Below are 288,358 nucleotides of genomic sequence, written 5' to 3' on the forward strand. Positions count from 1 at the left end.
CTCCAAAACACCATTATAGATGGTTCTTAAATCCTTTGTTTATGAATTTCAACCCTGCATTAAGCTTAAAATTTTGCTTGTTTGTTCTCAAGATTTTTTTATGCTGCTGTCTTAGTTTTTAAATTTCATTTTGTTGAAATTTATATTTTTGTATTTTCCCATTAGTCCCTTCAGGAACCAGGTATAAAGAGACGATAGTACTATGGAAATACTATGATTTACCAGGAATACAAAGAAATCACCTTAGTGAAAAAATAGGGTGTTTTACTCGTAAAGTGCCTTACAGTGATTTCCATTTTGGAGTTTTTGTTTCTAACGGAATTCGTAACGAATTTTTAATTTAATTCTTTTTAATTGAAGATTCAAATCTTTGCAATTTAAATAAGGTAGTAAAGCAATCTTCAGAGTTTGGTGAGCGTTAGCCCTAGTACTGTAAATATAAATAAAACTTCGATGTGTAAATGCAAAAAAAAAAAAAAAAATCCTACATTTGAGAATGCTGAAAAATGAAATTAATTTTTGTTCTCCATCAAATTGGTGTATTTACAAGTTTCAAGTTGATTTAAGAGCGTCTTCAGCAAATATTTCCTTGGTTGTAGGCAACTATAGAGTTTCAATTTCTTCGCATGGTAATTTAGAAGATCAATTGGGTATTTTGCCAGATGGTAAAAAGATGCATTAAGGGTTCAGTTCAGAAGCCTTTTCTTATCACCTTTAGCGAACCTTAAGGAAGTCGTTCGCCAAATTTCTGAATTCTTTTCCAGATTTTCTGTTTTAGTGTTTTTTATTCCTCCAGGTTCCAACTAAGAAGAAAATAATTACTTAAAAAAGAGATTTTGTTATAGAAATTTATGTCAATGTTCTCAGTTAAGTACAGTTTCCCCTCGTTATATCGCTTATTTAAATATATATCGCTCTTTTCTTCTGTCTCATAAAATATTTAAGCCTTAAAAAAAAAAAAAAATTAAAACCTTGCTTTATGTTTTAAACTACTTTGCTTGTGAAAACATCTGGTTTTACTCAGTAAAGGTCTCTTTCTTTATTTTGTCAAAGAACAAAACTTCTATTCTTCTAGAATTTGCTGGAAAAGCAGTGGCAATTAAATATAGACGTTAAATCCCGGTTATCACAAATTTGCCATTTCAACTGCGCTTGCGCGCAGACTTAGCTGATCCCAACAAATTTTTGAATGCAATTAGAATATTTTCACAGCGATTTGGTGATTATTATACGAAACTACGGATATGAATAACTGATAATCTTTATAATGTAAGGAGAAAATGACACTTCAATATTTATTGGTTTGGAAATATTTATTTAACATAAACGTAAAACATGTAGTGTACTTCAAAAACGATTGTAATATGAGTACAGATATCCGTCTTTTGCGGATATTTTACGCTCGGCGGAAACAGCTTAGTATTCTACATTTTTTACTTACTTTGATGGTTTGGCTTTGTATTAGAAGTGATGCTGAAATTCTAGTGCGCTCTTCTGAGGTTAAAAATTTGGCTCTGAAAAGGGCCTTTGTTCGATAGAAAAATCAGACTCCGAATCCATTAATAATTAAGACTTACAAGTTCAATCTTTACCGATGCCTAAAAACTAAATCAGAGAAAGCTTTGTAATTTCTAATTTTTATCTGTTGCTAGCTCATATTTATCAACAAATTAAAAATGTTTGTAATTAATTTTAGCAAGATTTTTGAAATCAGCTTATGTCCGCGTGCAAGCGTAGTTGAAATGGCAAATTTGTGATAACCGGGATTTAACGTCGAGTCAATTCAATTCCTCTTATCCAAATGTACATAACCGCAGAATATTTCAGTTTAAGTAGTATGAAAACTATACTTGACATTTTCTTTTGTATTAATACTAAGGCCTTTACAATGATTGGGAGACAGCAGGGAAGTGTTCAAACACCCTTCTCTGACTGCCTTTTAATGCACAAAAGATACAGTGGCTCCCAAAAGTGTTCGTACACCTACGACTTTCAATGAAATAGGCCCTTATCCATTGGTTAGAATTAATATTTCGGAATAGATATTTTATTATAAGATCTATGATCTATTTTTAACAAAACTACATGAAAATTTTTAATGAAACATCAAAACTTAATTTTTTAAAAATCAAAAACCAAAAAGTGCCGGAAATTTTATCTCACAAAAGTCTTCGTACATTTTGAAAAAAAATGTCAAAAAATAAGTAAATAATCTAACTTTTTAATAAGTAATTATTTAGTAGGATATCATGCAGTAACAAAAACAGTTTTTAAACGTCTGAGAATAGATTTCATTGTTTTTTCTTTCTTTTTTTGTGCAATTTCTGAGTAAGTATTCAGCCGCACTAACGAGTCTTACTGTTTCTTGTTCGCTTTTCGTTTCAATGGTGTATTTTCGTAATCTAGCCACCAGACATCACCAAATATGTTCCATTAAGTTTAAATCTGGCGATTGAGGAGATATTTCTAAGTTTAAGGACAATTTTTGAGGCACCAAACCCAAACGTGTACTTCTTATCGTTATTTTGATAAAAAACAATTGTTTCCGATTGCCAAATTTTGGGCTACTAGTTTAAAATTGTTTTTTGAAATATTTAAGTGAACAGCATGATTCATTATTTCATCAAAAAATTCCAAATTTCCAAGCCCTGATGCTGTTATGCACCCTCACACAAGAACACCTTCACCGTCCTGATTAACTGATCCAGCTAAGTTCTTAAGATTAAATTCCTCACTTTTTTTTCTATTGACAATTATACAACAATTTAACCCAAAAAATTGAATTTATTTTCATCTATAAATAAGACGTCGTTCCAAAACGTTTTGGGCTTATTTATCATTGATTTTACGACGGAAAGCGTAAGTTGACTGTTTTTTGCACGAACAAGAAAAATTCTGCTGTATTAGATCCCCTTTAATCCAGCTAATCAGAGAACTTGACGAGCAATTTTAGGTGAAATTGAAACGTAAAATGTTTCATTCAATTCTGCAGAAACTTTTTCAGCTCTCAAATGTGTATTTTTCATAATTTTTTTTTTTGCTGTAAACCTCCGATCACGCTTTCTTAACTTTGCCAGTTGACCTTTTTTCACCTTGTTTTCGATCCGATTCTTGTCCTTAAAGCATTTTAGCAAGCACTTCACTATAGAATGGTATAAATTAACTAATTTGGAGACATTTCAAACCAATTTATGGCTACTGTGAGGGGAAAAAATCTAATTTCGAATCGTGTTTGTTGTTTTCTACGCATACCTGCCATTTAAAAATAATAAGCAGAATATTAGGGAATAAATAAACAAAAAAATTAAAGGCAAATGACTTAACAGTGTCATTACACTGCAAAAATAATTAAAAAAAAAAACACATATGACAATTTTTAATCATGAATTTATTCAAAAATATTTCAGTGTACGATGACTTTTGAGGCGTATTTTTTCTGTCTCATCGTTTTTTGCCAAATTTCAAAAATAAAATTTGGCAATATTTAAAAAAAAAACTACTGGGTTTTATTCAGAATGGTGTGGAAAAAAAATTGGACTTCATATTCGAATTCAGTTTTGCGTTATTTTGGTTTTACTACGAAATTTCAAGGTGTACGAACACTTTTGGGAGCCACTGTATGTGCTTGGTTGCACGAATCGGGATCTGCATCAAAGAAATGAAAAATGACTTTGACGGCCGAAAAAAGTTTTCTGGAAACAATTCGCAACTCCAATAAACTATAGGGCGCGCAGCTGCCACTGTCTTATGGCGGATGGAAAAGGTAAAACAAACAAATGCCGTAACTTATAACTTGCTTTGACGCTTAGTGAATAACAGTAAATTTTCATCGTGTTTGTGTGAAGCTTTTTTTTTTTTTTCTATTCTTCTGAAATTACATTACACCACAAACTGTCTGAAGCCTGTTATTTACCCCAAATAAAGCACGTGGAATGGAATATTTTACCCTTTTCTTTAGTATTACTTCCTTTTACAAAAAAAAAGGAAGTATTGTATTCGCGAAAAAAGTTTCACTCAAAAATCGGCCTTAATTTCCATTTTGCTCACCCCCGAATGAATGTTGAGTTTTTTTTTCGACCCTACCACACGTGGATATATAGGAACATACAGACACCCGAATTATCCATTTTGACGATCCCCGAGTTAATTACGAGTTTTCCCGTGACGTCCGTATGTATCTCGCGTAACTCAAAAACAGTATATCCTAGAAAGGTGAAATTAGGTACGTAGACTCCTAGTGGGGTCTAGTTGTGCACCTTCCCTTTTGGTTGCATTCGGATGTTCCTAAGGGGGTATTTTAGATCTTTTTGGGGGAAAATCATTGTTAATTTCAATGCTAACTCAAGTGGTGTTATAATTTGTCAAACATTTGGCAATATATTGCCCAGCTTTTGGCCGCCAAGTTTAGTCGCCAACTTGGTGAACAATTTGGCGATTTTTTTTTTTTTTTTTTTTTTTTTAAGTCTGGTTTTAATTTGGCCGATGTCGTGATATTTAAAGAGTTAACCACTGAATCACTTTAAAATTGCCAATAATGGGGAAATAAATCTGTGTAAAACATGTTTTTGCTTCGGTTCACAAGAAACTAGGGGTGAAATTATTTAGTGTTTCCTTGCTTACTCCAAGGCGCTATTTTCGTTAAATTGGAGTAAAAGGAAGTCATGCGATGCACACACACATCAGCTCGTTATTAATCATCGCAAGGTAGCGTATTCGAGCTCTGGAGTTGCGAATGTGGTTACTCTTACTTTTCACGTCCTTTCTACACAAAATATTAAAATTATTGGAAATCAGAGGGTATTGGATTGCTCACTCTTGTCTCGCGATATTGAAGAAACATCATCTTCATTCGCCACTTGATGTTTGTACTTTCTGACGCTGAAAATTAACTTCAACTTCAATCTTGTTTTATTTACCCTAGTGTATTCAATATCAAAATATGATGTCTTAAATTCTGCAAAAACTAAGCACTGAAAAACATATATTTGGATGCATAAATTATTTACCCTCGTGTCCCTGATATCTAATATAATGCCTCGAATTCTATCGAAACTAAGTATAGAAAACATGTTTTTGGCCCATTAATTATTTGCCCTCGTGTCCCCGTCGTTGTTGGATGATGTTTTAAATTCTAGCAACATTAAGCACAGGCAAACAAGGTTTTCGAAGCATAAAATATTTGCCCTCGCGTTCCCGATATCCAAATATAATGCCTTTAATTTTGTCGAAATATGACGTTTTAAATTGTACCGAAATCGAGCATAGAAAAACACGTTTTTTGACCCAAATTCAATGCCCCGATGTCAATAAATGTTGTTTTAAACTCTTTCAAAAAAAAAAAAAAAAAATATTTTTTGACTTATAAATTATTTGACCTCCTTACTCGATGTCAATGTATGAGGTTTTAAATTCTGGCAAAATTAAGCATAGGAAAAAATGTTTTTGGACTCATAAATTATTTGCCCTCGTGTTCCCGATATCAAAATATAATGTCTTGAATTCAGCAGAAATTGTGCAAAAAAAAAAAAAAAAAAAATGTTTTTTGAGGAATACATTTCTTGCCCTCGTGTCCCCGATATCAAAATATGATGTTTTGAACTCTGCCGAAATTAAGGGTAGAAAGACATAATTTTTGACTCATAATTTTTTTTGCCCTCGTGTCCCCGACGTCAAAATATGATGCCTTTTCTGCCGCAATTAAGCACAAAAAAAAAAAAAAAAAAACTTTTTGGATGCATAAATTATTTGCACTCGTGTTCCCGATATCAAAATATGATGTCTTGATTTCTGTGGAAATGAAGCACAGAAAAACATGTTTTTGGTTGCATAAATTATTTATCCTTGTGTCCCCAATAACAAAATATGATGTCCGAAATTCTGCAGAAATTAAGCATAGAAACACACGTTTTTTGATTCATAAATTATTTGCCCTCGTGTCCCCGATGTCAATATCTGTTGTTTTAAATTCTTTTAAAATTAAACATAGAACAACATGTTTTCTCAGGAATAAATTATTTACCCTCGTGTCCACGACATCAAAAGATGATGTCTTGAAATCTGCCAAAATTTAGCGTAGAAAAACATGTCTTTTCACTCAGAATTATTTGCCCTCGTGTCCTCGATGTTAAAATATGATGCCTTAAATTTTGCTGCATTTAAATACAAAAAAAAAAAAAAAAAAAAAAAAAAAAAAACATGTTTTTGGATGCAAAAAAAAAATTTGCCCTTGCGTTCCCGATGTAAGAAATTAATTCTTTATTTTGATATCGGTCTTAAATTCTGCCGAAATTAAGCTCAGGTAAACAAGTTTTTTTGACTTATACATTATTTTACCTGGTGTCTCCGATGTCAATATATGAGGTTTTAAATTCTGGCAAAATTAAGTCAATAAAATCATGTTTTTGGACGTATAAATATTTTTCCCTCTTGTCCCCGATATCAAAATATGATGTCTTTAATTCTGCCGAAATAAACCATAGTAAAACACGTTTTTTGACTCATAAATTAATCGTCCTCAATGGTCAATAAATGTTGTTTAAAATTATTTCAAAATTAAACATAGAAAAACATGAGATAAATAAATACCTTTGTGCTGAACAGTAAAGTAAGACAAAACAACGTTAGACGAAGCACAAATTTGCAAATTACAGCAGACACGTGTTTCGGCGTTACAAGGGAACACCTTTTTCAATGCAGAAAATAATGAGTTTATGGATGAAAAGGACATTCTTTTCATCCATAAGCTCATTATTTTCTGCATTGAAAAAGTCGTTCCCTGTAACGCCGAAACACGTGTCTGCTGTAATTTGCAAATTTGTGCTTCGTCTAACGTTGTCTTGTCTTACTTTATAGAAAAACATGTTTTTGAACTCATAATCTTTTTGCCCTCGTGTCCTCGATATCAAATATATCATGTTTTGAATACTGCCGGAATTTAGCATAGAAAAACATGTTTTTGGCTTAGAAATTGTCTGCCCTCGTGTCCCTGTTGTCATTGTATGATGTTTTAAATTCTGGCAACCTTGAGCCCTGAAAAACATGTTTTTGGATGCATAAATTATTTGCCCTCGTGTCCCCGAAATTAAAATATGATGCCTTAAATTCTCCCGAATGAAAGCACAGAAAAACATGTTTTTGGATGCATAAATTATTTGTCCTCGTGTCCCCATCATCAAAATATCAGTTTGCCAAAATTCTAATTAAAATCACGAAATTCAGCAAGTTTAGTTGAAAACTGAAGACATCTTTCACACGCTTTGCTGATGGATGTCCTGTCACATGCAGACAGTGAAATCGCGTAGTACCTGCAACGTCTAGCCAAATCTGTATGTCTAGCACTTTTCTTAAAATTTTGACTAAATTAAGATTTTATATCTCGATAACTGGGGGAGGAGAGCAAATAATTTTTGTTTCAAAAAAAGAAAAAAAAAATGTCTCAATATACTCTTTCGATTGCGACTCTTTTATTTATTACTATTATTATTATTACAGTAAAACCTTTCCTAACGGACACCCCTCAAAGGCGGTGACCCCTCTTATGCGGCCAATTTTTAATTCCCCAGTTCCAATGCAAATAACATTATTAAATCCCCCGTCCTGTGGACACCTCTCTATTGCGGACAAAAAAAAGTGTCCCGTTAGTGCCCGTATTAGAGGGATTTTACTGGATTATTATTTTCATTTCTTTCTTTCTTTCACACACAGCAGATTGAGGTTACTGCTATTCCACTAGGGAAGCTTATACCTCTATTAATCCGCAATGTTTCCAGAATTTTGTTTTCCAGGACAGTACACAGACAACACAATAGATGGTGGTGCCATCTTTGAACAGTTCGAGAGAGAATTTAGAACCAGGCCAGGAGCCGAATAGCTTCCTAGTCTGGCACCCCCAGAGGTATCGTTTCACTTGGAGGACATTGTGACCACGAGCATATTTAACGTCGCCCAGTCACCATTAATGACGACGGTGGGTCTTCGACCAGTGACCGAGAACCTCCGGTCCCGAGTACCCCCGGTCCCCGCTACCACGGCCCTATTTTCATTATTATGCTATTCGTTTGGTTTTCTGGTTAGTATTATAGCTCAATGCAGCTGCCACATGTGATAAATAATACTGTTTTCTGTGATTGGCAACCGCTGTATGTACGCAGATCCTGAAACTTTTCAATGGCGGTTGATTGTGATACCGCCCCAAGTGTTTTTAATTCAATATATGATACGAAAGGGAGGTAAAGCGCTCTGTACGCAGCCCTCAACATTATTTTCTCCCGGGAATTCTCAGGAAGAAGAAGATTGTGATACCGAGTGTTTGGTTGCAGTGTTGTCAATGTTTAGTTTGAAAGTTGTCAAGTATTTTAAATGGAGATACAATGGTTGAAGAATGACATATCAAAAACTCTTGCTCGTCTTTATATGGAAAGAAATATTTCGCTGTATTTACGAGAAGAATGCGCAAAATAAGAGGGAGTGCCGTACTTCGGTGAGTCAATTCTGAATGATAGCAATTTAAATTAAAAATAAATTAGAAATGTTTATATATGCTTTTATTCTGCAGAATGCAAACGAATTTTATGAAAAAAAAAAATGATACTTCGCTCACTTCTTTCAAAAAAGTCATATCTTCAAAATTGGATATTCTCGGTTATGCCCCCCCCTTTTTTTTTGAACTGCCATGACTGAGTAGCATATTTCTGCAAGACCTGCATTTCTATTGCTTAATATTTCACCGTTAGTGAGCTAAAGGGTCGTATTTGCATTTTCAAGTATTTTCGGAATGTTCTTTTCAAGAATGTCACATCTAGGGTTGTGCTTGGTCCATTATGGGGGGGGGGGGCATATTAATTTGTAGGCCCCCTGAAGACTATGCAGTGTTTAATTTGCAGGCTTAAAGCATGTCAGAATGCACTTTTGGGGGCCTTTTTGTCTAATCACAGAAGTATATGTATAAATTATTTATCATGTGCATTTATGAATCCCCTTCGGGGCCCCTTATAATTGTGACAAAGTAAATTCGTGACTGGCAGAATGATTAAAAATTCTCCTTTAAGGAAGTTTTTTCCAATTAATAAGTCATATTTTTTTATCATTTTGAAAATACGTGTATTTTTCATATAGTTGCAATACTATGCATAATTCTTTAAGAAATTTGGGGCCTCTTAAGAAGATGGGGGCCCCAGACCTAGGCCTAGTCCGCCTGTGAGGTAATCAGGCCCTTTTAACGGGGGGGGGGGGTTTGTAGTTTCAAAAAGTTGATTTTTTTCTTTCTTGTTTCGACTTGTAGTTAAACATTTCAAAAATATATTCCCAAAATTTCAAGTCGTTTCGAGAAAAAATCTCAAAGCTATTAAGTATTCAGTCTCCGCGCCTGCAAGCTGTTGCTCCGACAGCTGCCGAAGAATGCAACAGTTCTGACAGCTGCAGACGCTCAGAGTGTCAATGCTGCTTGTTTGGGGTTTGTTAAATGCACAGTGAAGCACCGTTTATACGTTTTTGAAGGAACTGTATGAAAAAGTGTACAAACGAAAAAACGTATAATAGGTATAGGTTAATGTGTATTAGATTTTGCAGGGATCAATTTCATAAACGTATAATTGATAAAAACGTATAAAAGAGAAACGTATAAACGGTGCTTCACTGTACTATAATTTACTAATGAAAAAAGAAGAGGCTGGGGAGATCGAATCTGCTGCAGGGACTGTACTCTGTCTATGGAGCTGGAATTGATGCTTTTTAGCTTCTTAAACTTGAAACGCGTTTATCTCAAAACCGCTTTTTCAAAGTCAGTGTTCACTCCCGTTTTAAATCCAATTGACCGATTCATTTCAAATTTAGTACACACATTCTGCAAAAAAAAAAAAAAAAAAAAGAAAGAAAAAAGAAAAAAAAACTCTCCCCCCCCCCAGTTGTTTTTTTTTTTTTTTTGTTATGGGTTTTTACTAACAAAATAGCGGAAATTTTTGTGAAAAATATCACTTTTAACTTCAAATAGCAGACAAAAATTTTAAAGTCAATCAAAAAAGGATCTGAGAACGTAGGGGGGAAGAATTAATTAGTACTTTGACTAAATTCAAATAGAATTTGATTTCAGATAAATGTCAGCTGAGGTACAGTAAACACCGCAAATCATCTTTCTCCAAAGGTGCTCTTTGAAAAAAAAAAAAAAAAAGAGAGATTTGTATTATCGTTTGCATACACGGCATTAATTTGTGCAATTTTATTTAAATTGCAGAAAAACCAATTTAAATGCTTTTAATTTTTTGACGTTTAAGTTTATAGCATGGTTTTTATTTTGTTCCTTTCTTTTCTTTTGCGTGATTTTTAAGTCATCCCTCAATCCAGTTCTAGTTGCCAATAGAGGTATTTCGCACTGTATCCGATCTATCGATTACATTTTTATTGCTTTCCTGTGCGCTGCTGAAGAAATTCTGCGATTGCGGGAAGGTCTCGTATTTAAACTTTCTTACGAAATCTTTCTTTAATTGATAATGCATATAAAATTTTATGAAAGTACAAACTGTCATTAAAGTTTGAATTGAAATACATCATAAATATGATTTTTACGCTGCGTTAATAATTATTATACTTAATTCTATTATTGTGCTGGTAATATACACTTCTTGGAACTTAAACTCTAAGTTTTGATTTGCTTTATTTTTTCAGTTTCTGAGTACAGTTAAGTATCCCTTTTAGGGAATCATAAGGTTTCTAAGCGTGATTAATAGTGCGTAATTGTTTAATGGATAGGAATCATATGAAAAATACATAGCAATGTGTAGTTTTCTTTGAATTTTGCTTGAAATATTTTCCCCAATTGGACTGTAAAGGTGAAAAAAATTATAGTTAGTTTTATTGTGCTATACAATTTATTATGAAATTTTTTTAACAAAAATGTCGTGAATTTTTCAATAAAATTTCAGTACAAAGAGTGAGTTTCTGTTAAGGATTTTTTCTTTTTTTGTAAAGCAACGATGCACATTGCACATACTATATCGATTTGATAATTTTTTTTCAGCGTTCTAGTTTAAGTAAATTGCGTTTAATATCTATCATATCTTGGCAATGAAAGTGACACAACTCAAACAATTAGCACGGGAGAAAATCAAGGTTTTACGTAATAGTTTTAAACCATTTATTATTTTGGCACATTCTGAACATTGCAATACACTCAAAAAATGTATAATGTGATGTTTACTGGTTAGTTTTTGATGTCTAAATTGTTGATGCATACTTAAAATTCGAAAATATTTCTTTTAAGTTATGAAATTTTAATGATGCATTTTATTGATTATATCGCATTTACGCCACCTCGCACCAAGGGCGCCCATATAGGGGGCAAGGGGGGCTCGAGCCTCCCCCCCCTTTGAAATTAGAACTTTCTTGCTTTTAGTATTTTTTCTTTGCAAAAATGTAAAAACATTTGATCCCCAGCCATTAATGAATAAATAATTAAAAATGTCAAATTTTAATGACTCTAATCTATCCTGAAATCTGTTTCCATGGGGAAAATATCCTGCTAAACCATGGTTAAAATATCTGAGCCCCCCCCCCTTTACAATTTTGCATATGGGCGCCCATGCCTCGCACTAGTTATGTAAGCTGATTTAGTGCGAGTTTTGTGGTGAATTGGAGCATTAAACTTAGATTTTAAATACTTAGCTAGTACGCTTTTCCAAAATTTTGAGTTTTGCCACTTTTCTTGACGTTGTGCGATGTGCTCTTTTTTGTCATTCTCTATGAAAAACTGATAAGGTTATAATTAAATACAACAATCGCAAATTTTGAAATGGAGAAAACATTTCTTTTAGCTGTGAAACGGTTAAATACGCTAAAGATTATACCTTTCCTTGTTAGGTTGACAATAAATAAAAGCATACAATCAGATGGTTTGCTACAGTACTGAAATGAATGTGCTGGGGAACTTTTTCCGGATTTTACGTGTTAAAATTAATTTATCAGGTTTATCGCGCAGAACTCAGTCTTTAAAAACCATTTAATCACAATTTATTGTTAAAGAAAAAAATTGTTAGAAGCATTAAAACTCAAGCTAAATAACTGCGTTGTCATTGCCGAATGATTTGTATAAATATTTTACTTTAAGGGGGCACAGTACCTTTCAAACAATTTTTTTTTAAATTAAGTAAATTTTATATTTCTTTGGAACCATACATGCATAATTATTTCTTAATCAATTATTTATTTCCAAAATTTAAAAATATTGCCTACTTTTTTTGAAAATTCAAAAAATTGAAGATAATTTGAATTTTTGAAATCTCTAAGGCTTTTTTATTTTTTGACTAATTAAAAAAATTTTTTTGCTAAACGATCACTATAATCATCTCTAAAAATCTGTGCATGCATTTGCTTATGAGTTTATTAGAAAATTTTCTGTGACTAATTATGTAAAAAATCAGTTTTTAAAAAAAAGAATTGGTTTTTATAGGTTTAATATGCTCTAAACATTTGAGTAATTTATAAAATGCTTATCCAATGCAGTTTTATCAAATAGGTTATCCCAATTGCAAAAAGTATTACTTTAAAGCTGTATCTTTATTAGAAAAAAATCCTTAGAGATTCAAATGACATGAAAACACAAAAATACTATCATCGAGAAAAAGTAATTTAAAGTTTTTCTTTTGCATAAGAACACATAGCGAGCATTGCCTAAAACCATTCATAACTTTTTAAATATTTGAACTAAAGCAATGAAACTTTTCCCCTGTGTTCAGAATAGTTTTAGTTTTGAAATAAGCAATAAAACTTTTTTTGGTCATTTCATCATTTTTGAGGTACTGTAAGCCCTTAACATTTTAATTTGAAAGCACAGTAGAACTCCAAGCATCCGAACTAATTGGGACCGTATTCCATTTGGATGCTCAAAAATTTGGATAATTGGGTATTTTTCGGCAAAAGTGTCTGTTTATCAATTTTTGTATTGTGTGTTGAAAATAGGAGAAACAAAAAATATTTCAGAAAAAAAAATCTTCAAATAATTCAAATGAAAACGCAACTTTTGCATGTTATGTGTGCTCACACGTGCTGTACATTAATTAGTACAGTTTGAAATCAAAGTGTTTGCTTGATGAATAGCTTAAGCAAAGGGTAAACTGTTTGACTAGCTTCGCGGAGGGAAGCCGTAGGCAGAGAATCAATATTTTGCAACTCGCAGTACGTTTCCATCTTATTGTCCTTATGCATGTAATACTTTACTGATCGAGTAACGCCCCTGACGTCCATAATAATGAAACTTGCGTCATGCCATGATAATTTGATATTTTTATTTTGGTAATGTTTGACATGGGCAGGGAAAGGCTTTATTGTGACAATGCTGAACTGAATCCGGTAACTTAACTGTTTTATTGGTAATACTGTCATTTCGGGGGAATGAAGAAGCAAGAAAGGAGTCAACAAGGAACGCTATCTTTCGAGTTTAGGATTAATCCACTGGAGTTAGAGTTAAAATGTCAACTTTCAAAATATTACCAAACAGGCTATTGCTTCGTTCAAGTGTAGAAACAATTTTAATTCGTCATATCTTGACTGGTGATTTTCTAGCTATTATTGTTTTGCGGTTTGGATAGCTGGAGTTCTTCTGAACAAAATGTTGCAGATATTTACTTTGTGGGAAAGGTAAACGAACACTCATTCTATTTGCATGGGTGTGACATTTTTACGTGTACATTTGCACTTTATGGCGGAATTTTAAACCTTGGCTATAAATTTTAATATATTTGTGCGTAAGGTTCTAAAAAGCATTTTTCTACTTGAAAAATGTTTTGTACGTGTGACTGTACAGTCACGTCCGCAACGCTAGTCGCACACTATTTTATAAATTCAAAAAAAGAAAAAAAAGAAAGTGAATACTTTGTATAGTATTGTAAAACCCCGTAACAACGATCTTCATGGGACCACATCTTCTTTTCTTTTTTTTTTTCTTTTTTCTTTTTTTTTTTTCTTTTTCTTTTTTCTTTTTTTTTTTTTTTTTTTTTTTTTTGTAACAGGTATTTCGTTGTGTTTAAGTTCAACCATTGCAATGGAAATTAAATCAAGACTGAAAATTTAGGGGGATTACAAATCGTGGGAGTACAAATTTTGTTTGTTGAAACGGGGATTTCGTTGTAATTGAGTTCAACCATCCTAATGGGAATTTAATCGGGGCTGAAAGTATTCCGTTAAAACGGATCTTAGTTGCATTGACATTCGTTATAACGGGATATCCCTAGTGAAATCCCGTTACAACGAGTGTCATGGGACAGCAAATTTTATTTCTTGTAATGGGAAGTTTTTTTTGAAATTGAATTCAACCTTGTAATGGAAATTAAATCTGGACTGAAAATCCATTTCGTTGAAACGGATATTTCGTTGTATTGGTGTTCGTTGCAACGGGATTTCATTGTAATACATGATGATTCCTTACATTCAAATATATAAAACTTAAAATAACGAGATTTCAAAACCCGGGACAAATATATGCTCAAAAGTACCTACCTTATCAAGCCTAATGTGTGAAACATTACTAAGACAAATAAGTTTCTAGATAACAGATCTATGCCAAAGAATGAAAACTGTTCCGGTATTATATTCACAATGTCTTTAGGATCAAATCTGACTTTCAAACTTGTTTCAACTCTTCCTTTACGGAATAAAATTTGTTATTTAACGATATTTCTCTCAGTATCTTTACTGGGGGGGGGGGAGGGGGGCGATGCATAAGACATAGCATTTTAAAATCTTTGCAGAACGTATCGTTCGTGGAATATTAAATCAATCTGAATATTGTAAGTCAAAGAATTCCAGTTGTAAATACGGTATTGGTGTGTTATTCGTACTTGGATTTTTTATCTTTTAAGTTTCAAACGTTTTGTCACTATTTTAAGCATTTTTTTTTTTTTTTTTTGACTGATTATACAGTTTACTTGAATACGCTGTTAAATTCAGCAATTATAAGCGATCTTTTTTTTTTTTTTTGAAGCTTGGTTTCTGCGTCTGAATTATTTCTTATGTAAGAAATTCAGCTATACACTGATTCTACTTATTTTTTTATGAAATTAAAACTACATGGAATTAAAAATAAATTTTTGACATTTAAGTTGATTTTCCTACGCAATCTAGAATTTTTCCATGTAAGTATGTGAGAACGTTTTTGCGGCAGTACTTTTTTGGAGCACTTTTGTGAAACGATCAGGCAATAGTATTCCCATTAAACTTGGTCCCTTGTGGGTAGTTAGATGGTCCCTTGTTAGATGTTAGGACTCACATAGACCTTACATGTTAGGACCTTTGTGGGTCCTTCTTTTGGTTGAGACCAATGAACAATACTTGTGATGTGTCATGATCAATGTGAGTTTCGTTGTGATCCATGTGGGTCTTATTAGTATCAACTTAAGGTGGCTCTTATGTAAGGGATCAATGAGGGTTTTACTCGTTCCGACTGATATGAACCTTACTATTGTGGGCCTTATATGTTGGGACGCGTGTGCATTTTATGAGCTTTGACCCATATAATGTCTCATTAGTTGTAATTCATTTACGTTTCATCAGGGGCGGATTTACAGTCTATTCACGGGGGTGGCGGTTGAAAACCGTAAAAGCCATTCTCTCCCCCCCCCAACTCGTCATATAGGGGGCAGGGAGTCAATTGCCCCCTTCTTTTATCCTGTCTTTTAAATACTAATCGCCGCGTATCACCCCTCACGAACTTATCGTCCCTTTGAAGTGTCGAATCTCCCCTTTGGAAGCTATGACCCCCAGGGTTGGGAACCACTGTTCTAAGTCATAGCAGTGTATTATCATACCAGTATAGTGTAATCCATGGAAGAAAAATGTTGGAAGACACTTATTAAAGTTCATAAAAAGGGGGAGGGGCGAGCTTAGGTTCAAACAAAAAAGTGGGTAACGCTGTCCCTCCTTGACTACAATAACTGTCTAAACTTAATTTAAAGCAAATTTGTGGAATATACTTGATTGAAATTAGTAGCGATTGTTAGTAATTCCTTCAGTTCTGTATTATTGGTTTTAGAAAATGACGGTCACGAAGGGGGCGGTCGCCCCCATCACCCCCTAGTAAATCCGCAACTGCGTTTCATTAGATTTAAGCCAAATGCGTTTCAAATGAGGAATTCCTGTGTGTTTTGTACATTGGGTCACATCTGAGCCTCACTTGTTCGGGCCCTTGTCGCTCCTGTGAATTGGAACACAAATACATGTGCTGTGGTCCATGCAGGTCATATCATAGTTGGGGCAACCTAACTTGGCAGCACTGTGAAGACTACGCAGATCACAATTACTCTGTTACGACGCTGCCAGTTTAGGTTTGCCCAACTAGTTATAACTGATACGATCATGATTAACTTGATGCGACGTAATTATGTGTTCCTTACGTGTTGGGACCCTTTTGTGCCGTGCACTCGATCCATGTGTGAATCGCAGCCGTGGTGATTTAGAATCTGGATAATGCAAAAAGTATTTTATTCTGCATATGGTTAATTGAAATACTACCAGTTAGTGCCGTACCCCCCCCCCCCCCGCCAAAAAAAACGGCAGTGTTTGGAGTCGTGCCTCGCAAACGCAGACAGCGTTTAATGCTCTAGTTGAGGTATTTTCCCCGACATTTCGTTGACTACCTTTTCTGTATAAAACATATAAGATAAAAATAAGCTAAAGTTGTGAAGAAGAAGTTGTCTCTCGCCGAAGTAAGTAAATTATCAAAAATAAAGAGCAAGTCAAGGATTAAAACGAAATTATATCCATGTGCCAGGACCGGATTTGGAAGTGTGGAGGCCCTGGGGCAAAGAAGGAGTGGAGGCCCCTAATCAGGGTTCCAAAAGATCATCATATTTTCGAAAATATTCGATGCTTTGATATACATTCGAATATTTTGATATATATGTACATATCCGATATTTTCGCCCCTGAAAGTTAGGATATTTTGTAAAAATTTTATTGTGGGGGCCCCTTTGTTGTGGAGGCCCCGGGGCAGTAGCCCCTCCTGCCCTCCCCTAAATCCGGCCTTGCCATGTGCAATCACAATCATAATGTAAGCTAATAATACTACTTTGGTAATCTGAAATTACTTTAAAGGTTCTATATTTTACCCATAGACGGCAGCATCATAGAATTGGTAAGAACTTGAAATTGTCTCTGCAAAGAAGACAGTCGTCCGTCTCTACTTCGCTCATCAACTTACGCGGCTTCACTACATCGCGGTTTTTCGTTTTTTTTTTTCAAATATAGTAATTAGCATTTTTTATGCACTCGTATAAAATTTTTCCTACAAAAGAATAACAAAGTATGTCTTTCAAGTAATGTAAGCTCTTCTGAGGGGCTGTAGTTGTACTAGTTGAGGGAGTGGAGGTATAAAATCGCCGAAGAAAGTGTAGCGAATCACTACTTCATTTTAACCGTTAAACAATATAACTGGAAAGTATAAATCACTAGAGGATAAATAAATATGTAAATGGTGTTCAACAGTGTACTAGTTTTTTAAGTTGTATGAGCAATACCTTTAATGAGGATAAATGTAGAAGAACAGGGGCACATACGGTCACTAATTGGCAATTAATTCTTCATCGAACAAGTTAAGCTATTTTCATAGATTAATAGTAGTGTGTAAGAAATGCATGTGTATATGTAGTTTTATTTCCAATAATATAACTATGTGATATCTATTACGTCTAATATCTCATTTTCTCATATTTTCCGTAATATATTAAGTAATGCAAATGTAATGGTGGCTAAGGGCTCTAACTATGTTAAAAACCTATTTAAATTGCCCTAAGTAAGTTAATGCGCTCTAGTTAGGAAAATATTCGGTTTATAAATACAGAATCCTACTTCGCGGAAATTCAGTTATCGCGGTAAAGCCTGGAACGAATTAACCGCTATAAACGAGGGTTGACTGTAGCATTAAAATAGCTTCTAGTGCTATTTCGATGTTTTTTTTTTTTTTTTTTTTTTCAGATATGTTGTTTCACGGTTTTAAGTTGGATTTAGTCTCTTTTTGAAAAATTTTAACAAGAAGTAAACTTTCTTGAATCAGCTATGTGATTCGTGGGCGTCACGTACGGGCGGAAGGGAAAAGGGTAGTTGCCCCTTCTCTTCCAAAGAAAAGGGGCTTTTCCCCGCTACTTTTCTTAGCTCAGAATTAAATATCGAAAAAATATAAATTTATCTATTCTTGTGCTTCAAGAAAGAAGAATTGACAATATTTTTCTCTAGTTGTTATTTCATACGACCCGCATAGAGACTCTAGCGGCCCAGATGAAAACTCTTTACTAAATAGTATAGAAAGTTGTATATACGTTAAAAAGAATAATTTCTTGTTCTGTTACACAGTTTAAGTAGCACAACGTAGTTAATAGCAGTCAAATAAAAATCGATATAAAATAATGATATCAAAATATTAAATAGTTCAAAGAGTATTTCTTCGACCGTCCAATAAACGACCGCCACGTGCTGCGACAGTTTGCCACCTAGTGGTGGTGGTAGAGAAGGTATCAATCAATCAAGCTCTTGGAACTGTGAGGGTTGCATGGAAAAATTCTGTATTTAGCAAGTCGGGGAAACAGGAAGCAGAATTTTTATTTTTCAACTTTAGATCCTTCTCTTTCTTCTGGATAAGTTGAGGAATAAAATTTTGTGTATTGTGTTCAAGAGTAACACTTGTGAGAGTTTGGATATGAAAAATTCGATTTTATGACTGCTTGTTTGCAGAGTAAATGAGTTTCCTTTATCCCAGAAACTTGAAGGTTGGGAAATTAAATGACAATACCCCACTTTCCCACGAGGCTGACGTAGTGAAATAACCGCATCATTACACAATCATTTTCGACGTTGATAAAGTTTTGCACCTACAATATTCGAACTGTGGCCCTTAGATCGCATGCGACCCGCGAAATCGTTAAAATCTATTGCACTTAAAAGGAATAATTATACACAAAATAAATAAATTATGCACAGAATTCATGCAAATACACAAAGTGATTCAATTCAAAAATTTAAGCGTAAAAAAATAAAAAAAAATCTGAAAGAGTGAAAAACTTATTTTTTTCCGTTTGCCCTAGAGTATAGAATTTGTGAGATAAATAGAAACAACAGAATCGAGCATCAAAAAAACAGCTGTGAAGGTGAAATTCATAAATAATTGATCTTAGTAACCTTTCATAAATCAAGTAAAACAAGTTAAAGTGAGTTGCTCTGCATTTCTATACCTATTGGAGAGAAAAATGCCAGATCGCTCTACAAAGCAGCTTCTTTTCTTAGCGTCATCTTTCAAGAATGATGACGCATGTACAATAGGGAAGTTTTCGATTTTTCAATTTTATTTTTATATGATAGAGTAACATGTATGAACATCATAGGTTAAAAAAATTTTGCGATACGATAAGTAGTTATTTTTAAATTGATTTTTAAAGTTCAAGCTCTTGTGACGTCAAATGGCATAGGAAGTGACGTCATCCCCTCTTCCGATAGGGGAGAAGCGAAGGTCACGCATTCGACTTCGAAGACGAAATGTAAAAGGCTTTCTCCTCGCATTTAACTCCTCGCGTTTCTGGAACATTAAACCTCTCATCCTCTCGAAAATATTCGAATATCTCATTGGCGTTACTTGAGGAAGATTATTTAGATTGTGCTTTAACGAATCCGGCCTCCATTGTGTGTTCAAAAGGATTATTGAATTTCTAAAAAATAAAAATATCAGCGCGCTCAAAATGTTCCTAGCGAAAACAAGGAATCTTCGGCGGAAGGCTGCCCATTCGCGCCCTGTGACGTAGGCTCGTGACGTTTCAGAAGCGCGCACTTTTGCGCGTGGATTTTTAAAAATTCATTAAAAATCAACCACGGTGTTTTAAAATTCGGCGATGGTGAATTTTTTAGTTTTGAGGGTTAGTTAACAATATCCAATAGCCAAAATATGAACATTTAATAGGTTGCAACTTCCCTATTGATTGAAAACAAGTAGAACTGTCAGAATATTTTCTTTATGCTACGCTATCTTCACTCACCAACATAGTTCAGCTTTACACAATACCTCAGGTGTGGTAAAAGAATTTGTTTCAATTTTTCCCACGTTTTTTTTTTTTTTTTTTTAAAACTCGAATTGACCTTGCTGCACAAATATATAAATATTAAGTTTAAAATAAGTTAACTATTTATAGCTAATATAACGTTCCCGCACTGACATCCTCAAATCTACAGTGTAACTAATGCAGTAATTTACTAATCCGCTTTCAGTTCGCATTATGTCCATCAAATTGTACTACGACTTCCGAAGTCAAAAGCTTTGCATGCGTAATAGTTAAATAGACCGAGTTCACGGGATCGGTGTATGCTCTCACAGTATACAGTCAATTCGCGATAACGCGAATCTAAAAGGGACCGACGAAAAACTTCGACTTATCGGAAGTTTGACTAACCGCTCGTTTCGGTTTTTGACATTTTAAATGAAAAACCATCGAATATTTTAATTAATACGTACATATAACAGACAAAATTACAGAACTTTAAAGATTTTAAGCACAATATGCACAGTTTAATCAAAAATATTGAGAGAAAAAAAATCAAAAGCATGGTTTTGATTTCGATACTAATGGAATCACTTGAATGGAGCTGATTCTGCTTCAGGAAAGGTGCCCATCTTCATTCGTTTCCATTTAGGATTCATGGGTTCTACCGCTTTAGAAGTTTCACTTTTTCTTTTAATATTTAGAAGAGTACTTGCTTAGACATCTTTAATAGTAACGAACACTAACTCTGTCTCTCAGGAACTTACCAGCAAATGATCGAACTAAGGAATGAAGGGGAATGCTTAGGTCAGCCTTTGAATAAAGGTACAATCAGTTGACTTGATAGCTTTAAAAGCAAATTCGTAGTCCAACAACATGGCCAAGTATACAAAAGTACAGTACAGTACAACAAAAGAAAACAAGCTATCTCATTTCCGCACGTGTGACTCCTTGATCGCACATTCGCTCAAAAGTTGCTCTTCTTGCTTTAGAGGTCTATTGTGCAGGAATGGCAAGTGAAGGTAAATTAATTTTTCTTTCATAGTCACTTGTTTTTTTTTTTTTTTTTTTTTTCGTTCTTTCGAAATAAATTTCAAGTCATCTTTGAAAAAACTTCGAGTTAAAGGAAGTTAACTTGGAGATATTCAGAATAATTAGCATGGAATTAAAGACAAAAAAAAACTTCGAGTTATAGTAATATTCGAGGTATCCGACTACGAGTTATCTCGAATTGACTGTAGATTTTAGTGATATGGCTTTTGATGCATCTGATATGAACTCATTAACAAATCCAGCGTTCTTCGGCTGAAACATACCATAAAAATTGAGTACCATCATTTGCGATAATTTTGACCTTTTCGGGCAGGGGCGTGCGCAGAGCTTTAGTAGTGCGGGTACCACTATGCCCGCGAACCTGGGAGTTTAGATAACCAACTAAAAAGGGGGGGGGACAGGGCCGTAGAGATGCCAATAAATAAGGTGAGTATATGAAATTGGTGGCATCTGAATTTTTTCAAAAGCATCTTAAATAATCAGGGTGTTCTGTTTTAACCTGCAAGACCTTTATTTTCGCAACCGTTAGTTCTATATGAATACTTCCAATTGCAAAAATGCTCAAAATCAGATGCAAATTTAAAATATTAAAAGTTTGAAGCAAAAACAAAAATGAGTCAAAAAATGCAAAAGTTAACTTTTTATACGAGCTCCAGGTACCCTAATTAATATTTAGAGAAATCATCTCCATTAAAAACTAATACTGACACAAAAAAAAAATTGACATTTATGCGATCAAAACTCAAGGAGACATTCCAGTACAAAGTTTTACGGGACCATACAGAATATGAGATTGGAACTAATCGCACTTTCAGAAGAATGACAGATCGTCAAAGTAAGAAAATCGAAGTATTTATATTTTACATAGATATTCAAAAATGCAAATGTTTTCCCGTGATATGCAGAAACATCCTACAAAACCTCGAACAATTTGAAAAACCACACTCTAATACAAACAATATAGTTTCCAAAACACTTGTTAACCACTATATTTTCCTTCAAAAGGTGTTATTGACGGCGAGTGAAAAGTCGTTTAAGTCACAAAACGCTGCGTTTCATGTCTCGGGGTACATGGGACTATTCGGCGCGGCCTTTTCGGCGCTGCCGTTTTGGCGCGGCCGTTTCGGCGCGAAACCCATTTCGGCGCGACTCATTTTAAAACGATCTGTTCAAAAATCGAAATTGTCTGCATACAAATATGCCAAATATTGCTTCAAAATTCTAGATGTCTTTTGTTTTTAAGTTTTGTAAAAAGTTTTTTATGAAGTAATATTTTTAAAGATGCATTTTGTTTTCTTTTTTATTGTTAGTTGATAAAATAAAAGTTTAAAAACATCTTCATAAGTTTTCGAAGTAGATAAGTTAGGAGACAGTATTAAAATTTTTCAATGCAATTTAAATTTAAAACTCAATAAATTAAAATTGAGTTTTTTTTTCGTTGCTAATCATTAATATGTGCACTTATTTAAATATCTTTTCTTTATATAAAAATTAAAAACTGTCAACAAATAATAAGGTGAATTTTTTATATTAGTAATTGGCAAAAGTTAACGTGTTGAGAAAATCACCTGTGACCCTGCTCTCTGTAAAGTTTTAAGTTGTGTAGCGTGCTTTGAACACAGGGTAGACAAGAAAAGAATTATAAAACCACAAGGTACAAATAATATTTATTATGTAATGTAAAGATTATTATTATATATTGCTTTTATGTTTCATAAAGACTAATATAATGAATAAAAAATATTTTAAAATTATTTTTTGTATTAAAATAAAATATTTTGCCTCTTTTTATTTCCTGTAACTGCTCTACTCCACTAAATTGTCGACTAACTGTTTAGTTAAAAAAAAGCAACAACAATAATAATAATAGTAATAATAAAACTTTTTTAGAGAAAAAAAATTGCGAAAAAGAAAAAAAAATGTTAAAGAAAAAGTAGTAAATTTATAAATTGATTACAGAAAAATAATAGTCTTTAGAACTAACTTTCAAAAATAAATATTTTTTAGTTAATAAAAAAATCAAACATTGCCCTAAATTTACCTTGATGTCCTTACATGGGTTTGCAATAGTTAAGTCGAGCTTTTTGGTTAGTTTGAAAAGTGTTTTCACGTGAAGAAGACTGATGAAATTATTTCCAATAGCTGATACAAAAAAGAAGAAATCACCACAAAAACACAAAACAGCTCAGCATTAGTAAAAAAAATTGACTAAGAGGTCGGACTGGTACTGCATTATTTACCAATTTTTCAAGATTCTTTCCTTTATGTTATCGCAGTAAAACATACGTGGATCACAAATGCCCCCTCTTTCCCCACAGTCTTTTAAAATAAACTTTAATTAGCTTCTAGAGCGCCAAATTCTCATAATTCTTCCAGAAATCTTTTTTCTTCTTTGAACTAATATTTCTGAAATTCATAAAGTTCAGAATGCAAAAGTCTGGTGCCGAAACGGCCAGCGCCGAATCGGCCAGCGCCAAAACGGTCGCGCCGAAACAGCCGCGCCGAAACGGTCGTGCCGAATCGTAACAAACCCGTAAATATTGGTCATAATAGCAGTAAACTTTTTGTGTTGGAAAAATGTTTCAATGGAGATTATTTCCCTAAACATAAGTTAATGGAGCTGAGGCTCGTATAAAAAGTTAAATTTTGTATTTTATGACTTTTTATTTTCACTTCAAATTTTCAGTATCTTAACTTTGCATCTGATTTTGAACATTTTTGAAATTGAAAGTATACATCTTGGACTAACGGTTGCGAAAATGATGGTCTTGCAGGTTAAAACGAAACACCCTGTATAGGGAGAATTAAGCTTTCTGGTTTCAAATAGAGTCAGGTAGTGAAAAAAAGATCTGAGTATTCGAAATACAAACCTAATCGTAATTATAATATTCACACAGAAATGGGGGTCCAGGGGTTTCTCCCCCGAGAATTTTTCGAATTCGTAGTCTTAAAAATGCACTTTAGACTATCTTTGGTAATGTTAAGAGAAAAAGTTTCAGGGACGCTTTCCCCAAGAATTTTTTGAAATTGTAGTCTTAAAAATACATTTCAGACCATCTATTGGTAATGCTAGGGGTGAAAGGTTTAGTATCGCTTCCCCTGGGCTCCATTCTTCACACTTGAAACTTTTAAAAACGCGGTTATTATCTCCGATTCTGCTGATAAGTGGAAGTTAAGGGGTTCTTCCCCAGAAGTTGCGCAAAACTGCAGGTCTTAAAATGCAATTTTAACCGATCTTTGATGTGGGGGAGGATAGATTCGGGAGCTCTTCTTCAGAAAGATTTTGAAGTCGATCAAAGAACTTAAAAACGAAGTTTATGAGATCTGGACAAAAGGATGGGGTTTGGGAACTCTTCCTCAGAATTCTTTGAAAATCAAAGTTTCAAAAGTGCTCTTCTGGGCTACCTTTAATAACGTGAAAAGAAGGGATGAGTTTCGGGGACTTCCTTCCTTCCTTCTTTCTTTGCTATGTGCATAATCTTCTTTTTTTTTTTTTTTCTCGATAAAATATTGTGGAAACACATGCCCGAGATTTTGTTTTCCTAAACCATTTGAGTGCTTTGGTTTTAACTAGTGAAATTTTCAATATCCAGCGTAATATTTTTATTTGTTAAAAATACGAGCTTTTGCGATCTCAGTAAAAATACTTTTAACATTTCAGACGGATGAGGTACCTTTCAGCGGTACAGGAGTAGCTCTAACCAAATGTGCAACAGAAAAAGAGTCCGTAATTTGCCAAGATTATTTCAAAAAAATATTATGAGCTCAAAACTAATTATTTTCATGATTTGTTTTGAAGAAAATTAGTTACATTATAGCTAGAAGGAAAAACGAGGCAATCCCTAACTCACCCCCAACTTCCTCCCCCCCCCAAAAAAAGAAAAAAGAAAGACATGTACGGTGCATCTGGGTGCGCTGAATACTCTTGCACTGCAACGGCGTGCCGGGGAGAGAGAGCAGTTCCTTATTATTGGCCATCCGTCCCGCCACGTAAAGTGGACAGGCTTACGTTTTCCGAAAAGGGAGAAGCATTCATACATTGCGAATGCTAGAAAAGCACATGTCAGTACTCTCACCCAATAAAGAGAGAGAGAGCGCGCCCACATCGTAGAGACCAATGAAATGCGACTCTCAACTCGACGGACGTTAGATATCTAGCTTCTTGTCCCGTCGACGGGTCCCGTGCAATACGGCTTGCTGTCATGACAACGCCGACCGAAAATTGGTTTTTGGGAGAAAAGTACGTCAGTGATAGGATGTGCGGACGCAGTGTGAATGTTAGGATGTTATCTTTAAACACGTTTTACTCAAAACTGGAAAAATGTCCACTTACATCTCTTTGCTTCTCACTGCCTCAAATGAAAATGAATATCACTTATTCCTATAAAAACTCTTTGAAGGGTCTAGCCGAGGTAGCATTGGCTTGACTTAGTCATTATTGGAAGTACTTTTCTCCACTTCACCCCATCTCTTTGCATGGAACCTTATTTTGCAATACACGAGGGATCCACGAACGGGCCCCTGTATGGCGGAGTTCGGACGCCGATAGCAGACGTGGAACATTGCGCCGGGGAAGGTCCCGCACTGGGCGTCAACCCAGCTCGAAGTTGACCCTTTAATGTGTGAACCTGGAGCAACGTTAAGTATGATATGAAACGTACCTCTGGTGTGTTGTGGTTCCCTATCACTGGTAGTACTCTTCTCCACCTCACCCAATCTTTTATTATGTAGTCTTAGGATGTACCACATGTGGGGACAGCGAAGCGTATCCATCGTATGGCTGGGTTTAGAGGTGGACAGTGTATTACTGGTAGTATTACTGGACAGTGTATTACTGATTGACTTTTCGTTTGTCGTGCCAATGTTAAACGAAAAAAGTCCAAACTTACCGTTCGGTTGGCAGCAGATGAGAGGTGCTCAATATAAATGCTATATTAAAACTGTACCTAAAGGATCTGATACCGAATGCGAAACGCATCTAAATCCTTATTCCAGAAAAGAAAATTGCTAGCAATCCGCTTCAGATTGACATCTTAATTTTCCCTGAAACTGTCTTCTCCACCTCACCCAATCTTTTATCATGTAGTCTTAGGATGTACCACATGTGGGGACAGCGAAGCGTATCCATCGTATGGCTGGGTTTAGAGGTGGACAGTGTATTACTGGTAGTATTACTGGACAGTGTATTACTGATTGACTTTTCGTTTGTCGTGCCAATGTTAAACGAAAAAAGTCCAAACTTACCGTTCGGTTGGCAGCAGATGAGAGGTGCTCAATATAAATGCTATATTAAAACTGTACCTAAAGGATCTGATACCGAATGCGAAACGCATCTAAATCCTTATTCCAGAAAAGAAAATTGCTAGCAATCCGCTTCAGATTGACATCTTAATTTTCCCTGAAACTGTCTTCTCCACCTCACCCAATCTTTTATCATGTAGTCTTAGGATGTACCACATGTGGGGACAGCGAAGCGTATCCATCGTATGGCTGGGTTTAGAGGTCGACAGTGTATTACTGGTAACATTACTGGACAGTGTATTACTGATTGAATTTTCGTTTGTTGTGCCAATGTTAAACGAAAAAATTCCAAACTTACCGCCCGGTTGGCAGCAGATGAGAGGTGCTCAATATAAAAGCTATATTAAAACTGTACCTAAAGGATCTGATACCGAATGCGAAACGCATCTAAATCCCTATTCCAGAAAAGAAAATTGCTAGCAATCCGCTTCAGATTGAAATCTTTATTGTTCCCTGAAACTGTCTTGTAGACATTGTGCAAACGGCGACGGTTAGGAGGAGTAGTTACGACGTGAATACGTTCATCGTGCTGCACTGTTAGAAATCATCTGTTTAGAAATGAAAACATTAATGTTCTCATTTTTTCCAAGCAGTTTTGACTAAGAAATAGGTAAATGTTAAATTTAAGTCAGCAGACCATCTGAAAAATAACGCATGCGCAGAAAGGAAAGCAGTAGTTGAAATTCTCAGTTTCACCCTGCAGACTTCTCACTGCTGTGAAAAATATTTTTAGCTCCCAGTTTAAAGATTAATTGAGCGTTTTTATAAAGTGTATCGGATTCAGTTCGATAACGGCCCATCCAGACTGTTTGAGCTCCCAAAGGGAGCGAATAATTAGATGGCCTACTTAGCTTTTAAGAATGACAGGCGAGCAATTCACGAATGGTACAACATGTGCTTATTTTTGAGACATACCTATACTCAAGCGAATTCGACATGCTCTTACTTTTGGAATAGCCCTATTCTCAGAAATAATACCGTCTCTACTTATTTTGAAGTAGAGCGGTATTTCAAAAATGAGAATATGGAGAATTTTTTTTGAAAAGAGGGTATATTTCAAAAGTAAGAGCTCTTGCTTTTCAATTCTAAGCTAAATTGTCTCGGAGTCATTATGAGTAAGTGATATTCTCAAAAATAAGCGATTCTGTCTCAATTTTAAGAAATATGTTCTAACAGCGTATAAATTGGTATCCTTCCGATTCTGATCGCCGTCATAACTCCTCTTTCAAACCGTCTCCTCATAGAAATTCAAACGGAGACGGTTTGAAGGAAGTGTAATGTAATGGTACGTAATTACATACGTTGTATAAAAGCTTCGAATTGACTCCTTAACTCCTTTCTCAAGTCATTTCAATGATTGCTTCAGTCTGGGTCATAATTGTGACACAAAGTCACCTCAGAGCAACAGTACTCCTCAGACATCTTAGAAATAACAACAAAATATCCTACTGTTGCTCTGAGGCGACTATATGTGATCGTTGGAGGAAGTGAAGACTTTCTTACGTGAACCAAAGACCCCCAAGTAACGTGATAGGTTTTAAAGCAAAGCATTGGAAGATATCAGGTTTCTTCCGCTAGTTTCACCCCAAAACGTGTTAACCATTCGTCGTTGTTGAGTCACGTAACTTGGAATCGTAGATTCAGCTTTTGCTAAGCCAATGATCGAACTAGCTCCCTCCATTTTAATTCCTGCTGTAAGATAAATACTGCATCTCAGTGACTCTTCTCTCTTTCATTCTCCTTTCCTCTTAGTGAATGACAGTTGACAATGATTGAATCAATGGACACATATTGATTCGTCACATAATTGATTCACTGATTAAATCAAATATGTGAATAAATCACACCAGAATCATTTTACAACAATGCCCTTCCAGTTTCAATCATTGTTTAGGACTAAGTAATTACTGGGGTACATGAGGCAGTGATGGGATCTAAGCAGAGTTGGGCAAATTTTAATTGCATTGACAATTAAAGATTAACAATTGATGAATTGGTAAACGTAACCACAACAACTAACAATTGATCAATTGTAATTGCGGAAAATTACAATTACAATTGTTAATAGTAGTTTACTACAGTTAACAATTAACTGTTAGTTGCAGTTCACTACAGTTAACAACTGTCAGTTGTTTTGTGAATTTTAATTAAAGTTAACTCTTAAAAAGTTACTGGTTTTGTATAATATACTGTATCGGCGACAGGTCTGCCTGTGACTCGGACTCTGGACGGGTACCATATTACTATCTAACTACTTTAAGTACACATGTTAGCAACAAATAAAAGATCAATGCACAACAGTATCTTTATTAGTAGGAGCAATAAATTATTTACTGCAGCATATGATGCTTCTCAAAAAATCTTATGGCTCAAGCAACATTTCCTCAGAAAAGGCATACTTCAATTAAAAATTCAAAAATATTTTTTTCCGTACTAATAAAACATCTGAGGAATTACAGAAAGGTATCTTAATTACACGATTTAAATAAATAAATAAATAAATAAATTAAACAGAGAGGTCTCTGAGGCCTCACGCCCCCTGTTATATCCTTCTTTCTCACTTCTCCTGTTACGGGTTAAACTAAGTCAATGATTTACTCAAACTTAAAACACTTAATTAAAACACAAACATTTACGTGTGAGAAAAGCTTGCCAAGACGAGACTAGTTCACGCGGCGAGCGGGCTAGTCACTGAACGAAAATACGAAATTGAATAATACTATGAACGCTGTACCTATTGACACATAAAGTTAATTGTTAGTTTTAATTGTTACATAAAACAATAAAAAAAATTAATTGCAATTATTTTAATTGTGAAAAATAATTGACGTACATTAGCCCAATTAAATTAATTGCAAAGTGCAGTTAATAGTTTTAATGCTATTAATTTAATTACAATTAATTTAATTGCAATTACTTTTTTAGTAAATTAACAAGGCAATTGAAAAAATTATTAATGCTCAACACTAGATGTAAGGCAGTGATAGCAAAAGGATGTAATTGGCAAAATTAAAAATTTTGAGATAACCAGTACAAATGGCGGGACGGGTGAATCTCTCATCTGTCCCGGGGCAAAAGATAGTAGTACTAGTAGCCTCGATAGGTTCTGCTATACAGCATTATTTAGAAACAAATTTTCAGTGTAAGTCGACCTATAGGACCTTATCTTTAAACGCTTTACTTAAAACTTCAAAAAACCCACTTACACCCCTTTGCTTCTCACTGCCTCACATGTTCCCGATTAAAACATACAGTAACCCTTCATTACATCGCGCCTCGTTATATCGCTGATTCGGATATATCACGCTTTTTCTTTATCTCCTAAAAAGAGTATACATTTGATTGAAAAAATGTTGCTTTTTATTTAAACTCACAGCATTCTTTAAAAAACTATTTCTCATTAAATATATTTTCTTTGTTTAATCAATGAACAAAACTTGCATGCTTTCCATGTGCAGTACATCTTCGATTTAACGATTATCAAGGGACTGGAAAAAGGTATCGTTATATCGAGAAGAATCGACATTTAATGCAATCAAACCCGAACCAGTGAAATGTACAGTTGGAAATCGTTAAATCGGGTATCGTTAAATCGAAGTTATACTGTACTTAGTTTGTTACAGCTTCAGCTTTAACTTTCAATTCGAGGGCTCAAGGCAAGAATGATGATATGCCACGTGATGTGAATTTTTCAGTTGGCCAATTTTCCAATTCATAAAAAAATATTTGTAGAATTTTTCAAAGGTTCTATACATTCTATATTCTGCAATAAGAAAACCAGATATGTTTTTCTCCAAATGACATAATCCATTGTCATGTTTATTTCAACTTTATTTATGAGAAACAAAAGTTTTGATCGAAAAGTCAATCCTTGTGGCTTGTCGCATTTCTGCCCAGAGCCCTTCAATTCATTTTCCACCATGAACCGAATAAAATGTTTTTGTTTATTTTTTAATGAAAAATTGGTCGACTGATTTCTTTTGATTTTACTAAGAAAATCGTTCCAGTTCGATACTAAAATTAATATTTTTTTAGGGCACGTGCCATTAATTTTTACGTTAGTTAAATCGTTACTTTTTATAACCTCGGATATATCGCGTTTTCGTATATATCGCTCTTTTTTGTTGTCTCTCGACAAGCGCCATCTAACGAGGGATTACCGTATTAAAAGGTGTGACACATCCCAATGATCTCTCACTTCCGCAGTGTCATTTCATCCCAGTAGCAGAAGTTCTTTTCCAAACAGTCTCATCATTGTTTCAGACTAGGTCATTGCTGAAACACATGAGTTTCACTGAAGTATATAAGACACGTGTCATGAAACACATGTAAACCAATCAACTTCCGTTCCCGTTGGTGGTTTACTTTTTAAAATTGTTACTGATGAAAGCGACAAGATATAATAAATGTTTAAAAGGGGAAGTGTTCTAAAGTTAAGCTAGGTTTATATTCTAAACGGTTTCGTTTTGCCTTTTATTCCTAGTACTTCAAGGAGAATTGCAAACATCATTTTCTTGAAAAATCTAACTAAAATAACTTTAAATAGTAAAATATAAAAACTTATTTAGCATGATGTATTTAGTTTAAAAAAAAAAATCCAATTCCTTCTAATTTGAAAAAAAAAAAAAAAAAAAAAGAAAAGCAAAAATATAACCTATTCAATTTTATTTACTGCTCAGGCAAATGCAAAGGAGAAAAAAAACCGTAATTACTTTCTAAGATATGCGTCTTGAAAATAACTGATTGCTTTGAAAAATATTTAACATTTCTAATAACGTATTTTATGGTTATATCTCTTATCGCCTGTCATTAAATTATAATTAGTTTTCCTAAAATAGAGACTCGACTTGTATGCTGCACTGAAGAGTGTAATGATTACTTATTCCGTGCTTTAAAATATCTTTCTAATGCGTAGATGAGTTTTAAAGTGTATATATTCATATGAAAATTATATACTTAGCTTTAGATTTCATAGAGCAGCTCGTGTATTGTTGAATATTTTTTCCCTTTAAGCAATACGTACACTGTAAAAAAAAAAAATCCGGAAACGTTTCTGAGTATATCGTGCAGCTGTGGTTCATGAAAGTTTCGAAAACGTTTCCGAGTATTTCGGAATTCTCGAAACAATTTTCAAAAGCGTTTCCGAGAATTTCGGAATCCTTTTTCCGTGATTTTTTTCTAAAACATAATTCTTTACTATAGTATTGCATACCATATCAGTTTCAATTCTTTCATATTTAAGAGCAATAATACAAGCAATTTTGGAATCATTCGTGGATTTTTCTTCTTGAATTTCTAATGACAAATAGCATGGTTAACAACATAACATATGCACAGCTATAAATTTTTGAAAATTTATGAAAATATATAGTAGTTTCAATCCTAATCACAAAATCGTCGGGGGATTGGAGGGGGGTACTTTCTGAAAAGTGGGGATTGTTTGTTAAACAATCTTAAACTTCAATTTTTCTCTCAATATTTTCAAGACAAAACTATCAACATATTGCACTTTTAATGCAGAACTTAAAAACATATCTTGTATCAAACTTGATAGCTTTTATCTTCGGATAAAATTTGACAGGACTTACCTACCCTTCACGTTCAGGAATTCGTTCACCTCAAGTCAACCTCAAGTAATTTCTCTGACGAACACAGTGTACCAAAAAGTACCAACAGAGAACTTGATGAATTCAAATATGACACCAAGTCCCCCTGCTGGAACCATTCGGGTTGATTCTTCTGTTCTTGCCCTTTTCCAGTTCATTAAAAATATAAATACTTAATCAAAATAGGTTACTGATTTTATTTTTACAGTGTGCACAAAATGCATTATATATTTAATTTATTAAAACATTGAACTCTATTACATGATTATTCCATTTCATATATACGAGAATCCCCCCCCCACACCATAAGAGTGATGGTGCACCCATAAAATGCTATAAAGCTCCACCCCCCCCCAAAAAAAAGCAACCCCCTGAAAATGTCAATGGCACAGTCTGCGTGGTGAACGCCCCTCGTCTTCTCCCTATGTGCACATTAATAACATAGTTTTTTAATAACATAGTTTATTATTAACATAGTTTTTTAAAAAATGATCACTTTTAAAACAATGACATGAAATAATACTACTTTTTATTTTGGCATGTAAATGCAGCTGTTCCATTCTTGCCACTGATTCATTCCTCCTGACTGTCCTACATTAAACTAGTTTATCCACGAAGGAAATGTTATTTACGGAATTTTTTTATCGTTAACCACATTTAACAAAATGAATAAGCAGATGAATTAATTGCATAACTATGTTGCTTACTAATAGATAACTGGGTCATTTCCTAATGGTATAAATATTTTTAAATGAATGAATAAATTATAATGAAAAAAGATGAATAATACTGGCGCATTTTTTGTGAAACGTATTACAATACTAGAAAACATTTGCATTACCATATTTTTAATCAATTAAACAATTGATTTTTTTTGAACCAATGTAGTATATCCTAGTGATGGGCATAATCGAGATCTTTTGATAATCGAGATCTCGGGAATCGAGTACTTCTGATAATCGAGTGATTGGTAATCGAGATCTTTTTAAGTCGATCACTCGAGTGATTGATAATCGAGATCTTTTGAAATCGAGAACTCGAGCGATTGACTTCTCGAGATCTTCCGAATCGAGTACTCGAGCGATTGACTTCTCGAGATCTTCCGAATCGAGTACTCGAGCGATTGACTTCTCGAGATCTTCCGAATCGAGAACTCGAGCGATTGACTTCTCGAGATCTTCCGAATCGAGTACTCGAGCGATTGACTTCTCGAGATCTTCCGAATCGAGTACTCGAGCGATTGACTTCTCGAGATCTTCCGAATCGAGTACTCGAGCGATTGACTTCTCGAGATCTTTTGAATCGAGTACTCGAGCGATTGACTTCTCGAGATCTTTTGAATCGAGGTCTCGAGATGTTTTAAATCGAGATCTCGAGATGTTTCAAATCGAGATCTCGAGACGTTTGAATCGAGTACTCGAGTAGTTCATTTTCTGAGCTTTTCCAAAATTGAGTTGACTGCTACGGGGGTGCCCACGGGTAAAAGGGGGTGGAGCATGGCGCAGCCTGTGCAGCTAAAATTTTTAGAGCCGGTTTTTTGAGAGGGTTTTTTAAATCTCATTTTCGAAAGGGGGGAGGGGGTCCATGGCGCAGCCTGCGAAACCGAATTTTTTAGAAGCGGTTTTTTTAGAGTTTTTTTTTTTTTAATCTCATTTCGGGAGGGGGGGGGGGAGAGCTCTTTCTAGACGGATGCTCCGTAACATTTGAGAGGGTGCGCCATCGCCCTGCGAAAGGGGGGAGGTGGACTCCCTTGACTTCAGTTGAATTCCCGAGTTGTTTTGGCAGGGGTGCGCTCGAGATAGGAATGTGACATTTAGCCTACAATTTAGGGGTATAATAAGGGGTGAACCCTCCTGGCTTTTAGAAGTTTTAGGTTAAGTTGGGGGGGGGGGTATTGACACCCCCCTTTTAGAAGGGGAATCAATACCACTCCCCCCAAATTCCATGAAAAATTCTAGTTTTTACATTTAAGTGGGTCTAGTTTTTTGTTGTTTTCCGATAAAATTAGCAGATACACCTTTTGTTCCCTTACCCTACGGTGAAGTTCGAAATGTAAGCTTGTTTTAGGGGGTCGATTCGATAGATTTTTGTCTTCATTTTGGGGTCGCAATCCTTGGGGGATGCAGGTTTGACTTGATTCCCTGTTAGCTTGTCAGAAACTAGGAGCTCGGCATTTGGGCGACGGAGTGATTTATTCGATCGGTTATGCATTTAAACTAATGATTTTCATTTATCACGTGATTATTTCGAATGGTTTCGGACTCTCAAACACGAAGTTAATAATGTAAACAAGTAGGGGAATAGTTGCTCTGCGCAAAAGTACTCATTCTTTCCTAGTTTATAGCTTTGCTTTTTTTTTTTTTTTTTTTGATGTTCTTGTTGAGAGTAGTTGAGTATATTTATCTGATTAATAAATGAGGAGGGAGGGTAAAATATTTCTGATTGCATTTTCCAGAGGATTGGGATTCCCGGCGCATTGAAAAGGGTACAAGTGTGGCTTGAAGTGCATTGAAGTTCATGATTATTTTTTTTCTTTCTTGATCCGCTCTTTTTTATTTTTCTTTTTCATTCGTCGACTTTAGGAATATGCAATAACAGTAAAAGTGTTGGGAGTGAAGTTGAAATGTTTTTGAGTGCATTAAAAAGAAATATTGAAGTTTGTCGTGTGGGATTAATTTTAGCTTCCACTCTTCGGCCCAATTTTTAAATAAAAATTACATTTTATACTGATTGTTTTTTTTTTTTGAAATTCCATACGCAAGATATTTGTGACTTCTTGTGTGCGTAGCATTTTTTTTCGCGTGGGTAGTTAAATTTAAGTATTTTGTTTGTTTTACTCGCTTCTCTTTATGTCATAGTCCTTATAGTTTCGTACATGTTGATTAGTATATTATTTACTCAACTTAAAAATTTTCAGTCAATTAATGTGCTGATTTTATGGGGTTTTTTTTTTTTTTGTAAAGTTGAGGCAAAACTGCTGAAAATGCTTAGGCTCGCAACGGTACATTTCGGAACTTAAGGTTCCGTAGCTACGTTTCATTTTCCGTGCGCTGGTCCTCAAAAAGGTTAAAATTGATTGTCAAGTTTCTCTGAAAAGCAGATTACGTATTCGGTTTTCAAATCATCCGAGATGCTCGATAACCGAGCATTCCACAACAAACAATATATTATACAAGAGAGAGCGCGGGGGAGGGGGGTAAATGGCGCAGACCGCGCCATTGAAGTTTTGAAGAGGAGAGGGTAACTTAAGCGGGCTTTTATTTATTTTAGTGGGTTCAACGTCGCATTTAAGGGATGAGTGTCATCGTCATGGGGGGGCGGGGGAGGGCACCACTGAATTATAAACACCTTGCGTTTAAACATTTCATAAACGTTTTAACATGGTTGTCACAGCGATAACAATCTCTTTAAAACGTTTACTCAACGAAGTGTGCTCTCTGAGTAACCCCATTAGAAAAAAAGCAGAAGCAAATATTTGATTCAATAACTTTATAGAATGACAGGGGTGACACATTTGAGAAGCAATTATTTGATTCTAAAACCTTATAGAATGACAGGGGTGTCCGTCCGTCCCCTGTGCGAGCTTTTTATGACAATCCCCCCTCCCCCAAGAAACGATAATCCGAAAAAGGGCTAAGACTACATTAAATTTTCAATTACATGGTTTTTACCATACCGGTCAAGGGCGCCCATATGCAAAATTTTAAGGGGGGGGGCTCAGATATTCTCCCCATGGTTTAATAGGATATTTTCCCCATAGAAACCGATTTCAGTACAGATTAGAGTTATTAAAATTTGACATTTTTAATAAATTATTGATTAATTGCTGGAGAAGAAATGATTTTACATTTTTGCAAAAAAAAAAAAAAAAGTACTAAAAGCAAGGATGTCCTAATTTCAAAGAAGGGGGAGGGGGCTTGAGCCCCCACTTGCCCCCCCCCCTATATGGAAGCCCTTGATACCGGTTTAACATATTTTTAAGTTTAACAACTCTCAAGTTTAAACCTGCTAGTGTCGCCCAACGACTTGCCCATATTATCATTATCCCTCACTTTTTAATAAAAATTGTACATGCGTACGTATTTAATCTTAATAACTGTCAAGTTCAAAACAATATGGAAAACGTTTCTCTATCCTTTGCTTCAAGATTTCACCACCGAATCACACCAGGGGTGGATACCGAAAACCATTTGAAGGGGGGTGGGGGTCATGCTGAAGAAAGCCCTCCCCCATGAACGAAATTCCCGTTTTAAGTACGAAAAAATTCTGAAACTTTTTGGGGGTCAATAAAAAGCCCCAAATCGGTCAGGAATAAGGCACATAATTGGGGATAAACGTTGCAAATTAATTTCATAAGCAATAAAACAAAGTAGTAGTTCAAATATTTTCTTTGAAAAATAATTAATGTATTGAAAAGATAAGATACTGTCATCGTTTGCATTTTATGCATAAATTATTTGAACACAATGTGTACGGATACTATTCTCGAGAGTTCGGGGGGGGGGGGGGTCATGACCCCCACGACCATCCATTGTATCCGCCACTCACACAACACATGCCCCTCCATAAATCTGCTCATATGATAATTAACAATTTTCGTTCTAAAAATATCGTTCGATTATTAAGGAATCTCTCAATTATCGAAAATTCGAAGCCAAACATTCAACTGTTACCCCATTCGAATAAAGCAAGAGAAAAGCAATCATTCGATTTTAAAAATCATTCCAAATCTATCCATTTCAAGAGCAAATAGCACCACCTATGAAGCTCTTCCCCTCAGAGCAATACCCCTAAAAGAGACAAAATCCCCTAAAAATTACAATCCCGCAGTTTACGTCAAAACTCCCCCCCCCCTCCCCTCTTATTTGCACCCATAGGAATGAATTACACGAGAAGTTAACCACTTGTTTTATTAAGAAATAACTAAGTACCTTTGTGCCGAGAAGTAACATGAAATAACAAACGTTTTGTATCCCAAATATACAGAGTACTGCAGAAACGTGTTTTGGAGTTTTAAGGTACCCTTTTTTCAACAAAATAGTAAGCTTTTACATATAAGAGGCCATTCCTTTGTTACATATGAATGATTTTGGCCATTTTTGACCCCTTCCCCCCATGTAAGGGTACGTAAGGTTTTTCAAACCCTTCCCCCTATTCTTACGTAAGATTCCATTTCGTTTTTAGAAGTAATGAAATAACTAATCTAATATCACTGGAATCGAAATTTAATTCACTATTATTAAATTAAACCTTTTTGCGTGAAGAAATATTTACTAAAAAGTTGGAATCTAGACTGAATGTGTTTTCGACCTTTTTTTGTATATGATGCGATAGTAGTTTAAAATAAAACATGCCATACATAGTGCAATTCTTTTATTATGTTTTACATTATTACTTCTTCGTAAAACAAATAAAAAAGTCATCCTAATACGTTTTTATTTTCCAGACGCAAATGAAACATCGGCTTGGAAAATACTGCTTAAGAATGCGTTTGAACCCCTCTCCCCCCCCAAAGTATGCAGACATTTTTCCATCCCCAACCCCACGAGACCCTTACGTAATTAATGAATGGTTCGTAAAGACATCCAGTAATGTCCTTACATCCACAATCTCACTGTTTTGCGTTGAAAAAAGGGTTCCTTGAAACCCCGAAACACGTGTCTGCAGTGATCTGTATATTTGGGCTCTAAAACGTTTGTTATTGCCTATTACACTTGTATCATTACCCAATCGTATAGTCGAAGGTGAACGTAAGGGGGAAGACGTCCCCTCAGGTTTTCAACTTAAGTATTCCCCCTTTTTACCTGAACTATAATTTTAATGCCTCTCAAGTTAGAACCTTATATAAGCGCCTCCAACCTTTACTTCCACCACCGGGAGACACAACACATGTCTCCCACAGACCCGTCCATGTGTTTATTCATTAACACCTTTCGCTCAAAACATATCATTAGACTACCAAGCATCCCCAAAGAATCATTTGATAATCAAGCATTTAACAGTATACATTCGATTATAACACTATTCGAATGAAACATTCGAAAGGCAATTATTTGATTGTAATACCATTTAGATCGCAAGGGGATCTATTCCTCAAGTGTGCTGGCACACTTTTTAAAATTAGGGATCCTCTCTCCCCCTCAAGAAGGACACTCCCTAAAAAAGTCGAACGTCCATTAGAAATTTCAATGGCTTAGTCTGCGCAATGACCCACCTCCCCTGTGGGTTCCTCAGCGCAGCCCGTCTTTCTGGGGGAAGGATTAAAAGGTTTCAATGCAAATTTTTGCGGAAGACAGAAAAAAACCATGCTCATTCATAAGTAAAATCATTAACTTTTCAAAGCCAGCCCTTTGACCGCCTAAATGACGAATCCGCCCCTGCAACTAAAACACTTCAGAAGCAAGGGTGCTCACTCGCCCTGAGGTCAAGCCCCCTCCCCCACCCTCAATATCGCAGAGACCTCCCCCCAACAAATGAGAAAAATACCCCTTAAAACACCCCCCTAAAAATGTCAAAAGCACAGTCTGCGCCATGACCCCCCCCCCCTCCATAGGTGGGCACCCTTGTCAGAAGTCAACTATATTGAGAGGTTCATTCGATTATCAAATCGATCGAAGAATAACACTGCTCGAGTGATTGACATCTCGAGAACTCAAGATCTCGAGAACTCAACATTTCGAGAACTCAACATTTCGAGAACTCAACATCTCGAGAACTCAACATCTCGAGAACTCAACATCTCGAGAACTCAACATCTCGAGAACTCAACATCTCGAGAACTCAACATCTCGAGAAGTTCAAAGCGAGAACTCGAGCAGTTGATCGCTCGAGAACTCGGAAAGTGACAATCGAGAACTCGAGCAGTTGATCGCTCGAGTTCTCAGAAAGTGATAATCGAGAACTCGAGAAGTTCATCGCTCGAGAACTCGAAAAGTGATAATCGAGTACTCGAGAAGTTCATCGCTCGAGAACTCGAGAAGTGATAATCGAGTTCTCGAATGATCTTGAATAATCGAGTGATTCGATTATGAGAACTCGATTATGCCCATCACTAGTATATCCAAACAGTTTTCGAGTATTTCGGAATAACTTTTCTGTGATTGCTTTTCAAATATAAATCTTCTTTCTTTTGCGTATTTTTTCAGTTTCAATTGGTTACAACAAATAGTGCACTGCGCACATAGGTATATGTAGGATAACTTTAAATTAATTCGATAAACCCAAAAACAGTTACAATTGGAACCTCATCAAATGCAAATCAACAAAAATATAAATGTATATAACAACATGTTTTAAAATATTCATTGATACTTAAAAGTGAACCAGCAGAATAAAATCTAAGTACCTCTATTACAACTGGATAAGTAATCCAAAGGTTTTCGTTTCATAAAGTATAAACGCGGGTGTTGAAACTATTGACACTTGAACACACAATATATGTCTAATAATGGTCGCACAGGAAATTGTAAAGAAGCAAATCGTTATTAACTAACTTAATAGCTGCGTACATCGTCTGAAAAATCAAGGGCAGTCCAAAATGCAAAGGCGTAAAATTAGTTTCCACACATTTTACCACTCTCTAGACATGAAATAACAAGCAATCCAATGCTAAACAGTTGCTGACTGCAGCAACCATAGATAAAGAAAAAATAAGTTCTCGTTATTTCCGACTCACTGGCGCCCATGTTGGGAAGGATAAAATACGTTTCGAAGCATTGCGTCTGCACTTCCGCTTCTAGGTTTTTTGAAATAAAAAAAAAGGTTTCTGAATAATGAGGAGTTCGCTATTGGATGAAGGATTCTTACTATTTCGGAAACGTTTCCGATATATTAAGAAACGTTTCCGAAAATTGTTACAGTGTATTTTATATGAATTTTTCTAAATCTTGACGTTGAGTACTTGTTTTTGGCGAAAAAATAGTTTCATAGGATGATAATTTGACCATCTGCAGCAGTGGCTCCTAATCTAAGCGCCCATCGCCCTCTCTAACGCCCCTTTCCTCCTTCTTGAAAAAAAAAAAAAAAGAAAGTTGACATTGTTGAATATCGATGCTATTAAAAATATAAATGACAAGTTTTAATTTGAAGTAAAGTGCACGTAAAAAAGAAATTTAATCCAAACACAACTTTTTTCCACTGTATGTTATGACAATGTAACGTGTTCTGTTTCTTTATTGCGTTTTGTTATGCATTTCATGTAAATTCACAATCAAGAAGCACCACGAGCAAAAAGTAAAACAAGCTAGTTCATCATAGCAGACAGGAAGAAATAGGCGTTTAACCCCCTAAAGCCTTGGTTTCCTGGGAGCGAACTCGCCGAGTCCAAAACGTGAATCTTCTGCGCATGCGTGCCTGAGCTAAATCGACCTCATGAATGGAAGGTCCGGAATCCACTTGACTTAGATTTCAGCTTTACGGGCGAGGAGCGACGTCGAAGATCGGCGATTTACTCCTAGGGAACCAGGGCTTAACTGGCGGACGCGTCACTACTTACACTGAAAAAAAATATAGTTTTTAAAAATGAGTATATTCATGCCTTCAAATTTTCTCGAAACCACATATATTTCAAATATGAGTTACAATGTTTCTCAAACAGTGTGAATTATTTTATACTCAAAAGTGAGTACATGCCTCAGTTAATACTAAATTTTAAAATTATTACATACTCAAAAATGAGCACAAATGTCTCAAAAATGAGCACATATTGTTTCATTTCTGAGTTAGTGCAAGGTATCAAAAATGAATTTTTGATTGCCTCAAATTTGAAAACCACATCGTCGGAGCCATATCGGCTCGGCGATATGTTTAAATTTGAGGACTCTTTCGTTGTTTTTGAAATTGTTGCTTTTAGAGTGTAAGCTGCGATGTAGTGTTTTAGTCCCAGTTATTTCGGTCGAATGAAATTCAACTGTATCAAAGGTTACCCTCATTTTTGCCGACATTTAAAATTTCCTCCGCCCCATAAATGTATTAAAAGGTATGGTTGAAACTGAAAGAACAGGAAGCAAAGAACTTTCGAGTAAAAATCTTGAAATAGAGACCGAGACGGTAAGTGGATATGTTTAAATTTGAGGGCTTTTTCGTTGTTTATGAAAATGTTTTTAGCGCGTACGCTGCGATGTCGAGTTTTAGTACCAGTTAGTCCGGTCGAATGCAATTCAACTGTATCAACGGTTACCTTCATTTTCGCACTCATTTAAAATTTCCCCTTAATATATTAAAAGGTACGGTTGAAACTGAAAAAAACAGGAAGAAAAGAACTTTCGTGTCAAAATCTTGAAATTGAGGCCGAGACGGTGAGGCGACTTCGCGCGGTTTCCGGTAAAAATGCAGTACCCAACAAGCCAACAGTTCTTCGGCTAATGCCTAGGTTATAAATTAGTAACAACTGGTTCTGGCGCTACTGTGAAGTCACACTCGACGCAATGCTCAACAAATCTTTGTTGTGCAACAAAGTGTAACAGACGTCTAGAGAAATCAGTTCGCCGATTCAGTGGAGGTGGTCGTATGCCAGGCATTGTTTTCCTCTCTTAAAGCTTCATATTTTCGAATGTATAAATATAAAAGAAGGTATAAATGTTCCTTGTAACTAACTGTTTTATTAATGTTTCTAAAGCTGCTCAATTTATTTGGTTCATATTCACTAGATCTAAATATATCGTCGCTAAAATGACGAATAGACGTATCTCAAAAAAAAAAAAAAAAAAAATCGAAAAATGAGTTACGACCACCACAGAAATGTCCAAAGTCGAATTTATAATGTGACTAATGGGCGTATCTCTACAATAAATAGTAAAAAAGTTACGGTCCCTTACACTGGTGCCAGTTCCCAGGCGATACAATAAAATGCAAATCTTTAAATCGGTTTTCTGTAAAATGCTTACAAGTGAGATACGCCAATTCTTCTTTTTAACGACTATATGTTGATGTTATTTAGGAACCAATAGTTCATTCTATTGTTGTTTTTATAACATACTAGCAGTACCTGCACTGCGATGCCTGTGCTAAAAATTTAAACAAGATCCGTTGAATTAAAGAAAAACAAATTACATCAAAATTACTTTTGCAGTAGCTTTCAAATGTAAAAAACTCCATAATTCATCGCCAAATTCGCCAAACGACTTTTTAATTAAAAAGAAAATCAATTAAATTCGCGCAATGAATTTAAAATCAAGTAATAAGAGTAAAATATTCATAAGCAACAAAGGCAACTTCCTCCAAAATGTTTTAAAAGAAAGTAATTGAAAAATAGTCTGGAAAATGGACCTAGTATTATAGTTGAAAATTGTTTGGAAAGTAAATCTAGTGTTATAGCAATTTCTCGAAAGAGAAGCCTTAAAAATTGACTGAATTAGAATCGCTTATAACTCCTGTTCTAATTAATTGAGAAAAATGGAACAAACATCATCTTGTTCGGGAAGAAAAACCCTTTCCAACGACATATAATGTTCAGGGGGGGGGGGGGTACCCCCTAATTAGCCAAAATTTAGCTTAATTAGTTAATTAGAAAAACTAATCCGAAATTTGATATTTCGGCTTCGAGATGCCCGTAGTACGTTCGAATTTTTGTGCCAAATTTCAGGGCTGTAGGTGCTATGGGGTCTTCTGGCCATCGGGTACAAACAAAAAAAGAAACAAAGAAACTTCGTCACCTTTATTTATATATATAATATATTTCACAACCTAAACTGAAATTTTCATGAACAATATTTAAAAGATTACAGTTCGAAGAAGAAGAATTAATAATTGCTTTAATTTTATGATAAATCCCCTCGCATCTAGTTGACCGTAAAATTTTCATTAATGCCTCTTCGCTTTTAGCACACGTCCGGAACACTTGCTTGGAGCTTCGTCACTGATATCTTTGTTCGTTAATAACTCATTCCCCCGTTTCGTAGTTGTTAATGCTCGCCGGTCAAGGTCCCTTGCGCCTTCAATTTATCAAACTCCTCGGCCATCTTGAACGAAGATGAGTTTAACGAGCTGATGTGTGCATCGCATGAGTTCCTTTTACTCCAATTTAATGTCATTTTGTAATTATTGGCAGTTTTAATGTGATTCAATAGTTTACTCTCTAAATATCACCAACAGTGGCCAAACTGAAACCTGATTTTAAAAAAAAAAAAAACCGCCAAATTTGTCGCCAAGTTGGTTGCAACTCTAGTAATAACTAGCTATAGTTCTTTTGAACGGCCTACCAGTTTATCATTTTCATCTTCTACATCACCAAAACAAACTTATTAGGTCAAAAAATTGTATTTTGGGAGATACTACTTGGATATTAAGGCAAAAATACTCAAAAAAGTCATATTTTTCCCTTTAAATTCTACATTTACAGTGCTGGTAAAAAAAATTGCATCACCTTCGCATTTTCGCAACAATGGGATTATGTGAGAAGTTTTGGTCGATCGATTAACGATGAATGTATGTGAAATTCTGCAAAACTTCTGAAATAAACATTTAACAACAGGAATCCGATAATTGTTTACGTAGATCAGGGCTTTTTCCCGGCCAAGGCAAACTGCTGACCCCATGCTCATTTTTACATTTCTGAACCTGCGTGTGAGCTTAGAGAGAGAGAAAAAAAACTTAACCCCATGTCAATTTAAGTCTAATGGCAGGATAAAGGTTTTTAAATTGTTACTTACAAGTTTTGCCCTATGGGACGGAGCAGAATCATCCTGGAAAATGACGTTTGGAACTGAAGTAAAGTGACCCCGGATAGTAGGAAGCAATTTCTCCTCCAAAATGCCAATATACACCTGAGCGTTTACTGTTTCTTGCACGAAGTGAGGCCCACCAACTCCTTGATCAGAAATACATCCCCAAATTATCTGGGTTACGGGATGCTTGACTGTGTGTTGAATGCAGTCGGGATGATATTCCTCTCCTTTGCGGCGCGGGTGATGCAATTTTTTTACCACCACTGTAAAGTAAAATATTTGCTCATGTATATGTTAGATGTATCTGAAAATATAATTAAATATATGCTTATGGCTTTTTTATATTCTTTGTGAATTGCTTTTCTGTAAAGTTAGGGTTAATTAGTCAAGACCGTTCAATTGATTTTAGTTACTAGAAAGAGTAAAAGGTTAGGAAACTTAGTTGCATTGTTTACGCTTTATGCACTTTAACTAGGAGCATAATCGTTTAATACTTAGTGAATGTTAAAATTCGAATGAAAGCAACTTCATTTGGAAGACTGAAATTCGTTACCAGTCCCATAGTGACGGACTTGATTGCTCACGGATACACCAAAATCCTTAAAAAAAAAAATAAATAAATAAATAAATAAAAAATGAATTTTGACATCTGGAATTTAAATTATGTTTTTCGCAATCACGAGTGTGTGTGTGTTTGTTTGTGTCTGTGTGCAGGCATGAGTGTGTGTATGTGTGTGCAAGTGTGTAGTTGTCTGTGTAGGCGTGTATTTGTGTGTATGTGTGTGTAGGTGTGTGCGTGTGTAGTTGTGTATGTATGCACGTGTGTGTAGGATATGGATGCAACCTGGAGACGATTTTCGCTATAGGAGCAGCATCGGGAGGACGGTCGACAGTGGTGCTGCAGAGGGTGGCGGGGGCGGGGGTGGGGTTAAATAAAATCATAGGAATTCACAATAGTCAAATGAGAACAATAAGCAATGTGATTGCTCAAAAAAAACCACCCAATAAATTCATATTTATGGAAAAGAAAACATTAAAACTGTATTTTTAAAATTAAAAGTTAGGTAACGTACTTGATTATTGAACACAAACACATGCCTTCAAAAAAATTGTAATACTAACGCTGTTTCTTTTGATCTTCAAAAGGTAAAGACTGCAGGTAGATACTAGCCTAATTGCTTTTATGTACAAAATGTTTTCCCATCTCTTGACAAAATTGCAATATTCTTCATTACATAATTTCAAGGTGACGGATTCGTAAAAATAATAGGAACGAAATGTTTTGCAAGATGTCTTGGCAAAAAAAAAAAAAAAAAAAAAAAAAAAAAAAAAAAAAAATATTTTTCAGTAATAATCTCGGGAATTTTGTGACGGGTTACCCTTTGAAATATCTCCATTATTTTCCATTCATAATGAAAATTACCGTTACAAAATACTGAATTCTAAATACGGATGAAGGACAGCTATTTTTTCATTTTTCCATGAATAATGAATAAAACATTTCACTGAAATTTTCTTCAAATAACCGCCTTTAGCATGCAGATGATTCCCCCCTTCCCTGATTCACTTTTTATACGTTCACTCTTTGGCACCGAGACTTCCCCCTTCGGGCGGTGAAGTATCATCATCCAGGACCCGAATGATTGTGCAAGGTCTTCTCAGTTTGGATTGTCCTGAATGACATACATGTATTTTCTTTTAAAGAAAAAAACAGCTCTTGGTTACATAAAAATAGTTACATTTTTGTTATGATACAGACTACAATAGAAATCATTTGAATCAAGTAGCATAATATGAGCATATGTCATTGTTAGAAGATAAGTATGCGCTGTACAAAGTAGGAAAATAAAATAATTATAACAATAATAATAATTAAAAAAGGTGCATCGATGGGAGTGAAAACGCCATAAGTGCTCCAGCTTTATGGTAAGGCGACATAAAATAATGGTTTATTCTTGAAAAGAAAATTGATGGGAAATAAGCAAGAGGGGAAGCTTAAATGAATTTGACGGAAGTTGAAAAACTACTTAAATCAACATCGATATCTCTCTGCTTATCTATCTTACTTATCTCTATAGCTACCAATCACTGCATCTATCCTTGTACTGTCAATCTGTATTTTTCCATCTTTCTATATTTATCAATATATATCTCCTGTGATTTTCCAAAAAAAACATTTTCTAGATCTATCCATCCAGGCATCTCTGCATCCATGCACCTCCATGTTGTATCAATTTTTTTTTGTTTGAGTCGGTATCTTAAAAAAACGTTATATGTTTCACCTTTGAAGCACCCCTAAATGTATAGTATAACTCAACAATGTGTTTTATTTCCGATCCTTAACTAAAATTTTAGAGAATTTTTTTGGCTTAGATTCTAAACAATAGGCTATTTCAATTAAATTCTGCTATTTACTCCTATGTATTTACTAAAAACTAGTTTAGACTCTACAGGAAAAAAATGCTGAAAATCATACTAAATATTAAAAAATATATATATATATATATATATATATATATATATATCAAAAATTGAAGTTACAAGGTGCACATCATTGGAAAAAATTGCATCGGCATACTAAATTTTATGTTTCTAGATCTTGCCACTCTCAAATTAAATGCACAACACACACAGATGGATTATTTTACTTATAAGAATCAGCATCTTAATGTTTATCATAAGTATCATCATTATCATCATCATCTTTACTACTATCATTGTCATGATTATTACCATCAGCATCGTCACCTTCATTATTATTATGATTATCAATTTTGTTATCATAATCAATATTGTCATCTTTGTTATTTTCACTAGTATTATTTATAATCTTATAAAACATCTTATTTTTTATATCTATATAGATCAACATCCTAATTTTTATAACGCTCATCAATTTAATAATTATCATATCATCATCATTATTACTATTGTCATCATTACTATCATTGTTTTTACTATCATTTTCATTACCATTTTTATTTTTATTACTATTATCATCAGTACCTTCACCTTTGTAATTATTTTCATCATTATTACAATAATAACATCATCATCACTATCATCTTCATAATCATTATAATAATCATCATTACTATCACTACTATTACTACGATCATTGTCATCATTATTAGCATGATAATCATCATTATCATTCGCTGTTTTCTTATTATCGGGAGTATTATTAGTTATTGTCTTTATTATCATTAGTATAGTTATCCTCATTACCTTTATTATTATAACTAATATTATTGGACGTCCTATTTTATTATAGGTATATATATCATCATCTTAATTTTTGTTAGAATCATCGTCACATTATCATTACTATCAATCAAAATTGTCGTTATCATCACCATTACTTATTATCAGCGTAATCATCATTATTATGAAGACCATCATCAATAATATCCTTATCCTATTCATTATCGTCATCATTTTCTTATTATTACAAATAATTTTTTATGTATACTATTATTATGATCATTGTCATCATTATGCTCATCATTATCATTCGTTTTCTTTTTTTCATCTGGTGTATTATTAATTATAATCTTCATAATCATAATATTTGCATAATCGTTATTATTATCACTAATATGATTCAACATCTTATTAAACATGATATTTTAATATACATCATAATCCAAATTTGAATCATAATCATCATTGGAATAATAATCTGATTATTTTACGCACCATCATCATTAATGTCATCATCTTAATCATTATCGTCATCTTCTTTATTAATGTATACTATTATTATTGTGATCATTGTTCTCATTATCTTCATCATAATCATCATTATCATCAAAGCAACATTATCATAATTTCAAAAATTTCACCGTCACAATCAACTTCATTATCATGTTTGTTGACTTCTTTTTTGAATTGTTTCCTTTTAATTATCGAAAGTATTAATAATTACCTTTTTCATCATCATTGTGATCATCATGATCAATATCGTCATCATCGTGATTATTATGACTCATATTATTTAACATCTTATTAAATATCATATTTCAACATACATCATCATCCTATTTTTTTTCTTAATCATCATTATAATAATAAATTTTTGTCATCAACATTTAATTCATCATTAGTATCATAATAATAATTTTAATCATCATCAGTGCGATTTTTCTTTTTACTTTACGAATCTCCTATATTGTTATTATTAGTATTATCACCAAAACCATCATCATCACTATCATCATCTCATCTTTATTACTACTACAAACATTATTTAATTTCTGATATTGTTATTATTACGATCATTATCATTCGGTTTCTTTTTAGTATCGGGAGTTGTATTAAATATTATCTTTATCATCAAATTGAATATCATCATCATCTTTATTATTTCCAACAGTGCTTAACATCTATTTAAGCATTATATTTTCAATCATATCATAATTTGGATCATATTCATAATTAATACAATAACCATGTTATCTTCATCATTATTACCATTATCGTTATTATTATAATCATTGTCATCATCATTGATAGTTTTTGTTACTCATGTCAGCATATCAAATTTATTATTATTAGTAACATCATGCTTATCTTTATAGTTATCATCTTTAATACTATTACTAATATTTAATTTGGAGTATGATTATTTTGATAGTTATCATTATCGTAACCATCCATTTGTTCGCTTGCTTTTTATTATCGTGTGTATTATTGATATTTTTCTTTATCATCATCATCGTTATTATCATAATCAATATCGTCATCATCATTGCCATTACTAGCATTATTTAATATCTTATTATATCTTATTAAACATCCAGATTAATATCCTTTTTTTGTCATAGTCATTATCATCATCATAACAGCTGTCATTATTATCATCCTTACTATTTTTATGTTTATTACTGTTATCACCATCATCATCACCATTTATATTAATATCATTATCACTACTTATTATTAACATCATCATCATTAAAATCGTCATCCTAATCACTTTCGTAATCACCTTTATTATTATTACTAATACTATTTAATGTGTAATATTTTTTGATCATTATCATTATCAGAATCATCATTATTATTTGCTTTCTTTTTATTATCGGAAGTATTATTAACTATTATCTTTATACCCATCATTATCGTCACTAATATTATAATAAATATCATCTTTTACATTATTATTACTAATATTATATAACCTCTTATAAAACATATTTCAATACATATAAATCATCATCCTAATTTTCATCAAAATCATCATTATCATCGTTACTACCATCATTAGTGTTGTAATATCATCATTATTACAATTTTTATTTTTATTACTATTATTATCACCTTTATTCTTCACCTTTATTTTTATCAATATACTGACATCATCCATATAATTATCGTCATCATCTTTTTTTTTCTATTCATATTATTATTTATTTTTGGACAGTTAATATTTGCATAGTTACTATCATCATCCTTTTCGTTATCGTCTTCATTTTACTTACTAATATTATTTATATGCGAAGTATTAATATTATAATTATTGTCATCATTTCACCATCGTAATCACCAATATCATTTGCGTATTATTATTCTCTTCATCTTTAGCTTCATTATTACAAGCAACTTCAATATCGTTATCTTCATATTTTCATTGCTATCATTAGTATTATTATCCTTGTTATCATTAGAGGCCATCATCATTATAAATATTATCATTGAAATTTCTCTTATTGTCATCATCATTTTCATCATTCTCATTTTCTTTGTTACCATCAGAACAATTAGCTTTAATAAGACCCATCATCATTAACATATTAATCTCATCATTATCAACATTAATGTCATCATAATTATCATTATTATCATCATTTGTAGGACCATTGTATAGGAACAACTTTGATATCATTATCATCTTAACCATAATTACCATTATTCTCTTCATTTGTAGCATCTTTATCATAAGCAACTTTAATATCATTATCATCATTGTTATCATTATATTAACATCATCTTTATGACGATTAGCACCATTATCATTATGACTTATCTTCATTGATATTTCTGTCATTATCATCATTACGATTATCATTGTCATCATCACCTGAATTATTCTTATCACACCGTTATCAACATTTTTATCACTATCATCATCATTATTTATCTTTATTTCCAACATCCTCAGTATCACTGTTTTGAAGAACTTTGATAGCATTACCATCAGTTTTAATTGCTGTCATTACTTTGCGAAAACGTAATCAAAAGGGAATTAAATTGGAATTACCCTGCTAACGACAAAGCCTTAATGAATTAAAAATTGATTGCAAGAAATTTCATTTCTAGATACTCAAGCAAGAAATAGCAAAAAGTAATAATTTTCAGTTTTTATTTAAGCTTAAATTATCATCATCACAACCATAACTATCATGAATAACTTCCTATGAAGTATCATTATGAGAAACTTATCCTATTTTCATAGTTATCATTAGCATCACCATCCTTATTCATCATCATCAGTATAATGGATATTATTATCGTTGCTATATCCATCATTATCATCATCATATACAGTGGCTCCCAAAAGTGTTCGTACATTTTGAAATTTTTTAGTAAAACCAAAATAACTCGAAATTGAATTCGAATATGAAGTCCAATATTTTTTCACATTATTCCTATGTCATTCTAAATACAACACATTGGTTTTTTCAAAATATTGACGGATCTTCTTTTTGAAATGGGTCAGAAAACGAAGAAACAGAGAAATAACACGCCACAAAAGTCATCGTACACTCAAATATTTTCGAATAAATTCATGATTAAAATTATCATATGCCCTTTTATTCATATTTTTGCATTGTTTTGACCCTTAAGAGTCATTTGGCTTTAATGTTTTGTTTATTTATTCCTTAATATTGTGCTTATTACTGTAAAATGGCTGGTATTCGTAAAAAACCGCAAATACCACTCAAAATTTGAATTTTTTTTTCCACAGTAGTGGTAAATTGGTTTGAAATGTATCTAAATTAGTTAATTTATTTGTTTGTATAGTAAAGTGCTTGATAAAATACTTTGAAGAAAGGAATCGGACCGAAAACAAGGTAAGAAAAGGTCAACCGGCAAAGTTGACAAAACGTGATCGGAGATTTAAAGTTAAAAAATTTATGAAAGATACAAATTTGAGTGCTGTAAAAGTTTCTGCAGAGTTAAAAGAAATATTTTACATTTAAGTTTTCACCTAAAATTGTTCGCCAAGTTCTCTGATTAGCTGGATTAAATGGGACCTCTTCCCGCAGAAATTTTCTTGTTCGCGCGAAAAACAGTAAGTTTACGCTTTCAGTCGAAAAATCAATGATAAATAAACTCAAAACGTTTTTGTACAACGTCCTACTTATAGATGAAAATAAATTCAACATTTTGGGTTAAATTGCTGTATAATTGTAAATGGAAGAAAAAAAATGAGGAATTTAATCTTAAGAACTTATAGTTGGATCAGTTAATCAGGACTTTGAAGGTGTTCTTGTGTGAGGGTGCATCCCAGCATCAGGACTTGGAAATTTGGAATTTTTTGGTGAAATAATGGATTATGCTGGTCCTTTAAATATTCTAAAAACCAATTTTGAACTCTTAGCCAAAAATTTGGTTATTGGAAACAACTTTGTTTTTTATCAAGATAATGATAAGAAGCACACGGTTTTCAACGTTTGCGTCTAGTGCCTCGAAAATTGTCCTAAAGTTGAGAAATACCCCCTCAATCTTCAGATTTTGAATTATTGTAACGTATTTAGAGATATCTGGAGGCTAGATTACGAAAATAGGACTTTAAAACGGAAATAGAGCTAAAAACAGTAAGACTCGAAGTGCGGTTGAACACTTACTCAGAAATTACGCAAAAAAAAAGAAAGAAAAAGAATGAAATTTATTCCCAGATGTTTAAAAGTTGTTATGAATACTGTATGATATTCTACTAATTAATAACTTAATCAATAGTTACATTATTCAATAATATACAGACATTTTATAAAGTGTACGAAGACTTTTGTGAGATAAAATTTCCGGCACTTTTTGGTTTTTGATTTTTAAAAAATTAAGTTTTAATATTATTTAAAAACTTTTCATGTAGTTTTGTTAAAAACTGATCATAGATCTTATAATTAATTACCTATTCCGAAAAATTAATTCTAACCAATGGATTGGGGCCTATTTCGTTGAAAGTCGTAGGTGTACGAAGACTTTTGGGAGCCACTGTACATTAATATTATCATCGATCTTATTCTCACCATTTGTATTATTGTTACAATATTCAGCTTTAATGACATTGTCATCATTATTATCATCACTATTATCATTATCATAAACGTTTTTTACTCTTCATCTTAAGTATCATTAAGTTTAGTATCATTATCATCATATTTTTAAAATTATCATTAACAATATATACCTTATTTTCATTTACACCATAATCATCATTATGAATATTATCATCATCGCTAGTTCCATCATTATCATCATCAATATTTTTATCATCATTATCATCATTTTCACAACCTTTATTAACATTATAATAATGAGCTTTAATAACATTGTCATTATCATTATCATAATTATTCTCGTAATTATAATAATTTGTCTCACAATTATTTTCTGAATTATTATCATTATCGTGAATCATCCCTATGAATATTTTGATCATTGGCGTTTTTATCATAATCATCATATTATCATTATTTTGATTATTCTCATCATTTTACTATCATAATTTTTTCATCATAATTATCAGTATTCTCTTCGTCTTTAGCATTATTGTTATAAGCAACAATATCATCATATTGTCAAAATTATCACCATTAGCATCATAATCATCCAGATCATTATCATCATTGCTATTTTCATCATTATCATTGCCATCAATATTATATTATCATCGTCATAAATTTATTATCATCATTATCACCGTCATAAAAACTATTATCATCATTATCATTGTTATTAATTTAATCTTTATTATCATGACTTGTCTCAACTTTATTTTCCTCATTATTGTAATCATCGCCATCATCATAATTATCATTATCCTTTTTATCTTTAGTATCATCATTATATGCAACTTTAATATCCTTACGATCATATTTTCACAATTATCACCATTAGCATCATAATCATCAAGAACATTATCATTGCTATTTTCAACATTATCATCGCCATCAATATTATCATCATTATCACCGTCATAAATATTATCATAATTATCATTGTTATTAATTTAATCTTTATCATCATGATTTATCTCAACATTTTTTTCCTCATTATTATTATCATCGTCATCATAATTATCAAGAACATTATCATTGCTATTTTCAACATTATCATCGCCATCAATATTATCATCATTGTCACCGTCATAAATATTATCATTATCACCATCATAAATATTAACATCATTATCATTGTTATTAATCTTTATCATCATGATTTATCTCAACATTATTTTCCTCATTATTATTATTATCGTCATCATAATCATCAAGAACATTATCATTGCTATTTTCAACATTATCATCGCCATCAATATTATCATCATTATCACCTTCATAAATATTATCATTATCACTATCATAAATATTATCATAATTATCATTGTTATTAATTTAATCTTTATCATCATGATTTATCTCAACATTATTTTCCTCATTATTATTATCATCGTCATCATAATTATCAAGAACATTATCATTGCTATTTTCAACATTATCATCGCCATCAATATTATCATCATTGTCACCGTCATAAATATTATCATTATCACCATCATAAATATTAACATCATTATCGTTGTTATTAATTTAATCTTTATCATCATGATTTATCTCAACATTATTTTCCTCATTATTATTATTATCGTCATCATAATCATCAAGAACATTATCATTGCTATTTTCAACATTATCATCGCCATCAATATTATCATCATTATCACCGTCATAAATATTATCATTATCGCCGTCATAAATATTATCATCATTATCATTGTTATTAATTTAATCTTTATCATCATGATTTATCTCAACATTATTTTCCTCATTATTATTATCATCGTCATCATAATTATCATCTTTTTTATCTTTAGTATCATCACTATATGCAACTTTAATATCTTACTATCATATTTTCACAATTATCATCAACACTATTCCCCTTATGAATATTTTCACCATTTCAATTTCTTGCTTCATTATTTTCTTAATTGTTCTCATCATTATTAATATTATCATCACCATCTTCATTATCAATCACTTGCATTTATCAATAATCTATCGTTACAACTTCTATTATTGGCATAATTACATATTATTATCAATATCATCGCTATTCTAATGATCATCGTTCTAACATCATCAGCATTATTAATATTGTTATTATCATCATCACTACAGTATTTTCATTATCGTCATCATCATTATAATAATTATTATTATTTTATTATGACTATCTTAATCAAGATATTTCTTTACCATCAATTTTGTTATTATTTCCATTATTATATGCATCTTTGGTGGCTATAGAGGGGGAAAACCTAACTTGGCAGCATTGTGAAGGCTACGCAAATCCTAATTACAGTGTTACGATATTGCCAGGTTGGGTTTTCCTCAACTATAGATAGTTTTCACTATCGTACGATTAGCTTTTTATGATAGTCAAATTTCTACGCCAAAACAGCCGTCGCATGGGCTTCTTTTAAATAAATTTGACGACGGTAAAAATTTTCTTTCAATCAATATCTATATCTCTATTATATCTCAATCATTTGTCTCTATTTTTGCCACTTTTTTGTATATATCCCAATCTATCTCTATCCATTTATATATATATCTATTTTTATTCATATCTTTATATTGATCGAGACTCGACTGTAAATATTTCCTACTAATATTAAGAAATCATTTTCTTTACTAATAATCTCTCTGTCAGGATCTCTGTGATGAGCCTAGACCGTTTGGCCGATTTTAATTGAATTTGGTACAAAATTAGTTTGTAGCGTGGGTTTGTGCACCTCGAGGCGATTTTTTGAAAATCCGATTTTCCATTCCAATTTTAAGAACATTTTACGGAGCAAATTATCACAACGTGGACGAATAAATTATGAAATTATCATAACGTGGAACCATAACATGGGCAAGTAATGAATATAGCAAATTGGCGAAAAATTCATCATCCATTATTTGTAAATATACAGGCGAACCAAATGATCTTTTAATTTTCTACTACGGGCAAAGCCGTGCGAGTACCACGAGTTTATAATACATCTATCTACGCATCTTAACATCTTCGCATGCACGTATCTCCTATTTATCTGTAAAAGTAAAAATCTTAAGACAGAATATGTTTCAAAATCTTTGCATCGCTAGCATGATAAACAAAAACGTAGTATGTTTATTTCAAACCCTCCACTGAATGTTTTGAAAAAAAAAAAAAAATTATTTACTGTAATTTAGGTAATCCTTAATAGATATCCCGTGTAAACAAACATTTCCTGGATATTTTCAAAGAAAGAATTTATTGCTTCGTTTTATACTTCCGTTTACAAAAAAGGAAGTATTGTATTCGCAAAAAAAATTTCACTCAAATCGACTTTAATTTCCGTTTTGCTCACCCCCGAATGAACGTTGAGTTTTTTTTTCGACTCGACCACTCGTGGATATATGCCTAAGAACGTATAGACACGCAAAATATCCAATTTGACGATTCCCGAGTTAGTTACAACGAGTTTTCTCGTGACGTCTGTATGTACGCATGTATGTATGTGCGGATGTCGTATGTATGTCATATAACTCAAGAACGGTATGTCCTAAGAAGTTGAAATTTGGTCTAGATTCCTGAGTCTGGTTGTGCATCTCCCTTTTTGGTTGCATTCGGGTGTTCCTGAAGGGATCTTTTTCCCCTAAATCATTGTTAATTTCGATGTAAAGTGATGTTACAATTTGGCGAGCCCTTGGCAATATATCGCCAGTCTTTTGGTCGCCAAGTTTTTCCCCAAAGGGCGACAAATTTAGCGATTTATTTAAAAAAAAAATTTAGTTTCAATTTGGCCACTCTTGGTGATATTTAGAGAGTAAACTACTGTTTGACTACGGATTGTAAGGAATAGGCAAACATCCAGTGAAGGTGACTCCATCTGAATGAGGGGAAAAATAAAAATTTTGTGAGCGTATTCCGCTCATTGGAACGAGACTCAGCTTAATTTAGAGGCTAACATACTTCTGCAAAATCTGACACCCCTGAAAACTAATAGATGCTTCCATTTCCGCCTGTAAACCGGATGTTTGCCTTTCCAAACAATCCGTGGTTAGACAGTATTGAATCACATTGAAATTCTAATAAATGGGGAAATGACATTAAATTGGAGTATCAGCTTGTTATTTTACCAGAACGCAAGAAAATGATTAAATCTGTTCAAACCGCCTCGCATAACAATACATTTTTGCTAATATGGTATTTACCAAACTTACTGATTGTAAATTTGTTTCTAGAAATGTAAGCAGAGTAAGAAAGTTTCATCCATTAGGAGATCCCACTATGTTTCCTTGCTTTTGGATAGAAAGATTCGCAATTTATCTTCATCCGAAAGCCTGACTGATGATAAAGCGTTGTCAACAAGTAATTTGTTATCAAAAGTGTAGCAACCGTTATTACTAAAGAGTTTTGTAAAAATTATTGCCTTCCTATTTTACTTCCTTTTACAAAAAAGGAAGTATTGTATTCGCTAAAAAATATTCTCTCAAAAAATCGACCTTAATTTCCATTTTGCTCACCCCCGAATGAATGCTGTTTTTTTTTTTTCGACTTGACCACACATGGATAAGTGCCTAAGAACGTATAGACGCGCGAAATTTCCATTTTGACGATTCCCGAGTTAATCACAACAAGGTTTCTCGTGACGTCTGTATGTATGTACGCATGTGCTCATGTGCGTATGTTTGTCGCATAACTCAAGAACGGTATGTCCTAGAAAGTTGAAATTTGCTACGTAGACTCCTAGTGGGGTCTAGTTGTGCTCCTCCTCTTTTGGTTGCATTCGGGTGTTTCTAAAGGGGTCTTTTGCCCCTTTTAGGGTGGAAATCATTGTTAATTTCGATGTAAACTCAAGTGGTGTTACAATTTGGCGGACACTTGGCGATTTATCGCCAGACTTTTGGTCGCCAACTTGGAGACAAATTTGGCGATAAAAAAAAAAAAACCTGATTTAAATTTGGCCACTGGTGATATTTAGAGTGTAAACTATTGAATGACATTAAAATTGCCAATAATGGAAAAATGACATTAAATTGGAGTAAAAGAAAGTCATCAGCTCGTTTTTCTATGGTTTGATAACCCTATAAAAGCAGACTGTAGGCCAATAAGGTCATGATTGACATTATGAGGATTCTGGTGTACTTAATTAGACACTTAAGGGTCGAGTAAAGGATATGATCCAGTGCTGCCCACACTGCAAATGCACATCTGAGCACTAACTGTACGCAAGAGTGATGAAAAAAGCAAATAATTAAAAAAATAATAAATAAAATAAACAGAAAACACCGACTTATCAGTGCCCCTAATGTGAGGATGGGTGTTTTTTCCTTTCCATTGATGTTGCTTTTGACTTTATAAAAAGCGGTGTAATGTGTTTTTATATTAAATATAGAGTAGGTTTTAATTTTTTTAAAGTTTAATAGTTCTTTTTGGCGTTTTTGTCAGCAGTTTTTCCTAAGCTACTGCCAATTATAAAATAAACATAAATTTTCATATGGAATGACTGTTTTCTTATTTTGTTTTTAGCTATTTGATGAGTGTACGAATATTGGAGTCAATTTAACCATAAATGAGCTATGACCTTGAACCTTAGGTCACCTTATTTGGTACACTTACTTTATTATCTTGCATTTTCGGAAACAACATCTTTTTTCTCTTGTATTGTATTCAGTACAATAATTCAATTTCGTGCTAAGTAATATGAAATGGAATTTTTTTTCTCAACTTTTTGGTTTACTTTTTTTTTTAAAGAAGTGTACATTGAATTTTAAAAGCTGTCTAAGGGATAGAAAAAATATCCAAATCTAAGCATAAACAATTCTTTCCTTCTTAAATCTCATCATAATACCGAGTTTGTTTTTCTTTAAACCAAGCTCTTCGTCAGATGTGCTTGGCACTTAATGGTTAATTATCATTTTTTCTTTCTTTCTGCGTCTCTTTTTTTTTAATGAATTTCCTTTTTCTCAAAGTTATCTCAGACTTCACGCTCCGAAAATATTTTTTTATGCTCTTTCCTTCCCATAAGCGGCATGATAATGTTAATTATTCTTCAAAAAATAAGAAAAAGTTATCTGAAGAAAAAACTGTCGCTTAAAAACGTTTTCGTACCCTTCTTTTTCGGATCTTAATGAAAAATTTAACGCTACGTTTAGCAGAATAAAAATAACAATCCCGTATTTTATTCAGTTTTATTTTGTAAGTGTTAATAAGCTAGTCGTTTGATAATTTTGGAAAAGAAAGTATTACATTTCAGATTGATAAATTGAAAAATTCATCTGATTATTTTCGTGCTGATATTCGGTACAATGAGAGACAACTTATTAACATAATTTTGAGACAATACAGATATTTTTCTAAATTTAAAAGGTTTAAATAATTAACTCAATCTTTTTTTTAAATGATATTTTATTTTTGTGAAAGGTCAACTAGTTTCTATGACATTTTATTTAGTCTCGCAAAAGATTTCTGTAGTTTTGACATTACTGCTTTTATAAATATAACGTCAAAAATATTTAAATTGAAAATAATAGAAATTAATAATAATAATAATAATAAAACCAGAAGTTTAAGTGCCTGAAATCCGAAATATAAAAACATTTCCTAAAACTTAAATTTAGCGTTAACAGTTTTCTAAAATAATTTCGGATGAAATAAATCCTTTGAGCAGAGACGTAAATAGCGATCAACTACGAATAGACGCATAAAATTAGCAAATTACTGCAGACAAGTGATTCAAAGTTGAGGGGAACCACTTTTTCAAGCAAAATAGTGAGCTTTTGGATGCAAAGACATCCGGTAAAAAGCTCTTCGGTTCCCTGTCACTTCGAAACACGTGTCTACAGTTATCTCCTAATTTTGTGCGTCAAAAATTGCTCATTGCTATTTAATTTCGGATGAGTTTTTCTTTCTTCTCCAGAAGAAGTAAATTATTTTCGATTTTTTTATGTATAAAATATACACTTAAGGTATATAAATATCTTTACTAATAATAAAGCTAAAAGTCTCTCTGTCCGGAATATGTCTGGATGTCTGTGACGCGTATAGCGCCTAGACCGTGCGACCGATTTTCATGAAATTTGGCACAAAGTTAGTTTGTAGCATGGGGGTGTTCACCTCGAAGCGATTTTTCGAAAATTCGATGTGGTTCTTTTTCTATTCCAATTTTAAGAACAAAAATATCATAAGATGGACGAATAAATTACGAAATTATCATAACGTGGAACCGTAACATGGGCACAAGCCAACTGGCGAGATACGAAATTATCATAGCGTGGGACCATAACATGGGAACAAGCCAACTGGCGAGAAAATTCACCATACATTATTTACGAAATTATCATAACGTGGAACCGTAATGTGGGCACAAGTCAATTGGCCAGATTCGAAATTATCATAACGTAAAACCGTAACATGGGTACAAGCCAACTGGCGAGAAAATTCCCCATACATTATTTGTAAATATACAGGCGAACCAAAAGACCTTTTAATTTTTCTATTACGGGCAAAGCCGTGTGGTACCACTAGCATATTTATAAAAAATATAAAAAAAACTCACATATTTAGGGAATAGGCAAAGGTTACGCACTTGACTTGCTCACAGCCACCTAAGGGAACATATAGATGAACTATAGATTATGAGGGAAGTTGCACTTTACGTAAACGCAGGTTAAACACTTACATACATACATGTATGCCAGCATTTCCATAAATCATCGTATTACTTTTGGAGAGATCTAACATTCAGGTTCAAGAAGAGAAACGGTGGGTTGTGCCCTTAGAGCAGGAATTGAAAGTTAGGGAGAAAGTATAATCATTGGCTTAGCAAAAACTGAGCCAAAGACTCCCAAGTCACGTGACTCAGCAACGACGAATGGTTGTCACGAATTGTGTGAAACAAATGAAAGAAACCTGATTTCTTCCACTGCTTTACTTTAAATTCTATCACGTGGCTTGAGGTCTTGGTTTCTTGAATGAAAGTCTTCAATACCTCCATTTTATCTCTTCTCAATGGTTGTGCCCCTCCTCTGGATAGATTATTGCCTCCTTTTTCTATTGAGGTGCACTTGAATTTCAATATTTGTGAGAATACTTGTGTGTATGTGTGTGTGTGTGTGCGCGCGTTATTTTTAAGGAAATAGATGTTACAATTAGCGAGAAAAACGTTCGAATGCTTTTTCCTTTCCACCAGAGAGATTGGCACGAAAAACGATTGAGCTTCTATTTCCATTAAGTTCATTTGTGTACCAATTTTTATATGAATCTTTGCGATACTGCTTGCGTTTAACAGCTTCGTTTAATAATATAAATAATAGCAAATCGTTCCAAAAAGCAGCACCTGTTGTCGTTTAGGTTTACCTTATGCCAGTTTTTCGAGATTTTTGAAGAAACGTGTCTTCGATTCAATACTAACAATAGGGAAATGTTGAAATTAGATGATTTTTCTTCGCGTTTTTCTTTACGGTTTTTTTCACTCTTAAATTTTTTTCTGAAATTTTACGGTAAAAGTTACTGGCATCCATGTTACCAATAACTTTTACTGTAAAATCCTATTATACTGTTAAGTTTTACGATAGAAAAAACAAGAACGCCGTGGATAGTTGTTTTGAATAAAAATAATAAATTGCAAGCAGTTGGGTTCGAATCTGCGCCGTCGTGATCCAAGACCACTTCGTTATCCACCGTACCAACTGTCCACAGAACGTGAACTGGGGTGGAGAAATATATGCCTCGCACCATAAGTCACGTGGTGTAAAAATAGGCGCTGCATCGCTTACTTTTTCTCGTACAATTTACGGTAAAAAAAAATTCTGTATTGCAAACATTCCGTTTTACAGGAACAGTTACATGAAAATTTCCCAGAATTTGTAACAGTGAAGCAAGCGTGTACAATAAACATTACGTACGATAGATAACAAAAATGCAAATTAATGAAAAACTTGCAGTTACTGCCCTTCGCCCAGGGAAGTATACCTGGCAGGAGGAACTAGGAATTCACATGAAATACACCGACCGCTCAGTCAATTCCAGCCGAGAACTGCAGTATCGTGCTCATTAGCACTCATCAGCCTGGCATAGGAAATGGAAAACCTCTTAAGGGAGCCAAGAGTGCCAAACAAATTGCTGGCTAATATAGAATTAGCACAGACCAGCCTTCCTTAAGAGGTTTTCCATTTCCAGCTCGGTCACTTCTTATGCCGGGATAACAAGCACGAAACTGTGCTGGAATTGACTGTGCTGGCGGTCTTTTTCATGTATTTCTGCCTTAACCCTGGCTATAGGGACTTACTGAAAAAACTAGGAATTCGTTTGCTTGCTCGCCCTCCTTCCACAAAAAACCAGTATATTTTGACGTAACTTCAATATAAAACAGCAAAAAGAAAAAAAAAAAAAAGTGGAGATTGCAAAGGTGATCACCCACAAACGCATCCCTTAACTTTGTGCTCAGTACCGCCCGTTGCAGCAATCGATCACGTGCATGCCGAAACCCGCGGTCACGTGTTCGGCTCGTTTCTGGCTGCAGTCGACTTCCAATTAATTCGTTAACGGCTCTAATAACGCAATCTGGATGTGGGACCCCTCTCGTGATAAATGGAGCAAGTAATGAGTCGCGACGCTAAGCGCTTAAATATCGATGAAACGGGGGGATGATGAATTAGGGGAAAGGCTTATGGTAAGACCCCTGACAGCGCTGGGGAAGACACAGCTATTAGTGCAGGATGAATGGGCGAAAATTTTGACCCCGTTTATCGAGAGATGCATTGGACCGAAATCTAACTTGTTGTTGGAGAATCAAATCGTCAAATGATTTTGTCTCTAACAGCAGAAACTACAGATGCTCAATTAGAAGGGAAAGGTTATGTCCTCTTAAATGTTTAGTTTTACTTCTGAAGTAACAGTTTTAAAGACATGATTGTTTTTTTTTAAATGTGCAGTGGGACTAGGACGGTAATTTGTGGTGTCACGCCCCCCGCCCTTTCCGCCGAGAAGTTGATGTTTTGTGCTGACTGAAAGTCCGTGCAATTTTCAGAAACAACTTCTTTTCTTGTTGAGTAACGAATGTTTACGTTAAAAAGCAAGTATAATTTACGAATGAAATGTAAAGTTTCCCCTAAATGAATATGTAACCACACTATGTGTAACTTCTATAGGCAATAACTCTACTGTATTTCCCCCTCTTTGCAATGCTATAGACGTATCTCGTTAAAATTTGATAGATAAAAAGTAATCTAAGATATAATGGGGAGCATTTCAGAATTAAAGTACAATATATTTATAAATTTTTTAAGCTCTTAAAAATCCACTTTGAATGTCCCCCGAGAACGACCGTCCCCTTGCTCCCTGTAGGTACGCTACTGTTATATTTATATATATATGTGTGTGTAGTTGTACTACTTTTCTTTATTTAAATACTAGCGGCGTCGCCCGGCTTTGCACGGTCTACCAAGAAAATAAAAGTTATGTTAAGTGACTCTTGTTCTAGAAAGAGTCATTTAATGCTAGCTTCGGGCTTTAAAATTAAAATTCGAACGGTTCGGTATATTTTTTTGGCGTTCAAAGAAACTCCTACATTCCTTCTCGGGTGCCCTGCCAATTTTGATCGAGATCCGACATAAACTGTGGATTTGTGTATGAAACAATCATACATACATATACACACACACACACACACACACACACACACACACACACACATATATATATATATATATATATATATATATATATATATATATATATATTTGTTTTGTTTATATAGATTTTGTTTCTTGGTTTGAAATTTGTTTGTAAAGGGATTTCGAGATTTGAAATGAAATATTTCGTCAACTAGATAGGCAGACACTGATTAAATGAGTAAAATTCTTTACAATATGTAACTGAGACAGGGCAGTACAAAAGTTTTGATTAAATTGTTAAGGTAGACAAAAATACCTTTTAAATTTAAAATTTCAGCAATTTTATGCCTTTATCTTTTTTACAACTTTTTCCAGTTTGAAAGTGTTTGCTGAAAAACAAAAGATGGGGAATCAGGTAACGGATAATACGTACACCTTTGCACTGAGGAATTAGTTTCAAAATGCTTTCAAGAACTTTTGAAGCACGTGTTCTCAACTTGGGAGTTGTCCCCCTGGGACGGGTGTGGGGGGGGGGGGGCGGAAGAATTTATATGGTTGCCTGAATGTATTCGAAAAATAAAGTTAAAAAGCAGAACCAACTATAATTTACTCGATTTTGAGGTATCATGCAAATATTTTTGACATTATTGCAGTTTTTGAAATTTTTACTGCCGTTTTCACGCACATATCCCAATGAATCAGTATTTCCAGCATAAGCAGGCATAATGTTAAACTAGCGTGCAAATATGGGCATTGAAAGTGACCTTTTTCACAAGTAAGAACATATTCAAAATCTTGTCAAGAACAAGTAGTAGTAATCCTCCTATTGATGTTATTAAAGTGATTGCTATAATATGCCAACCTTAATATAAATCTATTTTTACGTAATTCTTTGATTTCATGTGTTCTGAATAAAGTTATTGGGTAGCAATATTAAATTTTGCATTGAAAATAATCTGTGTTTTAATTTAATAATCAGTTTAAGCTATCCCATTTAGCTTTTCTTCAGATTTTGATTGTACTCGTGTGGTCATCGCAAATGGTGGTCTAATGGGGAGGGGTGGGGGAGGATCTCCCCCTCCGCACCCCTCTCTGAACAAGTTATCTCAGTTGTCAGTCTTTCTCCGTACCCCCCTCTGATAGTTGTTCAGAGGGGGTACGGAGTCAAAAAGGTTGAGAATCCTTGTCCTGAAGCATATGTAATTTATTGATGTTGAAACGCTGTGCCTCATAATAAGAATCAAATATAATGTGAACTCTGTCAAATATTAACTTCATACACGAAAATAAAAGATCCTGCACATTGTTTGGTAGAATATTGATATTTTCACACACAATGGAAAAATTCTTAAATTCTTGAAAAGAAATTAGCTCAACTTATGAAAGTTCTGTAATATAGGTGAACCGAATAAAAAAAGTTTCACATCCCTGGCAAATTCTTTACTTCAAATAGTTCATAGGATCATTAATTATATTTTTCTAGAACTACGAGGTAATTTTTACATTTTAACCAAAATGTCGATTGACGTTACTTCAAAACTCTAAGTCTTGTTTTAAAGAAGAATGAAATATTTGCTTCAGACATTATTGATTTTCTTTGTTCAAGAATGTGAATTGTCATTTTACAAGCTGGCGTAAAAACGCTTCTTTTCGGCTGCTACTACAAATTCTTGATGTATTGTTGCTGTATATTCCAGTTACTAATACTTGCTTTAAATTTGTAACTCGTTAACTATTGCAAACGTTGAGATTGTGTTGCGGTATTCCAGTTACTAATCCTTGCTTTATAGTTGTAATTAGTTTTTAATATAATTGGTGCTTAAAAGCTTTTTTCCTTTCCTACATTCGTAAAGAATATCTAATGGTCGCATTGCTTATTCCTTTACTAGAAAATTGCCTGTCAAGATATGGCGAGTGAAAATTGATTCTACCTTTAAACGAAGCAATTTCCTGTTTAGTGATATTTTGATAGTTGAAATGCTAACCCTAACTCCAGTGGATTTAATTCTAAACTCCAGTAGATAACGTTCATTGTTGATCACTTTTCCGTTTCTTCATTCCCCTGAAATGGCACGACCTTACCAGTAAAACAGTTAAGTGATCGGATCCAGTTCAGCCTTGTCACAACAAAGCCTTTCCTTGTGTGTCAAACATAGCCAAAACATACTACCAAATTATCATGCCGTTCCCGAGTTTCATTGCGCATAACGTCAGGAGCGTTACTCGATCATTGGCTATTATGTATATGAATATGAGAAGTATAGGGTCATTCCATATCAAGTGATCCAAAGTTTTTTCATCACATTTTTGTATTTATTTGAAATTTGGTTCATCGATTGTACCCTTCAAGGTCATCAAAAGTCCAAATTTTTAGATTTTTGTCTCTTTTTTTATTTGACTGATTTTTAGAAAAACCCTCTTTTTTCATGGATACTTGAAAATAAATGGACGATAAGTCAGCACCAAATATAGATAGAAAGAATTTATGAAAATCATTTTAAAGTACGTTAGTTGCTGTGTAATATGATATGCAACTCGACTAATTTTATAAAAAATTGATTTTAAAAATTTAAATTTAAAATTTAAATTTCTCAGAAAACATATAATGGTTTTTTAAAAAAAATTCCCAAAAATTTCTGTGTATTTTATCTTTACTTGTACAAAATTTGAAGTTGGAATCTCAATAGGATCATATTTTATGAATTTTTGAATAAAATTTGACTTAAGAAATAGTGTTTTTCAGATTCTATTTAGTTAAATAATTTTTTCTTACTGGTGATGGTTAAATGAGTAGTAAGTAAGCATAACTATGCTTGAAATGAACTGGCATGAACTTGTAGATTGGTAAGCGCCCCTCCCCACCATCTCCTCTTATCCGCATCACCACTTTTTATCTTTTTTTTCGAAACAGTTTTCAAAATTAACAAAAAAAAAAAAAAAAAAAAACTTAATTTGAATTTTGACAGCTTGAATTCAAATTGTTTTTCGCAATCACGAGTGTGTGTGTATGTAGGCGTGTGTGTGTTTATGTGTGTGGGGGGTACATGTATGTGTGTGTAGGCATGTGTGTTTATGTCTGTGTGCAGGTACGAGTGTGTGTAGTTGTGCGTATGAGTGTTTGTGTGAGGGGGGGGGGGAATGTGTATGTGTGTGTAGGCATATGTGTTTGTGTTTCTGTGCAAGCATGAGTGTGTGGATAGTTGTGTGTAGGTGTAGGTGTGTGTGTGTAATGTGTAGGTGTCTATATGTATGCGTGTGTGTATGTTTGTGTGTAGTTGTGTATGTATGCGCGTGTGTGTAGAGCATGGATGCAACCCTGGAGACGACTTTCGCTATAGGGGCAACATCGTGAGGATCCGTCGACGGTGATGGTGCGGAGGGTGGCGGTGGGAAAATAAAATGATAGCAGGCCAAAAACAGTCAAGTGAGAACAATAAGCAATCGTGATTGCTCAAAAAAAAAAAAAAAAAAACTTAAGAGTAATAAGCATAACAAACGCTGCCGAACACCGCCAAATACCAGTAGTGACTGAGGCTTATAAATGGGGGGGGGGGGGAATTACACACCCTAAAAGTCGGAAAAACTTTAACATACAAATAGAACCAGAGGTATACTCCATATATGCCGTATACTCTCAAACATTTTATAGACTTATGTATATGATGCATACACATATTTTGTATAATGGATTATTGGGAGTATACCCACAGAAAAATTGATGGGAACATGACTAAATAGAACCATACTCATTTGCAGCTTTTTTTTCGGAAAGTGGGATGGTTGAGTGGGGGGGTCGGGAACAGTCTGGAATGAAGCTGAACAACATGGAAAGTTATGCTCAAAAGAGCAAAGTTAGTTTGATCTATGACTGCTTTTAACATATGTATGGAGAGATCTCGTTGCATTACTATCCTTTACAACAGACATTAAAAAAAAAAAAAACAAGTAATAAAGAAAAAAAAATATAGCTGCACTCCAGATGTTGTAGAAAGGCATGTGTGGACAGATATACACTACTCGACATTGAAAATGCAACACCAAGAAGGAGTGGTCAGAAAGTGATGAAATTTGGAAAAAAGACAGAGACAGTAAGGAATAATAAATGATCTTAAATTCAAAATGTTAGGCAGAATACAGAGCGAGAACGGCGTCGGCTCAGTATGATGTAGGACCACCGCGGACAGTGATACACGAAGAAACACGTCTAGGCATAGAGTCAATAAGATTGCGGATGGTGTCCACAGGGATGGCTCTCCATTCCCTTTCAACCATTTGCCACAGTTCGTCTTCTGAACGAGACAGGGACAGTCTGCAAACGGCATCCAATCACATTCCACACATGTTCAATTGGTGACAGGTTAGGAAAGTATGGTGGCCAGGGAAGCATCTGTGTGCCTTGGAGAGCATGTTGGCAGTGCCAGCTGTGTGGTCGGGCGTTATCCTGCTGAAAAGCTGCATTAGGTAACCCTTGAAGGTAAGGGATTGCCACCGGTCGCAGCACATTATCCAAGAATCTTTGGGCCGTCATAGTGCCCTGAAATACGAACTAGAGGTGATATGAAATTGTACGTAATTGCGGCCCAAACCATTATGCCACGTTGTCGTGCGGTGGGACGTTCCACAGTTACTGCCGGATCAGATCCATCGATGCCACACATGTATGCGGCAACTATCACTGGATAAACAGAAGCGGGATTCATCTGTGAACACGAATTTTGCCATTCTGTCATCCACGTCACTCTAGTGCGGCACCATACTAAACGTTGCTGTCTATATCTTGGGGTCAATGGCAGTCTTCTTAGCGGACGCTGTGATTGCAGACCACGTGCGACCAAACGACGGGAAATAGTTCTGGTTGACAAGGGAACATTCAGGGTATCTTGCACCTGTGTCAGAATCGAGGAACAAGTGACTTGTGGATCTGCTATAGCTTGTCGGTGGATGCGTCGATCCACGCGTTCTGACGTCACTCTGGCTGCCCCTGCACATCTCAATCTTGGCCTCATTTCGTTGTTCCAACCATCTTCGGCACAGCAGATGCACCGTGCTCGCATCCATGTGGGTATCAGCTGCGATTTGACGTACGGACCAACCTCCCGTTCTCCGTCCAATCACCATACCCCTCGTAAAATCGTCTATCTGCTGGAAATGCCTTCGTTGACGTCGACCTGGCATTCTCTCATGTTATACGCATACTCCAAGACAAAAACAAAATTTCTTAGATAATTCTCCAGTCAGAAATAACGACACGAACATCGCCCGTTCTGCAAGTTCCTTTCCTTATGTCTTACTTCACGTGCGTCGGAGAGCTGCGCATTTCACATCATTTATATAACTCGGTGATGTACGTCTACTTTAAAATTTGCATACATTTCTGAACACTCCTTCTTGGTGTTGCATTTTCAATGTCGGGCAGTGTATAATCTGGTACTTTAATTTATTTGTAGTTTTATGTGAAAAGAATTGAAAAACATTAAAACATGGGAAAAACGCTATTTTGTTATGATCTTGGGGCAAACTATTTTCCTCCTTCCGAAATTTAAGGTTGGTGCTGGGGTAGAGGTTGAAATGAATCATAACTTTCTTTATCAAGATATTGAATTAATCAAGAACACTTAATGAAGTTATGATCTAAAAAGATAGACTTGGTCTGAGAAAAGAAGAAAACATATGGGGTAAAAATCTTTCTCAATTCAATCCCCAGGTGAGGCGGAATACTAGTATAGTGTTAATCGCATGTTGGGGGAGGAGGAGGGGGTGAGTATGTACTTCGTCTCGTTTAAAAGAACATTTACCGCCTTTTAATAAGTTGACTGTTATCTGTTTTATTTTACTTTATTTTTTTACATTTTGAGAACTTAAAAAATAAATAAAAAAGTTAAAAAAAATGGTGCGGGGGAGGGGGATTCTTACCAATCTACAAGTCATGCCAGTTCATTTCAAGCATAGTCATGTTTGCTTACTACTCATTTGACCATCACCAGTAAGAGAATAGAGTGAGTAATCTAAATAGAATCTGAAAAACATCGTTATTTCTTAAGTCAAATTTTATTCCGAAATTCATAAAAGTATGATCCCATTGAGATCCCAACTTAAAATTTTGCACAAATAAAGATAAAATACACAGAAATTTTTGGGAATTTAAAAAAAAAATCATATGTTTTCTGAGAAATTTAAATTTTAAATTTAAATTTTTAAAAACATTTTTTTTATAAAATGAGTCATGTTGCATATAATATTAAACAGCGATTCATGTTGGATATAATATTAAACAGCAACTAACGTACTTTAAAATGATTTTTATAAAATCTTTCTATCTACATTTGGTGCAGAATTATCGTCCATTTCATGTTCAAGTATCCATGAGAGAGTTTTTCTAAAAACCAAAGTCTCATAAGTAAAAAATTAAAAGAGATAAAAATCTAGAAATTTGTACTTTTGATGACCTTGAAGGGTACAATCGATGAGCCAAATTTCAAAGAAATACAAAAATGTGAGCGAAAAAAATTTCGCAAAATTTGGATCACTTGACTTGGAATGACCCTGTATTCTAGGCTATTAAAACCTAAGCGCGTCTGTCTGTATGTGCGTCGGTGTGTATATTTATAACCCTATCTCCTCCGGACTGTCAATGTCTACCGTGGCAATACTGGGAAGGACGAATGTGGTTCAAATGGGCAATGAAGTCAGGCCATTGTATAAAAATAAGTTTATTAATGAAGTCTAAAGCTAATTACTATCGAAACATATCAAAACAAAATGGATTAGACACACGCCTCAACGAATTCAGACGATCATCTCACTACCAAAGCAAACATACAACTGACTTCAAAGGGGAGTGGCTTAAAATGACGTAATACAAAAAATAAAAGGAAAGCGAATCAAATCATTCAATAAAAAGAAATCATAAGTTTCGCTGCACTGGTACCGATAGATGTAGAACATCCAGGAAAAGTCATTCCTCTCTGTTTCACCCCTTTAAACCTTAAGGGGTCTGACATCCAGTTCTGAGGATGTATGGAGGAGATTCTTATTCTTTGATGTTTTGAGGGAATCCCAGAGTAAAAGCATAAAAATCCTCAATTGTCGCGGCACTGAGCCACCACAGGTGGCGAACGGGTGTTGGCGAGTGAATCGAGCTAGAGATCCTAAATACGGAGAGATTGGACAACTTCAGAGCGGCGGCCATCTTATGTTCAAAGATGCTCACTGCCCGTAGACCGTAATGCATCTTCTGCCCTAAATATCACTGTACATTGTATCGAAAAAATTAGAGGCTAGTTTTGATATTAATGAAATGAAATGTGCAGATCACAAATATTTCTTTGTTTTCTATCTTTATGAACAAATTTTTTAGAAAAAAGTTTTTCTTTGTAAGCGCTATGAGGATACGAAACGATTGACGACGGATTTCCAGACTTTGAACTCACTTAGATAAATGAAAATACGAGGAGAAAAAAAATAAGTCTCTACTTAAAAGATTTAATGTCCTATATTCCGTGGGAAAGCTAAAAAATCACACAGCTCAGCATTTCGAGCTGACAACACTTGGACTAAACATGGCAGATAGCGTTGCGCCGTTGTCCAATCTGTCCGTATATAGGATCTCTAAATCGAGTAAGAAATGGAGCCCCCTAGTGTTATTTCTTAAAAGTTGTTAGTGAAATCAATGAAGTAGTTTTAAACCCTTTTACTGTAGCATAATTTTTGGGTTGTTTTCAAAACTTAAAATATGTTATGTCAAAAACTATCGTGCAACTTCACCGTGATAATTACATTTTTTTAAAAAATTTTTAATTTCGTAATAAATTTTGATGCATGCACGTGGAACGTTCTCTGTCTGTAAAAATAGATTTGGTTGGTGTTAGGGTCTCTGAGGTGCCATGACATGCCTATAAAAATACATGAAATTTTTTGATTTTGTCTTTCAAAAGTCGAAACGTAGGAAAAAGTTGCGTACGGTACCTGAATTCCTATGAATACAAACTCGAGTTTCTTGATATCACTTGACTCTTACCTAGGACATTTCGAGAGTAAATCATGGCAAGGGTGTAAAATAAAGCCACCTGTTGACAGTGAGGTTCCCTTGGCGTATTCTCTAAGAAACATAAGTTGATTTCCAATTCGTGTGAAAAGTAATCTCCGGATCAATACAGATTGGGGGATTGGGGGGAGGGGTTGTAAATGTAGAGAGGGAGATGAAAGTAGTAGAGAAGAGAAATCCGATGGGGTTTTCCCATGCTCTCCAGGTATATACTTCGCCTGAGAGAGTAAATTTAAATTTCAAATATAGGTTTTTTTTTGAATGTGAATAGCGTGTTATCGTCCTTTGACTGTAGATGATGTTCCTTTGATTTTTCAGACCAACCATGAGGACAAGAAATAGTCTATTTTTTTTTTTTTTAGAGAAATCAATTTTTGTCATTGTTGCAGGTTACAAATCACCTGCAGTTTGCATTCACTCGCTTTCTTTTTAAAGGTTTAACTCAAGTTGATTTTATATTAAAAATAAACTTTTTTTATGTAAAATTACGTTTTTTTTTTCTACCAGGAGAAACACCTATACAGATGAACTTACTTAGCAAAACTTAATCTAAATAGAAAGTTTCCAAATTATTTTTCCCATTATTTAAGATTGATAAGAAATAAAAATGACTTAACGGTAGACGCTGTAGTTAAATAACACAATTGGTGCGCCTAACTTACTTTTAAATGTTCCAGGTAACGTGTTGAGAAATTTAAGTGAAAAAAATAAATGCATTTTTATTCCTTCTCGTAAGATTTTCTCATTTTTTTGTGTACTTAAAAACAGCAAAGCTGTTTAAATACTGTTGTTTTTCTGTATACTTTTCATTCAAATGTACTTTCATTTAAAAGGGAAAAACAGTAAAAGTACTTGTACAACAAAAGTACCTGTTCTATAAATGCTTAAAACGGATTTCTATTTTAAATAATAGTTTCGTTAGTAGTAACTGTGGACCAAGTCCTATTTTCTTCTGAATACATAAGTTACAATTTTTCAGAGAAATTTACTCTCTGCAATAAATATTTGAAAACAACTATTTACTTTTGCAACATTTCTATTTCTGAAGTCAAATAAACAATCGAGAAAAAACACGATTTTAGTAAGACAGAATCTGTTTTGAAAAACGTTCCATTTTAATTAACTTTTAAGTTTTAATTCGATACCTCGAAGCTCTAAAGCTAATAGCAAAAACTATATGTTTTCCCTTTTTTTAAAGCATTTGATGCAATTAAAGCTAGCTAAATGAAAGTTAACAACATACGATTTGCTTGGAGCTTTTTTCTCGACTCAGATTTCACTTTATTTGAAAAATAAAAATAGCGTGCACTGGTTGAAGTAAATAAGAACACTTAAGTTCATGCTTATTTATACTCCAGGTAGAAACTGGCATTGATTGGGAGGGGAAATGTTCGAATAAGAAGGTTGGGGGTGGGGAATGTTCTGTATTTGGTCTCTTTTTAGTTATATCATGGTGAAACTAAGTTTAAGTACATGACTAGAAGTTACACCGTTTTGTTCTCCAAATGGTAGTAGCCTGAATCATTTCACGAGGTTGGCCAAAAGATAATCCTAAAACGCGCTCAAAATATTGTTTTTAGAATTAAATTATCAAAAATGACTGCTCTTCCAAACAAGCGGTGTATGTATGTCTTCATACATGCATTCGACAGCTACGGAGAATGTCAGTTGAACAGAAACAGGGTAAAGCTTGACTACGAAGAAGTGGAGGATAACTTTGAAACGGAAACATCATTTGTAAAAAGTAGAATCAGCCAGAAAGCGCCGAGTGGAAAGAAGCGCGTTCTCTCTGATCCTATCTATTACGAAACTAGTGGTACCCGCACGACTTTGACCGTAATAGAAAAATTAAAAGGTCTTTTGGTTCGCCTGTATATTTACAAATAATGTACGGTGAATTTTCTCGCCAATTGGCTTGTACCCATGTTACGGTTCCACGTTATTATACTTTCGTGTCTCGCCAATTGGCTTGTGCCCATGTTACGGTTCCACGTTATGATAATTTCGTAATTTACTCGTCCATCTTATGATAATTTTGTTCTTAAAATTGGAATAGAAAAAAAAAAACATCGAATTTTCGAAAAATCGCTTGAAGGTGCACACCCCCATGCTACAAACTAACTTTGTGCCAAATTTCATGAAAATCAACCGAACGGTCTAGACGCTATGCGCGTCAGAGATCCTGACAGAGAGCGATCCAGACAGAGAGACTTATTTGAGGCTTTATTATTAGTAAAGACAATAAACAACCTTTCATAAATAATGTGTATGATGTTTCCACTTCATGTCATGCGCCAACTCTCCGTGGTCAAACTTTTTTTTAATGAGCTGCAGTTGTGGACATTATAGGTGCTTTCTTATTTCAACAATGCCGAGGGCGACAGTTACAACGTTCTTATATGAAGAATATTTTAACTTTAAAAGTTATAATTGCTTCTGCATTCTCACCCAGAACGTGTGTTTTCAGTATTTGTTCGATTTCAAGAAAAATTAATCCTTGTGATTCAGAATGAAACTGTGATTGGGTAACGGCGCGCGAAACATTCCATTTGTGGCGAATCAAATTATTCTTCAGCAGAAAAGGGCGAAATTAGATATGAAAAGGAAGATGAAAATGGCATTGTGAATGTTTACTGCACCAGGCCATCTTTAATTCATCACGGTGTAAACAGTAGGTTTTTGGTGTTATAAATGTCTCAAATAGGCTCGTATAGATTTTCTGGAATTGAAAAAAAAAAATGTATTATATGTTTTAAGTGCACATATAGTTAATTTATGAAGAGCAGTTTAGGCTTTCTAACGTTATTTTGTAATAACCCTTAATAGGAGACATTAAACCATTTTCGGATTTTTTATTAAAATATATAATTTATCGCTAAGGAATTTTTTAACGCTTCAAACTGATGTGATCCTAATCCCAGAACTCTGATTTTTGTTTTTCGAAAAATTATATTACTTTTTATCTTAATTATGCCAGTTGTAGGTGACAAACCCAAAGGGTACTTTATATTCGGTGATTTTACCCTACCGTACAGAAGAAGAGCGACAAAAAAAAAAACCCCGCAAAAAGTGTCAAAATGGTATGCAAACTGCATTCAAGTGCTTTGCAATTTCGAAGACTCTTTTTTTCAAAGCGAAGAAAGGCAGCAACAGAACAAAATTATTTTTTGATGCATTTTTCGTTCACTGAAAGAGCTGAAAAAAGGGGGTACTTAAATTTTCTAAAACGATTGTAATTTTTTTTCTGTTAGTGCCTTTTTATCAGATTACTTTCTCATTAATCAAAGAAAAAAAAGCGGTAAAGTTTGTATAAAATTCAAACATATCCTGCCATTTTTAGATATTTTCACGTACTGATTTCTTTAAAAAAGTTAAATTGTTGTTGGTAGGTTATCTTATTTAAATTTTAAACTGTATTTTTACTTCAGTAAACGATTATTTGCTCAGGTTTAGTTTTCCAACCTCATCGCACCAAGGAAGCAGATCAAAAGTTTGACGTGTCTGTGTATGGGTATCCTCGGTTAAACCAATTTTGATACTTCTTCTTTTTGTTTGTTTTGGATTAAAAAGAGACTTGATCGAGAGTGTTCATAGCTAGGACTTTATTTATTTTAATTATTAAACATATTAATTTAAATTTTTCAGTTTAGACTTTTTCGCAATTTCGACAGTGAAAACGGAATTGTGCATTAAATTGTATTAGTATACCAAAGCCGCCATATTTCGTCCTCTATAAGCTAATAAGCAGCCCACCATAAGCCTTCTAATAAGGATTTGTTACGATCAATTAATCATATATGTATATATACATATGGCGCCACCAACTAAGCCTGTGCGTAGATGGTATTTAAACTTAAATACTTGAACGCAGTTTGTTTTCCGTTAAAATGAAATTTTACCTGAATTTAAAATGGTTGTCTTGTCTTAATTTCGTCTCTCTTCAATACACTTTCTAAAAGAAGTAAAGATGAGTTAAAAACCTGGTAATAATAATAAGTAAGGAACAATAATTGCATTAAAAGATTTGCGTATGTTAAGGTTCTTTTTGGAAGTGAAGGAACTTGAACCTTTTCAAATGTGAAGCATATGAAGTACGTTTACCAAGTTAGTTAGGTAATAAAACTTACGTTTTTTTACCTAATTTAACTTGAATAGTTTTAGTTTTATATCATGAAATACGTAATACAGTTTTCACTTTCAATCAAATGTCATTTCACCCTTTTTTGGAAGCACTAACTAGAAAAATTCTTATATTCAAAGCTTGAGGCTGACTTAAATTGAATAAATGCACTTCAAGTAGATAAAAAAAGTCTTATGTAATGTAATTTTAATGTGTTTCTGAATACCCTCTAAGGACTTTCTGATTGATGGGATTTCTTAAATTTTTATGATCAATTATCATGAAATGTCTCATTAAACCGTTTTTACTATTCTTCGTTTCATTGAATAGTTACATTAAAAAAAAAAAATCTTCACCTGCTGCAAGTTCGCACTTTCTGTTTCCAAATTTTCTTTCCTACAGTGATTAAAAAAAAAAAAAACTCCCTACTGAGGAGGTGTTAGTATACCATTTTAAACATTCTCGTACAGCTTTGATGGACTAGTAGGTGTACACTAAAGCACTATTTTATTTATATTACAGATGCAAAATATTTTTCCCCTCATCAGTGGCGCACACAGGAATTTTACAAGGGGTGGGTCCAAGGCCAAGAGCCTCATTCTCATATCATACCCCAATATGCCGTCAAACATATTGGCTTGATTTTATCGATTATCGGGAACGAAAAACAGTAGAAATAGATTATTGAAATTAAATTAGCATTTTTAAATGAATATTCTTAAATAAATAACCAGAGAGCAAACTAATGTATGCTTTTATTTTTCTCATATTTGAAAAATGGATTCAAGTTCATAGAATCTCTTTTTAATCTGTAATTACAAAACTGAAAACATGGTTATTGCAGTGTATTCATTTATAATCACCATTCTGCTTCTTACAAACAATTCGTTTTAGGAAAAGTGCACAACACTAAAAAAAAATTTTAACATGAGGATTTTATTTTTTCACATATTACAACTGAAAGTTTTGTTACCTTTGTTTGAAATTATTCCATGTACAAAATAAATAGAATCATAATCAATCGGGAGAAAAAAAGTAAGACCTATGAGAGGGGTCCGGACCTCCTGGACCCCTCCCTTGTGTGCGCCACTGCCCCTTATACAATTAAAGTCTAAAGAAGACTGTACTTGCAGAACACGGATATCTTCCGCAGATTTCAAAGTACACGCATTTCGATTGATTCTTTTGAAAAAGAATAAAATATGTATTATTCAACGTAAAGTTATTCACATTAGTTATTACATAATGTTAAATTTAACATTTCACTTTGTTTGACAAAACATTATATTCGAATCGATGAGTTTAGAAACCTATCTCGCACAACTCGTCGATTAACTCTCATCGATTAACTTCTCCATAAAAACAAATATCACAGGCGAGATAAAAAATATTCAATATTCATCTGATAGGGCTTTTTCAATTTTACAGTTGAATGTGACTGTTTACCTATAATTTCAATGCTTTTGTAGGATTAAAACACTTCTTGCGTTATTTAAAGAATAATTAAAGATCTGAAGATTACTTGTTTTTGGATAAAGACATTGAAACATAATTTAGAGGACTTTAACAAAGAAAAGTTATTAGTAGGGTTGGTTGGGGTAAGTGGATCACCCCCGTAAAACTGAAATATGGACAAAATTTTCAAACTTTTTTGCACTGATTCTGTTGAACTTCATCACAGTGATTGATTTTGCACATATTTGGGTTTCGTGGAATTTTTTTCTAGTTCATAACACTAAGTCAAAAAAAAAAAAAAGATCTGATTTTTTTTGCGAGTTTTATCAACATTTTTCAAAGAAATGTTTCCAGGTTAGTTTTTATTATTCTTTGTGACAGTTAATCTTTCACGCATAGTTGAACTTTAAGTTTATATAGAAACAATAATTTTTGTATAAAATATTATTAATAAGTGTTAAAGAAGAGGGGCCCCACTTGCCCCGAAAATGTTTGCTATGAGGGGTAAGTGAGTCTCCCTATAATAATGGGGATTTTAAAATAAATGCAACTCTGACTAAATATTTGTATTAGTGAAATAAAATACAACTATGGTGACCTAGTAAGAATTGATAGTTCAGCTACAAGAACTGCTAAAGCTGGTGGTTATGTATTTGTTACACTCACATCAAAGTAAACCGTAAAGTATTATGCAGGTCAAATAGTGGAAGTTGATGATACAAATTATAAAAACATACTGATAAAAGAACAAATAGAAATGTTGAGTTTTTATTGGCCTGGTGCACAGGATGTTGGAATTATCATTGAGGATGAATGATAATTCCAACTATGATGATAGATCTTCCTTAGCACACTTTAATCAGACGCAGCCATTTAGTGTTTACAATTTCTTTTTCAGCTTATAGTTTTGGTTAATTTACCGAAATCCTCTTTAATCAGCTGTATTACGTTTATTTAATACACATTTATACGGTAAAAGTAAAATATGTACCTATAGGCTTTCAATAAATTTCACAGATGTAATTGTCTTTGTTTTTATTTTAAAGATTTTCTGTCATATAGGTTTAAAAGACAGTAAATATATCGTAAATAGATGCGTTTACAAAAAAAAAAAAAAAAAAAAAAAAACATACTAAAAATTTATTCTTTATCAAGTAAAACCTCTTTACCCCGTTTTTAGATATGCTTGATTTAAATTTGAATACAAGGGGGTGACCCCTTATTATGGGGTAAGTGGGACGCCTATCTGATTTTTTAAAAATACAATTGTCAAGATTACTTAAAGCATTATTTTAGAAAATAATGATGAACTTTAGTGTACTGCTGAAAAGTGCAACTGTAAGTTGGCAACACTTTAGAAGGAAAAGAAAAAGCTATAACGTGGTCAGCAGAATGAGTTGGGCCGGTTTCTCATTTGATACATGACAGGATTTGTGCGGCGAAAGCGTTTATGTCGGTTAGGCACAAAAAGATGAGTGTGCGTTGTCGGAAATGAGAAACCTGAGCCACAAGCTTTTTTCAACGGATTGTTTGATGCACTTTAGAAGTTTCTGAGCTCGCTGAAGATTTTACAGAACTGTTCTTATGTGCATTGAGACGGAAAGTATGGTTTTTCACAATGATGCTACATACTGCTAAAGGTGAAACACTTCGTCAGAAGCTTGCTGTCAGGACTGTGTGTGATGGTTATAGAAGAAATCCTCAACAGGTGTGGTGTTCGGTGAGAAATTCGGACGCGTTTCAAGATGTCTGCTATAGCAGAAATTCTGCATTGAAGGGTTGCCTAACCTTATTCATGTGAGCTAGAGATTCTTCGAGTTGAGTGTATGTGTACATGTTTTATATGGTTTAGAATGGTGTTTCTTTTAGAACTTGTTGAGATTTTATTGGGTTGATTTATTTAATGCTCTAATTGTGTTGCTAAAATATGTTTAAGCATTTTATGCATAGTTTTAGTAATTTTTTTTTTAATACTAAGATTTTTACTGATATTTAGTGTGTATTTAATTGCAAATTTCACATGCCACCTCTGCTGAATAAAGCTGATTCTTTTTTAAAAGAAGTTTTGTCAAATGCATCTGGGCTCCTTAGGGATGTTTTCCCTTATATTTAATGACAGGTACATTAGTTAATTAATAATGTCCACGATAAAATTTAAGATAACAAGAGGGTTTGTTGATTTGGTTCAAAACTTTTGTATAAGGGTTTAAAAACGAACTGTTCTCAAAAGGGATACCACTTACCCCAACCAACCCTAATTACTGCTGAAATAAAATGCATTATATATATAGATATATATATATATATATATATATATATATATATATATATATATATATATATACTGCAAATTAAACAGATACAGATTCTACTAATATAATCGGAATTAACAGTAAATTTAAAAGCTAAATTTTAATAAATCTATAAATTCAGAAATACTCGTCTGTATCATTACAACCTGAGTTGGGTCACACTCAAGTTTTTCCCGCATAAAATCACTTGGCATCTGTTTTAATTTTTTTTTATATCCATAAATGGTTTTGTGGTTAATTACAGCTTTTCCAGAATATGTTTCCTTTTCCTTGCATTGGGGCTACGCTACTTTTTGTTTTTTTGAAAAAACAAGCATTAAACTGCTTAAATCACTAATAATACTTCAACTTCGCCAGGTATCAAACTTTTAAAGGTAAAAGTGGTAAGATACCAGAACTTACATTTTTTCTTCTCCTGTTTTTCCAAACGACAATTTTCATAATACAATTTATTATTATACTCCGGCCACCATTTTTTGAAATCGAGATCAATATTTTTTCTAAACTTATATCAAGGGCAGAGATGTGCAGAAACGTCAGTTTTTGGGAATACAATTTAAAAGAACTTCGTTATTTTTCGACCTTCAAAAAAAAAAAAAAAAAAAACAGCTGACGTGAGCTGCTGATAGCAACATTTATTTTCTGTATTTAGTTAAAATCTCTTTTAAGATTATTAAATTCAAAACAATTTACCAAATTTTTAGTAGTGTTCTACTGCATACTTTTGTTGTCATTTACTTCGATTAAATATTAGATCTGCAATACTTACTTAAAAACTAGTTGAAAATTGTTTCAATTTAATTAGATTTTTTCCCCTCTAAATTCTAAAACTGCCCAAAATAACTTAAAAATATCCTTAATTATATTTAAATCAAACTTTTGCCTCAATTCGGAATGTTTCGAATTTTTTTAAGACTACTAATAGCTAATGAGGTTAGGACATTTTATAATAGTTAATTAACTACATTCGTAATAGTTTCATCTTTCCGCTTTTGAATGTCGTGCTAAAAATAAAACATTTATAACTGAAATAAGTAGAATTCCTTTACCGGCATCTTTATTTTTAGAAACATATTCTGCTATTTTGGTCTTTTAATTAATATTTCCAAACTAATTTTTGATTTTCAGAATAAAAAAAAGTGATTTATCTTGCAAAATTCTAGCACCATTAAAAATAATATATCTTGATGGTATTAGATCTTTTCCATCTAATTAACTCCCACAATTTTATGATACTATCAGAGTTATGCGATGGTATTCAATATCATTGTATTGATTAAAAATTTCATAAGCTAATACGCTCTATTTAGTTTTCATATTTGAAAACATGATGTTTGATATTGTTCATAAAGTTTGCATGCGTGACTTCAACTGTGACTTAAAACGATTCTACATATTGAATGTAGCACATGGTAATTACAGATCACTTGTACAGCCTTTGAAAAATATAAACTCATTCAACACTGAAAAATTAAGAAGCCGACAGGCCGACTGTGCCATACAGAGACTGCAGTTTCGTTCTTGTTAATTCATTGCAGCTACCCATTTGTTGGCGCACTCAACTTTAATGAGACCCATGACATCTGCCTTCAGTTCAGGTACTGTCTATTCCAGACTGCTGAGTTCATAATAAGGACGAAACTGCAGTCTCTGGAAGTCATAACCTGGCACACTCTGTATATTGCACGTATTTTCCCCTTAGCCCTAGTAGCCCTTTAGCTTTAGGGAAGTAACTTAGTGATGCACAATTTATTTCTAGTTAAAATGCGGAGGTGCAATGTTCTATGCATTGTACAATATATTACACATTTTCAACAGATGTTGTTTAATAATTGTAGAAGTTATTATATTTGTTATTTGTTTGAGTCAAATTAACATTAATGCCTTTATTTTTTTTAAATACTAGAATATCGCCCGTCAAGGTATGACGGGTGAAAATTGCTTCTACATTTGAACGAAGCCATTGCCTGTTTGGTGATATTTTGATACTTGAAATTGTAACACCCTAACTCCAGTGGATGAACCCAAAGCTCCAGTAGGTAGCTTTCGTTGTTAACAATTTTTTTGTGTCTATACTCCTCTGAAATGACACAGTCTTACCAGTTAAACAGTTAAGTGACGGGATCCAGTTCAGACATGCCACAATAAAGCCTTTCCCTTCAAGTTAAACATTATCAAAACACATAGGCAAATTATCATGCCGTGGCGCGAGTTTCATAGTTGAATCTCGCGCGTTACATGATCATTGGCTACTGTGTATATGAGGATTTTCCTCTGACTGTGTGTCAACGAGAATGAGTTGTGTTTAAAACGAGTCGATTGCGTTCTCGCTATCTTGCTTAACTACCGGTGCCGCTTTTATTCTTTAAGTTTGTTTTTTCTAAATATCTTGTCAATAAGTAGATTTTTTATTTTAAAATGTTCAAGACATCTAACTGCTTTCCGAGATGTTTTAGGTCAGTAAAAATCCTCAACAGTGGTCGATTCTAATACAGCCTTCTGATCTGGAATCCGACTGTTGAGGTATTAATCCTTTACACAGGATATTGGTCCAGTTAAGTTGGCGACATTCAAATTTTTATGATATTTTCATACGCCAAAGAAAGGTAAGAATCTTATTGAATGGGTTAGAAAAGGAGTCCTTCTTTATACAGTTGGAGAAATCTCGCAAAATATCTTTCATTTTCTCGATCCGTAGCAAAATAAACAAATGTTCATTTTGCTGCGCATATTTTGAGGTACAAACGACAGAAGGAAGAATTGTTTTCTCGTCACAGATGTGACGTATTAGACTCTTCACTGTCGAGAGAAATGCATGTTAGTATTTTTTTTTTAAGCGCACTCACACAGTAAACACAGCAAAACCTCTCTACAGCGATACTGTTGGCTCCTAAAAAAATACCGTAATAGCCAGGTTATCGTTATAGACAGTTTGATTATTCATGCTGGCATTTTTCTGGGACCAAGACAAATATCATTATAGACAGGTTTATTGTTATAGACAGTATCGTTATACATAGGTTTCATTGTAGTTGTAAATATAATTTCGTAATGTGATGCTACACTGTTAAAAATTTTCCAGAAAATTGACGGTAATTGTTACTGGCATCCATGTTGCTAGTAACTATTACCGTAAAAATCAAATGTTACAGTAAAATTTTACGGTTTCCTCGGTAGGACACAGCAACCAATTGGGGCTGGGATCGCTTATTTCTCTGGTATAAATTACCGTAAAAATTAGCGATACTGTAAGTTCACCATTTTACAGTAACAATTACCAGAAAACCTTCCTGAATTTTTAACAGCCTTGTATGAAAAGTAATGGCACAATCTGTTAGGGTTATTCAATGAAAACTAAACAGAGGCTATAAAACAGATTTTATTCGACTGTTTTCAAAAATTCTGACAGAAATTGTTTAAACAATTATCCCACTGGGAAATTAGTCGCTTAATTTCGTGTTCATAAAAGTGCGTACTTCATCGCCGCGATAACTTCATCGTCCAAATGAAATCATTATCCCTGAAGTGCCTTCTTGAATTTCCCAAAGATCACATGGGGATATATCTGGATTTTAAAGGGGTGGTTCAAGATTTATCACTTAAATTTCCGTAAAAGTTCTTTTTTTTTTTTTGCACTTGACTGTCCGTGGTCCCGGTAAATTTTCACTTGCTGCCATCCTGTTGCACGACAACACTAGATCACAGACAGCCAATGCGAAAGAAAAACTTTTACCGAAATTTTTACGGAGAAACCTTGAACCGCCCCCCTTATAGTCCAGATCTATCCCCACGCGATCCTACATCTTTGAGGAACTCAAAAAGGCACTTCAGGGACAACGACTTCATTTGGACGATGAAGTAAACGCGACGATAAAGTACGCACTTTTATGAATACGAATTTATGCGAATAATTTCCAGTGGGATAAGTGTTTAAACAATTTCAGTCAGAATGTTTGAAGGATGTTGAATAAAATCTGTTTTATAGCCTCAGTCTCGTTATTTACTGACTGCCCTTCATACGATGTCGCTATCAATCTCTGAGCTGATCAAAAGAGCCTCAAATGTGATTTCTTCAACGATTGCCTCTGGTAATGAGCGTGAACAGGGTTATTTCTTTAGCAGGAAACCATACGATGGTGTTATACTGAAAAAACTTTAAGGGGGTCAGGAGCACATTTTGAATTTTCTTTTATTAAATACTTTAGAGTTTTGAATTTTTTTGCACTGATTCACCATCTATTTAATAAGCTAAATCGTAACATAAATATTAAAAAAAAAATTTAAATTTATTATTATTTTTAAATAAGGTTGCTTTAAATTGCTATAAGTCAAAATATTCTTGGTCAATAATTTTTTTTCAAAAAAATATGCACAAATATCTAAGCTTTAATTTTTATTCGGCGATTTAAAAAATATTAATTCAACAAAAATTTAAAAATATTTGAAGAAAAAGTTCAAAAAATTCGAAGATATTTTTTTTTTAAAAGTCATATTTTTGGCAGTAAACGTTTTTTTTTCTGAGCAATCACGATTGCTTATTGCTTTCATTTGACTGTTTTGATGTGCTATCATTTTATTTTCCCGCCAGCACCCTCTGCAGCATCACCGTCTACAGGCTCCTCACGATGCTGCTCCTCTTGCGAAAACAGTCTCCAGGTCGCATCCATAGGCTACACACACGTGCATACATACGCAATTGACAAACACACACACACACACCTATACACACACAAACACACGCATACATACAGACACCTACACATACACACACACATACACACAACTACCCACACATTCATGCCTGCACACAAACACACATTCCTACATACACACACACACCCCGCCTCCACGCACAGAAACACTCATACACACAACTACCAACACTCATGCCTGCACACAGACACAAACACACGTGCCTACACACACATACACATACCTCCTACACACAAACACGCCTACATACACACACACACACACTTGTGTAACTGTTTGAAAAAGACATTCTCCAACTTTCATTACTTTATCGGTTCCTAACTTGAAAGAGTTTGAATGCAAGAAATCGGGAAAAATTGCATCATGGAAAAAAAACGCGTTTAAAATTTTAAAGTTTAATGCAATATAAAATAAATGCAAGCCACAAAAATAATTATATCTTTCGTCCTAATTAAGATAGAAACACGATTCAAACGTCCTTTCAAGTAGAAAAAAAAAACGAAGTACTTTTTAAAATGATTTAAAAAATTGAAAAAAAAATTTGATTTTTGTGTCGCGAAACCCCTTAAATAAGAGCAGCCGAAAAAGTGTAGTAAAGTTTTTTCAAAAGACATAAACCATTTGCCCTTATGGTCCCGGTATCGAAGTATAAGGTTTTAAAGTCTACTAAAAACTAAAAAAAAGTCGCCAAATGTAGCGAGTGTCAGTAAGTAATGGAAGACATTTCACACGCTTCGCAGATGGATGTCCTGCCCCACGCAAACGGCAAAATTCTATGCAACCTTGAATTTCTTGCCAAGTCTATAAAAGACGATTTTCTTAAAATTTCGTCAGATTTTAAGACCTAATATCTCGACAAGGGAGGCACGAGAGCAAATAAGTTTGTGTCAAGAAAATATCTTAATATGCTCTTTTGATTGCTACCAATTCAAATGTCTTCCGCTATTTTACTATTTCAGTGGTTTCCTTGTTATAAATTAAAGTAACATCTGAGACACATTTGCACTATTCTCCTTACGCAAAAGCTCATTTCCAACACGTTACTCTTTGATTTCATTTTTATTCTTTCATTATTATTAAAATCAACACTGGTTTCTAGGTTTCCATTCTAATGATTTGTTTTCAAAGCCAATATATTACTTAGAGCGTAACAAAATGTTCTTTCCCAAATTACGAGTTTTTTTCCTACATGCATCATTTTAGCTGTAGTGGCAAATTTATCTCATAAATAAACTGCAGCTTAAACAAATTCAAATTAAAAAGCAAAAGCTATGCAATAAATATTGACTATAATATTACTAAGAAATCTAATTTAAATAATAGCAATAAATTTGTTAAATATTCGTATATTTTGAAATGTAAATCAAGATTTTTTTTCACAAAGCTATGGAGTTATTACGATTTCAATTCATGGTCGAATTGATTTTATGCAAATCAGGGAAAATTGGAGTCTCAATAAATTATTTTCCTTACGAAAAAGAAATTTAGAAGCAGAAATACCATTTCGTAAATGTAATTATAAATGAATCTCTATCGGTAATTTATGTGACAAAAAATTAAATCGAAAAAGCGATCAGGAAGAAATAAAAAATCGTCTGCTTTCTTTTTGAATTTCTTTTACAAAATTGTACTTGGCAAACGATTTCACTTCAAAGGAAAACTAATTATGAGATTTTTTTTACGCATTTATTTATCAGTACTGATTATTTGTTTTTTAGGAGACAAAATGGTTGAAAGAATTTTCGTGCAAAATATAGGTGATGAGGTCTAGAATGCAAATGTATTTCATTCAGATTTTTTTGTTCTATGTATCCCTTCTGTATTTACATTTCTAGATGTTTCAGACGTAAGGTGAAACTTTGTGATCGGATCGGAAGATCTTTAGGAAGAAATTTAAACTCTGTGGATTAATTAAAGAGTAAAAATTATGAAATGACATTATTTGCGTTTATCCTGTTCCTAGGGTGGACCGAAAAACACTTATTTTTGAATTTCAATAATGGGTAGCGCGGTAAAGGTCCCATTAGTGGAGCAAAGTGCACATAAAAAAATGCGAATTTTTCTGCTAATTTCTTGATCTGCCGCAAATTGGGTTGAAGTTTCGACTAAATGCTGTTTTTCGATGTTTTTAGCAGAATTAGTCAATAAAAGTACTTCTACTGAAGTTTTCTACTTTTGATGACGGGTACTGCGGAAATGTTGTTATTGGTAGCACTAAATTCCCATAATAAATTTTAAGTGTGTAGTTTACTTCCGTTGCCACAAATCCATAGAAATTTTGTCAATTTCCGTTTTACAAACGTTTTTAATAATTTCTGTCAAAATATTAAAATTCTGTTTTCGCCGTATTTATCTGAAATAATTATGTTGTTTGTCATATATGATTCATTTGTAGATGCTTAATGTGTAATAAATAACCTTATTGGTCCAAACTTCAACTCAATTTCAGCAAATCAAGTCAGAAAAAAAAAAAATCAAATTATGTGCACTTTGCTCCACCAATGGCGCCTTTTCCGCACTACCCATCATCGAAATTAAAAAAAAATTTATGTTACTCTATTAGCGAAAACAACTTAAGAGAAGCTAAGCGGGGTTGCAGAGTCGGATTCGAAGAGTCGGAGCCTGCCTGGGTTTGGGATAAGAGTCGGAGTCAGAGTTGGGAATCGAAAATTTAAAATATAAAGAATCGGAAATGGAGTCGAACGCACTGAAATTCCTTGAGTGGGAGTCGCAGCCGAGGTCGGTCATTTTCCCTGGTTAGAAAATTTCAAACGTAATTAAAAATGAAAGCAAAGAAAATTGTTCATATAAACATGGAAAAAAAAAGAAAAGAAATAAAGGAAACATAATCAAGAGATTGACGGTTTTGAGCGAAAAAGCAAGGAATAAGACTTCGCCTACTAGGAAATAGTTATATCTTTGGTTATACAGTCAACTCCCGATTATCCACGGATTAGGGTAGCATGATAACCGCGGATAGCTGAATTCATGGATATTTCGCAAACTGCGTAAAAACGAGGTTAGTGTATGCTATGCAATAGTTTAAAAATATCAATAAATATCGCGTACGTTAAAACTATAGCCAAAAAGATAACAGTGTATGCAAAAAATGCACTTTATAGAGTTAGAAAAGGACCGCTCATCATTAAAAACAGGTTACACAGATACGTGAGCAAATCAGGAAAACAGATTACCAGCAACTTGGTTAGGTACACCTAGTCTTCAAGACTGGTCCGGTCACTCGTTTAAGCGCGTAAGAAGAGTAGATCCAAAATTCAGTAAGAGGGGTAAATCTAAAAATGCGTAACTAGTGTCGATTGAAAGAAGTAATGAAGAGATAAAAATCATGTTAAATTAGTCAGATTTCGGCGGCCTTGGATGGTGTGATGTCATTGGAAGAGATAGAGAGAAATAAATAAATAGGATTTGCTAAGAAAGGCTTTTGCACTTGTAAAGTTAAAATGTGTTCATTTATCTACATTTAATTAATTATCGCCGAAGAAAAAATCATATTTTGAAAGTGTAAAAGGTCGCGGATATTCGGGATTTACTCATAATACATGTTTCATTAACGTCATCTGACCTCAACAAATAGATTAACTGCTATGACTTTCATTTCAAGCAAAATGGTATGTCCCATTTTTAAAGTCTTTTTATAGAATCTTGAATTGTTTTTTGCCAAAAAAAAAAAAAAAATAACTGAGTAAACGTTAATTACCATTATAGGCATCCGTCTCGAGTTTGCGTGAATTAAAAAAAGCCTCATCTTTTCACCTCAACGCCGTAAATGCTCACGCCTCAGGATTCTTTTTGTCATACAACTCATCATCAAAAAAAGGAGGGGGTGATAACTCTAATTAATCTCAAGGGTGAGGGAAAAAAAAATCAGTAGTTTTTTGTAGAATGACGCTAGAAAAAAATGAAAAAATTCGTTTTTTTTTTTACTTATATCTGCTTACTTACTCTTTTGCTTACTGAAAAAATTATAAAAATATCAGTGAGTGAAAAAAAAAAAAAATCGCTAGACCTAAAACTTTTGCTGCATCTGAAACATCTCTCAATTAAATTTTCACTCAAAGATAGAAGAGTGAGGTAGGTGCGGGTTTAAAGGCCTGTCGGCCAATAAAGCCTAAACAGCAAAACTACAATTTAAAATTCTCGTAGCCGCTCAAGGATACACTCGCAGGTTACTCTTTTGCTTCTTGCAAAATAAATAAATAAATAAATCTATATATATATAAATGAATATTTGTCTGTATGTCATCCATGAACTCAAAAACCACCCGGCAGATTTGGCTGAAACTTTCACCGTTTGTTATTTTTGATACTGGGAATGTTTATAGACCAGTTCGAAAAAAATCCGATCGTTAGCTCCTTTTTTATTCCAATTTGAGTCACAATCCATTGGATAAATACGAATAAAATTATCGGCTGCAGAAATTAATTCGCGTGAAAGATCTCATTGATAAGAAGTTAGCTGTTGCCATTTTTCTTGAGTTTGAACAAATAAATTCTTTCTTTATTGTTTTATAGCTTTTCATGCAACGGGGGGATTTAAAACTTTTTTTATTTGATATGTTTAGCGATGGATTGATCTTGCAAACAGCATGAGTACAAAGTTTGAGTATAGTCACGGCTTCACTTGATACCTGTACCGATTATTATGAAAATTGCTCTATATATGTATTTTTCCACGGAGAAGGTGCATAATATGCTCATTGAAGCCACTCGCCACCAGGTGGCACTGCACAGTAGCAACTTCTGCCCCGTTCAACCGATTGTCATGAAAAGCAGTATAATGATGTATATTTTTGTTGGCGTAGCAACGCGCGTCGGGTACAGCTAGTAAGTAAATAAAATCAGTGAGTGTAGCAAAAAAAAAAAAAAAAAAAAACCCTAGAATTACAACTCTTGCTGCATCTGAAACATCTCTGAATTTAATATTCACACAAGAGTAGAAGAGTAAGGCGGATAAAAAGGCCTGTCGGTCAATAAGGCCTAAACGACAAAACTACTAATTAAAATGCTCGTAGTCGCTCAAGGATGCACTCTGTGGTTACTCTTTTGCTTACAAAAAAAAAAAAAAATTAATTTGAATTTTGACATCTTGAATTCAAATTATGTTTCTCGCAATCACGAGTGTGTGTATGTAGGCGTATGTGTTTGTGTGTGGGGGTACGTGTTTGTGTGTACGGGTTATGTGTGTGTAGGCATGTGTGTTTGTTTCTGTGTGGGGGGGGGGGTATGTGTATGTGTGTGTAGGCATATGTGTTTGTGTCTGTGTGCAGGCATGAATGTGTGGGTAGTTGTGTGTATGTGTGTGTATGTTTGTGTGTGTGTGTGTGGGTGTCTGTATGTATGCGTATGTGTTTGTGTGTATGTGTTTGTGTTTGTGTGTAGGTGTATGTGTGTGTATGTGTGTGCGTGTGTAGTTGTGTATGTATGCGCGTGTGTGTAGGACATGGATGCAACCTGGAGACGGCTTTCGCTAGAGGTGCAGCATCGTGAGGAGCCCGTCGACGGTGATGGTGCGGAGGGTGGCGGTGGGAAAAATCAAAGGAACGTCAAAAATAGTCAAGTGAGAACAATAAGCAATCGTGATTGCTCAAAAAAAAGATCAGTGAGTGTAAAAAAGACCTCCTAGACCTACAGCTTTTGCTGCAGCTGAAACATCTTTCTTACACTCATAGATGACACTTCATACTGCTCGCGAAACGTTGCTCACTTGTTTCGAAGAGTAAACGCGATTCGTTTGCGCGGAGCGGTTGCGCAACACGAATAATAAACACAGCTGATGTGTGCATCAAATGACTTCCTTTTAAACCAATTTAATGTTATTTCGACATTATCGCAATTTTAATGTGATTCAAGAGTTAACTCTCTAAATATCACCATTAGTGGCCAAATTGAAACCAGATTTAAAAAGAAAAAAAATCCGCCAAATTTGTCGCCAAGTTGGCGACAAAACTTGGCAATCAAAAAACTTTCAATATATCGCCAAGTGTCCGCCAAATTATAACACCACTTGAGTTTGCATCAAAATTAACAATGATTTCCTCTTCAAAAGGTACAAAAGACCCCTTTAGAAACACCCGAATGCAACCAAAAAGGGATGTACACAACTAGACCCCACTAGAACTCTACGTACCAAATTTCAACTTTCTAGGATTTACCGTTCTTGAGTTATGCGACATACATAAGCACATACGTACATACAGACGTCACGAGAAAACTCGTTGTAATTAACTCGGGAATCGTCAAAATGGATATTTCGGGCGTCTGTACGTTCTTGGGTATATATGCACGTGTGATCGGGTCGAAAAAAAAAAAAAAAAAACTCAACATTCATTCGGGGATGAGCAAAATGGAAATTAAGGTCGATTTTTGAGTAAAATTTTTTTCGCGAACAAAATACTTCCTTTTTCGTAAAAGGAAGTAAATGTCGTTTGATTGAATCGTAAAAAAAAATTGTAATATTGAACTCCCGAAGACCAGGACTTGACTGTACAGAACTATAGCTGTGGCAGTTCTGGAACGGAATTTTCCACCATAAAGTTCATGCATCTGTAAATAAAAATAAAATGAACCATACTCGGATATATTACGATATAATCTTTAAGTTCTGATAACCTTAAGAGAATTTCAATTTGTTCGAAAATAAATAAACAAAGAAATAAAAAAAGAAACTAAGACAATTAAATATTTTTGAAACAATTTGATAAAAACCTATGAACCTATGGCGCAATTTTCCTTAACACTTTTTGTGAGCTTAAAATTCCTCCTATACCAGAGCATACCTTTTGATACTATTTACAAAAGTTACTAAGAACTATACAACATTGCCAGGGTACACAAATAAATATATTTTCACTGCTGTAGACCAAACAATGAACGTATTCTCTAACAAACACTGAACTATTGATCAGAAAACGTGAACTATAAACCGCATATTTTGCATAATGAACTGTTAAAAACGTTTTTAGTCGCCATAAACTCAGAACTAATTACACAAAAATTTGTTTACCGAGCAAACAATTTCAAGAAGCATAAAACATCGTTTTTTTTCTTCTCTCGAATGAAAGCGAAACAACTGTAGGATATCATTGTCAACATTATTCATTCTCTGACGTCAAAACATTTTATACACAAAAGGAAGCAGCACAAACTTTTTTTTTCCTTTTGAAGAAGCCGTGTTTAAACAAAATTAATTGCTTTTGAGAACGCAAAGTGTTGTTTATTTTAACCGGTTTAAAAAGCCATTTTAAATACTCATCTTGTTTATATTTATAAACGCTAAAGATTTATTGTTTGCTCTACCTCCTCTAAATAATTTTGAAACAAATAAGCCGCGCATGGGCTTTGATTTTGATTTGTTAGTATGCTAACTTGGGAGTATTTTTTAGATGGAAAAATGAAGTATACAAAAAATACCGTTTAATGATGATTTGCATTTCTATGAAGCAATTTGCGTTGATCTGTTTAAACAGTTTCTTTCCCACGAAGGAACGCAATTGTAATTTGCGATCATAATTGACAGAAATCTGAGTTAAACAAAGAGTTTTTCTTACCACTATGATAATGTACTTAAATTTTTCCATGACTAAAACCTTCAGAAAGATATATTTTTGCCAATGGTGGACTGTCCGAGACATGATATCTATATGCCTCCACAACAATATGTAATATCAAGTTAAACGAATCTATCTCTTCAAAGGAAAGATTTTTCATATAATATAACCTTCTCAGATGTTAGAATTTCATGCCGTACCGTTTGACCGCGGATTGTATGTAATTTGGCAATCGGCCAAGTTAAGACGACTCCATCTGAATGAATTTAGCAGGGGAGAAGGAAAAATAGCGATGGGATTTTGATGCACGCGTTTTATAATGTCACTAATGTCTAAATAATTGATTGCATTTTCCGAGTTGAAAAAGAGTGGGATCAGAATTTCTATGGAAACAACCAAAAGAAAATATTTTCATTTCGTCAGGAAATGTAAAATCAAAATGGTAAGCTCAAAATTATGTAATAATTTTCGTAGTAAGAATATAGATCGAATATAGTTTAAATTTAAAAGAATGCTTGCCGTGAACGAATTGTCATTTGTACAAAAGTGCGTTTAAATAATGAAGAGGCAAAAGCGTACATCTGTAACGAACAAACTACCTCCCCTGTAAACTAATAGATACGTCCATTTCCGCCTATAAACCGGATATTAGCCTTTCCATATAATCGATGGTTAGACAGTATATTTCAACTTTTTCTAGATATAGAGGAGAGCGATGCAGAGAAAAACATCGACAAATAGGTAAAAAGCAGGGGAGAGCGGGATATTTGTTTACAACTGCGCTTGTGATATTTTTTAACTAGGTTTTGGTTAGTATTTGAATCAAAACAAATGTGTAGATAAATGGTGCATATTATTGTACTTGTTCTGTAAAATAATCAGCTTTCCAGTGAATGTCTGAGTATGGGTTAATTTGTTTTCCCCTAAGAACTTCAAGTTTGACAAAGTGCCCCCCTGGCAGGGTACTTTGTCACATGTAATTTCAATGGAAAAATGAATTTAACCGTTATCATCTTTTTAAATTATGTTTATTGTATAGTTTAATTGAATGGTTGCATTTGTAATGAATTGTATAATCTGCAATAGTCTACTGTATTGCAATCACTTAATCAAATAAAATGTTACTCAGTAATCTAGTTATACAGGCTTAGTCACATGATATTTGAATCATCCTCGTCTACGTCCCAATTTTCACAAACGGGTAATAGACGGAGTCACGTCCAGATTTCTCATGAGCCCACTCTTTGCACTTCGTACATTGTATCCATACTTGAGTCAAAGTGTCCCAAATGTTTTATGAAAAAGTGCCTCAATTGTTTTTGTGAAAAAAGTGCCACGCGTGCATTTGTTTTGTTTTTGCAACTTAAAACTAACTAAGCTTAATGTATAGCTAACAAATAACATTAATGTACAGCTAAATAACTAAGGGTTAAGATAAAATAATATTCACATACCTGCAATTGATAGTGGCATAGTAACAAAATGCCATACACCAACTAAAAAATTTACTTTGAGCACTTAGAAACAATTAAACACTCTCAGTAAAGCTCAATGACACACAAGGTGTCTGAGACTATCTGTTCAGGGTCGCAGCAACCTTGTGCAGTTTGTGCTGGTTATAAAATGTCCCTCAGCCGTTACAATTTTCCAAATTCAACCTGTGACAGTTCCATGTGACAGTGATGACTCGTGTGACAAAGTATCCCGCTTTCTCCTACGAGAAAAGTATTAGACGCAAAAAAGTGACGTATGGAAATGCCGTCGAAACTTTGAAAACAAAAATACAAATATTCATGATGCATACTGCCTAACCATCACAATCCGGATTTGGTTCCATCCTATTTCCACCTTTTTATTTCTCCTAAAAATCTGGCTCAGAATGAAAAAGAGTCGCAGACCAGCGTAGAAAATTGACTGTAAGACCAGTGCCACTTTTTAGTACTGAGGATATAGTTCCGTCTTTAAAGGTTTGCAAACGGATTTATATCCTTCAACTGAATGTTTTTGAACTAAAACTTTCAATTGAAGGATAGAATTCCGTACGCCGATTTTTTTTAAAGATCGAATTTTGTACTCGGTCTTGAAAAGTAGCTCCCACGGTGACGAGGGTTGAATCCGCACAAAAGTAGCTGGATTCCAAATGAAGTGATTTTCCTTTTTTTGCTGTAGTTTGTATTTTGCGACGGTTCAGACCCAGGAAAAAATTGCCCCCGTACTATTTGATGACTTTAAGGGCACGTTTACAAAAGAAATGAGATGTGCACTTTTAAAGAAAGCTTTTAAAAAAGACTTAGATAACACTCGTTTTCATTAGAACCTGTTTGCACATACCATCTCAGAACTAACCCGTTTTTTACGTGGACAGGAACAGGTTGAAATTTCTACTCTCAAAGATCCTGTTTTCCCCCTTCACGAGAAATTTTATTCATTGTGTTTAAAATAGGGTAAATCAAGGGATGTCATCGCACCTGGAATTGATGCCGCTACCCTTACATTTATTGTAATTCTGGATAAAATGCGGTCAGTCACGCAGCATAGGCGCAGAATTAAATTTCTTTAACCGATGCATAGCATGAGTCCCGATTCGATGATGACTTTTAGGAGTGCAATTGTTATTTTGAGCTACGGACAATAACAAGAATTAAAACTTTTAAATAAATTTTTATGGCTAACATTACTTCCTAAAAAACCCGTTCGCAAAGCTTCCAGTTTGAAAATAAATTTTAATATCAGTGTCACCATTGGAAAAACGCTATAGGATTCAAAGGTGTCCCGAAAAGCTACAGTTTTGAAATTGTATGATAAAAAAAAAGTAAATAAATTAAATAATTGAATAAACTACAAACATAATTAACCTTGGCATGTACTACTATTAAAAAAAAAACGCGGAAAAGAATTTAGCTAACCAGAAACAAAACTTAACAATGGCTCACCCCTTTATTTTTTATAAAAAGCGTCGTTTTCCCAATGCGCCATTACCTTTATATGTAACCAAGGACGAGCGACAAGCTTTTCCCTGCACTGTCATGGCAATTTTATGAAAAGATATACCGATTTTTCAGTGTAGCGAGGACAAGTTTCCTTGCTTTGCAGCTACTTGTAAGAAATACACTCTTATATCAGTGTAGACAAGAAATGACAGGTTGTTTTCTTTGCATTTAAACTTTGTCGGTAAAGAAAACACATTTAAAGAATAATTTTGCCTCTAGTAATAACAAAAATAATAGTAATAATAATAACACCAAATCCTAACCCCCTTCTTTTTTATCGATTGCTAAGAAAAATGATCCCCTGGAATGCAAACATGTCTCCCTCCTCAAAACGTCCATTTTAATTTTTTGTGTCCTAAGTTACTAACTACCACCGGTCACGGATCTGGGGAAAATTCAGGGTTTTGGTCGCCTTAATAGTTGAGGCAAATGTAACCTGGAACCAATGTGATGGCGAAGCAGATGGATCTTAATTACAATAATTTGAAGCCCCAGGTTAAGTGATTTGACTGCATAGGCCCTAGTTCATCTGCAACGGAAGTCCAAAGTTGCTAGTTTGTATCCCGAAACGCAACAGCGTTTCCAATGGGATTAACTTTTTTCATTGCTTTTTTTAAAAGCTGTATTGAAAAATATATTCTATAAAGTTTTGTTTAATTTTTCTTATAATTTGCAATTTCTGAATTCGAGTTGGCGATCTTTGTATGACGTCTAAATCCGGAATTTTGTTTAGATCCTTGATCCTCTAAGTTGTATTGGTAGTAGTCGAGTCCCGACTTACGCGAAGGATGCGTTCCAAGACCCCTTGCGTAAGTCGAAATTTCGCGTTGTAGAAAAAGGTTTGTATACCATTTTTTTTTAACATACCAAATTCTATAAGGCACTTATAAATACTTCTTAAACTGCTTTAAAGTATTCCTCAACAATACATTAGTCTCTTACACAAAAAACTGAACTTTTACCGTATTTAAAAAATAAAAAACAGCTGTTTTATTCAGTATAAAATACTTTAAGATGCACAAAATGATCATTGGGAGGGAAAGACATGAAATAAAACAACATGGCACGCACAGTATGTAGTAATAATAAAATGCTGCGCGATAATAGTACTGTACAGTAGATACAGTAATAATATGTATGAGTTAAAAAATAAAGATGATGATTTACGCTCCATGGTCAGATGGTTATTCTTATCTAGTACATTTTAAATACGGTTGATTTACTTTTTCTTTTATAGCGTTTCTATTTGTGGCAGCAGCCCCTCTTCCTGATCTCTTTAATCTATGATACAAGAGCAGTTTCCACTTTCATAATAGTATTTACTTTGCTTAGACATTACTTTGCAAGTTTCAATATTGAACCCAAGTTCTGAACTTTTACGGATATCTTTTTGTTTTGACTTTTAATTGTACTTATGGAGGTTTTACTCATACTTATTTTCGTGCTACCGTCGACGTTTGGTAGTTGTTCAAGCATATCAAGAATCTTAACCTTTTTTTGTCAGATACTTTCTTCTTCTTCTTCCCATCTTGAAACTTTAGATGAACAGCGCACTAAGGTGCCATTATATTTCATGAACTTTAATATTTGTAATGGGGGAAAAAATGAAATCAGCTGAGTAGTTATTTGATGCACTAACAACGCGACGTGCAGACTTGTATGGTGTGGGAATATTTGCTGTCAGTGATGCTAAAGGGATGTAATAACATTCATGAAATCAATATTTAGTGGCCAATAATGAAGCCGATACTTCCTTTAAAAAAAGAATCGTGTTAAAGATGAGGAATTCGCGTTAGCTCTGAAATTCGTTACTTGTAAAAAATTCGCGTTGTAGCCATTTCGCGTAGGTCGAATCGCGTTGTAGCGGGAGTCGACTGCAATGATTTCTGTAAATGTGTTTTCTTTACTATTAATGTCTCAATGCAAAGAAGGCGAACATCCTATACAATTCCCAACTTGTATTCAAAGATATATTTTAAATTACAAGTACACATAGGCAAGGACGCCCATAGGAAGGGGCGGGGGGGCAAGTGGTGGCTCAAGACTCCCTTTGAATTTGAACTTCCTTGCTTTTAGTACTTTTTCCTTTGCAAAAATGTAAAAACATTTTTTCTTCAGCAATTAATGTATGTTATTAAAAATGTCAAATTTTAATAACTCTAATCTGTACTGAAATCGGTTTCTATGGGGAAAATATCTGAGCCCCCCCCCCCTCGTAAATTTTGCATATGTTTACCCTTGCATATAGGTATGCTTGTAATGTAACATTAATCTTCGTAAAATTTATTTCTGCGGACCTTCCCCCCTCTTTCCTCCTCTCCCACCCTCCCGTATATTATTTCCCCCTATAAGATGTAGTTGAAATGAGTAAAATTTTGTACAAGTAGCAAACTTTTGAACCAAAATTAATAAAGAAATAAATCCATAAAAAATACCATGATCACCGAAATCCCAATATTTGGTACTCTTCCCCCCCCCCCCCCCACCCGGTTTTGTGAACCGCAGATTTTGAAGTAGCGATAAAGTTTCACGTTTTATTCAAGAACTCAAAAAGCATGTGATGATATAGAAGAAGTTTCCTATTGGACAGAGCATAAATCTCTTAGCTTGTTATTGTAATTAAATAATTGTTTCCATAAAAAAATGAGTTTTCTTTTACTCCTCTATAAATAAAAAAAAAGTTCACCGAGATTTTTTTTTTTTCACATTTTAAATATAAATTTCAATACTAGGATCGAGTTATGTTGTGGTTAACAGGAAACTTACTTCTTTATCTTCTCGTACATTAACGAATTTTTGGATTTAATGGTTTCGCCACTCATTTTATCACTACTTCTAAAATCTACTATTCATCAGCTCCTCGAAAGTTCCAATAATTGGGATATTCATGATTATGGCGATAACTTTTTTATTTCAAAGCTTGATTACTTGTTCAAATTTTTTCTCATTTCAACTACACGATGTAGGGGAAAACAATGGAAGGGAGGGGCGAGAAGAGAAGGACAGATGCATTTTTAGAATATAAATTTAAATATTAATGTTTCAGTTTAAGCATGCATATGTTCATTTTTGATTTTACTTATATCAGTAAATGCAAGTTGGAATTGTAAAAAAGGTTACTTTGTTTGCAATAACACTTTGCTTGTAAAGAAAACACATTTACAGAATTTATTTAGCGTCTTGGGGAAACTAAACAAAAGAAAATTGGACGTGATGGGACTATTATACTTGGATTAGGGGGTCATTTAACATAAAAATCAGCAAGAAGCAGGTTTTCTTTCTTTTTTTTTTGCGGAACGGTATTATTATTATCGCCATAAAGCTTTCGTTCGACGACCTTGACCGGTAGCTATCGGTCGGTTGATCACATGACAATGACGTCAGCAATTACTAACCGGTTGTTCACCAACCAATGCTTCATCGAACGCTCTCGGTTGATCACCGGTTATTTGCGCAGACGAATAACACGCACATGAAAAATACTTATAATTGGTCAAAAATGTCACGTGTCAACCATTCAACCAGTTTAACTTGCGGACAACCGGTAAATCAACCGGTGAGGCTCATAGAACGACATCGGTAGCAACTGGTAGATCTCATACATAGAACACTGCAGTTAGACTTAGGTTAGACAACGGTCGACCGGTTGAGGCTGTTAAACGCAACCAAAGGCAAAATGAATTCTGTAAATGTTTTCTTTTATGACAAAGTTTAAATACTAAGAAACCAACTTGTCCCTATTGGTCTATACTGATATATAAGTGTTTCTCTAACCCGCAGATGCTAAGAAAGCAACTTGTCCTCCCCACACTATTAATGCGGTATCTGTTGTTGGCTTAAAATCGCTCTTTCAGTTGAAGAGAAGGTTGTTCTTTATTATATACTTGTGGTATCTGCACGGCTTTGCCCGTAATAGAAAATTAAAAGGTCTTTTGGTTCGCCTGTATATTCACAATTAATGAATGGTGAATTTTCTTGCCAATTGGCTTGTGCCCGTGTTACGGTTTCACGTTCTGATAATTTCGTAACTTACTCGTCCATCTTATGATAATTTTTTTCTTAAAATTGGAACAGAAAAACAACTGCGTCGAATTTTTGAAATATCGCTTTGTGGTGCACATTCCCATGCTACAAACTAACTTCGTGCCAAATTTCATGAAAATCGGCCGAACGGTCTAGATGCTATGGCGTCACAGAGATCTGGACAGAGAGAGATCCTGACGGATAGGCTTTCAGCTTTATTATTAGTAAAGACGAAGGAATTATGCATTGAGAAAACTACGGTTATTTTAAAAGTTAATAAAAGGTTAAGTTTTGAGTATATTTGCTTAACTTAATTCTTTTACGCAAATTTTTATTTTTAGTAGTGAATATTGAGTTTAACGGTTCACAGTACGTTCAGAATTTAAAAAAAAAAAAAAAAAAAATATGGATTTTTTTTTTTTTTTTGAAACCATAACATGCACACTTTTTTCGCAATCAATAATTTGTTTTCAAAATCTTAAAATATTGCCCTCATTTATTAAAAATTCAAAAATATTAGGAAAATCCCCAACTTTAAAATTTGTGTAGTATTTTAAAATGTAGTTTATTATTAAAATAATCAAAATGCGGCGTGCAATCTACACAAAAAGCCTTTTTTTAATGAATATTACACCAAAATTATCAAAAAAAATTGATGAAATTACTGAAACTTTTCCCATTTTTTTTCAATTATGGTCAAATTTAAGGCGCTCTAGGGTGCAACTCGAAGCGATTTTTTGAAAATTCGATTTTGTTCTTTTTCTATTCTAATTTTAAGCCCATTTTTCAAATAAGTTTGATGGTATGGGGGATAATTTTTTCATTTACATTTTTAAATTTTAGTTCATTCGAAAACTTTGAATTTTCTGCGAAGGGAAACGTATGTTCGAAGTTTCTACGAGCAAAAGGAGAGCTGTAGGAATCGTTTAAAGAAAACCGAAGTGCAAGGCTTACCTTTTGCAAACAAAACGGTTCTAAATGATTAAGCTCGAGAATAAATCAAAAATTAAAGATGAATTCGCAACTCCAACGAACTATAGGGGTCACTGAAGTCACTATCTAATGGCGGACTTAAAAACTAAAACAAACGCACATGGTAACGAAGAAAATGCTAAAAGTGTTGTGATTTTTTTTCTTACGAATGATTTTTTCGCTTTATTCTTTTTAAATTAATTTTCAAAGTCTTGTGGATATTCTGGCCCACGTAGAAAGAAATGAGAATTCAAAAAGCATTACTAAACGTCAAAGATTAATGCAAACTACGTAGTTCGTAGTTCTAAGCAGCTATTTCCACGATGTTGAATTCGATATTTATCAATTCTTGATAAAACTAAATAATAATTGCAGCCTGACAAGAATAACAATTAATGCTAGAAAATTCAATATGACATTACAGATTGTTATCGAAAGAAGATGATACTTTTTTGCCTTGCTTGGCTAGCGTTTATTGTTTTCCATTTGTAGCTGAGTTATTTCTCTCGAATTCCCGAATCGGTTAATTTAAAAATTTTCTGTTTCGATTTTTCTAATTTCTGAGTTACGATTTAATTGTGTCATGTTATGCAAATCATCAACAAAATTCTCACGGATATATGGTGGTAGTTTTCTTTTCAGTTGATTGACCATTATTTCTTTTCACTTACCGAATTCTGTAATCTTACTACCACTTTATTAAACTCATGATAAAAATTAAAAATGGTTTAACTAAAAACGCGAAATCTCGCCAAGGCTACTTTGCTCGCACAATACAAAAACTATAACCCTAAACAAATTTGGCGAAACCTTTCAGCTGAGAATAAAAGGAATAAAGTAAATTCTTTCTCGGTTATTCATTTTGTTCTACGATAATATATTCAAGAAAATATTTTGCATACTGTCCATTCCAACTAAATGCTGCTGTAAAATATGGTAAGTTTAATTAATTTAAGATTAAAAAACCCCCCATATTCTTACGAATTCAAACAAAACAATAAAATTTTTTACCTTGTATAACGTTATCCAAGTTTGTTAATCCAGAATTTTCGCTTTCACCAATTATTAAGGAAATAATGAAAACTAACATTATTTTGAGAAGCTCGAGAATACTACTAAGGGACGAATTAATTTCTGTAGCTGAAAGCAAACTAAGACACATCGATTGCGTTAATAAATACTCAGAACAAACTGCCTGTGTTTACGTCAACAGACACACGTGGAACGCAACGTGGCAATGTTTTAGTTTCATTTGCAGTTTTGTAAATCACCGCAAGGTAGTGTATTCGAGCGCTGGAGTTCCGAATGGAAATTATTTTCGAAACGGAAATTAAATTTGTATGTTACCATGGTTACGTCTTTTACTCCCTTTAATTGTTTCGTTACTTTTTTTCGTTTTGTTTTGATGTAAACATTTGAAAAAATATGCTTATTTTGGTGATCAATCCTTATGAAGAGATCTAAAAAAGAGAAGAGAAAAAAAAAGAAAGAGAAAAACCCACATAATAGACATTAACTGTAAGAATACAGCGAACCAAATGACCTTTTATCATTCTACTACGGACAAAGCCGTGCAGAAACCACTAGTATAAGATTAATGTCAACATTTTGATTAACAAAAGAAAAAAAAAAATCACGCTAGCATTCGAAGCCATTACGGAACTTTTCCCAGTACAGGGGATTAAAATATGCATATTTAAAAAATTAAAACTGATGTTTTTTTTTCATTTTTTTAACGTATTTAACGAAACTTCAAAGTGCTATATTGTAATTTCCCATATTTTTAATACGAAAATTTGATGCTAATACACTGCTCCGCCCCCCCCCCCCACACACGGGTGATTCCGATTTACAAAGGAAGTTAAAATCGGCCCACCCTAATGTATATAAAAAAAAATACATATGAGAGACAGAGAAAGAGCAACAGAATAAAACCACACATACGTCGTGCTCCTAAAGTGTTTTATTCTATTAGAGCAACGTCTTTTTATGTAATGGTTTTCCAATATTTTTGACCTTACAAAGACCAGCATCGATATCCCCGAAAATTCGCTTTTCTCCAAGCAGCAGAATCTGTTCATCTCAACTCCACATCTCTTCCTCGCCGGTAACGCGCAGGCATTTTTCGCAGGCGATAGAAATTCCGCCACCTCAGAATATTGTTTCCTCACCGAAAAGAATTTATGAATAAAAGTTCGAATTTGTTTTCGAATATTTTCTTACGTGACACCTAATAACAGAGGTAGTGGAATTTTTAATAAAACTTCCATGGAATTTGGAAATACAAAAAAACTTTCTGTGGCGTGTTTTTATTGAAAAATTTATTCTTGAATGGTAAAAAACGTATTTACATCTTAGGGAGGTGTTCCGTTCTGTTTTCCATGTTTAATGCAGTTTGATTGGGATTACGTTTCGTCTTTTACTTGATCGTGGCCAACTGGCAGAAATCACGTTTTCACGCTCCTAACAATATTGTTTAAGCAATGCAGTTTCAAGCAAAAAATAATAGAAGTTTTTAAACTAAAAGTAAAAAAAAAATTTCTCTTATATATGTTTATATGTTAACGTTCTGTTATATATACTTTATATATATCTGTTATATATAACTTTCTGTTATATATGTATATTCTGTTATGTATGTTTTATATTTCCGTTATATATATAAAAACTAAAAGTTGTGTAACTGAAAGTTTCAAAAAAAAAAAAAAAAAAAAAAAAATCATTATATTTGAACATTTTTCATACCAACTTCACCACGTTAATTGTATTTTAAATTTCATTAAAGTCATAATTATACGTAACAAACACAAGAAAATCGAATCTGCTATCTAATAATGTAGGGCACTGTAGTGCAATATTAAGTAGAGAAGCAAAGTGCAATGGTGAGATAAACTCTTTTTTTTGCGCCACCTATCTTTTAATATTTTATCTTTGTAGATACCTACGCCCCTTAATACAAAATGCCTGTCGCTTTCCCACTTTTAATATAGAGCAAAAGTGATCCTAAATCGAGGGAACGAGGTTAAGTAAATTCTAGTACACCTGCCACTGCCACCTATCAGAAGATATTAGGAATTAATAGCTAAGAGATTAACCAGCAATACAATTAACCAATTAATAATTTAATTTGAATTAATTAGATACATCCTCATAGCAAAGCCATCCTTGTATTGCCGCCAGGTAGCGCTGAAAGGTCTACCGGAAGTCAGCGCGGTCGTTTGACTGAAGTACACTTTTTGAGGCAAATGCGCTACGTCTTTACAGGGTGTCGTGAGAAAGACTGACGGTTTTCAAAAATTTATAAAAAGAAAACAATAAATGATAAAAAAATAATTCTTGCAGAAAATTCATGTGGTGGGCGGTAAATCCCCCCCCCCCTGAGTTCCAAATTTTAGTTTAAAATTTTTCCTATAAATGGTGCTGCAAATAGTAAGTTCGTAAATTAAAAAAAAAAAAAAGAAAATTAACTCTTTAATTAATCGAAAATAATGAGCAAAAGAACAAAACAATATTTTCAAACAATCTTCGGCTGTAATCACATGTCGCAATCGGAGGAAAAATCGGTGAGTTTCAATTCTTCTTTTTTGACTTATAGGCTTACTATATGCAGCGCCATCCATTGAAACATTTTTGGACTAAAATTTGGAACTCTGAGGGAAAAAATTTAGCGCCCACCTCATGAATTTCCTGCAAGAATTTTTCTTAATCATTAACCGTTCTCATGCTATACAATTTTGAAAACAGTCAGTCTTTTTCAAGACACCCTGTAGCACTAAGAGGGCGTTAGAAGAAACACGAGAAAGTTTATTCTGAATATCAAAGCATATTCAGAGCACGCAATATTATAAAATTGATATCCATGTTGCAATATTTTATTGTGAGTCAAAAAATATTTTTGTTATAATAATAAAGTGAAGTTCATGTTGCTGATGTTTTAAACAGTAATTAAGATCTCATAACATATGGTGAAATATTCATTTATTTGATGTTAAACTTATTTTTATTTTAAATGCTTTGTACGAGTACATGCGGGGCAAAGTGAATAGAGCAAAGTGAAAACGCTCACATCGATTACTTGTTCTATTATTAACTAAATCTCTTGCAAATGAATTTATTAATAAATTCATTTGCATCCTTTATTTAAAAATTCTCCTGCTTATTTTCTAATTGATTCATTATTTTATTCTCTCGTTTTTAATGCATTAATTAATTATACATTTATTTATGCATTCATTATCTATTTAGTTATATGTTCAACTTTTAATTTTCTCATTCCAGTGTTAAAAATACTTTTAATAATAAAATAGAAAATATTTCTTGATAAAACTATTTTTTTTTCTTTCACTTTTCCCCACGGGGAAAAATTGGAAGTTTTGTGAAGGTAAAAAATCGACTGGCAAAAATAAAAATAAATGTGTTAATTCAAGTTTTATAAAAGAAATTATTATTCTTGCTTTATGTACTGTAACTTTTAAAACATATTTTCAATTAACTCATTTCAAAAAAGGTTAGCTATCTACACTATTTTATTTTTCCCCACATTCATCTATGTTTACTTTACAGTGTTTGTTTTACACTCAAGATCCCATACGTCGCGAAGGGAAATCACGTAAATAGCTAATACTTTGACAGTGTAACCTCAGAAATTGGAAACCGGATATCCGAAATTCTGCGTAATCCAAACAACTTGTGAAGCGGAGGACAAAAAAGAAAAATAACGAAGATTGGTGAATTGTGGCCTTGTTCAATTGTTCTATATCTTGTCATCACACACAATTGTTCAGTTTTCTCCCGATTTCTGTTCAAGTCATTGATTGCAGCCTTACCGGTACCTCATTCAACAGTCAATTTGTATCACTTTCTCCTTTTTCTACTCCGTTTGAGCACTTTGAGATTTTCTTCTACTGTACAGGCACGGAGTAGGAAGAAGGAGAGAAATGTCCTACGGGTTTGCTAGTGTAAAAGTGGCAACGATTGTTCACTTTTTCCAGAGAGCGCTGTCGGCCAGCCGCTCTCGACAATCGCAGCAGATCAATGTAATAAATGATGCTAAGTTTCTCATATTTTTAGAGACAGCTATTTAAGCAAAAAAAGAAAAAAAGTACTGGAAATTGTTTGTAGTAAGGGGCCAATATAGTGGACGATGTACGGCTTTCTTCCACAGGAAGTTTGCACACTATTTTGATGGAAAAATTAATTTTATTTTTCATCACCAACTTGTCGAATTCGTCTGCTATTAATATTGCGCTGTGCGATGTTTTATTTTATACGAGTTGGATTGTTTCTATTCCTGTAAATAATTGACGAAAGGAGAATATAGTAGAATTAATTACGCAAATACTTTTTCTAATTAGTTGTAAATTTCATGACATGTTTCGAGAACTAATTAAAGCGAAATAATTTTTGCTTTCACGATCTTTAACAGATAAAAATAAATGTTAACGTTCTGTTTACTTAACTTCAAGCTGATATTGATTATAATAATTTTATTCATGTATTTATACTCACTGCCTAGACATAATTGTTATCAGTTTTTTATTATTATTGCATTTTTTTTACAACCAAATTGAAAAAAAATGGGAAACCTTTTTCATTTAAAAATACATGTACAATAAGAGTAAATTGTAATTTCCGAAAACTTGATTAATTTCAACAGAAAACCCCAGAACTATCTCAAAACAGCGATCCAAGGTATAATTTTTTGAATGAATAAAGTTTCTCGATTTTCTTCCATTTGATTGTCGAAAAAAAATGCAATAATAAAAAATAATGATAACAATTCTGTTTAAGCAGTGAGTAAATTCACGAATAAAAATATTATAATCAATATCAGCTTGAAAATTAAATAGAACATTAACATTTATTTTTATCTGTTAAAGGTCGTGAAAGCAAAAATTATTTCGCTTTAATTAGTTCTTGAAACATGTCACGAAATTTACAACTAATTAAAAAAAGTATTTACGTAATTAATTCTACTATACTCTCATTTTGTCAATTATTTACAGGAATAGAAATATTCCAACTCGTAAAAAATAAAACATCGCACAGCGGAATATTAATAGCAGACGAATTCGGCAAGTTGGTGATGAAAAATAGGATTAATTTTTCCATCAAAATACTGTGCAAACTTCCTGTGGACGAAAGCCGCACATCGTCCACTATATTAGCCCCTTATTACAACCAATTTCCAGTAGTTTTTTCTTTCTTTTTTTGCTTTAATAGCTGCCTCTAAAAAAAAATGAGAAACTTAGCATCATTTACATTGATCTGCTGCGATTGACGGGAGCGGTTCGCCGACAGCGCCCTCTAAAAAAGTGAACAATCGTTGCCACTTCTAAATAGGAAAGATTCCTCTCCTCCCTTCTACCTCCCTGTGTACAGGCAATGCTTTTGTACAGACAATGCTGCATAATCCGAACAACTTGTGAAGCGAAGGTCTAAGAAAAAGTAACGAAAATTGGTAAATTGTGGCCTTGTCTAATTGTTCTATATCTTGTCATCACACACAAATGTTAAAATTTATCCCGATTTCTATTCTAATCACTGATTGAAGCCTTACCGGTACCTAATTCAACAGTCAATTTGTATTACTTTCTCCTTTTTCTACTCCATTTGAGAACTTTGAGATTTTCTTTTACTGTGAAGGCAATGCTTTTACGTTTTTACTTCCTTTTACAAAAAAGGAAGTATTGTATTCGCGAACACATTTTTACTCAAAATTCGGCCTTATAATTTCCGTTTTGCTCAGCCCCGAATTAATGTTGAGTTTTTTTTTCAACCCGACCACACGCGGATAAATGCCTAAGAACGTATAAAAACCCGAAGTATCCATTTTGACAGTCCCCGAGTTAATTACAACGACTTTTCTGGTGACGTCCGTATGTACGTATGTATGTGCGTATGTATGTCGCATAACTCAAGAACGGTGCGTCCTAGAAAGTTGAAATTTGGTACGTCGACTCCTAGTGGGGTCTAGTTGTCCACCTTCCCTTTTGGTTACATTCGAGTGTTTCTAAAGGGGTCTTTTGCCCCTTTTTGGGGAGAAATCATTGTTAATTTCGTTGTGTACTCAAGTGGTGTTATAATTTGGCGGACACTTGGCGATATAACGCCAGTCGTTTGGTCGCCAAGTTTTGTCGCCAACTTGACAACAAATTTGGCGATTTTTTTAAAAAAAAATCTGGTTTTAATTTGGCCACTGGTGGTGATATTTAGAGAGTAAACTATTGAATCACATTAAAATTGCCAATAATGGGAAAATGACATTAAAACTTAAAAAAAAAAAAAAAAAAAAAAAAAAAAAAACGGCGGTAAAAGGAAGTCATGTGATGCACACATCAACTCGTTTCTCTAAAGGGCAAGGGTCATTATGCAATACAAGTAATTTGCTATGAGCAATTGACGAAAAGTCTTACAATCGACGGATAGTAGTCTGTACTGTGATAGTTGAGCACTAGGGTAAAGCAAAAAACAATTTTTTTTTTTAAATTTTTGAGCAGCTATAGTTGCAATTGGCAAAGATTTAAGGAACAAAAAACGAAGAAAAAAAAAGAAAGAAAAAGAAATAAATTAAAATAAAATAAAATAAAACAAAAATTAGATAATACCCCTTCGATCGCGCAACATGCCTAATTTTTTTTTCTAAATGCAGAATTTCACCACTTTTTTGATTTTTTAAAAGAATATTTTTTTTTCGTGCTGTAAAAATGGTAAAGAATATTTAAAAATGAAAAAAAAAGAAGAGATGAAATCAGATACTATTTTTCAAACCACAACTAGTTTTTCAAGTTCAAAGAGATAGAATTTTATTATCTCTTCGTATTTTTTTTTAAAGAGGTACTTTAATGTTTTTTTTAAAGCTATAGGACAAAGAAGTTGCAACGGACACTACTTTAAAAAAAAAGTTGATTTTCTTTGCTTATAGATAATTTTCCGGTTTTCTAAATCATTAAAAATTAACGAAAAAATTACTTTTTTCGCTTTTTTAAAAGTTAGAATTTTTTTTTATCAATTAAGTACACACAGTGAAGTACCGTAAGTTTCGCTTAACGTACTGCCTTCTTGTGCATCATAAAAGCGAAATAAATTTTCGTTCATAACATTAAATCTACTTTTGATAATTTATAGAACTTTATATGAATTCTCATAAGGAAAACTTTTTTTTTCAGTTTCTTTTTTTATATTTGATGTTACCGTTCGGGAACATTGGCGATTTATAAGTTACTCTTCTGAAGGTTACGGCTGAAGGCTACGTTCTTGTTTTCATTAAAAGTAAAATTCCTGGATGAAGCAGCAACTAAAAATGAAAGTGGGGCTATATAACTAAATTTAAAGTATCTGATGGTCACTTGCATTATTTTTCACTGAATAAAATTTGAATTTTAAAGTCTAATTTTACATATAAAGTTTGTTAGAAACGCCCATTTTTTCAAATGCTTCTAAAACATGTTAAATGAAAAATTGAAAATTCTCCTTTTCAGACAATGTTGTGCTCAATGGTACTGATCAATGGTATCTTTTCGTAAAATAAGAAAAATTATTAAATTATTTTTAAAAAGACTCTGAAAAGAAAAATGTAACAAGCATTTCAAAATGGTGCATATTTTTGAAGGAGAACGAAAACCTTTTAAAGGAAATGGTATGTCGTAAAGACAGGATGATGTAATACTTTATTACCATTCCTTTTTTTCAATACATTCTGAACTCTTACTTACTCGCATGTTTTCTCTCATGCCACTCTCTTTCTGCCCCTGATTTAGGCATAATCGCAACGAAATTGCGCATTTTAATGATGAATATAGATAGTTATGAAGTTAGTTTTTTAACTTTTGTAAGAAAATGAACTTCAAGGCTGAATTTAAGCAATGTGAATTACGGTTTTGAACTGAGGGACTTTAATAAAAAAAAAATCTTCGAAAACCTGAATTATTTGAAAAAAATAAAATACCCAAAATGGAAAAATATATGCTTGCTTAAGTTCAGCCTCGAACTGGTAAATTCATCACAAAACTAACTTTATAATTACGATTATTTTTCATTGTTTTTGACAAAAATTAAAAAACAACTTTGTCACTTCCGTCGCACAAAAAGGTTGCTGTACGCGTTACATCTATCTCGTCTTTACGACATACGATTTTTTCATTTAAAAGGTTTTTTTTTTGTCTTTGGAAGATATGCACCATTTTGAAATGTATGTTTGATTTTTTTCCAGAGTCTTTTAAAAAAACTAAACTCCCGTTTAGCACTCCCAGAAGTATCGATTCACTTGAAGGACTTTGTGACCACGAGCATATTTAACGTCCCTAGTCACTATTAATGAGGACGGTGGATCTTCGACCGGCCAGGATCGAACACGGTTCCGTCTGGTCACGAGTCTAATGCCTTACCGATCAGGCCAACACGACCATTCCCTATACTTAGATATAATGTCGTGCCAAAAATATCTATATCGATGATTGCATTTTTTTGATTTCATTACGACGTCACTTTATTCTTAACAGATAAGCTGATAAGTACTAGCTGGTAGTTTGATATTCATGTCAACAGTCTGTTGCAACAATCTTGTTTTTATACTGCTACAAAAGGTATAAATGTCCTATTACTTCTCTAGAAAAAGGTTGCTTTAACTTAAATAATAATGTTGGGAGAAAATGCTGTCAGCCCCCCCCCCCCCAGTCTTTAAAAAAAAAAAAGCTTTCTAAACGCTTTTCCCTCCTATCATAGTGTGACATGAAGCAACATTATGAAGCTTGAACAAAAATTTAATTTATAATTTGAACAATTAACGCTTATCATATCCATCTTAAAACGACTAAAAGAAACAGAAAAGAGGATGGATAAACAAAAAAATGAGAAGCTGATGTAACGTTTACGCAAGGAAAAGCTAAGAAACGTGGAAAAGGAATAAAAGTAGAAAGAATGACATTTAAGGAGGTAAAAAAAAAGGTTTTTTTTTAAAGTGCCAAGTGCATCTGGAAGTAATTTTGACAGAGAAGAAAAAATAAAACTCGTTTAATAGCATAAAAATGTTGTTCTTTAAATCCTTTAAAATAGTTTTGATACATCATGCACGCAAATATCTTTATCACGTTACTCTATTGGTGTCAGCAAATCTATTACGATAAAATATATTTACGATTTTTAGTTTACTTTGTCAGAAAAGTAGAAAAAAATAGTATTAATACGAATACATAAATTTATGAATACTTTAAAACATTTGAAAAATAAAACTTTGACGACATATTGCAAGGAGATTGTGAAACAGACATAAAAAATGCAGAGAAGACCATGATTGTATGAAGCAAAGCTTCAACAGGGGAGTTTTGTTTGCCAGTGCCGCAGAGAATCAACGAAAATGATTCCGTAAGGACAAGATCGATTTGTGATTGCAACCTACTGATAAGTACGTTTCTAATCACACAACAAAATTTGTAACCGATCAGCGACTCGCCTATGATACCAGTCCGCAAAGTAATGGATATCGGCATACCCGGTGGAATTTAACAAAGTTTAATAAATTTAACACTGGCCAAAATCAACACGCAGACTAAGGATGTGTGTGCAAGTTTCTTCTTTTTTACTAAATTGCAACAATTGAACTTAGTGTTAAAAAATCTAACCACTCTAGATTTAATCTACTTTGAATGTCTCCCTTCAAAAAGACATCGTGCGTTTCATAAGAAAAAAAAAAAGTCCATTCCCAAAGCGTCTTTAAGAAGTCAGCCTTATAATGCAGAACGGATGTTCGATGAGCAAATGTTTGAATATAGGAACCTTGGATAGAATTCTAAAAGAACTAAAAGTTTAAGACAACATTTTGAGAGGTTTCATCTTCGCATTTGCCGGTGACTTTAATCAAACTATTCCTGTGGTTCCCTAGATGAATGCGTGCCGATATACTTCAAGCCTGTTTAAAGTCGTCTCCTTTTGAGAACTCTATACGATCTCTCTCTCTCTCTCTCTGTATCTTAAGAATACTTTTAAAAGCTCATATCTATTCTATTCAAATTAAAGTTTGTATTCCAATAAGTTCGTTGCGAAATATTAATTTGTTTTGTGTATATGTTACCGTTAAAGTATATAAATTATAGAATTATTTATAGAATACGGGTTATTCCATGAAATAACTGATCGTGTCCCTTAAAGTGTGTAATATGTTATTAGTTTGACACTTTAACTAGTTATTCTATGAAATATTTAGGTATTCTATAAATTAACTAATGAGACAGTTTAAGTGTAAAATAAACAATTTTTCTAAAATGAAATAATTAGGTATTCTATAAATAAACTAATGATAGACAAGTAAAACGAAAAAGAAGCAATTTATCTAATTTATGCAGCGTATCAATGGGGTGGAAGATAAATGTATTTGTCGTGCAAGATACATGATATAGATTATTTTACATTTTAGCGTGCTGCAGATCGTTATTCTATGAAATAACTGGTTGAACCATGAAATACAAGAGAGTTTTACACTTTAACGGACACGATCCGTTATTCCATGAAATAACTATAGGTATTCTGTAAAATAACGGATTTCGTACTTTAACGGTAGCATATGCAATGGAAATGGAACCCCAAGTAAAATCAATATGTCCTTATACGATTTAGAGTATTATTCTTACTGGGACCACAAGCAGGTTAGTCAGCTCATATTCCTCGAATTCCAAAGGTCCCTGCACATCTATTTCCAATATCAGTAATTGCAAATTTCAATGAAAATTTCTTTTCTTATCACCATCATGAAAAGTGAAAGTACAATTATGCGCAGTATGAAGTTACATATAGGAAGATATAGTGTTCCCTCGGAAGTAAAAGTTGGTCTCTCTAGATTTGAAAATGAAGTGTATCAATTTCTTTCAAAACCTCATGAAAAAGGAACAAAAAATGTTGAATATCATGATATTTTAAAGCAAAAAAATCTGCGTAATATTTTTTTAAGACAGTTATTTTTTCAACCCGAACGAGTTCGGGACGGACCTTTAGTTCAAAATAATAGAATACTTTTCACTTTTGGAAAAAAAGATTATTCTAACCAAATATAAGTGCAAATTAAGTGCTTAAACGAACGTGCCACCTTTCTTAGACCTTAAAGTGTACATTTCAAATGTACATTATTAAAAATAATCTTAGAATAATCTATAGTGGTGAGGGTTTACATTGAGTCAAAAAATTGGAATATTCAAGTTAAAGCGGGAAAAACATTGTAAAAAGAAACAAATACTTGAATGCATCATTTTTACTTCCTTTTACATAAAAGGAAGCATTGTATTCGCGAAAAAAGTTTCACTCAAAAATTGACCTTAATTTTCATTTTGCTCATCCCTGAATGAATGTTGAGTTTCTTTTTTCGACTCGACCACACGTGGATAAATGCCTAAGAACGTATAGACAAATTAAATACCGATTTTGACAATTCCCGAGAAAAAAACGAATTTTCTCGTGACGTTTGTATGTATGTACGTATATGCGTACACGGGTATGTACGTCGCATAACTCAAAAACGAAATGTCCTAGAAAGTTGAAATTTGGTACGTCGACTACTAGTGAGGTCTAGTTGTGCACCCCTTTTCTTGATTGCATTCGGATTCTTTATGAAAATTAAGCGAATGAACATGGAAGCGTTAATGCTCCACATAGAACTGCAGAGATTTTTTAATATTTTTTATTGTATGCTAAAAGAATAATATAAACAGTTCTTTTTAATAAGCACTAAGTTAATAATTTCCTTATGCACGTTGTGCGTATGCATTAGAATAAGTATAAATTAAACTTATTATATACATTTATCTATCACTAGAATGGATTTTTTTTAAATCTACGGAACCTAACTCCTATATTAACACCATTAATAAGTCTCAATTTACGCGGTTTCGTTTTACGTGGCATTTCCGTGGAACGTAACCTCCGCGTAAAACGAGGGTCTACTGTATGTCACTGTTGTGCCTCATATGAAATATCATGCAGTATTCCTGATAAACAGCGGAAGTCACACATTGTTTTTATTTAAGATACACACCATTGCCCAACTCCAACGGCTCTCTTGCACCCACATTTTTGGTTCTTTAAAACGCAATTATTTGAATTTTGGTTTTTTGGATAAATTCCGGTTCCAATTGATTTGGATAATTGGAAATCTGCTTAACTTCTCCATTACGTATTCATATTTAAAACCAAATAACAAGAAATAAGATTACTATACTGCCATGGGAAGTTAAAGCGCAATCTCTGCAGAAATGAGTTTTAGAGATATATGCAAAAAAAAAAAAAATGTTATTGGATTCCATACCAACAATAGGAAAATGCTGGAATTTGACGTTTTTTCACGAGCTTTATTTTCAGCGAAAACCAAATAAGTAGTTGTACAATAAAGCTAAAGTAAAATACATAATAAAAATGGGGAAAAATGCAAAATGGAAAATTAACAAATAACGCGTTTTACCTTCCCACGGCAGTACAGTATTAAAAATACAAAAACGATTTAAACTGTACTGTGTTAATACATTTACACTGCATTTTCAAGCTTGTGTGATATTAAATAAGCAGATTTATTGCTTATTCAACATTATATTATTGCTTATTATTGTAGTAGTTTAATTAAAAACATTATATTTAGTAGTTATGCTGAAAATATGTAAGTGTATAGAATTAGAGATCAATATAGACTTAAAATTTCAATGGTTTGTTAATGGCAATGATTAATGGTCAATTTAAGTAGCCGGGTAGAGTTAACACACATTTTTAACTTACATTTTTACTTTTTGATTCTTTAAATTTCCAATTCTAATATTGCATACCATAATAAAATTTCAAGATACCCAGCATGGGTGAAGTTGGTGCATCGATAAATTAACTGTAGTGTAAAAAGCAACGAATTAAAGTGTTTCATAGTTGTTTTTAAAGAAACCTTTTTTCAAATGTGAGAAGTCTTAATTGTAGGACTTTGTTGCTGAACGTACATTTATTTTACGGTCAATACAAACATAACTATGGCTATCGTCTTCTTAAGTGATGAGGCTATAGATATACCTCCACGTGGTGTGTCCTGGGCATAGCGTAATACAGCAAAGAGAATTATAACTTTTTGTCATGTAAGACAATGACTTTTCTTTCTCCTACACTTAGTTTTTAATCATTTTTGTCTTAGTTATCAATTTGTCAAGTCCTTTTCCATTTAAAATTAAAAAAAGAAATATCTTCTCCAGAATACCCTTTTTCGCATATTTCAAGAAGAATTTCCTTCGTTTCAGTTTTTTCGTCATTTTAAAGCATTTCTGGAAAAAGAAAAACACTTAAATTTCTGAGTTAAACAACTACAGGGTATCATCTTGACCCAAGCGCAATGTATCAACTTGATCCAAATATTTACTTGACAAAAGATACAAATTTACTTTTGTATCCTAAAACATTCTTTTTGCAAATGATTCTCAAAGGAAACAAAAACAGAAGTTCTCCTGCGTGCGTACGTCAAATAAAGACAACTGGTTTCTTTCTTCCAAAAAATCTCAGTTCTGGACTCGCACGCACAGAAAATCAAAGTCAACTTGAACCTGTTTCAACTGGATCCACTCTCCCCTGTTTTTTGAGCAATCACGATTGCTTATTGCTTTCATTTGACTGTTTTGATGTGCTATCATTTTATTTTCCCGCTAGCACCCTCTGCAGCACCACCGTCGACCGGCCGCCTCACGATGCTGCTCCTCTAGCGAAAGCCATCTCCAGGTTGCGTCAATATCCTACACTTACACGCATACATACACGCACGTATACACACACACAAACACATATACAAACACACATACACAAACACATACACACGCCTACACACATACACACACACGCATACATACAAACACCTGCACATACACACACACCTACACATAACTACTCACACACTCAGTCTGCACACAGACACAAACACATATGCCTACACACATACACATTCCCCCCCACACACACACTCATACACACATTTACCCACACATTCATACCTTCACACACCTACGCACAACTACCCACACGCTCATGCCTGCACACAGACACAAACACATATGCCTTCACACATACACATTCCCCCCCCACACACTCATACACTGATAATACACACATATAATACACACATAAAAACACACACATAAAAACACACACATAAAAAGATTTTTTCCATCTGTTCATGAGAGATTGGACCAAAATCTTAATCCCTCATTTATACTCACCCAAATTTTATCTGGACACTGCAGAACAAGAGAATATTTATTTAGATTCAATCACGCGACCTCCCCTCTGTGCTCTTGCGACCTGAATGAACTTCAGACTGTTGATCATGTTTTATTCTTTTGTCCTCAGTATGACTTTCTTCGATATGAACTTTATAAACAAGTTATAACAAGTGGACTAACCTGGCCTCCAAAACTGAAAAATTTGCTTGCACCTGAGTACATTGTGCAATTCCTTGAATTTATTCACAGTATTCCTTTTCTTTGTCTTTGAATTTGCAATCTGTTTTTCATCTTTGTCTGTCGCTGTAAGGACACCTGATTTACGTTTGGTTTTCTATTCATCTTTAGCTGAATGTAATAGATTGTGGATGCATGTAGTATGACTTGCGTCATGAAGCATGCTGTAAACAAATTATTCAATTTAAAAAAAAAAAAACTCATACACACATTTACCCACACACTCATACCTGCACACAGACATAAACACACATGCCTACACACATACACATATCCCTTACACACAAACACACATAAGCCCCACACACGCCTACATACACACACACACACACACTCGTGACTGCGAAAAACATAATTTGAATTCAAGAAGTCAAAATTCAAATTAATTTTTTTTAAATTTTATCTCAAAATTGCGGGACCATGTCTCGATCTCTTCAGGGTATAGTTAAGGTTCGACTGCAATACGAATTCGTTGCCATTACTATGTAATCTATTATAGCATCATGCCTGCTGCGAGACTTAACTGTTTGAGTACGTTAAGCTGCTCCCAGTTTGACTGAGGTCTGTTAATTGATAATACGGATTATTGTAACAGATAATTTACTGCTAAAGCATGGTGTGCTTGAATAATTTAAGTGATGGAAATGAGAATCATCATGCACTCATGTACTCGTCTCGTACAAAGTTCACTTAACATTCGTTTTATAAATTCGTCATATTTTTAAAATGTTTTTGTGTTTAAAGAGTACGATCATGTCGGCTAATAAAGAAATTATAACTCACAAACTCACTGTAGTTTCAATATGTATCGATAAAACAGTCCCTCCCAATCTGGGGGCGGTTGCCCCCCAAAGGAGCAATTTGACTCCTCATGGGAACAATAAATTGTTGAGGGGCGATAGGGGGGCAATAGGGGAGCGATGGGTATTTAGAAGATACATAATAATAGTCATAAACCAGCGAATATCGAAATTGAAAAATCAGAAAACGAAATTCAGGGATCATATCGAAATTCATAGTTTCGATAAGGAATCAAAAGTTAAAAAGGAGACAAATTAAAGTTCAGTAGCCTATTTTTCAGGCCTCGGTTGAATCGCAATGAAGTATTTTATCATTCATCAATCAATTTCATCAATCATTTATCATCATCGTACGATTTGAAAGAAAATATACTTTTTGAAAAAATACACATGTAATTTTAAACCTTTGTTAGCCGCTATATTTCTCCAAAAAAGTGTGATTGACGGCGAGTGTAAAGTGATGTAAGTCAGAAAACGCTGCGTTTTATATCTCGGTGAATATTAGTCGTACTAATGTCAATTTTTTTTGTGTGTGAGTTACTTTTTAATGAAGATCATTTCCCTAAATTTAGGTTACGGGACCTAGGGTCAGTATAAAAAATAAATTTTGCATTTTCTGCCTTTTTTTTTTTTTTGCTTCAAACTTTCAATATCGAAATATAAAAAAATCAAACTCAATTTCAAAATTGCTCTGCATCTGATTTTGAATCTTTTTGGAGCAGGAAGTATGCATCTAGGACTAACGATTGCGAGAATGTAGATCTTGCAAGTTAAACGGAAACACCCTGTATATATATAGCTATGAAAGAACAATCTAGCATTTTATATCCAGAAATATTCTGCTAAAGTTACTGGAGTTGTGTATCAAATTCAAATTATTCTGTCAGGTTTGAAGTACTTAAGCCAGATATAAGATTCTAATGACGACATTTGAAGTTTTCGAGCCAAGTTTGGAGCCAAACGTAAGTAACCAAAACTGATGAGAATTTGGCGATATTTCAGCAAGATGACAACAAATGGAGAGCATAAAGACACAAAAATTATAACTATTTACAAAATTTGCAACATTATGTTTGCTACAACTTCTATTGCTGTGACTCTGTTTTTCTTTCGTCAAGTGCTCGTAATTTTTTCTAGTTTTTCACCTGATGCTGCAACGCCGCGACGTTCCAGCAAAAACAACGTATGGATTCCAATAATATTTTTTTTTACAAAACACATAATACTTCTTTCGTCGATTTTCCTTTATTGTTTGAAAAATTCATAGTAAGAAACTTATATACACAAGTGTTTATATATGCATAAAATCGATAATTCCCCCCTTAAGCTTTAAACAAGAATCAAATTAGAAGATACGAAATCTTAGATTTTTTTTTCCGTTAGGGTGGATCAATTTCCAAATGTGTTGTTTTGCGGAAGGAATTAAATTATGAGATTAATTTCTAATTAGAGACTCTCACTGAGTAGCATGTTTTCATTTACATATTGTTTTAATTTTAGATAAACAAAAAACTCGTCTGTTACATTCTAATTTGCTGCGTTTAGCGAAAATGTTTTTCTTGTCCTAAAGCTACGGTATAATTCGTTTATCTTTTTTTAATGTGTGTTTAAATCACGGGTTTTTTCAGGTACTCAATTATGGATTTGTTTAAATTAAATATGCTTTTTTAATCTTTTTTCTTTCTAATGTTGGAAAGTTCTGTATTGCTAAGATTTTCAAAATGTAGAATACTTTGACTGTTATTCTAATCGATTTTCTTGCTCCTTATGTGATAAAAACACTTCGAGTTTCTACTATGTCCTAAATATTGTTAAATGACCATTTTTTACATCCTTATACTTCCCCTTATTAATTTATTTTGTGTATGATCAGAACTGTACGTAAGTAGAGAGATATATAGTTAAACATGTCGTTTACATAATTTTACTTTTTACTTACTTTTACAAAAAAGAAAGTATTGTATTCATGACAAAATTTTCACTCAAAATTCGGCTTTAATTTCCATTTTGCTTACCCCCGAATTAATGTAGAGTTTTTTTTCAACCTGACCACACGCGGCTAAGTGCCTAAGAACGTATAAAAACCCGAAGTATCCATTTTGACATGTCCCGAGTTAATTACAACGACTTTTCTCGTGACGTCTGTATGTACGTGTGTATGTGTGTGCGTATGTATGTCGCATAACTCAAGAACGGTATGTCCTAGAACGTTGAAATTTGGTACGTAGACTCCTAGTAGGGTCTAGTTGTACACCTCTTATTTTGGTTGCATATCGGTGTCTCTAAAGGGCTCTTTTGCCCCTTTTTTGGGGGGGGAATCATTGTTAATTTCGATTTATACTCAAGTGGTGTTATAATTTGGCGGACACTTGGCAATATATCGCCAGTTTTTTGGTCGCCAAGTTGGCGACAAATTTGGCGATTTTTTTTAAAAATCTGGTTTCAATTTAGTCCCTGGTGTTGATGTTTAGAGAGTAAATTATTAAATCACATTAAAATTGCAAATAATGGGAAAATGACCTTAAAATTGGAGTAAAAGGAAGTAATGTGATGCACACATCAGCTCGTGTACTCTTGATTTTTGCTAAATTTTTCTCTTGTGACTAAATGAGTCCACTCTTTTTCTACTACATTAAAATATTTTTGTGATGTTATAGATCTGACACTGTTTAGTCACTCGCCAAGCGTGCAAAGGGTTCGAAACTATTAGCAAAAAAATATTTTTTTTACATAATAGAAAAATATAAATAAAGTAATTTATGAACATAAAGGTTCATAATTAACAATAAAAAAAAGTTCATAATTAAAAATAAACTAATAAATAAAAGTCAATATAAAGAAATAAAAAACAAGTAGAAAACTGCAAAATAAAAAGGTAGGGGAATGTGGGACAAAGGGAAATAGTTAAGATAACTTAACTTTTTTCAAATAAACGAATTGGAAATTTATTTGTAAGTCACAGTACACAAAGAAAGAACAATACATTTAATAATAAAACTTGCATTAAAACATTTTTCTTTATTTTTGGCAGTAAATTTGTGTTGAAAAAAAAGGAAAATTTTTAATTGCTTTTTTTTAAGGGGGTGGGAGGGAAAGTGAAAAATATGTTATTTTCTATTGAAATATTTTCTGCCCGTTTGTAAAATTGTTTTTTGTTTAATCAAATAAATGAGTAAATAAAAGAATAAATAAATAAATGAAAGGGTAATGATACAATAGAATAATTAAAAAATAAATAACTAATATATGAAGAAAAATAAGTATGTGAGTTAAATAGTGAATGAATAAGAAAATAAGGGAATCATTGAATAAATCAGTTAAGTATTAAATGAAGGGATGTAAATGAAGTGATTAATAAATGAATACGTAAAGTGATTTAGCAAATAATTTAATGAGTAAATGAAATAGACCATTTCACTTTACCTCGCATGCTCTTGACTAATTTTGCCAAATATTTAAAATACAAATAAGCTTAATATTAAATAAATAAATACTGCGATAAATGTTAGTAGGTCTCAATTAACATTTAAAACATTATAATAACAAGAATCTTATTATTTTATAATAACAAAAATATTTTTGTCTTACAACAAAACATTACAATTTTTTCATAATTTTTTTTTTGAAAATTACTTATAGTATCATTTGTTTTGATTTTCCAAGGTATTTTTCTTGACTAAATGTAATGAATGTGTTCCTACACAGATGGAATATTATTAAATAGGTAGCGCTAAATGTAGGGTAAATATTTCACCATTTCCCCTTGCCCTACATTTCCCTGCAAGTAAATAAAGTTTTTTAAAAATAATAGATTTCAAACATATGACTATGCGAAAGCAATGCTGTGAATAAAAAGAAACGAGAATAATTGTTCAAGAAAGCAGTCATAACTCCATAGTCTCTTAATGTTTTAGTTGCAAAATTAAACACAGTATAATGATCGGTAAAACATTTCAGACGCTCAAACCGAATAACCCAGTAAATTTAGACCGAAAAGATTGTCACCTTACCACAAGTTTATAATTTGCTAAATTTTTCAGGATTAGTACTGGAACATGTTTAAAAAGAATCCTGAAAAGTCCCCGAATTTCCCATGTGAGCTTCTTTTCAAAATGGCAGATCAAAGACGGCGACAAAATCTTAATCAATAACTTATTCTTCAATTCTGAAAAATGCTGTGTACTCTGAAGGAATTTCTGTTGCTGTTTTGTCTAAATTGTCCCCTAAAAGGCTGCATATACAAGTTGTTCAGTTTTAACCTGCAATACTTCTATTTTCGCAACCGTTAATCCAGGGGCGGCAAATAGGGGGGTCAAGAGGGGGCGGTCTCACCCCCAAACTATTTAAGAGGAATGACAAAAAGTGAGCAAATTTAATTTACGTAAATCGCCAATCGAAGTTGAAGCAATCTTGCTGGTTCTCCGTAATGGTTGATGAAACTTGACACATTTCCAGACAAGAGCAAGTACTTTCCGTTTTTTTAATTATTAGAAATTCATCAAGCCTTTACCGGCCTTTTTCAGAACAGAAAAAAAAAAAAAAAACGATGAAGAATCATGGTTAATTTTAACGAAAGACGTAGTTTCCTCATATAGGCTAAAATCTCGTTCTTGTAACGATGGTTATGAGAGGCCCGTGCAGTGGTGTGGCTGCACAAGAAAATGCCGTGGTATTTTACATTCATTTTTAGGGTCATTCTTTAAGTGTGTCTATTTAATGAGTGTTCATCACTTTCTTCCGCTAGAAACACATTTCAGCTGCTCAATGCATAGTATGCTTTCATAGGTACTCTTTAAAAATACATACTATTTTTGAAAAACATATCTCGCATCAACAAATATCATTTCTGGGGGCTCTTTAACTACGCAGTCTTCTCCCTCCCCCAAATCATGATTACTTACTGTCAGTGTTGGGCATTAATCAACTAAATCCTCTATCGACTAAAGTAATCTGACTCCCATTTAGTTCAGACTAATATTTTAAAAATTTAATTCAATTGCAGACGAAGATTAACGTTAGTTGACTAAAAAAACTAATTTAGTTCTGATTGATTCAGTTCAGATTAAATTAATCAGATTGAATTTAGTCAAACTAATTTAATCAGATTGATTTAGTCAACTAAAGTAATCAGATTAAATTTCGTCAGATTAAAATTTATACTAAATCTAATCAGATTGAAATAAATCTATACTGTTAAAACTACAGATTGCGTTTGGATTCTTTAAGGGGTTCCTTTCTCTTCTCCCCCCCCAATAAATATTAAGAAGCTCCTAATGTGTTACGGGGGGGGGGACATTGGGGGTTGGGGGCTGCCCCCCTTACCGATTTAAGACCTTAAAAAATCAATAATTTTTAAAAACACCCCCCTTGGACTGACGCAGTTTGCAACATGACCCACACTACACCCCCCACCCCCATTTGGTATACAATACTGCTTTTGGTCTTCTTTATCTTTTATCTTCTTTATCTTTACTAATAATAAAGCTGAAAGTCTCTCTGTCGGGAGGATGTCTGTAGGATGTCTGGATCTCTGTGACGCGCATAGCGCCTAGACCGTTCGGCCGATTTTCATGAAATTTGGCACAAAGTTAGTTTGTTGCATAGTGGTGTGCACCTCGAAGCGATTTTTCGAAAATTCGATTTTATGAATTTTCTATTAAAATTTTAAGCCCTTTTTCACATAATCTTTACTAATAATAAAGCTGAAATTCTCTCTGTTCGGAGGATGTCTGGATGTCTGTAGGATGTCTGGATGTCTGAATCTCTGTGACGCGCATAGCGCCTAGACCGTTCGGCCGATTTTCATGAAATTTGGCACAAAGTTAGTTTGTTGCATAGTGGTGTGCACCTCGAAGCGATTTTTCGAAAATTCGATTTTGTTCTTTTTCTATTCCAATTTTAAGCCCATTTTTCACAGAAATTTTATAAAATGGGAAAGAATTTGATCTGAAAATTATCTTTCTTTATCTTTCTCCTTTTCTTTTCTTTTTAAATAACAAACCTGAAAGTCTCTCTGTATGGATGTTTGGATCTCTGTGACGCGCATAACGCCTAGACCGTTCAGCCGATTTTCATGAAATTTGACACACAATTAGTTTAAAACATGGGGGTGTGCACCTCGAAGCGATTTTTCGAAAATTCCATTTTATTTATTTTCTATTAAAATTTTAAGCCCTTTTTCACTATCTTTAATAATAATAAAGCTGAAATTCTCTCTGTCCGGAGGATATCTGGATGTCTGGATCTTTGTGACGCGCATAGCGCCTAGACCGTTCGGCCGATTTTCATGAAATTTGGCACACAGTTAGTTTGTTGCATAGTGGTGTGCACCTTGAAGCGATTTTTCGAAAATTCGATTTTGTTCTTTTTCTATTCCAATTTTAAGCCCATTTTTCACAGAAATTTAATAAAATGGGAAAGAATTTGTTCTGGAAATTATCTTTCTTTATATTTCTTTTCTTTACTTCTTTATGTTTCTCCTTTTCCTTTCTTTTTAAATAACAAACCTGAAAGTCTCTCTGTATGGATGTTTGGATCTCTGTGACGCGCATAGCGCCTAGACCGTTCAGCCGATTTTCATGAAATTTGACACACAATTAGTTTGAAGCATGGGGGTGTGCACCTCGAAGCGATTTTTCAAAAATTCGATTTTATTAATTTTCTATTAAAATTTTAATCCCTTTTTCACATAATCTTTACTAATAATAAAGCTGAAAGTCTCTCTGTCTGGAGGATGTCTGGATGTCTGAATCTCTGTGACGCGCATAGCGCTTAGACTGTTCGGCCGATTTTCATGAAATTTGGCAAAGTTAGTTTGTATCATGGGGGTGTGCACCTCGAAGCGATTTTTCGAAAATTCTATGTAGTTCTTTTTCTATTCCGATTTTAGGAACAAAATTATCATAAGATGGACGAGATTACCATAACGTGGAACCATAACATGGGCATAAGCCAATTGGCGATAAAATTCACCATACATTATTTGTAAATATACAGGCGGACCAAAAGACCTTTTATTTTTCTATTACGGGCAAAGCCGTGCGGGTACCACTAGTACTGGAATAAAGGCTTGATTTTTTTCTTATCCAGATAGCCGATGCCTATTCCCTATTGCAGTTACTTATATGAAGGGATGCCCCCCTCTCAAAAAGAAATTCACTCCACTCAAATTATGGGGGGTGGTTAAAAATGCGAAAATTTTCCAAAAACAAACCTTAAAATTTTGAAGTCTGCGCCACCCGCCCCACTAATTCCCCCCCCCCCCCTGTAGGCCACACCACTTCTGATCTTATTCGAATAAAATGCTTGAATTTTTTTATCCAGATGGCCGATGCTTGTTCTGTTTCAAAGTAACTTACTTAAGGGGATACCCACCTTAGATTGAACCCCCCTCAAATTACGGGGTAAGGGGGCTCCCCCCAAAAAACATAAGTACAATTTTTTTTCAAAAACAAGCGCTTAAAATTTTAAGTTTGAACCAACCTCTCCACTGACCACGCCCCCCCCCCCCCCCCCGTAGACCACACTGCTTCTGGTTTTATTGGAATAAAATGCTTGAATTTTTTAAATCCAGATGGCTGATGCATGGTCTGTTTCTCAGTAACTTACGTAAGGGGATACCCCTCCTTAAATAAGAAAGTTCCTCATATTCTGGGGGGGGCTCCCCCACCTTCAAAAAACCTATTAAAACACGAAAATTTTTCAAAAACAAACCTTACAAATTTGGAGTCGGCGCCACGGACCCCGTTAGTCTGGATCACCGGATAATCCGGCTCGATCGATTTGACCGATTTCCCTTTACATTTAAAGAGCGATCGTCAAAATTCCATAGTAATTAAATATTTATTTAACCCTCTCATGGGCAAGACCGTGTTATGTCGTTGATTGAGTTCCATTTTCTTCGCAATGCCAACTTTTGAATCAATTTGTTTTACTCGATAGGGAAAAAATTGAACTGTCACAGGAGAAGATTACACACTTTGTAATAATAAAGTAGACATGTTTACTGTTTATTTGTAATTCTATGTGTTTCCTTTTAAGGTGATTTTCAGTGAGTATGTTTTATTTTGTTTTGTTTTTTTCATTCTCCGGATTTTCGATATTCCGGATTGGGTCAGATTCCAATTAATTCAAATTATCGAGGTTCTACTGTAATGCCCCCCCCCCCCCACCCCAAAAAAAATTCAAAAAGATTATTACATTTTCTCATGGTTTCGATATTTTTTTTGTATTTTTCAAGCAAACGTTCAAAATTTTCCCCGCGGGGTGGGGGGGGGGGAGAGCGGGTCCTGGACCTTCATGACCCCTCTTTGTATCTGCAATTGACATACACTTGGACATAAAAATATACATCTGTACACCAATATACTCGGGATAACAAGTTACACTTATATACTCGTATATACACGTATTTACTTGTGTTTGCACGTACTTTGATGTACATACACGTGGCAAATACAAAATTAGTGTGTAAACGTATATGCTCGGATTAACACGTTTACATACGTGTATACACGCACATACTCGTATATACACGTACTTACTCGTATATACACGCATTAACTCGTGTATGCATCATAAATATGTATTTTAACTTACAAATACAAATGTACGTCTGTACACGAGTATACTCGGGTTAAACAAGTATCTATACGCATATTCTCGTCTGTACACGTACATACTCGAAAATACAAGTATTTTTTCTTGTATGCACGCATGAATATATATATATACACGTTTAAAAGCTAATTTACCTCTGTACACGAGTACACTTGGGGTAACACGTATCTATACGCATATTCTCGTGTGTACAAGTAAACACTCGTATATACACGTATTTACTCGTGCAAAAATGCATAAATATGCATATACACGTAGAAATAAAAATGTACCATTGTACACGAGTATACTCAGATTAAACACGTATCTATGTCTTTTTTCGTGTGGAATCGCACTTACTCGTTTGTACACGTATTTTCTCGTATATGCATGCATAAATATGTATATAAACGTTTAAATACAAATTTACCTTTGTACCGAATTTAGTCGGGTTAACACGTATCCATACACAAATTCTAGTATGTACACGAACATACTCGTATATACAAGTATTTACTCGTGTTTGCACACATAAATAAGTATACAGGATGTATCAGTACAGCGTTTACATACTTTCAGGGCAGATACAGTGCACCTAGACGCGATAGTGACGACACAAAGCGTGAGACAGGGCACGATTAAGAGGAGAAAACATGTTTATTATTTTTAATGCAGCAAAAATACTGCTAAGATTTGTCTGGTGCATACAACAGATGTTGCTACGTAAACCGAAGCATCAGATGACGGTGCATGCGCACACGTGGTTTTTGTTCCACCAGGAAGTCCGGGACCCGCCCGGTATTTTTGCTAAATTTCGATATTACGGGCGGTGTCGTCATGCATTGCGAACACCTTCTTTGATGATGATCGTTGGCCCCTCAATTTTCTTTTTCCTTAGTTTTTTGCTGTACTATAGATTCTGAACATGTTCTCTTCTCTTATTCGTGTTTTGTCTTTTTGGTGATTGGTGTTGTCACTACCGCGCCAGGAAAGTGTTTCCGACCATGCATTGCTATGTGTTTCCCCCCGTCTAGGTGTACTCTATCTGCCCTGAAAGTCTGTAAACGCTGTACTGATAAACATTGTGTACACTTAGAAGTTTGAATATAAATCCGTGCACTAATAGACTCGGGAAAAACGTATTTATACGTAAAATTTCGTGTTTACACTTGCGAACTCGTATATACACATATTTACTTCTGTTTGCACGTAGAGATACAAAATTCCTGTAGCGAATATACTCAGGTTAACATGTACAGCTCCGTATATACACGTACACACTCGTATATACACGTACTTACTCGTATATACACGTACTAACTCGTGTATGCACGCATAAATATGTATTTTAAACCAAAAATACAAATGTACCTCTCTACTCGAGTATACTCGGGTTAAACACGTATCTATACGCATATTCTTGTGTGTGCACGTACATACTCGTATATACTTGTATTTTCTCATGTATGCACGCATAAAAATGTATATGCAATCTTAAATACAAATGTACCTCTACACACGAGTATACTCGGTGTAACATTTATCTATACGCATATTCTCGTGTAAATACAACGACCTCTACACACGAGTATACTCGGTGTAACATTTATCTATACGCATATACTCGTGTGAATACGTACATACTCGTATTCTCTTATATGCACGCATAAATATGTATATACAAAGCAAATTTCTCTGTACACGAGTATATTCGGGTTAACAAGTATCTATACAAATATTCTCTCGTGTGTTCACGTACATACTCGTTTATACACGCATTTATTTATGTATAAACGCACAAATATGCATATACACATAGAAATACAAATGTACCATTGTACACAAGTATACTCGGGCGAAAAAAAGAACCTAGACATCTATTCTCGCTTGTACACGAACTTACTCGAATATACACGTATTTTCTCGTATATGCATGCATAAATATGTATATATACGTTTAAATACAAATTTACCTCTGTTCACGAGTATACTCGGATTAACACGTATCCATACGTATATTTCTTTGTGTACACGTATATACTCGTGTATACATGTATTTACTCGTGTATGCACAAATAAATTTGTACATACACTTAGAAATTAAACATATCTCCGTGAACGAATATACTCGGGATAACACGTATTTTTACGTATAAACTCGTGTTTACAAATATGTATCGTATATACACATATTTACTTGTGTTCACACGTACTCGTAGGTATATACACGTAGAAATACAAAATTCCTGTATACACGAATATCGTCGAGTCAACACGTATATACACGTATATGTACAAAAATACTCGTATGTACACGTACTTACTCGTATATACACGTATAACTCGTGTATGCACGCATAAATATGTATTTTAACATACAAGTACAAATGTACCTCTGTACACGAGTATACTCGGATTAAACACGTATCTATACGCATATTCTCGTGCGTACATGAACATACTCGTATATACTTGTCTTTTCTCGTATATGCACGCATAAAAGTGCATGTACTAGATTAAATACGAATTCACCTCTGTGCACGAGTATACTCGGGTTAACACGTATCTATATGCATATTCTCGTGTGTACTCGAACATACTTGTATATACACGTACTTTCTCGTATATGCACGCTTAAATATGTATATAAACGTAGAAATACAAATGTAGCTCTTTACACGAGTATACTCGGGGTAACACATATCTATACGCATATTCTCATGTGTACACGTATATACACGTATCTTCGCTTGTGTGCACGCATAAATATGTATATACACAATTAAAAGCAAATTTACCTCTGTACACGAGTATACTCGGGGTAACACGTATCTATACGCATAATCGTGTGTACACGTTCATACTCGTATATACACGTATTTACTCGTTTATAAACGCATAACTATGCACATACACGTAGAAATACAAATGTGCCATGTTACACGAGTATACTCGGGTCAAAGAAGTATGTATAAGACTATTATCATGTGTGCACGTACTTACTCGTATATACACGTTTTTTCTCGTATATGCATGCATCGATATGTAAATACACGTCTAAATAGAAATTTACCTCTGCACACGAGTATACTCGGGGTAACACGTATATATAAGTATATTCTCCTGTGTACATGAACATACTTGTATATACACGTACCTTCTCGTATATGCACGCTTAAATATGTATATAAACGTAGAAATACAAATGTACCTCTTTACACGAGTATACTCGGAGTAACACGTATCTATATGCATTTTCTCATGTGTACACGTATATACACGTATCTTAGCTTGTGTGTACGCATAAATATGTATATACACAATTAAAAGCAAAATTACCTCTGTACACGAGTATACTCGGGGTAACACGTATCTATACGCATAATCGTGTGTACACGTACATACTCGTATATACACGTATTTACTCGCTTATAAACGCATAAATATGCACATACACGTAGAAATACAAATGTGCCATCTTACACGAGTATACTCGGGTTAAACACGTATCTATAAGCCTATTGTCGTGTGTGCACGTACTTACTCGTATATACACGTATTTTCTCGTATATGCCTGCATAAATATGTATATACACGTTTAAATAGAAATGTACCTCTTTACACGAGTATATTTGGTGTAACACATATCTATAAGCATATTCTCGTGTGTGCACGAACATACTTGTATATACACGTACTTTCTCGTATACGCACGCTGGAATATGACGTAGAAATACAAATGTACCTTTTTACACGAGTATACTCGAGGTAACATGTATCTAGACGCATATTCTCATGTGTACACGTACATACTCTTATATACACGTACATACTCGTATATACACGTATTTACTGGTGTATGCACACATAAATATGTATATTTACTTAAAATTTCAAATATACCTCGTACACGAACATACGCGGGATAACACGTTTATATACGTATATACCCGCACGTAGTCGTATGTACACGCATTAACTCGTGTATGCTTGCATAAATATATATATACACGTAGAAATACAAATGTGCCTCTGTTCATGTGATATTTATATTTTACGAATTTAATCTGAATTAAAAAAGTAATCAAATCAATTTGATTACTTTTAATCTGATTACTTTTAGTTTGATTAAATTCAATCTGATTAATTTAATCTCAACTAAATCAATCAGAACTAAATTAGTTTTTTTAGTCAACTAACAAGTTAGTTTAAACTAACGTTAATCTTCGTCTGCAATTGAATTAAATTTTAAAAATATTAGTCTGAACTAAATGGGAGTCAGATTACTTTAGTCAACTAATCAATCAATTACAAATTTAGTTGATTTTTTTAGTTGATGCCCAACACTGCTTACTGTTAACAAACATATGTTTTGTTCCATACTGAGGTAATTCGCATTTAAGAAACTCGACCCCTCAAATGAAATGCTGAAATGCCGCCCCTGCGTTAATCCTAGATGCACACTTCCAATTGAAATTTTTTTTTTCAAAGATGCAGGGTTAAGGTATTGAAAGTTTGAAGCAAAAATGAAAAAGTGTCAAAAAATACAATGTTTAACTTTTTATACGGGCTTCAAGTCCCCTAACTTATGTTTAGGAAACTGATCTCCATTGAAAAATAATTCCAGCGCAGAAAGTTTGAAATTAGTACGACCAATATTCACCGAGATATGAAACACATCGTTATGTAACTTACACCACTTTTCCTTAGTCGTCAATAACTCCTTTTGGGGGGAAAATATAACAGTTAACAAGTGTTTAAAATTATAACTGTGGTTTTTTCAAATTCTTTGAGGTTTTGCAATGTGTTTTTGCGCATCACGGAACAACATTTGCATTTATTTTTGAATAGCAATGAAATATATAAATAACCTTGTATTGGTTACTTTGATGACCTGTCATTCTTCTGAAAGGGCGATAAGTTCCAATCTCATGTTTTGCATAGTCCCTTAAAACTTTGAACTCTAATATCGCTTTGAGTTTTGGTCGCACAAATGTCAAATGTTTTTTGTTAGCAATGTCTTTTAATGACGTATATTTCTCTAAATATAAGTTAGTGGACCTAAGTCTCGTATAAAAAGTTAAATTTTGTATTTTTTTATTATTATTTTTTTTTCGTTTCCAACTTCCAATATGTTAACAAAGCATCTGATTTTTAACATTTTTGCAATTGCAGGTAAGCATCTAGGACTAACGGCTCCAAAAACAGAGGTCTTGCAGGTTAAAACGGAACACTCTGTGTATGACCTAAATATATATTAAGATATTTTTGTTGAATTGCAAAATTTCCATTTTGAAAACTCAATGCGGATCTGTTCAGGGACTGTCCATAAATGACGTTACTTTTTTTTAAACATTTTGATGCCTTCCCCTTTAGTCAACAAGTCACACTTTTCCATCCCGTCCCTTTTGTCGCATGTTACACTATTTTCCATAAATAAATTCAATAACAAATACATTATCTTACAGTTCTTGTACCTCGAGTCACAAACTCACAGTTTCACAAACTCCCCCCCCCCCCCCTTCCTCAAAGTGTGACATCATTTGTGGAGAGCCCAAAAGTTCCTCGAAACTAAACAATAAATCATAAAATGGTTGCAACATATTTTTGTAATTCCATGTGAGATTTTTAAAAAACGTTAAAAAAAGTGATGATGAATTGTTTTTGAAAGATGGTTCAAACTTTTATTTTAAATAAAAAGATGATTGCAATTTAAAAATCGTGTTTTCTTTTCCTTTTTTACTTCCTTTTATAAAAAAGGAAGTTTTGTATTTGCGAAAAAATTTTCACTCAAAAATCGGCCTTAATTTCCATTTTGCTCACCCCCAAATGAATGTTCAGTTTTTTTTTTTAACCCGACCACACGTGGATATGTGCCTAGAAACGTACAGACACCCGAAATATCCATTTTGACGATCCCCGAGTTAATTACAAAGACTTTTCTCGTGACGTCTGTATGTACGTATGTATGTGCGTATGTATGTCGCATAACTCAAGAACGGAATGTCCTAGAAAGTTGAAATTTGGCACGTAGATTTCTAGTGGGGTCTAGTTGTGCATCTTCTTTTTTGGTTGCATTCGTATGCTCCAAAGGGGGTCTTTTGCCCCTTTTTTGGGGGAAATCATTGTAAATTTCGATATAAACTCAAGCGGTATTATAATTTGGCAGACACTTGGCAATATATCGCCAGTCTTCTGGTCGCCAAGTTTTGTCGCCAACTTGGCGACAAATTTTGCGATTTATTTATTTATTTATTTTTTTTTTTAAGTCTGTTTTCAATTTCTCCATTGTTGGTGATATTTAGACAGTAAACTATTGAATGATATTAAAACTGCCAATAATGAGAAAATGACATTAAACTGGAGTAAAAGGAAGTCATGTGATGCACACATCATTTCGTTTTTGCGTATTTTAGGTAGCACATAGTTACTCAAAAATGAATAGTTTTTTTTAAATTTCATTTCCGTGTAATTATGTGAACAAATTATTATTCCGTACAAATTAATATTCCGTGTAATTATAAGTACAAATAATGTAGGCGAAGACTTGATGCCTTGAATTTCAAGAGTATTTTTGGGTTAGTTTAACTTCAGAGTTAAAGAGGGGGCCATTATTCTCGAAATGAAAGAAAGTTCTGATGTTCAGTCTTCTGTAGTTGTTTGTCAAGATTGCTGCTACTCTAAAATCAAACGATAATTTACTGAGATCATCCCAAATATGAATTAGTCCCTCAATTAACCTCGCTTTTCATTGAGTTTCTGTAAGAAAAAAAAATAAAAACCAAGTATGGCAGCTATCAATAACCATTATAGATGGATGATTTCTTATGCACGCATTGGCATGGGATGAGCTGGACATTTAAAAAGACACATGTCTCAATGGCGTGAGGTTTACACAGAAAACCTTCTTTAGCGGTTTTTGATAAATACGCGGGTGTATTGTCAACGAAAAATGTACAGAAATAAATAAGCGTGATCTTGAAGATTTTCGTCTATGGCTTTTGATGAAAGTATAATGGCAGGGAATAAACAGACTCACTTTTAGTGGAATTCTGAGAACAAATTTAGATTAATTTTAAGTATGATAGAATACTTCCATTCAGAAAAGCAACTGTTGTACAGGCGGATTGGGACGCTAATGTATTAGCTCAATTGCAATAAAGTCATGTCAGAACAGCTTCAGTCCAGTATCAGTGCCAAGTACTGATGCAGATCTGCTTTCAATTCTAATAGAAGGAGGAATGCCAGGAACATCATGGTATGTTGTACTCCCCCAATCAATTAAATACAGAGAAAAATGTTACAATATATCAAAAATACGAAAAGCCCCCCTCGGATCCTTTAGATAAATGAGGCTCTTATCTTTCTCCACGCAGCCACTGGATGTGACCCCCGAGTGCGCAATATTCGGAAAGGGAAAATCTAGAACTTTTAAAGCGTTAAAGGAAGTTCTCGAACTACTTTCTTTGATTTCACAGTTCAATAATTCACAACTTGATTCAGAAATGATCACTGAAATTGCAGAAATGCTTCTGAAACATCTTTCTGTTGCAAGAAAACTTAATTCTGTAGGCGTCTCAGTTTGAGAAATTGATATGCAGGGATGTTTTGAGGTAGGAATTACACGTCAGACTGAAGTGGAAGAATTCTGTACGCGTGCCAGAATAAGTGTCTTAAGTCAATGAAACCAGGTTATGAGACATTGCTTAACTACACCTCTCGACACAAAATATTTAATGTACGCTATAATGTTTGTTTCCGAATAAGCAGACGTTGAAATTTCTGGAGTCCCGATTAACGGAATTCGGGTGCAATCTGACACAATGTGCATATTTTGTTGGACTGCGTGGGTTAAGTACCAAAAATAAATAGATAAATAAATAAATACGTTTTTGCTCTCTTTCTTTCATAGTTATCGCAAAGTTTTACAATGTTGCTTCAATCAATAAATGCGAGCAACTAAAGGATCTGTCAATAAGAACGGGTAGATGTTAAAATTGAATAGCACCTGTTGTGTGAGAGGTATTAAAGAAATTATCTTATTTAAGGGGGTCCGTGGCGCATTTTGAAATAAAAAAAAATAAACAATTTAGGGTTTTGAAATTTTTTGCACTAATTTACCATCTATTTAATAAGCTAAATCGTAACATAAATATTAAAAAAAAAATTTTAAATTTGATTTAAATTTCTTTTTAAAAATGGGGTTACTTTAAATCACTAAAATTATTATATTCTTGGTCAATTTAAAAAAAATTTCAAGAAATTATGCCCAAACATCTACGCTTTAATTTTTATTCGGCGATTTAAAAAATAATTGTTCCATTAAAAATTAAAAAATATTAGAAAAAAAAATCCGAAAAATTCAAAGATACTTTTAAAAAAAATCATATTTTTTGCAGTAAAGTTATTTTTTTTTCGAATTCGCTGAATAAAACTAAACTTAACTGTTTGAAAAAGATATGCTCCAAATTTCATTACTTTATCTTTATCAGTTCTAGACTTATAAGAGTTTGAATACAAAAAAATCGGAAAAAACTGCATCATAGAGAAAAACGCGTTTGAAGTTCTAAAGTTACAAATAATGTTAGTTAAACGCATGCAAGAAAAATAATTATCTTTCGTTATAATTAATATAGGAACAAGATTCTAACGTCCTTTTAAGCAGAAAAAGAAGTTTTTCTTTACTAATAATAAAGCTCAAAGTGTGTCTCTGTGTCTGGCTATCGGGATCTCTTTCTGTCTGTGACGTGCACAGCGCCTAAACCATTCATCCGATTTTCATGAAATTTGGTACAAAGTTAGTTTGTAGCATGGGGGTGTGCACCTCAAAGCGAGTTTTCAAAAATTCGATTTTGTTCCTTTTATCTATTTTTAAGAACATTTTACCAAGCAAATTATCACAACGTGGAAGATTAAATTACAAAATTATCATAACGTGGAACCGTAAAATGGCGATCAAATGAACGTAACCAATTGGCGAGAAATCCATCATCCAAAATTTGTAAATATACAAGCGAACCAAATGACCTTTTAATTTTCTACTACGGCGAGTACCATTAGTAAATAATTTGAAAAAATTGCAAAATTTGACGAATTTTGTGTTTTGGACACCTTTAAAAGCCCTTTGCTAAATGAATTGTGTGAAATATATGTTGTGTAAAAAATAGCATCATTTAAATACCTTCAATGGCTTCTAATGTGTGCGTGATTCCGAGTGGTCTATTTTTTAATGACTCTTGCGTAGATCCGGCGGAATTGGTCAATTACGGCATACCGGCTTCTTTAGGAACCCACGCAATAAAAAGTCTTCCTGGGTCAAAATACATGATACTTGTGTTCAAATCACGTCACATTTTAGAGAGATAACAATATTGTTCGTGCAGATTGTGCATCGCCGCATTTTGATAACCAAGTTTTATTATTTGGACATGCTACTCAATCGTGTAACTGGCCGACGTTGATAGGTTAGGTTTGCCGGAACTATACTAGCTGCTTCAAAGCGTGAGCATTGACTTTTATGGAAATGAGAGCTGAAATAGCTATATTGAATTTATATAAACTGTAATTTCATCGATATAGATGAACCAATTTATTCCTTTTACGAGCTGCCTCTTATTCTAAACAACTGTTGTCTTCATGGATGAACTTCCTTTCCTTAGGGATTATTGAAAAACGAACAACATTTTCTCTCAAGTTGTGCGTTTACTAAAAATGTCAAACGTATATTTTGCCCCTTTTTTTGGAAGAAACTTATGCGTATTCAACACTATCAGTGAACTTAGTAATTTTATTTGTAATGAAAATATTACCAAAGTAATTTTTATGTTGAACAAAATTACTTAATAATTTCGCGTAATGATTGCATTCCCCCCCCCCCAACTATTTAAGAACGTCTAATGATCTTGGTCAAAGTAAATTAAAGATATGGAGGCATATATTCGTGATTTATTTTTAATCAATGGCACCCGCACGGCTTTACCCGTTGTAGAAAATTAAAAGGTCTTTTGGTTCGCCGGTATATTTACAAATAATGGATGGTGAATTTCTCGCCAATAGGCTTGCCCATGTTACGGTTCCACGTTGTGATAACTTAGTAATTTACTAGTACATCTTAGGATAGGTTTGCTCGGGAAATTGTTCTTAAAATTGGAATAGAAAAAGAACAAAATTGAATTTTCGAAAAATCGCTTCGAGGTGCACACTCCCGTGCTACAAACAAATTCTGTGCCAAATTTTATGAAAATCGGTCGACGGGTCTAGGCGCTATGCACGTCACAGAGATCCGGACAGAGAGACTTTCAGTTTTATTATTAGTAAAGAAGTAAAATAAAATTGGTACCTGAGTGCTGGAACTAGAAAATGTGTATTCAAGTGATTCCACGAAGTATTTGTAACAAGTGAGAGTTATTTTTAAATGAGAGGACTTTTTTTTTTACAAAGAAGCATGTTGCTTCCAGTTTCTCTTTATTTTTTAAAGGCGATTTCTGAAGAATATTTTAATATTTACTTTCGAAAATTGGAAAACGTTATATACAAAGTGAATATGATTAAATTAACGTGCATATTTAAATGTGAGGAGGTTTATAGTAAATATAAGCTTTAATGTTGAAATTTTATGAACTATTATGTAACTACATTTTAGATAGGAAATGATGATACTACCATAGAAACTATCAATTCTTTTTTTTTTTATTATTTCCCCATAGGGGGTTTCTAGTCTAGACGCTTGACTTTGAGGTGATTTTTACGGGCGTAATAGAGAAAAAAAAAATCAGCAGCTATTTTTTCTACCCATTTGTGTCGTTTTTTATTAATATTTTAAAAGTATAAAAATGTATAATAGTTGAAATCAAATTCAAAATTGTAGATGGTAGAGGCTGGCTAAGTGGGGACTCTAAAAAAAGGGCGGTCTCCTGGTTGACGTGATTCCAATCCTCCAGGTGATCTGAAACGTAAAGTTAAGGTTAATTCTTATTAAATAAGGATGTAGAATTGTCTGGACGTAGCCGATTTGAAAATATTTTTTTTCCCACAAAATAGCGTCTTTTTGAATAAAAAAGTTCATTTGTTGGCTCCGTTTTTGAACTTTGATATATTTTGAAATGATAAAAATCAAAAATTAGAAAACCCCCTTCTTGGAGACAATTTTGATAGTCCTAAGAGTGTCTGTACCGAATTTCAAGAAAATCCGTGCATTAGAACCAGGGCTGCGGAGTCGGAAGAAAAATGGCCTCCTGGATTTTGAAACGTCCGGGACTCCGACACCGACTCCAGCTTTTTAATTAATTTATTAATTTATTTTTCCGAATCCCCTCTCTTCATGAGAAGGGAGGAAAATACTGAAAGAGAAATTGAAATATTATTTCCTTTTAATGAAATTTTCGCGCTGTATTTTTTTTTGTAAACCTAAGATGCATACAACGTTAGAAGTTCAATTTGAAAATCAAATTATCCAACAGTTGCGATTTCTAAAGTGAGATTACTTAAATCCCATTTTTAAAATATTGAAAAGGATTAATTTGCTTCTCTTTAATGTTTAACAAATAGATGTGGATCAATTTTTCAAAGCTGTAACTTGAGAGAAAAAAGAAAAAAAAAATTTTTTGCTAAGTCAAAAAACTTTTCTTGAGAGGGGAGATCCCTCGCTCCCTCCCGGATGACATACATCTGGTGAGTGACACCTGAGCTTAATTTCAGTCTGTAAAAATTTGAAATACTTTAATTCTGAAAAAATTTCCCCAATAATAAATCTTAAATTTCATCTAAAAAATGTCAACTAAAATATTGCACTATATTACGAGGAGAGGTCGGACACATGTACATTTGGAGCAAATTTTACACAAAATGCGTTGGTAAGCAGCTTTGTACGAATAACGTTTACTGTACCTAAATTACTTGGCTTAATTTTAATTTCATTGGCAGCTTTAGAACTAACCTTAATATGAAGATTTTAGGATTAACTACAATAATTGTTGAGTGTTGTAACTAATAAATCATGTACCGACTTTATTTTGTAGTTTTAAATGATAACCAAGCTTTCTTTTAGATAAGATCTTTAGATTAAAAAAAAAACTTTTATATTTTATCGGATCTTTTAGATTTGCGCTTTCGTGCCAACACTTATTTGAATTTACCAAGCACCGTCAGAAGTTTCCCGACTTGCTCAAGCTATACATTCCTTTTACTATTTTTAACTGACTATCAAACGGCACGACCTTGAGGGTCACAGATCTGGACGAAATTCTGGATTTAGGTAAGTTTGTACTAGGCATGAATCCAGGTAAAGCGGTTTGACTGCATAGGCCTTAGTTCAGCTGCAATGGGGGTCTAAAGTTGCTAATTGAGTTCAGAAAAGCAATGGTTTTTCATTTGAAATTTAGGTCTTTTTTTACGCTTTTCATGCAATTTCAATGCAGTATCAGCCAACAGAATGCAATTTACAACAAAGAATAATCCTCCCCCCCCCCCTACGTTGTACTGACAAAAAAAGCTGAATGTGTTAGGAGGGCAAATACTGTGCCGGAGTTTCAAATTTCATTGAAAGCGGCATTGCATTTCTAGAGTTCTGGTTGGCCGACTGGTTCAGACGGCAAAAACTTGAAGGTCACGAATCTGAATAAACTTCTGGATTTAGGTCAATTCGTACTCGATATGAGCCCAGGTAAGATATTTTGTGTCAATAGGCTCTAGTTCAGTTCCAAAGTCTAAATTTGCTTCTTAGACTCCAGAACTGCAATAGCGTTTTCTTTAGAATTTGAAGCTTTGGCACAATGTTTTCTTTCCTGACATCTTTCGCGACCCTTGTTAGTAAAATGTATGGAGGGGGGGGGGGAGGGATTTATTCCATGGTTGTGATTACATCCAGTTAGGTGATACTGCAGTGCAACAGCAAGAATAGGGTAAGAAAGTGTAATTTCAAAGGAAAAAACCTTGCTTTTCTGGAGCTAAATTAGGAACTTTGGACTCCATTGCGGCCGAACTAGGGACTATGCATTCGAACCACTTTACCTGTATTCATACTTAAAGCAAATCGACCTAAATCTGGAATTTCGCTGAGATCCGTGACCCTCAAGGTCATGCGTTTGGTAGTGAGATCGCGGTACGAGTAAAAGATATATTATTATTCTCATATGAAAGTGATTACTTAGAAAAATGGTAGGCAACAAAACTGTTTGCTGACAGTTGCTATTAGTTAAATAAAGTTAAAAAATATGCAAACTAGGAGACTGCGGCGTAGGCAACTGTTACAGAAAGTTCGATAAACAATTAAGTCAGCTGGTTGCCCCAATGACAGTTATTTTCCAATTAGTAGGCCTTTATACATGTAATCAAATTAATCGGTCGTAAGTTTTTTAAAAATTGCAAGGAGAGTCAGAAAACATTAAAGAAAAAAAAATACCGGAGTCGGAGTCGGCTTGTTTTCGAACGACTCCGACTCCTTTATTTCAAAATCAGTCCGACTCCAACTCTTTGACTCCGAATCCGACTCCACAGCCCTGATTAGAACTTGAGATATCTTGTCAACCGTATCGAAAAAACTAGTTTCGAAAAAAAACGCGTTTTAAAGTTAGCAGTCTCATTTCAGCAAAAAAGAGTTTATTTTAACAAAATTAACTGTAACTCCAAAAATAATTTAAATTTCCATAAAACCTATTAGAAACTTATTCTTAAAGGTCTAAATTTTTAAAATATGAAGGTAAAAAACAATCGATTTCTTTGAATTTCTAGACTAGAATACCCCCTTAATTCAGATATTTATTTCTTCGCCGTAACAAGCCTTCGTGTCTTTCTTCCACAAATATAATAACCCGCAGTAACGAAACGAAAATGGGCAGTTTTCGGACAGAAGAAAGTTTTTTCTTGCTTTATAATAAACCAGGAACACATAATTTTTCCCGAGTATCGGATCTCCTACTCCCTATGATTTTGTCCTTGGAGACGAAATCATAGTTCAAGAATGTGGCATCAGTATTCTTGCAGACTTCCCACAATAAATAAGTATAAAAAAAATCTTATCCACTTTTTTTTATACTTGTGAACTTTTTTATGCGTCTGAAGCATCATCGTGCCACAGAGTTACACGCACTGTCATCGTCGTTAGGATATATTTTTTCATAAATAATCTTGCATTTTTTCCTGACTGAATATGGGGTAATATCGGCTTGGTTCTGTGAGATGAATATATACTTACTCAAAAGTTTTGAAAGAAAAACAATTAAATTTATTGATTGATTTTATATTGGACTTTAGAAAAGTAAAAGTTCATTATTTTTTAATATGCAATCATTGGGACTGCCACAATTCCGCCGCCCAAGAAGTCCATGCGTGAACATGGCACTGAGTATAAGGGCCACTCTCACGAAAATGGCACAAATCAGGCCTGGGACTTTGAAGGTTGTGTTTATTAATTTCTATTAGTATCACAAATAAAAGATATTTCGTATTGACTCTCAATTCAACTATCCACTATATCAATGATTTGTGCATAGATAATGTTACAAATATTTTAAATAGTAATTGTTTTTATGATTAATTTATTGTAATCTGGCTAATTTTGACGTTTGTTCTACTAATTTTCATCTAAAATTATCATAGTAAATCACCCTGTAAATAATTTCTTGTAATGAACCCCCTTAAATTCGAATGACATATATGGTCCCCTGATAAGATTTGTGAATGGAATAAAAACAAAAAGTCCGGAAAGAAATCAAATTTTGTCGAAACTTCTCTAGATTTATAAATTGCCGGCCGTCGTGTGAATAAAAAAAGATAGTTAGTTTGCTTTTTAACGGTCAGCCCGTTTGTGCTAGGGAGTATTTAGTTATGTTATTATGAAGTCATTGCGTTTTTTTTTGCGTACTTTGATGTAAATACGTGTGCTACCGTTGAGTTTACGGTGTTCATTGATCTTTGCCTAATTGCTATGTGTAATTTAGCAGTTGTTTATTACATTTCTTGTACATTGCTGAAAATAAATCTACTGTGTTTTTCTCAAGAACTGTGTAGTCATTAAAGAATTTCTTGAAGTGGTCGGACACGTAACAATTTATTGAAAGGTTCAAAAATATTTCGCTTTGGAACAGGAAAGAGAAGATTACATGTTTCTGCTTCAAATTTTTAGAAATTAAAATGGGATTTAAGATTGCGCTCAAATGCAAAAACAATATAAGTTGTCTGTTATATCTCTTACATAAAAGAAAAATTAAGCATGATGAGAAAATAAATTTATTTCCGATTACTAAAAAGTATCGGAAAAAAATTGTTTTTTCTTAATGTCCCTATATTTTCTATGTTTCGGTATTGTCCACTCTGTTATAGCCGTTTTGAAAATCAAGTAAACAACATGGAATCATGTTATATCTTTAAAAAATCTATTCTGTATAACTTCAATGATTTTTTGAATTCTATTCAATCAACGAGTTGGGTCTAGGTCTTTCTATTTTTTAAAGTAAATTTGAACAGCTGAATTTCTACTCTGTTATAATTATATTAATAATTAAAAAGTGTTTTTGTCTTAAATTGCAGACAGAACAATAGTTTTAGAATCATTCTTTTTTTATGCTGCCTCTGCATTTGTAACGTTTTTATATGATAAGAGTTTTTTTCTTTTTTTAAAGCTTATTTACAAAGTAGTCAAAATGGTTAAAAAACCTTCGTGAATTACAAATGTAATATATTACTTATTTTTGTACTTTACGATGCATACTATTGTTACTTTTTTTCAGAAAAAATAAGTATAGAATCAATAAACAAATAATATGATAATTTGGTTAATTCCTAATCGAAATTTCGACATATTCACCAGGATTTGTACTATTTTCGTGAGAATTACCAATGCGCATTTCAGATACCGTAAACGTGGGCTTTTGGCCCAGATTTTGAAACTTATGTCATTCTTTTCTCAATAACTTTGTAACTATTAATGTTTCCAAATTGTGGAAACTTTGTTTTACACCTCTTAGTTTAATTTTTGAACAATGATCAGTTTATTTTCAAGTATTTTTACCCCACATTTTTTTTTAATTTGGGTCAAAGTTACCCTTTGTTTGGGTTAATTTAGCCCGAAGTGTTTTTCCCTAATTAAAATCATTGTAGAACTAACTAAAGTAAATGAAAGACGTTTATTCATGCAAAAATCGATTTATTTGGGAGAAAAATACATTTAAAAAGAAATTTGAGTCAAACATTTTTTTTAAGAATTTTTTTTTTAGATGTGCGTGCATACCTAGTTATTGTTTCGGAAATAACCGACAGAGAACGGGATATTTTCATTAGTTTTAGAGGTTGAACAATTTTAATAACTGACTAAAATTTCGATCACTTCCAAAACTTTTTGGTGCGTTCCATTTGTTCTCAACATTAGCTCCTTCGTCTCTCGAATGAACAGCTATATTTGAGAACCTGAGCTCATTCCATTCTACAATAATACAATTCCGTAAGCTCCCAACAAATTTGACAAAATTTGTAAGAAATAGATGCAACTGGTTAAAATTTTTTCTAAGCCTCCTGCAACTTTTAGTTCCTCTTCCATAGTGAAAGCCATGTAACTGAGCACTGATGAATTGAGTTTGCAATCTGTCTCGTTATTCGTTGCCAAGAATTCCAGTTTTTTCTTCTATTTTTCCTGTTTAGAGTCTTAATTTTAGCTATTTTTTACTTTTCCGAATCTCTCTTGAGGAATTTTTCATCTTTTTATGCTGAACCGAAGTAGGTCGTAATTTTTATGTTAAGAAATATGTTGTCATTGTCAAATTAAAAAAAAAAAAAAAACTAAACAGAAATAAGAAGTACAACTATACTACGGCATCGAGTATTAAATAGTGCGCATGAATAGGTACTTAAAAAATCTTAGCTTGATGTAGAACTGTTCCACATAAAGAAGTTTTGAGAGATTATGAAGGCATATGTTAGCACAAGAAACGCAGAACCACTGGTGTGGCTTCTTGAAATGAGCAATGGAACTGCTCGGTACACATTACTGAGTGCTTTCTAGCGGTTTCTGTCAAAATATGTTTAAAAATTGCTTCCTGAAGGTTGGCAGAGAACGTTGTATCTTTTTTTCTCTTAGGGCCAAAGAAGGACCCTAAGGCCAAAGTAGCTCGTGTTTACGGTACTCCAGCAATAAAAGTTTAGCTTATAAACGTAGTGGTTTTTACAGTTCTCAATCCCCATTTTGCTAGTATAAAGTTATATTCTTCATACATGTTCTGGATGCTTCATGTGTAGCGACATACAATTTTTAAATCATTTTAACCGGTTGAACTCAATTACATAGAACAGTAAGTTTAAACGATATTCACTAGCTTTAAAGATAAAATAGTTTATTTCATCCAACAATTTAACGCTTATAATTTTAATTTTGTCCCGGGATTTATAACTTTGGCCTTTAACCGTGATATACAGTTGACTCTCTGTTTAACGATTTTCAAGGGACCGCAAAAAATCGTCCTTAAATAGAAAGCGTCTTTAAATAGAATGCTTTTAACACTACAGTGGACCATCTGGGACCGTGAAAAGCCGTCGTTAAATCGAGCGTCCTTTAAGCAGATGGCCAACTGTATTTTCGAATATTAGTCACTATTACATATCAAAATATAATTATTATCCAACTTAAAAAAAAAAATGTACTTGAAAAAATTGATATGTACGTGTTACAGGCGTGACCGTATAGTCACGTTAGAGAGTTGCCGCTTCATATCATTAAACAAAGGCTTTGAGTGAATTCGAGGGAAAAACTAATCGATTACAATTTTTATTACGAGCGTGAAAAATGGGAGATTACAATTGAAGGTCTCGGGGCAAAAATTTGATTTGCCACATGATGTGAATTTTTCAGTTGGCCAATTTCCAACTTATAAAAAATATTTGTAGAATTTTACATAGGTGTTATACATTCTTTGTTCTGAAATACTAAAACCAGATATGTGTTTCTCTAAATGATATAAACCATTGTGGATTTCATTTCGATTTTAGGTTTCAGAAACAAAAATCTTGATCGAAAAGTTGTCCTTTTGTCTTGTCACATTTCTGCCGTGAGCCCTTCAGTTATAGTTATAATTCTTAGCCAAAAAGTAATTACGATTGCAGCTGGTGAAATGTGCAATCGATTACGATTATGTTATGCCGACTACGATTTCGATTACGAAAGATTGAAATCGTAAAAATCTAAGTTAAAAGCTAAACTCGAAACTCTAGGAAAAAAGTGCAAGTACTATGTGCGTAAAAATGTCTCATTTGTGCAAATGGATTAAATATTTCTTTCTATCGATAAATTCAGCATCGATAATTCCCAGATTGATAACTTGGAAAATTCCAGAAAATCTTCTTAAAAATCTTCCATTTCTGCTCGGTGCGTCATATGTTGCTTTCTCACAATTGAATCGTTATATGATATGGAGTTGAAAGACTTTTTTAAATGGAAAAAAAAATAATAAAATCTGTCGATATAGAACGCTCGTCACATTGCACCGGATATTGAACAAGACAGATCCATTTGCCGCTCTTCTTTTGGGAGCGATGAAAATAACGTATTCTGAGGATGGAACACTTAAAAAAAGAAGATGCAGGAGCATTTCGTTTTGTAGAAATATGTCATTGATTGATATCAGTTTGTGCACTGCAAATTCTTATTGTGCATTGGAAACATGTTTGGAACACATTAATTGAGACTCTGTCCATAGAAAAAGTCCCCCCCCCCCCAAAAAAAATGCAGGAGAATCGAAAAAAAAAGTTTTGGTGATGATTTAAATACAGGTAATTTCTATCAGAGCACAATTTTTTTATGTTGTGCTCGGTTTGTGTCATAAATGGTGTAAAAAGGGTAGGCTCCCTTGTTTAAAGAGTGTGCATTGTCCGGCGGCGTATGACAACTGCCCCGCGAAACCGCTGTAAAAGTGTCAGCAAAAACTACTGGTACAGGAAAATCCCATTATAAAGTAATCGTTTAGTTTAAAAATTGAAAATACCCAACTTCCATACATTATTAAATTATTAGTGAGGTTATCAAATATATTTATACTGGTGAAAAAAAATCGAACTTTATAGGACTTAACCCTTTTTAATGTTAGTGCCTCAATTCAGAAAACGTTTTCCAGTAGCCTGAATGGATCGCTGTTGGTTTGTGTCATAAATGATGTCAAAAAGTGTAGCCTCCCTTGTTTAAAGAGTGCATTGTCCGGCGGCGAATGATAACTGCCCCGCGAAACTGCTGTAAAAGTGTCAGCAAAAACTACTGGTACAGGAAAATCCCATTATAACGCATTTCAAGGGACCGGAAACTTTGTAAGTTGAGCCGGAAATTTTGCTGTATTAAAAATTAAGCAATGAAACGGCTATTAAAAGATTCTGGATATTTATTTTGTTGTGTTTGTATTCGCTGCAAATAGGTTTTACTGCCTGATCAAAAGCGCTCCATAAGTGCAGTAAAAAGTGCCCCAAGAAGTGTGCAGCAAAGTGCTCTAATAAAAGGGATATTTGTCAGTGTTTAAAAGTGTAAGAAGTCGTTACCATTCTATTAGTAATTTCAAATATTGTAACCTTAAAATTTACTGTTTTGATCTCAATTTTGAACGTATAAAAAGATGTTATTCCCCAATTATTTAATCATTTTCGATTGCTTAAATCGTTAAACAGCTTATTTGAAGCATAAGTCAACACTTCAAAATGTTGAAATCTTCCAAGAAAGTCTGACGAAAGCTTATTTGTACTAATGTGTGTGACGTTTCAAACAATTTCTCTGTCATCTTTATCTTACATAGAATTCTGGAGCATCTTTACACATAGATTAGTGGTTCGTTGAACATAGTATCATATCTATACTGCCGTAGGCAGGTAAACGGCAGTATTTACAGAAATGAGCGTTTTAGATATTTGAAGAAACGCGTTTTGGATTTCGTACTAACAATAGGGAAACGGTGGAATTTTACGTCTTTTTCGTGCTTTTGTTTTAGCGGAAACCAAATGAGCAAGCTTGTACGGGGTGGTATCAAAAAGTAAGGTAACAAGCCCAGTCAGAGAAAACGTTTATTTAGGAATTAAGGTGAGTCAGTACCCCCTATACCGTCAATGTTAATTTGCACAGGTTCATGTAGCTTTTTCTAAAAATCTATTAAAGATACAAGTATGAAATTTTTCTGTACCTTAAGTAGATTCTTTTCTCTATACTGAAGTAAAATTTTAGAAAAAGAAAGCTTAGTTTTTTGAAAAAAAATTTAATGTGTAAGTCACTGTATTTTTTTCAAAAAATGCCATTTTGCCACACGAAATCAGCTCTATAAAAATATTTTTCGAATATGAGAAAAAGATTATTTCAGTATATGCCATTAGATGTACGGAATAGGTGGTAAAAATTTCAAAGCCTAAAACAATTTAGTTTCTGAGAAAAATGAACATTTAGTTTCACAAATACCATTTCAAGCTATTGCAATTTAAAGGGGAAAATCATACCTCTTCAAAATAGGTTTAAATTTTTTAAAAGCTTATTTTAAGTTACGTCTAATATGAGCACGATCAAGAAGTTTGTATCAATAAAAAGGTATTGAAATGGATTTTCAAGATATATAAAAATCGAATTTTTGAGAGTATTTATATTACTGACTCCCCTTAAGAGAAAATATACAATGTAGGAAAGCACAGGTACATATTACTTCTCTACGTAGTCACCACGCTTATCGAAGCATTTGTTCCATCGGTACACCAAACCATCGAAACCGGCACGGAAGAAATCAGCGTCGAGGTTGTGCAACCACATTAAGACGGCTTGCTGAACCTCAGCATCAGTTCTGAAATGCAGACCTCCCAAGTGTTTCTTTAACGGTCCGAAGAGATGGAAATCACTTGGTGCGAGGTCGGGACTGTAAAGAGGGTGGTCCAAGATCTGCCACCGAAAACGTTCTAACAAATCGCGCGCAGTTGTGGCCTAATGCGGTCGGAGCTAAGTGGTGGGGTGTGTGCGGAGAAAAGTACCATACACTTCCAACAACTGGCGATGAATTTTAGCGGGAGAATTTTTCTTTAAACGCAAAAACCGTATCACACTTCTTCTTTCAATTGCGGACCATGCTTCCGTCAAGGCGGCCATCTTCCAACTGAAATTTCGTTATGTTACCGGGCTACCAGCTCCATCTACCGACACCGTTTAAATGCTGTGATTGTTTCCGTTACCTTCAGAGGGATTTTCATTCATACGGATAATTTGCACACCCGTCAGAGCTCTTGTTACTTTACATTTTGATACCCCTACGTACAATGAAGCTATTCGTACAATAAATGACAAAAATTCAAAAATATCTAAAATGAAAAATTTGCAGTTACTGCCCCTTTACCAGCCCACGACAGTAATGTGTAACCTATCCAAAGCAATGCGTTCGTTTACACCAGTTACATGAGTTAAATTACTCTGCCGTGTGCAGGTAAAGGGCAGTAACTGCAAATTTTTCAATTTTCATTTTTTTTTTTTTTTTGCCTTTTTGTCATCAATTGTGTACGTTAGCTTTATTGTACAAACTAGCTTATTTGGTTTCCGCTGAAAAAAGGCGTTAAAACGACGTATGATTCCAACATTTCCCTATTGTTAGTATTGAATCCAAAACCCGTTTCCTCAAAAATCCCGAAAGCTCATTTCTGCAGATACTGCCGTTTACCTGCACCCGGCAGTAACTCTAGAACATAGAAAGCAGCAATGCTGCCACTGATTTTATGGAGTAACGTCACGCTAAGTTACTTTTTTTTTTTTTTTTTTACTGTGCGTAGTGGTTTGAATCCCCCCCCCACTCCCAGTTATGTTTCATACTCCGAAATATGTGTGTTTAGTGATTTGTATTGACAAAAGCGCAAAACAGCGCTATTACTTTGCTCTGTTGCCAGTTATGTATTCATGTTTTATTGCTGGATACTTACTTTCCTGGTAATAATTTTAGGTTTACCAAAACATCTATATCTCAAAACATCATACGGGCAGTTTGGCATTTGCTATAAAGCTGGGATTATCCTTTCCCCATTTGATGCCCACCTCCTCACCTTTAAAAAAATGTTATGAAAGTCCTGAATTTAGTGGAAATACATTTTTTTTTATTTTGGATTATCTTTTTTTTTTTTCCATTCTGCTCCCTAGCAACAACACATTTCCGCATTGGGAGTTATCCGCCTTTTCAGTTTTCATCTAGTACCAAAACCGAATAGATTTTGCGTTTCGCGGTACTTGTTTTTAAGAGTTACGTGTCGTGCCCTGGGAATAATGGACGTGACTCAATTAGAAGCATTGGATGAAAGCAAGTGACCTAATGTAAAAGTAACGTGTAAAACGAACTGATGTGTGCCTCATATGACTTCCTTTTACTCCAATTTAATGTAATTTTCCCATTATTGGTAATTTTAATGTGATTCAATAGCTTACTTTCTAAATATCACCAACAGTGGCAAAATTGAAACCAGATTTGAAAATTATAAAAAAAAACATCGCCAAATTTGTCGCCAAGTTTACAACAGAACTTGGCGACCAAAAGACTGGCGGTACATCGCCAAGTGTCCGCCAAATTGTAACACCACTTGAGTTTACATCTACATTTACAATAATTTCCCCGCAAAAAGGGGCAAAAGACCCCTTTAGAAACACCCGAATGCAACCAAAAGAGAAGCAGCACAACTAGACCCCACTAGGAGCCTACGTCCCAAATTTAAACTTTCTAGGACATACCGTTCTTGAGTTATGCGACATACATACGCACCTACATACCTACGTACATACAGACGTCACGAGACAACTCGTTGTTACTAATTCGGGACTAGTCAAAATGGATATTTCGCGTATCTATACGTTCTTAGGCACTTATACACGTGTGGTCTATTCGAAAAAAAAAACTCAACATTCATTTGGGGGTGAGCAAAAAGAAAATTAAGGTTAATTTTTTTGTGAAATTTTTTTTGCGAATACAATACTTCTTTCTTTGTAAAAAGAAAGTAAAAAATCACTTGAATTTTTACTTAATGAATTGAATTAAGTGCTTCGCAATCATGAGTTGCGATAGAACTCTACTCGTTGGGTTTCTTGTTTCTACAAATGGAATGGAAACGGCCAAGAAATTTGCATTCGTCATTCCGTGACTGCTGATTTTCTAGAATAGGTAATACGAGGCATAGCCATAAAAAATAATGATTAGGATGCGGTAATAAAGGCAAAGGTTTTATGACCGATATCCACCACTTATTGTAAAGATGATTTACGGCGTATGTACTGTTTCTCATCAACCTTAATTAAAGGGAATTTGTCGGTTGGAAATTTTATTTTTCAATGAAATTTTACTGTTTAATTTTATCTATATGGGTGTTTTTTCCTGAAAAAACGAAATTTTACAAAAAACCAAGTTTTTAATGTAATGTCTGATTAAGTTAAACTGAGAAAGAATTATGAATAAAATAAAACTACAGACAATTTGTATATGACTACAAAAATTTGCTCTCTAAACAAGTATTTTAAAAATCGTCGTCATGGCGATTTGTAAAATACATTCTTGTTTGTGAAAATTGTAACACCATGAAGGAAGCATCATAGTTGAATAAAATTTAATACATAGTTAAATGGTAATAGTACAAATAAATGATGATTACATTTTCAAACCAAACAATTAATAAAAATAGATAGAAATTAGTATTTTGTGTGGCCACCACGCGCCGCAAAAAGAGCTGCTACACGACTCGGCATGGAGTGAAACAAAGTTTGAATATCTGCCTGCGGAAGATTATTCCACATTGTTTGTATGCGCAACCAAAGTTCGTCTGTCGAAGCAACAGGACGAGGTTCACGAGCGAGACGCCGCCCAACGAAATCCCATACATGTTCAATCGGTGACATATCCGGGGAATATGCAGGCAAAGGAAGAAGCCGTACCTGCTACGAATCAAGGTAGGATTTGACGGTCCTGGCGACATGTGGACGGGTATTATCCTGCTGGAATAAAGCCCCTGGCAATCCTTGCAGGAAAGGAATAGCTTGGGGCTGTGAAACTTCGTTTATGTATCGGGTACTGTTCAAATTGCCCACAATTCGTAGCAATTGTGATCGTCCATGATATGCTATGGCACCCCAGATCATAACTTCTAGTATTCGTCCAATGTGTCGTTCGATAATGCACTCCGGAATGTGCCGTTCACCGGCATAGCGCCTGACACGAATTCAGCCATCATGGTGCCACAAATTGAAGCGGGATTCGTCAGAAAAGACGACCTGCTGCCAATCAGCACGCCAGCTCCTATGCACATTGGCCCATTGTAGCCGCAGGTGACGATGGTTTTGCGTGAGAGGAATCCTGTATAAAGGAATCCTTGCGCGCAGCCCACGCTGCAGCAGACGTCTCCGAATTGATAAAGCACACAATGAAGCCCATGTAGGTGTTGACCACTGTGCTGCCAATTGTCTAGAAGCGCCATACGCACCAGGTGTCTGTCATCGCGAGCTGACGTCACATTTCAGGGTCCACTCCCGGATTTCCGAGAAGTCCGACTCTCGTCCATCCACTGCTTTCAAACACGCATGATTGTGCTGCTGTTACGCTGCACATGAGCGACACTGCACGATAAGACAATCCAGCGTCATAACGGCTGACAATTCTTCCCCGTTCAAACTCCGAAATTTGCTCAATGTTCGCTTTCTTTCGTCGAAGAGGCATAGTAAAGATTCAGTTATCATTTACTCCAGCATATAACCACCGATAATCATGCATGCCTCGCTACAGCCGTCTATTTATATTCGGTTCTATCAGCCGTTCAGAGGGCGCTGCTCAGCAAACGCATGCGCTACCGGTCTGCAATTCTAATAATTTGCATATCATACCTGCTTTACATTTCCTGCAATTTTCAGCTCAATCGCGTATGTCCTTCGTGTTCGTGGTGCTGCAATGTTCACGAACAGGAGTGTAAGAACAACATCAAATTTGGTCAGTTGATGATAATAAGCAATTCGTAATTGCTCAACAACTCGAATTTCTCGGCTATCTTAAATCTCAATCGATAAAGGACTACAAATACTGTCTTACTACTGTTGAGATGGAAAGGCGGAAGTCCGGTAAACTAGCGGAAATGGACGAATGATGCCAGCTTTCGCAAATGTGTGTAAGTTTCTAAGTTAAGTAGAGTCACACTGAAATGGACGAAAACGGGCATGGAATTTTTTTCTTTTCCTCCTTTTCAGTTAGACTCGTCCATAGCAATCGTGCGCAAATAGTATGCAAACCCTTAACAATTTCATGCAATGTTTTCCATAATTTTTCCGTTATTACTTTCATTTGTTCAATCTATTCGCACATTAATTAATGATATTTTTCCCTCTATCCTCACGCAACAAAAACCAAACTATTTGAACATTTCATATCATAATTAAATGTTTCCTGTTTTTACACAATTAGTGCTAAACGATTTGGCACCGGTCACGTAGCTAACGAGTAGAATTTTCGACACTAGCCTACTGAAGAGCCTCCATATATGTTAATGGTGACTGATACATGAAAAATCTATCGTGGTAATCAAGTACTATGAGTTAATGACCTATGAAGTATTGATTTAAAAGTTAATTCAATGAATGTGGAGGTGCAACTCAATGTAAGGTGAGTGAGGTTTTGGAGGTTTGACCTAATCTTCGCTATACCGACCCAAGTCCGACTAAATGGGGAGGGTTGTGTGGTGGCGTAACATCTATTAGATTTAACACTTTAAATTAATTTAAAACAATGAGCTTCATTTACCTAATTTTACTTTATAATGTTCTTATCAGAATTTCAGTTAATTGTAATAACTCTAAAACTGTTTGTAATAGGGGAAAAAAAGCAATCACTATTAAATAGCTCTTTTAAAGCGCTTTTAAGTGATATACTTTAATATTACAATATTAAGATCTATAATGGAGTTCTAAGCAGTTAAACAAAAGTACTTACCTTAATCAGGCGGCCATTTTGATGACGTCATCACAGGGGGTTCATGACCTCTGATCAAATGCCTCTCGACAGATTTTTGTTCTTAGATATGTACATAAGCACTGTGCAAAATTTCAGACTGGTATCCGGAAGTGAAATGTTTTGTGTATTTTTGTTACAAACTCCAGGGACTATTTCACTTTTTCGTTTCATGTTTAATATGCTGTTTAGTTGCCATTTTTACTTTTATTCAAAATAAAACTATTTTATCTGAAAATATTCCTGCACTCTGCTGAATAATTTAACAGCATTCATCCATGTAAAAAGTCCACTCGTTACGAATGTTTGTTCAGATCTGTATCTGTTCAGCGGCTACTAGGGTGGGACAGTGAGTAGGCAATGCGCACCACCGGACCAGATCTTTCATCTGAATCCACGGTCTATAGAGTCGTACGTGATTTTTAGCTGTTTCTGAAGGACGAGAGTGCGCCCTTAACTTCTGTTATCCTCTGAAAAACCCTTGATGAGAGTGCAGGGAATGCACTTCACTTCACTCTCCGGGGGCCCACTGTACCTATCACTAAGTGATTTAACCAGTTTAGGACCCCCGGAGCTTTATTTTAAACATTCAACATATACATTTCAAAATACAACATATAACAATGCACACACATACAAACAAACAAACATGATGACAGACAATTACAGTACATATTGACAAACAGACATAGAAGCACAAAACAATTCGAGAAAAACATGCTATAAAACATGATGCAGAGAAGATAGTAGAGTAGTCGATGGGTACATAGCTGGTGAGTTCGCCGTTACAAAAGTACATTTGATTATTACGTCGTGAGTAGTGTTGTGTAGTAATACATAATGCACTAAAACTGTGAATGCGTAAGTATATACAAGTTATAAAATAATCTTTACTTATAATAAAGCTGAAAGTCTCTCTGTCCGGAGGATGCCTGTAGGATGTCTGTGACGCGCATAGCGCCTAGACTGTTCGGCCGATTTTCATGAAATTTGGCACAAAGTTAGTTTGTAGCATGAGGGTGTGCACCTCGAAGCGATTTTTCGAAAATTCGATATGATTCTTTTTCCAATCCAATTTTAAGAAACAAAAATATTATAAGATGGACGAGTAAATTACAAAATTATCATAACGTGGAACTGTAACATGGACACAAGCCATTTGGCGAGATACGAAATTATCATAACGTGGAACAGTAACATGGGTACAAACCAATTGGCGAGAAAATTCATCATACATTATTTGTAAATATACAGGCGAACCAAAAGACCTTTTAATTTTTCTATTACGGGCTAAGCCGTGCGGGTACCACTAGTACAGTATAAGACCAATAAATGCCACCGCCGCCCACCACCAAGCACCATTCAAATGTGATAAGGAGTGATTTCGAACGTGGAATGCTGGTGAAGTCGCCATTTCAGCGCCGTGGCAATCGTGTGTAAAAAGTAAAATACCCGATACTGGGCTATCGTGACAGATAATGATATAAATAGTGCAGGGAATGCAGAAGGCCTCATTGTGTACTTCTGGAGGTGCCTGGCCACACTGTAAAAACAATTCGGAAATGTTCCTAGAAAATAATGGGCAGCTGATGCGCCCAAATTCTCCCAGTAACATATCTTACAAAAACCAGGAACGTTTTCTGCTAAAATTCAGTAACCTTCCTGAAATATTCAAAAATCTTCCCGTTAATGGCCAGTCGTGTGTCTGGAACTTTAGAGTAAACTTAAGTAGGTATAATATAATAGCTTAGCACCTTCCTGATTTTTCAATAAAGTTCCGAGAGCAGTATTTCAAACATGGCTAAAGTTGGAGACAGAATTGCAAGTAAATTTCAAGCATTTTACTCGCCTACAAAGCTACGTAGTTGCAAAGCTACGCAGCCCATAGACCTTTTTTGGGCCATTTGGGATCCTTGTCGCGACGGGCCGCAGTTGATTTCGATACACTTTATGCATACACTCGATTAATCTTTAAACTGGGAACTAAAAACATTGTTTTATAACCGTAAGAGGTCTACATTCGTGTAATTTGTAGTAATTCAGGAAACTTTTCGACAATGATACTTGATTTTTCCATGAAGTAGATAAAAACCGTTGAAATCCTGAAACGTTACGTGGAAATACTCAGTAACGTTTCGGATTTTTTTTTAAAGTGCAGGAGATATTCGGCTCCTGGTTTGGATGAAAATTGTTGAAATTATGACAAAGGGTGCTCCTATCTATCGTATATGTTGGAGTGAAATTGGACTTCTACTCTCGTGGTGCACAGGATTAAACGAATAACTCTCTCTTCTGAATTATATCGAGAAGTAATCCTACTGGAATTCGTCTTACCGACTGGTATATGTCACCGCCACCGCCCACGGAAATAAACTAAATGAGCTTTCAAAATTGACTTGTAAGAGAATTAAGGTTAAGTTGAGGTACGAAAAATCAGAAATGAAATTCTAATGATAGAAATACTTGATATCTCAAACTTTATGACCAAGAAATGGCACAATTCTTTGTTGCAACTATTTTTAAAGTGAGAACACATTGTAATTATCGTTTACAAAACTCATTTAGGACTTCGCCGTTGTACTTTGATGCTTTACGATATGAATGAGGTTTTTCCATCATATGCATGAGGCCATTGTGTTCATTTTTTGAATTTTATGTTTAATTAAACTTGCACTTTTGCTTTAATTTTTATCTCACCATTTCAAAATTTACCAGAATTAAATCAAATGATTTTCTGGAAAGTCAGTCCGTATTACTCCCCGCTGTTTGATGAGTTTTTCCGTTTTTGCTCTAAGAATCTCTTAATATTTGCTTAAGGTAGGCGAACATCGAATAATTTTTTACATTTTCATACAAAATTTTTTTACATAATTTTTGACATAAATAACACATTTTGACATTTATTCGTTGGAAAAAATTAAGTTAAAAAAAAAAACATAGTAAAGAGCCACTTTATCCAGCAAAAAACTAATACTTCCTTAACAATATCAGTACATTCACTTTTTCACAATTTTGAAAACCTCTTGTGTCTAACTCTTCTTTAGATACCAGATAATTATTTGAACCTCCAGTATTTGGAAAAATTAACAATAAACAGGTTTCATGAGTTAATGTTTGAAAATGACACTCGAAAAACATGGTTTTTTTTCCTCTAACCTTAATTGATCATTATTTCAAAACCATGAACTGCATGTACTTTAGCTTTTAGAACTTGATATCACAGTAATATGTTCAACTACAATTTTTGCACGGTTTCAAATCTATAGAGTTATATATATTAGGGTGGTCCTTATTTTTTAAGTTGCAGATATTTTACGCGACGCCCCCTCAATTTGTTCCATTGCACAAATAAATGATCCTTGCAAAATTTAAAGTCAATCCATGAATATTAACACGTGCCCCTAGGGACCTCTTTTTTGAGTTTCGAAGAAAAAATTGCGGATTTTCTCATTTTTATGTAAAAATATTCTAACGTTTTATATTTAAAGTAATTTTGAACCTCAATAAGTGCTACTACTTCCAGATCGACCATTCTCTCACTTTCATTCTGTAAAATTTAACATCTTAAAGAATAAAATGTACACCAATGGCCTTGGTTCAAGCGTATCGCTCTTTTGCGCTTGTTCCAACCAAGCGGCAGGGGAATGTTTCTTCCCATCAAGATGGACACAAGGGATTCTATAGTCCATTAATGAATGACCTAGGCCATTAATGAACGATCTTTGACAACAACAAATTGCCTCCTCCAGGCTTTGAGGGTGTTGATTTACAAAATTCTCTATGTATGTAATAGGTGTGTCAAATGGAGTCGCAAGGTTTCAATGCTATAAATATAAGTAATTGCAATTATACTTTAATTCGCTGTTTTTTCGTTATAAACATACTTAAATGCTTATGCAATTTTTAATTTTTAAAATATAAATTTTGAAAAATCCTCGATTACTGCTAACATATAAATATACTGTATTTTCCACAGCTAAAATATAAATTTAAAAAAAATATCCAGATCGGAACAATGTAGAAATCTATACTTTAAATTAATTTTCTTTTATTTCAGTACATAGTCCTTTATTATCATCAAATTCTTGCGATTCACAAGATTAAGAAACCAAAATGGGTATCTATCCTAACCTGTTGAACTTTTGTTTTCTATAGCTGGTTTACCACAATGCAAAAAAGCTTGACAACCATTGATATCTGCTCGCCTTTCATCACTGTTAGACAAATGCCATATTAGGGATAAAGATGTTGTTCATTTATTTACAGCCTATGTAGATGCAGTAAATTTAAATACAAATGACCTAGTGATCAATCGTACATTCCTTTAGAGAGCAAAAGAAACTCTTCGAGAGGTAAAATTAAATTTCACGAATTTTAATTTAGATTTTGTAGTTATTCACTGGGATACAAAGTTACATCCAGATGTAACTGGAAAAAGAACGCCGAGACAGGATTACCGTGATAGATTGAGGTCCTAATATTGAACAGCTACTCGGAATTCCTTACATATTTCTTCAGTTGTATATGATATCTTAGATAATAGTTCTTCATTGCTAACTGTTCTAGCTGTAGTGTTTGATACAACGACTTGCAATACCAACCGTATAAATTGTGCATGCAATTTTTGAGAGCAAAAACTGAACGGTGATATATTACATTTGGATTGCCATCATCATGCACTTGAAATCGTACTGCAGAGTGTGTTCTTAAAGAAGTTCTTGCCTTTCTTAGTTCTAGATCAGATATTCAATTATTTAGGCACTTAAAAATTTTGTGGTAAAATCTCCATCATTCAGAAATTATAACATTTCAATCAAGTACACATACAACTTAAATTCTAAAAGACAAAGTGGATGACATATTATTGTTCGTAAAAAGCGGAATTGAGGGAGATTACAGAGAATTCTCATAACTTGTAACAATATTCCCTGGTGAATTTTCTCCAACTGGGATACGTTTTCGGCAACCTGGAGCATATCCTTGAGTCACATCGGTGGCAAAAGGAATTTTTGTTTGAAATTTTTTATATTTAGGAAACAATTTAAATTGACCTTGCATGAAAAGAAAGCCCTTCAATGCTGTTTTACAAGGCTGTTTTACAATTAAATGCTGTATGAAGATATGGATTTTGGCAGCAACCCAATCGAGGCTCCTTTGAATAATATAATATGTCTGAAAAACTAGCAGCATACAAAATGACGACAAACATGCAGCAGAAGCTTTGATTGGAAAATTCATAAATCACTCATGGTATTTAGAGGATAAAGCAGTAGCTTTGTCCGTATTGGATGAAGGAATTAACTTTGAAGATAGGAAAAGACTAGTCCAAAAAATGCTTGTGATAAGAAAGACGTGTCTGATGACTGTTTAACAAATTTCAGATAACAAGAGATGATTGAGAATACTTTCTTAGTAAAAATCTTCTTCTTTATAGAATCAATTACGAGTCAATAAAATTGTTTGATAAGTTGCAAATACTAAAAGATTTTTTCCTATTTGATTCTGATTCATGGCAAAATGTTTAAGCTATTTAAAGGGAAGAGAGAGTGTTAAAATATTGAAATTTGTGAATAATACAACTGAAAGAGGAGCGCAATTAATCGAAGAATTTTTACAACTAATTTACCAAATATGAGTCACAAAGCAATTTATTTTACACACCGTCCAAGACTATCGGAAAAAAATACACACTATCGAGACACATTGAGAAAAGCGTACGATTAAGGAAAGTTTCTAAAGCATTATTTCATTCTTATTCAATGTAAAATCTTTAGATGATATAAAGTAATTAAAAACGTTAATTTTAGTGCTACCTCACTGTAAAAATATTTTGTGAACCTAGGAGAAACGATGTTCTGGGTCTGAAGTAAAAACTCGGAAGATTTTTGGGAAAATTATCAAAAGTGTTCAACGGCCTAGGGGCACGTGTTATTATTGACCGATCGAGTTCAAATTTTGCACACGTTACTTTTTATTATAGTGTCACAAAACTAGGGGGCGTCACTTGTTGAATTCCCGCCAAAAAAATTTCCCATATAAATAAGGACCACCCTAATATATATATATATATATATATATATATATATATATATATATATATATATATATATATTAGGGTAGTCCTTATTTTTGAAGTTGCAGATATTTTACGCGACGTCCCCTCAATTTGTTCCATTATACAAATAAATGATCCATGCAAAATTTTAAGTCAATCCGTGAATATTATCCCGTGCCCCTAGGGCCCCCTTTTTTGAGTTTCGAAGAAAAAACTGCGAAGAAAATAATTCTCATAACTTGTAATAATACGCATTTCTTGGTGAAGTCGTCCCTGCTACAGGGATATGTTTTCGGCAACCTGGAGCTTATCCCTGAGCCAGTTGGGTGGCAAAAGGAATTTATTGTTTGAATATTTATATATTTAGGAAACAATTTAAATTGACCTTACACGAAGAGAATGCCCGTAAATGCTGTTTTACAGTTAAATTTTGTATGAAGATATGGTTTTTCGCAGCAACCCAATCTAGGTCCTTTAAAACAATATAATGTGATTGTCTAAAAAACTAGCAGCGTACAAAATAATTACAAACATGCAGCAAAACCAGTGATTGGAAAATTCATAAATCACTTATGGTATTTAGGGTATGAACTAGTAACTTTGTCCGTATTAGATGAAGGAATTAACTTTGAAGATAGGAAAAGACTACTCCAAAAAAAAAAAAAAAAAAAAAATCTTGCTGAAAAATAAGACGCGTCTGATGACTATATAAAAAATTTCAGATAACAGTAGATGATTTGGAATACTTTCTTAGTAAAGATCTTCCTCTTTATAGAATCAATTTCAAGTCAATAAAACTGTTTGATAAATTACAAACACAAAAAGGTGTTTTCCTAATTGATCCAGATTCATGGCAAAGTGAAGGAAGCTATTTAAAGGGAAGAGATATCGTGAAAATGCTGAAAGTTGTGAATGATACAACTGAAAGAAGAGCACAATTAATCGAAGAATATCACAATCAATTTATCAAATATGAGTCACAAAAGCAATTTAATATTTTACAGATAGTCCAAGACTATCGGGAAAAAAATGCACAGGATTGAGATATATTGAGAAAAGCGTACGATTAAGGAAAAGTTTCTAAAACACTATTACATTCTTATTCAATGTAAAATCTTTAGATGATATGAAATAATTAAAAAGATTAATTTTAATGCTACCTCGCTGTAAAAATATTTTGCAAACATAGGAGAAACGATGTACAGGGTCTGAAGTAAAAATTCGAAGATTTGTGGGAAAATTATCAAAAGCGTTACAGTTCAACGTCCTAGGGGCACGTGTTATTATTGACCGATCGAGTTCAAATTTTGCACCGACTATTTATTATAGTGTCACAAAACTAGGGGGGTCACTTGCTGAATTCCGGAAAAAAAAAATTTCCCATATAAATAAGGACCACCCTATATATACATACAGCCGAACTTTCACATATCGAAATTTTCTATCTATCGAAATCCCAGCAAATTTCTATGTTCATTATATAGAAAAATTGTTTCTATGTATCGAAAAAAATCTCTATGTATCGAAATTTTTTTTGAGACATTCGTCAATTTTTTTCCACTTCAGACTGTTTGTCTCATGAAAAATGAAGGTTAGAGGAGAAAATTACGTTCATTAAAGGTTGCTCCGGAACTCATAAGAAATCTGGGGTTGAATGGTGTGTAGTTAAGTCGTTGTTCCGTTCTGAAGTTCTTAAATTCCCTCAAGTTTATTTCAAATCTTAGCTGTAACCAGTAACACTGTAAAATCTATTTCAAATTATCTCTTTTGTTTGTTGATTATCCTTTCTAGTCTTCTTAGCTTCAATAAAAATCATTAAAGTTAAGTAGATTGATTTTTTTACTTTTCTCTCGATCACATTGTTAAAACGAAAATCCCTTAATGTTGCGATCAAGTTGAATTGCCGAAGAATATGAAGCTTTATGGTTGGCGTAAAAATGTAATTTCTATTAATTTTTTAATCATTAACTTTCATTTAATCCGATACTCGTATAAATTATAAATTGGGTTTCATGCCGAAAATTAGCTTTTATTGATATGTTTTAGGATACTTTTACGTTATGATAAAATAAGATAGTTTCCATATTTCGAAATTTCTATATATCGAATTTTTTTTCGGCAATATGCTATTTCGATATATGGAGGTCCGACTATATATATATATATATATATATATATATATATATTGTTTTATGCTACATATATATATATATTGTTTTATGTTTGGAGTAAATAGATCCTTTAAACAGGAGGTTACCAGAAAATCAAGAAAAAAACAATAAATTTCAATTATTAGCAGTGCATTTGAGTTTATTCAATTTCTTCTAGTTTTCTTAATAATTCATTGATTAGAATTTTATTTTATTTTCGTATTTAGAAAGAAGAATATTGGGGATTTCTAAATTTTCTCAAAGTTTCTAAATTGACCTTTTTCGAAAATTAGGTTGTTCGTCTACTTCAGCAGTCTTTTGCTGAAGTTATAATTTTTTTTCTCACTCATTGTTTTAACGTTAAGACATTGCTCAACTTTGTTGAAAAGCTCTAACAATTCGCTTGTTTTCACTTTTGTAAATCCTTCTACATGCAATTTTGGTTTAATGTAAAATATAATAATTTTATCAATGAATAATTTACGTTTTTTGGTAAAATGAAGGAATATTCTTGTGTGAGTATTGCTAAATTTTGCATTCTTTTCGCTTTCTCATTGTTTTGCTAAAACTAAATTGTCATAACTTCATAGTATATTTTGTGTGTCCAGTCATGTTTTCATATACTTTTTCTCCGCAATAATTATCCAAAAGTAACTCTTAACTTTTTCTCGCAAGACATAAAAAAGTGTAGGAATATTATATTAAAATGGAGTCGTTAGCAGGGGCGGCATTTCAACATTTCATTTGGGGGGTTGAGTTTTTTAAACATGAATTTTCTCACTATGAAATAAAATACCAGTACATTTTTTTTAAATAAGGTCATTAAAGAAATTCAAATTTTAATTTCCACGCTTTTAATTGATTTTATATTAAACTGTAACAGAAAAGATCTTGATACTGCCGTTTCTAAAGTAAATTTTTAATGTTCGATTTTTGGAATCCAGAAAAAAAGGAAATCTTGGTACTATATTCCGTCAATTTCCAGTGGCATGCTCTTGGCAGTATAGCTGAAGATGAAAGTCTTGCTTGTCCCTCATACACCAAAAAAAAAAAAAAAAAAAAAAAAAAATCTCTAACATGAGACACGAAAATGATCTTTCACAGTTAGCTGAGTTGATTGGAATCGGCGAAAAATAATTGAAGCTACAAAGTTATGTTAGAAAATGCATTTTTAAAAATTTTCTCTTTAAAAAAACCACGCAAGTTTAAAATTTGTGCTCTAGTCTTCATTTTTCAGCATTGAAGTACACTGGCTCTTCACAAAACAATTCTTTTTGCTTCGTTCAACAACTTTTACATGTAACGGAAATATTTTATTTATCTTGTTCAATAACCTGCACATATAATATTGAACTTAGATTTATCACTAAATCTTGTGTTAATTTCATTAGAAACTGAATGAATCTATTATTTGATACAAAATATTGAGCCAAACATAGGACTTTGCATCATCATGTGAATTTTTGTCACTTTTTTAAATATGTTTTTAAATGGGTCTAATAATTCCAAATTAACAAGAAACTCTTAATAGGAGCTCAATCAAGAGTTCTAGCCTTAACTTTTGAAGACCATTTTGTACCTCTCAGTTAAAGAAATACAAAAGTAAACCCAACAAAAGTATTTGTTGATGCACGAATTTTTTTCAAAAATAGCGTGTCTTTTGTAAGAAGTTTCCATGAAAGTATACAATGTATTGAATTGCTCAAATATGCCTCTTAACAGAAGGAATCAATGTTCACTCACTAACTGAACGTACATTTAAAATATAAGCGCAACAATGAACTCAAAATACCACGGAACTTCTCGTAAAAATCGGGCCAGTCACACCTGTGCACTGCCCTTTCACATTAAGCATCATCTTAACTCTGAACTTAAAAGTATGAGGCATTTAACCCATATGAGGAAATTTCTTCTTCAGTTGAAACAAACTTATTCTCCATCTGTTTTTTATTCTGGAAGTTCTGAAAATGATTCATGAATTTCTAAGTTATTACCCTAATAGCGAAAAACAGTTGCTTTTGTCTGGACAGGTCTCGAATTTCATCAACTTTTACTAAAGATTGTCTGCAGATTTTTTTTTTTTTTTTTTAATTATTGCATATGATCACTGATTCGCGCGTTATGTGAATTAAATTTCCCGATTTCTTAATATTTTGCGCAAAATATTTGGGGGTGCAACCGCCCCCTCTTGCTCCCCCTATTTGCCGCCCCTGGTCGTTAGGAAACTATATTTAGAATAATGTTCAACATTGAACGAGGAATATTAATTTGACGAAATGATTTCTGTGTTAAGAAATTGTTCCTCCACAAAGATAATATTAAGAAATTATGCTTTCAGTTAACTTTAATGAATTTTTGAAACACAAAACTAAAAGTATCGGTAAGATTTTCAGTTCCAGCTCTAAAATTTACAAAATTCACCGCATATTGATATTTATTAACGCTATAGCATTAATGTGCTCCCTCAAACTAGAGATCCTGTATACGGAGAGATTGGACAACGGCGCGCCGCTGTCCGCCATATTTAGTCCAAATGTTGTTAGCTCGAAATGCTGTGCCGTGTGAATTTTTAGCTATCCCACGGAATGTAGGACATGAAATCTTCAAAGAATAGACTGATTTTTATTGAACGGAGTGAGTTCCAAGTCTGGCAATCCGGCGCCAATCGTTTCGTATCGTCCTAGCGCTTACAAATAGAAATTTTTTTCTCAAAAACTTGTTCATAAAGATAGAAAACAAACAGATATTTGTGGTCTGTACATTTCCCTTCATGATATCATAACGAGCTTATAATTTTTTCGATACACTGTACAGTGATATTTGAGGTAGAAGATGCATTACGGTCTACGGGGAGTGAGCATCTTTGGACATAAGATGGCCGCCGTTCCGAAGTTGTCCAATCTCTCCGTATACAGGATCTCTACCTCAAACGTTCGTCGGAAACATTTTGTACGGTGTCTAAAAACATTACATATCAATTTAGTTTGGAATCTTCATCGTGAGTGATATTGAATTGTATAAATTTTACCGCATTATAAGAATTAATATTTTTTAGAGTTACCTTTGTAAATGCCCCTCTAACCAATGCATCTAACGATAGATTTAATTTCATGAAGCTAAGAATTATTTTCCATCTACAGGTAGATAAAAATAGTCTTTCTGGATTTTTAGCCAGCATTATGTGAAAGAAACAATGAGGATTTAATTTACGGGTGCACCACTGATTAAACAAAGTTGTTAGCTAATTTTCTGCGTTACTGGTCTGCTTGAATGAATGTTCATAACGATTTGTGCAATCAGAATAAGAGCTTTGTTTCTGCCTTAAATTCAATTTTTGGGGTCGGTTTTGTACAACTAGTTAGCAGATTTAACTATATTTTATAGCGTGACTTAGTGTTGAAATAACTTATTAAAATAAATCTTTGTTAGGAAGTTACTTTTAGAACAGTGTTTAACATTAAATGTGGAACACATACTCTTGATAATTATTTCTATTTTAACAAAATATTTCTCCACAGAGAAAACATTGAGAAATCATGTTTTCTCGATATATTTTTTTTTAGTTTTAAAACACAAAAATACTTGTAGTGATAAGGTTTTGAGTTTCAGTGCTATTTAACGGTAATGTCTTAATTCACCTGTATCTGATTTAAAACTGATAAACTGAATTTGATTCTACATTTTCAGTATTATCAATTGTGTTTTTTTAAATATGAAATGCACATTGTGATGTTTGGAATCAGTTTTGAATGAGTAAAAGCAATGTTTGACATAATTTGGAACCTCATCCAAATGAAAATTTTTTTTACTGATTTTATGCTATACGTACGACGTTGGTATACGGGAAAGAATTTTTATTTAGTTCTGGACGGATTTTTTTTGAAGGAAGTATTTATGTTTTCTATCCAGATTTCAGGAAATGACTTTGAATTGTTTAATCCTTGTTGTAAGATCATGTAAACATCGGTGATTAAGTAAACAGTTTCCGCGAGTTTTATAAAGTCGTCACTTAACTATTCGATAAAATTTACATATATTATCGTATTTTTTTTTAACAAAGTAAGAAATCACACCATGTGTCATTCATTTTAGCTTAGTTGAAATGTAATGAAACAATAACATGCTTTTTAAATTGTTTTGTAAAACTTATCAAGAAAGTCCAATTTCGTCCTTTTCTTTGATGAAGTAAAAACTGTTTTCGATGGGCACATTCATTTCATTTTACATGTTTTGAATTCGATTAACTTGTAAAATATGTAGAGCGAATGTAGTGCAATGTGAAATATTTAAGCTGAAAGAGCTTTTTCATAAAGAACAAATTTTAAATTTGTTTCAAAATCACTGTACATAAAGAAAGATCATTGCATTTCATCATAAAACTTGCATTGCAACATTATTTTTGGCAGTAAAACTGTGCCTTAAAAAGAAAGGTTAAAAATATTGACTTTTTTTTTTCACGGGGCAAAGTGAAAAAGGAAATGATTTTCAAATAAAATATTTTCTTTTCGATTGTAAAAAAATGTATTGGAACAAATTAATGAGTAAATAAAAGGACAATTGAATAAATGAAAAGATAATGAAATAATAAACTAAAAAATAGCTAAATTCTTAAATTAATATACATGAAAAATAAATGAGTGAATACAATAATGAATGAATAAAAAATTGTATAAATAAGAGAATTATTAAACGAAGTAATGTAAATAAAATAGTTAATAAATGAGTACATAAGAGATTTAGTAAATGATTGAATGAATGTACAAAAGGAACTATTTCACTTTGCCCCCTCCACTTTGTCCCGCATGAACTTGACTAATTTTGCAAAGTAAAATGATTAATGCATTAAAAATATAAATGAGCTAAATTTTAACTAAATAAATACTGCATCGAATATTGGAAGGTCCTAATGAAGATTTAAAATGTTAATAACAATAACTTAAAAAATTATTTTGATAATATCAAAACATTTTTTCACTTAAAATAAAATAGTAAAATATGAATATCAAATTTTTGAAAAATGCTAGTATTATCTTTGATTTTCAGAGGTAATTTTTTTCTTGACGGAAATATACTACACGTGTTACTACATAGTTAAAATATCATTAGGTAAGTGGCGTTAAAAACAGAGTAAATATTTCACCAATTCACTTCGTCCAGCTATTTTACTTCAAACCATATCCCCCCCTACCTAAATAATATTTATTGTACCTAACCCTACTTGTATCTAATAACATTAATAGAAGGATTGTCCAGAAAAAGAAAACGTTTTTTATTTAACTAACGAAACACTGCTTGCGAGTGGAGACACATTGTTTTTTAAACAATTCAACTATGAAATTTGTACGTTAGTCACATTTGTTACGAACACTATCAAAAGAGCGTAAGCGTCTTTTTTGTTTTCACCAAGCAAAAACTTTGCGAGTGATATCGCATTTCTTCTAAACACGAAAATAACATGCGTTAAATACACAATCGAGAAAGTGTTATGATAACTATTAAATAAATTAGTTTCAACGATCAATGACATTTTTAAAGATATTTTGAAAATGATAAAACCATAAACGCTTGCGCGCGCGGGTGTTTATTTAAAATTTTGTGAGAACCTGATAAACGGACTAAGCTTCTTCCTTCATCATTATGATTTATTTACTTATTTCACGGGAAAAAATGTCAACAATCACCGTCATTTATTTTTATTTTTCAATTTTTATCTCCAAAATTTCATTATAAAAGGAATAGGAATTAAATTTCTCTCAGAAATTCTAACTCTATTGTTATTCTCAAACGCGAAGCAAAAAAATACCTAATAATCAGTTTGAAGAATTCGTGAAAAACCATTCCTGAAGTAACAGTGAGAAACGCAGTTCAAGATAATTAAAACATAAATATGGATGAAAACTTATTACAAAACCTAACAGATGTGGCAAACAGTGAACGGAGGGCATTATTTTTTTTAATGACTTTTTCGTCAGACTGCGTAAAATGATGTGAGAGAATTTGTTCTAATCTCTGCGATAAATTTACTTATTTTATTAGACTCTTTTCTGAAGCTGAGTTTCAGTAAAAATGATTAGTTTTTTAAGCGTTTTATTCTTTTTATTTATTTGTTACTTTTTTTTTAACAAAACAAATACTAGCATTCAGTGAGAACAATAAAATTAGGAGCACGATTCCTCTAAATATTGTTTCAGATATTCGAAAACCACTTTTTCAATGTGTGAAAATAGTTCAAAGAAAATGAATACTGACTGTTTATCCCATTATTAAGTAGGTTTGCTTTTACTTTTGAAAATTTAAATAAATGAAATTATCATTTGTGTTGTTGATTGGTTGTTTCTATTGGGTAATGATGAAATAAACAAATTGGGAAGCAATAAAAAAAGGATTATTTAAGGTTTTAATTTACAGGTTAATGTGTGTTGGGGCTAAGAAAGGCAATTGTTTTTTGTTACTATGTTGATTAATTCGACTTCTGGAATACGACAACTGAAGGCTTGGTGTGCAATTTCGAATACGTTTATAAATTTCAGGAATGCTATCACATTGCTTAGTTAAAAATACATGTAATCAAAGTGACTACTAGTTTTAATGCAAAAAAAAAAAAAAAAAAAAAATCTGATCCTGATGTAAATTTTCGCATGATGAGCTATCTCTGTTCGTCTGTTAGCCCACTAGTCTTGAAAAGTTTTCAAAAATAGTCCTGCGGATAAAGCGTTTGGAAACCCTTGATCTAGAGCTTTAAATATAATATATTTTTTTTAATTAAAATTTACACGGTGTTCCGTTTTAACCTGCAAGACCTTTATTTTCGCAACTGTTATTCCTAGATGTATACTTCCAATTGCAAAAATGTTCAAAATCATATGCAGAGTTCAGATATTGAAAGTTTGAAGCTAAACTAAGCATGAGTCAAAAAAATACAAAATTCAACTTTTTATGCGGGGCCTTGGGTCCCTTAACTAACATTTAGAGAAATAATCTCCATTGAAAACTGTTACTGACGCAAAAAACTTCACATTAGTGCGACTAAAACTCAAAGAGATGTTCCAGTTCAAAGTTTTAAGGGACCATACAGAAGATGAGATTGGGACTTATCGTCCTTTCAGAAGAATGAGAGGTCGTCAAAATAAGAAAAACAAGGTATTTATATATTTTCATTATTATTCGAAAATAAATGCAAATGTTATGCCGTGATACGCAAAAACACACTACAAAACCTCGAACAATTTGAAAAACCGCACTCTATACAAAAATATCATTTTAAACACTTGTTAGCCACTATATTTCCCCCCCCCCAAAAGATGTTATTGACGGCAAGTGAAAAGTGGTGTCAGTCACAAAAACGCTGCGTTTTATATCTCAGTTAATATTGGTCGTACTAATTTTGAACTTTTTGTGTTGGAATTATTTTTCAAGGGAGGTTATTTCCCTAAACATAAGTTAGGGGACCTTGGGCCCGAATAAAAATTCAAATTTTGTATTTTTGACTCATTTTTATTTTCACTTCAAACTTTCAATATCTTAACTCTGCATTTGATTTTGAACATTTTCGCAATTGGAAGTATGCATTAGGACTAACAATTGCATAAATAAAAGTCTTGCAGGTAAAAACGGAACATCCTGTGTACCATTACCACCTAAACTTGAAGAGGCTGACTTGTTTCGGTGTTATCTGTGTTTATACAACACGGTAAAACATGTTGTATAACCTTGCTCCATAAAATCAGTGGAAACTTAGCTGTCTCCACTGATCTGGAGTAACTTAACTGACATAAGTGGTGAAATGTTACACATCGCTTGTGGAATATTATTACACCACGGTAATATGATTATAGCGTAACGTCTCGCTCATTTCTGCGTAAGAGGTTACACCAAAATTTTCTGTATGCTTACAGAGAAATTGCTTGAAAGGTCACACATTAATAAAAATTAAGCTTTCTTCTTACTTTCTTAAACACGTTCTCAGTTTTAATTGTAAGTTGGCTTATATTTAAGTAAACTCTTCGATGGTTTCTTTAAATTATTCAGATATATTTAATTATCAAGTAATAATTTCTTGAAATTATTACTTGAAGTTATTTAGTTTTAAGTTGAAAGTACAAAAATAAATTAGTAGGCTACAATACTTCAAACTTCGTAATAACAGTGATAAAAAAAAAAAAAAAAAAAAAAAAAAAAAAAAACACATGCTTAGAATCCCCACAGTTGAAAATTCAGGAAGATTTTCTGGTAATTGTTACTGTAAAATGTCGGACTTGCAACATCGCTGATTTTTACGGTAATTTATACTGGAGGAATAAGCGATCCCAGCCCCAATTGGTTGCTGTGGCCTACCGAGACAACCATAAAATTTTACAGTAACATTTGATTTTTACGGTAATAGTTACTGGCAACATGGTTGCCAGTAACAATTATCGTAAATTTTCCAGAAATTTTTTAACAGTGCCGAGTTTTTTCGTCTTCTTTACAGCTTTTGCTTTAACTCATTCGTTCATTCAATATTTATCGAGTTCATGATTTTTCACAACCCAGTATACACCAATTATTTATTTACTTTAATACGCAAATAATATATTTTTATTCCACTAAGGGAGGAAAATACACCCACCCATGAATGGTGTACAAACTCACAACACAAATCTCACAGACAAGTCACAAAGCAGGCGTTTTTACCGCTCGGCCACAAGGACCGGTTTTCGTTTCGTTAATAAGAGTTTACCAGCTCTGCACCGGTGCTACTTTTTGCGCATGTGCTTTGAATTCTACAGACTGTCGGGGTGACTTAACAAAAACCAGAGTGCAAGGTTCCTACAACAATTTGAGTTTTTTAAACAATGGTACTACACACTGCAAAATTCGTGTAACGGGGATATTTCGATAATTGGGAATCTGGCGCGGTCGTCTTATTTTTGGCGTAAATTATTTTATTTTGGTAACCCGGCTGATTTATAGTAACCCCATGTGAATAGATGTTTCCTTTCTCTTTCTTTAGATTTGCAATGAAAAATACTTCTCGTGCAGGTGCTGATGCCAAGAATTGACGCCAATGAAGAAAGATTCCCAATTATCGAAATCTACCCCGTGTAACGTTACGCCCTTTAATACTGGTAACCAACCTTACATAGTTTTTTTGCAGTGCAAATGCTAGTCAAGTGACTGGTGAGTTGCGAATACGGAGAAGGACGACAAAAGTGAGCTGGAAAACGAGCGACATTGAAGTTTGAGCGGATCTAGCTGTGTTTTTTTTCTGTATATCCATAGGTGTAATCAGATTAGGAATACCTAGATGGCAGATTCATTTAGTCTCGCTCTTTAGAATACCGTTCCCCTTGATATTGTTTAGTTTAGTTCACACTCACGATATATTTTTTTACTTATTAATTCAAATAAGCGTGTAGACGAAGTGTGTAGCGACGGGAAAGTCAAGGCACTACAAGGTGGTAGTTTTAGCTGTCCCTTCACCAAGTTCATACTTTCTTTTTTTTTTTTTTTTTTTTGAGGCCAGGCCAAGACTTGACGTCGCCACCCTTACCCAATTTGTTTCAATTTCCTGTACTAAAATTCAACTTCTAAAAAATAAATGAGTGAATTTATAAAATGTAAGATAATTTTAACATTGAGAAATTCTTTGTGTGTAGTGAATTGCTCTGAAGAAAAGATAGGAACCAAAATTTATAAGTTTTAGCCTTTTTATACTGTTTTCAATCGGAAGAAGGACGGAGGTTGGAGCTTTGAGTCATATTCAACGGAAATTTTTCTCAAACTGAATTCTTAAAAACGCAGTTTCTGTCAATTTTTGGGAGTTTTAGATTGTCCGGGGACAAGTTGCAGCTTCCACCTCCGGAGAAATTTTTCAAAGGCATAAGTAAAAAAAAAAAGAATGGAAAAGAAAAAACCGCAAAGTAGTTTAAAGTCGCTTTTGTGCGAATATTTTATTTTCTTCTATTAGAGTCCCTTTAAAGTACATGCATGTTAAAAAGCATAAAAGAAAAACGCTTGTATTCATTTTTAGCCTACTTTCCCAGTAAAAGTCAGAGAAAGAAGAAAAAAGCATGAAAGAAGGCTTAATGCATCTTAAAAATATCCCGAAAAACAAAAAAAAGTCAAAAATAAATAAAATAGTTAGATAAATATTGAAAAATTAAAAATTGGAAAGTAGGGTATTGAGATGGGGAAAAATGTCTGTCGGTCTGTCTGTCCCTCCCTAATAACTTTTGAATGAATAGTCCGATTCGAACAAACTTTTTTCTGTTCGAAAGATCTCGGCGAGAACACCTCATTCCCATATTTCACTTTTTGATTTGAGCTATTTTTTGTTCAATTTTTGAACAGTTCAAAAGAACTTAACATTAGCGCCTACATGGAAATTCAAGGCAATTCCGAACTTAGAGGCGAATTTGCTTCAAACAAACTTTGTAGGAAAACGCTTTTGATGAAAAACTTGTATATAAAATATCTTTTTGATTTGAACAATTTTCCTTTCAATTTTGAACAGTTCAAATCCCTTAAGGGGGTCCGGGACACATTTTGAAAAAAAATTTATTATGTACTTTAGAGTTTTGAAATTTTTTGAACTGATTCATCATTTATTTAATAAGCAAAATCATAACATAAATATGAAAAAAAATTATTTTTTTATTTAAATTTAATTAGTTTTTTTTTCAAAAAAGTGGGGTTGCTTTAAATTGCTATAACTCAAAATATTTTTGATCAATTTTCAATTTTTTTAAAATAAATTACGCACAAATATCTAAGCTTTAATTTTTATTCGGCGATTTTAAAAATATGGATTCAATAAAAAATAAAAAATATTTGAAGAAAAATATCGAAAAATTCGAAGATACTTTTTTTTAAAAAAATCATAATTTTTGAAGTAAACGTTTTATTCAAATTCGCCGAATAAAAATTAAAGTAAACTGTTTGAAAAAGACATGCTCCAAGTTTCATTACTTTATCTTTATCGGTTCCTGACTTATAAGAGTTTGAATGCAAGAAATCGGGAAAAATGGCATCATGGAGAAAAACGCGTTTAAAGTTTTAAAATTAAGTACACATTAGTTCGGTGCATGCAACAAAAATAACTATAACTTTCGTTCTATTTAAGGTAGAAACAAGATTCAAACGTCCTCTTAAGCAGAAAAAAACGAAGCAATTTTTCAAACTATAAAAAAAAATTGCAAAATTTGAGGATTTTTGTGTCCCGGACCCCCTTAACATTAGCGCGTACGGGGAAACTGAAAGTCAATGTAGATTCCGTACTTGAAGGCGGATTTACTTCTAACAAATTTTGTTGGAAATAGCTCTTGACGCCAAACTCCAGACTTCGACTCCGAGAATTTAGGGGCACTTGACTCCGACTCCTGTGCCCGACAATTAATCGAACTCCGACTCCCCGACTTCGACTCTGACTTCATAGCTTTGGTAAAAATTTATACACGGAGGACAAATGACTGACTCCGATTCTAAGATATTCGACTCCGACTCCTTTACCCCAAAATGAGATTGAATCCGACTCCGCAGCTATGGTTTTGACTGTGAAACAATTATTGTTGATCTGACTTGTTTTAATTTTTACGCTAAAGTTTTAATTTAGGTATTCAGTTTTCGGCGAATAAACTCGAAGTCATTTATGTTTCTACATAAAGATATGCGCAGACGATTTTTTTTTTTTTTTTGACAATGAAAAGTATTTCTTTAAGTTGACATTTTATTGTTTTTATTTGTTTTGGTAAGTGCATTAATTCATTTAAAAAATTGTTTTTGGCAACACGGGAAAAAGAAACGATTTTTTTTTGATATGATGTATTTATTTTAATGAGCTTATTAATTTTAATTATTTTTTCGTTTTGAAAGCTGTTAAAGATTTTTTTGATGGAAAAAAGTGTATTAGCTGCTTTGTTTAAAAGTTGCTGCTATTTTATTTGTTCCTTTTTTTTAACGCATCTAATTTTTTTAGATGAAAGAAGAATATTTTATTCCTAGAAATCAGCTTAAAGTATTTTAAAAATATGTTTGAAAAAATTTGCAATTTTAGCTATTTTTGAGAATATTTATCAGGTACTAGAAAGTAGTATGGGTATACGGGAAAGTAGGCTTGTCTAGTTCTAGACAGAACTTCTTGTTAGTTTGTGTTAACTTGCATCGTGACATCTTGAAATTAATTTTCAATGGGGATGTCCCATCACTACTGAATAGAAATCTCTAATGTTTATATCAATCGTTTTAACTCTTTATTTGTTATGATAAACGTTTTATAGAAATATATATATATATATATATATATATATATATATATATAATAAAGCATTCAGTGTAAAGCTTGCAAAAGGTATGAAATTTCGAGTCCAAGTAGCCCCACTTTACGGTACTTGTACAATAATAACGATAAAGATTTGTTTCTAACTTTTGTTATATTTATTTAGTTTCTTTTCCACTTTTACAACAAATCAAAAGTAAAACCTTGATTTGAGGTAGATTGCCGCAAACAATATTAAGAGAAACACTAAGAGGCTCCGCCTCCTGCTTGTTTTGCTCTCCAATCCCCGTTCTTTGCCTACGACGCTTTAAATGATGACTTAAAGGATATTTTTATCAATTCATATCTCCTGCTCCATAACGTTAAGTGGAGTGAAACTGGGTAGAATGGCTCACCCTGGACGTTCTGTATTCAATGGTGCCAGCGTTGATCGGGTAAAAATTTACTGTCCTAAGGGGAGAGCATTAGACGCACACAAGTTTTATTCGATTAATAATACAAATTTTGCTATTACTTCAGCTGTTATTGCTAATATTTCTACCGAGTAGTAGAAATATCAGTCGTAATGATACATCCCAATGATTTATTCACTTTAAAAAAATGCCTGTAATAAAAGTAAAAAATGTAGTTAAATAGATTATTTTTGCCTAATAAAGATTTCTTAATTAGAAAAAAAAGCATGGCTGTTTGTCAATAATGCAATAAAAGTATTTATAATGTAATGCTGTTGAATTGCTACACAATTTATTAATGTTGCGTAATTCCATTCTATATATATATATATATATATATATATATATATATATATATATATATATATATATATATATATATATATACATATATATATATATATATATATATATATATATATATATCTGCAGATGGTATATATATACATATATTTTTTTTTAAAGAACGTTTTTGTTCCATATTTTTGTGTTTTTGTTCGTTGAGAAAACGATGATTCTAACCTGCTCGGAAGAATATTTTCTTTCTTTTACTTTTTTTGCACAAAATAAAATTACTACATTTTGCACGAAAACTAAACTCTGTTGTTGACCCATTTTAACTCATATCAAATGTTGAAGGCGTCTTATGCAAATGAGAATTTCCCCATCCATTTTTTTAAACATTTATTATCTTCTCTTTCTTTCATGATCCCAAACTTCTCTAGGATGTTTTTTCCCACAGTTATGTTGTAATTTCGTTAATTACTTTTTTGGTTGAAAATTAATTTTGACTTGATGACGGTGACGATGTTTTTATACTTAAATGAAATAAAAATAAATCATTTAAAGTCAAAGAGCTGCAGATTTTTTTTTCTACGCAAAAAAGGAAGGTTTTCAGATGCGTGTTTTTTATAGGCACATTGTTATTAACCTTTAACGCTTAAAAATGTTAGAGGGAAAAGTTTTTTTTTTTTATTCATAAGGAAATGGGTTAAGCCATAGACTGCAGTTTTGTATTATAATGCTGATTTCATGTGAAATGTTCTTTGAGACAAAATTATTGCTTAAATATTAAACTAACATAGATAAATAATTTAATATGTACTTAGTCATAGCGTATCCCATAAAAGTGGTACTTTGAGTCAAAATAATTTTTATTCTTTATCTTTACTAATAATAAAGCTGAAAATCTCTCTGTCTTGATATCTGGATCTGTGTCTGTCAGGATCTCTGTGACGCGCATAGCTCCTAGACCCTTCGGCCAATTTTCATGAAATTTGGCTCAGAATTAGTTTATAGCATGGGGTTGTGTACCTCGAAGCGATTTTTCAAAAATTCGATTCTGTTCTTTTCTATTCCAATTTTAAGGACATTTTCCCGTGCAAAATTATCATAAGATGGACGAATAAATTACCAAATTATCATAACGTGGAACCGTATTGTAGGCAAACAAATTGGCGATAAATTCCATCGTCCATTATTTGTAAATAAACAGGTGAAACAAATGATCTTTTATTTTTCTACTACGGGCAAATCCGTGCGGGTACCACTATTAGAGAATAAAATGGAAGATTTAGGAAAGTAATTGGTAATGCGAAGGAGCATCAGCTGAGCTGTGTGAACCCAGTGGAGAGAGGAATTCTTTTTTTCACTTCTAGTGTGAGAAATGTACGTTTTTCAAGAAGAAAACGAAGGAAAAAAAGTAACACACGTGTGTTTTTTTCATCTTAACTCATATTTTTGACCATTGAATAAGTTTTGGACGAGACATAAGGTCAAGTTATTGAAAAATATAATTATATAATTTCTGAAAAAAAAAAAAAAAAAAATCAGATTATCAGAGATCTTAACACATTTTGTTTGCTCCGAAATAAAATGAAATAAAGGAACAATTTCGAACTCTTCTGAAAAGAAAGGATTAGAAATTGGCGCAATTGATCCGAAAAGCACTTAATATAATTTTGACTTGCCCTGTCTTCAGTTACAACTGCCTTTCTTTTTGGCATATAATCTGCAAGGTTTGGCAACAGTTCTTTTGATTGTCCATGATACCAAACTTAAAATAATGTCTTTATAACATTTTTCCTCTAAAAATATCAGTTTAGATGAAAAACTACTGTTGTTACGGCCTTATTTCGTAAAATCGCTTAATTTCTGAAACGTGCAATACTTGTGAACAAAAGTATCCGAGGGTACATCAGCGAATCTAATGTATCAACTAGCCCTCTAGTTGTCAGTAATATTTAACTGCAAAACAAATGTGTCAATAAGTAAGTTGCAGACAATACGAGGGTTTGTTAATAAATTATGTACATTCAATAACGAGCGTAAAATACGGCAACATAAATTTCATGTCTGTAGCATTCGAAGTGAAACCAGTTTTATAGTGATCCTAGTGCACTATATCAGTGGGGTTGCTACAAGGGGGGGGGGGTCTTCCCCGTGGGTCACACGTCTGCGGGGTGACACTTAAAGTGAATTGCAAGTTTCAGAACTAATGAAGCTAAAATAAATTTTAAGAACACAAATTTGAAAATTTTCCGGGAAAGGGAACCCCTGAACCTACCCCTAACCTCCAACCCTCATCATAAGGTGAATATTCTACTCAAGATTAGATTCACATAGTCTAAACTTATACCAAGTAGTGACTTCCTTTTGAACCAAAAAACTGAAGCCCATTTTTTTCCCGACTCTGCATATAATACGTGTAGAGCAAGTTATAAAAAAAGCGTTCATAGTTTTTGTTTTTCTACATTAACCCACTTTTAATTTCATAATAACACAAATGTATGATTGTTTCCGAAAATTGTATGAGTTTCATGTTTTCACAGAAAACCTCTTTTGTTTTTTGGTTTTGCGTTTGTAGGGGGAGGGGGAGGGGGAGGGGGAACTGATACCATGAATTACTGCTCCGGATGACACCAATGCTAGGTACTATATTCCTAATAAATTATCCAGTCACAACTTCTTTTAATGTATAATTTTATCTTTGTTAATGCAAATGCTCGTGGATTTTTTGTTAAAAATTCGATTTATTTGGTAATGAAAGTTATGCGTTGCCTAACTTTTACCGTTTCATTATTTGAAATAATTAAACGGAATTTAATTAAAATATCATTGCTTATTATATAAAAAGCATCTTTAACTAGCTAAAAACTCTTTTTTTGAAACATATTTTAAGTTATTGAAACTGCTAACGTATTTATCAGACAATAAAAGAATTTTATTAGAAAATCAGTACTTTATATTATGCAAAGTGTGTTAAATTAGTTACAAACTTTATTTTGCAAAAATAACACCTCAATTTATTAATCGACTCAGAGTAAAAATAATACCGTGTTTTAGTTAATTCGGACAAATAGATAAATCAATACTCTGATGCCCAGCAAAACGCTGTCTTTCCGACAATCCTTTGAAATCGCTAAAGATCAAACACCTACATCCGAGCGTTTCTCTCTCTTCGACTCTAGTACCGAGGTGATTAATATTCATTCCGTCTAGTCCGCGGACAAAGGGGAATCCCGCTATTGTGTCCCATTACAGTACTCTCGCGTTGCAAAGTATCCATTCATTTAATCAATCCCGGTAACAGTTGAATGTGGCTCGATTATTAGCTGAGGTGAACTTGAAAAGGTCCGTCAGAAGTTTCGCCCGAAATCCGGAAGGGGCTTTGTCCACTTACAAAGATTGGAGCCAAGGGATTGAATTTATCCTGTTTAAAAGTAGGTATGACAGTGCCTGCAGATATTTGATGCATTTTAAAAAGTTTAAAGAAATATGGGTTGTGAGATAATTTACACATTGGTTAACGTGATTTCGCAATGTTATTATTTTTTGGTAGCAGTCCAAAGCTTTTTCGCATATAAACAGTGGAAGTTTTACTATTAATTTTGATTGCTGAACAAAAATACGAACTGAAAATTGCCGATATCTGTTTTTATGATAACGTGATGTTTATAATGTGTTAGGTCCCCCCCCCCCCACCCAGTTACGCCGACTTTCAAAATTTCCTCCTCCCTTAAATATATTAAATGGTATGATTGAAACTGAAATCCAGCGGGGGGGGGGGGGGAGATTTCGTGCTAGCAAAACTGGGGGCACACCATGTGTTAAACATTTTCACGTTTTTTACCAGACTGTACTGTAAACTTATTTAATACTGTATTTGAAGCGGTATTTGATACTGTAGTACAATTAGAGAAAAAATTTAAACACTTGCTCTGAGATAATTCAGTTCTCAAAAGAAAAAAACAACAAATACTTTTCCTGATTGTTTTCACCCTAGTATCTCTTTCGATAAGAAAAAGTAATCTCGCTGAATTTTTGGACTTTATTTTGCGAAAGGAATAATAAAGATTTAATTTACGAAAGCGCTACTGATTAAAAATGGGGATGTTTGCTAATATTATACATTACTGGGATACATCCAAGAATGTTCTTAACAATTTGCGCAAGCAAGGACAAAGGATTTTTTTTTCCCTATCTCAGCGTACTTTGATTTTTGGAAATCTTTGTTCAACTTGTTAGTATATCTAAATCTTGACTAAAGCAAAATTTATTTAAGTGTTAAAATTATTTCTTAGAACGTGATTGTATAAAGCCTTTGCGTTTGAAAAAACACGTGAGTTTTTTTCTTTTTGTGATGGCGAGTTGCCATCACAATCTATATATCTAAAACTGGATCTAACTCAATCTATCTAAACTATGTCATTCCATATTTAAAACTGGAATGAATTTTACATTCTTCAAAGAAGAAAAAATGAAAACAAATTATTTTTTTGAGAACAAAAAGGCATCGAGTAAAAAATACGCGAAGCTGAAGTTGTATTCGCAGCTATTTCGGAATCAAACATACAACAATGATTTTAGAAAAGGATTTCTCTATCATAAAATGCTTCTCAAAATTATTCCCAACGGTCATGTTTTTCTGGAAAATTTTGATTGTTTAGAAAACGCGAAGCTAAAGGGGATAGAAAAAAATCTAACTTCAACAATATTCAAAAGAAAAATCCAAACATTTTATTAGCAGTTAAAACCAAACAACTTTTGCTTCTGAAAGGAGAAATCTCATCGCAGAAAATCGAGATAGACTCTTGGGAGCTATTTTGCTACAGAAATGTCTTTAAAGACTAGCCATTAAACGTTCGTTTCCGTGTTAAAATCCTTTAACCTTTACTGAGACCTTTTTTATGTAAAACTTTTTTTTTTTTCTTATCCGAACCCGTTTTTCTAAGAAAAAAGTGTAAAACTGTTTCATTTTTCAGCGAAATTTATTTTGAATCATTATAAAAATGTTTACAAGAATATTAAAATAAACCCTTAAACATTACTTCATTATCGAAAGTAGTCCGTCATTTTACCAGAACTAATTGTACTGTACGAAAAATTTGAGTTTTTTTTGTTTGAGATCAGGGGTTCTCAAACTTTTTCGACTTGCGGCACCCTTCAAAGAATTAGAACTTTCTGACGGCACTCCAGTCCAACCCTGAGGTTCATAACCTAGTATCTCGCTTATTTATGACTGAATTAGCTTCAGCTTTTGCATGACTGATAAAAACTAAAAAAGAAAATTAACAAGTGAAAATTTATGTTTTAATAATGCTTTCTATAAGTTTAAACTAAGAAAGACGGTTCAGTCTTGTTAGGAGAATAAATTAGTCTTCAATAAAACAAAGCAAAAAATCATATCTTGTAACAAAATTAAATTAGAATGGGTTTCCTTCAGTTAAAAGTACTGATTTTAGTCAATGAAATTGATAGAAAAAGCAAAAAAAATAACATGAAGCGAAAAAAAAAGAAAAACTTTCATTTCCCAACGCTCATTTTTTAATTAATTTTTTTAAAAATTCGAATTTGAAAATAACGCGTGGTGTTTTTGACGTCACAAATGATGTACTTTGGCGCATCTGTCTACCGCGTTCCCACATTATGATAATCAAGAAGCGAATTAAGTATTGCGCTCTACGCTTGCTATCAACCATATCGTTGCCAACACATGTGAGTAAAGAAGCGAATTAAATATTGTGAATGGCATTAGTGAATGGGATTTCATCATTTGTGATGTCGTCGGCGGAAACATAAACAATGAAAGCGCGCCGATTAAATTAATTTTTAAAAATATTAAATGTAGTCAAATTATTTAAAACATGCTCATATCCTATATTTTTAAGCATGCTCTTTCGGAAAAAAAAAACTTTTAACATTTCGAAAACGATCCGATTGTTTACAAGAAGCCAGAAAAAAATCGCATAACCTCTTAATAAAGAGTTGAATCACTGTCTTCTGGTTCACACACGTGTGTTGTTTGAATGAAACATGATCATCCAATGCTTTATTTTTGTTAGCTGCAGTCATGTTTGCTAAATTAAAAGCATTTATTGCACAATTTATGTAAAAACTGTCCGTTTAATCAGAATAAAAAGCGAATGTTTAGCATACTTATAGTTACATTCTTCCTTGATTTAAAATTACCTATATGAACAGCAAAAAAATATTGAAAAGCTTTAAACTGAATCCGTATAAACGAAGGCCGGATAAACGAGTGTTCTACTGGAGCTGCTGTTAAATGTTCCACACACAGAGAGAGAGAGGCCTCCGATTTTCAGATTACTACGAAAGTTGGCAAATTCCTATTCCATTTGAGACATTATGTCAGTTCTTTTGAAACGTTTGTAAAACACAGTTACTTTAAAGTCTTGAGAGTCCAAAACATCGGTAGAAACACCATCCATGTCGAAACGCAGCTGAATTCTGCGCCATGTTCTAGCAGCTGTTTGCGGAGATTCCGGAATTTGGAGTCGTTTTGCCGCGAAGCAACTGCGAAAACAGGGCTCCGAATTGAAATGAGTACTACATGGACGCTGTTCATAGCAAAGTTGATGACTCTTAAGACATGAATGTAACTGTGTATAACAAACGTTTAGCCATTACATCATGTTAAAAATAAAAAGGAGACACAAAATGAGTTTTTTTTTTTTTTGCCTTATCCTCTAGCAGGCGGCCAGCATGGTTACATTTAACGGATGTGACGAAATGCCGTTAGTTGGGGTATTTCTCACTCTTGTCTAGCCAGGGAACGATTCGCATTGTGTAATACTGAAACAAGCTGAAATAGCTAGCAATCGAAAGCTAAATTATTCTAGAACTAAATCTAGAGACATATTTTTGACCCAAAAATTATTGGCTCTCATGCCCCGTTATCGAGTTATAAGATCTTGAAGTTTGCCGAAATTAAAAAAAAAAAGTCAAATTAAAAAACCTGGCAAGAAATTGGTCACGCAATTTCCCCGTCTGTATCCATCTACAAAACGTGTGAATGATGTCATCCATTACTCACTAAAACTCGTTGAATTTGCGATTTTTTTTTTCAAAATTTCGATAGACTATAAGATTACATATATCGATAACCGGGGCACGAGAGTAAATAATTATGCTTCCTTGTTTGTGGAAGTTTCATGAGTCTTGTCGGCTGAGTTAATGTTTGGGAGTGCTTATTCTGATTTTTGAGAAAGTGGATTATAATAATGCTATTTATAAATGCTTTTCCATTTATTTGAACGTGTTTATTTAGTTTCTGTAATATATTAGCATGTTTCGGCAACAAGACTTTTTATAATAGCGATTGGCAACAAGACTGCATTCCATGAATTAATACTTATGAATATGGTTGTAACCAAATAAGTAGTAGCGTTATTAAATGTTTAGTTTTTTATACACATTTTCAGGAATTGCCGAGATTCCAGCACCTGTATCAATTTCCATGATCATTGGAACATTCTCAATTAAAACTGTTTCAGTAAAAGGTTGTGTGAAACTTGTGCATTTTATATTAAACATTTGATCATTAAACTTTTCTGAATCCCTAAAGTTAAGAAAAGTTTTGTTTTTAATAATATCCATAAATTGTTCTTCACTAACGTTTTCTGCGGCACCATTACTCTGGGGGTGATATGGTGCAGTAGGAATATGCTTTACACCATTATTTGCTGTAAACTGCCTGAATTCTTCTGAATCAAAAGGTGGTCCATTATCCGAAACCGGAGTATGTGGTAATTCAAAACAAGCGAATATTCCTCGCAGTTTTTCTATAGTATTTTGTGCAGTCGTACTCGACATAGGAGCAACCTCAGCCCATTTGCTATGTGCGTCAATCAAAACCATGTACCTTTTTCCATACAAAGGTCCAAAAAAATCGACATGAATTCTTTCCCATGGTTTCTGTGGCCAATCCCAAGGTGTGAGATTATTTCTTGGGGGCATGGTTTGTGTCTTCGAACAGCCATTGCAAGTTTTAACCAATTTCTCAATTTCTTGATCTAACAAATGCCACCAAAAAATTGATCTTGTCCAAGATTTCATTTTAACTATGCCCATATGGCTGCCATGTAGTTCTTCTAATAGCCTTCTTCTTAATTGAACTGGAATAATTACGCGGTAACCCCACATTAAACAACCTTGCTCACAAGTCAGTTCATTTCTACGCTACCAATATGGTTTAATCTCATTCTCTACAGTTGATTCATCTACCTCTGGCCATCCATGTAATACGTAGTGCAATACGCGACTTAAAATTTTATCTCGACGTGATTCAAGAGCCACTTGGTTAAAATCAACTGGTATTTCGCTATTCATTGCCATAAAATTACAAATAGACCATTCTTCTTCTTCCACTGATTCGACCTTGAATGGTAACCTGGATAAGGCATCAGCATTAGCATTTTTTTCCGAATTAATGTACTTGATTTCAAAATCTAAACCTGATAAATGTAATGACCAGCGTTGCAGCCTAGTTGCTGCCATTTGCGGTATGCCCTTTTTAGGACCAAATATTGAGACTAACGGTTTATGATCTGTAACTAAAATAAAATGTTTTGCTGTGAGGTATTGAGAAAATTTAGTTACTCCAAAAATTATGGCTAATGCCTCCTTATCTATTTGAGAGTAGTTTTTCTCACTCTTGGAAAGGGTTCTGGAAGCATAAGCAATGGGTTTTTCTTGCCCATTCGGAAAAACATGAGAAATTACTACTCCCAGACCATAAGCAGAGGCATCACAATCAAGTTTAACTGGGAGCGCAGGATCATAATGAGCTAAAACTCTTGCAAAACACAAACAAACTTTTACTTTCTGAAATGCTTGCTCACAGTATTTATCCCAAACCCAATGGGCATTTTTGTGCAGTAATTTATACAATGGATGCAGAATATTTGCAAGATTTGGAATAAACGCTCCGTAGTAGTTTATCATACCAATAAATGCTTTTAACTGTCCTGTATTCTGAAGTCTCGGGACGTTCTGAATAGCTTCAACTTTATCTGTTAGAACATTTAAACCTTCACTGCTTATCTTATACCCCAAATACTCAACAGACTTTTGAAAGAACATACACTTTGCTTTATTAATTTTAAGTCCACTTTCTGCTAACCCGCACAAAACTTTTTCTAATCTTCTCAAATGTTCATTTCTATGTTTTCCTGTAATTATAATATCATCTAAGAAACATCCCACGCCACCTAAGCCTTGTAATAATTGGTCCATTAATCTTTGGAACATTGATGGTGCAGAAGAGATTCCGTAAGGTACTCTGTGATACCGAAATAGCCCTTTGTGAGTACTTATTGTTACCCATTTTTGAGACTCATCATCTAGCAGAACTTGTTGATACGCTGGCGACAAATACAGCTTAGTAAATTCTTCTTGTAACCAAATAAGTAGTAGCGTTATTAAATGTTTAGTTTTTTTATAAGCGATGTTATATTATTGTGCATATAAAAGTTTCATTTGACAAATTTATTTTGGGTAAGCTATGCATTGAATGATCTTGATTTTTGCCAAGCTAAGTTCTCTTCGCGAGAGCAGGAAGTCGCTTTATTGGCAAATATGCTGTTTCTGTTTTCTTTTCGCCCCCCATCAAGATTAGAGTAAAAGGCGATGATGCAAGGTATATCTTATGTACCAAAAACGTTTTAACGAAGACAAGCATGGAGATATACAGGTGCGTTTCCCTAATTGTACCTCGTGGCAACCAGTAATGTAACTAGGGATTGGAGGAGTAGCTCTCGCCAGGGGCGCAGCAGCCAGAATGCGGCATTTCAACTGATTAAAAAAACTTTTTTTTAAAGAGTTTTTTTTTTGATCATAAAATTTGATAAATGCTTTAAAAAAATGAAAAAAAAAAAAAAACATCTCGCACGATCAAGAGCTAGAAACACATACATAATATCTCCTGAGGAGGAACATTGGGCATTATAAAAACAATTCTATAAAAGAAAATGAGAAAAAAAATTACAATGCTGCCTCCTATTTGTCGAATCAACTAATCAAAATGTCCCCCCCCCCAAAAAAATAATAATTTGAACTTTGACATATTGAATTCAAATTATGTTTTTCGCAATCAGGAGTGTGTGTGTATGTAGGCGTCTGTGTAAGGGGGGGGGCTATGTTTGTTTGTGTGTGGGGGTAATTGTGTGTATGTGTGTTTGTGTGGGGGTATGTGTATGTGGGTAGTTGTGTGTATGTGTAGGTGTCTGTAAAGTATGTGTAGGTGTCTGTATGTATGCGTGTGTGTATGTGTGTAGGCATGTGTGTTTGTGTGTGTGGGTAGTTGTGTGTACGTGTGTTTGTGTGTGGGGGATAGTGTGTGTGTATGTGGAGAGTTGTGTGTATGTGTTTGTGTAGGGGTCTGTCCGTATGTATGCGTGTGTGTGTGTGTGTGGGTGTATGTGTAAGTGTAGGCAAGTAAGTGAAGCAAACTGGAGACTGTTTTCGCTATAGGAGCAGCATCGTGAGGCGGCCGGTCGACGGTGGTGCTGTAGAGGGAGGCGGGGGGAAAGAATCATCGGAATTCAAAAACGGTCAAGTGAGAACAATAAGCAATCGTGATTGCTCAAAAAAAAAAAAAAAAAAGAGGTCACAATGATCTCTGGTGACTTCCGATTTGGGAGGGGGGTTGCAATTTCTTTAGTTCGCCAGGGGCGCTAGACCCCATAGTTACGCTACTGGTGGCAAAACAAAATACGCTCCATGGAAAAGCATTAATGAAGCTTAATTGGAAGGGCTGTTAAAACAATCTGATAACAGTTGGTTAAATATTTTGTGCCAGAAGTTTACAACTCTTGTGGCTATTTTCTTTATTATCACTTCCAATCCGCATTCATTATTATTACTTGGTTTTTCAACCATTGTTACCTCTTTCGAAAGATGTGTTGGAGAAAGTATGGAAATAGGATAACTATTTTCAATGCTGGTCAAAGTGCATTTTTTATAAAACTTTTTTTTGTTAACAGAAAACAAAAATCATGCATTTAAGCTTAAATACCATGTGTAGACCTAGTATAATTTGCTTTTGGATTAATTGATCATAACAAATGGTAAAGACATCAGAGGTTAAAAAGCTTATCGGGGACGCAATAAGACACTTTAAACTGAAACATGCCTGCAGAATTTTTTTTTTATTCAATAGATAACGAAACAGAGGCTATAAAACAGATTTTATTTGACATTCTTCAAAAGTCATGACACAAATTGTTTAAACACTTATCCCATTGGGAAATTTGACGTATAATTATTTGCTGATAAAAGTTCTTTAGCTGCTGCTCGCACCAATTACACACGCACTCCTTTACTTAATGCACCAAACTTTCATTACACCAAATAAAATCGTTGTTCCCAAACTGCCTGCTTGAGTTCCCAAAGATGTGGGACCACATGGGAATAAATCTGGATTATAAGGGGGGTGGGGTTCAAGATTTCTCACTTAAATTTCCGTAAAAGTTTTTTTTTTTTTTTTTGCATTGGCTGTGTGTGGTTCCAGTAAAGATTCACGTGTTATCATCCTGTTGTACAAAACCGCTAGACCACAGACAGTCAATGCAACAATGGAACTTTTCTGGGAAATTTACGTGGGAATTCTAAAACCACACTGCCGTGCTAAGCACAGATGTGGTATCTGCACATTTTATCAAAATTGAGCTATTGTCACCAGGTGGTCGATTGTACTTTAATTTACCTGAATCACAAGTTTTTTGGCGATTTGTGAACGCGAAATATTAAAAAAAGCTTTAAGAAAAAAGTCGTAACTGCAAATTTGCTTAGTTTGCTAAGGCAATCCGAACGCAAGTGACAAATATTAAGCCTTTAAAGTGGTATCTGCGCAGTTACCACTTTTTTCCTTAGTAATTTGTAGATACGACTTTTATACCTTAGTAAAGCAGCATACTTAATAATGTAGCAGTTTATTGTAACACAGAATATTAAAATTAGTTTACCGTTGAATAATTGATACAGGTTGATAATAAAAACTGATACAACTTTGCATAATTGTTAAAGTAAATATTCAGCTTTTTCTATTTAAATGTTTATTTAAAATGCTAATTCTAAAAATGAAATGCATGTAAAATATTCATATCTAATTCTTTCATGCAAAAAAAAAAAAAAAAAACATTTCATTCTACGGCGAGTAATATTTTTATTTAAGTATCGTCAAAATTGCTGTCAAAATTATCTTCATGCTCGGTTAAAAATGAATCTAGAAAATAAAACATTATAAAAAACATTCTTTGAATATAAAAAACGGAAAATTGTTATGGATTACAGTTTTAACTGTCTAGAGTTTTGAAAATGGTATCTTTCAGAAGATAGATTCTGTTAGATTTGTATTAACAAAATAAAGCGAAACAGCCAAGTTCAAAGAAAGCAGATGTTTTCCGTATTATTTAATGATACACTGAGCACGTTTCACTAAACTATTTTTGTCGTATCTGTGCAGATATCCCTAAAAATGCCTAGTCATTGTCAGTTGGTGAAAATAGCTTAGTATATGAAAAGGTTTTGAAAAGAAAATTTGTCGTAACTACATTTATTAATTTGAAATTATGATTTTTACAAAAATACATTTTTACGGTTTTTAGATTAGTTGTTTACGAAACAACTACCGCAAGTTGAGCATTTAACTAAGTCATAAATCAAAGAAACGAGTTGTAAAACTTTAATCATCAATTTCTCATTTTGAGCTCTACTGCAGATACCACATCTGTGCTTAGTACGGCAGCACAGTCCTTATAATCCAGAGATCTATTCCCATGTGATCCTACATCTTAGGGGAACTGAAGAAGGCACTTTGGCGACAACGATTTCATTCGGACGATGAAGTAAAGGGGTGCATGCGTTATTACTAGTTCCAGCATCAGTCAAAGGACTTTTATGAGCACGGAATTGTGCGGCTAATTTATCAGCGTTTAAACATTTTTTGTCAGCATTTTTGAAGAATGTCGAATAAAATCTGTTTTATAGTCTCTGTCTCGTTATTTATTGACTGCTCCTAATGCATTTCAATGCATGATTCGTTAAAGGTATAAAAATAAAAGATGTTTTCATGAAGATTTTGCCATTAAAAAAAAAAAAAAAAAACTATTCAAGCTCAGTTATGAAAAAGGAAAAGATAGTGAGAGTTTGAGAAATTTCTATGCTGGAGGAATTACGGGAAACAAAATCAAGAAAAAAGGTTTCGAGACAAAGTATCATCATATAGCGAACGATCGAACAACGCTCCTGACGTGATCAACAATGAAACGCGCTCCACGGTAAGACAATTTGAATAAATGTTTTGGTAATGTTTCACGTGCAAAGAAATTCTTCATTTTGACGAGACTAAACTGGATCTGGTTACTTAACTGTCCTACTAGTAGGTCCATCATTTTACACGAATGAAGAAACAAAAAAGTGTTCAACAATTAACGTTATCTACTGGAGTTTAGTGTTATTCCACTGGATTTACAGTTGAAATTTCAACAATCAAAATACCACCAATCCCCGCAATTGCTTCGTTCGTAGTTGCATGCAGTGGTAGCTTCGTAAATATAGAAGCAATTTTCACCCCTCATACCTTGACGGGCGATTTTCTAGGTATGCATAATATCTCTTAATCAAATAAAAAAACTTTAAAGAGAGATCAATAACTGATTACGTCGGATTTTAATACGCTTTTCTTTACTTGAACTCAACATAGAGGATTGTGTTTATGTCCACAAGACGAGTGCTCGATAATTTCCGAGAGTAATTTAGGCAACCAATTATTCACCGTAATATTACCTGATGTAATATTATGCATACCCTAACGCTTCAGCAGTGCGGATAATGTTAAATGACTGCTTTACCATTAATCAATTTTGCGATATTCATGTCTTGTAAGACTTCTACAACTTGTTTTACCATGGTGCCCTGGGTGAGTTCTAGTCCATTTCTTAATGATTTTGATGTCCTCTCCCTATAAAGTAGGTTTGTATAGTTATTTACGGCAAATATGATGCATACTTTCTCTGTTTCTATACCAAAGCTTGATAATGTAGACGCACGCGCGCTCGCCGTGCGCGGATACATCCGCTGACGTGCGGATACGTACGCCGCGGAGTTGCACGTCGTCCGATAATCATAAAAGTTCTTAAATAAAAAATATAGCTCAATTGAAGATCAATTTCAAGCGAATAAGAAGTAAAGATAATATCTTCACTTCTAATTCGTTTTAAATTGATATTGATCTTATTTATTTAGATCGTAAAAAATATTACAAAAGATAGTATATACACCCGCACGTTCGGTGAATGTATTCGCTGCTGTGCGGATACATTCGCTGCGGGCACGCGCACATCAGGCGATAATCGTTCAAATTCATACTGCTTACTTTTAATTTGTTTTAAACTGATATTATTTAATTAATTTGTAAAAGTTATAAATAGATAGTATATACGCAAGATACTTATGATTATACTTACATACTTATGATTTAAAATGTTTTTTCTTTTTTTTTTTAACTTCGGAAATCCCCCCCCCCCAGATTTCTTTTTCTTTTTTTTTATTTACGTGATAAACAATGATTAGCTTGCAGATACTTTTGAGTTGTGTGCGCAGATACTTTATATTTTTGTCTGACTCTGTCTATACATGAATTGAAAGATAAATTTCCCTAGTTTTTTTTTTTGTCAAGTACAAATGCCGAAAGTGTGAGCTCTGCGTTTTGATACAAACATCAAATGAATCGTTAAGTTTAAGAAGGAAATAAGTCTAAAAATCAAATGTTTGAGAAATGGAACAAATTTGTATTAGTAATAGAGCTTTCATTCAATGTCCACCAAATTTTTGTTATACCTACTTTTAGGGACTGGTTTTTATTTCTACTTCTTTTACCGCTTACATGTAAAGAACGGTTGGAGAAAATTTGGAGTTTCAAAAAATAATTTTGACTTTTTTTGGTCTTCATTAAATTTGGTCATTCGACCTCCTTAAATCTGACGATTTATATATGAATCCAATTTATTCCTCATACGTGTTAGTAAACAGGAAATCATTTTTATACCATTGTTTCGTGTTTTTTAAAAATATTATCAAATTATTAACGACGGTTTTTTTTCTGCATAATTATTACAAGAGTCAGTTATTCACTAATGCAGCGTTTCTTAAATTGTGTTCTGCGGAACCTCGGGGCTCCACGAACGTTAATCAAGTATTCCGTGTTGTTTTTATTAAAAATCAAAACAATAACTTAAAAAGTTTTTCATAAAATTCAGTACAGTCGAGACGAATATTAAAACAGAGGTAAGTTTAAGGACGAACTCTTAAAGTGCCAATTACTAGGGTCTTTACCCAAATTTGAATTTTTGGCATCTTGAATTCAAATTATGTTTTTCGCAATCACGAGCGTGTGCATGCGCGTATGTATTTATGTAGGCGCATGTATGTGTTTGTGTGGGCGCATGTGTGTGGGTGTGTGTGTAAGTGTATGTATGCATGCATGTGTGTGAGTGAGTGTTGTGTACTTGCGAATGTGTGTAGGCGTTCGTGTGTATGTAGGCATGTGTGTTTGTGTCTGTATGCAGGCATGAGTGTGTGTATGTGTGTGTGTAGGAGTGTGTGAAGTCGTGTGTTTGTATGTATGTGTGTGTGTAAGTGTATGCATGCATGCATGTGTGTGAGTGTTGTGTACGCGCGTGTGTGTAGGCGTTCGTGTGTGTGTGTAGGCGTTCATGTGTGTGTATGTAGGCATGTGTGTTTGTGTCTGTGTGCAGGCATGAGTGTGTGTATGTTTGTGTGTAGGAGTGTGTTTGTATGTGTGTGAGCGTGCGTGTGTGTAGGACATGAACGCCTCCGACAAGGAGAAGCGGATAGCTCAGGATCAGGGGACAACCGCGTCGGGAGGTCGGTGGGCGGTGGTGCCGCTGGTCCAAGCTGAAAAAGGAGCCGTAACATCAAGGACGGTCAAGTGAGAACAATAAGCAATCGTGATTGCTCAAAAAAATCAGAAAAAATATGTTTTGAATGAAGCATTCAATCAATATTTTCTAAAACGACAGCAAAGAAAACATCCAAATCAATTGTGAGGTATAAACTCAATTCTTGTAACCTGTGACTTGGTTAGTACAAGAATATGAAATATTTCTTTTACGACATTTAATAATTAAAACACAAATGCGTTAGTTTTTGGTGACAATAATTATTAATTAGAACACTTATCCTCATTTTTATTGTAAGTTAGCCATTTTTGAATGCTGCATTCATATACTATTGAAGGTAAAGCAGGGGTTTCGCGAAAAAAGTGGATATTAAAAAGGGTTCCTGTTATCAAAGAAATTAAAAAACGCTGCACTAATGTGATGCTGAGGTAAAAAAGTAAAAAACAAAGCAGATTAAGATACACTGGTGTCCAAAAGTTAAGCATAATTCATAAAATGCGAGAAAAATCTGTACATTTTCGTAAAATTATATAAAGTTACTTATGGAGATTCATCGTTTGAAGAAGAAACAATATGTTTATGCAAAATAGTATAGTCGATGGTGTCATGCGCGAATTAGGTGCGCGTTTCGGAATGTGGATAAAACAGCTCGCACGCTTTAGAGAGTTCAGGCGCGTTTCACGCAATTGCTGTACCAAGAAACATTGGATCTGGTGAAACAGAACTAATAATGGCACAAAGACACCAAATGGACATGTTTGCGAAAGGAAGAATGGCTGGAATGCTAGAATCTGGACGATGACAAACTGAAGTGTCTCGTATTCTTAATGTGCCTCAGTGTGTAATCTCAAGACTGTGGCAGAGGTTTTCAAATACGGGAGATGTTACCCGCCGACCAGTACCAGGTCGACCAAGAGTCACAACCGCAAGCCAAGATCGTTTCCTGGCAATTTCTGCACGACGTCATAGGGACAACTGTGCCATAGAACTGGGTTCGGCGCTCAGTGCCGTCACAGGAATAACAATTTCGAGGCAAACTGTTTACAGGAGACTCAATCATGTCGGTCTGTATGCCAGAAGAAAAGCAGTTTGCATTCCTCTCACATCAGCGCATCAACGCGCTCGTTTAAACTGGAGCTTGCAACATCGGCATTGGAATCTGGGACAGTGGGCTAATGTGATGTTCAGTGATGAGTCCCGATTTACTCTACAGAATGATTCTCGTCAGGTAACAATCTGGAGAGAAAAGGGGACTCGTTTGCAACCGCAAAATATAAGAGAAAGACATCACTTTGCGTCAGCAGGAGTAATGGTGTGGGCGGGCATTATGTTTGATGGCCGCACCGACCTCCATATGTTTGAAACAGGTTCAATCACTGGTCAAAGATACAGCGACGAGGTTCTTGAGCCTAATGTTCGCTTGTTTCGAGGTGCTGTTGATCCTGAGTTCATATTCATGGACGATGACGCGCCATGTCACCGAACAGCTGGGCTCGATGACTTCCTCGAATCAGAAAATATCCAGCGAATGACGTGGCCTGCGAACTCCCCGGATCTGAACCCTATCGAGCATGTCTGGGATATGCTCGGGAGACAACTTGCAGCCCGTTCGCCCCCGCCAAGCTCCACTCCGGAGCTAAAAAGAGCTCTCCAGCGTGCTTGGAACTGTTTAAGCCCACAACTCATCCACCACCTCATAGAAAGTATGCGTAATCGTTTTGCAGCGTGCCTGGCAGTCAGAGGTGGCCATACACACTATTGAACTTCAGCATAATCTTTTAAAGAAAAAATTTTGTGCAAAGAGTAAACTCCTCATATGCCTAATTTTCATTTAAACTATTTTTTGGGATGGTAAAAGTAAATATTACCGTTTTTTTGAGTAGTTTCCTTATTTTGTAACCGTGTTGCACTCGCATATCACATTTCCCCCTATTTCGATGTATATTTCTCACATTACTCACATAAATAACAATTATGCTTAACTTTTGGACACCAGTGTACTGTAACTTTACCATCTTTGTAGATTTAAAAGGGATTTTAAGTGTAAAACAGTCATGCCCTCACTCGTTCGCGATATATCTACGCATAACACACATATTATCTTTTTAGCAATACAATTAAGTTTAAATATACAAATACAATAAAAAATCTTTGACTCTGTGTAAAACTTGTAGATCTAATTTGTTAAATATGTTTCAGTTTAAAACTCTAGGTCTGAACTAAGTATAAAAAATTTTATTCAAGTGAAATTTCCAACGGAGACATTTTAATTAAAGTTTAATATAATTATTCGAAACATTTGTTCGTATATATATAAATACATTTCGACTGTTATACATATACAAAATAGCTAACAAAATGAGATTCATTTAAAAATATGTCAAAATAAAATAAAGTATTTTTTTTTAAATCTCAAATTCTAATATAAAAATCTCTTTCAAAAATGAATAGGTATTAAATTTCTCTGAAAAATCCTGTTTCATACAAAAGAATCCTTAATCTTAACGTCGAAAGAAAATATTAAACGAAAAACTCGAGAAGATTTAGTAAACGAAATTTCGTAAATAAGGAGAGAAAGATAATTAAAACATAAATATAATTAAGAATTTCCTATAAAGTCAAACAGATGTGGTTAACAATGTGAACAGAGGGGTTTTATGCTTACATTATATTTTTCTCACAATTAATTACAATTCTCTGTGGGAGAGTCAGTTCTGATCTCTGGGTCAATTTAAACATTGAATTTAGTGGTTAAAACTGAGCTGAAGTAAATGTAATAGAAAAATGTTCTTCAAAGTTTACATTATTTCAGTACTGGAATCTTTTTTTTTCTTTTTCTTTTTCTTTTAGTAAATTTTGTTAATACATCCTTTGTTAACCGATGACTAATTACATGAATTTAAAGAAGAAACTGGAACCAAAAATTGTATGCAGGATTATTTTTTATTATTCTTCTGCAGTTTACAGAAATAGATTTAAATCTGAGAAAAAAATCGAAGTAGCCCGGTCAATTTAGACATAAAAATAGTGATCAAATAACAAAAATTCCGGGAAAGCTAAATTTTTGTAGAGACCTTGGGTTTAGCATTACAAATAAAGTGCCAAAAGTCCCCGTCGATCCCATGTGCGCTAAAAAAAGTTGTTCGGGGTCAAAATTTTAGGTTTTTTGGATTTTTCTCAAAAACGGTAAGTTTTATCGAAAAGTACCTCAGACCAAAGTTGTAGATCTCCAAATTCTCTATAAAAATGGTCCTTATGATTTTTATCTCCAAGACCAAACCATTTCCCAGACATTGCGTACTCTCAAAAGACAGCCAGTCACTTACACAATCCTCTCTACTCGCATGGCCTTGAATAACATCTGGCTATTTTAATCCGTGTGGTATCGTTCACGTACCCGGAGGTGCCAACACATACCCACTAAGGGCATGGGCGCACCCCTCAATATCGTGGAGCCCCCCCCCCCCTCAAAAACAAGAGCCTTCTCCAAAAACTGAGAAAAATACCCCTCTAAACACCCCCCCCCCTTTAAATGTTTTTTGAGCTCTCAAACTGTAACCACATTTCATACAATAAAACATAGTTTGGCTGGCGAGTCGCATTATTATCTTGACTCCTGGCAATGTTTGGCCTTAGTGATACATTGTAGTTAAGATTTCTAGATTCTAAAATCCATCTCTCTTGGTTAGACAACAAACTGTGGTTGACGCTTCTTCATCTAATTTTGCGCGTCGTCTCACTGCTTTAGTATAACGTGAGGTATTGGAAATCATATAATTCAATAGTTACGCAATCAAGCACCATTTCTTTTAAAGTTTTATCTGATATTCCTTTTTTAAGAAGATGATCCGAGTTTTCCCACTTCTGCTTATCAAAGAACTCAAGTTGAAATCTGGAATTGCAAATTTTCGCGGTACAATCGAATTCTTCAAACTTGTCATCGTACACTGAAGAGCCAAAAAAACTGGTACACCTGCTTAATATCGTGTAGGGCCTCCGCGAGCACGCAGAAATGTCGCAACACGACGTGGCATGGACTCGATTAATGTCTGTAGAAGTGCTGGATCCAATTGACACCATGAATCCTGCAAGGCTGTCCATAATTCGCTAAGAGTACGAGGAGGGGGAGATCTCTTCTGTACATCACGTTGCAAAGCATCCCAAATATGCTCAATAATGTTCATGTCTGGAGATTTTGGTGGCCAGCGGAGCTGTTTAAAGTCAGAAGAATGTTCCTGGAGCCACTCTGCAGCAATTTTGGACGTGTGGGCTGTCGCATTGTCCTGCTGGAATAGCCCAAGTCCGTCGGAATGCACAATGGTCATGAATGGGTGCAAATGATTAGACAGGATGCTTACGTACGTGGCACCTGTCACAGACACATCAAGACGTATCAGTGGTCCCATATCAGCCCCACTGCACACACCCCATACCATCACAGAGCCTTCACCAGCTTGAACAGTCCCCTGTTGACATGCAGGGTCCATGGATTCATGGGGTTTTCTCCAAACCCGTACGCGCCCATCCGCTCGATACAGTTGAAAACGAGACTCATCAGACCAGGCAACGTGTTTCCAGTCTTCAACAGTCCAGTGCTGGTGTTCACGGCCCAGGCGAGGCGCAAAACTTTGTGTCGAGCAGTCATCAAGGGTACACGAGTGGGTCTTCGGCTCCGAAATCCCATATTAATGATGTTTCGTTGAATTGTTCGCACGCTGACACTTGTTGATGGCCCAGCGTTGAAATATGCAGCAATTTGCTGAAGGGTTGCTTTTCTGTCACGTTTAATGATGTTTCGCAATCTTCGTTGGTCCCGTTCATTCACGATCATTTTTCGGCCGCAGCGATGTCGAAGACTGGATGTTTTACCGGAATCTTTATATTCACGGTACACTCGTGAAATTGTCGTACGGGAAAATCCAAATTTCTCCTCTACCTCGGAGATGCTATGTCCCATTTCTCGTGCGCCGACTATAACACCACGTTCAAACTCACTTAAATCGTGAAAACCTGCCATTGTATCAGCAGTAACCGATCTAACAACTGTGTCAGACTCTTGTTGTCTTATATAGTCGTTGGCGACCGCAGCGCCGTATTCTGATTGGTTCCATATCAATTTATTTGCATACGCATGCCTATACCAGTTTTTTTGGCTCTTCAGTGTATTTATTATGTTTGGATCATCAGCTCTTGTTCAACAAACTGGTTACTCTGAGAATATAAAAAATATAACACTAGGTATTGCGGATGACCATCAGAGAACTTGTTTCGAGACGGATTACGACGACCAGTTCGAAGATGGACAAAGAACATTTAAAATTCCAGATTTCAGTTTTGAAGCTGAGAGAATACTATGAGCTCATTGATAAGCAGAACTGGTGAAACTCGGCAGCTCCTTCTTTCAAAAAGGGGACTTTCCATAAAACTTTGAAAGAAATTGCTTGATGGCGTACCTACTGAGTTGTATGGCTTTCAAAACCTCACATGTCATACTAAAGCAGCAAGACGATAGGTAAAATAAGAGAGAGATAGAGAAAGAAGTGTTATGTACAGTTTGTTGTCTAACCAAAAGAGATGGATTTATTCGATTCAGATTAGAATCTAGAAATATTAAGCCACAATACCATCAAGCCACAATTTCAATCAAGACTGAAAATTATGAGAAGCAAAATAGTTCAACTCGCACGCCAAACTTATGTTTTATTGTAATCAATGTGGTTACAGTTTGAGGGCTCAAAACCCATTAAAGTTTCTTTAGCAACGTCTTTTGTTTTAAAGGGTTGCTTATGTGGGCTGTTGCAAGCCACATTTATATTTTAAAATTTTTATGCTTAACCTTTGTTCTCTATCATAGGTAAGTTTGACATTTTGAGCCAAAGTTATGGGCTAAGTGGAGAATTAACATTTTTGTTACTAGACAAGAAATGCTTTTATTGCTCTTTTTTTCCGTATCTATGTAAGAATTAATTAATATGAAAACAAACTTTTACAAATCATAACTTCTAATGTTTTTTCTCTAGGTACGGAGCAACACTGTGTTAATCAATTCTGACACTATATTGTCAAATTCAAGATTCAACGCATGTGTGGAACTTTAAAATACAGTTTATTATTAAAATGATCTTATGCAATGTGTAATCTACACAAAAAGCATGCTCTTAAGAGCGATAGCATCAAATTTATCAAATTTTGATAGTTGATGAAATTATTGTAACTTTTTCCAGTTTTTATGCATTTATGATTAACTTCAAGGCGGAGCGGCACCTCAAGATATTTTTTGCGGTCGAAATCCTTTTGCATAACAAAATATCTCTACAAAAGGCAACTTTTCCGGATTATTAGCGTTTATCAGATTTTGATTTTTTTCAATCTACCCTAATGAATATATCCAGTACTTCAAAAGTAAGTCCACCTCATACTAGAGCGGTATTAAGTTAATATGAATCCAGCTTTTATTGTAAAAAACACTGCTTATTTTGTGGCGAGGAAGCGGATGAAGAGGCTGAGAAGAACAAAACGCAGAATTATTGCAGAAAAATTCTTAAATTTTCTACACTTGCATTCAAAGAATCCCTTTTAAAATTAGCTAAAGATCGTTCGGAGGTGAGTCAAAAGCTGCCCTTGCACGTTTTAATGTTGAGTATGATTTAGTCGTTGCTTTATGAATGCTTCTGCGATAATTCTGCGATTTCTTCTTCTCAGCTTCCTCATCCGCTTCACAGCCACAAAATAAGCAGTGTTTTTGAAAACAAAATTTGGATTCAAATTCACTTAATCGCGCTACAGTACGAGGAGGACTTACTTTTGAAGTATTTGGCCTTGGAATTAAATCCTCACGTTGCTGCAGAGATTGAACTTTTCCGGGTGTATGATTTTCAGCAATCCACGCGAATTGTAACAGATTTTTGACTTCTTAAATTTTCAGCATTCTTATAACTTCTCCCGACACTTGCATCGATTAAAATTGGCATTCCACGACTGCCCAGCCCAACAGTTTCACCTTCAGTCAAAAGTCTGTTGCAAATAAAGCAAAATTGTGACATTTTTCTTAAATATTGATTAGCACAAACAGTAGACGCTTGTAATAAATACGTTTAATCACTCGAATTGCACGTTTAACTCTAAAAGAAGAATGTACGTTAGCCCACCTAGAAGGGGTCATGGCCCAGACTGCGCCATCAAAATTTTTAGGGGGATTGTTTTGAGGGGTATTTTTCTCAGTTTTTGGAGGGGTGATCTTGCTTTTGAGGGGGGCTCCGCGATATTGAGGGGTGCGCCCATGCTCTTAGTGGGTTGGGTTCCCCTGGGTATGTGAACGACGTCACACGGACTAGAATAGCCAGATGTTCTTCAAGGCCATGTGAGTAGAAGGGATTCTGTAAATGACTGGCTGTCTTTTGAGAGTACGCAATATCTGGGAAATGGTTTGGTCTTGGAGATAAAAATCATAAGGACCATTTTTATCGAGAATTTTGAGATCTACAACTTTGGTCTGAGGTACTTTTCGATAAAACTTACCGTTTTTGAGAAAAATTCAAAAAACCTAAAATTTTGACCTTTGACCCCGAATAACTCTTTTAGCGCACATGGGATCGACGGGGACTTTTGGCACTTTGTTTGTAATGCTAAACCCAAGGTCTCTACAAAAATTTAGCTTTCCCGGAATTTTTGTTATTTCAATTGTCTAAATTGACCGGACTAAAGACATTGCAAAATTTCCATGAAGTTGATTTTTTGTATATTGATAATTAAAAATGATTAACTCATGATATAAGTAACCATTTTTGTTGATATGTTATTCAGACATTGTAGATATGTTATTACAGTGAAACCCGTTACAAAGAATACCGATACAACAAAATATCCGTTACAACGAACAAGTTTTCAGTCCCCTCATTAAGAAAATGTATAAAAAATCTCGTTTTAACGAAGCGATTTTTTTTCAAAAATTCGTTTCAACGAAATGTTTTTCTCAATTTCAGATAGAATATTTTTTCTTAATGCTGTTTTCGATAACTAAAAAAACGACTTTCATAAGTAATGTAAAAAATATGTTTTATACTTTCGGAACATAGTCATTTAAGATGGAAATCAGTTCACCCTGAAACGTAAGTTGATGTGTGACAACAAAAGCCAGTGTCTAGCCAAGAGCAATTGATATCTGCTCACTAAACACAAATCACCCTGCGAATTTGAAACGGGGTCCGCAAGTTTTCAAATATTTTTGTGGTGTAAGTGATGTTCACAAATTAGAATCTTTTATAATGTCCTCTGGGACCAAATCTCTCGTACAAAATAACTTTTCGTGAAGACAACCAATGAATAAAAGATCAGTGCTGAATATTTTCTGTTTGATTTTCCAGAATAAATAATGTGTTTACTTATATTTTAAATCGTCAGTATACGGTAAATGCTGCAGATTATTTATATTAGGAAGCAAATCTGTAAAATTAGCGCTTTTATAAATAACTAGTGGTACCCGCACGGCTTTACCCGTAGTAGAACATTAAATGATCTTTTGGTTCGCCTGTACATTTACAAATAATGGATGGTGAATTTTCTCGCCAATTGGCTTGTGCCCATGTTACGGTTCCACGTTATGATAATTTCGTAATTTACTCGTCCATCTTACGATAATTTTTTTTGGGAAAATGCTCTTAAAATTTTAATAGAAAAAAAAAACGCATCGAATTTTTGAAAAATCGCTTCAAGGTGCACACCCCCAAGCTACAAACTAACTTTGTGCCGAATTTCATGAAAACCGGCCGAACGGTTTAGGCGCTATGCGCGTCACAGACATACGAACAGAAAGACGATCAGCTTTATTATTAGTAAAGATAAAGTAATTTTTAAGAGTATTCCGTTACAATGAAATTTTTCTTCGGTCCCTTGGAATTTATTGTAACAGTATTTCACTGTACTAGAAAATCGCCTGTCAAGGTATGTCGGGTGAAAATTGCTTCTGCATTTTAACGAAACGATTGCCCGTTTGAGAATATTTTGATAATTGACCTTTTAACCCTAACTCCAGTGGATTAATCTTAAACTACATTAGTAAGCAATCATTGTTGGCTAATGTGGTAATGCCATATATTCCTATCTTGCATCGGGATGCCCTTATCCACATTTTCCGACGAACGGAACCCGCGCTCTTGTTTTTCTCATCCCATTGCCCACGGGGCTCCGCTGTCCCCTCGACCTAATTCTGCTGGGGGTGCGTTTGTTGCGCTCCCTCTTGTTTTTTTCGGTTCCTGGCCCTTCTAGTTGCTTCGCAATCTTTCTGAAAGTTCGCGGAGCGGAGACGACTTCCGTTTTCCGGACTCGCAACGCCGTTTTTGGACCTGGAGTGGCAGTTGGTCATGTGAGTGTGCGCGGTGGTGCAAGTGTGTTCCTTTCTTCCTCGGATACTTCTATGGATTACCATGAAGGCCATTAATATGGATGAGCTCTTTTGATTATGTTTTCTGCATTAGCAAACTGGATCTACATGTAAATGTGCTGTATGAAGATTCTTTAATAATAAATGTCACGGCCTATACGAACCTGGTCTGTTTTACCCCCAACTTAACTCCACCACAGCTAATTTTTTGTTTTTTTTATTCTCCGAAAACTAGTCTTACCAGTAAAACAGTTAAGTTACCGGATCCAGCTCAGCCTTGCCAAAATAAAGCATTTCCCTGCGTGTCAATCATTGCCAAAAAAATGTTATTAGATTACTAATAACCTACTGAATTTTTGGTACTCCAACAATGGAATAATGCCGTCATACATGCTATAGCACAAGTTTCATTGTTAGTGACGTCAGAACGTTATTCGATCAGTGGTTCTGACTATTATATATATGAGGAGCTCATACAAAATCAATAAACTACTCGAATGAATCGTCATACTAGGACCTGTAGAGCTCGAAGGGGGAATTTCGCATTTAAATAGGAATTGGTTATCTTTTTCTTCTTTGTTGATGTCTTTCGCAATTTCAGTTATCTTGATTCATGATTTTGAAAAATACGCTTAGAATTTACTAGAAATGCTCAAATTCTCTTGCTATCCCCCTGTAGTCTATAAATAGAAAGAGCTGTAGTTAGAGTTGTAAAGTCTATGTGTAGTAAATATTCCATCTTTTACGCAATGACGTCAATTACAGCACCACCTTGCGGCAAAAGCTCGGAGTTAGCTTTCTCATGTCAGAAACTGCGAGATACCCCCTCCCAACATTGCAGCAACTTTAAACCCGTATTGCGGATGCTTATGTCAGTGTATCATCTGCTATGTTTTCTAATGTGCAGCGGGAAGTGCAGACAGTCTCTTTTTGAGACGTCTGGTGTAACGTGGAGCGGGGGAAAGTACAGTCTTATCCCACATGTGTTTTTGTTGCAATGTGCAGTTACTTGTGCAGATGAGTATTTGTGCCGAAGTACAAAATTTTGAGCGTTGCCTGTGCAGTTTTGTTCAACGCAAGCCAAGCAATTGTTCGCTCTGAGCTTTACAGTTTTAATTATTTCGCACTGAAAATATCTTTTGTCATAGATCGATGATGTTGAACAATGTAATTGCTTTCCCCCCTCCTTATCTCTTATTTTTGAGATAAGAGAACTAACTCCAAATGTTGCCTCCAGATGGCGCTGCAAGCCGCTTTATTAAGTAGCTCATTATAGCTTAACTAAACCTAGATCCAACTTTTATTGCTACAGCTTTTATTGTCTAGAAGTTATTGAGATGACAATAGACGTTAGCCGGCACACTGAATATGATTAAATATAATGTAGAAAATGCCAGACAAGACTTTGTAGCAGTGTTATATTTTGATGAAAGACAAAATGACTATAATTATCAAAATGTTTGAACTTTTGCGATCACCTTATTTTACTCGCTGTGCATTTTAATTTAATAATTATATATATATATATATATATTTTCTACTTGAACTCACTTTTAAAGGAGACATTTTGGTATTGTAGATTAAAAATTATCAATTATAAAATTTGGTTTTGAGCTTTAATTGTACATTATTCGATCATCCTTATAAAATAAAACAAGGTGTTTCTTTGATTAGTTGAAGTTTTTAACTTATGTTAGTGATCGGCCTGAAATTCATCAAAACCATATAATAGATATGATTTAAAATCTATTTTACGTGCCAAATGCAAACACAAGCAAGCTTACATTTTATCCCCTACCAAACTTAATTACTTCTTGCTTAGTTTCCTAGCTAAACTTTAAATTAGGGGCCATTGTGGCTCTGTGGTAGAAGCTTCGTCCCCTAAGTCGGAGATCCTGTGTTCGATTCCCACCGGTGCTCTGGATGTTATTTCCTACTCTTGGGTAGTAAATCGTTCCTGTGTTTGTCTGGAGGAAAGGTCTTCTATGTATGTTTAACGCTTGTATAAATACAATTAGTAAAAGCTCCAATTAAACATTCTGTTGACAGCTTGAAAGTTTCATGTCTGCCCCTTATTCCACTTCCTTTTAAATAGCTGAAACTTTAAAACTGCAATTTGAGAACCTTTTGTATGTCCCGGGTTTGTATTTTATTGAGTACTAGCTGTGACGCTCAACTTTGAAACGGTGTACCTTGAAAATAAAATTTCTGTCAAGTGACGTGTGTCCAACAATCAGGCTTAAATGTTAGAAGAAGAAATCTATTTCATGTCGGGATCGTGGAAAAATAACCAAAAGGGATTAAAAAAATTAAACTCCCAAATACAGTAAAAGTTTCAAAACGAAATTAAGAATTTTATTTTTTCACAGTCGAGAAAAAAAATGGCAACACATCTTTCTTCATGTGACCCCCTAACTCCCTCTTTCTTCTGAATGATTTTATTCTAGCTAATTAAAACTAAGCAGACGACAAATTTCCAATTCTAAGTTGATTTTCCCTTACTAAAATGCTTACAGGGCCGATCCTAGGGTGTCGGCCGACCGTTTGCAAAGATCTAATGTGCCGCCCCTCAAAAGTAATTTGCATATTTTGACGAATCTTTAACGTCTATATCAATCTTTCTTTAAATTTCTATGCCAAGTTCGAATTTTAAAAAAAGGGAGCGGGGAACAAAAGAATGATCTTATAAAAAGGAAGAATTTGTTTTATAGTAAGAAACTCCTTAGGTACAATTCATATCTTTGAAGAAAGTAATAGATACCAAAATTTACTAGCCGTAAAAACGCATTTTATAGTCTTTATTCGGTGACATCAAAGAAGGGACGGAGGAAGGGGAAGCGTGGGGGGAGGTGTCAGGGGTTCAGGAGAGGAGGAATGCTCCAAGAAAATTATCGAAATTGTTGGCTAAAAATATCGAAAATATTTTTAGTTAATCTTTAGTTGTTTTAGGTTGCAAGTATAAAAGAGTCGAGTATATTCAAGGTGAATGGAGAAATTTTCGAAATTAACGTCAAATATCGCAATTTTAGGAACTTTTTCGAGACTTTATGTGAAAATAATGTTGCAGTTCTTTCCTAAAAGTCTTTCAAAATTGAAATCAATTTGAAGCTATTTTTTTTTAAGACCGTAGCTTAGGAAGGATCGGCGTTCTTCCCGAAAAATCTCCGAAACTGAAATTTTAAACTGGCAATTTTTGGTTACCTTTGTTGACGTTGCAAGAGGAAGGGAGATTCAATCGTCTATCCTCCGGTAATTTCTCGGCACTATTTTTTCAAAAACCCGTTTTTGGCTATATTTGAACCATATATATATAAAACAATAAGGGAAACATGAAAATATTCCGAACCAAAATATTTTTCGGAACTGAAATCCATTATAGGCTATTTTTGGGAAGGAAGGATTTTGAAGCTCTTAAGCGAATATTTCTAAAATCGCAATTTTATATTATGTTTGGTGACGTTAACAAAACTGGGAAGCTTCTACTGATCTTTCGGAATTTTTTTAACATTAATATCTAAAAAATATAACTATAGACTTTTGTCTACCTCACCTCTACGATTGATGGATATGCCCTAGCGCCGTAAAAAGTTATACATAAGCCTGGTAGTTCTCCTTCGGAATTCATTAGAAATATAAGTCCCAAAATCGTATTTTAAAGCATTGTTTGATAACGATGGGACTAAGAGCGGGTGGGGGTTCAGTGTGCCCTCACGAACTGTGTTTTTGAAACTGAAGTCAATTTCAGGCTAGTTTAGGCAGGAAGCTGTGGTTCCACGGAACCGTCTAAAAACGAAATTTTCAGGTATAGTGCTTGCGTTGGACAAAAGGGGGATCCGAGGTCTTTCCCCAAAAGTTCTTGAAACTGATGTTTGAAAAACGCAATTTTAGTTTGTTTTTCAATACGTTAAGTGAGGGGGGGGGTGGAATTATGGGCTTCTCTAAAGACGCTAATCGAGACTGTCTTTCGTAGTAATGCTTGCGAATGGATTTCGGGGTCCTCCACTGCAAAAATTTCGAAAAATGCCACAGCAATTTTATATGACGTTTGATGCTAGGAAGCGCTGTCGTCTGAAAGCACGTTTAGGATTTCGGAGCCAACATTTTTAGGCTACGTTTGATTAAGTTAAGGTGGAAGAGGTGAATCAGAGATTTAATTGGATCCTTAAGATCGTTGGTTCAACCAGCGAAATTTTCCGAAAGTAAAGTCCTAGAAACGCAATTTTAGGCCGTCTTTAGTTTCGTCAAGAAGGTCATGGCATTCTTTTGGATCTTCGCTTTGGAGACACATTTAAATTTGCTTCCCGGGGCAATGGCCCTGTCCTCCTACCTGATCTGAAACCGGGCAGTTCATGCAAGATTTTAGTCAGAAAAATTGTCGTAAAGGGGAAAAAGTACAACATTTTAGTTCGTCATTCATATATTTTACTCTCAGGGGATTCGCAATTTTCCACTTTCTCTTCACGCATCCACAATTGTTAAACACAGAGTTTGTTACATAGTTTTTTGCTTGAAATGCTTGTGACAGTATCTAATCAGTATGGCTTTTTTTTTTAATAAATAAATATGTCTTCATTGTTTAGGTTTATAAAAGCTCGGGGGGTAAACATTAGGGGCCACCCTCGGTGCTCCTTTTAGACGGCATCATTTCATGCTTCAGAAGGGGGCCTTTCCCTTCCCCTGTATCCATGCCTGATTACCGGTTCTGTCACAAACTTTGCAACCAAATGAAGCATGTGTGTTAAGAGTAGATATTAATGGACAATGAACCAACACAATGTTCCCTAACATTCTATTTTTCTTAAACTATGCTATGCTGTCGGGAAATCGACACATACTTTGACAATTGAACATTTAAAAATCAGCATATTTATTCTACTTATTATAAGTTATCTTGTGAGAAATTCTTGAGGAATTTTGCTTGATTATAAGAACTATATGATGCGGCCTGCGGCCACCCCTTGCTTTGGCCGCTCTTGTGCGGCGCACACTCTGCACACCTGCTAGGATCGGCCCTGAATGCTTATAACTTTTCTGTTGGTGATTTTAAAGATTTGGTGGTTTCATTTCCTGGGAAAAGAAATCTTCTAAAACGGTGTTTTTCGCGTGCTTTTGAATCAGATTATAATCGAACCGATCGGATAATTATTTCGGGTAGAAAGAGCCGTTTTTAGCCACTTTTCGGGTCTTTAAACTAAAATTTGAACGGTTCGGTACTTTTTTGGCGTTTGAAAACTCCCCTATGTTATTTCTCGGGTGCCCAAGTACCTCCCTACCAAATTTGGTCGATATCCGACTCAAAGTGTGGATTTGTATAGTGAACATGTAATCGTACGTATGAGGCAGTGAAAAGCAAAGGGATGCACGTGGACTATTTTAAGTATCGAGTAAAACACGTTTAAAGATCAGATCCTAGGTACGCTTTCATTGATTTTTTTTTCTAAATCATGCTATACAGCAGCACCTACAAGGGTTACTAGTACCATCTCTTGCTCCAAGGCAGAGGAGAGGTTCACCTACCATTTGTACTGGTTATCTCCAAATATTTAATTTTGCCACTTGCATCCCTTTGCTTCTCACTACCTCATATGTATTCTCTGCGTTATCTATATAGATTTTGCACTATCAAAGAAAAATAAAACAGTAATTTGAAGCAAATCTTTTAAAAATATTATTTATAATTGCCGATTCCTCCTCTGTTCTTTGACAGTTTCGTCCAAATGAATCACGATGGATGTGATTTTAAAATCTTTCACGTGCTAAACACCAGCGCAAGCAATTTTACGCTTTATCCCCAACCAAAATCAATTACCACTTGCTCGGTTTTCCAGCTTAGCCTCAATTTACAATCCAGTTAACAACTTGGAAATTCATAGTCCCGTTCGATCGGCCCCTTTTCATCCCTTCTGGATTCGTTCACATGACAGGATGACTAATGAAAATAATAATGAAACCAACGGGGACGCGCGGTCATCGATGAATCGAAAACGCTGAATTATGATTCAGCAAGACTTGTGGTTCGACCTCTTGACAACTGCTTCCGACAATGTGATTAAGCTGCTTGAATTAATTGTAATCGCTCTAATCGTTTACCGTCGGGCAAGGTTTCGTGGTATTTGACGTCGCCTTTGCAGTATTATCCTAAACAGTTTTGTGGTGGAAATTTTCACATACAATTAATTCCTTTTAATTTTCTGACTGTAAAATGGCCGTCAAGGTATGACGGGTGAAAATTACTTCTTCATTTGAACGAAGCAATTGCTTGTTTGGTGATATTTTGATCGTTGAAATTTTAACCCTAACCCCAGTAGATTAACCCTAAACTCCAGTAGATAGCGTTCATTGTTGACAACATTTTTGTTTCTTCATTTTCCTCAAATGGCATTTTTACAGTAAGACAGTAAAGATACCGGATTCAGTCCAGCTTCGTCAAAACAAAGCATCTCCCGGCACGTCAAACGTTACCAAAATATATCATCAAATTGTCAATTGACATACCGTTGATACGTCAATGGATATTAATTTTCATTTTAATGAATAATGTTTTAGTTTGATGTTTATAGTTTCCCTGTGAAATATTGATCGAAAAACTGATGTAAACCTGTTCGAAGTTTAAATAAACTAAGTTAAGTTAACAACGTGCAGTTCACCGAAAGCCCCGTTATCACATCCAGAAACTGCAGTCTCGTCCTTGTTATGGACTCATCAGTCTCGAATAGGAAATATCCGAGTTGGAGCAGGATTGCATCTCATTGAAGCTCAGAGTACCAACAAACTGTTAGATAAAGTAACTTAAGCTCACCAGCGAGAGTCCGCAGTCATTATGCGGTTCAACTCGTAAATTTAAGGCAACGCTTGGTTTTTAAGGGGTTACAGTACCTCAAAAATGATCAAATGATCAAAACAAAAATTGATTGCTTGCTAGTGGTACCCGCACGGCTTTGCTCGTAGTAGAAAATTAAAAGGTCTTTTGGTTCGCCTGTACATTTACAAAAAATGTACGGTAAATTTCTCGCCAATTGCCTTGCCCATGTTACGGTTTCACGTTATGATAACTTGGTAATTAACTCGTTCATCTTATGATAATTTTGTTCGGGAAAATGTTCTCTTAAAATTGGAATAGAAAGAAAAAAATCGAATTTTCAAAAAATTGCTTCGAGGTACACACCCCCATGCTACAAACTAACTTTGTGCCAAATTTCATGAAAATCGGCCGAACGGTCTATTCGCCATGCGCGTCCCACATACATCTAGACATCCTCCATACATCCAGAGAGATTTTCAGCTTTATGATTAGCAAAGATTTCAAAACTGCTAATTATTCCAAACACAGGGAAAAAGTTTCATCGCTTTAATTCAAATATTTAAAAAGCTATAAGTAGTTTTAGGTCATGCTCGCTATGTGTTCTTATGTGAAAGAAAAACTTTATATTGCTTTTTCTCGGTGATCATTTTTTTGTGTTTTCATGTCATTAGAATCCCTAAGGATTTTTTCTATTAAAGATACAGCTTTAAAGTAATGCTTTTTGCAGTCAGGATAATATATTTAACAAAACTGTGCATTGGATAAGCATTTTATAAATTACTCAAATGTTTAGATCATGTAATACCTTAAAAAACCAAAAAAAAAAGGTTTTTTACATAATTAATCACAGAAAATGTTCTAATACATATATAAGCAAATGAATGCACAGATTTTTAGAGATGATTATTGCGATTGCTTAGCAAAAAACTTTTTTTAAATAAGTGCAAAAACGAAAAAGCCTTAGAGATTTTTAAAAATAGAAATTTTGCTAATTTTTTTGGAATTTTTAAAAAATGTGAGCAATATTTTAAAATTTTGAAAATAAATTGATTGAAAAATGAGTGTGTATGTTATGGTTTCAAAGAAAAAAAAACATAAATTAAAAAAAAAGAATGCTCAAAAGGTACTGCCCTTAAGTCAGGGATAAGACAGAACTATTGAAGGCAGAACTGTCAGACTGAAGGCCCAGTTATCACACCCAGAGACAGCAGTTGTTTCCTTGATGTGGATTAGTCAATCTGTAATATTGAGATTTGATATTGCTTTGTTTTCGGTTTGATAGATAAACGCAACTTGATCAGTGACCCTGCTTTGACAAAGCTTGGAAAAAGAAATACATATCTCTTGGTGGTACTTGCCCAAATGACGTTTTTTGTACTATCTCACTGAATTTAATTCATTTTGACCATTCTTTCGAATATTTGATCCCATTGATATGTTGCTGCTTATACTCTTTTACGAATTTTTGAAACCAGTCACGATCACGATACTAAAATTATTTTCTAATTTCCCGCCCGGGCTACTTGTTATCCGGAATCACTAAAATTATGAGTGTTAATCAGTAAGTTATCACCCCTAAGCCGTTTCTGAGGCAGAACTACATGCGATACACTAGAAAGCCCGGTTATCACATCCGGTATTGTTGTCATTAGAACTCATCAGTCGGGATTAGTGTGTATCTAAGCTGGAGGCAGATGTCATCTCATTGAAACTGAGAGTTCCAACAAGCTGGTAGATAAAGTAGTTTTAGCTCAACAGTGAGTGTCCACAGCATGGTGCGGTTCGAATCGTGAATTGAAGGCAAAGCTTGGGCATTTAGCAGTAAGTTACCAGCCCTAAGCCAGAGCAAGGGCATAATTACATGCACTATACCGGGCAGCCCGGTTACAACATCCAGAGATTGCAGATGTCAAAGAGATGACATTTGCCTCCAGCTCTGTTATTTATTAATCCAGTCTGATGAGTTCTAATGAGAAAGAAACTTCAGTCTCTGGGTGCGGAAACCGTGCTATCTAGTAAATTGCATGTAATTAAGTATGTATTTCAAAATTAACAGAGACTAGAAACTTTTTTTAACAGACACAATATATTTTTACCGCTAAATTTTCTTTAAAATAATCCAAAACCGAACCACTTGATTTACGTTTCTCGGTTAGTTATATAACGTCGTTTAGTTCCGTGTTCAATTAAAATGAAGTTGCCCACAAACATCTTATAACAAAAATTAAGTACTTGTAAATAAAAGTTAAAAACAGCATGTGTAGTCAAACCCTTCTTTAATGTGACTTAAATTCGTATTAAAGTCTTAATTACTTTGTCCAGAAAAAAAAAAAAAAAAAAAGAAATTTCTTTTTTGGAACTCCTCGATAAAAAAACTTAAAGCTGATTTTAAGCGAGCAATTAATCTAAACCAAAGCAAAAAACTTCTTTGAAAGAAATTTTTCTAAAGGATGTCAAGAAGTGTGCTTAAAAATATTTCGAGGGAGCACGTGTCATAAAATAAGAGACAAAAAATTTGCTCGAATACTTTTCAAAATTTCTGGACCTGTTTGCTCGGGAGAATAAAATACTGAGTCAATTTTTTTCTTTTCTTTTTTCTTTTTCTTTCTTTTTTTTTTAATGTTATATCTCAATCAAGTAAAATTCTTAAAGTTTCAGACTGCACATTGATGTTGATATTGAGTTAATATTGTTCTAAAATCAATCTTTAATAAGGCACATATAGGTTTTTAAAAATTCATCATTTCACTACACTTCAATACAGTGGAACCTCTGATATTCAAGCCAGTTGGGCTGAGCACTGTCTTGATTCCGGAAAGTTTGGATTTATCGAGTGATCTATTCAAACTCTTGCTATTAGCTCAATAGTGATCTAAAAGCTTTTGTTTCAAGTTAATATGTAACGAAGAAATTTTAAACGTGATAAAGGCATGCGTATTAAATGTGTCATCTACCTCTTAGTAGCAGGAATATCGTTGGAATCATGTACAGTACAGTGTAATCAAATACGATGTGACTGTACATGAGTACAATAATAGTTTTACCAGGCTCTGCTCTACTATCCTGTTTTTCGCGTCAGTTTAGTGAAATTTGTTGCCCTGGGAAGGTAAAGCAACTGCTTATTATTATTTTTTTTTTTTTTCATTTCTGTCGTCTATTATATTTTAGCTTAATTGCAAAAGCTTATTTATTTGATTTCTGCTGAAAGTAAAGAACAAAAAAAACATCAAATTCCAACATTTCCCCTGTATTAGTATGGAGTCCAAAATGCGTTTCTTCAAATATCTCAAAATATCGGTTTTGCAGATACTACGTTTTACCTTCCCGTGCCGCATATAAACATCCTTTACTAAGTTAGGGACCTTGCAGTTGTTTTGAGACTTCTGATTGGCCAGTCAACACAAATGGGTTGGCCATGTTTTTTCTCTCATCTAACGTATTCAACAAATTTCGTTCCTTGGAAGTTCTGGGTTCTCGTTTGAATTCTCCGCGTCCCTTCGAATAATGTCCAGAAGACATGTCTTATTTCAATATGAAAAAAATATTAGAGCGTACAAAAAAGCTATGCAGGTGATGGATGCGTTTTCACATGATAGCCAATCAGTAGTCTCCACATTTTTACATGGTCTGTAGCAGAGTAAAGGCTGTTTATATGCTACCATGCCAGTGTCGATGATCTTGCGTACAGGATGATCACTCTTTGACTGATCCATTTGCTGTGACCTTTTTTATTAACGTCTCATAGCAGGTTAATTGTGTAGTAATGTGTCAGTAAAACTTAAAAGCAGTTCTTATACAGTTGAAGAAAAACTTAAAATGCTCAAACGCCTACACCAGCGTTTCTTAAATTAAGTTCCTCGGAATCCCAGGGTTCTACGGTGATCATTAAAGGGTTTTAAAATCAATTTATTGGCTATGTATAACTTCGGACTACGTCAGTAGTCCGAAGTACGTCAGTAGTAAACCATTTTCAGCTGCATAAAAAACGGTGTATAAATACGGGGTAGCTTTAAAGTTCCTCTTATGTTACAATAATAAATACCGAAATAGGCTTGATGCAGTTCTTAAAATGAGAATTAAATTTTTATCCACAAAGCCTGATAAGTATCTGAAATAACAAAATAAGAACTATTTTATAATTAAATTTCTGAGCTTTAAAATTTCGTTCGGAAGCAGTTGTTCAAAGAAATTTTAAGAAGTTTTGCGCGAGTTTTGAAGATATTTTTTTTAATGAAATAAATATTTGGAAGTAATTTTCATTCTTAATACAAAAGAACTATATTTTGGATGGAGCGTTGGAACTATACTATTAAAGAAAAGCCATAAAGTCCACTTAAAAAGTGGTCATTTACAAGAGTTGCACGTATCAAAGAAGTTAAGAAACGCTAGCCTGGACAAAGGAGTAAGTGATACGAATTTTGCTCTTGAATTCAGTTTCAGCAATGTTACTTTTAGTGATTGGAAGAAAAATCGAGGTAAATTGAAACGTTTCTGTCGATGAAGAATCACAGGAGAAATGAACAACACCACAATACAAAAATGTCTGTTCATCTAAGTTTTAGGCTTTTACTTCAGAAGTAGTTCGGATTACCCGGAATTCAGATCTCCGGGGTTCGGTTTTCCGAGGTTCAACTGCTGATGTTTTTGAGCAAGAATGTAAATCTAAGCAATAATGTTCAAAAAAATGGCAAAATGACGCAAATTTTGTCGAATGTCTTGGCCTCGAGATGTTCACATTGTGTATTTGAAAAAGAAAAAAAAAATAATAAAATAAACGAAACAAGTGCCCTAAACAAATGTTTACTTTTTTATAGATTTGGGATCGCGAAACAACCAAGAATATAAAGTATTGTATTTATTTTGTAAAGTTTTAGCTAATTTGGTTTACGTGAAAGTAAAGAAATAAAAAAGGTAAGTAATTCACTAAAGGGAGCTGATAAGTTTTTACTTCCTTTTACAAAAAAGGAAATATTCATTGCATTCGCGAAAATATTTTCACTCAAAAATCGACTTTAATTTCCATTTTGCTCACACCCGAATGAATATTGAGTTTTTTTTTTTTTCGATTCGACCACACGTGGACAAGTGCCTAAGAGCATATGGACACGCGTAATATCCATTTTGACGATTCTCGAGGGAAAAAAAACGAGTTTTTTAGGGACGTTTGTATGTACGTATGTATGTGCGTATGTATGTCACATAACTCAAGACCGGAATGTCCTAGAAAGTTGAAATTTGGTACGTAGACTCTTAGTGGAGTCTATCTGTGCACCTCCCTTTTTGGTTGCATTCGGAAGCTCCAAAGGGGATCTTTTGCTCCTTTTTGGGGGGAAATCATTGTTAATTTCGATGTAAACTCAAGTGGTGTTATAATTTGGCGGACACTTGACGATATATCGCTAATCTTTTGGTCGCCAAGTTTTTTCTCCAACTTGGCGACAAATTTGGCGATTTATTTTATTTTATTTCCATTTTTTTAAAAATCTAGTTTTAATTTGACCACTGTTGGTGATATTTAGAGAGTAAACTATTGAATCACATTAAAACTGCCAATAATGAGAAAATAACATTTAATTGGAGTAAAAGGAAGTCATGTGACGCACACATCAGTTTTTTTTTTTCTTTTTTCTTCATCGATGAATACACAGTTCTAAAAGCATTTATAGTGTTTAAGTTATGTATGTCATCATGAATATGAATAACCAATCGAAAACTGAAAATCAATGCATTTCTATTTCATACTAAGTATAGCTCTAGAAAAGAAACATCCGTTTTTCATTTAATGTCAAAAAAACCTAAATCACTTCTTCCTTAAGATTATAACGAATACGTTTTTAAATTTTTCCATTTTCGACTCGGAAATATGGTCAAAAATATGAGGAATTAATTTTTCTACTCGATATCTAAACCGCGAACAATGAAAATTGGGAAAAACATCTAATGAAAAATTTTGGCAAAATGATTAAACATATTCCCCGAAGAAGATTAATAATAAAAATGACAAATAAAAATTAAATGTGATCGAAAACTTATTATAAAGCCAAATAGAAATGCCAACAAGCGTAAAGATATTTTTCATAATACTTTTTCTTTAGTATTAAAAATGATAATAAAGAATTTGTTTAATCCTCTGCGATTAATTTGCATATTTCATTTAGGAATCTGTTTAATATTCCAGTGTATTCTTTTAAATCATGGTCTTCAAAAAAATAAGCTCACAGGATTGTAGAATTTTTTTTATAAAATATTTTTTTAAATGTGTATTTTAAGTTAAAATGTTTGGTATTCGTTATGAATCTTAATGTGAATTAAAGATGTTTATCCAGGTAAAATTTGATGTTTCAATTTTTGCAAGTGAAACGAATACTGTTTACGTACAAATGTTAATGACAGTGTTGAAACATATTGGCAATAAATAAATAAATAAATAAATCAAAAAAATTAATTTGAATTTTGTCATTTTGAATTCAATTTATGTTTTCCGCAATAACGCGTGTGTGTGTATGTAGGCGTGTGTGTTTGTGTGTGGAGCGTATGTGTGTTTGTGTGTAGAGGTATGTGTATGTGTGTGTAGGCATGTGTCTTTGTGTCTGTGTGCAGGCATGAGTGTGTGGGTAGTGGGTATGTGTATGTAGGCATATGTGTTTGTGTCTGTGTGCAGGCATGAATGTGTGGGTAGTTGTGTGTATGTGTTTGTGTCTGTGTGCAGGCATGAATGTGTGGATAGTTGTGTGTATGTGTTTGTGTGTGTATGTGTTTGTGTATGTGTGTGTAGGTGTATGTGTTTAAGTGTGTAAGTGTATATATGTATGTGTGTGTGTGTATTTGTACGTGCGTGAATGTATGCGTGTAAGTGTAGGATATTGACGCAACCTGGAGACGGCTTTCGCTATAGGAGCAGCATCGTGAGGAGCCGGTCGACGGTGAGGCTGCAGAGGGTGCTGGCGGGAAAATAAAATGATAGCACGCCAAAAACAGTTAAATGAAAGCAATGAGCAATCGTGATTGCTCAAAAAATGCAGACACACACTCTTAATTCAAAAGAGCGAAAAAATAACTCTTAAAAAGAGTGAAATCTATTGCGGGTGCATTCATTCTTTCTGAGTGCTAGCTTTATCGAAAAAAGACGCTTTACGAAAAAACCAAGACTAAAACTTTTCTTTATTCGCGTGAAATTCGAAAACACTCCGTTGATGAGCGAAATATAAAAACATTCTTTAAAAGAAGGACTCAAAAACATTTTCATTGGTTCGATTCTGTCACGTGATTTTGTTTAGGGAGAATCTTCTATACCTCCACGTTAGGCTTACCCAACGTTGGTCGCGAGTAACAAGTAGATGTCGCATTCTAAATGTCTTCATTTAATGAATTGAAATAATATTTGTTGCCGAATGAGGTTTCTGAAGGAAGTGCACAAAAACTGCATGGTAAGTGCGAAGAATTTTCTTTTTTATTAAAACTTGTAACTGTTAATATTTCTTGAACTGCTCGTATATCATTACAAATCATCCACGTGCAATGTTACGGCGAACTTTTTGTAACTTTTTCTTCCAAATGAATGAAACTTTCATCAACAATTTTATTTCGATCATCGAATCAAAAATATGACATTTGAAACAGTCGTTACCATCTTTGGTGAGTGTGTACTGTATATATATTTTAGGCAGGTGTTACAGACCCGACCATGCGCAAATCTATAGGTCGGATACCGAATCCGCTCCCGATGGTCGGAGCTCCAACCACTGCGTACATTTTAAATTAATCAAACATTGTTTTTGTGTATATTAAACTTTAAAGAGTATCATAAACATTGTATAATACACTCATTCATATGTGTAACGGGCCATTCATTAATTCAGGGTCCTGAGGGGGAGGGGTTGGAAAATTCTCTACATACCTTTGCTTGGAGAGGGGGGGGGGGGGTAAATCCATTCTTATGTAATATTTTCCAAGCTGATATTTTATATTAGAAATCCGCGGTCAAGTGGTTTGGCAAATATTATATTTCATTTGCTTCAGGAAGGTAAAAGTATGTATTATAGGATGAGCTGTTTTTTACTTTTGTTTCAAAGAATGAAACGTGTAAAATATAATAAAAGAATCGCACTGTGTTTTGCATGTCTTATTTTTAATTATTATCGCATCATATACAAAAATTATTTGTCAAAAAACATTCGGTCTAGATTCCTTAAAAAAAATTAAAAAAAAAATGATAGTTAATTTAAGAACGATCCCAGTGATGTAATATTTGTTATTTTATTATTGTGAAGAAAAAAAGAATCTTACCTAAGGTGGGGGGGGGGAGTCTTACATACCCTTACATAGGGGGAAGGGAAGGTCAAAAATTGCCAAAATTGTCCTTACGTAATTAATGAATGGCCTCGAAGAAACAAAATTGAATTCAAACGTATCTTGTCACAATTTATGAGTGACTTTTTAAATCAATTTGAACTGATGTAACTTTTAAAACATTATTAATGTTAAAAGGCACACCGAGAATATCAATATAGAGTTTAAAAATTTTAAATCTATTTATTTGGAACTGTGTGGGTTTTTTAGTTTTATTTCAATCTTTAGATTCGGAAATGTACGTAATATTGCACGGGGGTGATTTGTAACGATGTACCAGTAGTTCAAGAAATATTACCAGTTAAAGTTTTAATAAAAAAGAAAATTCTTCGTATTTGCCATACAGTTCTTGTGCATCCTCTTCGGAAACACTAAAAACATTTTTTTTTCATTTTTTAATTTAAAAAACTAATTTTTTTTTCAAATGAAATAAGTTTTAAAAACAGTTTTAAATTCAAATACACAGCATAAGCACATGAAAACACGTTTAAAAAACAATTTTAGCAAAGGAGAGTGAAATGATTTTACCTATTTTATTCTAAAAAAAGAGTGAAATAGCGGCTTTCCAAAACAGAAAGCAACCACTCATTTAGGATATTAATTTAGTCTTAAAAAGAGTGAAAAACACTTATCAAAAGGGAGTGAAATAAGCTTATCCAAAAGGAGTGAAAATAACCGCTCCGCAAAAGGAATGAAATTCACTCCTATAAGGAAAGTGCGTTTTCGACACTGGAAAGGAATGAAAATTTACTCAGTCTGAGTTAAAATCGCTGGAATTTTTTAAGAGAGCATGTTTTGAGGACCCTCTTTCATAATCCGAAAAGAAGTGAGCTAATGCATGTTATATCTTTTGTAGAATACCCCTTTACGTCCGTCAGGTCACATGATTTTGCACTGAAAAAGAAGTTCCTAATAACCACAAATCACGCGCCAGCATTTTCGTTGCAAATTTGTTTTAATTTTAGTCCTGTTTTTCTTGGCACAAATGTATTTTATTATTTATACTAGTAGTACCCGCACGGCTTTGCCCGTAATAGAACATTAAAAGGTCTTTTGGTTAGCCTGTACATTTACAAATAATGTATGGTGAATTTCTCGCCAATTGGCTTGTCCATGTTACGGTTCCACGTTATGATAACTTGGTAGAAAAAGAACAAAATTTAGTTTTCAAAAAATCGCTCCGAGGTGCACACACCCATGCTACAAACTAACCTTGTGCCAAATTTAATGAAAACCAGTCGAACGGTCTAGGAGCTATGCACGACACAGAGATCCGGACATCCTGATAGACAGAGATCCAGACTTCCAGCTTTATTATTAGTAAAGACTATTCATTAGGTTGGGCCGAAGAATATATATATATTTTTAATTTCGATGATGAGTAGTGAGGAAAAGGTGCCATTGGTAGAGCTACGAGCACACAAGAAAACTGATTTTTTTAAACACTTTCTTGATCTTTCGCAATTGGGTTGAAGTTTCGACTAAATGCGGTATTTCGATGTTTTTAGCGAAATTAGTAAAAATAATATTTCTCTATTTTTGATGATGATTAGCACAGAAAAATTGCTATTGATGGCAATAAATTCCTTTTAAGATTTTGAGGTGTGCGTTATAATTCTTTCCCTTGCCCCAAATGCGTTGAAGTTTTGACAACTTTCTGTTTTTTTAACGTTTTTAATAAACTTTGTCAAAAATTTCTTTCATCATATTTATTTGAAGTAATTATATAGTTTATGACATGTGAAGAATTTTTAGATGTGTAGTGCGTTAAAAATTATGTACTTATTGCGTTTTTTTTTTTTTAATTTTGAGAGCAGCTGCATAAAGTTTTCTAATAGCACATGAGAGCACAATTCAAATTTTGAAGTTTATAAGCAACAGGAAATATATATTTTTTTACACAAAGTAACTATAGAATAACTAGTAATTATTTCAGATAAATTCGGCGGAAACGTTATTTTAATGATTTGATAACATTTATTAAAAACTTTATGAAAAAAAAAGGTCAAAATTTTTATATGAATTTAGTGCTACTAATGACACCTTTTCCGCGTATCATAGAAAACATAAAAATACTATTTTTACTATTATTGCTAAAAACATATATATATATATATATATATATATATATATATAAAACAGCATTTGAGGGAAACTTCAATCCAATTGCCGCAGATCATGAAATTTTCCCAAGAAATCGAATCTTTTTTTAGACTTTGCTCCACAAAGGCACCTTTTCCGCACTACCCATCATCAAAATTAAAAAAAAAAGTGAGTGTATGAGAGTGTGTGTGTGTATGAGCGTGTGTGTTTGTGTGTGTGTATGAGCGTGCATGTGTGCAGGACATGGGCGCCACCGAACCAAAAGAAGCGGATTCCTGGGGACAGTGTTCGGAGCCTTGCCTGCAGAGGACGGTGGTGTTGAAAGAGGAACCAAACATCAAAGACGGTCAAGTGAGAACAATAAGCAATCGTGATTGCTCAAAAAAATATGAGCCCGTCCTACTATTTATGCGTTAAGTAACACTTATAACCAAAACTGTATATTTATGTCAGCTAGACCTAAATTCAATGCAAAAAAAAAAGAAAGAAATGCAAGTCTTCGGAAAGCATTTTGAAGGTTTAAATCTTGACTTATAAGAAAGCTGAAAGTCTCTCTGTTCGGATCTCTATCTGGATCTCTGTGACGCGCATAGCGCCTTGACCGTTCGGCTCATTTTAATGAAGTTTGGCACAGAATTAGTTCATAGAATAGGGGTGTGAACCTCGAATCATTTTTTCGAAAATTCGATTTTGTTCTCTTTTTATTCCAATTTTAAGAACATTTTCCCGAGCAAAATTATTATAAGATGGACGAGCAAATTACCAAGTTATCTTAACGTGGAACCGTAACATGGGCAAGCCAGTTGGCGAGAAATTCACCACACATTATTTGTAACTATACATGCGAACCAAAAGACCTTTTAATTTTCTACTACGAGCAAAGCCATGCGGGTACCACTAGTGTTACATAAATGCAAAAACATATATTTTTCCGATACATTATAGTCACTTTGCAATTGATTGATTGCGAGTCCATGCCTGTACTGTGGTCATTGTTTGGAAACTTTTGGAGCATTATAAACCTTCGCGCGTGCCAGTGAAATGGCCGACATTAACAATAAATTGGCACATAAAGTAAATAAACGTGTTTAAAAAGTTAATATAAATTTGTTCATAAAACGTCTGCTAATTGGCTTCCCGCCATTTGCAGTCCTAGCGACTGAACGCTGAAACCTTTCTACATCAAACGAATCCACCGACTCTAGCTGGGTTTGATCCTGCGACGCTGGGAGTAAAAACCCAACACCTTATCACTGCGCCACTCCGCCTCCACATTATAAAAATGTTTATTATTATTATTATTATTTTGTATCACTAATTTTTCTTAATTAATATATGACTCCTTTTGTTTATTTCTTCTGGCAACTTCCGTTATAGTACGGAAGTACCTGAATGCTTGCCACCTGTCTTCTCTGGTGGTCACAGAAGTCTGAATGCGACAGGAAGGTCCGGGCTTGAATCTTGGCTTGGGCATGGATGTACTTTCTCTCTCCTGTCCTTGTCCTTTCTTTGTGTGAATGTGTTGTTATGCTGTGAATGGTTGCCTACCCTATAAACGGGTCCTTATGGCATGTGTGTACTATAGAAGTCGGACTTCAGACCAAATTACGGTACAGTTGGAAAAGTGAAGCAGCGCACCTTGAATTGCCAGCCTGGCTGGCGCACGCCAACAGTAACAACCCGACTGCTTATTTGTTCCCGCATATTTAGCACATTTGATAAATTTTAAACCGGAAAAGTATCGGCGAACTGATTAAACTTTAACAATTTTAACCAGCCTCGTTTTTTGTTACTATTATTTTTTTTACAATAATTCTGTTTCAGAATTTTCCTAAGAAAGAATACCATTTATATATCACGTTACCAAGAAAATATTTACTGTTCAGCTGAAAACTATCCAACACCCTGTTGAGATCCTCAGAAGATACAATATCAATAGACATAATCTCGAGACTTTAATAGATTGTTTTGAAAAGGTGTGTACATAGGCGTCGGAACCGGGGGAGCTGAGGGGCTTAAGCTCCCCCTGGAATATTTCAGACCGGCTCAGCTCCCCCGGAAAATTCTTGCACTGCTGTTTTTTGCCGAACATTGTTTACCTCAAACCTGATTTCAAAAATGTGATCTGCCTTTTTTGGGAATTTCGGAATTTCTACCCAATAAGCAACAAAAACAGTGAGCAGACGGAGTGGTCAGTGCACTTAAATTCACCTTCACCTTTCTTTTTCACTGTTTAAACACTCTTGATTGCCGAAATGCTGGAAAGTGGACTCTACTCCGCGGCCTGCGAAAATCAGTACCAGTCATAACCAAACATTTTTTTTGGGGGGAGGGGGGGGCACCAAAGCCGTCACCAAGAAGGGTTTTGCTCCCCCCCCCCAGTTTTTTAGAATTTTAGAAATGGCGTCACCAATTTCATATTAGTGATGATGAAAAAAAAAGCTGAAAGGAAATCTTTGCAATCTTAAGAACATCTAATAGAAATAATAAGTGAACAAATAGAATAAAAGTGTCAAAAAGAGTTTTTTCTGCAAAATTTGAAAGCAAATGCAATCTCTGAATATTATTTAGGAACATCCAAGCAAGGTTATGCATTATGATTTACCTCTGTCTAGAATACATTTTTAAGACCACTCAAATTAGAAAAAACATCCTATTTTTGATTTTTAGGTTAATATCTCTATAATTCTGGGACAAAAGATTAAGTGTCTAGCAAGCTGGGGGTGATGAGTCAGTTTGGCATTTAAATATGAATAACATGGGTGCTCCAGATATAACTAAAAAATATTGCTAAGGTTGTTTGTACTTCAACTTTCCAAAAACTTATCTCATTTTAAGTTATCTAACCCCTCAGATAATACTTTACGAAGTAACAGTTATTCTTGTTTTTTTGCTTTCTAAATTACAATTTTTTCGTCACTTACAGATATATTTTCATGACAAAATTGTTACTTTTCATCTACTATTGCAAAAAAAAAAAAAAAACCCCAACAATATTATTATATTAATATTTTATAGTTTCTATCAAAGACTATTACAAAAACTTATCTGAACAATATAATACATAACGAACACTTCATTTTAACACATTTCCAACGTTCTGTTTCTCCGCCCTCCTGTTTCATCTATACGCCTTTCTCTAGTTCTCAGAAAATAAGAAATTCTTCTAAATACTACGTTGTCGAAGCCTCCCCTTTCCACCAAAATTATTACAGAACACCTCAAATTTTATTTTCAAGGCTCCAATTCCCTGAAAATTACCGGAAGAGAGTCCCTGAATACCTTGCCCTCCAAAACATGAGAGATTATGTAATGTTCCGTTTTTGGGACTTCAATTTAAAAAAAAATTGCTGGACCCCTAATCCCAGCAAATATGATCCACAGTCTCGTGTTTTAGCGACTATAATTTCGAAAAAATTAACGAGAAGGAACCTCTGAACCTTTTCTGATAACATCATTGAAAAACTCTCTCTAGTAGGACTTCAAGTTTAAAAATTTCCAAAGTAGAGCCCTAGTACAGCCTTTTTCTCTGACATCATTGAAGGTTGTCTACAATTACTTTTTCAATTGGGCGGGAGATGTAAATCGCTTCGAAAAATCGATTGAGGACAATCCTTCCAGTCATATTTTCACTAAAGTCAACAAATATGGTACGCAATCGCGTTTTTAAGACATTAATTTCGAAAATTTTTCAGGGAAGGTATTCAAAACTTTTCTCCCCTTGACATTACCAAAGATCGCCTATAAATTCGTTTTTAGTACAAGAATTCTGAAAATTTACTGGGGGAGGATCCCCGAAACTCCACTATTTCTATGTGCTCATCTTCGAGTACTAACTGACCTTCTTTCAAAACCAGAAGTTTTATCACCTCATTCTCTCCACAAACAATTGATACAAGATTAAAAAAAAAAAGAGATTGAAGCTTCGAAGCTAATTTCATATGTAGAAAAAAAATTTAAAGTCCCCCCCCACCAATTATTTTAAGAGGCCACTGCTTCTGCCCCTTACATACCAGACACTTCTCATAATGTGTCCCAGCTCCCCCTACTTCTACAAAGTTCCTACGGCTCTGGGTGTGTAAGCGTTTTAGTTGAAGAAAAATTTTCATTTCACATCAGAAAGAGAAAGGGGGACGGAGTTTCTTTAAATTCTTAGCCCGGACATCGCCGTGCGGTTACATCTAGTGTGTTAATACTATTAATTCTATAAGATGGAGATCGCAAATGTAGATCGTTTTAACAGAAGTTCGTTTAAAGCGTGTTCGAACTAACGAGCATTAAGCATAGTTTGAGCTTGCATCAGTTATCAGCGCGGTTATCCAGCAATACGGAACAGCGGAGGAGGAACTGACTTGGTTCAAGAAAAACCTGAAATGGCGATTCAGAAGAAACTCTTGAATAGTTTAAAAGAATTTGGTGGGTCGTGGTGGCCTGATCGTAAAGGCTTCGGACTTGTGACCGAAGGATCCCTGGTTCCATCCTAAACGGTTGAAGATCCGCCGTCTTCACTAAGGGTGACTGGGGGACGTTAAATTTGCTCGTAGTCACTAAGTCCTCCAAGTGAAACGATACCTCTGGGGGTGCTAGGCTAGAAGTCATTCGACTTCTGGTCTGGTTCTAACTTATCGAACTGTCCATAGATTGTGCTGCCATCTATCGTGTTGTCTGAGCCAAATTAAACTTTTACCGAAAAATAGGCACTAGGTTAAACTAGAGTCCCTATATAGAAGCTACGCTTCAGAGTCGCGCAATACGCGACCCTCCGCTCATTGGTCGAAGCCTCCAGTTTACCCCCGCAGGCGATCAAGATTTTCCTCCCGTAGACTTAACATGGAGCGTCCGAGAAGGTATCGAAAATACGCAGAATGCGATGAAATACATCACTGAACAACTCTTTTGCTATTTGTTATCAATATATGTATGTTTAATCTATATGCATGTGCAATTTTTTTCTGGAAAAATCCCTTTCTTTGTTTTCAAATCTTATTTTTTGTGTTCCGGTAGTGAAGCATCCATACTGTTTATACTTCTTTTTTACTCAATATCTTTATACAACCTGCTTATTTAGGTGCTATACGATATCTATGCATTCATTTTGTCATTATCACTTAATTAGACCTAAACAGTAATGCAGTCTACTGTTTTAAATTTTGCTTTTGTATTCGTTTTTGTGTGCTCTTAGTTTGGCAAGCTTTTGAATGCATTTGGCGACAGCAACGCCCGCCAAGGTTTTGCTGTTAAAGAGGATTTAAATTTACGTTTTGTTACTTTCTTATGAATATGAATAACTATTAAGTAAAAGTGACTAGACATTCTGAATTGTAGCTTTAGATATGTGATTGCTATATTATTGTTAATAATTGAATCGAAATATAGACGCAATGCGTAATTTGTAGCTTTTTAAGAAATAGTTAATTACTTGAACTTATAGAAATGTCATGCAGGAATCACTTTAATTTTCACACCTATTTATAAGCATACTGAATTATATTCCGTGAGAGTTTTAGTTTTATTAGAATTAATGTAATGAATCGTTTTGCTGTAAGGTTAGATGTAATGCAGTACTTTTTTAATTTATTTTATTTTTATTTTTATTTTATTTATTTATTTATTTATTTATTTATTTTTTTGTTTCCTGCAATTTGAAATAAAGTAAGTCCCTTTGAAATGGTTTCGAGAAATCACAAGATGAAAAGACAAGAGGCTTTTATCGGATGTCTTTTCATCCACAAGTTCACTTATTTTGCCTTCAAAAAGGAGTTCCTTGAAACCCCGAGACACGGGTATGCAATAATCTGCATTTTTTTTTTCAATTACATTGTTATTTCTTAGTTTTACTTTTTCTGCACAAAGGTATTTATTCAACTTTAAAACTAACTTGACTTTCCCTAAGACTTAAGGAACGTTATTCTTCCTTTCTATTCACAATTAATTCCACCAAATTAATAATTAACTTATTTGTTCATAACTATTATAATATCTGCAAATTGTACTCTGCATCCCCCCCCCCTTTTTTTAATAAAGAAAAAATCTTTTATTTTTTGAAATAGAGTTACCTCTATTAGTTTTTCAAAAATAAGATTTCTTTAATATAAATAAATATATTTTTTTTTTTAAGTGCAGCTATACAATTTGAGACTTTATTGTTAGTTTAAAGCATGTTTTCTCTGGGGGAGAGGGCGGGGGATGAATTTTTTTTCTGACAAATTCCAAGTTTTCGCTATCAATTATTGCAATCAGGTTTTGGAAGTTTTCTGAAACGCTCTTTCTTTTATCTTTCTAATTAACACCAGGGGTGCCCATCCCCCTAAAAGCAAGGAAGCACCCCCTAAATATTGCAAAGACAGTCCCTCCTCCCCAAAAAAAGCAAGAGCTCCCCCTTAGAAAGTGAAAAATCTCCCTTTAAACAACCTCCCCTAAAAATTTCAATGGCTCAGTCTGCACCATGACTCCCCTCCCCCCCAAGTGGGCACTCCTGTTAATACTTTAAAGTTGATTAATTCATTTCTCAAAGTGGTAATTTTTATTTACACCAAAAATCCACGAAAAAATTCTAATAACGGGAAATATTTTGAATGTTACACCATAATACATGGAGGAATCACATAAAATATTTTAACAATACTTCAAGGAATGTGCAATTTTTATATCAAATAAACATACAGGTAAAACTAGTTTTAAAAAGATGACTCAAGTTTTACGCAAACAAAATGAAAAGAAAAAACATTCGAAATGAATTCATTTAAATATAATTTTGGTATAAGAAACTCTTCAGAAAGTATGATCATTCGTAACTACAATATGTAAGTCTTTAAATTTTCATAACATTTAAAAATATGGGAGGGGGGGGGGGGTGGAGGACTGTCTTTCCGGACGCATCGAAAGGTGTTTTGCATAGTAATCTAACCGCCCATGTCCTGGTTCTGCAGAAGTTAAAAAAAAAAAGAACGGGAAGAAAATGAAGTGGGCGATTACGCGCCAATCTTGCACGCGCTTAGCCACAAAGCAACCCCTCTTGGTAAAGTCGCTCTTCGTATTGCGCGACTCTGAAGCGTAGCTTCTATATAGGGTCTCTAGGTTAAACGGAAGCCGTACCCCTTTCCATAAAAATCGAGTAGCATTGTTGCTTGGTACTCGGGTTCCCGACTGGCATAAGCAACAGCAACAAAGCATTTGGTGACGAGTTCTATCCTGATGATCAAAAAAGTACCAATTTAACTATTTCATTGGTATATTCAGTAAATTACCGCCCAATAGCCAGGGCTGAAGCAGAAATACATGAAATACACTGGCAGCTCAGTCATTTCCAGCCGAGGAAATGACCCAGGAAATGACTGAGCTGGCGGTGTATTTCATGTATTTAACTGGTATTCATTACTAGTACCCAAAATATTCCTCATCAACACAACTTTTCGAATTCAAAATAAATGCAGTTTCAGACACAAAACTAAACGTGTGGGGGAGGGGGGAGGGGAAATGCTTTGGCAGTCAATAATTGATATTTTGGCCCTCTTGCCAAAATTAGGGCAATAATTGTTCGATTCTGGTGTTGTATCAAGATAACCGAAATACAATAGTTACCAGTAATTGGAGAAAGAAAACGACAAAAATTAAATTTAAAATAAAAAAACCTCCCAGGAACACCAAATATCAAAAACGTTTGAAATTATTTAAGTGATAGTTTAAAAGAATTTCATTTCTATTCTCTAAAATAAGTTACTGGAAATAATCAGCATTTTATTTAATTCTTCAAATAGATACATTTACGAATATTTCGAAATATTTATGTGAGGAGAGTGAAAATCTGTCCACAGTTTTAGCACTTCGTTTTTCTACCTTTTAAAGAGAAGTTTTAGTTGCACTTTTAAGTCTTGTTGAACCGGCGCAGATGTTTTTGGCGTCCAACGTAAATGAGAAACTTTTTTTTGCTTCTCACTTTTTATTTTGGCTTTAATTACTTTTTCCACATTTTATCGTCTTAAATCCCACGAAAAGGGCGATGTTTTAGCTGTTTTTTTTCCTTCAAAGCTCTTGGCATTGACACTGTAATTGCTTTAATTACTTTTTTTGGTGGAAAATTAATTTTGACTGTGCAACGGTGACGATGTTTTAACCCAGTGATTTGAAGAGAAGAAAAAAAATTGTTATTTTCAGCTTCACACATTATGACTCTGCTTTATACACGAAAGAAAGCTTTCTAGAAAAAATTTTATTTCTTAAAAACAATGTTTTACAAATGCGAGAAAAAGTTAGGAATATTTTCGCGAGCTAAATTCCACATAATTTATTCAAAACTCATATTTAAGTATGATATAAATTTATCTGCTCCATAGAGGAGAATCAATTAATGTTTAGTATGATATAAATTTATCATTTTTAAGTATGATATAAATTTATCTGCACCTTAGAGGAGAATCAATTAATGTTTAGTCTTAAGTAAATTAATTTTTTTATTGAAATTTGTCACTGAAGTTCTAAACTTTTGATGCAACAACAATCACTGTTTGTTCAATATCGGACATTGATTGTTATTGTATCAAACTTAACTAATAATAGAAATCTGTCAATGAAGTAGTAAACTTTTGATGCAACAGGGCAACCACTGTTTGGTAAAAAGCGGACGTTGATAGAAATCTGACCTCGAAGTAGTATAAACCTTTTGGTGCAATAACAACTAATGTTTGGTAAAAATAAGATAATGATTGTTATTTTAGTAAATTTAATTTTGAATACAAATCTGTCCACGAAGTAGTAATTATTTCTGTGCAACAATCAATGTTTGGTCAAAATTTGACATTGGTTGTTAGTGTATCAAATTTAATTTATAACAGAAATCTATCCCTGAAGTAACAAACTTTTGGTGGAATAACAACTAGTGCTTGGCCAAAATCTGCCATTGGTTGTTGTAGCACTAAATTTAATTTATGATAGAAAACTTCGCACGTTCGAGCCAGACTGACGTAATTCCGAAACATTGCGGTTTTCCTGCGTTACGTTATGAAATGGGAAAGATCATGTTCGAAACGTTTATAGCTCGAAAGAGCTGCTTTCTTTGCTGACAGTTTATCTGGTTGCTACTAATACCAAACCGGCTGATGTGTGCATCACATCACTTCCTTTTACTCCAATTTAATTTCATATTCTCATTATTGGCAGTTTTAATGTGATTCAATAGTTTACTCTCTAAATATCACCAACAGTGGCCAATTGAAACCAGATAAAAAAAAAAAATTAAAATCGCCAAACTTATTGCCAAATTCGCGACAAAACTTGGCGACCAAAAGACTGGCTATATATCGCCATGTGTTCGCCAAATTATAACATCACTTGAGTTTACATCGAAATTAACAATGATTTCCTCCCCCAAAAGGGGCAAAAGACCCCTTTGGAGCATCCGAATGCAATCAAAAACGCAGATGCACAACTAGACCCCACTAGGAGTCTAAGCATCAAATTTCGACTTTCTAGGACATTCCGTTCTTGAGTTATGCGACATACATACACACATACGCACATACATACTTACATACAGACATCACGCGAAAAGTCGTTGTAATTAACTCGGGGATCGTCAAAATGGATATTTCGGATGTCTGTACGTTCCTAGGCATTTATTCACGTGTGGTCGAGTTGAAAAATAAACTCAACATTCATTCGGGTGTGAGCAAAATAGAAATTAAGGCCGATTTTTGAGTGAAATTTTTTTCGCGAATACAACACTTCCTTTTTTGTAAAAGGAAGTAAAAATGCGGGCAACCACAGCAGTGACCACCGAGTGGCCACTGCTGAATCCGGAAGATTTTTCATAAATCAACTCGATTTTCCTTTCAATATGTTGTAATATCTTTATTTCCTGCCTAATTTTTGATATAACATTGTGTGATCTGCTAGTGGCCACTAGGGTGGTTCGAAAAAAATCGATTTTTTTTTTCGGAATCGCGTTACCTAGCCAAAGTTGTAGTTTGGTATCCTCAATTAAGATGTCAACATAGAGTTTGTTTTATGTTTTTCTTAACTTCAAACATAAGGTTGAAAATTTAAAAAATATGCTAAAAATTGAATCTTTCAAAAAATAATAAAATAAGTTTTATTTCTATTTTTGTAAGGCAACAGCCATACTTCTCAGTATATAGCGTAGTTTTAAGCTAAAAAAAATATTTTATAGCTTTTACATAAGATCTTTTGTTTGCGCATGCGCCTTAAATTGGGCTAAAACTTCCTGCTCAATCTAAGGCGTATGTGCGAACTAAAGATTTTACTGCGAAGTTGTAAAATATTTTTTAGGTTCAAACTACGCAATATACTGACAATTTATGGCTGTTGCGTTATGAAAAATACAAAAAAAAAAAAAAAAAAACTAATTTACTCTTTTCTGAAAATTTCATTTTTTTTTCAAACTTTCAATCTCAACGAATTAAAAATGTCAACTTCAATTTTTAAAATTTTTTTTCCCCGATATAGAATACTAAACTACAACTTTTGCGAGGTAATGCGATTAAAAAAAAAAAATATCGTTTTTTTCGAACCACTCTAGTGGCCGCCTGGTGGCCACTTCAAAATAACAATATGGCCACTACTGACTCACTTGAGATGGGGAGTTAATTATTGTAAATTAAGTTGAGTATATGGGTTAAAGTTACTATCAATTAAGTGTTGCCATGGAGAACCGTTAACCACTTTCTTTGCCTGTTAACAATTTATGTTTCTTTGTTTTAGAGACAAAATGGCTCCAAAAAGGTCCAAGTATTTGGCATGTGAGGAAAAGCAGTTGAGGAATGCTTTGACTGATATCTCACATGGAATGCCAGTGACTGCAGCCACGAAGAAGAATGGGGTTCTTCGAGCAATAATCAGAAGGAACATCGCAAACACGTCTCCCTTTTTCGAAGTAAATGGGACCAGCTCCATTACTGACGAAAGAAGAAACGAGCTGATGCGTGCATCACATGACTTCCTTTTACACCAATTTGATTTTATTTCCACATTATTGGCAATTTTAATGTGATTCAATAGTTAACTCTATAAATATCACCAACAGTGGCCAAATTGAAACCAGATATTAAAAATATAATAATAATAATAATAATAATACTCCAAGCTTGTCGCCAAGTTGGCGTCAAATTTTAGCTACCGAAAGACTGGCGCTATGTTGCAACTGTCTGCCAAATTATAACACCGGTTATGTTGCATCGAAATTAACAATGATTTCCCCCCAAAAAAGTGCAAAAAACCCCTTTAGAAACACCCGAATGCAATCAAAAGGGGAGTTGCACAACTAAACTCCACTAGGAGTCTACGTACCAAATTGCAACTTTCTAAGACATACCGTTCTTGAGTTTTGTGACATACATACGCACATACGTCGTTGTAATTAACTCGGGAATCTTCAAAATATATGATTCGGTCGTCTATACGTTCTTAGGTTTATATGCACGTGTAGTCGGGTCGAAAAAAAAAACTCGGCATTCATTCGGGGGTGAGCAAAATGGAAATTAAGGGCGATTTTTGAGTGAAAATGTTTTTGCGAATACAATACTTCTTTTTTTGTAAAAGGACGTAAAAACAGTATTGGTTCACACTGGATAGCACCTGCTGCCAAAGTATGCTTTCCGATAAATCGCAATAACCTTTAGGATAATGTACAATAAACTTTTAAAAGAACTTAAAAGAGAAAATGAATTTGAGAATGACCGTCCAAGTCGATCGTGGTTTTTGTGTTTCTTGAAAAGAAGTCGACAAGTCACATTCAGAATTGCTTAAAATCTGACTATAAACTGAGCATCCGTCACAGAAGAGAATTTACCAATCGGTTCAAAGAAGTTTAATTTTATTTAGAAGCTGAAAACTTGCATGGCATTCTTCAGGAATCAGAGTTCAGAAATCGAGTGTTGTATGTAGACGAAAGTGCCTTGTTCTGGAATTTTTAATTTGAGTTATGGGAAAAAATTTTTTGAGTTTAGAAGAAAATTATGGGAAAAAATATATTAGCTGCATTGTTTAAAAGGTTCTGCTACTATTTCATCAGATGGGAGAGCGTTCTTTAGTTTCTAGAAATCAGTTTTTAGCCTACTTTCCCAGTAAAAATCAGAGATAGAAGAAAAAAGTATGAAAGAAGGCTTAATACATCTTAAAAATATCCCGAAAAACAAAAAAAAAAAAAATCAAAAATAAATAAAATAGTTAGATAAATATTGAAAAATTAAAAATTGGAAAGTAGGGTATTGAGATGGGGAAAAATGTCTGTCGGTCTGTCTGTCGGTCGGTCTGTCGGTCTGTCTGTCTGTCCCCCCCTAATAACTTTCGAATGAGTAGTCCGATTCGAGCAAATTTTTTTTTGTTAGAAAGATCTCTGCGAGGACATCTCATTCCCATAATTCATTTTTTGATTTGAACAATTTTTCGTTCAATTTTGAACAGTTCAAAAAAACTTAACATTAGCGCCTACGGGGAAATTCAAATCAAAAATAAATCTTGAACTTAGAAGCGAAGTGGATTGAAACAAACTTTGTAGGGAAAAACTTTTGATAAAAAACATGTATCGAAAATATCTTTTTGATTTGAACAAGTTTTCGTTCAATTTTGAACAGTTCAAATCTCTTAACATTAGCGCCTAAGGGGAAACTGAAAGTCAATATAGATTCCGAACTTAAAGGCGGATTTACTTCAAACAAACTTTGTTGGAAATAGCTCTTGACGACCTACTCCCGACTCCGACTCCGAGAATTTAGGGGCACCTGACACCGACTCTGACTCCTGTTCCCGACAATTAATCGGACTCCGACTCCCCGACTTCGACTCTGACTCTGACTTCGTAGCTTTGGCAAACATTTATACACGGAGGACAAATGACTGACTCCGATTCTTGGATATTCGACTCCGACTCTTTTATCCCAAAATGAGATTGACTCCGACTCCGACTCCGCTGCTGTGGTTTTAACTGTGAAATAATTATTGTTGATATGATTTGTTTTTATTTTCACGCTAAAGTTTTAATTTAGGTATTTAGTTTTCGGTGAATAAACTCGAAAAATATGCGCAGACGATTTTTTTTTTTTTTTTTTTGACAATGAAAATTATTTCTTTAAGTTGACATTTTATTGTTTTTTTTATTTTAGTAAGGGCAGTAATTCGTTTAAAAAATTATTTCTGGCAACAGGGGAAAAAGAAACGATTTTTTTTTATATGATGTATTTATTTTAATGAACTTATTATTATTATTTTTTCGTTTTGACAGCTGTTAAAAAAATTTTTAATGGAAAGAAGTGTATTAGCTGCTTTGTTTAAAAGGTGCTGCTATTTTATTTGTTCGTTTTTTTGAAGAAAAGTAAGGAATATTTTATTCCTAGAAATCAGCTTAAAATATTTAAAAAAATATGTTTGAAAAAATTTGCGATTTTAGCTATTTTTGAGAATATTGATCAGGTACTAGAAAGTAGTATGGGTATACGGGAAAGTAGGCTCGTCTAGTTCTAGACGGAACTTCTTGTAAATGTTAATATGGTATTTTTGACATTTTTCTATCTTAGCTAATTAAGAAAATATTAATCAGATGGAAAAAGGCTATGTTGGTATACAGGAATGTAGGGTCGTTTAGTTCTGGATTGAAAGTTTTAAATTTTTTTAAAGGAATTGTCCAAAGAAATATTTATTGAATGATTAATTTTGGAAGTTATTATATTTTGTCTTACTCTAACGGTTTTAGAATTAACAATCGACAGTTGCAATTACATAAAAGTGAATAAACTTCACAAACTATTGGATCTTGTGTTTTCTTGGCATGATTTTGGAAGTTTTGTGAGCCCAATGTTGAGTTTTGCAAAAACCCTTGTGGCGACCCTGGTGTGCAGCTGTTTGTGTGTGTATTGCAATTAACCTATCTGGTAAACTTTCTTCTGCCCTAGTGTTAACAAAGAGCGCTGTAAAATAATTGTTTTAATTTTGCAATTACCGTAATAGAAACGACAGTCTTCTTCGAGGTGTAATTAAGTTGTCATTTAAAACCTTAAAGTGATTGATTGCCAAACGTCTAAAAGAGGAAACGCCCTGATGGGAAGTGATACCTCGGTCCAAGTCTTTAAAACGTTTCAGAGTTACCATTAACGATGACAGCATTTTTAAGCATGCCATATTAGCCTTTCTTAGTTCTGCAGAGATGCGAGCACGATTTTTTCTTTTTAAAAAAGTACGATATGTGCTCAATTTTAATGTAAAAATCAAATGCCTTGAGCTGCCGAATATCCGTGTGTGGAAAATCCGAACTTACACATTATCCGTGTAATTTGAAAATTTCACAATTATCGGATTTTACGGATTCTTTGTGCATCCAACAGTACGGCATGATCTTGTTTTTTCTAAAAAGAGAAAGTATGGTTTTTAATCAGGGTTAGTCAGAATGACGCGACAAAACTTTGCTGGGTGATAGAAAACGTCTGAACAAGCAAAAATGTATTTGTTTATATTATATTGTGAACTAAAAGGTAAGCTCACTGAGCTGATCAATGAACTTAAATTATACATCTGATCCGGCATTGCATCCTTCACACCATTTCTCCATCGACTATTGAACCAATTGAACCAATTTCCACCGCGCTTTCCCGAATGTTCTGCTCGGTCTATCGCTAGTTATCTTTAACAGTATGAATCCAAAAACTTTACATTGATTGATATTGACTAATTTTAAATGAAATCCACAAGCAGCATATTTAAGTTAAAATAAATTTAATTCCGTATCCACACAGATGTTTTCCGTTTAATAAGGGGACTGAAAAATAAAATACGTAATTATAAGGATAAATAATTAAAATACTCCTGCTCGCAGCCAGACTCGATCCCGGGGAAACCTTGATTTGCTAACCCGGCGCTTTACAGACAGAGCTATTTGGTATACGGCGAGTGTAATCTTAGAAATTATAAATACAAAATGTCAATTTTATTTGTATTGACTAATTTTTATTGAGATCCACAGCAACATAATTGATTAAAAATAGATGTTAGTTCCGTTTAACATTGATGTGAATAAGACGGAAGTTTAATAAGGACAATAAAAATAAAATAAATAAATAAAAATTTTCCTGCCCGCAGCCAGACTAACCCGAGAACCATCAGCGCTGGGCTATAAAGCCAGCGCTGTTTGGTCTATTGCAAGAGCTTTCATAAACATTATAAAAAAAAAAAAAACATCACCTTGATTATTAATTAATTTTCTAAATGATTAATAATAATCACCTTGATTGCGATTAATTATGCTGCAGGCAGCATAGCACAGCAAAGTAAATTTGAATTTAGTTCCATATCCACATCGATAGTTTTCATTTTATAGGGAGATCGAGAAAAAAAAAAAAAGAAGAATAAATAATGAACGTTTTCTACACTACAATTTGAGCTTCAAATGCAGTTTTTTACCGAGTGAGCTATTTGGTTTTCGGCCAATTGCTGGTCTTAAACATCATGTGTGCAAAAAATTCACCACGATTAATATTGATTAATATTCCACAGGCAACATATTTAAGTAAAGATAGAATTTTAATCCGTATCCACATCAATGTCTCCATAATAAAGAGATGGGAAAAAAAAATTGATAAATAATTTTATGCATAACAACCGTCTCCCCGCAGCAACCTGGCTTGAACCCGGTAACCTTGGGTTTCAACCCTAGCGCTTTACTTAATAAGCTATTCCGTCTTTGATGAGTGCTATGTTTCATATGTATATATATAAAAATGAATGTTTGTCTGTATGTCATCCATGAACTGAAAAACTACCCGGCAGATTTGGCTGAAACTTTCACCGTTTGTTATTTTTGGTACTGGGAATGTTTATAGAACAGTTCGAAACAAATTCGATTGATAGTTCCTTTTTTATTCCAATTTAAGTCACAATCCATTGGATAAATACGAATAAAATTATCGGCTGCAGAAATTGATTCGCGTGAAAGATCTCATTGATAAGAAGTTAGCTGTTGCCATTTTTCTTGAGTTTGAACAAAGAAATTCTTTCTTTATTGTTTTATGGCTTTTCATGCAACGGGGGGATTTAAAACTTTTTCTATTTGATATTTTTAGCGAGTGATTGATCTTGCAAACTGCATGAGTACAAAATTTGAGTATAGTCAAGGCTTCACTTGATACCTGGACCGATTATTATGTATTTTTCCACGGAGAAGGTGCATAATATGCTCATTGAAGCCACTCGCCACCAGGTGGCACTGCAGAGTAGCAACTTCTGCCCCGTTCTACCGATTGTCATGAAAATCAGTATAATGTTGTATTTTTTTTTGTTGGCGTAGCAACGCGCGTCGGGTACAACTAGTTATAAATATAAAAAAGTCACCTTTAATAGTATCTATTAATTTTAAATGAGTTCAATAGGCAGAATAGATTATAGCTCTGTACCTACATCAATTTTATCCGTTAAATAAGGAGATTGAAAAACAAAATAAATTTGACAAAAAAACTTAAATAAATAACGAACGCGTCTTAACGCCAGCAACCTAACCCAAACCTGGGAACCTTGGGTTGCTAAACCCATCGCTTTACCGACTGAAGCCCTGGTTTCCTAGGAACGAATCGACGATCTTCGACGTTGCTCTTCGCCGTGATGCCGAAATCAAAGTCAAGTGGATTCCGGCGTGGCCATTCACGACATCGATTTAGCTCGGGCGCGCATGCGCAGAAGAATCAAGTTTTCGCCTCGGCGGCCAACGATCGACGAGTTCGCTTCTAGGAAACCAAGGCTTGAGCTCCCCAATCTTTGCCGAGTGTCATCTTAGACCCTATAAATATAAAAAAAAATCACCTTGATTAATGTTCATCAATTTTCAATTAGATTCACAAGCAGCATAATTTAATAAAACTAGAATTCATTTCCGTATTAATACGCATGTTTTTTGTTTAATAAGGAGATAGGAGTATATACAAAAATAAAATTAATTTAATAAGTAAGGATCGAACGTCTACACGCAACAACTTGTCTCGAACCCGGGAACCTTGGGATTCAAAGCCAGCGCTTTTCCGAGTCATTTCGTCTTCGGCAAGCGCTATCGACATTAAAAAAAAAAATCTCTTTGATTTCTATTGCCTATTTTTAAACAGAGCTACATGCAGCAGAATTAAGTAAAAATAGAATTTCGTTCCGTATCCATATCTATGTTTTCTCTTAATCATAGAGAGGTAGGGGTGAGAAGGAGTTCAAAAAATAAAATAAATAATTTAAAAAAAAATGATAATAAATTACTAAAATTATCCTGCCCGTAGCTAGACTCGAACTCGGGAATCTTGGGTTACCAAACCTGCGCAAAAATAGCTGTTTGATCTACGGCAAGAGCTATCTTAAACATTATAAATACAAAATATTTTGTTTTGGTGAAATACTTTATAAATACTCTATAGATGGTTGTTTTTTTTTCTCTTTCATTCAAAATTTAAAGTTGTTAAAACGATATTCACATAGGTCCACATATACCACAAAACAATACCATAGAAAAAAAAACCCTTTTGTTTTCTCAGAGAAGGTCTAAAATAAGCATTTTTCTTTGAGAACATAACGTTGACTGCATCATATGTTTTGAAAAATAAAAAAATCATTATTTTTCCTCAAACAGCCGTTAGATGGCGCTACTCTTCTAGCTATATGCAAAAACAACGCACTACTTTTGCAATACTAAATTTCTCCGTTTTTTCGCGCAAAATTTCTTTCTTATATCCAGAAATTATCTTTATCTCTTAGACATGAATCTGGCATTAAAGATACATTTTTTTTTCGTTTTTACTATATTTACATTGCTCAAGTTTTGTTCATTGCAGAATTGACTTTCATTTTTTCAGGGAAGAAAACGAAAATGGTTGCTATTTTATGTTAATTAAAAAATATCTACATTCTTAGAAAATGAGTAAGCGCTGGCTGTTAGAGTCCTATATTATGGGTTTATTTCATTTTTATGGAAGTGCAACTTTAATGTTTTGAAAAATTTTCACGGCTCTGCTAAGTTTTAGTTTAGTTACCGCCCTTAACGGGGCTAAAGCCCCCCCCCCCCCCAGAACTACATGCAATATACGAGACATCCCGGTTATCACATCTTGATATTGCACTTTCATTCTTATTAGCACTCCTCTATCAGAAATATTGAATAACTTCCATCTCGGTTACTCACTATTCCTGTAATACAAAATTTGGATAATTAACATAAAACGCCTTATCCGAGACAAAAAAATTACATTTACACAAGTAAAATAAGTATATATCTCTTACTTTTAAAATGTGCATACGGTATCACGTATGAGCAGTCGGTTTTGCTATACTACCATGTTCAATGTCGTGAAATTAGTTTACACGGAGATCTGCTGGCACTCTTATTGTATAGAGTGGCACAAAAATGGGTGACCTCAGGGACTGATTTACGGGAGGGCATTCGGGGCCCGGGGCACCAAAGGAAAGGGGGCACCAAATTTCTGTCACCAAATTTTTTTTAGGGACCAGTGTTCGGTGAATCCAACCAAAGGGAAAATTTTTTTTTGTCATTTAACATTTTTTTTTATTAAATGAAAGCACATTAGCCAATTGTTACGGCGAACGATCATTTTCGCTATTGAAGAGAATTAAGTGTCCTTTGCGTACTCTCATTTCTGATGGTAAATTATCTTTATTAGCTCTATTATCACTAGATGGAAGTTTGACCTAAAATTCGAATATGAGGACATTATAGATGAATTTACTACAAGAAAACAAAGGAGAAAATATGTAAAGAATCATTGATGCGCAGAAAGCACATTATGATTTATCTTTACCATTTGCATCCTAGTTTTCCCATTTGCGACTGTAAAAAAATTTCTAACATAAAAACCATAAATTTTTTTAAAGATTTATATTAAATGAATTTTTTGAAAAATATCTTAATTATTAACTTTTTTCGTATTAAATCGATATTTTTAAAGTTTTCTTTCTGTCAAAATAATATCCAACACTTACCGTCATATTTTGTGTGTGTGTGGGGGGGGGGGGGCATCACATATATCAGTGCCCGGGGTACCCAGGTGTGTAAATCGGTTCTTGGGTGACTTCCCCCCCCCCCCAATTTATTTTCAACATTATCTTACTTAAGGTTCAAACTTTGTTATATTTCCTTGAAGCCTCAAGAGCCATAAGCATTGGTAAGAACAACATATATGTCGTAACACAGATGAATAATACACCATGCCCTCGCAGACGTCTTGGGAAGATAATTTCGAGTTCCAGTAGGGTCAGAATCATTCCCAGGAAGGGGGGAGGCCGTACTCAATGGGACAAAATAATCATGTCAATAAAATGGATTTCACTTTTTCGGAGTATGTGAACACCCTCAATCCCTGTTGGAACAACTATTTTTGACCACTTACCACCACCTTGGAACCAGATAAAAGACTTGGTCTTGTAACGCTTATTGCCTGTTGAATTTACCGCCCTGAAGATCTGATCAAACATTCGTAAGGGGTGGTGAATAAATGGGTGCTTCGATGATTGGGAAATTTAAAAGGCCATCTAATTTTTGGATTGAATAATTTTACTGCGGTAAACCTTTTGCGATATGGTAAACTTATAAAGTAGATATTTTCTACCAATACCTTATTTACGCATGCAAAGAATGAAGCCATCCTTTTGCATTGGTGCAAAAAGTTTGACGTCAATGGATAAATCTCAATAGTTTCTGAATTATCAGAATAATCCCGAGAATAGCGAAGATAACAAGTGTTTCATTATGTTGCAAGACAGCAGTTTCTTCCATACCAATTTTCGATATAAGGTCCTCCCAAAAAAAAAAAAAAAAAAAAAAAAAAAAAAAAAAAAATCAGGCCAATTCTAGAACATCTCTTTGCAATTTCGATTGACAAGATTTTTTTTTTTGTTTTGTTTTCATGCATGATTACAGTCAAAGTAAGATTTTGAGGTATTCTCAGATGTTGGAACTCACTGTAATATTCCTCAGTTTCAGTAGGTTCGTCAAACGCATTTGTTTCTAACTAACTTAGTTTTATTTCAACGTGTTGATGCAGAAGTAGAAGAAATAAGTAGATCTCACAGTTGTCAGTGAGCAGTCGGAGGGAAAATAATTGACTTTGGCTCCGGCTCCTGCAATTTTAAGATCCACGACGTCCGACTCCTTTACCCCAAAATCAGTTCGACTCCGTCTCAGCGACTCCTACTCTTGAAACTTAAAGTTCTGAAAACACGGTTCAGACTCCGATTCCTTTAATAAAAAAGCAGCACTCGGACGCCGACTCTTGAACTTAAAAATCCAGACTCCAACTCATTTTCCTCACAATCAGTCGAACTCTGACTCCGCGACTCTAGCTCTTAAAACTTAAAGCTATCAACTCTTGAATCCAAGTCGTCCTTTACCCCAACATCAGTCCAACTCTTACTCTACGACCCCGCCTCATTTACCCAAATATCTGCACTCCGACTCCGACCGTTGAAATGTAAAATCTCAGAATTGCTTTATTGCAGAAACTGTCTTATTTAAAAACCAGTCCGACTCTGACTCCGGCTCTTGGAACTTGAAAGCTTTCAACTCTCGACTTCAACTACTTTCTTTCAAAATCAGTTGGACTTTGGCTCCGCAGCCTTGATTAATACTGCGGCTGCAGTAGCCAACCTGGTACCGTTGGCATTCGCCAAATTGGCCTCTCTCTCTCTTGGAATTCTCAAGAATGTTGTGTGCAGCGGTTTTTGCACGCACGGCACATTACTATGAGTTTACATTTTACTAATAAGTTTCTTTAATGTAATAAATGTTAGTGTCCAAATATTAGTGTGTTATTGTAGTACAAAAAAAAAAAAAAAAACTACAAGTTCCACAATACCGTAGTCGTATGTGAAACTTAAAGCAAAACATAAAAGCAGCACATAACACTGTATGCGAGGATAAAAATAAGTCGATACATTCATAAGCCAACAATCTTTATTTTCAAAACATTTTATTACCTTACACATCAGATATGTATATATAAAGATCCATCCAGAAGTCTCATTTATTATAAAAACTTTTCTAAAAATGTTTGGAAGTCTTACAGAGATATGCGCTCTCTTTCTGCCATGTTCAGTCCCTTTCTGATGGCTGAAACGAAGAACGAGATATGAAATCTGTCACTAACTGCCCGCCGGAGCGCCGGCTTTCCAGGGAACTAATGGTCCGTTTGCGGATGACGTATGTGGAAGGATGTCCAATCATGATGCAGCATTTAATACAAATGTTACTATGTGTTCTAAAAAAATGTTTAGTTTGGCTGTACGTCTTTCTTCTGATTTTGCATTATCACTTCAATAAAACTTTAAAAAGAAAAAAAAAATCCACTTTTAAGTATATAGATAACAAGAACCAACTGTTAATTTTCTGTAACATATCACTGTAAATTTAGCCTAAATATTGAATAAAATGTATTTATAATTTTTGAAAGAGCGTATCATAATATAATTAGAGGTCAAATATTTACCGTTAGGGCACCAAATAAATTAAATTTTGATCTAAGCAAATAAAATTACCTAAACATGAAATGCTACATTTATTGCATAGAGAGATTTCTGACTTAGGAAAACTGAATTTAATCAAAAGAAGCAACGCAATTAAAAAAATATTTTGCAGTCTTCGTTTAAATTAGTTAAGCACAATAAAAGCCAACGAAACAGAGTTATACGAGAAACAAAGTGATAAAAAAATGTTAGAAAATAAGTTATTCAATATGGCAGTAAAAGAACTTTTTTTCAAATTCAACTTCAAACAGATGTTCATCGAAACCAAAACTACCTCAATACCAAAAGAAAGTATTGAAAAAATGGGGAGCAGGTAAAGGGTACTAACTGCAAGTTTTTGTATTTTTCTGCATTATTTCATCTATTGTACGTTAACTTAAATGTATAAGCTTCTTATTTGGTTTCCTCAAAAAAAAAAAAAAAAAATGCGAAAAGAATGCCTAGCTCCAACATTTCCCTATGATTGATATTGCATTGAAAACGGGTTTCTTGAAACACCTCGAAAACTGTTTTCTGCAGATACTGTTGCTTACCTACCTACGGCAGTTTGACTGTTTTAACTAATGGGTCATTCCACGATATTAAGTGTTACTAACATTTCAAAGTCAACTTTCAAAATATTTCTATTTTCTTCAGCGTGAAAGTTTGAATAACAAAGTTTTTAATTCTCTTTAACACATTTTTGTTAACCCTAAAAAAACTCCGCAACTATTCGGCATGGAAATAGCCCGTATATACCTCTGAATACTATGAAAAATGACCACGTTAAATGTTCAAAATTAAACATTTCCATGTGATAAATGTATTAACAGTGAGAATAACACACTTTATATGGATTTTGAACTGAATATGTTTGTTCCAAAACAGATTTGAGGAATTGAAGGCTAAAATAGATCAAGCTCATTTCGGGTAAACGGACATTAGCCCTGAACGCATTATTTATGAACGTAACATTTCACTGCTGAAATCTACTACGTTCAGAGGTAAAAGAAAACGAAACGAAGTGAACTTTACCCACTTTGTCTCTGAATGCGTCATTTGTTTGATGAGTGCTGGTGCTTGTTGAATTGGCGTGGTTAAAACGAGAGTGGTGTGTACGTCATACTAACGTACGTTTGAGTAATTAAAAGAAAAAAAAAACCTGCTGCTTAATTTGCAACGAGCACAACATGGGTACGGTCAGTTGCGGGTAAAGTGAAACAAATGAAAAAAAGAAAAAAAGCATACTTGCTGCTTAAATTTTAACGCCGCATAACATGGGTAGGGTCAGTTGGGGCAAAAGGAAACGAATAGAGGAATAGAGTAAATAAAAACAAACTGCATTACAACACTTGTGGCAATGTTTCAAAACTAAACTGCTGGTGAGTAAAGACCTCACTAAAGGGCCGTGGTAGCCTGATCGGTAAGGCATTGGGCTCGGGACTGGAGGGTCTCGGGTTCGATCCTCACTGGTAGAAGACCCACTCTCGTCATTAATGGTGACTGGGCGACGTTAAATATGCTCGTGGTCACAATGTCCTCCAAGTGAAACGACACCTCTGGGGGTGCCCGACTAGAAAGTTATTCGGCTCCTGGCCTGGTTCTAAATTGTCTCTCGAACTGTCCATAGATGGCACCACCATCTATTGTGTTGTCTTTGTGCCGTCCTGGAAAAACAAAATCCTTGAAACATTGTGGATTAATAGAGGTATAAGCTTCCCTAGTGGAATAGCAGAAACCTTAATTTGTGTGTGTGAAAGAATGAAAGAATGACCTCACTAAAAAAAAATGTGTAACTTTAATCCTTAAATACGTTGGCAGCATTCTGCACTTGGTGTAACGTTAGAGCGTTACACCAGTTAAGTTACTCCATTGCTATGGAGACAGCTAAGCTGTCACCGCTTTTACGAAGTAAGGTTACATTTTTTTTTTTTTTTACAGCGCCGGTAAATTATAGAAGATATTATGAGAGTTCCGCTGGTTTATAAACAGCTGTATAGTCATCAACAGTGCTTGAATATTACACCGAAAAAAGCTGTGATTTAATGTTTAGTGATCTTACAATTTCCTCTTTAGAAGGTGACTGTAGTACGGGACACAATGCACACAATTTTATCCCACTACTCACACAAAGGAAATGGAAGGATTTACAGTTGTACCACTAAAATTGTATCTACTTTTACCCCAACTAACCATACTGTATTTTATTATACATCAGGTAATACCTACTGTCAATCTTTTTAAAGTAACTTCAAATGAGGTAGTGAGAAGCAAAGGGATGTAAGTGGACATTTTCAAGTTTTGAGTTAAACGCGTTTAAAGATAATGTCTTAGATAGGATTTCATAGAAAATGTTTTCTAAATCATGCTGTATAACAGCACTTACCAGGACTGCTAGCACTATCTCTTTCCCCAAGACAGAAAGGAGATTCACCTACAACTTGTACTGGTTATTTCCACATGAGTGCCACTAATTAGTGCTGAAAACGGAACTCTGTCTTAAAAAAAAAAAAAAATCGGCTGTTGGTTTTCTGTCTACGGGATTTAATTGAAGGAAAAGAAACTTTCAACTTAAGGACAGAAATCAGTCAGCCGATTTTTTAACAGTCGGAATTCCGTCTTCAGTACTGAAAAGTGCACTCAAGTTAATTTTTAATTTTCCCACTCACATCCCTTTACTTCTCACTGCCTCAAATGACTTAAACAGTTTAAAATGACAGCGGTGTAACTGCTTACAAAAAAAAAAAAAAAAAAAAGAAATATTTAGCATGTATCGGCAACAAATATATTAAACACTCAAAAACTCTGTGTTAAAAGATTGGCTACCTTATTCCTACATGACCAAAATGTCTAGAACCTTGCCTAGGTCCGATGTCTTGAAAAAAAAAATAAAGCTTACATTCTGCATCAACTGGACATCCTTCCGAAGCTCACACCACCAGCTGATATAGCTGCACTAAAAGGTGATTATTTATACGATGCCCTTTGCATTAAAGTTTCTCTTTGAAATGACGGTACACATCCAACACATATTTACATCGAATTAGTCCATTTTCTGTAATTTGTATACATAGTTTGCTGTCTAATGTTCTGATTTTTTTTTTCTTCATCGGCGGGTTGGACATCAGGCGTTTTCTTCAGGAAACAAAACTGCAAAGAAAAGAGAAAAAAATGCATTAAATATTTTTGTAATTTTATCCGAAAAATATAGTCTAATATCAAGTCTAACATCAAGCCTAATATGAAGCTCGTGCTGACGATTTTGACGTGCTCTCGGCCACAAGAGGTTTCTTTGTTTTTCAAAGTTTTTTTTGTTTTGTTCTAAAGTGATCTACGTAAATATTCAAAACAAATTCCGGGAGCTCAAGTAGTACTCGTTGAGGCTTTTTTGGATGTTTAAACGAAATGTGCCACAATCGCCTAAATAATGAACAACTCTAACCAGTAAATGAGAGAACACTAGTTTTTATCAAAAGGCAAGTTTTATCCATCATTTTTATTACTGAGCAGAGAGATTTAGTTAACGAAGAAAAAACTTTGCTCTCGACTATATTTCACAAAATTGGAGTTTTTTCAATCTTCAATCAGAAAATTCCAAAATTACGATAAGAAAATTCCCCGTGGGAGGGATAATCGATAATTGCTGAACGTACGGCTCCATACTAGGTAGAAAGAGAATTATGTAGTTCAATACAGTGTAGAGATAATATTGGTGGCTTGTTGATTTTAATGCACTTGCTTAATGTTTTTATGAGTATGTATGTATATTTGTTCCTATGTGGCGTTGTAGATGCTAAACACTTTAACCGATTTTGATAAATCTTACGTCAATCGATATGTTTTAACCTTAGGAATGTCACTCAACACATGACAGTAATCAAAAGTCACCATATCAACAACCAGTCGCCATATTGTCAGTTCGGAGTCGTGTTGCGACAAATGGAGGTAGAGTTTTCGCTGCCTGATTTTTTTTTTTTTTTTTTTTTGTTTACTAAGTCTACTAATTCGATTTTCATCTCTAACATGTTGCATTTGTTTTTGTCGTGATTAAGAGGACTGAATTTCGCGACGTGTACTCTCTTGACGGGCTTTTTTAGTTTTGGGTGAAAGATTTGACTGACGACTTTTCCGCGCTGTTAATATAGCTATGGTTGACTTAAGTTCGCGCATTTTTGCGAAAGGTCAAGCATATGTAGCTTTAAGCGGAGTAAGGTCCCTAGAGAGACTAGTAATCAGTAGTTTAGACCACCGCAAGCTACTTAATAATCCTCACGATATAAACTTTCTCAATAAAATTATAAGATTGCGAAATTTGCCGTCTTATATTCATAATTCAAAAACTATAAGCCCAGTAGTTTAGAATTTTATTAAGTACCTATTACTGAATAACTACTCCATTGAAAAAGTTTTATAATCGATACACACAAAAGACAAATCATAAGTGCAAAAGCAGAATAGAAAGATCAACAGTAAAGGCCCAATCCTTTTTGACCAGTCAAAGAACCCCGTAAAATATCTGAATGGATCCCGACTGTTGATCCTTCTTTTCTGCTTTTGAATTTATGATTTGTCTTATGTGTGTATCGATTATAAAACTTTTTCAATGTAGTAGTTATTCAGTAATAGGTACTTGATAAAATTCTAAACTACTGGGCTTATATTTTTTTCTTTTTCGTGTGTTTGGTTTTTACGCAGTCGGTTTTTTTATTTTTATTTAATGATATTTCTTTTTGAATCTCCTGCTAAAACAATCCATTAAGCCATCTCATTGCATTTCCTTTGTACACACGCCCTTCAGAAGCTACAATACGGCATTAAATTAATACGGTATTAAATGGCAAAAAACTATTTATACGTAAATGAAAGCAATTACTGCAATAATTATGCATACAGAATATGTATTTGCTAGAAACCATAGAAAATTTCGAAGATTTATCACAAAATTTAAGTAAAAATTTAAATTGTCGTATAATTATTGTCATGCTTTTCCCTTTTTCTTTATTTATTTTAATTTTATTAATTTGCTAGTGGTACATACACGGCTTTGCCCGTAGTAGAAAATTAAAAGGTCTTTTGGTTGAATTTTTCACCAATTGGCTTTTCTCATGTTACGGTTCCACGTTATGACAACTCGGTAATTTACTCTTCCATCTTATGATAATTTTGCTCAGGAAAATTTTCTTAAAATTGGAATAGAAAAAGAACAAAATCGAATTTTCAAAAAATCGTTTCGAGGTTCGCATCCTGTAGCTACAAACTAACTTTGTGACAAATTTCATGAAAATCGGCTGAACGGTTTTGGCGCTGTGCGCGTCACACAGATCAATACATCCTGACATAGAGGCATTGAGCTTTATTATTAGTAAAGATTTTTTAAGCTAGGAAAATGTTTTAGTGGTCACTTCGGTGGTCCGCTTTACCACCGGTTGAGAATCGCTGATCTAACGCTTCAAAACTTGCCACACATGTAAATCAATTTGAACAATTTTCAATTTCATCTCAGGATTTCGCAGCATTCATGGTAAAGCTATAAACTTGCCTCGTAGTGTATATCAAAAGATAAATAGTGGTATAGTTACAATTAATTAATATAGCTTAATAAAGATGACATTGGCAAATACTTTTGAAGTTAAGTAAAACGATACCACAATTGAATTGATCATTTCAGAAAGGGCATAAGTCCTACGGGAATCCATTGGACTTACGCCCTTTCTGAAATAATTGATTCAAATGTCCATAAGATAGAAAGCACCCAGAAGTAAAGGGATGCTGTTGCCAAAATACAAAATTTCAAGAAAACATGTACAGATGGTAGAAAGAACTATTATCAACTTTAGGAGACGAGATGGCAATAGTAGTCCTGGTTGGTGCCGAAATTCAGCATGATTTGGAAAAACATTCCAATTAAAACCTTCCTTGGTTGGAAATTTACACATGATTTATTCAAAAGTTCACCTTCATGATGTTTATCATTGTCTAGAATATCTTTTGAAATTAATATTGTAAGTTTAATGACAAGGTTTTACTTTACCTGTTTAAAAAATATTCCTTTCACTTACAACAATGAGTTTTTTTTTCCTTTTTGTCATAAGAGTTTTCTTTTGGTTTCTTCATACTTTACTAGAGTTTATACTTCAATAACTTTTTTAGAAGAGTGCATATGAGATGTTTAGCATAAGAATCAGCCATTTTCCTCTTTTAAAAATTTTACAGGAGAAACGAAAAAAGAAAAAAGAAAATTCAAGGATAGATAAGTTTATTAAACAAAACCGTGTTTTTGGCAGCAATTTTTAGCCTGATTCGGTTGGATACGTTCTAAATCGATTCTTGATAACATGCACCAAAAAAATCAAATTGTGAAATAAAATCCCCTCTAAAATATAATGGATTAAATGTCGGTTTTTACAATGAGATATTACTTATAGTAACTTTTGGAGCATATACAAAAAGTATGGTGTACCTAACCGCTTAAAGATTATAAAGGCTGGGCCACATATTTTGATATAAAGATGCGCTCAACACAAAAAGAATCTCCTTCTCCAACGTTGAAGGAAAACGTCGATGAGGAAGACCTCCAGCGAGATGGCTCCATGGGTAGAAAATTACTTTAAAGTTATAGGAGTGAACCAATGGAGGGCCTTTGCATGGGAGAGGAATTCTGTTAAAAACTTGGAGAGAAGGTCTTGGTCAGCGACAGGCTGTAGCAGCGAAGAACTCTTGAATCAGGAAAAATTATGCAGCCAACACTCGATAACTCAAAGCCTATAACTCGAATTTTGCGTTATCTCGAAATTTTCATTGGATCAAAAACTCGTGAGGACGTTGTGGGAGTATCTCAAAGCTCGAACTACCACTAACTCAAAGATTATTGATACTTTGAGCACCAATAATTTGGTACTCAAAGTACCAATATTGAAAGGTCCCTTAGAGTAGAACCTCATTTATCCGGTGTAACTGGAACCAAGGATAATCAGGGCAGTATCGAAAATAAGCCAAAAATATCCATAAATAAGCAGAAGTACCTTTTATTACAGCAAGAAAAAAAAATCTTTTAAACAAAATTTCATAGGATTGTTTCGCGAAATTTACACTTTGCAATCAAACGCTTAATTATTTATAGTTCAGCTGCAGTTGGGTCAAACTCGCTTCAAGTACGCCATGTTGTTTGTTTGAATGCTATAAGTGTGATTCATGTAGGATTTGTACAATTATCTTTACTAATAATAAAGTTGAAAGTCCCTTTGTCTGGATCTCTGTAACGCGCATAGCGACTAGACCGTTTCGCCGATTTTTATGAAATTTGGCACAAAATTAGTTTTTAGCATGGGGGTGTGCACCTCGAAGCGATTTTTCGAAAATTCGATTTTGTTCTTTTTCTATTCCAATTTTAAGAACATTTTCCCGAGAAAAATTATCAGAAGATTGACGTGTAAATTACCAAGTTATCATAACGTGGAACCGTAACATGGGAAAGCCAATTGGCGAGAAATTCACCATACATTACTTGTAAATATACAAGCGAACCAAAAGACCTTTTTAATTTTCGACAACGGGCAAAGCCGTGCGGGTACCACTAGTTCAAAATAAAAAGCAAATGTTTGGCACACTTCAAGTTCAGCTATCATAATTTAGAATTTCTATTTTTGTGAATTTGAAATTTTTTAAAACTATTTATCCAAATTAACCGGAGATCCGGATAAAAAGGGATCGAATAAACGAGTGTATAAGGAAAACAACTTTTACCCGAAACATAAACTTGTAGTGCAGCGAAGAGATGAACAGAATGCAATAGAAACGAAAAGGGGGCGGAGTCTAGACCTTGGAGGCGGAGTCCACCATCACTAGTACGCCGAAATGTCGGCCGCGATGTCCACAGGTGGGGGTTCTCTTCTTGGCTGGACTAATAAGGCACTGAACACAACATTTACCTCACTGTCGCCAGTTGTTGTAGTTCGCTGCAAGTAGAAACAAAGCAGTTGTAAGTTTACGTGACGAATCACACGTATAGGCTACGTTCGGAAATGATCCACCGGTTACACCGCGTGGTTAGACCGGTGTGGTTATGACATATTTGGGATTTTTCTAGGAATTCCGGTAGAACAGCTGTGTTTCCGAACGCTCGTGGTTAAACCGCGGTAGTTATAGTTCAGCAGCAAACGACACTCCAATCAAAGCGTAACTTTCGTAATAAGAAAGTCACGTGCGTTACGATCAAAACATGAAACACGACCGGATTGGCCAACACAGACTTTGTGACGTTTGTGAGCTCGCTAACCGCTTTCAGACAGCGGTGCGACAGCTTGCTACCAAGTCGACCGCAGCGTTTCCGAACGCAGTTAAGTGACGTCACCGGTTCCACCGCATGCGTTTCCGAACGCTTGCGGTTGCACCGAGGCGACCGATCCTTGTTTCTGAATGCACCCATAGTGTATGCTGAAGAATATATATATATATATATATATATATATAACGATGAATTATAGGTTATGAAAAAGGATTCAATGGAAAAGATAATTTATATACGTAAATGTACAGTATGCTTAAAGTGACATAATTTGAAGGAACATAAGTTCCAGCGCACTTTGTCTCATAAAGTTTTAAAATGGTTGTTAACATTTTGGCAACCCTTCTGAAGCGTTTATGAAATGTCAAAACGCTACTAGTGCTATCTGGGAAAGCTATTGTTAATAGGATTAGTTTCAAGAAGATGTTGACTCCTTACTCAATACGTTAAGTTTATCGGGTTTTTTTTCAACATTTTTAAATTTTTTTACGATGGCATAAAAAAAAGTTAATGAACCAAAGATCTATTCTTGTACAAACCGAATATTCTTAAGACAGTTTGATGCTTTTCTCTGATTTTTCTTTCGAACAACTTGTACCACTTTATGTTTTATGCAGTTCTGATCTTATTGAAATGTTACGGTAAAAAGTATCGGCATACATAATTCCAGTACTTTTTACCGTAAAATCATATTTTACTGTAATTTGTTAAGGTAGGGAAAAAAAAAAGAATGCTGAAAAAAAAAAAAAAAAAAACGAAAGCAAGCAGCGGGATTTAAGCCTGAATTCCATTTTTCCGCAGACCGGCTTGCTAACTCCTATATCGATAGGGCCAAAATGGAGATATGAACTGGGAATATTATATTTCGCACTAATAAGCTACGTGGTGCACCCATTGGCGTTTCACTCACAAACTTTTGTGGTACAATTTACTGTATTTTTCCAATGTAGTATAAGCAATACATTTCACATTAATACCTATACTGCCGTGCTAAGCACAAAAGCCGTATCTGCACTTTTTATTAAAATTAAATCATTGCCATTGGGTGGTTCGTTGTGACATATTTTACGTCTATGCAATGTTTTATGGTCTTTTGTGAACGGGAAATATTTTTTAAAACTGTATGAAAATGTAAAATCCGAATAAAATATATGGAAGCGTGAAACTTTGAAGAGTAGTTTCTCATTTTGAGCTCAGCTGCAGATATGACTTATGTACTTAGCACGGCAGTATGGTTATTTTAAAATCTTCCTGATTTTTTGGCATTGTAAAACAGAGTAACTCATCGAATCCAGGCGTAATTATTTTTAAGCTTTGGTTTTATAGATCATTTTTTTAGCAAAATAAACCCAGTTTTCACATAATAACAGAGTTGGGGAATGTGGGGAAAATTGAAAAGGCGGGTCAAGTAAAATGTTTAAATATTTACTCTACTTTTAGCACCATCTATACAGCTTTTTTTTTAAATATGTAGTAGCGCATGTAGTCAATTCCAATCAGGAAAAAAAAATATCTGCGAAAGATTAAAGCATATGATAATACAGGTCCTTTTCAAAAATTGATACTCATATTGTAGCATTTTGTTGTAAGTCAAAAATTATTTTTGTAATTATTAAATTTTAAAGTTCTCGTAATAAACATTTAAAATGATAATTCAGACCGCCTAAGATTCGGTGCAGTATTTATTTAGTTAATTTTAAACTTCTTTGTATCGTAATTAATTTGTACAAGTAGTCAAGCATATGAGGGGTGAAGTGAAATAGTTTACTTCCTTTACTCGCGCAATTATTTTCTAAATCTCTGGCGTATTCATTTATTAATAACTTCATTTACAATCCTTCATTTAGTAATTCACTTACGTATTCATTCATTTATTTCTTTTTTATTCATTGACAATTTTACTCGCTATTTTTTTCAACTGATAATTATTAATATATTTAATTAATCATTCGCTTATTATTTCATTATCTTTTCATGCATTCATTCAATCTTTTATTTACTGTTGCATTTGATAAAAATATTTTTTATAAACGAATAGAAAATATTTTATTTCAGAAACATCTTACGTTTCACATACTGTCTAACCACGGATTGTATGAAAACTCAAACATCCGTTTTACACGCGGAAATGGAAGCATCTATTAGTTTTCAGGGACGTCAGCTTTTGCAGATGTATGTTAGCCTCTAAATTAAGCAGAGTCTCGTTCAAATGAGCGGAATACGCTCATAAAATTTTTATTTTTCCCCTCATTCAGATGGAGTCGTCTTAACTGGATGTTTGCCAATTCCATACAATCCGTGGTGAAACAGTAGCACCATGAAAAAAAAATGTAAAAGTTTGCTTTTTTTTTTTGGAGACGCAAATTTACTGCTAAAAGTACGATTCAATGCAAGATCTATTATAAAACACAATATTTTCCCTTATGTAGTGAAATTTTTAAAACAAATTTCTAATTTGTTCATTTTTAAAAAGCTCCGTCGCGTTAACTATTTTATTTGACCTCACATTCTCCTACTAAAGTTATTAGAAAACTACCTAACTGACTTAAGTACTTCAAAAACAGTTGAGAACTTACCTTGATAAAATTGTGAATTGTGCATTGTGGGACAACTTTGACCCTGAAAAAGAGAGAAAGAATTGAAATCAAGCAAAAGATTTTTTCCGTTTTTCTTTTTTTTTCTTCACAATCATAGCAAGATATACAGTTAAAAGTAACGAAAATACATTAATCATAGAATAAAGTAAAACAATATCAGTGTTTTTTTAAACTTCTGTTCCACATTCATTATTCATCGATAATTGGCTGAATTTAAAACAAAACTGAATTTACTCTTCCCCAAAACACAGGGAAACACAAATAATGATCCCGATTAAAACACAGGGTGTCCGAGAAAGATCCGTACAACTTCCAAAATTTATTGAAAAAGAAACAATAAAAAGGGTTACAGCGAAACTAATTAGTACATTAGATAGAATAACTCAAAAAGTTTTTTTCCTATAACTTAAGTTATTACTTTAGGAAATTTCTACATGAGACCCTTTCGTAGCACGAACAATATCAAGACGATAATCCAACTCCATCCACGTCCATTTCAGCATGCTGACATCAACACTAACTACAACTGTTTGGATGTTTTGTTCCGTTGTGTTTCCGCATCGGATTTTGTTTCGATATACCACGCAACACATTGAGCTTTCTTCACGCGATTCGCCATTGAAATAACTAAAATGCTTTAATATTCCTGTGCGTGACATGAAGCGTCATATGTAGTCAGAAACATACTGCGGAAAAAAACTTTTTGAGTTATTCTATATAATGTACTAATTAGTTTCGCTGTAACCCTATTGCTTCTTTTCCAATAAATTTTTGAAGTTGTATGGATCTTTCTCGGACACCCTGTATGTATGTATGTATATATATTTACACATCTTCGAAACTACTCGCATATTAAAGTAGGTGATGAATGTAAAGAGAAATATACGAATTTTTTTTCAGATACAAATATTGGATGTCTAGGCCTTTTGTTACTCGAGAGATGTATAATCTGTAATTCTGTTCGTTTCACACGGTCATTTCTATTAATGGGGTTCAGTCGTGGAACTGGTTACTAACTTCAGAGGTCAAAATCATGACAAAAACTTCGAGAACACAGTTGTGCAGCATTCCGAACCATTGATAGTTTAATAGAGTAACCCCTTGTTATATCGCGCTTGACGGGAGACAATAAAAAAGCGCGATATGTTCGAAAACTCGATATTACCGAGTTCGTCAAACTAAAGATTGAACTAAAATTCAAGCAACTGATATGTGCGTCTGCAATAAATATAATTTATTCTTATTTTCGGACGAACTATTGAATAGAAGCAACAAAAGAAAATTATCTTTTTATTTGCTTGCTTTAAAGGTATAAAAAACAATTTGAGATATTATAATGATTTTTCGGTGAAATGTGAATTTAAACCAATTTAACTGAAGATGTTAGTTTTGTATTGTTAGTATTGTTAGTTTTATTTTTTTCAAAACTTTGTTTGTCCTCTTTTGCTCATGTTTCAGAAGTTATATCTCTGCAATTTTTGAAATAAAGTCTTTAAGCTGTTCATCTTGTTTGAAACTGAACGTTTGTGATTAGTTTGTCCTTTTGTAAGAAAAAAGCAAAGCTTCACACTTGTTTTGTGCTTATTAACAAAATTTTGCTCAGTAAAACTTTTTACATCTTTTGTGCCTACGCCCCTCCCACAAAAAATGTTTCAGGCAAAATAAAATCAAAATTTGTAGCCAGGCTTTGAAACATAGTTTTGCATTTGATATTTAGCTTCACCCTCGGCTATTTTTGAAGTAGCAAGATCATTAAACAAAGACTCATACGTTTTTCTTAATCTATTCACATGATGTGTTTTAAGCTGCAATTGACCTCGTTACCATCGTTATATAAATAATAGCTGATGATCCAGTAACCCGCGTGTTTCTACAATGAAACTCGCAGCCACTGCTCGATAATCTAATAATATGTTTTGGTAATGTTTAACATGCAGGGAAACGCTTTATTGTGACAAGGCTGAACTCTATCCGGTCACTTAATTGTTATACTGGTAAAACTGTCATTTTAAGGGAATGAAGAAACGAAAAAATAATAAAAAATGAACGCTACCTACTGGAGTTTAGGGTTAATCCACTGGAGTGAGGGTTAAAATTTCAACTATCAAACTAGCACCAAACAGGCAATGACTTCGTTCAAATGTAGAAGCAATTTTCACCCGTCATACTTTGACGGGGGACAGTCTAGCTCAGATATAGTGCTTGTTAGTGAAATATTAAGGAGTGTATGCGCATGCAACTCAAATATTTCCAAATAGTGATTCAGAGCATCCTTTACTAACTGAGAAAAATAGCAGGGCCAATGCGTGTAAGTGAAATCTGGTACATTGCTTGGTATTTCACTAACACGCATTAGTTCTAGGATTGTGTTGTGTTAGAAACAAAGAACCATCAATATTTTCTTTGATGGTTCTAACGCAGCTTAATCGCATCGCAAAAGCATTTTGTGAACGCGTCCCTAAGGATGTTTTTGTAAAAGTTGGCCAATGTCCCTTTAGGAATCCATATCAACGCCAGAATTCATAAAATAAATAAATAAATAAGTTTATCATGCATGGTTCCTTACCTAAAGTATTCTACTGATTGAACTTATTTTTTTGCTCAGTAAATAATGAAGACTGAAATATATGCCGTTCGTTTTAACCCGTAGTGATAAACCTAAGAAAAATCAATGCTCAAATATTTTATGAAAAAAAGCTTCCGCTGTTCACTTGAATAGAATTCTTTTTTTCTCTGCATAGGGATGCTCTATTCTAACTTTTCGAGCGTCGAAAAATGAATAAGCGAAGGTGAGAAGGGAGGAAAACGGTGTTCCGCGCGGGCTGTCACTCACCGCGAAGGGTGTAAAGAGGCATGGACGAACGACATGAATCGGAAGTCAATGAAAATCTATCGGCCCACTTGATGAAGCGGGTGTCAGGCCGCAATCTGGCAAATAAATGGCAATTCGATTTGCAGACGATAGACCTCCGACAGGAAGATGAAATCAAATGCTAATGCTCCCGTTTTTCGTCGACATTCCATTTTGCTTTTACTTCCGGCTGCGAGGAGGGGGTTAGCCACTAGCTGCATACATGAAATACGAAGAGAAAATTTCAGCCTTTATTTATTGATTTTTTTTTCATTGTATGTTCCTGAAGAGTGAAATATTTTTTCTTCGAAAATGTTCAACTTCTTAGCCATATATTTAATTATTTTTAAAGTTTTTTTAGCAGACAATTATATGATAACTATATGATTACCTTTGAAAAAATATTTTCACACGATTTAAAAATTTACTCATTATCTGAGTTTTATTTATTTATTTATTTTAATAAATTTCTGTTTATCTTTTTATTTATATTCCGCACTGTTTTTTTGTTTATTGAATGGTGACCCTAAACGTAAAAGTACTTTACAAAAAGATGACTAACTCTTAGATAAATAACTTGTAAGTGACAGAATGTAGTTATTTCCCGCCTGTTCTTAGAAGAGACCATTATTTATATCGGTTCTTGAGAGCAAACCATAAAATATCTTAACCCAGAAACAACCCTAAACAATCCTACTGTTGTTCTGAGGCAAAAATATGTACAATTGTGAAATTAAACGCTTTTTTCCGTGGCAAGTTAAGACTTGCGTTTGTTTATAAAAGAAAAAAAAATACTGAGAAAAAGACAAACTGAAAAACTAGAAACTACTCAAACTGATATTAGCAATTGAAACGACAATTTTCTTTTCATGCATTAACCACTCTTCAAGCAGTTTACCAACCATTTTAACAGCACTAATGCTAATAGTTTTCCATTCCCAGCCATTAGGGACCAATCTTTTTTTACCCTAGGGGCCTCACCTCATATTAAAATTCCTCTCGCGAACCAGAGCTCAAAAATTCGAATTGTTTTTTTATTTTCTAAATAACACGGAAAAATATGGAACTGGAAAGAAAATTAAATCAATTAATTGTTGTTTTAATTACTCAACGCATGTTTCATCAATTGCAAGATTTTCAGAAACCAAGTTCAGAAAGTTTGGCTCCAAATGTGTGACATTGTCACTTACTGTGCTTTTCGATATGTATTTACATTGAACAAAACAAAAGTCGTACGGATAAGTTCGACGGGCTGGATTATGACCAGACGGCCGTAGGTGGAGCACGACTATCCTATGACATTTACTATGTTGACCAGTTTCAAATAAATGTGTGAACTTTATCTATCAAAATTTCAAAATGAAAATTTAAAATTCTTTTATTGAGTCTCCATGTTTTACCATTGCAGATTCTAGTACGGTCTAATTCACTTATAAAAGTTCTGTATCAACGATATCCAGGATTTAACTAGAAAATAAGAAATATTTGGTTGGAACCATGCAAAGTATAGGAGCTAAATTCGCTTTTAACTAGCAATCCCTGCTTAAAGCTAGCAATTTTTCTATGATTTTAAAAAATTGCATTGAAGTCTAGCTCAGCTTCTCTTTGCTTGGAAAACTTCTTTTCACTTCTAGTGCTGCTTCTAATTGTTTGCAAAATTTCTTTTAATATTCTAAAGGCAACAGAAAGTCAGTTAGGGATCATAATTTCGTGAGAACAAGTGATGGCGGCCTCTTTTTGAAAAAAATATGTGGAGTAAAGAAGCATTTGAAAATTATATACTACAGTCAACTTCTGATTATCCGTGGACTTGGATGGCACGAGTGACGCGGATAATAAAAACCGCGGATAAAATGAAAAAAAAGGCTGAAATAAGGTAGAAATTGTCCTTCCTCAAAAATTTAGCTGTATTGATGCATAATACTTTTTTAAACAGTGAAAATATATACAGTACTGTAAAATGTTTTGTATTTTTGTACAATACAACTTGACATCAGTAAAAAACAAGTGTATGTCGATGAAGAAAGTCAAAAAAATAAACAAATAAATAAAACATACCCAACTGAGTTTAAATTTATAATTTTTTGACAGCAAACAGCCATTGGTATTTGTTTTTTACTGTGAAAATACCTGTTCCTGATTGAATCGCGGATGATATGATCCGCTCGTGGGTACTCGAGATTTTACTGTACTTGACACCAATATCACTTTCGAGATACTTCGGAGTATATTGTTCTCAATTTCGAGCTGATACGGATGCGAAAGAGACACCAATAACAACTAATTTGAATTAAAAGAAGATGAACTACATTCAGCATTGTCATTAGAGTAATGATAAGCAGAAAAACAGGGACTTATTTTGGAAGCCAGGTCAGAAAACGACCATATTTTGGGGCTATGAATATACATTGAGAAGCAATAGCACAAGATAGAAACAATAACTCAGTCACAGGAAGTTAATCATTTTACTTGGAGGAAAAAAACAAAAAGCGATTATGAATGATTTTTTTTTTCATCAATAACATTTTCTACGTCCACTCTGTAAAAACAAACATACATCGCAGACCATTCGCGCTCCTTATAAGCGAGTTCCACTTTAATATTTCTTTGAAATTGCTGCACGAAGAAATAGGCAGTTTTTAAGAAAAATTGAAATATTTAGTCTTTACAATCGGAATAAAACTATTGTACAAGCAGCACAAACATTTTCAAATCAGATTATTTTTTCACCTTAACTAACTTCTACAAAGTACAAAATGTATCTATATTTCCATTGTTAAAGATGAGCTGTAAGGTGGCACAAAAGAAGAGCGCCCTAATCTATACTCGAAAACGCATCAAAATTTTTCTTTTCTCAAAAATTATGAGAAAATCTCGAGGTAGCTAAACTCAAGAAGGAGCCCATAAAACCTGTTTATCTATTTGATGAAAAAAGGTATTTGAAGGGTTCAATTTCAGAAGTTTACTACTATAATCAAAATGAAATCTTTATTTCTCAAGCATCCAACGGACAATTTCAATTTCAGTATCTTTAAACGTACAATCTTTTACCATTGCAAACTAGCAATGTCTTTATATTTATAATGGAAACTACTACAGGAACCAACATTTAGTCTTAGGAGCCAATTCAAAATTTTCCACCTTTATAACTGAACAAAAGAAATAGAAATATTTTCAAATCAAGCTCCTTTTTTTTCAACTTTACAAATCTCTACAAAGTGAAAAAAATGTATCTCTTTCTACTGTTTAAAATGACGACTGTCTAAACACAAAAAAATCGAAGTATTTTCTATCATTTTAAAAACGTATCAATTTTTTCTTTCTGAACAATCACCAGAAAATTTCGAGATGGCAAAACTCAAATAAGAATAAAAATGCAATCTGCTTTCCTCAAACATTAAGCGGACAATTTACATTTTGCAAGCCCAAACATACACGCTTTTAACATTACACATATCGTTAACACCTGTATATTTATGTGTGGGAAACATAGAGAAAGCAACATTAAATTTTTAAGAAATATCTGTAACAGTTCGTCTTTTGATTGCTTGAAATGAGCATTGGCGTGTCACAAAAATGAACGCAGTATCATCCAGCATCTTAAAAACGCATCAAGATTTTATTTCTGAAAAATTACGAGAAAATTTTGAGAAGGAGTCAATAAAACCTGTTCTTTTTAATGAAAGAGGGTTTTTAAAAGCTTGATTTATGTGTTCACTACCATAATGAAAATATAATCTGTGTTTGTGAAACATACATCAAACGGAAGCTTGAATTCTTTTACACTCATTCATGTGTGGGAACGTTACAGGAAACAACATTTTTCGTTTTAAAAAAAAAATTCTAATATTTCCTCTTTACAATTTAACAAAAAATAGAACTTTGATGAATTTTGTAAAAATTATCTAGTGGGCTACTTAAATTATCTGGTGGTCATAAGTTATGTATCCATTTAAAATTATCTAGTGGACCAGTAAAATTAGAAGCAGCATATATACTGTTATAGTCTGCTCATCCATGCTTTAGCATTTAGTCTTTACTATTGAACAGGTAATAGAAACATTTTCGAATCTAACTCATTTCTTTTTTTAACCTTCATTCATTTCTACAAAGTACAAAATGCGTCTCTTTCCATTGCTTAAAATGAGCAATGGCGTGACATGAAAAAGAACGAAGTATCATCCATCATCTCAAAAACGTATCAAGATATTTTTTCTGAAAAATTACGAGAAAATCTCGAGGCGGCAAAACTCAAATAGGAGCCAATAAAACCTGTCCTTCTGTTTGATGAAAGAGGGTGTCAAAAATCGGGGATCTCCAATCAACATCACAAGTGGAATTCGATTTAGAAACCGACAGGATGAATTCAGATGCTTGGAGTTTCGACGACCACTCTGCTTCTTTTGGTTGACGTTTCTTTTTTCACGTCAGTGAAGTGTATGGTGAAAAATTCTAGGGTTGGCACTTGCGGTGAAGAATGCTAAACTTATCAGCGGTAATGGGATCGTTTCCAAAATTTCAAAATTTTTTTTCTGAAAGAGCATGTTTAAAAACATAGGAGCTGACCATTTTTTAAATAATTTGACTAAGTTTAATATTTAAAAAAATTATATTAATTTGAATTTTTGGCATCTTTAATTCAAATTATGTTTTTTTGCAATCACGAGTGTGTGTGTGTGTATGAATGCGCGTGTGTGTTTGTGTAGGCGCATGCGTGTGGGTGCGCGTGTGTGTGTATGTATGTATGCATGCGTGTGCGTGTTTTGTATGCAGTGCTGTGTGTGTAGGCGTTCGTGTGTGTGTGTATGTAGGCATATGTGTTTGTGTCTGTGCGCAGGCATGAGTGTGTGTATGTGTGTAGGCGTGTGTGTGTAGGATATGGACGCAAACTGGAGACGGTTTTCGTAAGAGGAGCAGCATCGTGGGGCCGGTCGAGCGACGGTGGTGCTGGCAGCGGGTGCTGGGGGGAAAATAAAATGATAGGAATTCAAAACAGTCAAATGAGAACAATAAGCAATCGTGATTGCTCAAAAAATATTGTAATCGGTGCGCTTTCATTGTTTGCGCTTCTGCCGATGGCATCACAAATGATGAAATGTCATTCACTGTTGCCATTCAGAAGAGCACAACATTTAATTAACATCTTTACCGCGTGTACTGGCAAGCATACAGCGCAATATTTTATTCGCTTCTTGATTATCATATCGTGGAATCGCGGCAGACAGATGCGCCAAAAGTACATTATTTGTGACGTCATAAAGACCACGCCTTGTTTGAATAATTGGACATTAAAAAAATAATCAAAAATTAACTGTTAAGAAAATGAAAGTATTTTCTGTGTCCGTGTTTTTAAGCAATCATGATTGCTTATTGTTCTCACCAGATAGTTTTGAATTCCTATGATTTTATTTTCCCCCCGCCTGCCTCTGCAGCGCCACCGTCGGCCGGCCGCCTCACGATGCTGTTCCTCTAGCGAAAACCGTCTCCAGGTTGCATCATTTACTTGCTTACACTTACACATACACACACACAAACAGACACCTACACATACACACACACAAACAGACAGCTACATACACACAAACAGACACCTACACATACACACACACAAACAGACACCTACATACACACAAACAGACACCTACACATTAGGGTGTGTCTTATAATGCACTTTTTAAAAAAGTTTTGAATTTCTTATGGGGCACCCCTTAAATTGCTTCCTTTTGATGAAAAAATACACACATAAAAGTTTCATAGAATTTGAACATAATTTAGGGGATGCTACCAGTGACTAAAATTACAGTCATTGTGAAAGAAATAGTGCAAAAATAAACTCCCCAATATGTCTTGTCATATTTTTAATCAACATGAAATTAGGTTGGTTGGGTTTAACATAACACAAATACCTATTTCTTATATATACAAGAAAATAATAAGCATTTCATGGTTGTCATTTTATGCAATAATGTCAAAAAAGCATCCGAAAGTTCGGTAATGCCATTCGTATCACAGGTTTACACTTTCGGTCTGCAATATTGTGATTTTTCTCTTTGTTACTTTCATGTGACAATACAAAACTTTTCACTGCTTGCGACTTATTATCCAAACTAAAAAAATTAATTTAAAAAAAATAAAAAGAGAGAGAGTTGTCAAATTTTGCAGCAGTGGTTGCACCCTCTAAATATTATCCGATTTTTAATTTTCAGGTATGTTATTTTTTTTTCAGCCAAAGGAACAAAATGAGAGGGTGCCTCATGAAAATATAATACTTTTAAAAATAAGATGCACCCTACTACACATACACACACACAAACAGACACCTACATACACACAAACAGACACCTACACATACACACAAACACATACAGACACACACACCTTCGCATATACACAACTACCTACTCATACATACCCCCCTCCCCTCACACACACAAACACACACGCCTACATACACACACACTCGTGATTGCGAAAAACATAATTTGAATTGAAGATGTCAAAGTTAAAATTAATTTATTTTTGTTTCTTCCATCATTTTTAGTGATTAAAAGTAGTTCTTTTGACTGAAGGAAACAACCCCATTCTGACGCATCACTAAGAGAGTACGAAAGTTTGTTTCTCTGCTCAGCGAAGAAAATTATTTTGTAATGTCTCTGCGCACTCAAAAAAGAGGGACTATTTTAAAGTGTTTTAATAATTATTATTTATAGAGATTATGAATAAAAATATTGTTGTGTCTTTAGTAAGGCTAGATAAATTAATAGACACTTGAATTACATTTTAAACACTTTTTTTTATTCTTTTACTAGTGGTACCCGCACGGTTTTGCCAGTAGTAGAAAATTAAAAGGTCATTTTGTTTGACTCGAAATTTAAATAATGGATGATGAATTTTTCACCAATATTCTATGTTAATTTTCTTGTCCATGTTTTGGCGATTTGCTCGGTAAAATGGGATTAAAATTGTACACAACGCCTCGATTGTTAGATAGGTCTGTTGTGGCGTTGGAAGTTCAACGACAGGTAATCTAAAACATTTGAATTTTGAAATTTTAGAGTCACTACATTACTAGTAAACGACTCAGCTGCAATTACTTAAAACTTTGATTTTTTTAAATTTCTTTATTTTACATAAAGCACTGAAAAAACAAGCGGATCTTTTTTGTTCCATCGTTTGCTGCCCTTTTGCTACTTTGCATGTATATAAAATCCTAGTTCATTCGGTTGTAAGTGATATAGCTTAAATTCAAAACTTTTTGGTTTCAGTTGACTCATTTTCAGACTATAGCCCCAGCGCTGACCTGTTGTATTCAAATTGTGTATTTTAATATTAAAAGTGAATAAAATGTATAATATATTTTTAAAAGATTTATCTCAAGAGTATCTTTTTAACCATAACTAACCTCTTAACGAAACGTTAATGCGTAATCCCAGAAGAAATTCCTAAAAATCATGGGTTTGCAGCAAAGTAGTGGTGCAAAATAATAAAATTTCTCCTTACAATTTCTCATTATTTTCTCCCTTCTTTTACATAGTGGTATTTAGATATTTCTACTTCATGTTCATATTTTATCAAGTTGGACGTCATTATCTCCATTCACTATAGGGCCCAATAGAATTAGAAACTCATACAATATGTAAAATTTTGCGAAAAACTAAAAATTGCTTAAAACAATTTAATATTGAAGGAACATAATTTGTAACGCACGTATATGAACAAAAACACCTTTTTTTTTTTCAAGGTTTTAGCATAATTGACAGCTGTCCTAAAAATCGCAAAGAAAACATGTTGTGCTCACGTCATTCCCCCCCCCCCCTCGAGAAATGCTGCATGAAAATACCGATTTAGATATTCCTTTGAGTTAGTTCCGAAATATTTCATATGCTTAGTAACAAACTCAAATATACCTGCTCAATGGTCTCCTTATTCGGAATATGTTCGATTATTAACAATTTAGAGGCTGAAAGTCATAAAGGTCAAAGCTCATTTCTTTATAATGCGATTTAAGATAGGAGCAAGAAAATGAAGTCATTTAAATTCGAACCTATGCTCGAAAACTAATTCCATTCGTTGTTCTCAGTTGACCCTCCCGGACGTAACGTCCTCTTAAAACTGAGTTTGAATAGAAATAGCCTATTTTGATGGTCATAAATTTCGTATAGATGTATGAACGAGCGCTATCTAGGGACACATTATGAAACATGTCGTAAATCTTTGCAATCATGATCTCAAAATGTCCGTCGCGCAATTTTTGATTAAAAAAACATATTATTATTCAGTTGGAGATTTTTGTAAGATAAATTGTATATACTTTGAGACATTTAAGTTCTCCGAATTATTCGTTTGTTTGAGCTATGGTTGAAGGTCCAGATATCATAGAATAGATATTTGAGTAATCCTCATACATGTTACGAATAGAGGTAAATTATTTTTTAAGAAGTATTTGTAACCTTCATTTACATTGCTATTTTCTCATTCGTTCTTTCCGTCTTGCAGCAAGATCACGTCAGCAGCATATGCAAATTGCCAGTAGCATTTAAGTTCCCTGTACTTTGTCTCGTTCTCTTCCTTTTCAATTTCAACCCAATTTAGACTTACATGAAATACACCGCCAGCTCAGTCATTTCCGGCCGAGGACTGCAGTTTCGTGCTTATTAGCACTCATCAGCCCGGCATAGGAAACTGACTGAGCTGGAGATGGAAAACCTCTTATGGAAGCCAAGAGGGCCAAACAAACTGGTAGCTAACGTAGAATTAGCACAGACTAGCCGAGTGACCGAAGCAATGGTTCGGTTCAACTCGAAGATTGAACGCGAGGCAAGGTATATTCAGTAAATTACCGCCCATTAGCCAGGGCTAAAGCAAAAATACACGAAATACACCGCCAGCTCAGTCATTTCCAGCCGAGGACTGCAGTTTTGGGCTTATTAGCACTCATTGGCTTCCATAAGAGGTTTTCCATCTCCAGCTCAGGCACTTTCCTATGCCGGGCTGATGAGTGGTAATAAGCACGAAACTGCAGTCCTCGACTGGAAATGACTGAGTTGGCGGTGTATTTCATGTATTGCTGTTTTAGTCCTGGCTAATGGGCGTTAATTTACTGAACATACCATTTCATACTATTTATTTGACTTATGAATTTAGACTTGCTTGTTTCTCGGCGGCTCAGTAGAGTCTGTCCGTTTTGGCCGATAACTTCGGCTTACTGCTCCTGACATGAATATCATAGCTATGTTTGTTTAAAATGACGTTTCATATTTTGCTATAGATTTTTGCTTCAGAAGTCATTTACGAGCTACTTAATATTTTTGTTTTAACATTTTATTGTATATATCACAGCCACAATAAGCAAGTTACTTTTAACTTTGGCTCTTCTTGATGTTGCACAAGATAAATATGTTTCTTCCAGAACTATCACACGTTCTGGTTGAGCTTCCACTAAAAGTTAATAAGCTGAGCACTTTTAAAAGCTCACAGTTTAGCATATATATATATATATATATATATATATATATATATATATATATATATATATATATATATATATATATATATATATATATATATATATATAATAGATAATGATCGAGTAACGCTCCTGACGTCATTAACAGTGAAACTCGTGCCACGGCATGATAATTTGACAATATGTTTTGGTAACGCTTAACATGCAGGTAAAGGCTTTATTGTGACAAGGCAGAACTGGATCCGGTCACTTAATTGTTTTTCTGGTAAGACTGACATTTCAGAGGAAAGAAGACACAAAAAAGGGGTCAACAATGAACGCCATCTACTGGAATTTAGGGTTATCCACAGGAGTAGGGTTAAAATTTAAACTATCAAAATATCACCAATCACGCAATGGCTTCGTTCAAATGTAGGAGCAATTATCACCTGCAAATCTTAATGGAATATTTTTCAGTTAAACAATAAAAAGAAATAATGTAAAGCAGATCCCTGAACCTCTTAAAATTGGGATTCACGTTTTAGAAACCTATCATTTAGCAACCAACATTTTAAAAACTACCCACCAATCAAAAGCTACCCACTTTTAAGAGAATAATTCTTAGCCGACCCACGACCTAAGCTTATAGACCTAATTTCATAACGTGCACATTGAGCGTTTTAGACACTTAGAGTTTTTTACTTTAAATTTGGGAGTTTTGGACATTTTACTGCTTTTTTACTTCCTTTTACAAAAAAGGAAGTAATGTATTCGCGAAAAAATTTTCACTCAAGAATCGACCTTGATTTCCATTTTGCTCACACCAGAATATATGATGAGTATTTCTTTCGACTCGACCACAAGTGGAAAAGTGCCTAAGAACGTATAGACACGCGAAATATCCATTTCGACGATTCCCGAGTTAGTTACAACGAGTTTTCTCGTGACATCTGTATGTACGTATGTATGTCGCCATAACTCAAGAACGGTATGTCCTAGAAAGTTGAAATTTGGTACGTAGACTCCTAGTTGACTCCTAGTAGGGTCTAATTGTGCACCTCCCCTTTTGGTTGCATTCGGGTGTTTTTAAGGAAGTCTTTTGACCCTTTTTGTGGGTAAATCATTGTTAATTTCGATGTAAACTCAAGTGGTGTTACAATTTGGCGGATATTTGGCGATATATCGCCAGTTTTTTGATCGCCAAGTTTTGTCGTCAACTTGGTGACAAATTTGGCGTTTTTTTTTTAAAAATCTGGTTTCAATTTGGCCACTGTTGGTGATATTTAAAGAGTAAACTATTGAATAACATTAAAATTACCAAAAATGGAAAATGACAATTAAATTGGAGTGAAGGGAACTCATGTGAGGCACACATCAGCTCGTTATATTAGAAAAATAGTTCATCTTGTGATTTTTATTTAGTTCGAATCAAACATTCTGATGTAAAAACAAGGCCCCCCCCCCAAAAAAAGATAGAAAAGTGTAGTGGTTTTACTTACTCTTGATCGCTAGACAAAGTAATTAAAAATATATATATATATATTATTTAACTTAATTGTATTTGATTTAAAAATGACGTACTTTTAGAAAATTATAATTCAAGTATAAAAATGTATCTAGGTTTATTAAACTATGCTTTTTTTATATCAATGGAGATTCCATGAAATTCTTTTTTGTGCTCAAGTGTCCCCTCTCTTCGAAAATTACCGGAGCAACAATTACTATGGTCAAACTTTTATAGAATCAGTTAAGTTTTATTTACAGGGATGCAACCATTTGACAACTTTACATACCACAGATAACGTAAGAGGTTAAAAAAAGGGTGCACGTACTTTTTGAATTTCATCATTTGTCCCTGCGCTAATTTTAATTTTGATAAATGTGTAGTAAAGTAAGAATATGCTCTTAATCGTCGTAAGCACCAAATTAATTTTCTTTCTTAAAAATGTACACTGTTAAAAATTCAGGAAGATTTTCTGGTAATTGTTACTGTAAAATGGCGGACTTAACGCATCGCTCATTTTTACGGTAATTTATACCGGAGAAATAAGCGATCCCAGCTCCAATTGGTTGCTGCGGCCTACCGAGGATACCGTAAAATTTTACAGTATCATTTGATTTTTACGGTAATAGTTACTGCCAACATGGATGCCAGTAACAATTACCGTAAATTTTCCGGAAAATTTTTAACAGTGTATCTATTTCGATACGAGTGTTTGTCCGTACCATATTACGGTAGTCGCCACAGTCACCAAAACACTTATTGGTGACTGGTCCTTATCTTAGAGCAGGAATTAAAATGAACGCAGCAAGTCCAATCATTGGCTCAGCAATAGCTGACCCAAAGACCCCAAGTCACTTGACTCAACAACGACGAATGATTGGCTCGTTTTGCGTGAAACATGCGAAATAAAATTAACTTCTTCCAATGCTTTATTTTAAAAGATATCACGTGACTTGGGATTTTGGTTTCATGAATGAAAGTTTTCATTCCCTCCATTTTATCTCTTCTTAATGGTCCTTATAGGTGACACATAGGCCTATTGGTTACATAGTCTGCATATCTTCTACGCGACGCTTGTTATTCTACACTGGTCATCATAAATTAAGGAAAAATCACAAAAATAGCGATAACTCTGTCAAAAATAAGCCAAACCCTGTAAAATTTGAATATGTTGCCGAGTAAACATTGCTCAGTAAAAGTGCAATATGCAAATTAGTGGCGCTCAAATCTGAGTGCGTAATCTGTGAGTAGAATAAAAAGTCCATGTTTGAGAGCAAGCCTATAAACTTCGCTGTGATAATGCCATAAGAAATCCGAGATAGCCATTTTGTGAGAATGACTTCCAGGCATCATTTGCCTGCAGAACTATACGACAGAGAGCCATTTGGAGGCTAGAGGGATTACAAACTCAAAGGCCCTGTTTATGCAGCTGGATTCAACCCGGCGTCAACCTGGATTCGCGGAATAAGGCCGTTTTATGCATCCAACCCGGCTTCAAGCCGCGTTCAATAAAGGAGGGAATTCCCTCCACCTACATTTAATGATTATTGGCGGATTTTTCCCACAGTGCATTGCGTGGTCACGTGTCTCCTCCTCGTGTGTGTTCATTTTGGTGTTGTTGTGCGTGTTCTTTTTGCGTTGGTGATTTTGTTTCGAAACTAATTTCTTCTAATTATGGAAAAATCCAACTGCACCATTCGATGGGAAGCGCCGAAACGAAAGCGTAAAGCAACGTAAAGGAGAATCCACGATTAGACAAAAACGGCTCTTCCCATCAACCCGGCTGCAATCCCCCTTTTATCCACCTTCCGCTTCAACCCGGGGTGAAGCCGGAGTGTGCATAAACAGGACCAAACAGAGGTAGCCAGATGGTTTAATGGGAGTTTTTTTGTGGTTTATACACTTTGGAGCCAATTTCAAACGACAGATTCGGCATCCAGGAGATTCAGCTAGGGACGGCGAAACGGCTACGACGAGCGCCGATAACTGATTTTTGAGCTTATGTGCAATCAGGAATACAACACTACTCAGACTCATATCAGATCCGCCATTTTTGTAGTCACCGGAAGGTTGGTATCAACGTCTTCTGAGCGTAAAAGTCTTCACGAAGGTGGTCTGTATGCGAGGCAACCAGCCATTTGTGTGCCATTCACACTTCGCCATAGAAGGGACCGTTTACAGTGGGCACAACAACATGTCCACTGATCAATGGAGGGCTTTTCTCTTTACGGATGAGTCTAGATTTAGTCTAGGAAGTGATAATAGGCCTTATCTGATATGGAGATAACCTGAAACCTGTTATCTGTGAAACATCCGCGAAAGAGATGGATACGAAAAAGGCGATGTCTGTGTTTGGGGTGGCACCTTTTTAGGTGGTCGTACAGACCTTAATGTTTTCCAAGGGGAACCGTGAAAACTCACGTTTGTAGAGATGACATCCTTGATGCCTATGTGCCCCCATATACAGGGGCAGTAGGTGATGCTTTCCTGTTACAGGACGATATCGCAAGATCACACAGAGCTAATATCGTAGACTATTATCTTCAACTGGCTACAATTTTCCGCATGGAGTGGTCAGCTCAATCCTCAGATTTGAATCCAATCGAGCACGTTTGGGATTCTTTAGGGAAGCGTCTAGATGCTCTCAACCCACCCCCCTCAGACCCTTGCCGCGCCTGATACTGCTTTGCAAGATCAATGGCTCCTGCTTCCTTTGGAACTTATAGACCACATAATTGGCAGCATCACACATTGCTGTATGTACTGTATTGCTTCTAGAGGGGAACATATTCCATTTTTAAGGTATTTTTTCTATAGCAAATTGACACCTTCGATTCATTCATTTTAGGGATGAGTTAATTTCTATACTATCTTACTTCTTTGATAATTTCTTTTTACGTTATTTTATATCTTACTACGTGTTGCATATTGTGGGTATGTTTCATAATATTCTACATGTAAAATTTTTGAGCAATCTTCCTTTTTGTGATTTTTCCTTAATTTATGATGATCAGTGTAGTACCCAATGGATTGTGTTTGATAATGATTGACAAAAAAGAAAAGTACTTTAGTTTCTTTTAAACTGAAAAAACCGATCGTCTTTACTAATAATAAAGCTGAAAGTCTCTCTGTCCGGAGGATGTCTGGATGTCTGTAGGATGTTTGTGACGTGCATAGCGCCTAGACCGTTCGGTCGATTTTCATGAAATTTGGCACAAAATTAGTTTGTAGCATGGGGGTGTGCACCTCGAAGCGATTTTTCGAAAATTCGATTTTGTTCTTTTTCTATTCCAATTTTAAAAACAAAATTATCATAAGATCGACGAGTAAATTACAAAATTATCATAACGTGCAACCGTTACATGGGCACTAGCCAATTGGCGAGATACGAAATTATCATAACGTGGAACTGTAACATGGGTAAAAGCCAATTGGCGAGAAAATTCACCATACATTATTTGTAAATATACAGGCGAACCAATAAACCTTTTAATTTTTCTATTACGGGCAAAGCCGTGCGGGTACCACTAGTATTAAATACAAATTTAGAAATGTATATATTTTCAAAATGGTACTTTAATAGCATTAATTTTTATCATTTTTTTCTGAACAAGGTAGGCGTTTTATTTCTTAATATCCCCCAGCACGAACATATTTATTTTAGGAAGAAAACTTTTTCTGGTAATCCTAACTATCCCAAAAAGAAAGCAAAAAACAGTCCAGCATACGCAGCACTATAAACTAAGCAAGTGAATGTTTTTAGTGCGCACATTTCGATTTTTAATGCGCCCTAAACCGACCCTAAATTCCACACTCCACGCAGGTTACTGCTTCTCTGATGCTACTTTAAATGCCCTCCGAGGTAAGTTTATTCCGCGGTGGAACACGGCGTTAGGCCCGCCATTAAAAACAATTCCTTCGCCTCGCAGCGTTGTTGCCAATTGTCGTCACGGAAAAATGCACTTTTTTTGTCCGGGGATCGTATAAATGTAGGTTTATTATATGCTTACGCCAGATGCGTTGAGTGCTTTTGTGAGGTAGAGATAAATGAGTTTTTCCCTACTATGAGCCTTGTTTTTTGCTTTCTCGTCATGTTTAAGCCTTCGAAGATAGCATTTACTCTTAAAGAAGTTTATTTTTACAGGGGAAAAAGCTTTTTATTTTTGTGATAAAAAACTGAAGTGTATGGGAATCTTTCGGAGAATTTCTTTTTCTTTTTTAAACAAAATAGTTTTTCAAAAGTAATCCAGGACAGTTCGATCAGCAAACTAACAAACTGACGAGCGAACCGACATTGCCGCATATTCTTGTTTCAGTGCTCTAAATTTATTTTTTAACTTGTTTCATTAAATATGGCTTTTTTTTAAATACAAATTTATATCCAGGGTTGAAATGATTAATCATATATTTCTTTCGTATTTTATGGATCTCAAAGTAGGTAATGATTTTTCCTTAATGCAAAAAAGAATAAAAGACTCTTGATTTTATTGCATGATAACTATTATTTTTTTTAAAATAAAAAACAAGAAAAAAAAGCCCTTTTGAATTTGTTTCTAATAAATTCAGATCGCAATATCGTTATCAAGATTGAGCTCGGAAGCTTTTAAAGAACAAATTATATAAATACCGCAACTCGTACAAATCATTACTTTTAAGTATATTATATTGTATATATATATATATATATCTTACTACTATTATATATGCGAAAGTTTGTCTGTATGGATGTATGGATGTTTGTTACTCTTTCACGCAAAAACTACTGAATGGATTTTGATGAAACTTTACAAAAATATAGCTTATGCATCAGAATAACACATAGGGTAGTTTTCGTCCCCATTATGGGGGGCAAAACCCCCTTAGGGGGGCAATAAAACACAATTTTCGTATAAATTCTCTAATATGGGGATGAAAAAATACTTGCACATATTAACATTATATGTCCATCGAAAGCTCTGATTTTTCTGCTGAAGATGGCACCTGTTCGAAATTTCTAAGTAGAATAAAAAACGAGTTATGAGCTTTTTAGTTCCATGTTCGAAGGTTTTCCTTAACTCAATACAATATTTAGTGTATCATCTGAACTCCCTGTCGATAACGACTATTGTTGTATTGTTGACTATCTTTGCTTCTCGTGACTGTTCAAGGCTTTTCTCAAGTCAAATCTTGAAGTAAGATTTTTGCACAAGATTGGCAAATAATACATGGATTTGGCTGATTTTTTTTCCATTTTAATGCAACTTTGAGGCAATTAATGTTTTTTTTTATTTATTTGTATTGACTGGTATTTAATCGATCAGCTGGAATCTAGCCAAACTTTTTTTGTGGAATCATTTCAATAGCTAAGGCATTTGGCATTTTTTTCATCTGTCGCTGTTTTTGAAGCCAAAGACTACGCAATACTGTTTCTCGGTTTTCACCATGTAACCAAATATCGCCATTTCTTTAATATTTCTTTCTTTAAATTTGTTAACACGTAAAATAATTCGCCAACTAATTCGCAAATTCATAAACAGCGCAAAAACTTCCATTACTTTGTCTTTGCACATAATTTCAAACAATTACCAAATTTTTGCTGTTTATTGGAAACATTTCAGGTAGCATCATTGTTGACCCTATTTCGGGACGATTTCTACGGTAAACAGTTACACATTATACAATAATTTTGATTGCCGGTGTAGCGCTGGATATTATCTATTTGATGGAGATCGGGATTATAAGGGAACTGTTTCACTTTATTTAAGAATAGTTGACCTCACTCGAATTGGATTTTTTGGGAATTACCCAAACTGACTTCTTTACAACTCCTGAACGTTTTCGTGATTTATTTTTTGTGATTTTTGGCTTTCTTCTCACTTTTGCCAACATTTCATTTATTCCCTTTCCCCCTAATTTTCAGTTTTAATCATACCTTTTGATTCATTTAAGGGGGCAGGCAATTTGAAATGTCGGCGAAACTAGAGACAAACAATGTTTTGGTAACTATTTGACCTCTGCCTGTAATGACCATTAACTTGAATCAATTGAAAAAAAAAAAACTACATCAACGTAAGCGAAGCCGCGGGCAAAAGCTAGTTTTATACAAAGAAAAATGATCATTTCACACCAGGGGGGAGGGGGCGTCAATTTTTTTATTCAACGGACTTCCATTAAATTGTTAGCACGGGTATCGCGGTGCGGATGCTGCAAGAAGAAAAAAGCCCTTTTGAATTTGTTTCTAATAAATTCAGAACGCAATTTCGTTATCAAGATTGAGCTCGGAAGCTTTTAAAGAAACAAATTATATAAATACCGCAACTCGTACAAATCATTACTTTTAAGTATATTATATATATATATATATAACAAGAGATACAATTTAAGACAAATTTAAAATAGAAATTCAAAGAAATTGAAAAATCAACGACATTAAAAAAACTGAAAGAATAAATACAAAAGTGTACCGTAATGCCAGCGCAAAGCTGCTAGAAACAAAAACAGTACAAACATATCATATAATAAAAAGATTAATCTTTTTATTTAAGCTACATAAGAAAAGTAGGGAATTGCCTAGCAGAGTGAAGTATAGCGCAATTGTATTATTGCAGTAAGGCCACCTAAGCTATGAAGATCTGCTAGGAGCTATCCTGAATATTTCTGATGTAATTTCCGATCCATTTTCTACTCCAGGTTTTTTCAACTCCATGGTTTTCAATTCCATGTCCTGCTACTGCCGTGTCCTAACTGCATCTTTGCCTGGCACGTGCAGGTCAATTTTAATTTCAATGTGCTCATTCCGTTTGGATGCGCTCCGGAATTTTCTTGTGCTCTTTTATCTTAAGGTATGTTCTCTGATTCCTTTCTCTTCTAAGGCCCTCGGGAAGGGTAGCAAGCTATTGGGACCTTCCCTCTTGCTAGACAGAAAGGGCCTTGTGAACTTTAGGACCAATCCCCCCCTTGATAAAGTGTTGGTCCTGAGTTCACCTTTTTCATTTTCCATTTTGATGTTCTCGCTTTTTTCATTTGCTTTTTTCATTTGTATTTTGACCGTGAGTGTGAATATATATATATATATATATATATATATATATATATATATATATATATATATATACAGTAGAGAACCAATTATCCGGGAAGTTCGGGACCATCGCTGTCCCGGATATCTGAATTTCCCGGTTTTCTGGATCGCTAAAAAGCGCTAATGGGCGTTTGTTTATGAAACTTAAATAACTATAATAAATAGTAATACATATTGAAAATCGGTGTTTCCCGCTCTTTTCCAACGTGACTTACGCTCCAAATGGCTTTAATTAGAGACTATTCAATAAAATATTGCTTTAGAATGTGACAATATTCATTTCTTTAGCATTCAGTTGGAATAAAACAAGAAAGTTTCAGTTTTAATTCAAGAAAATATTTCGGAAATTTTGCCCCGCGTTAAGGATAACCCTCTGAAGTTCGTTTTTGAAAACATTTTCCCGAATCATAGATGAGTAATATGGTATTTATTAAGAAAGCATTCATATTATTTTAGGTATTTCAAAAAAATGCTTAGTTTTTCAAAAATTGCCGAAAATGCGCATTTTTTAAAAATGGCGGGAAAATCGGTAAAAGGTTGACGGTTTTCTGGTTTCCCGGTTTTTTGGTTCCCGGATAAAAGGTCCTGCACTGTATATATATATATATACAGTACAACTTCGTTTATCCGGACTAACTGGGACTAAAGGCATTGCGGATTAATTTCGGATAAACGAAAAACTGGATAAAACGGGTATTACGGGAAATAAGCAAAGCAAACTTACGACCAAAATTATTTGGTAGAAAAATTAAACAAAACTTTCATAAGACATAAAAAAATATTAAAACATTATTTACATAATTTTTAACAAAAAATTGGTCTACTCTCCTTCAGTTAAATAATAAGAGCAGAAATTAGTAGGAGAGAGCAAGTCTAATCATTGGCTGAGGAAATGCTGAGGCAAAGATCTCCAGTCACATTGTTCAGTTTCGACGAATGGGAAACACGTTTTACGTGAGACGAGCGGAAGAAACCTGAATTCCTCCTATCCTTTATTGTCAAATATATCACGTGGCTTGGGATCCTTGGTTCAAGAATTGAAGACATCCCTCTCTCCCCCTTTTACACATTCTCAATGGTTCAAACACGTGTGTTGTTCGATTAAAGCGCGCTCAGCTCAATCTTAAGCTTTATCATAAAGTTCAGTGGCAGTGGTGTTTATATTTCACCACAGTCCATTGTGCAAACTAGGTAGGTGCTGTACATTTAACAAAAATAAAAAGTGAGAGTTCGGCGTAGTTGTAGTTACGTTCTTAACAATCGTTATTTAGTATCACCTCTATGTGAGCATACTTTTTAACCCTACACATATGATTCGGATATTGCGGAGATACGCATAACTGAGGGCCGGATAAAAGAACGGTGGAAAAACGAGGTTCTTATTGTACATTAAAGGCAAAAGTTTAAAAGTCTGGGAATAGAGGTGCAAATACATGCATAAAAATATTTCACACGTGAAGAGTTCGTTTTGATCGAAACATGGCCCTCCTAGATGGCGCTGGCGCTTAACAGTTCCTGACAATTTTTGACTTTTCTGCGATAAACCGATGCAGTTCATGCATCCACGAATCATAATCAATGTTTCAAAGTTTGTTTATATTTTTCATAGACTAATAATAAGAATAGACCGAGCTATGGCAACCCTTTTGCTGCTCATAAACCAAACCATGTGACTGGTGGATATCCTAGCAACAGGGGGCGTTGATCGTAGCACACGATAATAAAATAAATGAGAAATAAAATAAATAGAATTGATGGAACACGGAAGAATGATCTTTTATGGAGTCCGATTTGTAAATTTCTTATTCTAAGTTGTAAATATTTTGTTAATATAGTGAGTTTTTAGTTTAGATAGTACTGTAAATTTTTTTTTTAATCAATTTCAATAACTCTCTAAGCAATTAAAGATGCAAGCGCCCAAAATTAATCGGCAAACGGTAAGATTTTTACCTACAATTTCAATTTAAGATACCGATTAGTACATTTTTGCGTTAACGCAAAACGTTTACGCCATTACGTTCACGTAAACGCTGACGTAGCAGTTCCAAATGAAATAAAAGTTACTGAAAACTGTGATCAAAAAAAAAAAAAAAAACTAATTACTAATGTCGAAATAATGCATAACTAAAAGAAAAACAGTTCAATCTCTGCTCCTGGAAAAAAATTGAAAACACATTTCGTCTTAAAATACATGTCGAGTGCCAAACTACAGATAATGTTGCCATCTAGCAACCATGCTGCCAAAGTTTTCGCCAAGCCCTCCACCAGTCAAATGATGTATCCATGAACCAATTTTTTCATCAGCAAAACTGGGAAAGCTCGGTCTACTCTTATTATTAGTCTATGATATTTTTGATTGGACGTCGCCCATTTTGACTGCAAGAGGCGCCGCTCGGAAACACTGCATCCACCAATCAACGGCAAAGTAATGGAAACAGGGGTACCCTGTAACATCCTCTTTGTTGCCATGGGTTTCGGCGATTGCCACGGTAAGTATTAAGTGGGGCCATGATCGAACAGTTTGACCACGAATTATATCTAATTTGGCAATCGGCTTAGTTAAGACGACTCCATATGGATAAACCGAGCAGGTGAGAAAGGACAAGGGCGATGGGATTTTTAAGCACGGGTTTTAAAATGTCACTTGCACCTTATTAATTTATCGCATTCGCTAAAATAAAATGAGCGAAAACAAATGGAGTTTCCATGGAAACAACAAAAAGAAAATGAAACGCTTTTACTTCGTCCAGAAATGTAAAAGCAAAATTTTAAGTCCAAACCAATGTTGTAAAGCTATAAATCAATAAATTTTTGCAGTTAGATTTTAAAAAAATATTCAAGTGAAAAAATTCTTTTTACAAAACTGCGTCTAAATAATCAAGAGGCAGAAGCGCACATCTGTAACTAACCAACTACCACCCCTGTAACTCAATTGATTCGTCCATTTCTGCCAAAACCGGATGTTTACCTTTCCATGTTATTGGTGGTCAGACTGTAAATGTATTGAGCTAGAACTGGCCATGCGGATGTAATTTACAGCTTTATGGTCTAGAATTTTAAAAATATTTTTTAAATATTATTCAAGCATATTTAGAAAAGAAATTATGCTACAGTTTTATTCGTAACCAAGTTAAAAAAAATGATACTAAAAAATGTAAGTATGCCAAATAACGAATAACCAAATAGTATTCGAAATAATTTCATTATTAACAATTTTAACAATGTTTTAAATATATATATATATATATATATATATATATATATATATATATATATATATATATATATATTAAATTAGCATTAAAATTATTCTCCATTCATTCATACATATACAAACATAAAGACAGACAAGCACACAGAAACATATCTCACATACCTGAACAAAATCAGCAGATTTCTACCTTGCATTTGGAGTGTTAACATTTTTTCAAAACTTTTTTTGACGTAGATTTCAAAAAAGTAATCAGTCTCCACCAGGTAGCAAAACATCTCCCAAACTTTCATACGATACTTATTTAAAATATTTACAATCTTTAAACGTTAATCGAAATCATTCTTCCGTAAATATTCAAACACAATGATTGATTTTACATTTCAATCTTCTTCAGCGGAAATCCCATTTCCTTTCTGAAAAGTTTAAGGGGGGGGGGGCGCTTCTAACCGCACCAATTCTCCATGCATCTTTTTCGGAAGGGACGTCGGGGGTCGTTAAAGATCAGATTCGAAGCCTTAAATGCTGTTCTATTTACTGCTCACGCTCCAGCAAAAGGAGACGTGATTAATTCTTATTTCGCTCCACAAAAGAGAAGGCCATCCATTGTACCCCCGTTTCGAACGCGAGATTCTGAGGGGTGATTCGTCTGCTTAATCGAATCTTGGGCAACAGTTCAGAGAGGTTCGTTAATTAAATTAAGTGGATCATGTACGGCGAGTCGCAGCTGATTGTCTGTAATCGCCAGTGTTTTACGTTTATTGCTAGCCATCATCCCTGGTGATATCAGAAAAGAATGTCTGGTTTTATATGTCTAGAAAAATATGCCTGCAATTATAAATCATACTCTAGTACGTAATAGTTTTATTGCGTGCTTAAGAATCAAGAACACTGTTAAAAATTTTCCGGAAAATTTACGGTAATTGTTACTGGCATCCATGTTGCCAGTAACTATTACCGTAAAAATCAAATGTTACTGTAAAATTTTACGGTTTCCTTGGTAGGCCGCAGCAACCAATTGGCGCTGGGATCGCTTATTTCTTCGGTAAAAATTACCGTAAAAATCAGCGATGCGTTAGCCCGCCATTTTACAGTAACAATTACCAGAAAAACTTCCTGAATTTTTAACAGTGAAGCTAAAATTCTGGGCTAGGAAAAAATGATAAATTCAATTTCAAAAAAATAATAAGTGTCGGTAAGTCACACGATGGAAGAAAAACATTTATCTTAGCTCTCTCTCTCTCTTTTTTAGCATTCTGAACTGTTATTTCACCAGCATGTTTTCTCCCACGTCATGATCTTGTTCTTTCTGCACCTGACATAGGTATACTTTCAACAAAATTATGTCTTTTAATGAAGAAAATATACAATAAACTGCGAGAAAACTAAATGATAGTCGAAATCCGCTTTTGTTGTCAAAAACAATTACAATTATTGGTAATTTTAAAGTAAATCTTTATCTTTACTAATAATAAAGCTGAAAGTCTGGAGGTCTGAATCTCGATCTGTCGAGATATCTGTGACGCGCATAGCGCCTAGACCGTTCGGCCGATTTTCGTGAAATTTTGAACAAAATTAGTTTGTATCATGGGGCTGTGCACTTCGAAGCTATTTTTTGAAAGTTTGATTTTGTTCTTTTTATATTCCAAATTTAAGAAAATTTTTCCGAGCAAAATTATCATAAGATGGACGAGTAAATTACCAAGTTATCATAACGTGGAACCGTAACATGGGCAATCCAATTGGAGAGAAATTCACCATACATTATTTGTAAATATACTGGCGAACCAAAAGACCTTTTAATTTTCTACTACGGGCAAAGCCGTGAGGGTGCTACTAGTTTTGTTAGTAAAATTCAAAACCTAATCTCAATGCTGAATGTAAGCAGTGTGGATTGCGCTTGAAACTGATGACTTGACTTAAATTATACGCTTGCTTAACTTGATAATTTTCTATTCCTATTATTTTCCATTGTTTTTGGAAATATTTTAAAAGCGGAAATATTTTAATTTTTTATTGCAATTATTGCTTATTGTTCTCATTTGACTGTTTTGAATTCCTATGTGATTTTATTCCCCCCCCCCCGCCTCCCTGTGCAGCACCACCGTCGACCGGCCCCTCCCTCCTGATGCTGCTACTCTAGCGAAAACCGTTTCCAGGTTGCATCCATATCCTACACACGCGCGCATGCATACACACACCACACTTACACACAATTACACACACTCGTGATTCCGAAAAACATAATTTAAATTCCAGATGTCAAAATTCATTTTTTTTTTTATTGTTTTTTGCAATAGTTTGGAAACAACTACGTCACTTCCGTCAAGCAAAAAGCTTGCGAATCAGAATTTCAAAGCCCTTGCATACAGAGTTTAACTTCATACAATTACAAAAATGCAACATTGAAGTTTTTTAATATGCAAAGAAGAAAACAATAGACCCCTAATTTGATTAAACATGATCTAATATTATCTAATTGTAACTTTACTATAATTCTGATGTGAATTTTTATCAAGCAGATCGTCATTCCGATTCTAGCCCATTCCATAATCAGCCCGAAACCCCTTAACGCGCATGCCGCAGATAAACGGAGTTGCTTTTTGCTACGTTGTAATAGCGCTTTTCTCCCCATTTTGCTCTCGGGATTTTAATGTTGTTTTTGCTGTTCAGCTTGCATTCGAAAATAGCTTCGCTTTATTAGTTTTTTGGCACTGAATTAAAGAGTGCAATGAAATACAAGGTGTCCAATATGTTCTGAAACATTCATTAAATTTACACAGTAAATAACGGGAAAATAATAAACAATAGAGGATAGGACGAAAAGCAATTATTTTTATAACACCAATTATTTTATTGGTTTATTTTTCTTTTATCTCAGTATATCATTTTTTTCTTTTTATAGACTTAAGAAATCAAAACTGTTAAATGTAAGATGAGCGAAAAGAACTCAAGATATTATCATTTCATTTGTACTGTAGCATATATTTTATGCTTTGCATGGTCAACTATTACGTATAATCAATGCGGTCGTCATGATTTTTGTTTGTGAAATTAAAAATATTCAAAACTGTATCACTAAAAATCCATCAAAGGATGCCGCGAATATAAAAAGTTAAAATTTAAGTTTGAAAATATCACGATTTAAAAATAAATAAATAATAAAAAATAATAATAGTATACAAATAAATAAAAAGCGTAGTAAAACACATAATTTAAAAAAAAAAAACATACTCGTACAAAATTAAGATGTGTAAGATAATTTTTAAAAAATGTTGTGTAAAATAAATTATAAAATTTGAGGATTATGAACAATTTAGTGAAGGTTGCTGGTGTAAAAAGGTGGATTTTTGGTAACAAGAAAAAAAAAATCTGTTTATTTGCTTTATTCAGGCATAGAAATATTGTTAAATGTGTAAGGAATTATTTTCACGCTTGTTCATCAAGAGTTCAAATGCCAGAATGCTAAGAAACAAAGCTTCCACGAAAAGATAAAAATATAATGCCTGATTATTTGAAGCATTATACGTGTCTAGTGATGTAAAATACCCGGGTATTTATTTTTAGGGGTAAATACCCAGGGTATATACCTGGGTAAATACCCAAAATGGGTATTTACCCGGGTATTTATTTCAAAACGTTATATTCAACTAAAATACTTTTCTGTATGTATTCCACTATGTATATATAACCAACCATATACAAAACAACAAATTTTTACCCAAAAATTGTATTTTGATATGCAATTTTTTTAAGAACATATTTAAAGAATTATATTTTATATATTTTAGATATTTAAAGAATTATTGTGTGAAACAACTAAGCAATCTAATGTGATATTCACATTAAATGTGTTGGATATGCCTACTCAATGTTGATAGCCAAATTTCAGATATAAAAAGCTATTATATAAAAAAAGAAAAGCTTAACTTGTTACAAAAAAAAAAGCAAACATCCCATTTAAGTTTTAGAATAGTTCATTCTAAATTCTGACAGTTTTTTTTGATAAGATTTCATTAAGCCTTTAATTAAAAAAATATAGTACATTAATTTTTATATTTTTAATCTTTCATTTTACGGTTTATGTTTTAAAAAGAAAATCATCATTTTTTGATACCTCCCAATTTTTTTTGCAAAATGCGCAATTACTAGGGGATTTACCCTGCTTTCGGATGAATACCCCAAAAAATATTTACCTTCCCACCCTACGTCACTAATTGCGTGTATTAAAAATAGTTTGAATAAATCTTCATCGTGAAGTACTGGGGAGCAAATGAGCAAGGCAACAGAAAACAATATTTTGATTTTTTTTCTTATTAATGTGAAAACTTACAATAAAATAATTTAATAACATCACAATCTTAATAACTTCTCAGCTTATTCTTCCAAACATCCCTCATGCTTCCTTTTTCTTTTTTTTTTTCATTTTCGATATGACTAACCTAGATTGTGATTTTGAAATTCTGAAGTTCATTATTGAATTGCTTATACTTCTCCAATTATGACATTGAAAAGAAAGATTCCTTGTTTCACGATATGTTTCTTTCATAATTTCATCAAGTCTTTCAATAAAAAATATTATAAACTGTGTAATACATATGTTTGTATCAGTTTTACCAATTATTTCATATTTAGATTTTAAAAAAAAATCCCATTCACTTTTTGCATTTTTTTGTAAAATACCCAGTTTTGGGGTATTTACCCAGGCCTTGGGTAAATACCCGGGTAAATACCCAAAAAATATTTACCTACCCACTGGGTATTTACCCGATCCACATCACTATACGTGTCCCATCCAGGAGTACTTGAAAGGTTAATATCTTAAATAAATTACAACAAATATCGTGAAATACTATAAGTTACATCCCTTTTGTCTTAGGAAAAGAGCTTGATTACAGCTCCCCTAAAAGCACCAGAACCCAACAGAGAAGCGCAATAACAGGGTTCTACCCCTGGAAGGACCGCCGACTCATGTTCGGCCGAGGCAAAAACTGCTAGAAACGCCGTGACGACACAGGTTCGTCGAAAGCAGTTAGGAACCATTTTCTTGCGACGAGCCTGAATCGGCCGGGGCAGTATTAACACAAACTGCGCGGCCGATCCTGTATCGGCCGGGGCAAAGAATGGGCTAGCAGAACCTAAGGTTGTGTTTCATCAGAAACAATGGAGCCGCTGTTAGCGAAAGCGGTGTAAGTCATTTAAAAAAAAAAAAAATAATTAGCATATACATTATCAGAACTCAGCCCTTCTACTTCTTTGCATTGGAATGTAACGCTAGGTTGAACTATTTACCGACAGACAGTAAAACGAAACAGTAGTTGGGTTTCGTGAAACAGTGGCTACTATATACAGTGCTGGTAAAAAAAAAATGGCATCACCCTCGCATTTTCGCAACAATGGGATGGGATTATGTGAGAAGTTTTGGTCGACCGATTAACGATGAATGTATGTGAAATTCTGCAAAACTTATGAAATAAACATTTAACAGCAGGAATTCGATAATTGTTTACTTAGATTGGGGCTGTTTTTGGACCAAGGCAAACAGCTGACCCCATGCCATTTTTCCATTTCTGAACCTGCGTGTGAGTTTAGAGGGGAAAAAAATACTTAACCCCATGTCAATTTAAGTTTAATAGCAGGATAAAGATTTTTAAATTATTACTTCCCAGTTTTGCCCGATGGCACGGAGCAGAATCATCCTGGAAAATGTCGTTTGGAACTGAAGTAAAGTGACCCCGGATAGTAGGAAACAATTTCTCCTCCAAAATGCCAATATACACCTGAGCGTGTACTGTTCCGTGCAAAAAGTGAAGCCCACCAACACTTTTATCAGAAATACATCCCCAAATCATCTGTGGTACGGGATGCTTGACTGTGTGTTGAATGCAGTCGGGATGATATTCCTCTCCTTTGCGGCGCGGGTGATGCAAATTTCTTTACCATCACTGTAGTTCAATTACTTAAAATCCAGTTTTTTTTAAATAATGTACATCACTTATGCTCTCAGTGTCTCTATTATTATAAGCGTCTAATTGTCACAGATATTCCGGTGAAACTGCAGGGAGCCTCTTTCGTGTAGACAGGAGTAATTTTATGCAATTTTAGATTCTGAAGTTGAATGCTCAACGGTTTGCAGAGCGTTTTTAAATTGCATAAGAAGTTCTTACTAATGCCTTTTTGTACCAATGTGCAACTGGATCAAATATATTGAAGTTCTGAGGGAAAATTTCGAGTATTATTAGGACCATACAGACACCTGTATTTTTCATATGATTTCTTGTCACTCTGTGTAATCGTTTTTGCTATTTCTCTACTATACCCTACTTATCAATATTGTTATTTATGCCCTAATCATTACGAATGTTTTTACCAGCGTTATTATAATTTCCTTTAGTAGATTATTTTTTTAAATTATTAATTTGCTTTGTTCCTTCGTTTTTATTATTTGTTAAAATCTTTAAATTTAAAATTGAAAGTACGAAGAGGAATGCAAGGCAAAGTGAACTAGTGGCGCAAAGAGAAATTGTAAAACATCTACTACGTTTTAGTGCCACCTATCTGGTGATATCTTTAACTTTACTAATAATAAAGCTGAAAGTCTGTCTGGATTTCTGTCTGTCTGTCTGGATCTCGCATAGCGCCTAGACCGTTCGGCCGATTTTTATGAAATTTAGCAAAGTTAGTTTGTAGCATGGAGGGGGGGGGGGGGTGAATCTCGAAACGATTTTTTTTTAAATTCGATTTTGTTATTTTATTATTCCAATTTTAAGACACTTTTACAGAGCAAATTATCGCAACGTGGAAGAATAAATTACGAAATTATCATAACGTGGAACTGTAAAATTTGCGAGAAATTCATCATCCATTATTTGTCAATATAAAGGTGAACCAAAAGACCTTTTAATTTTCTACTACGGGCAAAGCCGTGCGGGTACCACTAGTTTTAACTATATATTAACATATGAAGTCTATTCCAGTTCGGAAAAAAATTCTCGCTCAGGGTCAAATCACGTGACAATACAAGGAATTTTCAAAAACTGATACTGCTGTTTTTACTATGAGTTGATTTTTTTTTTCATTATTTGTTACGGTTCTTCTTATTTACATTTCAACATTAATTGACACCTTTTAGTATTTATTGCAGTATTTATTCATTTAATATTAAGCACATTTTTATTTTAAATGTTTTGAACCATTAGTCAAGTGTATACGAAGCAAAGTGAATCAGCTTATTCCATTTACTTATGCAAGCATTTAAAAAACCATTTACAATTTCATTTGTAAATTGATTCATTTACATTCATTCATTTAATAATTTAACTTTTGTTTATTCGTCCACTTTTTTCCCTTATGCATTCCTTACTTCATTCATTCATGTTTTCTCATATATTAATTAATTTATTCATTTAATTTTCCGATTTTTGATCCATTATCTATTAATTTATTCATTCGCTCTTTTATTTGCTCATTCATTTGGTTTAAAATATTTTTGATCAGCAAAAGTAAGTATGGCATTAGAAAAATATTTTTCTTTCACTTTACCTCATTAAAAAATAAACTAATTTCTCCATTTTCTTTTGAAATTACAAATTTACTGCAAAACATTACGAATAATGTTTCAAAGTGTGGTTTATGCTAAAATACAATTTCTTCTTCCAGAAGAGTAACTTTCAAAACAAATTTCCAATTTATTCAATTTGAAAAAGATAAGTTATCTTTACTTTGCCTCACATTTACTGCTACTAATAAATAATATCAATCAGCTTTAGTCATTTATCATTAGTAAATTAAACATTGTAAGAAATGCAATAATACCAAGGATTAATATACATATAACCTATTATTATTAGATACATTATAATTTCAAATTTTATTGCTATGTCCCTAAAGAATTTAGCAGTATTTTTTGCTTTCTTGACTATTTTCTTATTTATTTATTCCTTTCTATTTGAAGCGATTTATTTTCACCCTTTTGACTTGTCTCAACATTTTACTTTTCATACTTATATTTTTAGGGGAAATTGCTGCAATGCAATGAAGAAGATGCATCACAAATTTCATCAGAATGCAGTCTATGCCTCTTCGAAAGCTGAATTGCGGTCGTCAGGTTTTCAGATACTCCTCTCCTTGCAACTCATGGCGTCCCTATGTTAAGGGAGCTATCCATTCATTCATCCCCACAAAGTAGAACACAGTGTCCATTATGCTGCGCTGAAAGCTTTATTGTGAAGAGGAAGACCTCTCTGCTTAATCGAATCTGAGGCGTCTGCACAGAGAGGCCCGATAATTAAATGAGACAGGGTGTAGCAAAAGACATCGTCAAGTGTCAGAAATCGCGGAGCGTTGCATTTATCTGGAGGAAGTACTCAGGGATGTGAGTTTCGAATTTGTTGAATGGGTTAGTGAGAACAATTCATTTGTAGATCATTCTCTAATTCAAGACTAAACAAATGAAGGGAACAATAAAAAAAGAAGAAGGAAAAAAAAACGACGTTTAATTGCCCAAAACTGCAGAAATGTGTTTTGGCTAGTAGAGTCTTTTTTAATGAAAAAGAAAAGAACTTATGGGTGAAAAAATATCCGAAAAAAGCACTTAATCTTTTGTAAAAGCAAATACTTTTTTCGGTTGTTTTTTCACCTTCAAGCTCACTTCTTTTGCATTGAAAAGGGCGTTTCTTGTAACGCCAAAACATGTGTCTGCCGTATTCTGCCGTACTAAGCACAGATGTGGTATCTGCAGTAGAGCTCAAAATGAGAAATTGATGATTAAAGTTTTACAACTCGTTTCTTTGATTTATGACTTAGTTAAATGCTCAACTTGCGGTAGTTGTTTCGTAAATAACTAATCTAAAAACCGTAAAAATGTATTTTTGTAAAAATCATAATTTCAAATTAATAAATGTAGTTACGACAAATGTTCTTTTCAAAACCTTTTCATATACTAAGCTATTTTCACCAACTGACAATGACTAGGCATTTTTAGGGATATCTGCACAGATACGACAAAAATAGTTTAGTGAAACGTGCTCAGTGTATCATTAAATAATACGGAAAACATCTGCTTTCTTTGAACTTGGCTGTTTCGCTTTATTTTGTTAATACAAATCTAACAGAATCTATCTTCTGAAAGATACCATTTTCAAAACTCTAGACAGTTAAAACTGTAATCCATAACAATTTTCCGTTTTTTATATTCAAAGAATGTTTTTTATAATGTTTTATTTTCTAGATTCATTTTTAACCGAGCATGAAGATAATTTTGACAGCAATTTTGACGATACTTAAATAAAAATATTACTCGCCGTAGAATGAAATGTTTTTTTTTTTTTTTTTTGCATGAAAGAATTAGATATGAATATTTTACATGCATTTCATTTTTAGAATTAGCATTTTAAATAAACATTTAAATAGAAAAAGCTGAATATTTACTTTAACAATTATGCAAAGTTGTATCAGTTTTTATTATCAACTTGTATCAATTATTCAACGGTAAACTAATTTTAATATTCTGTGTTACAATAAAGTGCTACATTATTAAGTATGCTGCTTTACTAAGGTATAAAAGTCGTATCTACAAATTACTGAGGAAAAAAGTGGTAACTGCGCAGATACCACTTTAAAGGCTTAGTATTTGTCACTTACGTTCAAATTGCCTTAGCAAACTAAGCAAATTTGCAGTTTAGACTTTTTTCTTAATGTTTTTTTTAATATTTCGCGTTCACAAATCGCCAAAAAACTTGAGATTCAGGTAAATTAAAGTACAATCGACCACCTGGTGACAATAACTCAATTTTGATAAAATGTGCAGATACCACATCTGTGCTTAGCACGGCAGTATTGTGTAATTTTGTGCAATTAAACTTTGTTTTTCTTTATTATACTTTCCAAGCACAAAGATACTTATTCAACTCTGAAGGAGAACGTCAGATTTTTATGTTAATGTATTTATAAAGGCTAGTGTCTTTGTTTTCAGTTTGTCTTCATAATTCAAACAGTTGATATGCATATACGTGCAGATATGTATGCATACACAAGATAAAAAAAAAGAGCGATGTACTGACTGACCATGGATTGTATGGAAAGGCAAACATCCGGTTTACGGGCGGAATTGGACGCATCTATTACTTTTTTTAAAGATGTCAACTTTCACAGATGTATGTATGTTAGACTCTAAATTAAGCAAAGTCTCCTTCGAATGAGCGGAAGACGAGCATCAATTTTTTTACTTTTCCTTCTCATTCAGATAGAGTCGTCTTAACTGGGCGTTTGCCAATCTCCATGCAATCTATGGTTGAACAGTACAAATATTGTGTATGCATGTACAGAGTGGTCCAAAAATATGATAGAATGCAAGCTATCGTTCTGGGGGAAAAAAAACCACATGCAAGAACATAAAACCTATTTCAGTGGCAAAAGATTTAAATTACATTTAGCATGCAAAATGCTTGAAATGTCTACTTTCCGTGACAATAGTATTATGTAGCCATTTCCGAAATTATTTACGCAATGTAGTGTGTTAGAACTCACAAATTATAATGCTGCTTGATAGGATGACTTTTTGTACCACATAGGCACCAATTTTGCTTGTGCTCAGTTTTGGAAACAGTCTTACATAACACTACAGTCGAGGCTGGTAAAAATTTTAATCATATTATATATTAAATGCCATTCATATGTTTATTTCAAAAAAAAAAAAAAAAATAGAATGCATGTTTTTACAGTTTTTTTTAACCACAACGACCGTTTACTTTCTGTTTTGTGGACCATCTTGTGTGTAGTAAGTCTTAGACATCCAAAGAATTTTTTAATGTTTTGTTTCAACATTTAAAATAGCTCTAGAAAATTTAAATTTAAAAATCATAGTGTTGCAATAAACAACTTTCAAACTTTTTAAATTTGATTTTCATTTCCAAGTAAATTTAAAGACTGGGAATGCTTTACGCGATGAAATTTGTTCCTAGTCTGCGTGACAATTGGTGAACATAGAATAATAATCTACCTGGAAACATAATTCAGGACCTACATACACTAAACGATGCCTTTGAAGAAACAAAAAACTTGAAACGAGTCAAAGTGAATATTTTCTTTCATAACATAATTTCGGCGCAAACTTAGCCTGGAAGAAATAGTACGATCATATCGACTAAAGATGATTGTATGACTTAGTGCGTCTGCAAATTGACGACCTGTAGAAAAACCCGTACGACAAGACCTAACTTGACTTAAATACGTTATTTTGGACGATACATTATAATAGACGATATTTAAAAAAAAGTTTGTCTTGGTTTCGATATGTTTGTACAAAAACTTAAAAACTATGTTTCACACAAATGCAGTAATTTTAAGACGTAGCATTTTTTTCATATCTAAAATTATGTAGTGTTTGAAATGTGGAGTTTTATGTACAAGGTACAGCATGTTTAAATCTTTTAGTATAAGCAATAGTAGTTTTTTTTTCTTCACAAAAAAAGGTTCTTTTTTCACGCTGGTGATTCGGTATTGTGAACGAACACGAATGTATCAATATTAACGAAACACAAATGTATCAATGTAATTAAACATCCTAATTCTTCTACTTCAGTCCTAAAGTTGTAAATACCTTCGCCTTATTTTAAACTTGTAAGATATAGCGAAAGTTGATTGGCGTACAAATGTTTTCCAAAGCTTTGCTATTTAATTTGGCTGTTAATATATGCAATTTTACAATTGTAAGACGTTTTTTACTTTTAATTTCTTATTACGTAAGACCTAAATCAAAATAACCCATTTGCAATCTGCTCAAGGCAGTGTTTGAGCTTGAAAACTTCACGATTTATGCTTGCTTTAAGTTGATCTTGATATTTTTCACTTGCAGCTTCATTGTGTCCAAAAATATCCGTAATAGAGTAATTGCTGCATGCCTAGGTAATGGTAGAAATTGTGTGTAATGGTTGAAAAATAATAAGAAGTATAACGGGATATGACTTACTGAAGAACGAGTGAAGTCGATGTTGGTCCGGACTACACGATGGTGCACTAGCTGAGCTGGTCTGTAGTTGTTGCCCAGGGGTGCCTTTGGATTACTTAAGTCCCCTTGCATGAGCTTCCTCAAGGCGTATAACTGCAAGCAGAAAGTAATTCAATATTTAATTTTAATTTAATAAAAATAGCGATTACTAATAAAATGTATTGTAGTGAATTACAATACACCCCAGTCCAGAGTTCCCTGTACCTGCCTCTACATTTTTTTTGAGTATCGTCAGCAGAAAATCAACAGGGTCCAAGTCGTATGACTATGTGGCATGAATAACATTTCTTCGGTACTAGTCAGGTTTAACCCATGAATGGGGCCATGAAAAGAGCTCTGAGTTTCGATCCAGATCAGGAGGTAAGCGCACTCTGACCTAGCGGCAAGGAAGTACTGATTTGAAATGGGAACTTGATGGACGTTTTGACTACAAACGTGCCCCATGCATCATTAGCGAACACGGAGGCTCTTTGACCGGCTGGTGTCGAAATAGGTGTCCTCTAATTCTGAATTCAACGCTTTACTGATCGGCCTGTAATGGCCTTCATGTAAAATTAAGAAAGGATGCACTTCAAAAAAAAAAAAAAAAAAAAAAAAAAACTGCAGCACTACTAGATCGTCTCTACAAAACTTAGCTTTCATAAAAGTTTCTAGTAACGATGCAGCTTCTTCTTAATTAATACTAAATCTTACTTAAGCAGTATAGATAATAGAAAAGTTTACGTAATCCAAGATTCTTGGTAGATTTTGTAGTAAAACTGCAGTTTTTCTTTTGCGGTGCAGTTCAAGAGATGTTCCAGAGAAAGTATACTGAACACCTTAAAAAAATCTGCAGCACTACTAGAAAATCTCAGCGAAACTTAGCTTTTAGAAAAGTTTCTAGTAACGATGCAGCTTCTTAAGTAATGCTGTCAATGTTACTTAAAAAGAAGAAGTACAGATAACAGAAAAGTGCATGGAATCCTAGATTCCTATAGATTTTGTAGTGTGTGTGTGAGAGAGGTCTCGTTGTTTTTCTATCAATTTTAAATTGACTCAAGTTCTTAGTGGCCACGAAAACTTTTAAGAGTTACTTTTTTAGATTTGATATTTTGCCAAATCCGCGTTGCAACAATGGAGATAGCGAACAGAACGTAGATCATGTTCATTTGCTCTGCAGTTTGCAAGCAGGCCCTTGGTCTGCCTTTAGGAAGGGTTTGGCCAGCCTTTCTCTACAGTGGCCAGTTGTTTTCCCGGATCTTGTTTAAAGATACGATACTTTTGTCATCTTGTCTGAATCCGTTAACAATTTAAATTTTTAACCATTTTTTAAATTTATTTTCTGTTTTTGTTTCTTGGTTACTCCTGTTAGCCTGGTGGTATACTTTGTGGAACAAAAGGAGTTTTAAGTGGAGTCAGAACCCTAAATACTTTCAAAAATTCGATTTTTTGATTTTGATATGTATTATTCAATTCAGTATTTCAATACCTTTTTAACGATACAAACTTCTTGATCGTGCTCATGTTAGAAGTAAGTTAAAATAGGCTTTAAAAAAAATGTAAACCTATTTTGATGAAGTATGATTTTCCCCTTTAATTTGCAATATCTCGAAATGGTATTTTAAAAACTGAATGTTCCTTCTTTTCAGAACCTAAATCGTGTTAGGGTTTGAAATTTCTACCAACTATTCCATACATTTAATTGCATACACTGAAGTAAATTTTTTCTCATATTCAATTTTTTTTACATAGCTGATTTTGTGTTGCAAAATGGCATTTTTTGAAAAAAAAAATACAGTGACTTACACATTAGAATTTTTTTAGAAACAAACTAAGCTTTCTTTCTGTAAAATTTTACTTCAGTAAAGAGAAAAGAGTCTACTTAAGGTACAGAAAAAATTTCATAATTGTATCTTTAATAGATTTTCACAGAAAGGTACATGAGCCTGTGCAAACTAACATGGACGGTATAGGGGGTAGACTTCCCTTAAACTTTTAATAAGATTGCTTATTTAAAGAGAAGGATCTGTATTTAAGCGTAGGATTTCTTCTTTAATTATTGTTACGCATCAACTTTAATTGAATGTTACTTGTAGTTTTTCAAATATTACAGACATGAGCCGTATTGTAGTGGTTAAGCGTTGGCCTCTTACGCCTAAACACTCAGGTTCGAATCTGACTTCAGCCGGTGAATTTTAAAAAGGCAGAAAAGCAACCTAATCCATGTCGCATGATAATGCTTCAATTAAAATATTTTTGGAGTACTAGTTTAGTTTTGACCAGTACCAGTGCCTCCATCTTGAGGGGAACCTAGGAGTATTCTCGTGGTAGTAGCATCCGCCAATAGTTGTGAGACACGAAAAAATGTATCTTATATCATGGGAATGCAAAAGTAAAAACCTTACTTCAGCCTTATCAGAAAGAAGACGAAATACAACAATTATTCTTCACATAAAGAAAATCAAATAAATGCAAAGACTGTATGAGTGATGTGCCCTTTAACATACTTAAATCACTGTCATTCCCACTTGAACACCAAAATCCGTTAGTTAACAGTTTTCGCGCTCTTTTAGTAGCAATCTAGTTTCTTTCTTTTCTTTTCTTTTTTTTTGGCTAATAAGGTACACTTACTAAATGGGCTAAAGATGAACCCAAATTCATGTTTAACGCGATTTGTAAAATTTTCGACTTACCTCAACTACCATTCTTATACTTATAATGGTTGTCGGCAAAAATGACAGCAATGCAGAAGCTAAATCTATGTTAGTAAAAAAAATAATTCTCCAAATAAAATTTAAAGTTTTAAGAAAAACTGAAATTGTTTTAGAAAATAAATATATAGTACACATACTTTCAATGCAATAATGTTAAAAATACTTTGAATTTTTTATTTTGTTTCGTCTGGAAAATTTTTTACAGCGCAAGATATATTTTTAGTTTCTTTTCTTTTAAATTTCAGATTCATTCTGGGAAATTGAATTTTTGTCTCAGAAACTTTATTTTAACTTTTAAAAGTATATTTTTACAGGAACAAGTTCTTTATGCCTAGTTAATTCCTCCCAGTTTCTCAATTACTGTATTACTTACAAGGATTTTTCTTGTCAGTTATGACGTGAATCAAATTTCGTAACCCGAAGAGGTTTATATATACATACTTGCAATTTAGATTGCAAAGGTTTTCCAGCTGCCATCTCGTTTAAGAATGATATGAGGCCAAAATGAGAAACTTTTTTTCAAGCTATGCGTAGTTGTTTTTTTCAGAAACTAGTGTATATTCTTCTTTCATCTTGTTAGAAATAATAGTGTAGAATTCTATACTTTACGCGTGATATTTATCATTCTTTAGACAAGAGTGGAAAAAGTTTTTAGAAAATGATAGATAAGTGCATAAAGAATAAAATATTTTTAGTTTCTTAAAATATCTATTATACCGTAAAAAATTGAAATTGGAGCATGTAGACATCCACCGCTGATTTACAGGAAATGTTCGAGCTTCATTAAGTGAATGTTGACATTCCCGGCGAATGTCAAAATTTATCACATTCTGTACTTTCACCCCAACATCTAAAAATGGTTTCAAATGAAGTCCGCTTAGTTCTCGTGTATGCTCTCAGTTTGTTTTTAACGTTTAAAAACTGAAATAAACTGAAATGGGAAAAGATTTTGGCCTATTCTAGTTGGCATGTAGGGTAGACCGGAGCACGTATACGCAGTGCCCTTTTTTCAAAACGAGTTGTAGCCGGAGAGTCAACGGTCATACCAGATTGATGCTACCAAAGAATATAGATATGCTACTCACTAGCAAACATTCTCCCAAGTTTTTGAACATCATTTGAGCTTCGGTTTAGCATCTCCATGTATAAAAATCTGTTTCCTAAAAAGTTGAGTAAACTTTATGTTGAACGTTTTGAAGCTTATTAAGCTATTTCAAACAAATCGAAGAAGGTTCTTTTGCCTTCATATTGGAGTTTAGTTAAGACCCCATTTTTGGAGTAGTCTGAGCAGTTTTGGTCGTCCTATCTGAGGAAAGATATTTTTTTTTGCATTGGAAAGGGTTCAAAGAAGGGTAACTGGACCAGTAAGGGGACTTTCAGATTTAGATTATGATACCAGACTTAATAGGCTTAATACGTATAGCATGGAGCAAAGGAGTGTCAGACGGGATATGATTCAGTTGTTTAAATTTATAAAAAAGATTGATGTTAATGGATTAAATTGTTGCACCGAAAACAGGACGAGGGGTCATTGTTTTAAACTATTTAAATCTCAGGCTAACCTGGAAATAAGAAAAAATTACTACTTTAATAGGGTTGTGGGCACTTGGAACAGCTTACCGGAAGAGGTGGTAATGAGCAAGGGGGTGGATAGCTTTAAGATGGCCAATGATCTTTATTGAGGGCTAATAAATTGACTAGGACTGGGCAAAGAGCCTGTTGCTGGTCGTCACATTTGTATTTGTATTTGAATACATAACACACAGTTAAAAACAAATAAATATATAAAAATTAGTAGAATTCTATCCTTTTTTGAGAATTGTGTTTCTATGGGCAGAAACGTTATTAAATTTTGTTGCACGTTAAAAATAAATCCAAACTTGCCGGCCGGGCATGTTTATGCATTTTCATCGAGGCAAATTTACACACGTTCTTACTGTGTCTTACAACTTTGTCTTACTTCTAAACGGACCCCTGACGTTTTTTTCGCTCTGTACTGATCTAAACTTTTAATATTTTCAGACTACCTAGTTTTGAAAATCACCATTTTTAATTGAGTTGCAGATTCGTATGTTATAGCGTACAGTCATATAGTGTTGTCTTCATGCTTGTTCAGCTGTAACTTTACACTATTCAGTCTGTAATACTATTTCTTCATTTTAAAGATGGTAAGACATTTCGTTCAAAACACTAACAGAACCACGTTAGATGTCAAAATAAAGAAAAGGCTTATCGATTATCAATATATTTCTTCGAGTAGGCCTTCCACATCGTCACATTTGGACTACCCTAACTGAAATCATTTGAAAAAGTAGGACCAAAGCTTAGGAACCAGGAAAGGAAAAAAAAAGGATGGTTCGAATCCTAACTGATACTACGATTAAAGAAGCCCTCAAACAAGAGCAGTAGACGCTACAAAGAAAAAAAAATCATAATGGGCAGAACAAAACAAAAACGAGAAATTAATTTAAAATTTACAAGTTTTATCGTAGCAGAAATAGAAAACATCAAAGAAAAAAGTGTGAAACCAAAACCTGCGACAGGGAAAAAGTTAGTACACTCTGTAAAAAAGAAATTAATGAACGATTCTCTTAAAATTGTGCTTGCATCTATTGTTTGAAAGCATACAACCAATCAAAAAAGGACAAGGTATGGTTCAATGTTCTATATGTCAAAACGCAATCCCATGAGAAGTATGGGAAAAGAAATACGTTATTTTTCTTAGTGAAATCTAACAGTGATGACGAAGATGACTAAATGGTCTCTGTTTTTAATTAGCAGTAAGCCCTATAATTTTAGTTTAGCCTATAAAATGTTCTTTATTATTTGTGATCTTCTTATTTTAACATGTGTTTTATGGGAAATAAAACATTTAAATTTGGTTAAATATCTATTTCACTTACTCTTTGTTATCATTTATAACATGCGTAAACGTGCCCCACTCGATGCGTAAACTTGCCCCGTGTTCGGGACAATTTTATGCAACCGAACTTGAACCCAAAAAACATTTTTTTTTGTACGTTAAAAACGTAACTGAATATACAAATTTTGACTTTATTAACTACTTCATAAAACCATAATGTCTAAAATTTCTTAGGTTAAAACATAAAACTTAGAAAATTCACTGAAAGAAATCTGCGTGAAAGTGCTCCGCGCGCGCGGTCTACACTACCACAAAAAAATCGAACTTTTTGAGAGCATATTAAGAATAAAAAACGGAACAATGGTTTTTGAAGCGATTCATTTTGATTAATCATATTACATTGAGTCAGTCAGCGGTTTATTTCCTTTTTTGTTGATTTGGGCTTCGAGGAAGGACAGATAAACTGAACGTGGAGAGAGAACACTTCATTTTAATAGGCAGGAGTAGCAAGAAAGTGCAAACAGTAAAGCTTTTCCTACTCGCATGTTCTCGCTGATTGTACCTACTACAAAATAAAGTGTAATGTTTAAACTTTCAGTTCATCCGCCATCTCTTCCTATTGCATATGTGCTGCCAGTGTCTAAAACACACACACACTATTATGTAACATATTTTTCTTAACGTTCTCAAAAAACACCTTTACGAGTCTATAATTACTAGTATTATACAATCAACTGTTGATAACTCGAAGTCCCAAGGGCCCGGCTAAAACGTTGGAGTTATGGGAAGTTTCCACAACAGTCCCAACAGTTTTGAACCCAATAAAACTTCGAGATAAAAGAATATTCGGGTTATAAGTTTCGAGTTATCGAGATTCGACAATATTATAAAGATATTTAGACATTAGTTTTTTTCAGCGCGTACGCTAAACTTATACACTGTTCTTAATTGATAAACAACAGTACCTACTTTTTTTTTTGCATTTTTTTCAATTTTACTTTTATTTTATTGCACAATCTTACTTGTTTGCTTTCCGATGAAAAAAATATGACCTCTCAACCCTATCATTAAAAAGATTTATCACCTAATATTTCACTAACTAG

At 34.0% G+C, this 288,358-nt stretch overlaps 2 protein-coding genes across 2 annotated transcripts in view; both read right to left on the reverse strand.

Moving 5' to 3' along the window:
* Positions 1-49,640: 49,640 nt before the first annotated feature.
* On the reverse strand, positions 49,641-224,168 carry LOC129223281 (WD repeat-containing protein 48 homolog). The gene is made up of 5 exons (XM_054857846.1): positions 224,057-224,168; positions 53,071-53,185; positions 52,864-52,934; positions 52,040-52,146; positions 49,641-49,715 (listed from the first exon to the last, which is right to left on the reverse strand). The coding sequence occupies exons 1-5, from the start codon at positions 224,166-224,168 to the stop codon at positions 49,641-49,643; spliced, it is 480 nt and encodes a 159-aa protein (XP_054713821.1).
* Positions 224,169-237,797: 13,629 nt separating this feature from the next.
* Positions 237,798-288,358, reverse strand: part of LOC129222290 (carbonic anhydrase-related protein 10-like) — a gene marked incomplete at its 5' end in the record, with an annotated part of 229,274 nt that continues 178,713 nt past the window's right edge. The window contains 4 exons of the mRNA XM_054856776.1: positions 237,798-237,890; positions 242,484-242,695; positions 245,601-245,643; positions 281,661-281,792. Of these exons, the coding sequence (XP_054712751.1) occupies positions 242,670-242,695; positions 245,601-245,643; positions 281,661-281,792 (201 nt within the window). The remainder of the gene's footprint in view (positions 237,891-242,483; positions 242,696-245,600; positions 245,644-281,660; positions 281,793-288,358) is intronic.

Source organism: Uloborus diversus, chromosome 5 (genome assembly GCF_026930045.1).
Source record: "Uloborus diversus isolate 005 chromosome 5, Udiv.v.3.1, whole genome shotgun sequence".
Taxonomy (NCBI): Eukaryota; Metazoa; Arthropoda; class Arachnida; order Araneae; family Uloboridae; genus Uloborus; species Uloborus diversus.

Excerpts from the sequence above, each read along its gene's own strand:
- LOC129223281 (XM_054857846.1), bottom strand. The coding sequence starts at position 224,168 with ATGGAGCTGGTCCCATTTACTTCGAAAAAGGGAGACGTGTTTGCGATG. Across the intron at positions 52,147-52,863 it reads AAATCATGATGATAAAGATT|GTTGTGAAAATGATGATAAT; the intron begins AAATTAATAACA and ends ATGTTAATAAAG. Across the intron at positions 49,716-52,039 it reads ATGGTGTAAATGAAAATAAG|AATAATTCAGGTGATGATGA; the intron begins GTATATATTGTT and ends CGGTGTGATAAG.